The following is a 283,779-nucleotide window of genomic DNA, read 5'->3' on the forward strand; positions in this document are numbered from 1 at the left end:
AAAATGCCATGCAGAGCAGTTTAAGTCCCTCTCCTCCACAGCAGCAGGGAACAGGAGGCTTCAGGAATGTGCTCTCTCCACACAGCTATGGAGAAAGCAGCGAGGAGTTCCCAGCTCCCACCAACATGGAGGGTAGAGTAAACATACCTCAGCTCAAATTAAATGCTTTGTTATTAGCGAAACAGTTTGTCCTTTGTTAAAATTAAAAATGCATTTTGTACATCCTGTAACACTACTAAGGCAAAGCTGCATGTTTTAAAAACTGAAAAGTCACTGAAAAAAAGATTACAAAACCACAGTATTTGAAGAAATGCATGTACAGAGTCTCAGTTAACCCTTAGATGCACAAGTGACTGGACCCTATACTCTTCCATAAGTGGGTAAAAAAGGACCCGTATTAGAATAATGTGTGTTTTTATGCCATTTTTGTCATTTTCGTTAAGAAAAATAACTTGTATAATATTTAGTATTATATTTTGGTTCACACTAGAAATATTTTATATTTAATTTTTCACTATTTATAATTTTAGAAAATGTTTTACATTTTGAAAAAAAAAGTTTTCCCATAGGATTCCATAGAAAATGCATGCGGGTCATTTTTTAGCTTGGAGTAGTAATACAAAAACTACAATTTCTTAAAATGTAAATAACACATTTGAATGGCATTATATCCAAAACATGTTTTTTGAGGAATAGCTGGAATATGAAATGATAAAAAAAATGTAATTACAAAGATACTTCAAGTAAACCACCTCACTGGGTCAAAAAAAGACCCACTTATGGAAGCTTGGGGTTAAATACAATTGATGGGCTTTCAATTCATCGATAACAAAACATGACAGTAAAAAGGCATACTGAAAGCAAGCAGATGGATGACATTTTTAGGGGACAACAAAGTTGTCAGTTTATCACAAAAGAGGGTTTATGGAAAATCTAGCACTAAGGTCAACCAACGTTATCATACAGAGTTCAGTGGTGATTGTCATAATTATCACCCAAAATAGACCTGAGCACAGGATGGTACATGTAGTCTTTAGAGTGGAAGCATGAACTTAGTTTTATGTTTTTAATATTCTTTTTAAATGAATAAGTTAATCAATAAGTACATTAAGTACTTCACAAGACCTCATGAAAGAACAACAAAGAAGTGAGGATACCCGGCCCGGAGGAAGCCCGGTGTCCCCTTCTGGACCCAGGCCCAGAAGGAGGACTCGTCGGTGAGCGTCTGGTGGCCGGGCTTGCCACGGAGCCCGGTCGGGCACAGCCCGAAAAGGCAACGTGGGCAACACCTCCGCTTCTCCATCCCGCGGGCCCACCACCTACGGGAAACAGCGATGGGGTCGGGTGCGCTGCCAGAAGTGTGGCAGTGAAGGCAGAGGGTCTCGACGGACCAGACCCGGGCGACAGAAGCTGGCTTTGGGGACGTGGAACATCACCTCTCTGGGGGGGAAGGAGTCGGAGCTTGTGCGGGAGGTGGAGCGTTACCAGTTGGATCTGGTTGGGCTCACCTCTACGCACAGCGTTGGCTCTGGAACCTTACTGCTGGATAGGGGTTGGACTCTATTCTTCTCCTGAGTTGCTCAAGGTGTGAGGCGCCGGGCGGATGTGGGGATACTCAAAAGTCCCCGGTTGGGTGCTTCGTTGTTGGAGTTGACCCCAGTGGAAGAGAGGGTCGCCTCCCTACGCTTGCGGGTTATGGGGGGGAAAACTCTGACTGTTGTGTGTGCTTATGCACCCAACAGCAGTTCAGAGTATACAGCCTTCTTGGAGACCCTGGAAAGAGTCCTGTATGGGGCTCCTGAAGGGGACTCTTTAATCTTGCTGGGAGACTTCAACGCACATGTGGGCAATGATGGAGACACTTGGAGGGGAGTGATTGGGAGGAACGGCCCCCCTGATCTGAACCGGAGTGGTGGTTTGTTACTGGACTTCTATGCTAGTCATGGATTGGCCATAACAAACACCATGTTCGAACATAAGGATGCTCATAAGTGTACGTGGTACCAGAGCACCCTAGGCAGAAGGTCCATGATCGATTTCGTTATCGGACCTGAGGCCGTATGTTTTGGACACTCGGGTAAAGAGAGGGGCGGAGTTGTCAACTGATCACCATCTGGTGGTGAGTTGGGTCGAGTGGCGGGGGAAGCTTCTGGATAGACCTGGTAAGCCCAAACGTGTAGTTCGGGTGAACAGGGAAAGTCAGCGGGTGTGGGAGAAGTTCGGAGAAGACATGGAAAAGGACTTTCGGGCGGCACCAAAGTTGTTCTGGAAAACTGTCCGACACCTCAGGAGGGGGAAGCAGGGAACCATCCAAGCTGTTTACAGTAAGGATGGGACGTTGTTGACCTCAACTGATGGAGTGTTAGGGCGTTGGAAGGAGCACTTTGAGGAACTCCTGAACCCGACAACTCCGCCCTCTATGTTAAAGTCAGAGCTGGAATATGACGGGGGATCGACACCAATCTCCCGGGGGGAGGTCACTGAGGTCGTCAAACAACTTCACAGTGGCAAAGCCTCGGGGGTGGATGAGATCCGCCCAGAAATGCTGAAGGCTCTGGGTGTTGAGGGACTGTCATGGTTGACACGTCTCATCAACGTTGCGTCCTGGTCGTGGAACGACGGATCAGCTTTTTACTCTCGCAAGGATCCTGGAGGGGGCCTGGGAGTACGCTTATCCAGTCTACATGTGTTTTGTAGACTTGGAGAAGGCGTATGACCGGGTTCCCAGGGAGTCGCTGTGGGAGGTGTATGGGGTGAGGGGGTCTCTACCCAAGGCCATCCAATCTCTGTACTCCCAAAGCGAGAGCTGTGTCTGGGTCCTCGGCAGTAAGTCGGACCCATTTCAGGTGAGGGTTGGCCTCCGCCAAGGCTGCGCTTTGTCACCAATCCTGTTTGTAATATACATGGATCGGATTTCGAGGCGTAGTCGTGGGGGAGGGGGTCTGCAGTTTGGTGGACTAAGGATTGCACCACTGCTTTTTGCAGATGATGTGGTTCCGATGGCTTCATCGGTCTGCGACCTTCAGCACTCACTGGATCGGTTCGCAACCGAGTGTGAAGCGGCTGGGATGAGGATCAGCACCTCCGAATCTGAGGCCATGGTTCTCAGCAGGAAACAGATGGACTGTCCACTCCAAGTAGGGAATGAGTCCTTACCCCAAGTGAAGGAGTTCAAGTATCTCGGGGTCTTGTTCTCGAGTGAGGGAACAATGGAGCGTGAGATGGGTCGGAGAATCGGAGCAGCAGGAGCGGTACTGCAGTCGCTTTACCGCACCGTTGTAACGAAAAGGGAGCTGAGCCAGAAGGCAAAGCTCTCTGTCTACCGCGCCATTTTCGTTCCTACCCTCACCTATGGTCATGAAGGATGGGTCATGACCGAAAGAACGAGATCGCGGGTACAAGCGGCCGAGATGGGTTTTCTCCGCAGGGTGGCTGGTGTCTCCCTTAGGGATAAGGTGAGAAGTTCGGTTATCCGGGAGGGACTCGGAGTTGAACCGCTCCTCCTTCGCGTCGAAAAGAGCCAGTTGAGGTGGTTCGGGCACCTAGTTAGGATGCCACCTGGGCGCCTCCCTAGGGAGGTGTTCCAGGCACGTCCAGCTGGGAAGAGACCAAAGGGTAGACCTAGGACCAGGTGGAGGGATTATATCTCTTCGCTGACCTGGGAGCGCCTTGGGATCCCCCAGTCAGAGCTGGTTGATGTGGCCAGGGAAAAGAAAGTTTTGGGCTCTCTGCTGGAACTGCTACCTCCGCGAACCGACCACGGATAAGCGGGAGAAGATGGATGGATGGAATAAGTACATTAAAAGAGAGTTGCAGTTTATCCGTGGTGAATTTAAGCAGCAAAGTATAATATCATCTGAATAGAGACACGTTTTTTGTGCCCCACCACTTTTGTACATATACAAACGCCACTGCGAGCACAGGAGGGGGCTTGGCTGTCAACAAATAAAGACGGCTCATTTTAATTCTCCCCAAATATATTGAGGCTGAACCTGAACTTTGAATTCTCTGCTCCCATCATAATCTTGGCGATCTTGTTAAAATTGTGAATGCAGAATTAGAAATACTATGTAACTGGTTTGCAGTTAATAAATTATCCCTTAATGTGGCCAAAACAAATTACATGTTATTCAATACAAAGTCTGAGAGTAGAAATGACTGCATTATACGGATTTGCAATACCGAGATCGAAAAAGTTGGTGCATGTACATTTTTAGGACTGTTGACGAAAAACTCAATTGGAAGCACGATATAAATTATGTACAGACTAAACTGTCAAAAACAATAGGTATTTTGTATCATACTAAGAACATTCTTGAAGAAAAGATACTCTTTATAACAGTACATTTCTCCCTTACCTTTACTAGTGCTCCGAAATATGGGGAAACACGTAGCCTACTCAACAAATCTACAAAAAATAATAACATCCCAAAAAAAAGTATTACGAATAGTCTGTGGTGTTGGTAAATATGAACACACAACTCCCATATTAAAAAAAACTCAATCTATTAAAATGTGTTGAGATAGTACAGCTTAAAACAGCACTGATTATGCACAACATTTTCCATAAGAAAATGCCTAATAACATTCAAAAGTAGTTCCAAACCACAGCGTGAACATATGAATGTAAAAAAGGTCACTTGAAAATAAGTGTTCACAATGTTTATATGCAATTATGCATATATTATTATTAATATTATTCATTTGCCAAGTACATTTATATGTATATAGTATTTAATTTCCAAAAAAAGATAGTTGAAACTACTATTGACATGTGCAGAAAATGACCCTATATCTAGTTTTCGTATATATATATATATATATATTTGCATTTATTGTTTTTCCTGCCCTAACTTTTATTTAATTTTTTCTCCTGTTTTCTTTATTTCTTTGTACTCCTTCATTTCTATACATTTTTTACGCAATAATGCCGCTGTATTAGGATGATGCACGGGAGGGCTACTTTCCACAAACTATGCTTCAGCCCTCCCGCTTCTACTAATTGGGTTCATCTTTGTGTGTATGAATTAAACTTTTTTTGTTTTTCGGATGAATAAAAAAAACAAAAAACACTTTCAGCTTGGGGGGCCCCTTAGTGGCCACGGGGGCCCTATGCCCCCGCATAGTCCGCCTATAGGAAGAAACGGCCCTGGTTATAGCTAATCCCTAGGGTGTGTGGTATTATAAAATGGCAAAAGCATGAAGCAAAGGTAGCCAGTACCCACATTCAGTTTGAGCCTGTTTCGCTCTTTAAAAATAAAAGCCATTTTCCTTTTACTAAGGAGAGAAAGTCACAGGGTGCAGAACACGAGTCATTCCCAGATTAGTTACGCTGTGAGCTGCCAAAAAAAGTTAGACATTAATACGGCAATTGTACCTTATAAAATCAAGTGGATTGCAAATAAAATAAATGGGGTAATGACTTATTCGATAGATTAGTCACTGATTTCCAAAAGAGGTGGGAAAGGAAAAGTGAACACTTGGATTTATGGGATGCATTAAAAATACACAACACTGGTTTGGAGGTCAGCTTCTTTCGAGAACCGATTTGTGTTTCTTTGGCTTTTCTTTAGCATTGAAGGGAACATCCAGTCACATAAATCCCTCAGTGTTGATTAGGCCGTCAAACAACTCAGATGTTTCACTGAGTTTCACGCTTACGCCTCAGACTTTGCCAAGAGAGGGTGAAAAAATCATGGGAGGCCACACAACTCCAGTTAAACGAAGGTTTAGGAAAGTGAGCATACACACAGCGTGACATTGGGCAAGACTTGTTTAAGTAGGATTAGAGTTGCATTTGTTTACCTCCTGGTTAGGACCAAAGCAGGGCAAGCCATGCATGACAAATCCTATAGATGTAGATGATTGAGGACCGTAAGGATTTGGCTGCACAGGGGCTGGCATTTTAAAGAAAGGGGGAAATCTCCTGCCATTTTATCCACTGAGCTCTGTGACACTAATCAGGAAAATCTCCCTGAAGTGGAGAACTTGAGATGAAACCACAAAATGTCTGGAAGGAGTTGACTCCAGGGGAAAGCTGGGGTAAGGTAAGATATGGCAGAGGGGCCTGGGCTTAATCTTGAGTGCTGAAACGGTTTTGGGGGAAGTGCCTTAGATAGAGGCGCTGATTATTGTAAATGCAGGCTGTAGTGTCTGATAAATCAGGCTGCTCGGCTATCAAAACAAGGACTGTGCATGGGAAAATGTAAAAAATGGTGTGCTTCGGCGGCCCGAAGGCAGTGGTGGAATGAATAAGTACACTAAAGTATTATACTTAAGTACAATTTTCAGGTTTATCTGGGTATTTCATTAATGCGTTTCATACTTTTACTCCGCTCTACTTCATTCATTTTACAGCTTTAGTTATGCATTATAGTTTAAATTCTATAATAATAATAATAATCATAATCATAATCATAATCATAATCATAATCTAGTTATTCAATATGATTCTGTAATGGGCCAATCCGGAAGAGGATTTATTTTCTCAGAACAAAAAAGAAAAAGAAAATGTTTTCATGTGGCCCTAATCCTCTTCCGTATAGGCCAAAATGCAAAGTAAGTACTTTTATTTTTGGTTCAAAGTAAATATGTTTTGATGCTAATACTTTTTTACTTTTACCTAAGTAACATTTTGCATTTAGACTTTTACATGAGCATTTTACAGTATTACAGTATATATACTTCTACTTATTTCGTCCACAACAGCATAAAGGATAACATAGTGTGTGTGTGTGTGTGTGTGTGTGTGTGTGTGTGTGTGTGTGTGTGTGTGTGTGTGTGTGTGTGTGTGTGTGTGTGTGTGTGTGTGTGTGTGTGTGTGTGTGTGTGTGTGTGTGTGTGTGTGTTCAACCCCAGCTGTCCTGCCACTCTACAAATCTCTGTGAATTCTGGCCGTTGGGTTGAACTGGCAGAGGAATGCTTTCATGTTGCTGCTTAGGAACTGGAATGGAAGTATTAAAGCAATTCAAAACATGACCCTAATTTATTAAAAGTCATCTGTTTCCTATGAGAGAGTGCTAATTAATGGCCATGGCCGCGGGGAAATGAGAGGCTGCACATATGAGAGGCAGAGATAAAGGGGGAAATAGAGAAACTTTTTTGTGGGTTGCAGAATTAAAGGACAGCGAGATGCTATACATTACTTACTGTCACATGTTTCAAATTGAAATTACTGGTAATGACAAAAAGGGCTGCGCTCAAAAATCATTTGCACTTTCACAATGTTTTGATTAAGACCAATTTGCTGTATTTGTTTGGCGACTGGAAAGCAGGGTAAACAAAGAAGAGGGTGAGTTTCCTCTGTGTTTACTTTAACATGGAGGGAACAGCATATGTCTGTGTACCACTTATGACAGCAATTTTCTCAATCCCTGCGAGACGCATGGTAATTATTAAAGGAAAAATGTGCACTGTGGTGGTCACAGTTATTCTGGCAATCAGCGAGAAGAAAAAGATGCCGTAGAAAGCCTTGAGGATTCTCAACATACGTCCTGCACCTGGACTCATCCTGTTCAATATAGAAACATAAATCAGAATGCATTGTGCACTTTCTATTTCCTGCTGATTTTTACTTCAGAGTTCAGTCATCCAAATGGGTATGACACAACTCTATCTTGTCTTGCACAAGAAACTGCAGCGACATGGAAGAACATGCAATATCTGGAGTTTTCCCATTAAGGCAACCATCAACCAGTTCTCAGACCATGGCTAGAGGAAGTCTACTTTTCCCTGTACTGTATATAATCTAGATTAAACCCTGATCTGCAGTATAGAGCAACCGGCAGACCAGTGAGCTTCAGGTAGCAAAGAGAAATAGTCCAACAGTTCCTCCAACACTCACACCCCATCAGCTGCAGACATGCATGTTTGCACAGCTGCTCCTTTCTCAATCTTTCTCCAAACAATTTCATACTCTCCCACTACAAGAGAATAACATCACAGAAGCCCCCCGGGTACAGCAGCCTCTGCTCGGTGGTGGAAGACAAGTAATGAAGCCCCTGGATGACCACGGCCTGACCGGCCCACCGGACGTCCGCTCTCACGGCTGGACCGGACAGACTGGTGTTGACAGAGAAATATGAAGACGTGTTCATTGGAAGCACAGTGGCTTTCTCCCAATCCTATAAAAGGCTCAGATTCCCAGAAAAGCACTTAGTCTTGGTTGACTACATGACTGTCATCAGCACTTGATTTCGTATTGCCCACCAGCTCAAGTAATATATCTTTACATCAGTCTAAATAAAACTCTGCTGACAGACTGTTGCACACTCTTGACAGAAATTAAAACCTCAGTGTACACAAGTATGTTTGAAGACATTTGAAATAATGTTAGCTCTTCGTCTGTCTTGTCTATGTGGAAGAAAACAAGAAGAGAGTTAGTCAAGTTTTAGCTGCTATCCACAGTGGTCTTTTTTTTTATTTCTGTGTGTGGTGCTTTTCATTTTGTCTTTTTATTGTTCCACTTATTGCAAACATACTGCTGTTGCTGCCGCCAGAAATGTACGACGCACCAGTTCCTGCAAGACAGAGAATCTATGTATGTATCCAAACCTAAAGTAAACTCATACAAAAACTCCCTCTAATCAAGTCATATAAATAGTGCCGCATGCCATTTAGACGATAGTAATCTTTTGAACGTGAAAAGTGCATTGAAATCATGTGAACATCAAAATGTTGAATTATTCCAGATCCATCAAAAGAAAAATATGCTTTTGAAATACTATAACGTTGTGAAAAACACACTGGAGATGAATGAGAGTCATCTGTACCCATCAGGAATGATTTGATTCATTTAGGAAACATGTGGAGTTTTGGATCCTTCTCCTTTAAAAAAATGTAATGCTTAAGATAAGAAATGTTTACATTCGATGTGTCAAACCTACATTTAGGGAGGGTGTGTTTCAACAGAGCTGTCCCAGGCAGGTTTAAGGTCAAGGTGAGATTAGGTTTCCCTCTGAGTCGACACTGTTGATAAGAACTCTGAGATATGTAAACATACTTTGCCTTTGTCTTTCTTACATACACACACACGCACACCAACACACACACACACACACACACACACACACACACACACACACACACACACACACACACACACACACACACACACACACACACACACACACACACACACACACACACACACACACACACACACACACACACAGAAAGACAGGGAAGGATAATCACACTGTTTCATATTTCAAGGAGCTGTGGAAACGTCATCAAACGTGGCTTATCTTCTCTAGAAGCTGCAGATTTCACTGTTGTCTCAGGGCAAACTGTTTGGTAGTCAGGTGGCTTTACTGAACTTGTTGTTAAGAAACCACGTACTATACCCGTACTTGAACCCACCCACACCCATCAGACTGCCCTGCCGTCCCCTAACAATACCATTTATTTTTGGACGGTGCCACTGGTCCTATAGTTGGTTCAGACCCAGGATATTTTTAGTTGGACTCACTCTCAGCTTTATGTTGTATATCCTTCACTATTTTCGGAACTTCTCATGCCTTCCAGGAGCCTGTCTGTTGACTCCTGGTTTGGGTTGGCGGCAGGCACAGAAACACATGTGTTTGAGAAGAAGGCGGCGGCACTGACAAGGAAGGGTGTGGTAATAAATGTCCGAAATGCATGGTAGGCTGGGAGTTAAGTTTAGCCTACTTGATTTGGCAACTACCGGGGAGGCCCAGCAACAAACATACAGAGGGGTGAAGGGAGGAGTGTGATAGGGCGAGCCAGGAATGCCCCTGTGTGAGACACGGAGACACAGGCTTGACATATAATCTGTCATCAACAGCCCAACAGTGCTGTATCACGCTATCGTGTCTCTGTCTCCTAGCTGTTTATAAATGGTACATGTGACTACCTCTACTACTCTACCCCTGTCTAGACACATCAGAGCACAATGTTCCGTGTCTGCAAGTGGACACCAAAGCTGTGGTTCATTACTGTTTAGTGTAAACACAATTTAAATAGTTTACTATGTGCAACAGAGCATGCAGAATATAAATGATGGTTTGTATACTATAAACGCATACATTGCCACATGCAGTAGATATATTATTAACACAAATCTGAAGTATCTAAATTATTGACTGATGGGTTGACAAGAAATGTTGTGCAGATATTGAAATGCTCCGACTTCTTCTAGTGCCACCATGAGGTTGACATTTTTGTTTTTTAGTGAAATGTCTTTTAGGTACCGATACAAATGGTAATCCCTCACAATCTACAAGATGGATGATTTAAACAATCCCCTGACATTTCCTTGGCTTTAAATGTGGCTCAAACATTCATGTAACCCTCATGAACTCATATTCATATATAATATTTGCCAAACTAAATATGTTCCAATCACCCTTAGCTATACTTTGTGTTGAACACTAATGCTCAAATAAACAGATAATGCTCAACAAAACATTCTTTTTGGATCACTTCACACAACAACCCAGGTTTTTAAAGAGAACATATATTTGCATAAGATATTCCCTACATCCTGTCAACCAAATCACTCCTCCAACAGCTTCCCAGGAAGACGAATGAGAAGTTCATTCCTATCATTCCTGCTTGGCGGCTGGTAGTGGATTCACCTCAAGACTTTCAATCAACCTGTTGGGACTCAGATCTTTAATCTGAAGTATTTGTTATCATACAGAATATTTGGCAGCTTTGCAATAAAGAAGACAACAAATCTAAAATGACAGAATGACCACTGTTTCTTTCTGTGTTACACTGATCATATCAAGAGTTTCTTTATCAAATATCTCACTTGAGAGGCACTGCTGGTGATAAAGGTGCCAGTTGTACAACCAAGTGCAAATCATTAGGACTTTACAGCAGCCTAACCCAAGCTCTTGTGGTGAAGTTGTTTGCAAAGAGCCTATATTTAATAACAAGTTATGTACCAAATTGAGAATAAATAAAATCTCAAGTTATAGTGCCAAAAACCATCATGGTTCCCAAAAATGACTATGTTTGGGTTTGTGGGCTGTCAGTAGTGGTGAGGAGGACTCGAGCTCTCTGGTGAAACACATTCATGCCCAGCTTGCATAGCAAGCGGCGGGGGTGTTTATGAAGCTGCTCCGCAGTCTTTCTCTCTTCTCTTTCCAATCTCCCTCTGTCACTCTCGTTTACTGTCTTTCTCTCCCCCCCCCCCCCCCCCCCCCCCCCCCTATATCTCACTCACAGCCCTGACAGCGAGGTTCATGGCCTCTGCTTCTCACTTTGTAGGTTGAGCTTGAAACCCAACACTGGCACCAGGAGTCACCTTCCAGGCATGGCTCAAATGCCCACCACCATCCCTGTGCCCTGCAGTCACAAGACCGAGGTGGGACTGGAGGTCAGGATCCAGGCAGTGTGACCCCCCCCCTCTTGTGACGCTCACGTACCTTTAGAACTTGTTGCAGGACATTGAATGGTGCAGCGCCTCAGGGGCACACGATCAAAGCGCATCTCCATCTGTTTGATCAGCGCTGGGGCCCGATTGCTAGGTGGGCTCCAGCGTGACCTCCCATAAACCTGGCCGGCCTCCCCCGAGCACTCTGCCCGCTTTCCTACTCCCACTTTAAGGATTCGGTTGCAGTGGAGCCATGCAGTGGATTCCAGTCATACACACAGGGGTAAATTAGGGAAGCAGTGAGTGAGAGAAAAGGAATGGTTGCAATGAATGAGGGATATAGGCTGGAAAAGAATAGGTAAATAGGAGAAAATAGAGTGATGAGGTGGCAGGGAAGACAGCACACAAAGGACTGGGCCTTGTTTTTCCTGCATGTCGGTGTCTCAGATGGGGAGATTGATGGTTGTTGTGGGTGTGTGTAGATAAAGTGGTGTTTGCATGTGTGTGGGCAGAGCGTGTTTGCTGACTATGCAATAAGAAGTCAGCAGTACAGAACCTGAGCCCTGCTCAGACCACCTACACTGCCTTCAGCCTGTCAAAACGGTGGCCTTTAACAGAGTTATACTCCCACACAGAGTCACATAGAGAACATCTGACCTGCTCCTTCGCTTACCTTAACAATGTGTTACATCTTGAGTGATACAGTCAGAGCGTGGGCATACTTTCTGTTTGCATGACACCAATTTACATTAATCATCAAGACAGAGAAACACGAGAAGAATTATGTGCACTTGAAATGTCAGGAATAATAATTATTCATTGCAAAGGAAAATTATACCAATGTTGTTCAAGTTCATTTTATTATTGATTATTTGTACAATCGCTAAAAGATTTGGGAATTTTTGACCACATACGCCCGTGAACATAGGGGAGTGTTTAAAAGCTTGATCGATACCAAAAGAGATATAAAGGAAGCGTGAACACGTGACTTAGATTCGTCATATAATTAGAACCACAGCTCCAATCAAAGCTGTCAGACCGTGTCAGCTAGATATGTAAATAAGTAACTGTTCGCTAACACATACGAATAATCAACTTTATATTTCTTTAATGTATTTTGTTTTAAGCTAATTGTGTTGCAGACAAGATGGCAATATCTTTTTTATCTTAACTGATCTTAAGTTTATCAAACAAATTCAAAACAACTACTCTCTTAATTAACACTCGCATCATAAAAAGCAACCAAAGAACGCACAAAGAAGACACATACAGAACTGACAGTTATGAAATACTATTCAGTAGCCAGCATACCTGCTATATGTATGCTCCCCAAAACCTGTACCCTCTGCGAACCTTCTGCCAGTAAAGGTGACACACACTGTCACAACATCAGGTGGCACTCAGTCACATACTTGCAGCACATTAAATTCTTCCGTGTAACCGAACGCCTTGGGCAGTCACTCAGGAGCCAGCCTCCGTGTACCCGCAGAGAGTTATAAAATAGCACGCAAAAGGGCACTCCTTCTCTTTTCACCCAACTCTTTCCTGGCTTTAGTTCTCATAGAAATAACTGACCTAATATGTGTCATATATTATATTGTGAGTAAGTTGGTATAACTGGATTGGGATACTTCCTCCTGCATACTGTAGGCTAGGCTTGGTTACACTCATTGACTCATTAATGAGATTATTATACTGCTCAGTATCTTGCATTGTCCTATTGTATTTTTTTAAATTGTGGAAAATCTCTCCAATGTGTCATTCTCCATGAGTAAAACAAGGCCTTTGCTTCTCTTCAGCACACTTGTTGAATCTGCCCTTGAGGTTGATTAATGTTGTCCAACATTTTTTTTTAATTTAGTGCGTGCATCGAGCCGTAAACCCAAACTGACATATTATCATCTTATCATACTGTATGAACTTATTTTATATACAGGTGATATGGCAATATAAATATGATTTTGTAATTTGCATTATTACTATTATTCTACTCTGTTTGTACTAAACCTGCACTTGCACTTTGGTGAAGGGAAGAAGAAGTACATACATACAATTGTCAAATGAGAACTGTGAGGTAAAGTTTAGGGTCATAATATGAAGCAAAACAAAGTGAAATGCTCTGTAAAGTGGAGGGAAACTGCAGTCATTATGTGTGTGTTTATCAATAATAACAAACCCTTTACATATCGTCATGTAATCCATTGTCAATGTAAAAAAAATAATGATTGTGGCAAACCTTATTTTGTGTTTTGGTCAGTGAGACTAACAAACTATTGGTTAATAAACCTGTTTCATATTGATCTTGGGCGTGTTGTTGCAGAACTTGTTTGTATTCTGAATTGACATCATACATTGTCCTTATATCTTGTTATATTGATACCAGGTTTCCTTTAAAAAACACATTAACACCCATTGATTCTGTTTGTGTGTCAGTAGTTCACTCAGAATATTAAAGTTAATATTAAATGTCAACTATGAATAATTCCCTGACTGGGGTTTTTGTCAAAAGTACTACAAAATACTGTTTTAAAAAACATGTATAAACGGGAACAGAAAGCACATTTGTGTGTTCAGACAGAGAAAAAGGGGTAAAGAGATGTGGGGGAGAAGAGAGAGAGAGGTCTGCAGCTCGGCCTGCTGTCCCCTGTGGATAGAGTGTCGAGGTGTTGAAATGGCCCATTGAGCCAGAATGTCGGCTCTACACAGCAGATAGGACGGAGCAGCGATCTGTCCACAGCTTACAGTCACCGCACCACTCTCCACGGCCTCCCACCCACCACCACCGACACTTCAGGGCCAGAGGAAACCTTCCCACTGCTCACACACAATGCATACACTTCTGGTGCGGAGAAGGAAGCAGCCAAGTGCATACATGTCAGTCTACAAGTAAATCTGCATCCAACTGCGTATGTTTTTTTCTGAAAATGAACCCAATTCCACTTTGCCCACATTTTGACACACAAAATCCATTGCCATTGTGAAGCTTTCAAAGGAATCTGTTTCTCTGAAATGCCACGTGCTTAACAGAAAACGCATGGAAAGCCTTCACAAGGCCAACATTGTTCCTTGGGCCTGTTCAAATGCACATTGAGTCGTTGTTAAAGGGGGAAAAAAACTACTGTGGGTGAGAATTCAGGCCACTGGCTGATAGGATCTTTAGAAATGGGTGAACAAAAAATATCCCATTTCATTTATGAGATGTGAAATTGGCATTCAAAAACACATTGGCATTCAAAAAGAAAAAGATAATCAAATGTTCAGATCACATTACCAATGTCAAAGCAAAAACTTAAACTAAAAGTGATTTAAAGAAAGAACCCAAAGCTGTAGGAGGTAATTCAACACCAATGTGAGGAGCTGAAATAATTTATGTTACACAACTTAACACACAGAGTTGTGCAAGAAGCTAAACTGCGCAGGGGAAAGAATGCAAATCCATATTTAAACGGTTTGATAAGATCGACTCCTCACACATTTGTAACATATTTTCAGGGGGTCCAGAGATGACTGACTGGTCTCATGCCACCACAGTTGTTAAATGGCAGAGTGCTAATGAAGATCTGGTTTAAGGTGTCTGCAATGCTACAGTACACCGTCAGGTCTAATGAGCAGAGAAACAGGGTTGTGTTCGACACGCTCTGTCGATGATGGAGCTCCCCACTAAACCCCGGCTAATTAAAAGCCACCACGGTGTTGCAGGAAAGAGCCAAAATAGCCTCCAGACACAACTGTTGGAAGGAGTCAAACATGCCTCCTCTGGTTTTCAGTCAATTATGGAAAGACATTCTGTGTTAAGCAATAGGAGAAAAAGTATGTGTTTCTAAGTTGCAGCAATAATGAAACCCATGGGAAAGTGCATGTATTTTCACATTTGGTGCCGTGATGAATTTACCACTAACAAATTATTTAAAGCTGCTCTTAATATGTGTATAGCAAACAATAGAGAACATGCAGTCAGTTATATATCTTTTCTATTTTATGATAAGAACATATCTCTGATTGATTCTTTTGTTCTGTATGTTGTACCCTTAGTTTTCTCCTACAAATTGATTTGTTCCCTGACGAAGAGAATAATTACCTTTTTGACGCTTTCAGCTCATTTTTTGGCAGAGACAAAGTTAGTGACTATTTGTTGTGAATAGTAAAGTGCACTAGCTAAAACAGAGAAAACGAATTATTCACCAACATGACTACGTGTCTGCTTGATGTGTAAATAAGCAACTGTTTGCTAAATGTTTCGCGGACCAACTTCATAAAGGGATAATGTATCAATTTTGCGTTTAAATGTTGTTGCTAGTTGGCCATTAAAACAATTAGAGTAAGGGAAACGTTTTGAATCTTCGCATTGTGGTACTGGGTTAACTGCTCATCTAAAATCAGGTAGGTAAAGGGAGGAGGGGGAGGCTGACAGATCATTGTATTTTTTCACTCAGTGTTGAGTCAGTTTAAGCTCAACAAGGGATAAGATATTCACTGGTTCAGTTGAGGCAACAGGGAGACTTCTGCTCTCTGTTGCCAATGTTTCAGAAAGGCGATAACATTTCTTTCCATGCTGCTGCTGCTGCGGGTCGGTGGAGGCAGACCCCCGGGGTCTTGGCAGAGTTCACCTCCATCCAGTTCATGGCAGAGCAAACACAGGAACCACATCAAAGCATGTGAGCCAGGCCACAGTGCCCCTGTGTACGGGGTTTGTTATTCCCCTCCAAAGGTTAATTACAGTGGCTTCAAAAGGCCTGCTGGCCATCTGCAAGGAATTTGGAAGTTGAAGTCTGAAATTCCTGTCAGGCCAAACTAAAAAATAAACACACCAATCAATCAGTGCGCTGCTAAATTACACTCCCCTCTATTGTGGTTTGTGGGGGGTAATGGCAAGTTAATGTCTTACTTGGGAAAATAGCTTTGGACCATGAGGGAGAGACTTGACACTTTCATAATCCCATCTGCAGAGTGGTTCACAGGAAAAGGTAATGTGAGGGCAGATTACTTTATTTAAAAACAGGCCCAAGCTGAATTAATATGATATACATATTTGTTGTAACGAAAATTTCTCATTACATTACATTTAATTTAGCTTTAATCAAAAGTGACTAACAATAATGGAATCAACCATGAAGATACCAATTTAAAATAGAAAAATCCTAACCCTAACCCTAATCCATGTAAATTAGCTTTCAATAAGCCAAACAATTTTAAGTGCTTCTGCATTGGCTTCAAATAAACCGAACCTTTTTAAGAGCTATACATACATAAATGAGATTTCTTTTTTTTTGTTGGTGCAAACGAAACAGGTAGGTTTTCAGTCTCCATCAGAAATGTACATTTACATATAGGAGGAGCAAATGTTTGTTTCAGGAACGATTACAAAGTGAAGGGACAACGGAAAGAGAATAACAGGAAAAGACAAAGTAAGTTATTTAGGAATGCCATTACCCCCCAGTGTTGATTTCTACCTCAAGTTGTCCCATAACTCTACGAGTGGCGACAGTGCGTTTCAAGGCTTGTTGGTGACCCTGCAGCTCTCATTAGTGCTATAAATAGTCAGCTATTTGTGTTAGTGCAACTACATCCTGGGCTTTTTATGACTGTTTACCATGGAGGGAATCTTGCAGATAGACGTACGTAAGGTGTCACAAATAATTGATATCCACTGGCAAAGCTGGGTCAAACAGTACCTCAAATAAGCATTTGTTTCTCCACCTCAGAAAAGCACATGAGTGGTATTATATCAGCACATTTAAAATAGAGTAATGTCAATCATGGTTACACACAACATACATTTAAAATATAAACCTGCAGTTATTATCTAAGCTGTCTAACTCTGACTCTGACAGTATATATAAACAAGTCCTGTAGTAAACTAGAATAAATATATGCGAATGCTGCTTCATAGGTCTGTTTGGACCTGTCAACTTCCCCAAACCTGCAAACCACTTCTGTTTATTCTAATATAGCACAGAGGGCTGAAAGAGAAGCATTAACTAGTTATAGTACCGCAGTACCCCCTGGTCTGTATTTATTATTCCAATATGGAGAACAGGCATGTCTAATTGCAATTGCTTCAACAGGTATATGGGTGTGTGTGTGGGGGGAGAGTGTTTTTACCCCTGTCTTGGGCTGTGAGTACACAGACTCGATTAAGGAGTGGGTCCCTCGCAGAGCTGCACAGCCAGGCTCACATGGCTTTAATGCTTCCTGCTTGTTGTTTTTTACGTGTCTACATTAAGTGGAGCCACATGCTATCAATGGACTTCTACATATGTTGAGAAAATATTTGGCCTTGAAAAATGCAGGCCTCATTTACTTCCATGCATTAGCGGGGAAATCGATAAATGAATAAATGGAAATGAAGTCAGCCATAAAAACGTTGAGCCTGAAAGGTCTAACTGTGCTTCGAGGGGCAGGGAGGCAGGATTCATTTTCCTGCATTTACGTCAGAAGCGGAGTTTTTGCGAAATCCGGGTGTGGTTCAGTGACAAGTGACGGCCTGGACAGCGCAGGTGTCGCGTTTGTTGTGTGAGTCACAGTCTGCATGCTTATCCACACCACCACCGTCACCCATCGGCTCAGGGGTGTGTGTGTGTGTGTGTGTGTGTGTGTGTGTGTGTGTGTGTGTGTGTGTGTGTGTGTGTGTGTGTGTGTGTGTGTGTGTGTGTGTGTGTGTGTGTGTGTGTGTGTGTGTGTGTGTGTGTGTGTGTGTGTGTGTGTGTGTGTGTGTGTTATACTATGGGCTCAGAACAGTCTCATAATACACACATGCACACAGAAGGATTCACACTTGTATTTCCGGATCCACACTTGTGTTTTTCAATGCATGTTTCATATACATCTAAATAAAATCCAAATACAGCAAAAAGTTTTACATTATATATTTTTGATCCACACTTATTTGTTTTCCGTTTAAATCCCCTGAACCTGCAAACACAAACCGCTTTCTGTGAACGGATCGCTATGCATTCAGATGTCTCCTCCAGTCTAAGCCAATCACATGAGCGCGCCCCCACGAGGGTATGATTTCTTGCGTTCATGACACTTTATATACAGTACGCATTTCGCGCTGTCCGGTCAGCTCGCTAAACAGAGGGGGGAGCTTCAGGTGATCATGCAGAGCTGCGTGTCTCCGTCAGACTCAGCAGCTGATCCAATCTCTCTCTCGCGTCCGGTTACACTTCACTCGCGTTTATGTCCATATCGATCAGATCCAGCTCTCCTGATCGGCCTTTATAGAGAGCACCGATCAAACTATTTAGAGTGAATATCGGCCGATAATGACCGGCGGGGCTCCCCCCGTTGACAGTTCACTGTCTAGCACTGGCTTCGTAGTGCACTGATCGATTAGGCTAAGCTAACCTGTAGCTGCCCTCCACACTCACAACAACTTCATACAGACATAAATAAAGCAGGCAGCTGTATTCAGGAAACACACATTTAAAACGGTTTTGCCTGCCGTTCTTGTGTAGACACAAGCATTCATCGAAAGTGGCGCTGAACCTTAATAATATAAAGGCTTGTATTTGCGTGCATTTCCTGTTCGGAAAGTGGCAATGTACTGAGGGTGGAGGTGTCCTGAGATTAGCGCCTGCAGGCAGGCTCCATGGACCTGTCAGCTCCGGACTGCGCAAAAATGCGTACATGAAGCGCTACGTCATGAACGCAATAAATCTACCCTCGTGGGGGCGCGCTCATGTGATTGGCTTAGAATTGAGGAGACATCTGATTGGCTATAGATAGAAACAATTACAATTACGAATCAGGTGACCGTCAGGGGAGTCTCAAAAAACCCACACACGAATGCACAGCGATCCGTGCACAGAAAGCGGTTTGTGTTTGCAGGTTCAGAGGTTTTAAACGTAAAACAAATGTGTGGATCAAAAATACACATTAAAAACTTTGTTCTGTATTTGGATTTTATTTACATGTGAAACAGAACACATTTGTGTGTGCATTGAAAAACACAAGTGTGGATCCTTTTGCGGATCATGAAATACAAGTTTGAATCCTTCTGTGTGCATGTGTGTATTATGAGACTGTTCTGAGCCCATATTGAACAGCCACCAAAAAAAGTATATCTGCTCAGCCACCACACTCTTATACCTGTGCTAGCATGTTTGAGTGCACACACGCCATCAAATGTGTGCGTAGCAGTGAGCCACAATCCAAGTACATGAAAATCACTTTCCCAGTATTACAAAACTTACATGCAACATTCTTGTCAGCGCAAAAAAGAGTAGGCCTACATGCTGCTCTGAAAATTACAGAATAATTGGAAGGTGTGTGTTTTAGTAATAGGTTTCCCTCTGAGCAGAACTTTGACCTTATAAACTCATCTTAGACTTGACTAATTACAGCAAGTTTAAAGCAAGAAGCGCCCCCCGGCTCTGAAAAGTAGAGCCAATGCAGATGTGCTTTGGACCTGAATTAATTTTGAAAAGTCACATCTCGCAAAAGTCTATGAGAAAATTACCTGACTTCTCACCATGATGTTCATTTAGTAGAGTATGGTCGCATTTAAAGTAAAATAGACCATAAAGCAACATTAAGGTTAGGTAATTTTGGAGAAACCAGCTCGAGTGCGCTAGAATTTGAAAATACACAGCCGGAAAAAATCTCCCACTTCCTGCCACCCTCCTATCGGGATGTTAAGAGCATTCCATGGAATATAACAAAAAGTGTATCTCGAGCCGGTTTTTCAAACTTACCTACCCCACCTTTAAGTGCGGCTTAGGCGTTTCTTACATGGTGTTGTTTGGGTGATTATGTTCTTTGTCTAACAACTTTACCCTTTCACAGTTTGTTTTGAGTTCCTTAAATAATTGTAAAATGTTGTTCGCCTAACCGTTTTTAGGTAGCATTTTAGCAGTTGTACTTTGGTCCACACTGTGGACCAAAGTACAACTGAATGCTACAATAAAGTAGTAGTGTGGATAGTGGACTCCACACTATCACCTCTGGTTAAGCCGAAAACAAGATGGAAACAGCAAAAAGCCAAACTTGAACATCAAGTCCATCAAGTCAACCAAATCCGCAAATCAACGGATAATGTCACATTGATTTCAACAAACTTGCAAAATTAGTGAAAGCAGAGGGCAACACAATAAGTAAAATCTCTGAAAAAGCAGGACGACCTCTATGCTCTCTGCTATGCTCCTTATCAATTATCACATTGTCAAACCAGTTCAGATAAATCACTGCGGACAAGAAGGTCTTCACTCAACTGCACCCTGAGGAAGAGATTTCAGTGCCTTGGCAGTGGAAGAGTGGTGGTTTTAAATACATCCATCATCAGCATCAGCAGTAAATCTTCATCATGTTTATGGCCTCTCAGTGCTGAGGGAGCAGACGGGCAAGAATGTGTCTTCAAAAACCTCTTGACTCACCAGTTTCCTGCTATGACTGTTTTAGTGAGTGGGTGCTGGCTACAATGCAAATGTCTCCCTTGGTTCATTTCATTTAATTTCAAACCTTTATGCAGGTGAATCCCATTGAGATCATCGATCATCTGGTTCATCATGTGAAGGCAAATACCACACATTTAAATATGAACATTTGTATCCAAGCTTTGGGTTGGAAGACTACAGGGAAATACAACCATGCTAAAGGATTGCTTTGTGTTCCTTTACTCTGTAATTTACATTCAAGTAAAATCTTCCAGTCTCTGCTGCATGGTCAGAAATCAAAATCTTGTCCAGAGGAGACACAATATGTAAATAAAGTTAACACATCCTCTGTTTGGTTGGTGTAACGTGAAGTTTTGATAGTGTTTATTGTTTTGGTCAATGGTCAATTGGTTTGACTTCAGGGACAAAGCTGTAGTAGGTGACTGTAGCTGGGGAAACTCCAGCAGCTAACTGAGCGTGGGGTCCAACCTGTGCCCTGGCAGCAACACACAGTTGGAGCTCATTTCTAACTCCTTACAGAACGACTGTTCGACTTCCAGCTACCCCACGCTTTACTCCTGGCAAACGAAGCCTCCTTGCAGCGGTTGGAACGAGGCGATGGTGCGAGTCATTTTCTTGTTTTTTAAAATGTTGGATTGACCTTAAAAAAAAACGATGAAACTTGCAGGGATTATGGATGTAATACTGGCAAGCCCTTGAACCTGCTAGTCAGGGCAGATGTACTTCTTCCTTCTGTAAGTAAGAGAGGACTGGAGCTACATTTACTCACTATTGCCTGTTGACGAACATTTGGTATTAAATTAGCATGCTAATTTCAATATCAGATCACAATGTCAGATCAACACTGTAACCTCTTCACGTTCACTTGATAATGTTTCTTACATAAATATTAAAATTGCAATCCTGGCACATCTCACACATTGTATCTTAAAAAATGCTGTTGCTTTAAATGAGAGCCAGCATTTTTAGGAAACATACTCATTCATTTTCTTGTCAAGACTTGGATTAAAAGATTGTTAACGCTGTTTCATCAGAACTGAAAGTGATCCGAAAATTATACCACTTAAAAATGCTTGAGGGGATTTGAAAAGTCTTCTGTGTCCACTTCAAAAGCAATACAATTCATGTCAAACATAAATAATGACATGAGATATTCATCAATGCCAATCATTTTGAAGTTAGTATTTTTCATGATTAGTATTATTACTGCAGAACATGAGTTAATTAAAAAAGAGTGGAAATATGCACAGTTGATTAAAACCTTACCACTCTATAGGGCTGAGGTGAGACCACCACTGGAGATAAGTGCCACCACTTCCTTTTCTCCTGTCCACAAAAATGCTCATAAGGACTTCAAATTGCACAGAGGATGCAAATGAAGTGCTGCAAAAGTATTATGCACAAACACCAGACAGCCTAAATACTGTGCTCTAATATAACTGTCAAGGCCTATTACACGAATCCTTCTAACCATTGAAAGCTACTGATTTACTGTGATTACATGCAGCAGGCAGGTTGAGAATTAAAGAGTTGATTTACAGGGACAAGAAGTAAAGCTCAGACCCACGTAAGCAAAAGTGTACCTCAATCTGGCACTTTAAAATGTATTTCTTCGTGTAGATGTACCATAATGCAGGAACATTTCTCCAAGATTTAACAAAAGGAATGTTTTTCTAGAAGATAGAAATGCTGAATAGTCATAAAAGGAAAAAAGGGAATGTGCTGACTACATAAACCTCTCATCTCAAACCTCAAGTGCCACGATAACTCTCAATCTGTCTATCAGGAAGAGCCTGCAGCGCTGGAGTGGAAGTAGCTTCAAGTCGCAACTGAAATACAATATTTCATGTGAAGCACAATACATCCAACAAGATGGTAAATGCTTGACACAGTGATGACACAGATGAGGGGAACTCAAATCAAAATAAGACGCCCACATGACACCCCAAACTCCCACTGCAGCAATAAATCATTTGGACTTTTAATCAGTCAGATGCAAAAATGTACATCCCATGCCAACAACTGCACATTAAACTCATTAACCGAGTTCTTACAGTAGGGCAGCGCATAGAGTGGCATTTAAAAAGTCAATTCTAATTCCATTGAACATAAAACTCGAGCTGTTGTTTGAACTCAACCCCGGCCCATTTTCTTTGCGGTATTTTGGGCTTTGTGAGGGACAAAAGCGGTCTGTGAAAATGGATCGGGGGTAGCAATGGACCAGTTGGCTCAGAGCGCAGAGCAACAAATACTGTAGAAACACATCGTTCGAAATCCCTCCTCTCCCGCTCAAATAGGGCATCAAGTTTAACGGTAGAGTTGCACTTGACACCACATTCAACACTCTTTATGGTTTAAATATGGACTAATCTCATTATGGCTTTACTCTGTGGATGCTCAGGGACTAATAGATGTGTTAAAATATGATAGCATTGTGGAGGGAAATGACCCATGAACAGTGGTGGAGAAAGTACACAGATATTTTACTTAAGTAAAAGTACTATGACCACACTGTAAAAATACTACGTTACAACAAGAGTCATGCATTGAAAGTGTTACTCAAGTAAAGGTATGTGGTTATATTCCGGATAGAGTATTAAAACTAAAAGTAAACAATTTAATTTAATTCAGAAAAAGCTCCCCTTAAACTGTAACAATAGTAGATAATATTTAGACAATTATTTTAACAATAGGCGCTTTCACACCGGAGTACTTTTCCCGTTTGGTTCCGATAGTGCCTGGAATTTTGCGTTCACACCAAAAAGAGTACTTAGTTCAGATAAATGTTACCCCCATTTGTAGTGCCTGCTAGAGAGGTGGTATACATCCATAGGCGCTCACACCGGAGTACTTTTCCCCGTACTTTTCCCGTTTAGTTCCGTTAGTGTCAGGGTTGGGGAAAAATAGGACCCAAATGCAGATTGAGGAGGAAGCAGGTTTCAAAAGGCGAGCTTTATCCAACAAAAGCTGAACAAAACAAGAATCCATGACCAGGTACGAGGTAAAACAAGAATCCATGAACAGATACGAGGTAGCATCCAAACAAAAGGTGACTGTGACCAACATCAAGGGAGACACGAACGACAAAATAATGAACCAACACCAAACACAGGAAGAGACAAGACTAAATGGGAGGGGTGATCACAAGACGAGAAACAGCCGGGCAGGGAAGGAGAAACACAAGGGCAACAGGTGAACACAATCAGACAATCAGACACACCAGGGAAACTAACGACAGGGAGGAAGACAAGACACAGGCAGAACAGAATAAAAAAATAAAACCATGACAAGACAGACCAAACTAAAACCGTGACATAAAACTAAGATCGTGACAGAACCCCCCCCTCAAGGGACGAATTCCAGACGTCCATACAAAACACAAAGAGTCCAAAACCTCTAGAAGGGTGGGTGAGGGGGTCCGGAGGAGGGACGCACCACTAGGGCCAAAAGGGTGGGTGGAGGGGGTCTGGAGGACGGGTTTGGGCTGACAGCCCAGGGGCACGGCAGAGGACCAGGAAGGGGTCTCGGGCGGATGGCCTGGGGGCAAGGCAGAGTTCATTGTGGGGGTCTCGGGCGGACGGCCCGGGGGCAAGGCAGAGTTTGTGGTGGGGGTCTCGGGCGGACGGCCCGGGGGCAAGGCAGAGTTCATAAAGTGGCGAAGGCCACAGTGGGCGAACTCAGGGGGCCGAGCATGAGGGCGAAGGCAGCGGCGGGAAGAGACAGGGGGCCGGGCCCGAGGGCGAAGACCGTGGCACTCAGGGGGCCGGGCTCAAGGGCGAAGACAGCGGCTCTCAGGGGGCCAGACACAAGGACGGGCAAGAAGGCGGCAACGGGACAACTCTGGAGGACGGGTAGGTAGGCGCTGACGGGACATCTCCGGAGGCCGGGCAGGACCCGGTGTCGGCCGGACAGGAACCGGAGCCGGTGGGACAGGTGTAGACGGGATCCTGGACCTGACATGGGCTGGTGTCAATGGGACCCCGGATGGAGCAAGGGCTGGTGTCGATTGGACCACCAACGCAACAGGGCAAGGAGTAGGCAGGACCCCCGGCGGGACAGGTGTCGGCAGGATCCCCCACGGAAGAGGACAAGGAGTTGGCAGGACCCCCGGCGAGACAGGTGACGGCGGGACCTCCAACGGAACAGGACATGGGGTTGGCAGGACTTTCAGCTGAACCCCCAACGACACAGGACATGGAGTTGGCAGGACCCTCAACGAAACAGGTGTCGGCTGGACCTCCAACGGCACAGGACATAGGGTTGGCAGGACCCCCGGCAGAACAGTAGTCGGCGGGGCCTCCAACGGCACAGGACATAGGGTTGGCAGGACCCCCGGCAGAAGAGTAGTCGGCGGGACCCCCAACGGGACAGGATATAGGGTTGGCAGGACCCCTGGCAGAAGAGTAGTCGGCGGGGCCTCCAACGGCACAGGACATAGGGTTGGCAGGACCCCCGGCAGAAGAGTAGTCCGCGGGACCTCCAACGGCACAGGACATTGGGTAGGGACTTGAGAAGGGACTCGAAAGGTGACTTGAAAGGGGACTTGAGAGGGAACTCGAGAGGGAACTCGAGAGGAGACTTGAAAGGGGACTTGAGAAGGAACTTGAGAGGGGACTTGAGAAGGAACTTGAGAGGGGACTCGAGAGGAGACTCGAGAGGAGACTCGAGAGGGGACTCGAGAAGGGACTCGAGAGGTGACTCGAGAAGGGACCCGAGAGGGGACTCGAGAAGGGACCCGAGAGGGGACTCGAGAGGAGGCTCGAGAGGAGGCTCGAGAGGAGACTCGAGAGGGAACTCGAGAGGAGACTCGAGAGGGAACTCGAGAAGAGACTTGAGAGGTGACTCGAGAAGAGACTCGAGAGGGGACCTGAGAAGGAACTTGAGAGGGGACTCGAGAAGAGACTCGAGAGGGGACCTGAGAAGAAACTTGAGAGGGGACTCAAGAGGAGACTCGAGAGGGGACTTGAGAGGGGACTTGAGAGGGGACTTGAGAGGGGACTTGAGAAGGAACTTGAGAGGGGACTTGTTACGACCCTGGTTGTTATGTGTATTGTGTGTAGAGATTTTTCCCTCCTCCTCTGTCTGTGTGTGTGTGTGTGTGAGCAAGCAGGTGGTGCCTGTTAGCTGATTAGCTACCTTCAACAGGCTGATTGGTCCACCTGGGGAGACGGGAGGATATTTAACTGCAGCCGTGCAGTTCCTCGGGCGCTCTCTCCGACTCGACTTCTCCTACTCCCAACACTGTTGCGCAGTTGTATCTGTCCTGTTGTGCTGTGTTCGCACTTTAATCGTAAACCTTGTCAGTCTCTCCTTGCGGGGAGACTTAAGAAAGTAAGCCACTTTACCTGTCTTTGCAGGCACGCTGTATTCTTTACTCAGGAGTGCGAAAAAATCGTTTTCTCCTGTTTAATGTTAGTGTAGGTAAGAGTCTTGTATGTTTATTTTCTTATTTGTTAGGCAAGATTTTCTGTTCAGAGATTTGTTTGTTTTGTGGGTTGTTGCACTTGTTTGTTAAAAAGAAAACTTTGGTAATTAAATGTACCAAACGGCATTCACTGTCTCATTGTCTATGTTCTTGGGAGTGGGAGAAGAGGAGAGAATGCACATTTTATGCTGCGCCTAGGTTCCCCTAGATTTGGGCGTAACATAATTGGGGGCTCGTCCGTCCGGTCTTTCCGTTCTTTTCGTCGTGTCGGGTAAGCATTGCTATTTTTTTTTTCTTGTACATTCTGGGTCTCTGGTTGACAGTTTTCTTTTTGGAATTCACGATGGAGAATCAATTGGAATTGTTTACTACGGACCCTTCCATTGAGAGACTTGATGACTGCACAGTAGCAGATTTAGTGTTAATTGCACAGTTTTATGATGTGTTTGTGCCTACCAAAACAAAAAAACAAGAGTTAAAAGACCTCTTGTGTGCAGAACTAGTCGAGAAGGGTGTATTTGAGGAAAAACATGAAATGGTTGATCTCGCAGGTTTGTCTGCCCCACTCCAAGGCCTGCTTTCCCAAGCTGGGATGTCTGTAGAGGAGCTACAGCTGACTCTGCGCATCAGGGAGGTAGAGCTAAGACACAAGGAGTTGGAGGTGGAAGCCATGCACCTAAGGGTAAAAGTTCTGGAGATAGAGCGGGGAGTCGCTCTACCATCCAGTCCAACACCTATCCATAGATCACACACAAATCCCCATGACAGTTTTGATGTGAGTAGGCACATAGCATTAGTCCCACCTTTCAAAGAGTCAGCGGTGGATACATACTTTAATGCTTTTGAACGCATCGCTATTATGCTGCAGTGGCCAAAGAGAGTGTGGCCTCTGTTATTACATTGCAAATTCGTGGGTAAGGCTCAGGAAGTATGTAATGTCCTGACTATTGAGGAGAGCCTCGACTATGACTTAGTGAAAACCACAGTCCTTCAAGAATATGAATTGGTTCCGGAGGCATACAGACAAAAATTTAGGAATGGTAAGAAAAATGTCAACCAGACCTATGTAGAGTTTGCGAGGGGAAAAGGTGGCCTTTTTGATAGGTGGTGTCAAGCCAGCAAAGTCACATCCAGAGAGGACATGCTGGAGTCGGAAACATGGCTGCAGGCGCTCGGCTGGTAGCCTGGACTTGGGTCTCCTTCTCTTAGGAGCCTTTTGGAGGCTCCGTGGACCTCCAAAAGCCAGACGAGACCCATCAAATGCGTTCTCAAAAGAAGCTATGTTGGGAACTGTGGCAGGCAGGGGGCTAGCATGCCTGGCGCTAGCAGGCCGGGAAACGCATGTCTGGAGGAAGTCCATAATCCAGCCAGGTAAGAACTTCACTAACCCTGGTTTCTCTGTTGCCCTCTGGTACGCCTCTGCCAGGGCAGCCCTCTTTTGCTTACACTGGTTGCTCCCCTCCATTTACCTAGCTGCAAGCCAGCAAGTAGGTAAATGAATACAACTCCACTTCAAATGGATCATCTGCTGGGTCCATATGTGTTTGGTTCATTCTGTCAGGGTTGGGGAAAAATAGGACCCAAATGCAGATTGAGGAGGAAGCAGGTTTCAAAAGGAAACAAAAGGCGAGCTTTATCTAACAAAAGCTGAACAAAACAAGAATCCATGAACAGGTACGAGTAGCATCCAAACAAAAGGTGACTGTGACCAACATGAAGGGAGACATGAATGACAAATAATGAACCAACACCAAACACAGGAAGAGACAAGACTAAATACAGGGAGGGGTAATCACGAGACGAGAAACAGCCGGGCAAGGAGAAACACAAGGGCAACAGGTGAACACAATCAGACAATCAGACACACCAGGGAAACTAACGACAGGGAGGAAGACAAGACACAGGGAGAACAGAATTGCAAAATAAAACCATGACAAGACAGACCAAACTAAAACCATGACATAAAACTAAGATCGTGACAGTTAGTACCCCATATTTTGCGTTCACACCAAAAAGAGCACTTAGTGCCGGGAACTTTTACCCCCATTTTTAGTGCCTGCTAGAGAGTTGGTACTATCCTGGGGAGAAAAAAGTACCAATTTCGATGGGAGAAACATGGGAGCGGTGGAGTGATGAGGAGGTGTCGGCGTTCTGGCGATTTACTCAGAAGGCTTCAGTAGAAGCTGCTGGGAGTCCCAGCAGCTTCTACTGAAGCCAGTCCCCAACTCCGGGGACTTCGGTTGGCAGTATACGCCGTGAAGTGGTTTGCGGCCTGCCAGTAAACCCAAAGCAGAAGAAGAAGAAGAAGTGACGGCAGCGGCTTCATTTGCGTAATCTTATTCCGGTGTGAACACGATCTGTGCTTAGACCCCGTTTACACGAGGACGATACGGGTTGTATCCGCATAGTTTCTCTTGCGTATAGCCCTTTCGTTTACACAAGGCCGTAACAAAACGATAGAAACGGACCCCGCAAACGATAACGGGTCCCAAGGTGGATAGATCTGCAAACGGAACACTCTGGGGGGGCAAACGGCTCCGTATGTAAGCCTCTATACGATCATTTTCTGAAAACGATTAAATAGTCCCGCCTCCCTTTCCCACGTCTCCCTCTCCCCATGTCTCCTGCTCAAAGATCAACTGCTGGGCTGTCAGAAGAGGGGGAGGAAAAGAGAGGCTCTGTTTATTATTCTTATATTATTATATAGAGTCGTTATCAATTTGTTTTAAAGCTCAATAAATAACAAAGAAGACCTCTGACCGGCACTTTTGTAATTGTGTCCGTAAGATTGAAACTTTAACGGACATGTTGACCTGCGAAAAAAATTTTTTACGGAAACTCTGCCGCATGGTTCCCTCTTCCCTTTGAAGAGGTGGAGACTGGAGAGGTGGGTGTTTTTCAGAGATTTACAGCAGGAGCACACGGCGTTCACCGCAGAGAATAAACAGAAGGGCAACCATGGCAACCATGCTCTGGGGTCTTCTTCGCTGCTTTTGGTGTATTTTGTGGCGGCAGCAGCGCCAATTGCAGGACCGGCATATGTATTTCAGCGTTTCCAGTGTTTCCAGCGGTCTCGTGTGAACGGACACGTTAATTGAGCCGAATGCGTGTGAACGGAAGACTTTTTTGAAAACGCATACGGACCGCAGTCGTTATCAAAAAAGTATTCCGTCCACACGCAACAGGCACCAGATACGCGTCAGTTCACACAAGACCGCTCAAAAGCGTTGGAGACGCTGTAGTACATATGCCAGGCCTGTAAGTGGCGCTGTACTCCTGCCACCAAAGCAGAGAAGAAGACTTCCCACGCATGGTTGCCCTTCTGTTTTTTCTCCGCTGTGGATGCTCTGGGTCTCCGTTTGCTCCTGCTGTAAATCTCTCCGGTAGTCCACCAGCAGATGAAAAACACCCATCTCTCCCCCTCTTCCAAGGGACGAGGGAACCGTGCGGCAGAGCTTCAGTTAGATTTTTTTTCGCCGGTTAACATGTCCGTTAAAGTTTAATCTTCCAGACAAAATTTGAAAAGTGCCAGTCAAAGGTCTTCTTTGTTATTTATTGAGCTTTAAAACAAATTGATAACGACTCTATATAATAATAGAAGAATAAAAAAAGGAGCCTCTCTTTTCCTCCCCCTCTTCTGACAGCCCAGCAGCTGATCTCTGAGCAGGAGAGGTGGGGAGAGGCGGGGCTATTGCTTCAACGTTATCAGGAAATGATCATATAGGCATAAACACGGAGCCGTTTGCCCCCCCCAGAGTGTTTCGTTTGCAGATCTACCTTGGGTTGGGACCATGGTTGGGACCCGTTATCGTTTTCTGCGTTGCCGGCCTAAGTGCCGGGCACTAAGTACGGCAAAGTACTTGGTGTGAAAGCGACTAATTAATACTTTTTTTGGTTTCTAAAATTGGTGAATATTGTAAGAAATGCCTTTATAATGACCTAGAGCCTTAAGTGAGGGTTTCAAATAAAGAACATGCAAATCTTCACATTTGAGATGTGGACAATATCCATCAAGTAAATTGTTGAGATATTTGTACTTTACTTGTGTATTTTATATTCATCCCACGTTCTACTTGTACCCTACTACATTCAATAGGGAAATATTGCAGCTTTCATTACTCGTTACTTTACAAATAAAGCACAGTGCTCGAGTAGATGTACTTACTGATCTGTTGTACTGTATTGTGGGAGAGCTTAACAAGGCTGAATGGGGCAGCAGCTGTTATGTTCTGCTGCTGGCTGACTGTTTAAGCCGCCCACGGGTCACTTGGGGTCAGCGTAAAATGCTGGGACAGTGGTTGAGACCTGACCTCAGTCCAGCCACACACAGCTGAGCACACTCGCTGCCAAAGCCTGTCCGAAGCTCAAGTTTAAACCCTCATATCCTGCGCACAAAAATTAGCCTCAGTAGCATCTCCCTTCATCACAATTGGATAATATTCTAGGAAACTAAATGCAGTGGTTTGTCTAGACGGGACAGCAGAGGATCAAGTTTCAACCAGGTTTAATACAATTTCCAGAATATTCTTTTTAAGTTACCAGATGTTTTTACTGTGGTGTGTGTGTACTAGAATTAAGGGCCAGGAAGGAGCAAATATAGCGCACTTGTCAGCGGTGGTGTAAAGCAATTTACTCAAGTACATTGCTAAAGTACAATTTCACTACATTTGGTTGATAAATGGAGTAAATAATTACTTTGCATAATAGTTACAAATCCTTTCAGTTACTTTTTTTGTAGTCGATACTTGCTGACGTAAGTCCACCTATCTTGTTTCACAAACAGATTAAAGATAACATATATGTTGAGTCACGCTCACGCTACATGTGATACTGAGCTCAAGTCAGTAGTTGTGACCTGCAGCACATGACTGACCTGCAGTTAAGAAACAACACCCGGGAATTTAGCAGCCACGCTGTCAAAGTGTCCTTTCCTCCCAGCAAAGTATCCCTTACAGAGATCACAATGGCTCCATGTGCAGTTACTGTTAGTGTGGGATCAGTCAGGACTCAGGAGAAACTGTGAGATGCTGAAATGATGTTGGTAAAAAGTCAACATCAAAACAGCTGGAACAATTCATATAAAAACAGTTGTTTCCTCATCCTTAAAGGTCACATGTCATGCTTTTCCGGTTATTACCCGTCCCCTTGTGTGTTATGAAGGTTTTTCTGCACGTAAACGGTGTGCAGAGTCAAAACCCTCAAAGTAGGCCTATACCCTGTAGCGAGTAAAACTCTAAAACAGAAAATACCTCCCCAAAACGCCTCGTTGGTGAAACGTCATCATGACATCATCATCCATTTGATTCTTCCGGGTACGTGCTTACGAAAGCACGTTCAATTGACCAATCCACACACACACACTCAATGCAGGCAGCCCTGCTGATTTCTGCTCCCTGCTGCATGCTGATAACAGACAGTTGGGATCGCGCGAAATTCTCTCTGCAGACCCATTCTCACAGCGTTTATCAACCTATAAACCTTTTTCTTACTCAATATCAAGCCACACTTATTGTTTTTATTTCGGCTGTTACTTTGTGTGTGTTCAGGTTTAGTTTGGCTGTGTTTGGCTGTGTATCGCTAAACAAGGAAATCGCGGAGGGGGGGGAGCTGCAGCGAGCCGTTTAGTGGAGAAAGTGAATACTGCTGAATACACATACTTTACAGAGATGCTGTATGCGAAACCAATGTGAGTTTGGAAAATTGCACAGTATTTTTCTATTTTAGTATACCTCAACAATGGAATTATGATCAGTGGAAATGGCCATGACATGTGACCTTTAAATAGCGACATTTTGACTATAAACTTTCTATGTTGTTAAACGTACTGCTGGTTAATTTAACACATTGTACTAATGTAAAACATTCAGCAGGATTAGCAATACATTTACAGCCTTGTTAAATGCAAAAATAAATCATATTTTTGATGAGATTGCATTTATCAGAATCTTCTGATTCTGATTCTGAGATTGCATCAATTGAAATAACAAATGAACCAATATCACCTTACTGCCACACCACTGTCAGCAATAAGCCCAGTGGTAAAGAGGTGCATATCATTATGTCCTGTGTGTAAAAACTTCAATTGTATTCAGTCTAACAAGTTTTGACAAGAGCTTTTGGTGTGGCACTGCAACTACGCCCACACTGTTTTTCCCGGTTTGTTGCCTTTCTAATGTGTGTGTGTGTGTGTGTGTGTGTGTGTGTGTGTGTGTGTGTGTGTGTGTGTGTGTGTGTGTGTGTGTGTGTGTGTGTGTGTGTGTGTGTGTGTGTGTGTGTGTGTGTGTGTGTGTACAAGTTGAGACATGGGCATCTAAACACTGCCTGTTTACCCACAGCTGTGTTGAGCAACACTTCAGAGATGTGTGTGTGTGTGTGTGTGTGTGTGTGTGTGTGTGTGTGTGTGTGTGTGTGTGTGTGTGTGTGTGTGTGTGTGTGTGTGTGTGTGTGTGTGTGTGTGTGTGTGTGTGTGTGTGTGTGTATCCTCCCAGAGGCCCGGGGCCAGACAGCGGCTGCAGAAAACACGAGCCTCTGTCAGCGTGTGTCACGGCAGACAAGTCTGATTCACAAGTCTACCATCATCAAGAGCCTTAAGGCACTTTCAGCGATGATCAATTCTCTAATTATTTTACAGTCAGTCTCAAAAGATTTCCATCAACGACATTAAGTGATTCCGGATGAGATAGTGAAAATGACCGGTAAGCTCTCCAGCAGGGTGAAGAGGTTTTCACTTTAGATCCCTGAGCTAAAAAAGTGATGGGAAAAAATGTGAGGAATTTGCTTTCCTTTCATGTTGTTACTTGGTGGGGCTTTTTACCAGACACTTCCAGTCCTACTTGCAACTATAAAGCAGGGTTTTAGAAACGGTCTCTGTACCCTTCCACTGTTAGATTACAAACAAGAGGTATGAAGTTTGACAAGTGGAAACCACAGAAGGACATACAGACATTAACATGTCTCCTAATATGGCCACCCACTTCACATGACATGACTGGGAAGAGAACAAGGAAGGAATCGTCCATCAGTGGAAAGAGGTCAATCTCCGAGAGTTCAAAGGTCAGCACTTAATTGAAGAGGCAATGTCAGACTGAAGATGGAAAAAAAAAGTGTAGGGGGCATGAACAGACAGAAAAAAGTGTGAGTAACTGAATGAGACAGGGTGAAACTGAGTGACTGTGTGATAAAGAAAGAAACTGAGACAGAAGAGAAAGTATGACACTGAAGGGTGACAACTCAACAAAAAGAACATCTCAACATCTCTTGTTGTGAGAGGAAATATAGTCCTACCATGGCTATTGTTCATTGTTTTTATCTGTTTAGAATGCCAATACATGCCAGCGTTTTCAGAAATGTAGACCACATTTCCCATAAATCCAGCTTCCTGAGTTTCTATGCAACATCAAGAGTGAACCTCCCCACACAAAAGGCTTCCTCAACGTCTCACCCAAGATACTCAGCAAGTTGGAAACACATGTGCGGAGTTGACGGTGCAGAAAGAAACACATGGACGGCAGTTTGTAGCCGTGGAAACCAGCCGAGCCAGGAAGTGCGTGGTCGTCGCAGGGTGCAGATCTCCTGACCTCTGGGGAGTGGGACGCTCCTGAAAACCAGCCCTTGTTCATGCAGCACCGCTTCTCACTGGGTTTGTCTTTCAACACGCTGCACAGAGAAAGAGAAATCAGGATCAGAAGGCATGATAATGTTGATTGCTTCTGACAGAGGCACTGAGAATGATTATAGTAGATCTACATAGCTGCATGCAGCATGTTACCCAGTGAGTGAGGAGAATTTGCCAAGACCTTTACTCATACTGTTTTAGTTATTCCACTTCATGTAAGCTGCATCTCTTTTTTATACGGAGCCGCCTAGGGGACATGGAGAAGGAAAAAAAACCCGTTGCAGTTTGTAGACGGTCCCTAAGCACTCCTCTCCCTCCTCCAGCTGCAGATTGTGACCAATTATTGATGTTTAGCTCGGATGACGGCGCGTATCGAACTGTTCTGATAAAAACGACTCTGTAGCTCGTTGTCTACCTTGCTATGATTGTAAAGTCATGTTGTTTGTATTTTTACAACGTTATGTTCATTAGTTATTGATCCGCGAAATTCGAATCTGTCAATAACTCAGCTCAGAGGGACGTGCATGTCCCCTCGCTCTGAGTGTTCTCTTGAGGTGTCTTCACTTATGTGAAACCCTTTATATATACAGTCTATGTGTGAAACCCGTGCCTATTGACAAGCACTGATGTTATATCTTTAGATTTAAGGCCAAGCTCAAGTAAAATCGATGAACGAGTGGTTCATCGATTCATTGTTGTGGTTTCTGTGTTGCCGTAGCAGCCGAACTGACCAGGAAGTACATTGAGCTAAATGAAAGTTCTCATTCATAACACTCCGTTCGATGCGCCTCAACACGTATGCAAACAGAAGCATAAATCTCATTACGCCAATCCTGATTGGCTGGTGATCTTGACGTCTACGTCAGGGAATCCACCCACCCTTTAAGTAGCTTGCGCTACGTCGCAGCTTCATTCAAACACCTGTTCTCGCTTCGGAGCACATCTCAAAATATCAGTATCCGGGCTAGCTTAACTGTCCACAAAATGAACCACAAGCTAACTTTCGGTCGACGGGCGCTTGCCGGCTACTCTTGCTTTGCAAGAAGATTGAATTGAATATTAACACACCAGTTAATATTGAAATCTGCCACCCCGTTTTTCTTTCGGAATAACGGTAAGGTTTTGATTTTTCTTCTAAGGTTAACGTACCTGTTACTAGTTTATCCCTCCACGCCGACACCCCGGCGAGCGAGGACGGATTCTTCTCTCCCTCACACCAGAGGAGACGGAGATAAAAGATATTAACACACCAGTTAATATTAAAAAATCTGCCCCCCGTTTTTTCCTTTCGGAATAACGATGAGGTTTTGATTTTTGATTTTAAACGGTAACATACCTGTTACTAGTTTGTCCCTCCACGCCGACACCCCGGCTAACGAGGATGGACCCTTCTCTCCCTCACACTGGAGGAGACGGAGGCTCGGAGACACGGCTCTGCGGCTGCAGGTTTTAGATTTCGAGCACGGACTCACACCAGGTCTGCTCGTCCTGCCTTGGGCTGGAACACGCCCAGGAAGCTATCGATGCCCCCGGTTCGGGCGGACATTGTGTCCGCTTCACCACCAAGAGCCTCCGCCGACGGCTAGTGCACCAAGCTAGCCTGTCGGGACAGGACCTCTTCATGTCTGTTGATTCGCCGGCCGGCAATCGAGACATGGTGACGACCGCAGCGGAGGTTGAGCCCCACGCTGTGTCGGAGCCCCGTGCCATGTCAGGCTGGGGCCCGGCGGCGGCGAGAGCGGAGCCCTGCGCTGTGTCAAGCTGGGGCTCCCGACTGGACCTCACCGTGGTTCCCCCCGCGGGGGATGTCCTAGAGCTGGATTATATGGAGGAGGATGAAGAGGATGCCTCTGAGTTCCTCTTATCCGACTCAGATGAAACGAAGAGAACATCTTCGTTTCATCTGCCCGGGCTGCCAAGCCGGAGGCGATGTCCGCTCCCCCGGGCGAAAGCACACCAGCTTCGCCCTGCCTCTGTATGGACTTGCAGGCCGTGTGCCAACGCGCTGCGTCCAGCCTGGACATCCCCAGCAATGACCGAACGAGCCTATAAAGCCGCAGCTTTGTCCGCCAGGGCGCTCAATGTCTCCTCGCTGCTGACCGCCTACCAGGCGGAGCTCTGCGAGGACATGACGAACAAACCTGAGCCTGCCGTGTGGGACGAAATCACAGCGATCGCGGACATTTGCCTCCATGTGCAGCGATGTGCAGTCCAAGCCACGGGCAAAACGCTGGGGATAATGGTGGTACAGGAGAGAGCCAGGTGGCTCAACCTGACAAACCTTCCAGACCGGGAAAAAGAGGACGTCTTGGACATGCCTATTGTTCCCGAGGGCATATTTGGCACCGCTCTGGCTTCAATGCAACAGCGCTGTGAATCCAAAAAGAAGGAGGATGAGGCTCTCCAGCTTTGTCTTCCCCGAAGGGTCCAGCCGCCGCCTTCAACGGCCCCGCGGCAGTCCTTCGCTCAGGCTGCCTCACGTCCTGCCCGTTTCAAGATCCCCAAACAGCAGAGGCCCAGACTCGAGGCGAGGACGAGCTGGCCAAGAAAGTCTCCGGTTCCGGCAGCAGCCGCTCAGGCACGGCCGGCCCAGATTTTCAGCCATCAGGTGAGGAAGAAGAAAAGAGCGGCCTTGACAGCCTCCTCTCCTCTCCTCGATAAAAGAGCTGGGAGTTCCCTGTTCTCCAGCTCCAAAAGACGTTCCAGTGTTAAATGCCCATGTGTTTCCGGGGTGCAACCATGCCCCCATGTTCCCGCCACCTCGAGTGATGTCAGAACGTCATCCTCGAGTTCGCGCCATGAGGGATATGGACTTAAGATCAAAGACAGCAAGCTCCGAAGCTCGTTTAAGTCACACAAACACATGTCATCACTCTTGTTTCTCAATAAATCATTTTCCATTGTCGTTTCCAGGCTTAAAGCCAAGGGCCTATACTAGATTTGAGGGCTCTGAACAAATATCTCAAAAGATACAAATTCAGAATGCTCACTCACACGTCTCTGTTGCGTCTCGTCCGCCAAAACGATTGGTTCACATCAGTCGACCTGAAAGATGCGTATTTCCACATCCCAGTATATTATCCACACAGGAAATATCTGAGGTTCGCCTTTCAGGGTGTCTGTTACGAGTACAGAGTACTTCCCTTCGGTCTGTCTCTCAGCCCACGAGTGTTTGTACGGTGTACGGAAGCCGCGATAGCCCCGTTAAGACAACAGGGTATTCGCCTGGCAACTTATCTGGACGATTGGCTCCTTCTCGCACAGTCGGAGCAAGAGGCTATTACGCAGACGAATGTCCTCGTAAAACACCTGCTCGACCTGGGTTTCGTAATAAACACAGAAAAGAGCATGTTGTCCCCAGCCCAGACTGTACTCTTCCTGGGCCTATGCCTGAATTCGGTGCCCTTTACAGCCCGCCTGTCAGCAGAAAGAGTGAAAGCCTTCAGGGCTTGCCTCGCTCATTTCCAGCCACGCAAATATGTTCTCTTCAGATCATGTCTGTGGTTACTGGGGCTCATGACGTCAGCCATCCTGGTGGTACGACTGGGACGCTTACACATGAGGGAGTTTCAGCGCTGGGTAGGTGCCCTCAGACTGGACCCCGTCATGGCGCGCGGAGAGTGATGGTCACTATGAAATGCGTAATGGCACTGCGCCACTGGCTGCACCCGACTTTTCTAGTACGGGGCGTGCCTATGGGTGCTGTCCTTTCACGGAAGGTGGTCACCACAGACGCATGTCTGACGGGCTGGGGGGGTATATACGAAGGTCGACTTGTGAGGGGTCTCTGGAGCAGAGACCTCCAACGGTCACACATAAATTATCTGGAGCTTTTAGCGGTTTTCCTCACCCTGAAACGCTTTCTGCCTTTTCTCAGAGGACATCATGTCCTCGTGAGGACAGACAACACGACCACAATATCGTATAAAAACCGCCAAGGGGGTTTGCGTTCTCTCCAGTTACACAGTCTGGCACGCAAACTGATCTTATGGAGCTGCGGACGTCTCCTCTCTCTGAGAGCGACGCACGTACCAGGAGTGATGAACCTCGGGGCAGATCTGCTGTCCAGAGGTGCACCACTATATGCAGACTGGACTCCAATCCAATAATTGTGAGTCAGCTGTGGCTGCGTTACGGCCGGGCCGCGGTGGATCTGTTCGCATCAAAAGAAAACGCTCAATGTCAGCTGTTCTTTTCAATGCGCGATTTAAACGCACCCTTAGGCGTGGACGCGCTCGCGCACGTTTGGCCTCCGGTCCTCCTGTACGCGTTCCCACCCCTGGCTCTAGCCAGAGTGAGAGAACAACGCCACACACTGATCCTAATAGCTCCACACTGGCCTGCAATGTACTGGCTGGCAGAGATATATCAGCTGCTGTGCGGGCAGCCGTGGCAGCTCCCGCTACACAGGGACATACTGTCTCAGGCGGGGGGGGACGATTTTTCACCCACACCCAGAGCGCTTGGCACTATAGGCCTGGCCCGTGAGTGGTATAACCTGAATACAGTGGGGCTCCCTCAGAAGGTGATAAACACGATTCAGAGTGCAAGAGCTTCCTCCACCAGGTCTCTCTATGACTGTAAGTGGAGGGTGTTTGAGGAGTGGTGCCTTCAAAAGGGACACATCTCTTTTCAATGTCCTGTCGGGGTGATTCTATCATTTCTACAGGACCTAATTGATAAACACAGAGCTTTCTCTACGATCAAAGTGTACCTGGCTGCTATTGCTGCATGCCATGTGGGCTTTAAGGGAAAGACGGCTAGCCAACATCCCTTGGTATGCCGTTTTATGAAAGGGGCTCGCAGGCTCCTCCCTGTTTCCAGGTCACTGGTGCCCTTATGGGACTTGGCAGTGGTTTTAGATGGGCTCACTCGACCTCCATTTGAACCCCTGGAAGAAGCTGACATGAAACACCTGTCACTGAAGACAGTGTTGTTACTGGCTCTGGCATCTGCCAAGCGAGTCAGTGACATTCATGTGCTCTCTGTACATCCTTCATGCACTCAGTTTGCCCCGGGGCAAACGAGAGTGTTGCTGAAGCCCAACCCTGCCTTTGTACCTAAGGTGGTTGGCTCATGTACCCCCATTGACATTGAGGCATTTCCTCCGCCGCTGTGTTCCTCTGAGGAACAGCTGCCAAATTTGCTGTGCCCAGTCCGTGCTTTATGCACCTATATGGACAGGTCAAAAGAGTTTCGATGCAATGACCAACTCTTTGTATCCTGGGCTAACCCTCATAAGGGCAAGCCCGTTACCAGGCAACGGCTCCCCCACTGGATTGTGGAAGCGATTGCTCTGGCTTATACGAGTCAGGGTTTGCAGGCACCAACGGGCCTGCATGCTCATTCTACTCGTGGACTGGCTACATCCTGGGCTTTGTTCAAGGATGTTTCCATCCAAGACATTTGTGGAGCAGCGAGCTGGTTTTTCAGACATCTCACTTCATGTTACTCTGAGAACTGGGGTTACGTACTGTAAGTAACCTATAGGTTTTGCGAGATCTCGCAAAAGTATTGCGAGATCTTGCAAAGGTTTTGCGATATCTCGCAAAACATTTTTATTCTTTTTTTCACATTATTTTTTTTTTCTTCTCCATGTCCCCTAGTGGACTCCGTACTTTTACAACAAAAGTAAACATCTAAACAGGATTTATTTGTACCCAAGCTTTATTTAGCCTTTAAAACTGGTATATAAAAAATTAATTCAAGGCCTATAATGGAAAAGTAAGCATAAATAAGAGCATGTCATTGTCACTTGATGTATTTATATAAATGTAACTCCTCTTGTGATTGAAGTGTTCACTTAGTTTATACCCCTGTCAACAGTTGTTACTTTCACTGCACAGCTCTCACTGCGGCTACACATTGCAATTACGACATAATGCTAAATGCTTAAGAAACGTTTAGCAGTACAACAAGTGAAGACGTGTGCACTAAGCAAGCAATCGGATTTAGAAATGTCTAATTCAACGCAACCTTGACTTACATTGGCTTTGCTTAGCCACTACTAGACAATATAACTCGTTTTAAATGCCTATATTACAGTTCAAACCAGCCTGTTCATAATTTGAACATAGATAAACTGTTGATATTATCTTTATTACACAAAATGGTATGCATGCAGTATTCAATTATATGAAGTATTTATATATTTAATAAATAGGCTTACGTTTCAAAAAGGGCATTACATCCATTTAACCTACACATGATTTGTATATGTGTACAATCACTTAATAAATAAATTATAAACAAAGTAAAATGGAATTTGGCTATATTTGCATCTTTTATTTAGATATTCATATTATTAAAAATAACTGCTTATAAAGCTTTAGTAAATTATGCATGGACATTTTCTACACACTTTATTGAAATTATAATCAAACATAATATCAAGATGATGATTAATATTATTATTATTGTTATTATCATTATTGTTGCAAATATTATTATTTGTTATTATTATTACAATATTATTATGTAATATTATCATCAACTTTTGAATAAATGACTTTTGTACTTACAAATTAATAAATCATCAGTTAAAGTATAATCACCTTACTGTAAGTCTGTCTGTCAACCTAAACTGGAGCACACACACACACACACACACACACACACACACACACACACACACACACACACACACACACACACACACACACACACACACACACACACACACACACACACACACACACACACACACACACACACACACACACACACACACACACACTGAAGCTGGGGGAATTCCTTAAATAACATTCAGGCCAAAGCAGACATGGGTGGTCCACGCTTGTCATTATACCCCTGCAGGCATGAAGGCAAACACAAAGCACCATGGGAAACACAACCTTAGTCGATGAGAGCTGCTCTCCATCAGAATTCATGACTGTGAGTGAAACACAAATCACTTTGAGATGCAGGTTTGGTGAATCAACCAGCCAAAGATGTTGATATCCCACACGGAAGAGGAGACTCCACAGAGAGGAAGTTAGATGGTGAAACAAATATTGTTGAGAATAAATCCCTTTGACTCTGAAGAGGAAGTCACAGCTTGTTTGTTTTTCCTACAACGTGGAATGAATCACTTTGGTGTAATGACAGGGTAATAAATATCATGTTACTGTGGTGAGCTGCCGTCACGTTGACATTGATCTCAAATTTGATTTTGTGCCTTGAACTACCTGTGTAGCTTTAACACTCCAACCCAAACCACAAACCTGAGCAAACACTCTGAGCGAACAGGCAGGCTCTTGGGAGTGGGACTTGTTTATGCTTTAAAGGCAGGGAGAGCAAGGCAAAGGGCATGGCCTTTTGTCTCTAAGTTCAGAGATGAATGCCTCTCAATGGAGATGAATGGGACAAGAAACATAAACAGCTCTTATCTCTTGGTCCTCTACCCCTACCGTGACCCTTTCTTGTCTTCATTGACTAGCTCACATGGCTGTGTTTGCTCCCCTGCTGAGCCTGGCTCTCCCTGTGACCACCTTGTTTAGTCAATAAATAACGCAGAGAATCGACACGAAACACAAAGCACAGATTGTATCTCTGTCCACATTTCATTTTTCTCAGGGTGGATACTGTTGACACTCCCACTCCCTGGTATTTGTCTGACAGATCTGTGAGTCATATGCACCAAATGCACCCAAACCAACGACCGACTATTGACTGTCTGCACACAAAGTCCCTTCTTTGGTGACGCTTCATGCGTTTTTCATTATCTCTGTATATTTACTTAAGAAGAATATAGATCCACATATACATATATATTTAGATCCATAAACTGAATGTGCATCACTGACTGTCGGTAGTCAGTCAGATAGCTGTTACACATGAAACAAAACCCATTTTCGTGTTTACCTATTGACTGTTCACACAAAGCTGTGAGGAAGTGAAAATGTCAGAGGAAGCGCGTGCAGGTGAATCACTGATTACAGCTGAGAGTGGATGAGCTGCTAGCATGCAAGGCCAACAGCTGTGGAGCCTCGGGGGGATTCAGTAAGGAGATCACAGTGGAAAGCATGCAAACAACAACTTTGTCACCTCAAGACTCTGACGCTTACTCTTACAAACTTGTACAAATTAAACTGGAACACAGTGCAATAAAATCCAGAGGAGAAGTTATGACACTGACATTTTGGTAGTTTAAAGCCCTAGCTTTAAAAGGGAACTTATCACACTCCTTTTTTATCCCAGGTTCAAAACACATTCTTATTTGTCGTACTTTCCATCATACTATACCTCTTTTACCTTAAACACTCAGTTTAAGCGCCTGTCTCTTGAAGACCCCCTCTTGAAAAAGCCTGGTGTTCTCTGATTGACTGGCAAGTCAAATTGAAAAGGTAGTTGTCAATTATGGGTGCAACATGTTCTAATGAGCCTGCATGTAACACACCCAAAAACGTGTGGGTTGTTGTATGTGCACAATAATGTGCTTATAATTTCAGTTGTCCGTTGAATAGAAGAACTGGATTGACATAAAATTTAAAAAAAATTATTTATACTTAGAAATACTTTATCAGTTAAGCATATTGCACTTTTTCCAAAAGTTTTTAATATGATCACTCCCAAGCTTTTGCTTTTTACTCTTTAAGCAATGTTAGGCTTGACCCAAGGCAAGGAGCCAAGTAAATAATCTAATGAGCATGGTTACAGGTGACTAAATGTACTTGACTTTTTAAGAGTAATAATCAGCATTTTATCCCAGTGATTATTTTAAGGCAGCCATTTAGAAATGTTTTTAGGTCTAACATGATCTGGTGAAGCTGGGATTGGGGTGGGCTTTGGACCATCTATCTTCATAGTAAAATAGATTGTGAGGGAAGGGAGGAAAAAAGTATTGGTGGTGATAGAGGGGGAGCTGCAGGGTGAGGACTGTCTTCTTCATCCAAGCAGGAGTCTCCACACATTAAAACCAGATGCAACCAGGCTCCAGAGACGTGAGGTGCATTATGGATTGAACTCTAGGATCCAAATGGCATATTTAGAAATATGCCAGGCTCATCCGTCATAGAGTCAAAGCATGTTCATAACTAATTTTAAAAACAGGCCAAGAGGAACTGACCAGAGGTGTTCAGGGTCACGTGTGAACCCTGAACAAGAGACTAGTGTTTACGTGTACATTGTGTGAAAAGCAAACTGGAGAAAGGTCACCTATCTGTGAGATGGAGACGGTTCCTGGCTGGGAGTCTGAAGAAGAGCGTTGTGTGTGGAAACCACAGTGACGTCCCAGCGGCTCAAAACAAGCTCACTGCCAGGGCTGGCCTCTCTGTGGTTTGTTTACATTGAGAGCTATTCCAGACGGCTCATGCACACGCCAACGTGCACGACACACTGCACACCTCCAGAAAAATATGTGTACCTCACACTGAAAAAACAGACTTGAAAAATTGCTCCTAAGGTGAGTGTATTTCTATTTCTTACTGTGTGCCTTTTTGTTTCACTTGCTCTCTTGCGTGCAAACAAACACACACACACACACATACAAACACACACACACACACACAAACACACACACACACCTGTATTATCCCCCCTCGCCTCTTTTCCAGACCCACTCCGCACAGCTGGCTTGGCAACGTTTTCTGAATGCAATGAAACTGAGCCAGAAAGTTCTGCAGATCAGGAATGTGTGTGTCTTTATTTCTCTGGGTGTGTGTGTGTGTGTGTGTGTGAATTTCTTCCATGCACACAAACATGTTTGTGTCCTCAGGTTTTGTGTGTGTGCAACAGGATGTGTGTGATTGCTCTATGAGGGGGGAAGGATGATGGAGCACTAAAAAATGAATCATCAGCAGACGGCTTTGGCTGTCCTCCCCCCTCTGTGTCTGCCTCAAAGCCTCATGGGATCTCAAAGCTCTCAGGAACCGACTCCTGATTGCAGAACTCTTCAATCAACCCCCACATAATAGGGATGGCTACTTCAACAAATGGTAAAGATGTCTGTTCAATAACGTCCCAGGTATTGCATCTACAAAGGACAGTTCATAGGTTTGATATACAGTGTCATTGAAACTTTACTTGAATGAGAATGATAAAACAGGTATGCAGACAGCAATCGCAGTTTGCTAAAAAATAATAATGAATCTCCTGGAACCTGTGATGGATTACAGCACATGGAGAAAACATTAAGCTAGTTAAATAAGACTGTTTCGTTTGTTGGTTTAAACTTTAAACTGTGACCAGCTGAGAGTTAAATTGACTATACTGCTAATTGAGTGAAACCAAGGTGATGCGCACGGACACATAGAACATTTAAACCAGACGATAGACGTAAAATATGTCCCAGGTGAATATTTGTTTCAAACATTTTCTTTCTAGGTGTGATATGAAGTTGTCCCATGTGGGAATGTCAACATGAAAAAGAGACTTTGTGTTGGATGATAATTGTAGTCCAGCACATGCTTTGAAAAAAAGGTTTTAAGGTTTTAAACGTGTTTTTTGAAACACGTTTTGAAAAGGTGAGCAGTTTTCTTAAATGGAAAGACATTGGGTAACAACATAACAGGCATCTAACACTGTGCCTAAACAATATATGTGATCATCCAAGTTACAAACAGATGTGTAGCCTGTTTTGACGTATCTAGACATGCCCTTAGTTTTGATATATCTACATATGGTTGAATCTAATTTGAGTTTGTGGTCTTCATAACATCAATCTAGATTTGTACTTAAGCAAAGTGGTCTAACAACAGAAGGCTAACAAACTCACAACGACAACAAGTTTAGTAAATACTGTATAATAATGGCTACACTAGTTTAGCATGCTAATATTTACAATTTAGCCTGATAGACAAATGTCCCTTTTGCAGATATTTGGTAATTAACCATTAACCTATACACGTATGTATCGAATACCAAAACTAAATGTCAGAATAGCCACTTAAATCATGTTGAGAACTCCCTTGGTTCCCTCCTCAATGAGCCTGCAGTTGAGCAACTCTTCCCATCGGCATGCTCACAGACATGCCTACAACCACAAATACGCTCATCATCTGTGTCCCACTATTTTATGGCTAATCACTACCAGATCTCAACACTAATCCCTTGATTGCCCTGAGGATCAACCGGGATCAACATGACAGGCCCTTAAAGATGGACATGATGACACAAAAACACACCTGACACGGGAAATGCCAGTAAAACTCCCAGCACCGCTCCACAGCTTCCTGCCGCGGCTTTGAAACAATAACACAGAGGAGGGAAAACAATTCTCTGCAAACAAGATTACAGCTGCACAAGCTTAACGGGCATGCAATTAAATATATCTTTCAGACAACAAAGGCAAACACAGAGTTATCTTAGTTTTTATACGAACTGAAAAAACATCACGCATGATTTCCTGGCAATCTGCGGTAATCACCATGGAGAGCTGGTGGACCATCACAGATACAATCAACCACTTAAGACACACAGTCTGCTCTGTGCTGCTCTGCACTGACTCTTATTTATGCTCTGATTTCCCTTTTGGCAGGGCTGCTGTTGGTAAGAGTAACCGTATGAACAGAGAGTGCAGACATTATGTGGAGAGAGCCATCAGCAAGGATTCAATCTCTCCTCTGCATGCTGTTCACTCAGGTCTTCTACTGTAAATGCGTGTGTGTGTGTGTGTGTGTGTGTGTGTGTGTGTGTGTGTGTGTGTGTGTGTGTGTGTGTGTGTGTGTGTGTGTGTGTGTGTGTGTGTGTGTGTGTGTGTGTGTGTGTGTGTGTGTGTGTGTGTGTGTGTGTGTGGCTGCTGAATGAACACAGCGTTCCCACCCAACTCCACCCAGTCCTGAAATACACCAGGCAAGATGGTTACAGACACATATACACCCAGGCCTTATGAAAAATAACTTCAGTGATCCTCTAATAATCCTTTGACAAGCTATTTTCTGGAACAAAACAAACTGCTCCACAAAGGCAGCCGACTGATCATTTCTGGAAATAACTAAAACTATACAAGGATTGACATCAGGGGAGTTTCTCAGGATAACAACGCTTATATAACTTTGTGATCATTTCGGATAACTTTAGCTGAACAACATTCAAATTGGAAAGGGTTTTACTCATTGCAGATACTCAGCTAATGTGTTCTGCTATGTTGGCAATGAGTTGAGATCCAGGCTTTCAAAAAAAAGTAATAGGTAAGCTTAAAAAATATGCGAATGTCCAGTTATGCAGATGACTTTCTTTTTTAGCTGTTGAGTTCATCTCTCAGACTTGATAAGCATTGAGCTGTTTCAGATTGTTTAACTCAGATCTACACCTCAGGAAGACAAGTTACTATTTGGCATGATGAGTGTCATTCATTTTGTCAAAAAAGACTTTACCTTTTTTAACATTTCACAATGTGTATAGTCTAATACAAATTAACCCAGTATACAAAAATGTTGGACAGCCCCTTCCCATTTCTTTAGTTTAAAAGGCTGTAAACAGAAAGTATGACTCGTAGGTAACGTGAGATAAAAGGTAATATTTACTGGCAGAAAATTTGATTATATTGACATAGAATTTACCAATATTGTCCCATAAATACACAACAAGAGGAATAGAGGTGCCACTAATCAGAAACATAATGCTAATTATGAATAGTAATAGTTATTGGTATTGGAAGTATTCAACAGTGATTACTAACTTCTACCGATTAACAAATAGGTAACTAATAGAGTTCCCTGATGAAGTGACATATTATCAAATAGAAATATCTAAATGTGGATAGTTTCTCATTATAAATGCTAATAAATGTAATTTAGTGATGTATAATTAATACTGCTTATTGTGAGAAATGCAAGATGAAATGCATACCAACCGGTTTATAAGAAACATAGCTTTATATAAACCTGTTATAGCCAACTAGAAAATCACTAGTTGTGCCAATTACTTACTACTTATGAATAACTAACTGTTAATTATAGTTATCAAGATAAACCAAACCCTAGCTCCAGAAGGGATGGTATAACTTGCTCAAAGGCATTATAACAACACTCAGTCAGTCCCCGTCATAGGTCACCGTGCAGCAGGAGCAGGGAGGACGTGCTCGCCCCTGTCGGTTGTTCATGGAAGTGATCCAGATCATGAGGGCTGGACTGGATCCAGGTGCAAAAAAAGCCTGGCAGGATCATTAAGAAGGAGCTCTCCACTGCAGAGCGCACACACACATGCGCACACACACATGCGCACACACACACTCACTCACTCACACACTCTCACACACACTCAGCAGAGCAGAGGAGCTCTCATCCTGATCGGTGCCAGACGCACGGTCGACTTTTTGTTTTTGCGCTAGATTTATTACGTTTTTGTTCAGTTGTGATATATATAAATAGTGTAAACTACACTTTGGTGTGAAGGTTGAAGTTAGTATTTAAGATTGTGGTTGGTTTTTCCCGTACATTGGAATATATTTCGGAATTAAAAGTGGACAGACTACTTCACGACGCGCAGGTACAGTAATGTTTTGGAGAAATAAGGGCTGGATCCATATCACTGTGGGGAGTTTTTTTTCCTAGTGTATGGGCTTTAATTAAATCCATATTTCCTCCTTTTTTCTCCGGTTGCAGGAGTCCTCCTAAAAGAAGTTCCCCCAGGATTGTCTTTCCGAGACAGGAGCGCTCAACTTGTCAGTGCAACTTGGTCCGGGGTGTTTTTTTGACTTGAGTCGTCCCAGAAATGGTGGGGCACCTACATTTACAAGCGATGGATGATAGCCTGAAAGGAAAGAACCGGGAAGGGCTGCTCGACAGTCCGGATTCGGGGTTGCCCCCCAGCCCCAGTCCGCCCTTCTGCTCCCTCTCCCCGGGTCTGATCGACTCGCGCTCCGGCAGCTGCACGACGCCCGTCGAAAGCCATCATGGATATTACAAAAAGGAAAGCAGAGAAGGCAAACTGGTAAGAAACATATCGCTGTAGTTACTGTGTTATTTGCAGCAATTTTGTAATCAAAAAGCTGTGATCTGGGTCTGTTTTGTGTCTTCATTGATTCACTGAATTAAAGGATAAAATACCTAATGGATAAATAATGACGCTGCTGCGAGAGAAACTGAAATTCTGAGAGCTTTTTAGTTTTTGGCAAGAAACAGATTTCACTTCAGTCCTTTACTCACATAACATCTGGAAGCTTTCTTTCTCTTTCTCTCTCTCTCTCTCTCTCTCTCTCTCTCTCTCTCTCTCTCTCTCTCTCTGTCAGAAATTCCTCAGTAGCAAACTTCTGATCTTGTACTTGCGCTGAAGATGTCACTGCCCCTCAATAAGCCAGTCAAAAATGGGCCCTTACTACAAGGTGTCATTAGGGGTCTGTGTGGGAGTTCATTATAGGTCCACTTGGGTTTCCAATCTGGGATCCAGGGACTCCCGGGGGTCCTTGCCAGGATTTCAGGGGCTCCCGGTGTGATGACAGAAAGCTTTATCACTTTAATTGCTTCACTCATCTCAGTGAAGGTGTGTGGCCTACACTAAAAGCATGACTCGTGAAATCAGGTTTCTGTCCCTCGCCTTATGACAAGACAGTAAAAATGTTATTAAGCGAATGCTCTGTGACAGATTTACATCGGGACTGTCTATTTCTACTATAAGGTCCTTTAAAACTGACAGACATGTGCATGCTAAAACAGAATAATCTAAATGAAACACATACAAAGTCAGAAACTAGCTTTATAAAACGTTTCAATTGCCACAAGAACTTTTAATTGAAACCACTTCAAATATACAGAAATTGGCAAATTGGTTGATTATTGGATACGTTCTGGCCAACGGAGTGATTTAGAGAAGCTAAGTCCAATAGAAACTTCTACAAATGTTATATGTTAGAAAATAATGTAGAATAATGTCTTTAAATGTTTAGTTTAGTTTGGTCAGAACAAAACCCAGAGGTATTCATTTTAATAATACAGAGAAAGCAGCCTTTTATGCCATTTCTGTATGGATAATAAAATAGTGGGCGATTATTTCCTGTCAAACTAATCTTTGCAGCACTGCTCGCAAATGTTTTCACATGTTGCATATGTTTTTGATTGCCTGGCTATTTTAACAAGAGAAGGATATTCCATTCAACCGTTTTTATAGTCCTTTCCCTCGTCCACATTATGATCCTTCTTATTTCTGTACTTATTTATCATGTCTGGTATAATGACACAACCCAAGTTGGGAGCCTATACATTAGAAAACTTCAGTTTTGCACTTAAGAAATGTGAGTCTAGTCCAACCCATAGTTACCTGAGTGTTAAGTGTCATGCTCAGTCTGTGAACGCCAGCATCAGTCACAAAATGAAAAGCTGAAAACAGGAGTTAAAGTTGAAGGAAGCACAAAGGATTATCTAAAGTTGATCAGAGCTGCACATATAAGTCGACTAAATGAGTAGTCGAACGGTAGAAAAGTAATCGGCAAATGTTTTTATTGTTACTAAACCGGTATCGTATTGTTTTAAGCTTCTAAAAAATGAAGATGTCCTGCTTTTACATCATATCAAAGTGAATATCTTTGGGTTTTGGATTGACAAATCAAACATTTAAAGACTGAAAAACTGGAATGGATATGTTTCAGAATTCTCCGACCAAGCAATGAATCCAAAAAGCTAGAAAACTATTAGCATTTTAATGAATATTGAAAACAATGTAGTTGCAGTAGATTATTTTGGATTCATCTGGAAAATGAATAATAACCTCTTATGTGTAAATGTGTGTGGATTCATTGGACCTGTTTGATGCCTGTCTCAGCTCAAATCTCACCATGGACATCAGCAAGTCCATGTAGCTGAAATATTTAGAAAAACGTTTTACTTAACAGTCAACCATTATTAACGTCTTGAACTCACAAGTTATGCACTTTTTTGTTTCAGTTATTTTCTGAAAAGCACAAAGGGCTTTGGAGCCATAGGGAATCTATTTTCTGTCTATAATTACATCTGATCGGGAAACTGCGACTACTGGTCTGTACATAGAAGCATCAAACAGTAACCCTGAGGCAACATTAGTACTTATTCAACTGAGGACAGGCATGTCACTACACAGAATAGATGATTTTCCATGGAAAGATTTAAAATAATTAAAATGGCTACTAATGACTCAGTGGTTTTCTGTGACAAGGTTGATTTGATTGAAAATGATTTCCAGGTCACTCCCATTCTCAAACGTTTTCAGAACATGTCTGCACAGGTCGGGGTGGCTTTTAAAGAGTCTGAGGGAGGCCTCAGAAATGCAGCGCTGCATCCTGGGAGTTGCGTGACATTGGTTTGCTGGAGCCTGAAACAGAGAAAGAGAAAGATCCTCTAATCCTCTGGAGGTTCAGATTAGCAGGACTTCTCTGCTTTGTGTTTTTCTTCTAAAGATCCGTCCTGATAGAGGCTGCTTGTGTTGCTAATCCCATCAGTGTAGCTGTGTGTGGAAACAACCAAAACTCTTCATCAGACAAGTCGTCAAGTTACATGACTGTGAGGACATGAGGATGCATACACTTGTTTCTCTTTTCCAAATCTATTTATGTGTTGTTTTTGTACGCCACCTACCAACAATCCTCCAGTTCTATTCTGGGGCGCAGGGTCTTGTTAGAGCGGCTGCAGACCATTGCATAAGAGCTGGATGACCTCTCACTTCTAAATGAAACGTGAAGCACCCCTGTTTTCAAATGTATACAGATGTGGGATACATATTTGTATACTATGTCTTTACGAATGTCTTAACTAACAAAAGGGACTAGAGGCATGCAACAAATGAGTGTGGCCATGTTATCTGTCGTGTGTCAGACCTGCATAAGGTTGTGTTCATGTCCTCAAGGATTCAAGGATACCGGTCAAGTGTCGGTGGATTAAAATCGAGGACGGACAGGAGACATATCTCATGACAATTTTCTAAATCTGCCTCGCTGTGTGGTACCGATGCTCTTCCATTAACGTCCTTGCAAACACCAGGATGCAAAGTCAGATCACTTCCCCAAACAGCAGGCAGTTGGAGAAGTGTGTTTGAGTTGGCGTTTCTCTCTGCAGCTCTGCATTGTGCATTGTACATTGTGTGGGTGGCTCAGCTGCACAGTGTTTTTCCTGGGCAGAAATGTGCTTCCAGGGGAGTTTATGCTCTGCGAGCATTCTGGGGGATCCACTGTCTGGAGGTGACCTCTCCTCTATTCATTAATGTTTGCTTCGCAGAAGTTGCCAGAACACACTGTGGTGAAATACCTGGGATGCTCTCCATGTCGGAGCAGTGGAGGTAAAGACAATCCCAAGTCCTACCATTTTTTTAGGCCATGAAGTACCAGCAGCAAAAAGAGAAGAGGCCGCAGATTAACTTTTTTTCAGTCTGGTGGTAAAACTAGCAGCTGTGCAAGTCCAGCTCCAGCGCTCAGATAGTGTGTGGGTGATGATGGTAGGTAAGAGGAGCCTCTCTCAGCGATGTGCCGTGTCCTTGGCCTGTTCTCGCTCGTCCCCTGCAGAGGCATGTACGCTCTGCTGTGGCCAAACCACAGCATGTGACAGCCTCTCGTGTGTAACGTGAGAGGTGTCGGAGTTGTGGTTGGGGTGCCACTTGATTCAGATTGTTCAGAGACACACATGCAAAGAAAACGGTCAATGTCAAAAGCTCTGTTTGTCCCCCTGTGGCCCCGGAGGGGACACTCAGGGGTAAAAGGTCAGTGCTAAAACAGACCTGCTCATACTGTACAGTTAGTTGAGTACAGTATATCTGTATCCCATCTGGTGTGGCACACTGTGTAGAGCAGACACTCTGAATGTATCCCATGACCTGCATGAGTAGTATGATTGTAACAGGAGCTTAGGTATGTTTGTTGTACTCATTATTGGTTTATTGGATTTTTAGTAGATTATTCTTATTCATACGGGAAAGCATTATCCCCATTTAAGGGTTAAGGGGTTTAAGGGTTTTAAAACAATATGCTAAATACAAATAGCGTGGATAATTTGCGATATTGGCCATTTAAGATGTACATGAGTATTAGAGGGTCTCCATCACACACATGCATGCTTGCTGATGTGAACCCATTTTGTTCAGGCTGGCCAGACTAAATGAGAATCTTTAACATCATCCCCTTACTTCTGAGAGCATCATCTCCACCAGTCATTTTAGTTTTGTATTCTGTAACATCTGTAGGCCTCAACATCTGTTAGCCTATTTTCAGTCGAAATACACACACACACACACACACACACACACACACACACACACACACACACACACACACACACACACACACACACACACACACACACACACACACACACACACACACACACACACACACACACACACACACACACACACACACACACACACACACACACACACACACACACACACACACACACACACACGAGCAGGTTTTCCTGGAGAGGGTGGGGACTGAAGTGGTTTTTATTTGGGTTTCTGGCTCGGCTGAAACCCCCAACCACGCTGGCAATTTTTTAACAAGAATTCCTCGAATGGACACGTTGGCAGGCTTGTTACCAACAGTTCAGCAGTTCATGGATGTATTTGTGAGATTGTGACTCTTGTGTTTCCTCTGCCCAGCTGCCGTACCTGCTGCTGAACTCCACGGGCACAGACCCAAAGACCCGCATGCATCCTGTGTTCTTCGGAGAAAGCATCGAGGTCAACCCCAAACCGGAGCAGGAAATCAAGTAAGGGAACTTTGAAGCATAACGACAGAGGTTGCTATTTGGAGCCTAATTATTTTAATTTTTTTATAAGTAATACATTCACACAAATATACCTTTATTTATTCCTAAATATGTAATATTACATCTCTGTGACTTTTTTAAAACTTTGCCAATATTGCTCTCAAAATCATGTGCAAAACCATTTTAGTATACTTATCTTACTGAGATAGTATTAGCATAACACACATTTTGTACCCTTGATGTTATTCTCATGTTGTCATAATGTTGTAAGAAAAAAAGGGTCTTACTCTTTTCTACACATTTTCTATTTTTCGCTTGTGTTTTTATAACTTCCTATACACTTTATATTTTTACACATATTTTTTAATTCTTGTATTAATCTGGCACAAGAATTTTCTTTGGGATTATTAAAGTAACATTTGATCTTCTCTCTTAACAACACTGCCACCTAGCGGTCAACTTTAGCTGCATTTCTAAAAACGTGTCACCCTCTCTTTCCTTACAGATGCAACTCCGAGGTCAAGTACGACTCGGACAAGCACTACCAGGACCAGGTGTACTGCACCCCGGTTCCCACGCCAACCTCCTTCAGCGAGACGGTGGTGGCAGTGAGGAACTGCACCTGGAGGAGCTACAAGTCCCAAGTTTACCTGGAGCCGCGGCAGAAACCCATCAGCTACCGAAGCACCACCATCATCTACCCGAAGCACGCCAAGAACACTTACCGCACCACGCTCAACTACAACGCCACGGGGTCCCGCCGCTGGTTCGTCTCCACGGTGAAGCTGGAGTCCAGTGAGGATACTAGTCCCTGCATCATCTACACAGAGGACCTGTAGGGCCCACAATGCACTGGGAGAGGGCTACCTGGTGATTGTATCATTTCTTTTTGAGGACAAGGAACTTGGGGAGGCCTATATTGAAAGGGAAATACTTCAAGTAATACCTGAAAAACCCTGCTCTGTTCATCTTTACTCGCCATAGAGAAAACTGTTGGAACCCTTTATCGACATTTCGCCTGAGATGTTTTAGACTTTCTACTGATGCAGTCTTTAAAAAGAGTCTGTCCTATGGCAGTTTGTCAATGGTTAATGTCTTATTTAATACAAGGGCTGACAAATTGGCGGCCTTTCCGGTTGGATGTAACCTCAGTGAAGGTGACGGACTGTGTTAGTAGACAAAAGTCGAGATGTGGTGGATTTCAGCTCCGAGCCAACCGAGACACGCCAATGCAAAGCTTTCTAATATGGCTTTATTGCACTTGTTTTCTATATTAAAGTCCTCCCAGTGGACTTGAATTGCGGGGGTGGGGGGATTTCAGCATGTGAAAAAATTGGACCAAAGTTTGTCTCTTTGTATGACCTCCACACTCTGAGACAAAACGCTTGCTTTTGTTGTACAGCGTAAATTAACACACATTAAAACAGCAGCCTGTCTAGATTAATTAACAATTGAATTAAACTCAACTGCACATTGCAAAGTCTTGATAAGTTCCCAGAGCTGACTGTATAATTCAAACTAAAGTCTAATTAAAAGACAGCACAATAACATCTGATACCTTGAGAATATTTGAAAAAAGGGAGATATTTAAATCCTCTGAAAACTTGGTTTCAGATCTTTGTAGCTTCACAGCCACGGTGGATCACTTATTGTCGTAGATTAAACATCTGTTAAACGTAATGTTTGTTAACACTTGATTTGAACACTTTAATTAAGATAGTGAAAGGGTGAAGGGTTTTGGTAAAGAGGTTCTTGTTAGCTGGTTCAGCTGCAGATCAAAAATCAATGAAGTTTGGAATTAAAGAAGCAGCGTTAGACATTATTTATTAAAAGTTGAACACTTAAAAACTCAGTGAATCTGCTTCATCAGGAACACACATGATCAATGGTTACAAGGTTAGTGAGAATATACAGGTGTATTTCAATGCCAAAGACTGTGCATGTTTTTTAGTTGTTTCAGTCAGTGTAACTGCTTTGGTTTCAGATGGTTGGGCTCGTCACTGAAGTGCAAACATTTTGACGTGAATTGTTTGAATATTTAAAACACTTCTCTGTCACAACACAAAAACAAGAACTATTTCCAGCTGTCATTGATTGCTTTTAATGCTTCAAGGGTTCAGCTTCAAAAAAGACAAACACAATTGTGATTATTTGGCACCAGATATTTGTAAATACATCAGTTTATGAAAAGTTGTTAGTGATTTACTTAATTATATTTGCATAATTAAAACTTAATGAGTGTCTTAGCTTTTAAGTCATTTTCCAAAAATCCTCTGGAAATGTCACTGTAGGGTCATACAATAATACATTGTTAATTTAGGTGATACTCTTTTATTTATCAGTGTAAACATGGATAAATATGTGTTTTCAGTGTCATGAAATATCCAACTATGCAAACCTAGCTAACGGTATTTGGCGTTTTAGTCTGACATTGTTAACAGCACGTCAAGTAATGTTAGCCATGTTGTTATTTATAAAAAATGATTTCAATATTTCGGGATAGATGTTACTCAAAACTGGTCATATTTAAGCAAGCTTTGTCAGTGAGCTAATGTTATGTAGCCTACAGCAGCTACAGCTGACAGTCACTGGGCGAACATATCTATTAACAACCCATCTCTACTTAAAAACGACTTTATTGTCAAAGAACCCTTCATCATTTAGCGATGTTTACATCTACACCTAGTCCGAACTTCCTTTTTAGGGTTGAATTTACAAATAGCTGGTGCAGACAAGCGTTTAATGCTGTTTTACAGATATCAACATATTGTCATATTGAAACCACATCAGATCATCCTGTTGAAGATGTAAAATATAAGTTTATTGAGCATTTTTTGTGACTTTTTTGTGTCTGTCTTCTATATATATTTAGATTATTGAACATGGACAATATTGAAACATCTGACTTTACCTCAAATTTTCCTAGGTATCCATTTTACTTCATTGCAAATGTGTTTTTCCGAATTTCAGTTGAGGTATTGAACTTGCAGTCTTGGTTATTTTATTGTTTGAACAACCTTCTAGGAAAGTGTAAGGGTAGGAGATACATGGAGGCTTTATGGGGAGGGGGTGCATCAGTACTGTGTGAGGGGTACTGGGTTTTAATGAGGGAACAGTAAGTAATAAGCAAACATCAGATCTGCTCTTTCAAAAGGAAAACTGTAGATGAGATGATAAAATATTCTGAAGATGGCTTTTTAAACTAAACAGTAAAGTTATTGAAAGATGACAGAGAGTTTTGCTATGTGTAGATGGTCTGTGAAATGTCAGAGAATGATGACAGAAAGTCAGTGGGTGTCAAGTTTAATACGTTGGTGTTTTTATGTGAGATACTTGTGTTTCCTAACATTTGATTTTGTTACTGTACATTTTTTTCCTGTTGTATATGTGGCATCAAGGCACTTCATATTTCTCTTTATATTTTTGTACGTCAATCGATCGTTCTAGTTCTGATTAAAGAAAATTATTTAAAAAGATGTATATCCTAAATGAATAAAACATTGCGATTCCTAAAACCTACTTCTGTTGTGTTGAATACATTTGTTGCTAAACCTTAAACAGTACATTGTATTTGCCTGCTTAGCAATGCTGTGATGTCATCCATCGGGGTGGAAGAAATAAATGGTGTGAATGAGTAAATTATTCAGTCATTAAGCTTTTTCTCTTCTTTACATCACAGAGAAATCCCCACAACATGGTGTTTTCTCTCATGTCCAAACACAAGGTAGGAAGGTAGGAATCACTTACCTAAGAGATGCTTTACTTTCGGAGGTCTTTACTCTGGAAAAAGCAAGCCGGCAGAAATAAAAAAAGTCTGATTATTAGTAAACAAAGACACTTTTTGTTTTGAGGTAACAAAACAGGAAACTTCAATGGTTTAGACTGAATATAAGGACGCTGTTCGATGATGTAAATTGGGAAAAGAAGGCTGTTTACATCTTATTACATCATCACTGATGAGAGATACATTAAAATGGCATAATTAAGATGAATAAGCAAAGTATTCAGAATTCTGTGTCAAAAACATTCAACATATAACCGTTACAAACAACTATGCTTGTGCTGCCCCCTTGTGGTACCTGACATGTCCTGCAGGGCTAAGCCAGCCAGCCAGCCAGCCAGCCAGCCAGACGGACAGACCGACCGCCCGACAGACGGACACAGACAGAGGGACAGACAGACAGACAGACAGACAGGCAGGCAGACAGACAGACGGACGGACAGACAGGCAGACAGGCAGGCCTGAACTACTGAATTTCCCCACGGGGATTAACCTGTTAAGCCCTGAGCCTATTTTTAAAGGTCCATCTAATTTGATCCTATATTACAGAAGCATGTTGCCCATAAACTATATGTCCCACAATGCATCTCATTTTGTGACATGCGCACTGAAGAGACTCGCAATTATTTGCCCTAGACTTCCGCTAGTTAAGTTATTACCCTATCCGATAATAATCCAATGCAGAGGCAATAATATAATACATTATTTCATACATATTATGTATTCATATATGTATATTTATATAGTTACAACCGGCCCTTTCAGTGCAACCATAATGCTAATGTGGCCCACGATGAAATTGAGTTTGACACCCCTGATTTAGACTGTTCCACAATGACTAAGTGGACAAAGTAAAAGTGTGACTGCAGAAATCCAATAGAAAACACAGAGCATTAAATAACACGACGCCGAGACCATGAATGGCAATAAGCTTTTTATTTAAACATTAAGGCAGTGTCTTTTTTGTTTTTCATTTTACACTGCTATCCACAAAGCTTGCTGGTGGGCATGTAGAATTTAACCATGTGAATATTTATTTAATTTTTTTAATTTTTTGTAATACCAACCTTGAAGCAAGCCACATAAATATTTACATCTCTTCAGTTTTATATACAATCCTTGCTATTATACAGTGGGTTATAATAAAAAAAAAATCATTATGCACAGAATGGTTGAACAATGTACTGTTTATGTCGATCCCCCGCCCACCCCCCTTTGACAGTCCAGGGAACACATCATGAATTGAACTCCGTCTCTTCACGTTTTGAATGATTACTTGAGATTTGTGACGAGACAGAAATTGATACAAACTGTAAGAACAATGAACCAAATGGATGCATGTTAAAATTTGTTTCAGTATACTTTTAAAAACAATGTTTTAGTCCGACATCAGTTTAGGGAACAGCTGGATATGGCTTAGTCTGTTTACCATCACATTCTTCAATTTCATCAGTGGATCAATGATATACGAGCAGAAACCAATGTACAAAGCCTGGCTGTTTTTCTGCCATGCCTGCTGAAATTTAAAACCCTCCTTCAGTCTTGATAGAAAATGAAAACAGGCCGAAAAGATGGCTGAGCTTTCTGCAGGTGTGGCAGGTGGGATGAAGGAGGAAGAGGAGGTAGTCCTTTAACAGTCCCGTTTGTGAGAATCAACAGTGAGAAAATGAGCGAGAGATGGAGAGGTAAATCTTCCTAAACCACTGACCGAGCTCACTGTCATCGCTGCAGTTTTTCAGTCAGAGGACAGAGTTCGTCCCTGGTTGCGCAAAGTCACAAGCCGAAAACATTTCACACATCATTTGCACAGAGGGCGACCTTTACAATGCTGCAGTAAACTGTGACAACATGTCAACTCGTGTTACATAAAACAACCAGAATGCTTTTGAATGCCTCCCCCCCCACTTCTTCTGAACAATACAAACAAAGCAGATGCAATGAAGTACACTTGAAGCATGACATGGCCCGGTTAGCTGTGACACAGCATCAGTTTGAAGATGAATCCAATAAGTGAAAGAGTTCAAAGCTAAGGCTGTGATGGATTTCGAAGTAAAGAAAAAATGCACACAAAACGTTTTTTTTTTTAATTTTTCTTTTTTAAAAGAGGACATTTTTCCTTTCCGGTTTTGCTTTATCATAATTCCCTGCTTGGACAGTATTAACTGTCATGGGGGGTTCAAAGAAAAATTGTGCGTCACTTGGTAACTTCAGTACTGTATATGTAAAATAAATGGCACTTAACACTAGGAATATCTCATAACTGTACAAAATCTGCCAGGGTGAGGAGTCGGGTCTCAGCTCCCCCTCTAGGCAGTAAAAGGTCAGAGGTCAGACCGTCACAACAGCTCCTAGACAGGATCGCAGCAGGCCAGCTGAAGCTGACACCGCCATGGACCAAGGGTTGTAGAAAGATGGCTTTTTCACCTCTCTTTAATGCAGGCAAACTCCAAAGTGATGCTGAGGAGTTCACCTTTAAGCAGCTTTAAGGTCGGTCTGCACCTGCTCGCAGCGGCTTAGTCCTCGTTCACTAAAATGTGATTGTCGCTTTGAGTGTGGGAGCGATAAAGAATATCGGTAGCAAGACCAAAATAAACAGATTAAAGGATACAGTGGGATTTATACGCTGTTCTTGAGTCCATTTTGCACCTGTCCCAGGAAACTGAATCTTAAAAATGCCATTGTGAACAGACTGACTACTAAGTGCTTAATATCCAAAAAACGTTCAACAAACACAGACATGATTAATATAAAAACAGTGAGAAAGTGTCACTTGTTTCAGTGCCATCCGTCTGGCAAATCATCTCTCCCCTTGCCTGAGATCAACAGACCTTTACTGTTCCTCAGGATCTCCCCCCCCTCCCCCCTAATGACGACATCAGCAATGAACAGCATGTTTACCCTGTAAACCAATGATATGACCCTCCCCGCATAACAATCTCTGTCCCCCCCCACCCCGGCCCCAAAAAAGATACATCATTGCAGATAATAGACAACAAAATGACACCATCAAAAGTTCACCATCAAAATGTACTAACGGTCTCAGCTCACGTTCCAAACACAGGACTGGACTGACTGAATTTAAAGAAGCAAAACAAAGAACCGAAACAAGAAAAACGAGATGTTGATTCTCCTCCCGTCGCCTCGCACGTGTTCTTGTAGTGGCAGCACAGGCCGCCTGCACCGTGAGGACACCATGAGAACTCCAGAGGGTCCTCAATGTGGGGGCCGCTGCTCTCAGGTCAGATCTGAGCCACAGGGGCCGTCGACAGACCAACAACACGACCCCGGGGTCCCTTCCACAACAAGTGTCAGCACGTCAGAGCGGAACACCCAGAAGGTGCAGGTTAATGTGTCTATATTGATAAGGCCAGTGAGGAAAAGTAGTAAAGTAAAAAAAAAATAAAGAGAAAAAAAAAGTGATTTGTCCTTTAGGGTAGTCCTGGAGTGAATGCATAACACGTAAGTGCAAACCCACACCCACCCACACACACCCACACACACACACACCCACACTGAGCAGCAGTGTCTCAGCTCTTCGCTGCTTTGCATCTCGTTGTGTGTTAGGAGAAGGACATGATCCGACGGAGAAGGAGGAAATGCAGAGTGGAATGGTGTTGGTAGGTCTGCAGGTGTGTGCGTGTGCGTGTGCGTGTGCGTGGGTGTGTGCGTGGGTGTGTGTGTGTGTGTGTGTGTGTGTGTGTGTGTGTGTGTGTGTGTGTGTGTGTGTCTTCAGCAGCAGAGCGTTGGTTGACTGTTAGAAGGTTCTTGTGGTTCGATAGGTTCCCGGTCACTCGCTGTCAGACAGGGTCTCGTACTGAGACATGAGCAGAGGCTTGGGCTCCTCCTCCCAGGAGCGGCCCTGTCCAGGTCCCGGCACCGGGCCCCCCAGCTGACCAGAGGAGGGGGAGGGGGCGGACACTGTCCCGCTGGGGAAACGCATTATCAACGGATTACAGGGGAAGGGAGATGGAGTCGAACCTGCAAAAGGCAGAAGGACAGAATTGTTATGCTGAGTTAAGGACACTTTCCTCTTTCCAAGCAACGTTACAACATATAAGTGAGGATAGAATAGTTTACAATGTTTTCTTAGTTTTTTATTTTGAAATCTAAAACCTCAATTTTAGATTTGACTTTTCAAGTGTTACAAAAATAACCTTGCAAATATTTGTCAATGAGTTAATAGTGAGTCTTCAGAGGGGGGGTTTTCTACCTGTGGATGAAGGCCGATCCTCCCACACGCGGTTGGTTAGAGGAGTCCTTCGGTTGCAATCTCCCTCAGAGTGGACTGAGGACACGGAGGAGGGTCTCTCCCCCCCCGACAGACCCGGTCCTGGAGATTTAGCCTTGCGTCCATTAGAGCGCCCGCTGCCCTTTGAGGACTTTCCACCACCTGCACACAAAGATCACAACAGCTTGAACCCTCAGTGTTACAATCCAGTGCAAAACTATTTCTGTGTTGAGCTATGTTATGTTGCTTTGAGAGAAAAGACACAGTTGCGATGGGGTCCTTTAACAGCCAATAGGTCACTGACTAAAGATCTCAGCTTAGTTGTAAGAAACTCAAATATGTGATACAAAGCTGGGCCAAACACAGAAACAATTGAAAGCCTTCAATTGCACCTTGGAAAAAAACACATGCAAGAATATATTGGCGTGAAGGAGACATTCAAATACAAAATGTCTGAGGGGGTTGCACCTTGTGAGAAGAAGTCTTCACCACGTCCGTCGGCTGCAGGCACCCCCCCCGGGCCCATCAGGTTGGAGGGAGAGCGTTCCTCAGGCTGATCGTCATATTTGCCCATTAAGGCCTTTCTTATAATGGCCTCCAGGCCTATGGAGTTACCGGGTTGTTCTGAAGCTGGATGGGGGCGGGGAGCCACAGGTCCTGTGGAGGAGGAAGTGTTACACAGGTTAGAGGGAGAGAGGGTGCAGGGGTATAAACCAAGGGGTGAATGTCTCTCGGAAGTCTTGCAAGTATCAGATGTCACAAGTGCCCAGGCAATGAACTCATCTGTGTCATCTGATGACGCAGGTCAAGTTCATTTCCTGTGTAAACGCCACCTTTCACAGAACCTTAGAACCTCAAATTATTTCTGTACAAAAGCTCTACTGTAAACACAAGCAGTCGGGAAGGTTATTAAGCTAAACAATGTCCAGGATAAGGGCGGGGATGTGGAAACTGCTACCTTTTTGGGGTAATTTAGCTTGCTCCTTGCATTAAAAGTACTTTTGCAGTAGTAAGCAGTTTTTCTTTCAAGCAAGCGAAGCACTGCAACTAAACAACTCATGCGGTAAAGTCCAGGTTGTTAGGCTACAGATTATGCTGCATACAGTACATCCACTGTTGTGTGTCATAAAAGGCAATTCTCTCACTATAAAATAATGAGTATAATAATAATAATTGTAGATGAGGTTTGAAAACATTACCTGCATTTGTTGACGCTGGCATATTGAAGATTTCTGTTCCTGGTTGACCAGCATCTGAAAGTGCCAACAGGCTGTTTTTATTAAAAGTCCATTATTTGTTCATATTTTGAATTGTGCACCGTTGCCTGTGCTTAAGTCAGACTTACTGAAATCACCGTCATTTCCCACCACCGTCATCTTCTTAATCATCTCCTGTTTCTTTGACCTCACAATATCCGAGGTGCTCTCGGTCAACTTGCTGAAGAAAGCCGGAGGCTGCGAGGTGTTTGGAGGGGAGCGGGAGCCCATTCTACAAGACAGGAGAGACAAAATGAGATAAAGATTTGATGATTTGGGATTGTCGAGGGTTCCTCATTGAAAAAAAAAAGCAGCGATGGAACTAAACAGGAAACTTCCTCAGTTTCAAGCCCCTCCCATAAGCTTTCTAAGAGAGGCTTAGCAAAACGAAACACGATAAATAGAGCCCTTTAAAAAAAAAAAAGAATGAAATCAGCATTCTTCTCTGAAAGCCCATTAGGTCCATCTTCAACCTCAATGCAACATAGAGACATCTGAGCGATATGACTGAATTGAAAAAGGAAGTGTTGTTGAAATAGATGTTCCCTGTCTTGTAGCATTAAAAAACGATTCTAACACTTATCTATGTAAAGATCCTACATTTTAGCCTGCTAATCGAAATACCATACGAGCTAAGCCCATTATAAAGTGGACATGTTGAAAGATAGTTTTGTAGCCGTTTGTGTGGAAATCCACAGCGCTGTTACCCTTGCTCCCCCTGCTCGCTGCAGTACGAGGCCCCTCCCTGGACCTCAGGTTCAGAGCTGGCTCCAGCAGGAGACACCGGCTCGATGCCATCGTTACAAACACTGATGGGGGAAGTCTTGGGCTGAGGAGGAGACCTGCAGAGAAAACAGATACATTACATTAAGGATTGCAACAAGACAAACAGATGAATGAGTTGTTTCCATAATGGACATCAAGGTTCATGTTCTGCTCAAATCTTAATATTTGAAACACTTCTGCATAAACATTCTTGACCTTGAGCAGGCGTGCTACTCTAATAGTGAGCACTGTTTAATGGAAGGATTATAAGTAGCATTTGTTTTTGCCAAGATGCATGTTTCAGAAGCAGTGAGCAAAGACACATGCATTATTCTGCACCAGTTGTGTGAGTTTGGAAAAAGCAGTTTTTTAAATTCATAAAGGCTTTTCCCTTTTTTTCCTCCTGCTTAATTCACTATGGAGGCACGTTTTCATCAAGAATTCAAGGTAACACAGGGCGACTCTTTGACATACAAATGGTTATATTCGAGGGAAGTAATCAGATAAGGAACAAGTAGAAGAATTGCCCACCCCATACATTTAACAGTTCTTTTTATTGTTCCAAACTGATTATGTTTCGCATTGATTCCTACCTGTCTCTGTTGCGTTCTCCACAGTGGGCCTCTTGATATCGGGACCCTTGGGCCAACTCTTGTGAGGTGGGGGGGAGCTGGGAGGCACTGGGGGGGCGGGTGAGGTCCAGGACAGGAGAGCCGTGGTAGCTCTGCTGCTGGCTCTGCCTGGTGTAGTCTTTAGTTATCACCTCCTGTTGGAGTAAACACATCAACATAAGAAATGGGACAACGTTGGAATGCATCATTGCTTTAGTTCAGTACAAATAGCAATACCAGTGTAGAAATACTCTGTTATCGGTGAAGTACTACTTTACAAACAGTAATAGTACTAATTCCACAGAAATGCCAAATGAGGGATTTTTTTATTTATAAATACTGTGCATGCCCAGTGGCTTTTGAATTTCACTAAGAGATCAATAAAGCATTCTCTTCACATTTAATACAATTATTAACCTATTTGTTGATTATATTTTTTAACTATTAATCTGAATAAGAATTTTCAAAGTGATTTAAGCTGTAAAATAAATGTAATAGAGTGAGTACAATATTTCGCAGTTGTATTGTAGTGAAGAACCATCAAGTAGCAAGGAACTAAAAACTGTTAAATAAACTAAAAGTTCCTCAAAATTGTACTTTTCAAGTTTCTTGAGAAAATATAATGGCCACCGCCTTCTTTCACACATTGAGCATCATAATTACTTGAAACTACCATCACGTCAAGCCACTTACGAAACCTGCGACATACATATAAGGATCTAAATATTGTTATTGTGTATTTTGTGCAATTTGTATTGAAGTGGTTGGGGAACTTACACTGATGTGCTGTGCCAGGGTGACCACCCGCTGGCTGCCTTTAACACTGGGGGAGGAGGGCTGCTGGCCCGGAGACAGTCTCTCCTCAGACGGGGGACGGTACAGACCGTGTGTCTCCATATTCTGTTGAGCTGTCACACACACACACACACACACACACACACACACACACACACACACACACACACACACACACACACACACACACACACACACACACACACACACACACACACACACACACACACACACACACACACACACACACACACTAGTTAGTTTTCTTTTGAGTCCGTGGTGACACAATTCAAGTTCTTGAGCCAATGGGAAACATGCTTGATTCAAAAAGTGTTTGTCCACACATTAGGATTAAATGGTGGTTGTGCAATTAAACATTTCATGTAGCATCTGCACATGATAGCTCAACGGGACAAGCTTTCACAGAAACATACTATATGACAATGTGTGTGACAAGCTACTTAAAATATTGTAAATATTCAAAAATGAACTCTTTGCATGAAAACCAAAAAAAGACTAGCCTTGACCAGAAATGATGCTAAAATAGACTGGTTTTGCATCAGTGACTCGTAAATGAAGAAGTCGATTTATAGTAGTTCCTCAATCAACAGATTAGAAAAAAGGTCATGGCCTAGAGACCAGAAGAATATAAATATATTTACTGTATCCTAAGATAAAATAAACACTAACTTAACTCGAGATACACCCATTCATGTTTACCCATAAATATGTGAAATTGCTGTTGAACCTGTGTGCCTATTTCAAGACTATTTTTCTTCCTTGTTTTCTTACACAACTCTCGCACTACAGTATTAATCTCAGGAGAGGATGATGTGAGTGGAGCTGAGCAGACTGTATGGGCCCCAGACGAGTCCCCTAAAGGGACAGCATGATGTGGTTTCTGTTGTTAGCTGGCAATGACAAAAAAACTCAGAGTTCATTTCAACTAAAAGCTTTAAGTAATCTGCATTTCCCTCGGGCCCTGTCTACTAGTTTTTGAATAGAGGGCTACATTAATAAGTCTGTGCGGCAGTCTTGTCTGTTTTCAAAGGTATGCTTCCCATCAGCATGCAGTCTCACTTTCCCTACAGGCCCGTCATACGACACATTTCTTTATAACATAAAATAATCACATTCCACATGACGGACAAACTCCCAGTGGTTTGATTGAGAGAGATGTGTTGAGTGTGTGAAAAAAGAAAAAAAGCATAAATTACAGTGAACCATAAAAAGGAACATGCTGAGATTTGGGGGGGCAGAAGCTGCAGTACCCCCCTTCCCTTGGATGGCTGAAAGACTTTTCCACGTCCCTCCCCTTTCCCATCCTCTTCCTCTGCATCACCGCCGCGCTGGGACCCCAGGGAGAGTCAGTTTGGTGGTTTGTAAGGCTTCAACGCTTCTGATGTACGGGACTGTCACTATGATTCTCTTTTTCAACTTAGTCACCATGTGGTCATTGTCCAAAGTAGTGCTCAGCAAAATATATTTCATATATAAGTATCTACAGGACAGAAGTGCAGGAGTGAAGTACAGACACTGCATGTATAAAGTGTTTGAATTACAGGCAGTCTCATTTAACATGGGATATAAAAGCCTCCTGCCGTGAAATGCCTTTTTAAGTGCATTCAATATTTTTGGTCACGCCCACTTGAATGTGGTGAAATATTCAGTTTAAAGTAAGCAGCCGAATAGGAGGGAGGAGGGGCGCCACATTTTAAAAATTCAAGTCACATCCTGTACGAAAAGAAAATGAAAATGAGCAGCAAAGGATGTTCTGCCTCAATGTCCCAACATCTTTCTTAAAATTAAACCTTAAAGGACACCTAGGATCTTCTTCATGGAAAATGTTGTGATGTTAGTAATTATTAAATAATCAATGCTATTAACTGCCTTTATTAAATCTCAGCCCGTCAGGTCCAATTAAGACAGGCTTATTTTCCAGAGGGCACCCTCGGTGGCCTTTAAGTTTGTAAAGAAGAACTAATAAAAAAAGCCAAAAAGTATAGCATTGAAGGAAAAATAATGTAAATGAATTGGGCTGATTTGATAATGCCAACCACCACAGCGTGCAATAGGCCACAGACTGACGGGGGAGGGTCTGGGTGATGAGGGGGACCCTGGGATCCAGAGCGTCTTACCATCAGTGGCGCTGCTGGCAACAAGGGAGCCCGTCTCTGCCATCCCCGTTTCACAAGAAATTTGACGCATAATAACCGCGTTTATGAAGTTGGCCGCAGTCATGGTGGTCTTACCGAGTGCTCGGAGCTCTTGTTCCTGAATGGACATCGCTTTGTTTTGAGTCTTTTCCCTACTAGGTGTACCACTTTCTCCGCGGCCAGGGGGGTTATCCGACTGGTGAGGCAGCAGGTGCTGGGGCCGGCCTGAAGGCGAGCTGTAGGACCCGGGGTACATCCCTCCTGGGCTGGACAGTTTGGGGTCAGATTTACTGGAGGGCCCGTGCTGGTCCTGCATGTGCTTGGGTAGACCACCCCTGTTTTTGCCTCCATCGCGCTCTTTGGCTACACCCGAGTCCATGGCAGGTTGGTAGGCCTCAGGGGGGACACCTGTCCTCTGGAGGTGGCCAGGGTAACCTTGGTAGCGGGCCGACCCGGAGGACATGGACCTGGCAGGCCACAAAGAAAACATGCTTAGTAAACAAGACAATCAAAATCCTTTTTAAGAGAGGAATTAGCTCAGGCAAATATCACTATTTTGTCAGCAGAATTGAAATCTAGTTTACCGAAACACAGAGCCGGAGTGGTCGCTGACAGAAAGACTCTTGCCCCCGGTGTTGTGCAGGACGCTCGGCCTCTGCTGCACGTTGTCCTGGGTGCGAGGGGATACGGGGGAGTGCTGGTGGCTGTACGGTTGGGAGGAGGGTCTCACACTGCAGCTGCTACTGCTGGCCAAGCTGTGCTCTGTACCTGAGGGGAACAAACACATATTCCCAACACTTATGTTAATTTGAACTTAGCCCCCGTTTAGTTCAATTCATCAAGAATTCTCAAATGTTGTATTCTTTGTTCACTATTGGGGCATGCAAGAAAAGAAAGGATTCCGTCATAATTCGAGGTAACATAAGGGTAAGTTATTGATATACAAATGGTCATTTTGCAAGTAAAGTCCCCCTTCTACAGTTTGATTAATGTCCATAATAAAAACCTCATTGATTTGTATTAATGTAATGTTATCTTTCTTTGTAAGCATAAAAATAAAAAGCACACCTGGTCTCCAGATGGGCGCGTGCTCCACATTCCCCATAGACCCGCCCTTTTCTCGGTCTCGGTCTCTGTCCCTTTCTCTCTCCCGGTCCCTTTCTCGGTCTCTCTCCCGCTCTCTTTCCCGATCTCTCTCTCGGTCGCGTTCCCGGTCCCTCTCTCTCTCCCTCTCTCTGTCACGCTCCCGCTCTCTCTCGCGCTCCCGCTCTCTCTCGCGCTCCCGCTCTGAAGATGCGCCTTGCATCTTGTTCATGTGCACTGTACAGAAAAAGGGAAAACAAATGATTGTAAAAACAAAACAACTGCAACACATTGATCAGAGAGAGCTCTGTTGTGAACAGAATCGTACCAGGTGAGATGGGGGAGGTGGTGTAAGGCCTGCCAGGGAAGGAGGCTGCTCCCCCGGGGATGTAGGTGATGCGATCCATTGGGCCTCCGGTGGCCCCTGCAGAGGGAGGGACCAGGACAGGTAAGTGTGGCACCTGAGAAAGATCGATGATTCCTAGGGGACACACATTTAAGAAAGTTATAGAAGGACCCCGATAGCTGCTCTGCATGTGTTGTGGTAACGGATAAATACATTTCCCATATTGATCCACATCACAATATTTTATTTCAATTGGTTTGAGGTTTTTGTTATATTATGAGGGAAACAAAAATATGGTTTGAGTTTAACACCAAAAAGATTGATAATAATGGATTGACTAGAAGGAGAGACTCGTGTCCTCTTCTTTATGAAGCATTTCAAGTCTCTAATGAATGATGCAAGTCATGTTCCTATAAATACTTGCTTTTGTTGTCCATGTTATTTGTATTTATTAATCTTTCATTTAAATTCTTTACAATTGAATATAACGTAACCAAACTCACTCACTGCAACTGAAAAGCATTTCAACTTTTTTACAATACATTTGTTTATTAAAAGGAGAAATGGATGATAACTGCTGTTGTTGTAGATTTATTTGACGCTTAGCCCGATAAATGACTCATGCCCCTTTCAGTCCAACGCGTTTCCAGCTCCGAGCCTGAAAAGTACCGTTTTTTCCTGTTCACACCGCAGCGGCCGCCTCTTAGCTCCGGAATCCGGTTCACTTCCAGCTCCAAAAAATTGTCGGTCTAGAGGCAAGAGCTTCGGAGCTAAGAGGCGGCGTCGCTTACGTCTCTCTTACGTCGAGGCATGCAGGAAACTAAACCCACCTCCCCTGAACATGGGTCGACTGAAGAGTCTCGTCATGCCTGCCTACAAGCAGGCGCGCTGAACAAAGTGACTAGAAGGCAACCACACATTTATAAAAAAAACACATTTAATAAAGTCAGGCAACACTAACCAGGCTTCGTGTGATTCTGTTTATTTGCACCTTACTTTGACCATCCCTTCGCTGTTATTGATCATTCTGGAGAGAGGCAGACATTTTGTTTTTTATTATAGCAGCTATCGGATGGAATCCATACATGGGCTGCACAGGTTGAAAAGTATAAGGTTGGAGAAGTCGTTATTTAATTTAATCTGGCTTTGCTTTAAAAACAACACGACCATCGACCCGACGCAGCCCCCCGTTGTTGTTGCTGTTGTTGTTGTTGTTGTTGTTGTTGTTGTTGTTGTTGTGGAGCAAATCAGCGATGTAAACGGTGACGTCATGACCCAGCAGCGGCAGCACCATCCCGGCTCTGAGTGGTGTGAACAAAGCCGGAGCAGAAAAGGGAAGCCGGAGCTGAACCAGAAAAGCTCTAGCTCGGAGATAGAAAGGGAAAAGCCCTGGTGTGAAAGCCGCATCAGTGAACACTGACGACAACCAACTGTCCCATAATTCACGATGCTCCCTCCTTCAGCATCTTTTAAGTATTCCCCACAATTGCTTGCCAGAAAAATGCCACCAAAGCTTGGCATAGAACTTGCAGCTAAATAAGAATAGATAAGGTATAAGATGGATATAATACAAAATATATAATAGATATATTAAGATATAGAAGTGTGATCTAAAAAAGCAATCTAGTAATCCATTATCCACCAGAATTGCAGAGGTAGATACTTGGTCATGTGGGCCATTCAAGTTTCATCCTTTATATTTCATCTTACAGGTGATTCTGTTATTTCAATTATTCAGGCAACATGCTGCTGCTTAACAACGCTTTCAGCTCCCAGCAAACTCCATCTTTATGTTTGTGCTGGGATAGTCTTAAGTTCAACTAGAACAAATCCATTTTGAGAGTGAACACAACCTAAGACTCAAATGTCAGTAGGTGTTGTCACGTCAGTTATCCTTACCACGTGGGGCTTGAGAGTAGGGCATCTGAAGGGGCTGGTCTCGAGGGGTGAGGCCCCTCAGCAGGTCAGAGCGCTGGGCGGCCATGGCAGCCGCTGCAGGCCACTGGTGCATCTGCTGCGAGGTGATGTAGTCGTTGAGCAGCGTCTGGCGGTTCTCCAGGGCCGTTGTGTCGGGAAAGCCACGAATGAGGTAGGGGTAGGGGTGAGGGTACGCTGGGTTGGGCGCTAGGTGGCGAGGCAAGTAGTAGGCCGCTGTGTATGAAGAGAAAAAAAGTCTGTCAGGAAATGTCTGTCATTTGAAATCCAAATGATTACAGGCCATACAGACTAGGCCTAAGTAATACCTTTTACTTTCAAATGTCAGACTGGGACATTTTTTGCAAGAATCTTTTATTTATTTAGCTTTTTTTGACTACGTGCTGTACAACGGTACTCTGACTGCAACAGCACATAGGTCTCAATTATAGGAGAGATGTTTTTTTATAAACAGGGACAAGAAAGCTCAAACTTGTTAGAGCAGAAACCTGATCAGGTCACAAGAACATTGTTTTCCATCTAAGTTGTGTCTGTACCTGGGTCAATGGGGATGCCCCGGGGCAGCGATGTAGGGTCGAAGGCTATGGGGATTTGACGGTACACGTCTGCAGCCCCTAGACCCTGCAGCAGGCGCTCGTAGGTCTGCTGATCTGGAACACCTTGGAGCGGTGATTTGGTGGCATTCATCTCTCTGGGGGTCGGTGTGGATTTGCGCTCCTGAGTCGGATTCTTACTTGAACCTTAAAGAAAAACAAGGGAAAAAATGAAATGTACAGCTTTGGTGAGGTGAAGGGTGACCTATGTTATTCCAAAGACTTAGACCCACCATCGTGTTGCCTTTGGCTTGCCTCCCTGGACAGAGGGGAGCCACGGTGCGAAGGCCCGGGGTAAGGGGCCCTTAAGGCGGCTTTGTCCTCGTAGCCCCCTGGACTATGATGGGACTTGCCTCCCTGCTCTGACCCCAGGGTAAGGGGAGAAGAGCGAGCGATGCTGCTAGCTGTACTGACAACGGCGCTGGGCCGGCCTTTTGGCGCCTCTTCGTAGCGGCCCCTCTCAGCCCGCATCTCCAGGTGTGAGGCTGGGTTGTGGTAGGAACGTGGTGAACTGGCTATGATGGAGCGGACATCGTGACGCTTCCCTGAACCGGATGGCTCCTGCTTCATGGGTGTTCCCTGAACCCAACAGGAAATGATCAGTAAAGTATAGAGGATGCCAAACATTAAGGAAAGCCTCTGCATGAGTTATCATAGTGTGGGTACCTGTGCTATGATGCCCTCCTTGCCAGGCTCCCTGGGAATGAGGTGGATGGAGCGCCCTGCCTCCTTCACTGTCGGCACCATGGAGCCCTTCATTGGGTCCGAAAGAGACCCGGGCCCGCGGGGTGGGGAGTTCTCTCTCTTCATCTGCTTAGCTTCCCTCCTCAGGTAGCCATCCTGAGGGTCTAGATGACGAGGTATACCTGTAGTCAAAATAAATACAAATCATGTCAATATTTTTTTTTTTTCTTCAAGCAACAGTGGGCAGCATTTTCTTTTCTTTTTTGGAAGAGTGGAGTAGAGAAAGACATGAAAGGCACGAGAGAGATGAAAAAAGATTTTGATTGGGTTATATCAGCTCAGTTGAACCAGCAGGGGTCCTGAGAGCATCTACTTCTATCTCTTGGCAAGATGAGACAAGATGGTTATCCGACTTTACTGGTATCAGATAAACATGAATATCAACATGAAAGTACTCCTGCCAGCGGGTGAGATCTGGTAAGCTGGCACAATCTGCTTCTTGAAAGCAAACAAGAAAAAAGGCTATCTTTCATTGAAGCTCTGCTGACTCAGCACTGGGAGGACAGTCTGATGAAGTGGGAGCAGAATAAGCGAGTGTGTTCAGGGAAAACACAAATAATGCACACAAAGAAAACAATTCAATCTGCTTTAACATTTGGATAGACTTTTCTCAACCCTTTTGTGTTATTTTGAAAAACAATATTTAGTTGGCGATTACATTTAGACTGGATGATGTCAAGATTTCTAACAAAAACACGGAGGAATGAACTTGAAGAAAAAAGGTCTCCCATCATAAGAAAGAAAGAATATGGAGGGAGGCAATATGTTTAATATTGAGGAGTCTTCTTACCTTGTGAGATCGAGCCGCGGATGTGATGAGCGTCTTTGTAATGTTGGTGGTGTGGACTGTCCCTGTCATGAGGCATGGCTCGACCAATCAGACCTGAGCAGGATGAGGAGTAGTGAGATGTTAGACTAGGGTCAATGAATTCATCAATAATGAGAGTTGTCACGAAGGGTAGAACCATGGTTTTACTTTCTCCCTGTGGGAGTGACAGAGTGATAAGGTCGGTCTCTCACCTTCACAGTTGGCAGCAGACAGTGAATCCCTCATAGGCAGTCCTCTGGAGATGCCTCCATCCATAATGTCATAAGGACGCTTCAGACCCAGAAGTTCTGCAGATTGCCCGGGGCCTCTGCCTTCATCTTTAATGCTCTGAGAAGGTGGGCCTGCAAAAGACAGAGATGCAACTAGGATTTGTTTAATGATACCTCTTAGTAAAAGGGATAGTACTCACTCAATGACTCAAAGCAGGTTTCCTACACTTTAAAGAATGTTTAAGACTTTTTAAACCCACCCAGTATTGAACTTTAGTCTAACTTCACAATTATGAAAATCAATGATCTTATAGTTTAAAATCATGTACAAAATACACTATGACTGGTATGTATTGCCTGGAACCGGTTTCAGCAATGCAGAACAATATTGTTTGAATAGCCAATTATCATTGTATTTTCACTTCCTCATGTGGAGTGCTTGAAGCATTCTGTCTTCATGCATGCTGTAGAATGCAATTTATTTGAATGTTATTTCAAACATAGATGTTGAGATGTTAAATTAAAATGTAAGGAAAACACATTTTTTAAGACTTTTGAAAGATTGATTTAAGACATTTTGACACAAATTCAAGCTCTTTGATAAATAAATAACAGCTCCCCTTGATTGCTTGGCCATGGCATAAAACATACTGCAGCCAAGTTGATGTACTCACGGTCATATGTGAGAATGTGTCCACTGATGCCCTCGTAAACCACATGGCCTTTAGATATCGCCTCGTCCCGTTCCCTCTCAGCTCGGCAGGCGCTGTCCTCACTGATCAGACGGGTAATGGTTCCCTTATACAGCACATCAGCCGGTGTCCCCTGTTAACAAAAGAGGACAGCCCTTACAATTAGCCATTTACAGACCTATTTCTGTTGGAACCACCTTTAAAAAAGTCTCACACAATCAAGTCTTATTTTCTGCAAATGCACTTGAACTTGCCTCCTCTGGGAGCATCATGCATAGGCTGGCTGCTAGCAAAGCAAACCCCCAAAAATAAATGGTATGAGAAAAGTCACTTTTTTATAGCTATTTAATAAAATAAAGATGATCATATTTCTGTCATAAAGGCCCCTAATAAAATGAGTTATGAGAACAGCTGGAAATAGCTTTGAATAAGTCACTGTGCAGTTTAAATCAACAACGCTATTATGGTCTGGATGACCAATGTAGATGACTGGCAATTATATTTGTTTTCCTTCTTTCAGGAATGTAGACTTGGATGCAATTGGAGCCTGTAATGCATCCTGTGTTGCAAAACATGTATTCTGTTTCTTGAATTGTTTGTACCCCAGAGAGAGTGATGGTACAATGGTGAGAGATTACAGTGATCCAAATAAATAAATAAACAAAAACAAACAGCTGCGAAAGAAAAAAAAAAGTAGTACTCTATGAAGAAGCGGAGGTGTAACAATATACGACAGCAGGCTTTGTTAAAACCTTGAGTCACATCACTCGTACCCCGAGTATGAGTCACATGTCTAAACTGTTAGAGGGCGGTGGGCGGTGAGTGGGAGACACAGTGTGCCTGAGATCACATTTCTTGTCTTTTGGTTGCAGCTTTTCCAAGAAGACACAGCTGAAGGTTGAAGGCCAGGCCAGTAGGGTTAAGTTTACAGGATCAGGTAGCACTGACCAGAGCAGTCCTCATGTACTCCCAAAGAAAGTGCAACTTCTCTGAGTTATAATCGAGCTGTCCCTCGACAACGGTAACGATCATGCTTTATCGCTTTCACCTTCTCCATACTAATCCAGCATGGTGGATAACGGGCCCCTCAACACTTGTTTTCCCTTGTAGGCCAGTTGGATGTGATATTACAGTGACTTCAGACAAGAGTCTAGAGAAAATAGATATATTAAATAGGGAACAGACGCAGTACAGTGTGTACCAGATGCTAGGGTGTAGGGTTGCAACGGGTCAGAAAATGTTCGCTATATTTAAGAATGATTAAACATCTTATTTATTACGGGATTATATGCACTGCACTCAGCTCTCTCATCACATATAAAGATAATTTGCCGCCAGCATCCCATTTAATAGGAATTCAATCAATTACAACCCATTGCATTCACAGTTCATTCTCCCATGTGCAGCTCAAACTACTGCACAGTCTGACCATGCAAGTGTTGATTGGATTATTCAAGTGAATATATGGTAATATTTTCTATGATATGGCCCACAGTGTTTCATTTGGTAACATCTTCTGCTAGTTTTTTCTAGCTAGCTGTTACCATATATAACAGCTATACCATATCGTTTTAAAACGATAACCATTTATTCTTTGTTGAAAAACCTGATTGATAATGGGTTGTTATTTTAAATCTGTATTTGCAGATCACAACTTGCCAAACCACATTTTAAAATAACATTTTTAGTACCTTGGTTAAAACGCTAGCCAGCTAACTCACCACAGTTCACACTGTATTTATTTGAAAAAGGAATGGCTGGATTTGTCAAACACATGGATTATCTCTGCTAATGAAATGTTTAAGGATTAGTTTCTATCTGCATGTGACATGTTTACTACATCCTACCTCTAACGAATAACCCTGATATTCACTCCCTGTTAATTCTAATGGAACTTTTCTTCTTTGCATATTCCTGGAATTCTGCAACCTTGCCCGGGTCATTTTTGCACTGTGGTTATGACACGGCAGCAGCTGCTCTCTCTTTTATCCTAAGTACACAAATCAAAGGCCAGTAACACAAAGGTGATTGGTTAACAACCAAAGTTTTAAACTGTGTGGGCAGGGGTTAAGTGACAGAAGAGATTTGTTCATAACGAGTTTTAACTATCTGAAAAAGGTGTGGGAGTGAACAACTACGACTGTGGGTTGTCTATGTACCAGCCATTTAAGCTGCTACTACCATGAACCCTAACACAGTTTAATAGAGTCAGTTTCAGTTCACTATTTACAGCCATCAGCCTTCGGAGATAGACATACATTTGAACACAGAAGAAACACTTTGCAATATCATATAATTTGTAATATAACAAAAAGTATCTCCTAAACCTACATAATAGCTCATTTACAGCTGATCATTTAACAAAACTGACTTATTTCAATCAATTTCAGAGGTTATTTAGGGGTTATACAAACAAAAGGGGAAGAGAAACGTTTTCTGTCGTAATGCACTACTCAAATGTGAACACTGTCAGCAGAATAATCTTAACAAATGACGTTAAAGGATTGCCACACACAACAGAGACAAAGAACTTGACATTTGGGAGATTCTGTTACAGTGAGAATAAAAACCAAGTGTGAGGTATTATCTTTGGATCATGGTTCCCATCATCAAACTAGCAGCCGAGGAATATCTTGAAGGGAAATGCCAAGGACGCCCCAACCAAAAAGTACTTTTTTTTTTTTAACTCAATTTGTTACTTAGCTCTCAAACTAAAATTGAAGGAATTTAAAAAAGTGTACAATGTGAAGCATAGCAGAAATAGCAAACATATACAGATCTACTTAAATCTTTACTAGGATTTTCATAGAAAGAGAGAAAAAGCTAGACTGGCATATATCCTCACACCTGTTTTGCACTAGGGCTGTACCAACTTTCATTTTGTTCTACATACAAAGCCTTTATTGAGGTTTTTAGATAATGCTTTAACTGTCTGTTATCATGTTTTACACACCATTGCCCTAATGGTTTATCCCTTTCTTGTGCAGCAAGTTTGAGAGAAAACTGCTTTAACCCCACATTGAAAATATTGTTTTTGTAAGGCTGGAACAAAGATTAGATTAGATTGATGGTGACAACACAGCCCCTAGTTACACACACACACACACACACACACACACACACACACACACACACACACACACACACACACACACACACACACACACACACACACACACACACACACACACACACACACACACACACACACACACACACACACACACACACACACACACACACACACACACACACACACACACACACACACACACACACACACACACACACACACACACACACACACACACACACTAATAACTGTGTAATGCATGCCTAGTTGCTAAATCCTAAGAACTGTTACAGGATGTGTATTTTTTTTAATTACCGTAATTTTCGGACTATAAGCCGCGCCTTTTTTCCCATTTTTCGACGCTGCGGCTTATATAACGGTGCGGCTAATCTATGGATTTTTACAGCTAACGGCCACTAGGGGACCTCCTAAATCTATGGATTTTACAGGTTACAGTCCACCACCTTTAACTCTATGGGCTCTATGGACGGTCCACGCCCCCCACCTTTAAGTGGCGGGCTCCAGCAGGAAAAGCTGGAGGCCGGAAAAGAGTGAGACAGGTAGCGCGCAAAAGTAAAAGTGGAACCGAGAGTGGTACGAGAGACAGAACGAGAGCAAGACAGACAGACAGACATTACGAGAGCGAGACAGTTTGTCCCCGTACCACTGGTTGAAAACCACTGCTGTAGATCACTGCCGGTACGTGCGCTGGGAGCGCACCGTTTAAGTTTGAAAGTTGAAAAGTTTGTGTGTCTGAAACGCTATGTGATACAGTACAGTTTACACAGCACATGTTCTGTAGCTACTATTGCACTAAATGGTAACACTTGAATACGTTATGTAAATATGCAACTTGTTTGTTGAAATGTTAATAAATGGGAGCTTCCTCAAACAGCCATCTCTTTCCCGACAATCCCCTCTGTGCACGAACCCTTACATATGGTAATTAAACATTAAAACACCTGCGGCTTATAGTCCAGTGCGGCTTATATATGTACACATCATTCAATTTAGCTGCTGCGGCTTATATTCAGGTGCGCCTTATAGTCCGAAAATTACGGTATGTAACTTTTTATTTTTTATTATATCATAACTTAATACTTTTTTTTTTAATGCATGTCGCATATTTAACATTTGAACAATAAGCTGTCTGTGGCTCTTTTTCCTGCTGTAACTACGCAAATGTCCCTTCCGTGGAACTAATAAAGGTATTCTGATTCTGACAATGAGTACATCTTTTTTTCTTTCATCAAGCTCACCTGAGTAATGGATCCCCCTCGGTAGGAGATTGGGGAATCCTGATGCATTCTGGTCCCTGGGATGCCCTTAGTGATACTACCACCCTGAACTGCTGGAATAGAACCTGTGAAGAGAGCAAGTCAAAACAAATCATCCTTCAAATGAGTTAAAGTGGAGTACAATGTAAACAATTATTGGCAATAGAAGTTGCAAAGTGTTCTGCATGTTTGGCCAAAAGCATGCGAGCATAGCTGTAATCAAAGCAAATACAACAGCTTGTATCAATCACGTTGCGCAATCTTAAATGAATTTAGAGTATTATTAATGATTCAAATGTTTTGTCCAAACACTATCTATGTAAGTAAGAGTGAAAGCGTGGCTAAATTAACTTCTCCAAATGTATCTGGGAAAACTGTGTTGCAGCACCAGTGACAGGAATTAAAGCTTTGTATATTATTACTCTAGTTAGCATTTACTAGTTCTGAACACATGAATCTGGGCAGTTTCTCCCATTCTTCACATCCTCTCAAGCTCTTGCAGATTAGATGAGCTTCACTAAACTCAACTCCCGATATTCAAGTGAGATTTTTAACTTCAGGCTGGGCCAGTCAAGTACATTCAGGGACTCTCCCAAAGTCCCTCCCAGTGTGGTCCATGCTGTGTGTGCCTCAGGTCACTGTCATGCCGAGGAGGTTAATCTTTTCAGCATGACAGTGCTGAAGTAAACATGTGGGAAAACTCGTGATTTGACTTTGTTATTCCAGGGTGTATGGCATCTTCCTTGATAGCAAAAGTGGAATCAGTTTCAAATAAATCTTTCATGAAGTGATATTTTTCAAGATTCTTTGATCATCTTTACCCACTAAACAGGAAAAGGACAAATGCAGGAGCAACATCTCAATACCAGTTTACTGTATATAGAAATCAAATAGAACCAGATAAGACAAGGTGAGCCACCCACCACGTCCAGAGGCACCATCGTGAGGCGACCCCTGGGTTGGCATGTTGTCAGCTTGAGAGGAAGAGCTTCGAGGAGACAACTGTTCCTGCTTTATCACGGGGAAAGGACCGCCTGGAGAGAGCAAGAGTTGGAAACAAGGGACAGTAATGAGGAGACATGTCTATGCTGATCACAAAGTTGATGGCAACTTGCAGGAAATAAATATTAAAGTTAATTGTTCCCACTGCACAATTTTACTCACCCACTTTCCTCGGATCCATCCAAGACAACCCCATTTGTGTGGGGGTCATCTTCCCGTGGTCCAGCCCATGAGCAGGGCTGTGCAGCTGCACTGGGGTGCCCTGGAAGACAAGGGTTTGGTCATAATGGTGCTTTATTTGTATTTTCCATGCTGTATTTTCATATTGATTTAAGATTACATGTTTTTTAAGGTAATTGCTGTGGGCCAACTATGACTTGATTTGTGTTGGGCTATACCTGTGTGATGGAGCCTCCTGGCTTGGAGGAGGAAATAAGAGGAGGGGGATCAGGCATCGTGAGGGGTCTCACTGCTGCTAGCCTTCCACTGTCCTGTGGCAGATTAGGCAGTGAGGGGTGGCCTGTTTGCTGGAACGCTGGAGGACAGAAGTGATTATGAGATTTGATTTGAGTTTTGGCAGAGAGAAGTGGAGTAAAAAAGAATGCTTGTATCAAAGCTGAAGTCTTAATCAATCAACCCCTGTTTTTCACCTGATAATGGTTCAAGAAAATGTTAGACTAAAATGACATTTTCGCTCGACTAGATTGACTGAAAGTTCAATATAATCGGATAACTAAAATAGCATATCTTTCACAAGATCAAATATTAAACATTTTTGAATTAAAGTATTGACAAAAGGGACTTGTCCCTACTAAAAAATAAAAATAAACAAAAATGCACTTGTTGTAGAGTTAATAATAAAAGAGAAAGACGATCTTAAATCTTAAATAGCTGGAAAAACAAACTGGGGACAGATTAGAGGACTCACAGTTGAAGTGGAGCAGGTGCTGGTCGTGACTGATCTTGACCATGTCTCGTGGGGACATGGGATAGGGGGAGAGAACGGGACGACCCATGTTGGAGGTCCTCAGGTCGTCGGGGCCCATCGCCTGCTTCTTAGCTTCACCGTGCGGAGAGAAAGACCGGGATTTTTCTGAAGAAACAACAACACAGAAAGTCAGAACTAAAAGCAACAACGGTCAGATAGACCTCCCCTAATCTAACAAGCTGTCCTTCAGCCGCCACTCACTGATGTCAACAACAACAATTGTCATCAACACCAATGTCATTGTTGTCTGTGAGCACAGAAAACCCCTCAAGCCTAATCCCAGCCAGGGTGATATCAACACTGAATTAACACGCCAGCATACATAACAAGCTTCTGCTTAATGTATTGTACACACAGTAAATCTAACAGAGGAGGTGATCACCCTGCAGTGTGGTTAAGGTGTTATTAAATAAAAGGGAATGGTGTGGCAAGGGGTGAACCTACTTAATCCCTGCAGGAGGGTCAGTAACCACCTCTCGTTGCCTTCCAGCTCTGAAGGGACACAAACACACCACAGATCATCGCACCTCACAGATTGTTCTACCTCACACAGAAACATGTGCTAACTACATTTACACGTTACTGCTATTTCCATATGGTGACTTGAGTCTGAGCTATCAGCCAAATGAGACTTAATAGTAACTATAATGTAGTTTGTAAATATGTCTACACCTGCCTCTGTGTAAGGTACCCTACAAACAGCTTTTTGTGCCCGTTTCCTTTCCAAAATGCATGAGAAAATGGTTGCTGTAGTTCACAGCTGCTGTGCCAAGATGGTTATAAAAGACCTGTCTTTGCCGGGACTGTTGCTAAAAGTCTTACACTGTGCTCTCAGAGATTCACATTCCACACGCTCACAGTAAGTGCACTAAACTAGACTATATTCCCTTCTGGGTCAATAGCAATACCAGATCGTTTATCAGTTGCCTCTCCACGAGTGTCCCAGAAAAACTTGAATACCCTAAACACTAGAGACCACAGCCTTGAAGGTTATAACTTGTAGCAAGGACCAACTAAGTAAAACTAGATCAAATGCTCCTAAAACCGTATAATATGCAGCACATTCATTAACCTCCATTTTCTTTTGAACATTTCATGGGCCGCATTTACAGTGCTAATGTTGAATCCATGTATCCTTTGAGACAACTTTAGCAATGTATCATGTTATAAACACACATATATACAGCCTAAAAACAAGGGATCACAGATAATGAAATTATGGCTTGGGAAAAAGACAAATGCTGGAAAGTGTTTGAGGTGTTCCTACATTTGTAACTTAAGCAGCTTAGAAAGCAACATATATGAAAAACCATCTGACTGTGACTGGTATTTCTGTTATGCCGGAGGTGTGCGTACCATCCTTGTCGCTGGTGGAGGGGCTGCGGGGGCGCATGCGAGGACTGATGCTGTGAAGAGCCTCTCTGTCTCTCTCCGACTGCATGGTGTACGGCTGCTGTTTGCCGGGCTGGCCTGAGAGCAGCTGTTGCTGCTGCTGCATTTTGACCTCCTGAGAGGACTCCCCGTGAGCCATGGTGATCTGCTGCTGGTACAATGCCAGGGCGTGGGGGGGCAGCAGTGACTTGCCACCACTCCGCTGAACGGCCTGCAAGGCGGCTTCTGGCAACTACACACAGGATGAGAGGGAAAGAAAAAAGGTTAAAATCACACATAACAGAAGCCCACGCCTACCTGGCATTTGACATATGGTTAGCCACATACAGTATCTGATAAACATGATAGCTAATGAACATCTCTTGTTTCTTGGTAAGCTAAAGTTTCCCTAATGGGTGGGATCTCATTTCTTCCCCACAAAGCAATCTACCCATCAGCTTCCATCTGGCTGGCTTATTTCATACAAATATGACTAAACAATTCCACGTTGTACACCGTTATCTCTGAGACAGGGCTCAACGCTATCTTTTAAAAGTGGTTGCCAGGCTGGCAACCAGGCATCAGCTTTTGGTTGCCAGAACTGAAAATATGTTTGCCATTTTTAGTCAACTTATATTTTAAATAATTAAGACTACTATACAGTTATACATCACCGTAATAATGAAAATGTGACACAAAAGAATGTTCAAATGCTTTACAATAAGTAATTAACACAATTATTTGAAACTTAAGTGGTAGTAAAACTTGTCCACTCTCAATTGCTGGTATCCTAAACACCAGTAGTGCAGCTGTTGTCATGTTCTTCACAGATCCCTCAAAAATGAAAAAACATTTATCTATTTTGGGGTGCACATTTTGGTGTTTGCTGTCCTTATTTCTTTATATTAAAGACTGGTTTCCACGGAGGGCAACCAAAGGCCAAGAAGTGGTTGACATTTTTTTTGAATGGTTGCCAATGGCAACTGTCGAGCCCTGCTCTGAGAGCAGAGACACAGGGATAGCATCGATACTACTGCAGTCAAAAAAGTGGTTGTGTGTGTCGAATCAGACTTGTTACAAAACTCTACCTGTGTCAAAGAGACTTTCAAAGCCTTGAAAAACATCACGCACATTGCTATTGTGTTATGTATGAGGGGGAATATTTTAAATAAATACACAGTGAGACCCACAAAGTTTAACTAGTGACTCACAATGGGTGGTATAGCAGCAGCCCTCTGTTTGAGCTGTTTCAGGTCCAAGGGCTTCTGCAGTGGGGACGATATCACTCCATCATGAGAGTAGTTCAGTAAACTTGGCCGTGGAGAAGTGATTCTGCACAAAAAAAAACAGGAATAAGTCACTCTTATTGGCTGTGCCCACTTTAGCACAAATGTATCAACCGTCAATCTAGAAAAAATGTTACTCAAAACAAGGCAGAGGTTCTGATTGCATTCAAATCCATTCACAGGCACAAAAATAAGTGTCTAAAGAAGGTGTTTAAGTATTTCAATGATGGCAAAATAAAATAAAAGGAATACATGGGGGGTGTGTATGTGTTTGTGTTATATGTACTATGTGTGTTGCCAGAGAGGCTAGAACCGAATTGCAAGGAAAAATCCATATCCCTGTCTCGCACATCTGTTGAAAGCACACAGTATACTCTGAATCACAGACACACACTTTGTTGCACAACAACACAAAAGTGTACACACACACAAAACACACACACTCAGTCCCTTTGTTTGCTTTGGCAGAGAGGGCAGCTTTTCCCCCGGCTCTGCCAGTACATGCAGTCTGCTGTCATGGAAAAAATTGAACAAATACCGTGCAAACAAAACTAATCACTCCTCCCACGCACTTTGACACCCATTTCTTGTGGCCTCATTCACAGACACAATGATATATATATGCGGGTGTGCGGGTGTGTGTGTGTGTGTGTGTGTGTGTGTGTGTGTGTGTGTGTGTGTGTGTGTGTGTGTGTGTGTGTGTGTGTGTGTGTGTGTGTGTGTGTGTGTGTGTGTGTGTGTGTGTGTGTGTGTGTGTGTGTGTGTGTATATATTTATAGATAGTTAAACAAGGTAAATGTATATTCTCATTCAGACAAAGTACAAATAAAATCTCTGGTTGATAGAAAAGAGCAACCTGTGGTGTACACACAAGTGGCTTGCCAAATATGGCTTCCCTGCTGTACAGTGTAGCTAGGCAACTAATAACAGTTCAAAATCCTTGCTGCTTTTTTTTATGTCTGATGTGGTACAACAGAGAAATAGGACACCTAGTAAACCGCTGCTGAAAAACCAGAAGCCATTTGAAACCGCCAATCTTAAGCACGCCCAAAGATGTCATTGATAAAAAACAAAAACAGGAAGATTATTCCTTTTTTCTTTAAAACAATGAGCAATTCTTTGTAATTGGAAACAATCTATGTTCCACTTCATCTCTTGTTGCAAGCTCTTACCTATTCTTGTCTGGGTTGTCTGTCTCCTCCACTTCATCAGCGCTGCAAGTGGCACTAGAGTCACTGTCCCCATGGGAACCCGTTTTAGGCCCATGGTCCTTTTTGGAGCTCTTAGAGGAGCTCTTTCCCTCCTCTGTCTCTGCAGTAGGAGGTTTTTGATCTATGGCATCGCTGGGTGGCGTTGGCTCTTTGTTGGTCTCCCCTGTCTCAGTCTTTATCTCTTGCTTGATGGCTGATTCTGCATCTTCCTTGACCGGAGGTTTCTCATCCCCTGCCTGGCCCATGTCGGACCCGGACGCCTCCTTGTCCCCGGCGTTGGAGCTGGACTTCGACCTGCTCGAGCCTTCCTCTTTAGCCTTGCTGTCCTCTGATGAGTGTGGCGAGGGCAAGCTCTCTGTGTCAGAGCTGTTGTTAGCACCACCTGGCAGAGGACAAAAGGAAACACAGATTATAAGACAAGAACGGGCAAATCATGTTATATCCCCTTGTTCTTATTTCATGTATTTTTCCCCATCTCTTTGTGCTAAAACAGATTCTTCACTGTGCCAGTCTTCTACCTAATCGGGTTTCCCTGTACAATAAGGAGCAACACAAAACCAATTGGGATGATGGGTGAAATCCCCCGGGGCTTCAGTGCTCTATTGTGGAAGTGCAGTGTACACAGTCTTCCCTTATCAACAAACTACAGCAGATGCTTGTCATTGCAGAACGTAAATCTTTACTTTTTAACAGTATGCTTCTTACATTACTTACTCTGGCTGGCCATTATATTAAGTATACCTTTACGACTAAATGCAATCTGATACAACAGCTCAGCCAAAGATTCTGCCTTTACAAAGATAATAATGTTACGGTTTTTTATAGGATGATTTTTTTTCCGGCTGTTTGCAGTTGGGTTGAACTTGCGCCTTTCATATGTTGCCCATTCCATTTAAAAGTATGACAGCCTACCTCATGTAAAGCTAATATGTAGTAAGTAAAAAATCATGATGCACACAAATGATAAACCTTTCTTTTGGTAATTATCAAATCGATCTTTGGAGTGACGTACCTTCTCCATCTTCAGGGGCCTCCTCTTCATTGCCACTGGCACCTGAGCCCTCCATCTCCTCCTCCTCTGCTGTGTACGGGGCACTGGTCTCCTCATTCTGCAGGGCTTTGCCCCTACGGCGGGCCTTTCGCTCTTTCTCCTGGGTGAAAACAAACACACACTAAATACAAACAGCCGGGGGGGGATGTCAAAGGAAACCAGAAACCACCTTTACCGCTTTACCTTTGGTTGTGCACAAAAAAAAAGCATGAATGACGTACTTTGTCGGCATGATGTGAAGCAAACACGACTCACAAAAAGATGTCCGGGTACTCACCGATTTCATTTTATGCTGCTGCAGAATCTCATCCAGTTTCTGCCTCTTCTTGTAGTTAAAGTAGAAGTTCTTGCACTGTGACACGGTTTTTGACCCCACCATCTTGGCGATGGCGGACCAATTCCTACCATACTGGAGAAGGCCTGGAATCAACAGATGGACATGCAGAGGATTAGGATAGGACGGGAACAAAGACAGACAACATGGCTGACATGCAGCCTAGCACCACTCGGTCTCAACTCCATAATCTGAGCAAAGTACATTTGTTGTTAAGATTGTAAATGCAGCGGTTATTTGGTTGATACCATGATCTATATCTATCACCACAATCTCTATAACTGCAAAGTGTGGAAGTCTCTCGGTAAATCCAAAGCTAGAAACACCTGTCTCTATAAACAGGGTATATGCAGGAATCCTGAAGTCGAATGGAAGACATTTTAAGACCCTTCCCACACATCTTAAGACCTCATCGCTACTACGAGTTTTAACCGGTTACATTGGCGACACACTTTACCTCACATTTACTATATTCAGTATTGATTGTCCTTCCTCCTTATCTTCCAACCATTTGGACACAAACTTGCATTTCCCCATAACGATGTTGTTTAACAACCGGCGTAAACGGTCCTTCGCGGGCTATCAAGCAGTGAGCGTGTGATGTCCTGTTCAGATCACGTCAAATCCAACGGGATGCCATAAATAAACTACACACCTACGCAATGATTACATTCAGGCAGACTGTAGAATACAACCTCTTTGGACAATTTATATACTTATTGAAAACAAGCTACAAAATGTAATACCTTGGAAAATGCTGTTTAAAACTTTTTAATAGCCTGAATTTTCGCTAAATTGATTTATCAACTTTTAATACTTTTTAAGACCCCGCGGACCCCCTGATAAAGCTGTCAAAACTGAAGCACAGCCTGGGAGTTCAGTTCATAAACAGACACAGCAACAAATACACAGAACAATATTGGATTATTTCACGGATTTACGCTCAAATCTATGAAAATAGGTGAATGTTGGTAAACTTCTGTTATCAGGGATTAATTGTGAATATCCTCACACGAGCGACAAAGCTGAGAGAACTTGCCCAACATGGTCTTCAAGGGATCTTTCACATGTAAATGTCTGTCTGTACATAGGTCTGTTACCTGTCCGTTTTTACAAAATATGATTGCCTTTATGAAGTAATACAATTGTATTCAATTTAATTGAGTAGCTGGCTATTATGTGGAAAAGTTTAAAAAAAACTGTATTTAAAACATCCCTGAATTATCTTATTATCTTATAAGAAGGAACATAACCAGAAAATATTGCTTCTCAATTTTCTTTTACCCTTTATGCATGCAGGCTAATCTAATGATTTATGATTGCCTTATTAAATAATGTTACAAAAAAGATACCAGTGTATTACGGTAGTTCCATTTCAAACGTTTTAAGCATATTTTGATGATTATCAAGATAATATCGTGAATCAATTTTCCAGAGCTAATAGTGACATTACATTTTCATGTTGTCCCATGCACACACACAGTCCCTGCGGCAGCGTGGCCTGACGCCATCTGCCTCCTAAGTAGAGACAGAGTGGAGGAATATGAGAGGGAAGAGGTGGTGCGTTGGCTGAAACGTCAGTCATACCAATGACATCACCAACTCTCCCAACTGGGGTCACTCGGTGTCACATTCTGAGTGACTTTGATGCGACCCAGTTCCAAGAAACCCTGCTCCTTTACTCAGTCAACCACATGATTGTGCCTTACACAAGAGCCTACAGGCACCCGCTTGGCCACCGCGTTGATAGACCTGTCATGCAACACACACGTACACACAACTGTTCAGTGCATGTGTGCAAAAAGAAGAGATGCAGAGAGTGTGTAAACGAGAGTGAGTGAGAAAGACAGATTGTGTAGAATTTGCTCTGGTGTGTGTGTCGTCGTCCCCCCCCCCCACCACCAGATTCTGCTGTTAGCTAAAGGCAGCTCATTAACAGTGTGTGTTGTAAGAGGCTTAGCTTACACCACCCACTTGTTTCCTGTGCCAGCCTGACAGGTCCTGGCAACAGGACAGCCTCTCAAAAGGGTTGTGAGGAGGGGGGTGGGGGGGGTGTTATTAACAGGCAAAGAGCCAACACCTCCTGGGATAACCTTGGACGTGGGTTCAGAGGTCTCTGCATCTCATCGCTTAATGGAGGCAGTAGGACAACAAGCCATTCCCAGCCAAAGGAGAGGAAAGGACATCTGTTTACAGCCCTGTCATATCAGCTCTCAGATAAATCAGAAAAGACTTGATACCAACGCTCTGCTGAGTAATACCATAAATAAGTAATAGCTGCAATAAAAGCTACCACACGAGTTGTTTAAGGGTCTAACATCCCTGGTATTATTCACAATTATATGTATATATTCGTACCGGGATACTAAGATACCAATGTGCATATAAACAAATTGCCCTACATATGATACGTTTCCTCTGTCCCTTATCAACTAACGCAAACATGAAAACACTTTTGCTAAAAGGGCTTGCATCGTGCAGCAGACGTGAGAAGAAAAATAATATTCACAGTCATGCTGAGAATGTATTAGTATAAAAAGAACTACCATAACAAGTTAGGGTGATCTTCAAGTCTGAGCTGCTGGTATCTAAAAGCTGCTGCGCACCTACAACCTGTCAAGTGTTAAAGTGGAAGAGATTTTTCAGCTGAAATATTCATCGCTGCCACTAAAAGGCATCGCTAGGAAAGCTTCTCCAAGGAAGAAAAAGAAAGGCGACCGACCTGACTCGCTACAAGAGGACTGAGACACATGACCGACACTTATTAACCTTTTACAGCCGTCTCACGAGAGGGGAGACCGCCCTAACAGTCAGACACCCTCTGGAGTACTCACAAAACATACACAAGCACACGAACAGTAGCGTGATCTCACACACTCACACACACACATTAGGACAAGTAAGACAAACACTTTGCTGCACCCACTGAACATGAAGCAATTTCCTGAAAGCCAAAGGTCACTTTGTTACGACCTCTAGCTACATCCAGTTTGTTCCATCAGAGGCAAGCACCTAAAGCACAATCTTAAGCAGCTCTGGTTGACTCGGGCCTTAGTTGCTGGAGCAACACACACATGGAACAAACATCCAATCAGCAGCAGCGATACTAAAGCAAGTGGCATCCTCACAGCCAATCAGGATACTGTATTCCCATTAGCTCCTCCCACAGAAAGTCCAATCAACACCTGGTGCAGCCAGAAAGTGGTTGTTCCTGTCTGTCACCTGCCTGTCACTCCAGCCGTTGTCCCGCGGTCCTGCAGTGGATAACAGTATCAGACGGTCTGATCTCTGGAGGGCCCGTTGGGAAGCTCTTCGGGGCTGGGCCTTCCGATCCAGAGCAGAGGAGATGAAAACAGCTCAGACTCGGAGCTCTTCCTGCCAGCTGGCCTGATACTTTAGCCGGTGTAAGGTTGACATGCTCCTAAACAGCACGTGCTCCTGGCCTTTCCCCTTCTTTTCCTCTCACTCTTGCCTCCCTGAGCTTCGGTGAGTGCTGGTCTGTTCTTCTTCTCCGCCGTGTCTCTCCCCAATGGCGGTCGTCTGGGAAGACTTCCACAGGAAAGTGGGACTGTGGGGCGGTGCTATGTGCTCAGCCTCTCTCTCCCCTCATCTGATCTCTCCTCTATCTCTCTTTTTTTCTCTCCCTCCCTCTCCCGGTCGGTCCGTCCCTCCCCCTACCTCAGTCTGCCAGCAGGCACCGCCGCACGCACACTCACACACAAATGCATGAGTGAGTACACACACTCACTCGAACCCTTTCTCTCTCTCTCTCTCTCTCTCTCTCTCTCTCTCTCTCTCTCTCTCTCTTGTTAATACTCTCGCACACGGACGCAAACACACACTCAGGCAGTCCAAGAGTAAACAGAGAGCAGAGAGAGAGAGAGAGAGGGGAAATATATAGAGAGAGAGCTGAGCCAGAGAGACAATGGAGAAAAGGAAAGGACACAGAAGTGGAGAGTAAGCAAAGAGAGCAGAGGGGGGAGACAGGAGACAGGAGGGAGGGAGGGGGGGGTGATGTTGATACCAGGAGAAAGCATAAAGGCTTTCAAATGTTTCCTGACTGACCTGCTTTTCATCTTGAATGTGACCTCTCTCCAGTCTATAACAACACCGAGTGAGTTGAGAGACAAAGTGAGTGGGGGAAAGAGGCGCTTGCCAAATCTTCCACAGCTCTTGCCAATCTGGGCCGTTGCCATCTCCCATCCGAGAGAGACGGACAGAACGAGCGGCGGAGATAGAGCAACCGTGGAGGAGGAATACAGAAGAAAAGTAATATGCCATTCTCTACCTGCTGCTCCTTTAAATGGGTTCTTCCAGCAAAGCAGAGCAGGGGCCATTATCCAGCTGCCTGCACCCAAGCAAAGCCTGCCAGATTAGTGCACTTACATAAACGGCAGCCAAGGAGGGTGCACATGCAAACACACACACACACACAAGATGGACCAAGTGCACACAGACACAACCTTTTGCTGCAGGTCTTGCACACACACAGGCAGGAAGAAGTGCTGGGTCTGAGAGAGAGGCTTTACTAGGCTGAATTCTGGCAGACGCTTGTATGAGGTAGCAGTCTTTATGAGCATTGAAGACAAGAGTGATCTATCCATGAGTGTGGCCGTGCTATCCTCGAAGGCAGGGCTGGCTGGTGCTGCCATGCTGGAATGCCAACGTCCTGCCAGGCACTATAAATGCCATTATTCAGATCTGTTTAGCTCGAGGGGATGAACACATTAGCATCAAGACACCTAAGCCTCTTTAAAAACATATACATGTCAAGCACCTTGACAATCTTATTTAATACTATAAGGAAATGGGAGGGGTATGGTTGTGATCTTGGAAGGGGAATCCCTTTTGGCAGGTGTGGGGGTTGATGTTGGAACTGAGGAAAACGGCAAGAGCAGCTCCTCCTCTTGGGCCCTCAGGTCTGTAGCTGTGGCTCTGTGGTTGTGGTTACATAAGCCCTTCATAGAAGCCCAGCTACCACCAAGCTGCCAGGCTAATCCTCTGGGGTGGAGAGCCCCACTAATCCCACGGCAGGAGAATGGAACTGAAGACATTAACCAGGATTACTACACAGGACTGTGTTCAAGCCAGGCCAGCTATCACAAAATAACCCCTCAACACACAAACATGCACGCAAACCCTATATTGTAGCAGACACACACACAGCTTGAGACGGATGCGATAAATGATGACCAAATGTGGTTTCAATTTCACACTCAAGCTGCTGATCGCTCCTTGCAAGAGACACTTCATCTACTGTTGATTACAAGGGAGGACAGATTAAGTTAGCAAGAAGCAGAACTGACAGTCACACAAAGCAAGATGACATGTCATCTTCAAATGGCCACAAAGCAGCCGCCTTGGCATGAAATTGAGTTGAGTCAAGTACAGAAGGCAGGTCTGGTAAAAACAATGATGGTACAAAGCCACCTAAGATCAGACATTAAACAATCATCTAGGAAAATATGCATTTAAATACACAGCTGAGCGGACAACACCCCTTACATGTTCAGGTAAACTATTAAAATATCCACACAGAAGAAAACCAGATTGGACCATATCCAAAGAGTAATACACATTACAAACGACTGAAGGTAAGCAGATCAGTATATCAGTAACAGACTCCTGGAATGCCCGCACAAACAGTCAAACACACTCTCACAGAGCACCAGTGCTAGGAAAATGGGCAGAATGTCAGTGACCTCTGTGAATAAGCCACAGACCTCTTGGTAATCTTCAGTCAGAGACAATAAACAGGCTGAGTTAATGACTGCTGCATTTGCAGGGGCTAGCTGATAAGAGGCAGACTTTACAGCCTGCTTGATAAAAAGATACGTAGCACTGACCCAGAGAGAAGGGGAAGTGGCTCCAAAGAGCAAGAGGCTCAGAACAGGCACTCTGACATATACACGCCAAGACACAACCCAGCAGCACGTGGCAGCGGCAGCCTCACTAACAGGAAGTCACAGCCGCATCTCCTCTCCACACTTTCAAAAACATGAAACAGTACTTGAGCCGCTGCTAGTGTTTCTCTATAATACACATCAACTGGAATTAAGTTGTTCTTAACAGGGCTAAGAAAAGGTTTACTGTATTACCTTTTTTGGCGGTTTCCATTTCTTCTTCAGTCCAGCGAGAGCTCTCATTCATTTCCAAGTTGGCTGTTAAAAAAAATAGAGAACCACCGAGTTAGAGAAGGCGGGACAATGGTGGGGGGTGGGGGGGGGGGAGTGGGCAGTTGTCACAAAGTCAGTTAGGGAGTGACTGACAAGGGTAAAGGAAAGAGAAAGAAAAATTAGAGAAGACAGAATAAGAGGGTGGGGGGCAGGGTAGTTTGTACTGCCTGCCAGTGAAGCACTGCAGCGTGGGTCGCTAGGGAGTGTTTGTTTTAGATGGAGGAAGCAGGAAATCTAAGGAGAGCAGTCAGTTAATGATTAGAGACATAACAACTGGCTTCTTTCCCTGCACAGGCCGACCCTGGCCCTGCCCGGCAGAGAGCGGAGTGCGAGCCAGGGCTTCTGTGTCCTCTAGCTGGACCTGTAAAGGGCACAGGACGGCCAGCCCTGCTGCCAGCAAGGGAACAAACAGTGGCAGAGGTGGGGGGGTTGCTGATGAGAGCCCCTAGTGCCTGAATCACCTGGGGATTCCCCGTGACTAAGCCAGTGCTGCAGCATAGATACACAAACGCTGAAGAATCAAAAACCCCTGATTGCCTGCAGCAAGAGTGTTAGTGTGTGCACGGCTGACTTACCATCTGCGAGGTAACAAAGAGCTAAGCGGGGGGACACTGCTGACACACTGAATACTTTGTCTTTCCCAAACAGATGGGATTTCATCTCTTGTAGGCACACATTTTCAACGTTTTTTCTTATATCATTTCTTATTATGCAATTATGAGTGGCACTTGAGCAAAAAAAGTAAGTGCAACACTGAATGTGAATAAGTGAAAAGGGACCAAAGGAACAACAGTGCACTCTTGTGGTGTGGGACAGGAAGCAACTAGATCAAAGGTGACTAAGTTCATCTTGAGTGACGCTAGTGAAATTAGCAATAAACCTTAGCTGTTAGCTCATAGTAACATGATTGTATCCCTCATTATTGCTTCTTGCTATCTTAATGTTTTAAACAAGTTAGCTATCAATTACGTTTCCCTAATGAAAAGGAAAAAAGGTTTCTAGGCATCTCTGTGTTTAACAGGAATATTGCAATGGTTTGATTGCAAATTGAGACACAATTCATTTCATAATGTTTCCCCCTATCACCTTCACCTCTATATTTACAGTATATGGTTCAAATAAAACTGAACAGAGAAGAAAATTGGGACTCATTTGCAATGCTGCAGAGACTGACCCAGCTCACTGTTGAGTGGCGGTGTGGTCGTCTCCTCCACTTCGCTGGTCATGGAGCGGGTGATGCGGCCCTTGCGGCGCCCCTGGCTGTTGGCTGTGCGTCGACCCTTGACAGCCACAGTTGGCTCTTTGTCCTCTGCATCTTCTCCAGAGGTGTCGTCCCTGTGTTTGAGAAATGTCAACACAGGGTCACAAGAGAAAACACGTGCTGTTTGAAAGTGTTCACAACATGGTGGGTCACTGATATAGGTGCCCCCTTATAGAGTGTCAAAGTGACGCGTCCTAAAACCCGGAAGTAAGCTTCTTCCGGTTCCCTCGACAAAAAAGCAATGCCATTTCTCCAAAATATCTGGAAATAAGGTCTTTGGTCGACACACATTTAAGAGACGGATCACGCTTTGTTCAGTCGGATAATCTCCACATGTCTACCCTACTTTTATAATTTTCTGATCATAAATCTACTGATTACATTTATGATCGAAGAAGCTTACTTGCGGGTTTTAGGACGCGTCTCTATATTACAAAGCGATAACATAATTGCCACAGAACTGAATGTTTTAATCCAATGAGGACGTTTTTCACCACTGAAGATAAGACTAAGGCAAAAAGCCCTTAACACAAGTGAATATGTGTTGCAGTAAAGACAAGGTTAAATACCACCAAGGAAAATGCCAAGTGTCTGCTGATTACAATGTGTCACAACTGTCACTTACTGCACAGAAAGAAACACATTAATGATCATTTGATGTCCAATGTAATGTTAGAAAAAAGTAAACTGATGTCAATGTACACACCATCATTAAATTGAATCGGAGAGTTGACACTTGAACATTTCATTTCAAACCCAATGTGCTGAAGAACAGCCCTAACAACACAAAATGTGCCACAACAATATTATTTGCAGGCTATAAAATACATTGTAGTTTGAAAAAGAAAAAAGGTGTGGAAAGACGCACATACGTCCATCAACATCTTGTCCCTTTAGAGGTTTGGTCCCTACTTGGTGAAGAGTTCATTCTGAAGACTGAAACAAAAACTTTTGTCTGTAAATGTGTATACAGACACTGATTTCCCTTCCTATTTTTTCTAAGATAATTTATCGAGTGTCAGCACAATGGCATGCCAGAAGACAGCCACTGAGTTTGAACTTACTGCACCTCCATTCATCTTCCCCCAGCTCCATTAATCTTCCTGAGGGGAGCCGGTGGCACTCTAAATATAGGCGAGCCAGCTGTGCCAGGGACAGCAGGCAGCAGGGGCTGCTGGGAGTCACAGAGTCCCCTGGCCCTGCCACAGAGCAGGGAGGCAGAAGGCAATGCTTCATCATCATCCTCTAGTCGGACACAACTGCTAATATATATGACCTGCTATTACATGAAACTACTGTAGTGTACAGCCTCAGCTGACATCATAATATAATGCATTAATACAGATATAGAGTGTTGTATTCATCGATTACTCGACAGGCAACAGAAAGCAGTGATATTCCATCTGTTGTTTTACATCCTTTGCTGGCGCTGTGCCTGAACCCCACCTCTACCACCGCTGCAACCTCGCCACTCTTTACACACTGACAATTGACATTTAGAGTGAGGTTAATCATACTGCCTATTTTTTCCAAATTGAAAAAAAAAACAGTCTAACAAAATAAGCACAGAATCTTTTTAAATGGCACTTGGCATCCGATTGGGAAGTATAAACAGGAAAACAGCTGTTTTAATATGGAGAACGAATGGACGCTTGAATTCGCTGTAGGTGGAATGTCTGGCTGGAGGAGGAGGGGGGGGGGGGGGGGATTGGGCTCAAGGGTTACAGATTGATTAGATTTCCAGATCTTTCCCCCTTAGCCAAAATGTACTCCCACTCGATTTGCTGGAGCCTGACCTGGAAAAATTCAAAAATTGTGTGTCGGAGGAAAAGTGAGAAGATTGCTGCAGCTGAGCCGATCCAGGCTCATGCAACGTAGCGAAAATGTTTTCACTGGGCCACTCTGTCAGAGAGCATTTTTATTGAATGGGAAAAAACCCTTTTTACAAATGCAACGCATGAAGAGGTGCTGTTTGTGAGAATGCTAATGTCCAAATCATTCAGAACTGACATCAAACGGGATTCTGAAAAGGCTCCCAAGTAAGAGCCGTGTTGATCGTGTTTTACATTCAGCTGGTGCAAAACGGAAAGCAAACAAATATGTGTGGATAAGGAAGAATATGCTTTAATAAAAGACCCCAACGAAATGATTGACCAGAGGAGGACATTTGAACATTTCTGTCACTAAGGGTTTATGTCAAAATGGTTGAAAGAACGGAAAGAGACTGTTGTTTATGACAAAATTGCAACAGGCTACATGATCGCAGTTAAATCTGCTCCATGCATCCTGCACACTCTACTCAGCAAACAACCCTGTCCTAAAACAAAAGCTAAGGCATAACTAGTAAGTGCGACTCGGACAACCTCCTGTTCTGTGCTGCATGTGTGAAAGGGACACTTGGGGAGTGTCCAGTCCTAATTATACATGCTTCATAGTATTCATCTTTAGACAGTGTTTAGCATTAAGTGTTTGATGCAAATATGATTCAAAGTGACTCACTTCATTGCATCCTCCTTGTCTTCAGCTTCATTTTTTTCTTCATCCCTCTCCCCCTCCTTCTCTTTCTCTTCCTTCTCCTTCTCCTTTTCTTCCTGGATGCCCCGCTGCACTTGTTGCTGTTGTTGCTGCTGCTGCTGTTGCTGCTGCTGCTGCTGCTGCTGGCCGTGCTGCGTCGAGGGAGAAGGAAACAACGAGGAACTCAGTTACATAGGTAATCCCAGGTGACTAGACACACACACACTTACCAGCAAACCCCCTGACCTCTCCTGACACATGCACTTTAAAGTTAGGACGCATTTACTTGAAAAATGGCAGTTGCATTCCTTGCATCCCTTTTTGGTCTATGTAACTGTTGTTATTATAGAAAGTGACAGTTTCATTTCATATGCCCACATTCATTTCTGAGTGAGAATGCACTTCCTGTGGCAGGTCTTATATCGCAAACATTATTCAGATAAATGTGCTTTTAAAAACACACAGCTGCAGAAGCTGTGATGTCTGGCAGCTTTTCTGGTGAGATAACAACAAACCACACTATTGCATTAGCAAAATCATCAAACGTTTAAAAAAAGACATTGACAGGGACTCCTTTTTTTTGTTTCACAGACTTGCTTCACATTTCAACAACTTTGATACACTTGATTCAACTGAAATGTAGATAATGATTAATAACAATTCTATTAGTTCTGCATCGACAAAACAAAACAAAACAAGATACGAAAGTTCAGAAGATACGCTCTTTAAGCACCCAGAACCACTTCCTCACCAACTTCCTGTCTGTCTAGGCTTTTAAGGTTAGAGTTCAGATTAGTACAGGCATGCAATGTGAGCAAAGAAACACTGCACATTTTCACCAAGCACACAGACTTAAACTCATCAGAGCTTCTACTCTATTTGATGTGTTTGCAGTTGCTGCCTGTTGGTACAGAAATTATAAAAAAGACAACTGAGCATCAACTCCACTACAGCACTGTGGGGAAAAAACTAAGTAGGCTAGAAACATTAACATTTGCATTAAGCTCTCACTTATCCTCTTTGTCTCTCCACAACCCAAACACAATCTTTATTAGCAGCTGCACACATCTCACTCTGACATATAGCACGGCACATTCTGTCCCTCTGCAGCTACCTCTCTGTGTGACTGCCAGCTATTAGCGCTAGCTGCTATTCAAGAGATGTGGAGCAAACCGCTGGGTAATGAGCGAGGTTTCTTTAGGAAAGCTGAGAAGACACCATCCATGTACCCACAGGAAAAAGGTCGCCAGTTAATTAATGCACTTCTTTCTTAGGGCCCACCACCATGAAGTTCAACTGCTAGCATGTGACACTAAGTAATATCAGGGAGCTCATTAGCCATAGAAACGATCTGAATGTGTGGAAATACTGCTGACATGATGATGTTCAGCAAAGTGTGGCATTTGATCAGCACAACTGTGTGACATTTGGGGTTTAGAGACCTCCTCTGTTCTGTAAAGCCTAGTGAGATTAAGTGCACACAGGACAGATTTGCAGCACTACCATATCCAATTTCAGTAGCTTTCAAAGAGTTAAATTCTGTTTGCATGTTGTTTTTGCGTGGCAGATACCTGAAGTTCAACTCTGTTGCATGCTCTGGGAAAACATGGTCAACTCTAAATAGAAAAACGTATCTGTGCTGACCAACTGGATACAATCACAGGCAAGTCTTTCTTAAGTTACATCCTTTGTATACAAGAACAATATGGGAAAAGTGAGTAGTGGTTGCTCCTGCCAAATGTGTTGGACAACAGAGAATAACATTAGACCTGGAGTGTAATGACTGAATGGAAAACAAATGTTTTCGCCAGCTAGCAAATGGTATTGGTTAGCTAAGTGACTCCAGCTGACTTCTTTGTTGCCTAGCAATAGAAAAAAGGAGACCGACTGAAAAATCGAAATATCTTGTTAAATAAAACAAATCTGGTTGTTCAGTATAAGTTTGAAAGGGAAGAATACCTGGCTTCTTCCTCGGCGTCTGTAGTTCCTCCGCACTATGTTCTTATAGTTCTCATTCTTTTTGGTCAGGTAGTAAAAGAGCACACACTCCGCCACCGTCTGAAACAGGAAAACAAATGTTTTTCAGTCATAACCTGGGAGGACTGGAACACTTAGAAAAAACAGACAAAAATAAAAATGAACAAATACCTTTCTCTCCAGAAAAGACGCAATCAGACCAAAGTTTTTGGGATGCTGGATGAACCTGCGGGAACATAACAAAGACACTGACGCAACCTGCTAATGAAATGATTCAAAATCATTGGCAGAAGCACTCTAAAATAAGGGAATAACACACAGAGAATAACAGAGGAGTTGACGTACACGCTGACGTAGAAAAAAAACCTCCAAAACAAAAACATTGATCTCAGCTGAACTCTACCTCTACAACGGATGTAATACTTAATACATAAAAATGTCATAGAATAAGATATTCAATCACTAGCGATTACATGTATTATTGTATGTTTTGGGTCAAATTTGATAGAGAGAAGAAATGGAAGCTCTTTGTTTTGCATGTGGGTGAACTTTCAAATCACTGCTTTCACTGTGTGGGTTTGCTGCGATTTGGCAGTTTGCAACGCCTCCTTTCGATTTTTACGAAAGGTGATGATTGAGTTCCTCACCAACAACTTACTGACTTTTACCTTTATCAGTCACACATATTTCACGTGCAGTACAAGACACACTTAATCTTGTTGTAAAAACACGATCCTGAGCACTTAGTCAGCAAAATGAAAAATGAGCCAAGAGATTATATTGGATTTGAAAAGCCTGAAAATGTTCTTACATTTTATTCTTAGTGCCAAATGCCCCAAAAGTACTGTCAGACACTATTTCAGGCGCATATTTGACCAACTAGGGAATGAAGGGATGTGCTTACTTCTCTCTGAAAGTGTCCTTCTCCTGCTCGCTCCACATGTTCATAACCTGCCGGTCCTTGTACACCTTCATGGGGTCATCCATCAATCCGTTCATGTTGATGAACTTGATGCGCTGCTGCTCGGCATCAAACAGCATGGGGGGGATGACCGCCAGCTGCCGCATCTGCTTCTCTGTGTTCTGACATACACACAAATGCTGAAGTGAGTGGATTGGTCTCCAGAGGGAAACTGACTGACAACATGGTGCTTATATTCACGTGCACTATGGGAAACGTGCCCTTTCTTCAAGTTTTCAGAGGACAGGAGAGGAAGTTTAGGGTGTCGTGTTGGCTCAGCAGCTAATGGCATTTTCCAGGTCAAATGTAACATCTCACTTTTCTATCGTTTTTTTCGTTTACAATAAGATAATGTCTAAGTACAGGAGGAACATGGAGGTAAAGAAAAGGTGCTGTGCTATCTCGAGTTGTTTTGAAGGTATAAAAGCGTTTCTCGAGATGAGACAAGAGAACCCAATTGGACACACCCCTTAGCCTAATGGCAGGCTGACATGAGAGGAACCAGTGTAATGTGTTGACTTGTGGCACTGTGAGCTCAGAGCACAGCCCTCCACCACTTATGCATAACACAGAGATCGGTTTCAGACATTGTATGAGACACATTCAACATTTGACTTCTGCGTAGACTTTCAAAATCTATGATAAGAAAGACTTTCAATAGGTGGTGTCACTCAGTGTCTTTATGCAAAGTAGAGATAACTATACACTGTATAGCTTTAGTAAAATAATGTTACGCCTTTAAGAGGAATCTGGCTAAAATATTATATTTTAACTGGACATAAAATGTGAGAACTTAAGAGCTTTTGAAATGTAAATAACACATTTCAATTAATTTGGCTGGTATGTTTGTATCAAGTCAAGCCCATTTTATTAATATAACTTGTCAGGGGGCTCAAACTGTACATGAAATTGCCGTCTTATACAAGATTGACACTATTGATCTTGATACTTTTTTAGAGCAGCTAAATGTTGTTTGAGAATTATCATACAATTATTATACAGTTGACAAGAACGGGGACCATTATTACTGTTGCATCAACAGCTGACACCATGTGTGGAGTATGCATGTTGTAAAAGGAGGGAAGAGAAATGAGGGAAGAATCTAAAAAAGTAGAGACGGGCAGTAAAAAAAAAGACCACAAAATATCAAAGTTTTGGCAGCATTTCAATCGAAAGCAGCTGCGCTTGCCTCTGGGCTGCGGTGGCCTTAAAGAGCTAGTTTTGAGCTTTGGTTGGAGCTACTTTTCTACCTACCAGAAATATTCCATTGACATACTTTAGCATCTGTCTAACAGTTGTATTACAGTGTATGCCAATATCAAGTGGCCTATGCCCGTGAAACAAAACCATGTTGCATTTATTTCAGAAGGCTCGAGTAACATTTCTGCAGGCTATGTCTTTGTGATGCTGTTTTTTTATTACATTGTACGGCAAGTGAAAATAGATAATTCATAAATAGTGGTAATGTGTATTTGTTTTTGTATGTTGAAGATAAACTTAATGTGGGCCTACTTGATTTCAACTAATCGTCATGCTTTACAGTTAAATATACAATTAATCATAGTGCGTTTGCCTCAATTACAAAAAACTGGCTCCTTCAATTACATTTAAATATACACATATGTAAATTAACAGTATATAAATAATTCCTAGTAGAATTGCGAGCAGTTAATTGTGTCAATAAACACAACCACACTTCTAGCCACCATAGAAACGTGAACTTCAGAGTGTGAAAACACCCTAAGTTTTGTGAAAGAGGAAGTGGAGGGGGACAACCCTCTTTAACAGAAGAGCTAACCTCATGCTCTGATATTCCATCGATGATCTCGGAGACCTCATGCTCACTGCGAGCTGCAGACGAGGCCAGCCCACCTCCTCTCTGCCCAACGCGGCTGCAGAAGGAAAAACACAGAAGCCGTGTCACTCAAAACTACCCACAAGCAAGTGTTTATAATGAGAGCAGTATCTAGCCACCAAATCAGAGTACTTAAGTCATGTCCAGAAATGAAATGTATTTCCCACAGTTGAACCATCAAGTTGTGAAAGTGGTGATGTAATGAAAAACAAAGAAATGGCGTGAACACTGCAGGGCTCCAAATAACTGATGAAGAGCAGTTGTGCTCAAACCGTGCGATACAAAAGTGAACATTTGAGCCCTGCAGTGTAGAGCTATTTATTTATGTTTCCTTGGTTTGGCAGTGCGTGTACATTATGTTTTGAATAAAGTAATCGTATAACCTTACCTCTGCATGCGCTCCTGTAGCTCTCTCTGCTTGCGGATCTCTGGGAACTGTTTCTCGTAGTACTCGCGCACCTTGCCCTCCTTGGCTCGGCGCCGCGGGTTGCTTTCGATGCGATCCACCTTCTTCTCCCAGGCTTCCATTAGCTGGTCATAGCGCTGGCAAAATTTCTGTTCCTAAAGCACCAAAGAAAGAAGATATCAGACCGTTGCAGATCAGCTTAAACATCAAAACTATTTTCCTCTGTCTTCCCTTTGATCTTAACACATTAAATGAATGCACCATTACATCAAATGAATTACAATAAAAGAGTGTTTAACAGTTACTGATAAAGCAAGATATCCCCCAAAGCATATAGTGAGATTTTAGATAATCTGATATCTTTCAATAATTATTTTTCACTGATTTCCTTTTTTGTTGACACACCGTGAAGCTCTACAAATTCAGAGTGGGCTTTGTGTTTTGGGGAGTCTGGCGTTGAGCCACGGCGCTGGCAGACAGCAGACCAACGTTTTCCCAGCTTCCTCGTAGGCTGGCTATAAAGCAGACCATTAAACCCGGAGGAGACACGACCCTCAGAGGGCTCATAAAGCACTAGGGGACTCTGCCCATGAGGAGCTCCCTCCCCCACACAAGAGAAGACTGGAAACTCAGGCTTTGATACAGGTGCTGCATTTTAACTGTCCTTTATGTCCTCGTATAAACTAGAAAAACATAATAACTGTAGAACTGCAAAACAGTTATTGCTGGGTTGGAGGTGGTTGGAAAACAATTTCCTACTTGTGGATAGCTGCACATTTGATTTGCACTAACTATTTTCTTTCAGAGCAGTTAATTTTGAAGACGCCTGACCAGCATCACCCCATTGATCTCTGCTTTATTTATAGTCATGCTCTCTGGCGCAGTCTCCCTCGATCACTGGCAGGCAAGAGCGCATGCTAATGCTGTACAATGCTCATTATAAGTGGCTGGCAGGGAATGCAACAGATTTGAGTCGGGTTTGTTTTTCTTCTGGTGACCGTGTGAGAGAATTTATTTTGTTTTTCCAAAGCAATGGCTTCCCCTGGGCACAGTGAGAGGACTGACATCCTCTTTGTTTTGTCTTAAAATGGACACTCACTTCAAGGAGCATTTGGCCCAGTTTCACACTAGTCATCCGTCATGGGCCAAGTCCCAACAGAGAGTCAAACAAGTTGAGTTCTTTACTTACCCACTGCTTACGAGCATGATTTCTCCTCTTGAAGTACAAGATGAGCTTCTTTCTCATCGCCTGGTTTCTAAGAGGGTTGAAAAGAGGCATGGAGAAAAAGAGAGGGGTGGATGGATGGAAAGGAAAAGAACCAGGTGAGGACATTCATAAAAACCATCAATAACAGTAGTAAGTATATGATGTTCTCAACATTCTCTGTGACACTTTTTTCTACCCTCTGTGTTTTCTCCGCCGCAATGTTATGCCCAATAAACAAACAAAAACCCCACACACACACACGCGCTCACACAAACACAAACAATGTCTGTCCTTGTATGCCACCGCTTGATAAACCCAAACTTGCTTCTGGGTGGAAAGGACAGCGAGGTGAGCCAAACTTATAAAACTTGTCTGGTCAGGGAACAGCCAGCACATTGCCTCGAATAAAGGTCAGGGCCAGTAATCTCCTCAGGCAGCGACTCAGTTTGTCTCTTTCTGTGCGGCAAGACAGAATTTTATTCCTGACACTTAATCTGTCAGTTGTAAGGTCACGTTCCCCACTGATTCATGTAATCGTATTCAACATTAGTCACTTCATTTGAGCTGCTGGGTCCTTCGGGTCACAGGCGAAGGACGGGAAAAAGTGGGTTTCAGATGGTATAATAGTGTTGTAAACATTTTTAAAGATAGCATGGTCAGATTCAGGATCTAGAGCCTAGGGGTGCCAAAGTAAGTTTAACTTGGCCTGCCACATGTTTCTAACTCAAATGTTTGTTTATTAAAAACATATTTCTATTTTCTGTGACCTAGAAAGGGTTTTTAAATATGCAGGACCGCTTACTATTAATTATTCTAGTATCATTTTCATCTTATAACCCGGAGAATACAATGGGTTTTTGCTTCTGGCCTGTGGCCCACCATTACGTTTCAGATTTGGCTCTCCAGGGGGAAAAAGTTTGGGCACTCCTGGTGTAGAAGGATAAACACACAGGATGACCCATTCTCTATTTCCCAAACATGTTATCTGCAATAACAAACCCCAACTCAATGTAAAGCGTCCTAACCTCCAACCTACATAAACACACACACACAAACAAACACACACACATTGAGTCAACCCATTGCAGCAGAAAAGATCAATACTGCCAGATCCAGCTATGTACTGTGGATGTCAAGTCTTACTGTGGCATATTATGGGTGAGAATAAACTTAGTATGGCAAAAACCCGGCTGATGGATTAAGCCTTTCAGACAAAGATGGCATTGTGCTCTAGACACCAGATGGCAAAGGGAAAGATTAGTAACCCTGAACTCTACGAAAAGGTTTGCTTTGTCCTGCTCTAAGCCCACGCCCCTTCTGAGATATCAGAGAACACTGTAATTTGGTATAATATGCCTGGAAGATTAATACATGGACCAGTGACAGATGTTCCCCAGTGGCACATCAAAAAACAATCTGTATAGTTTTTCTTGATAGCATATGCAAATGATATGTATACACTGTAATGATTTATTAACAGCTGAGTGTCAGAGGGGGGTGCGTGCAGGAGATGCTGAGAGCCCAGCGGAGAAATTGTTGCTCATCTATCCCAGCAGGGATGAGTGCCAAGGTTTTCAAAACGGTGTGCGAAACAAAGAAGTCAATTATGCTGGCTCAAAGCGACTCAGTGGTATTTAATAACACACAAACACACACAGGCAGAGAGGAGAGTTTCCAGTTAATTGCTTTGAGGCAATAATACTGATCAAACGGTGCAGGGATCAAACGCAGTGACGACAGAGCAGTGTGTGGCTAAGAGGTCAGACACATCTTGTGGTATGCTGCTGTGCCAAAACCACAGTGCCGACGGTGGAGACGAGATATTATAACCCCCGTTCAGCCCTTTGATGTGTCTCAGTGAATTATGCTTGTTAAAAAAAGACAGAGCCTCATTGAGAGACATGGCAGAGCCACGCAGTGTTGTACTCTTCTGACTTTATATATGCTGTAATTGAAAGGCATACAGTTTAATATTTAATGTCATAATATCAAAACATTTAATCAAAAATGTGTAGCCATCTAAGTCCATTTTCAGATGCAAAAGATATGTTTGCTATGTTTGTTTGTCTTTCACTAGGAATGATCTGCTGCATTGTTTTTGGCAAAAATACATAATCAGATTTTTTTTTTTTAAAGGCTTAAAAACAGTGCACGTCCTTTTCCATAAGGCTTTTTGCATTATCGTTTCACAGTGAATTTAACACAGTAGATGCCCCAGTATGCACTTTGATTCCAGTCAGTCCAAAGTTTACATAATGACACATTTCTGAAATGCCATTCTTTGCAGTCTGCCAAGGGGGGGGGAAAAAGTGGCAAGTCTCTCTCACAGAAGCATTATACAACCGCTACAGAGAACCAATAGTAGTTTTTTAGTTTGCAGCCAATGTATAAACGCAAGGATTGGTTTTGGATGGGTTCAGAGTTTGATTAATGTAATTAATTACATCCAATAATAGCTCTCGTGTGGTACAGGGCCTGTCTCATTACCCAAGAAATTAAAGTTGTTGCGTGAATATAACGTGAATCTGCTAATTTTCAAGAGCATCAGGACGGCAGTGGGAAGCTGCCTGTGCACGGTGGGCAAACGGTTTGACACAAAACGGTGTCCTTCGGGCACGATTAACGGGGTAAAGTAACAAGCATGCCATGGCTGACAATAACTGGAGCGCTGCTAAAAGTTGCACTCCTGAGTATCTGTTCCTTGTATGCAAATAGTCGACGTAAACAGTTGTTTGGGTCACACGCCGTACCGAGAGGATGTTGCTTACTGAACTAATGACACGTACACAACAGCCCTAATCACTGGATATATTATATGTATATATATTTCTTCATGTGTGTAGGCATTTGCACTGACAGACTTACATTTTGATGTTCTCATGGTACTGCTTGGTATCAGAAGGCTGATTGTACAGAGGCTGAAACACAAGAAAGAATAAAACAGATCAGACCATCAGCCAATTTCCGTTGTGTTACCAGATAATAAATGAACAGACGGTAAAATGATGGCATTCATCCTCTGCAACATGATTCTGACCTTGCACAAGAATATGAATGTTTGCAAAAAATGCTTCACAAATGTCTTGAGAGACTCAAAGTTGTGTCTGCCTGAAGCTTAATAACTCTTTCAAATTCAATTCAATTAGAATACTCAAAATGAATGTCCTCCAGGATACAGAGCCTGTTTTTGTGTAGCATCTTGCTTGCTCTCAAACAGTAATTAGTTTCAGAGAACAATCTGATGAAAACCCAATGTTTGTGTGTTTGAGATTAGGATGGATGGACAGATATAGTAACGAGTAACAAGCAATATAGTATGTGCGAGCAAGTGGATGACTAAAACCAAGTAGTACAAACAAGTAGTTTGGGAATTTGTTTTTAGAGTAATAGTCTCAATTTTGTTAGTTAATGAAAAAGCGGTCATCAGGGTTACTTTTATGTTCTCTGTGGGTTACGGTCAAAGCAACATTTAACAGAGCACTCGTAGTAATTTTGTTCCATTGCTTAAGTACTGTAATCATATTAATTTACTTTATACCCCTTCCCCAAAGCCTTGCATCTAATAACTTATTCCTGGTTTCTACAAAACATCCTTGCCCTCCTATCTCTCTAGCCCGACCTTCAATATATTCTCAAGTGTCAAAATAGCAAAAACATGAGGGCAGGAAGAAAGATAAATACAAACAACATTAAATCTCCGGTCTCCACTCACCAGTTCTACCCTGGGTCCCAGTCCCTCCAGTACCCTGTGAGCCTCTTCTGCCTTTTTCTGGTAAGAGAACACAAACATAAGTAGTACATTAGCCGGCCGCCTGCAACTCTGCCATCGCCACGGCAACGCTGCGATCACAGAGGCTACACTGCTGCTCCCTGGATGGACGGATGGCTGGATGTAAGGATGGATGGAGAGATGGATGCACCGGCTATAATTAGAGCTTTTAACTCAAGCTGAGTTTCTTGCCTCAGCACCCTTTTTTCCTCACCCAGAAAAAAAAATATATATTACTCACCTCCCCTGAGCAGAAAAGAGGAAGGGAGAAATAGCAGGCAGGCCGAAAAGCAAGTGGGAGTGGAATAGAAAGTGAGTAGGAGAGGTAGAGCAAAAAGAAACAGGAAAAGGAGGGAGGGCTAAAGGGCTTTGGTGCTCATCTCATAAGAGAGATCTGATGAAAGACAGGGAAACATCTCACCTTCAGCTCACTACCTTCAACAATCTGCCTCTTAAAACAGGGAACATAAAGCACGAGACGAGAGGTGTCGGGGCATGAAGCCGGGCAGCAGAAAAACTCCCATCTATGTCTTTGGATGACCTCTCTGTAGCTCTACCTCCTTACATTTATATTTAGCTCCAGCAGACAAATGTGTGAGCAGAGTCCCAGACTACCCCTCGCGATGCTCGCTCAACTCTTTTCCTCATTCCACTCGGTACTCCCTCCTCGCTTCATAGATCAAACTGACCCTCCTTGGTGACACGCCACATGCTCTGTTGCTTTCAATCTCACTTCCTTTCCTTCAGTTGCCGCACGGTGAGACCAGCAGGACTGACACATTTCTCAGAGGGGATGGAAGTACAGTGAGGGAGGGTTGGATGTTAGAGGTGAAGAAGCCTGTGTGTATGTGCATGTCAACCTTTACTCTCCACCACCCACCATGTCATGCTGCCTCCTTGTCCCTTTCACTCCGTCTTCACTGCCGCGGTGCCACAGGAGGTGTTTGGGATCTACTTCTAAGTTGATACAATACTCACGCTAACGGACTTGGATGTAAGACCCCAGAGGAGCTCACGCATGCAGCTTAACTTGACTCAACTTCTAACTCAATAACCTTCGAGTGAAGCCAAATGACGTGGCTCCAGTTTGAAAAGTTTAACAAAAACGTCGAAAACATTTTACAGGTGCTGGAGGAAAAATCAAACTTACGGCCCGTCCACACACAGGCAGGAAAAAAATCTTTCAAAGCTTCGCCCATTCACTTAAATGGGGTGACGTAGAAGATTTTTAATCTTCGCCGAACTGCATTGTGGGGAGCGGAGCGTGGCTTCGCAAGCATCGTAAGCATCAAAAGTTGAGCAATGTTCAACTTTTGATGCTCCCAATGCTTGCGAAGCTGGCATCAGCCAATCAAATCCCGTTTATGCAAATCCCGCCAGTGCAAGCGCTAGCCAATCAAACCGCGTGTACTGTATGCAGATACCGCTGCGGTCTTTTCCATATTAATGGAGGATAAATTAATCATCGCTGTAGGAAATGTCCCGGTCCTTTACGACTGCTCTCTGTTCACCTACCGGGACCTAAACCGGAGGAACCAGGCATGGAGGGAGGTGGCAGAGACATTTGGTGAAACTGGTAGGTTTTCACCTGTTTGGGGAGTTTATATCCAGTTTACTTCGTTTTAACATTGAATGGACAGGATTTGTATGCCGGGGGCGGGCGGGAGATTCCTGGGAGATTCCTGATTGGATGTTGGTCGCCTTGGGCGCGTGAAATCGCCAAGCTTCAGACACGCCCAGCATCAAGATTTTTTTCATGCTTGTGTGTGGACGGGGCCGTTAGGCATGAATCAGAGCACTGTATTTTCAGGCATTGTGAAATCCTCAGTCCTTCAACAGGGCCTGAAAGAGATCCTTGTTAGATCAAAAATGTTGCACAATTAAAAAAGCGTGGAGTTTTTAATACAGCGTGCCGATCTTTGTCTGATTCTCCAGTTTCAAAGTACCCTGTGCATTTCTTAGGCAAAATGAAGCACTGAGGATTTGTATTTGCAACTACGGTATTGACATTCAAATGAAAATACAGTAACATGATGCTATTATCCTGCCTTAACTTATTTTGCATTCATTTCCTCTTCCCTGCTGCTTCCTCACCAGTGAGTAGGTGTAACAGGCTGCACAGTATTACTTCAGAGCGCTTGCTCACTAAGAGCACTTAATGAACAGCAATTATTAAAACCAGCCTTCCGTCCTCGGGGAGTCGGGAGGCTCAAGGATTTCTCATCTTTCCTTGGCTGTAATATTGCAAGCAGATATGAAAACAACACTGCATGATGCTGACCTCTAAAAGAGACGTGAGGGAGGGGGGGGGGGGGGGGGGGGGGAGGGGGGGGGGGGGGGGGCGCGAATGAGGTGCATCTATAGTATTACCTTTAACCTGTATGAGTGTGCATAATTACAAAAACAGAGCTTGCATCACACACAACTTTAGCACAAGACCAAAGCAGGGAGAGGTTGGCTCCATTACTTCAGTTATGCCCCCCTGTGGTGACAAGCAGTAGTGCTACTCTGGCAGTGCCATTATGAACTGTAAAGCTTAGCAAAAGCACTATTGTACATGACGCCTGCAGCCAACAAGACATTTTCCTCAGCGGATCATATGATCCCTGAAAATGTTGGAGAAAACTCTGGGCAGAACTTTGAAAGCGTGTTTATGCAACTACAATTACAGCATTACAAAACTTCCGTACCTCCCATGAAGCAAATGCAGGGGAGAAAACAAAATAGAAAAAAGGGAAAGTGCTACAGGGCCATGCAAGTAGACATGAGGATTTAGCAGAGCTCCACAGAATTATGATAATGCAGTCTCAGAGGGGGCTGTCTTCTCTTGTGCTTATATCCATGACAGCTATGTCCCAAATATGAACTTGAGTTGAGCCATCCTCAGGGTTTGACAATGGGCTGTCGCTAGAAAGGCGGCTGTAACCCTGCCTGAAAACGCTGGTGACACTGAACCCAGAGGGGACAGATGACACCAGAGTGACACCAACTCAAAAAGCCATACTCAGGCTGGAGTAATTACAGCCAGGTGGTATAACACAGATAGATCAAGTTATAAAGTACTGTAAATGTGCACCAAAAGAAACACACAAGATTTGACATTCAACACTAAGCTTTAAAGTAACAACATTATAGGATTTACAGCTTGTGCACCTCGGGCAGGTAGATGTCTGAAACTAAAAAGGGATGTTATCAATTAAATTGATTTCTTTTTAAAAATGTGGAACAAATTCTTCTTCTAAGAGATGTCAGGATGCATAGCACGTCATTTGGGAAGGTCTCTGTCTGGGCGAATCGTAGGTTAGTTTGTGAAAACGCACATATTTTAATGATGTTTACATTTGGGTTTTGGATGACGCATTTATGCGAGTGTAAAGAAAAGTGTGTCATCTGTCAAAGAGGGATTGGCATGTCATGATATTAGTTAAGAATACATTCTTAAAGAGCAACTTGCAGGTTAAAACCCCCAGTGAATAAATGTGTAGGAAAATGCTGTATACACTAGATTTCAAAACAATATACATAAATATTAGGGTTGCAAAATTCCGGGAATTTTCAAAGATGGAAACTTTCCATGGGAATAAACGGGAATTTATGGGAATAAACTGGGAATTTTCTAAATTGAAGGTTGGCTCTTCATAGGGAACTTAAATATAGTTGGGGAAAGTATATCTTAGCATAATCTTGAGTAAAACAAACAGATGCCATTCAAGTACACATGAATATCCATGCCATAGCACACTGCTTACTGCATGGCTATTGAGACCACACCCTCTACAGGCACTGTGCATTCCTCCATCACATGCACAGATGATTTCGAGAAGACTGAATCACACTTTTGAGACCAAAGCCAGGGCCGGCCTTTGGCATAGGCAGTATAGGCGAATGTTAAGGGCGCATCAATCAATGGGGGGGCTCCGGAAAAAAAAAATGGAAAAAAAATAAAAAAGTTGGAAATTAAAAAAATATATTTGTTTTTTACTTCATAACAACACAATTTCCCGATTTTGGATCAACAAAGTACATCTTATTATCTTATACTAACAGAACTACGCCTATATTGCGTACAGTGTCCATAAACTATGGAGTTCTCCTCACACCACAGCTGTCTTGTGAGTGACCAGCGTTAGCTACAGTTAATGTTAGCTAACGTCAGTCACATCACAACATTGTAAAGTTAGCTATCATATATCAGGCTATAACTAAAGTAGTATTGATAATATAGTAACGTTACTGGCAGGACTGTTGATACTGATCCATAACAGAAACGAATGCGCAAGTATCAGCCGTATCTCACGTTACCTAATGCAACTCCACACTACGTCTTACGATGCTGTGTACCGGAGGGGAAAGAGAGATCAGCGAAGGGGGGGAGAGAAAGAGGAACGAAGGGAGAGAGAGAGGAGCGAAGGGGGGAGAGAGATGTAATACGGCTTCCTGATAAACGTTTTGTTTGATAGGCTTCAGCTGTGGAGAGTATGTGCTGCAGGGAGGTGGATGCACCTCGCACAACGCACCCAGGAACGAAAGCTAACTCCGGTCCTTTTTCTGTTAGGGAAACTGTGGACTCGATGTCCTGACAGGCTCGAGTTTGTGCAACCTGCACAAACACAAGCTCACCATGATTACAAATGGTGAAATGCAATGTAAAATTACCGAAAAAATACCAGCTCACTAAATCACAACCGCTCAAACCAACTACCAACTACTACCGCGGATTGGGCAGAGAAGGAGTCCGAGAAAGGTGCTCCCCCATGTGACGTAATATGACGCGTTTCACGTATGACGTTTAAAAAAAACTGTTTTTAGTAGCAGAGCTCAAAATGGCTCCTTTCCCCTCTGAATTCCTGCCCTTATGTCTTGTAAAACATATCAAATCCTGCATTAACTTTTTTAATTGTAATTTTCAGGCAAGGTTAAGCATAAATCTAGTAACATAAAATGCTACATTGACTAAAAGAATGAATACAAGTGGATTAGTGAATGCTATTGTGTTCGTGTAGCACTGTGCTTAGCCTGAGTGAAACTAGAAATAAGCTGAACAAACTGGTTAGGTCGAAAAAGAGAGAGAGAGAGAGAGAGAGAGAGAGAGAGAGAGAGAGAGAGAGAGAGAGAGAGAGAGAGAGAGAGAGAGAGAGAGAGAGAGAGAGAGAGAGAGAGAGAGAGAGAGGTCAGGAGGGCAGGCAGTAGGCCATAGTACATCCTGCCAGTCAGGGGGAAGTGGAAAGTGTAACAGAGGTCAAGCTACATTGTGGCGTAAGCCATGAGTCATTGTAATAACTTGAGTAATGTACAATGTCCTGCTGTTGCATTGAAGTGCTGTGGTTTAGCTGAGCCTGAAGGCAGTAGTGTTGAAAGTCATGAGGACACTCCCTGTGCTCCTTTACAGAGGTCTTCTCAGGGCATAATGCTGTTTATCTGGGGACATCTGTGCAGCTGTTAAAGGATTTAGTCTCTTGCTTAATGACACTTAAGCAGGGTGACTGTTTGCTTGCCAACACACAAACTAGGTTCTCAATTTTTAGCATATTTTCTATACACACCACACTTCTGTGGGGGGAAAAAGTGCCTTGAATGTGTAAGAGAAGCTGTTCAAAACGTTCAAGTTGTAACATTACTCGTTTCCCAAAGGAAGATTGTTCAAAAAAACGCACGAGTGGAGTTCCCTGCTTTAAATGCTAATTCCTTTAAAAAGGAGACTTTTCGCCACTAGGGGGACTGAGAGCACTGAGAATCACTTCATTATAAAAAAGTGATCTGTACATTGCATTGCTGCAAATAATGCTGTTGTCAGTAGGACTCAGTCTGCGCTTACAAATAATGTCTTGTTTTTCTTTTTTGAAAGAATAATTAAGTTGCTTTACTTGCATAAAAGACAAAGATGTTTGACATCATGTTTGTGTGTTTTTGTGTAAACACATGTGATTCATCATGCCAGCTGTGTTGACCTTTAGTAGCTTATTCTCAAGGCAAGAGTCCTGCCTTACCTAACAGTACAGAGGGGGAGGCTGAGGGAGGAGATGAATCCTCTGTGACACTCTGCTTTTGTTGACAGGGGATTTTGAGGATTAACAAGGTAAACGGAAATGACAGAACACCAAGAAACCTCCTCTGCAGGCAGACATCAATCTCTCCAGAGCTCAGTTTTTGGCTCAGAATGACATACACCACAAGAGTAATCCAACTTTTGTCACTATTGTCCAAGAAATGCAATGAAAGAAGTGTACGGTTTTACTCATGGTCAAATATCTCTGGTTTATTAAAAGCTGCATTTAACATCCTAATGTACAACTACTAGCATCTCTTTTCTAAAAATGAGATCCAATAAATAGCAGGCAACAGAGAAAATTCAGCGGATGTCACAGCCTGACTTAGTTTAAATATTATCTTGCATCATCTAAGTGGAGCAACACTGAAACCAAGCACCAAGCTCTTTCTGTCTGACATTCTCTTGAAAGCAATACACTGCATATGTGAAGTGAAACCACATTCAAATGCAAGGTCATTCGGTCTGGAGTGGTGGGCCACAGATTGAATGTGTGGTGTGTTTGCATGCGTGTGTTTTGTACTGACCCTGTTCTCATCATAGATGATCTGCACCAGGCTGCGGTGCTTGGCCTCGCTGGGTGGCGGTGAGACCGTCCGCTCTGGCTCGTGTGGCTTTGCAGCCTCCTCCTCCAGCTGGTGCTGACACACACACACACACACACACACACACACACACACACACACACACACACACACACACACACACACACACACACACACACACACACACACACACACACACACACACACACACACACACACACACACACACACACACACACACACACACACACACACACACACACACACACACACACACACACACACACACACACACACACACACACACACACACACACACACACACACACACACACACACACACACACACACACACACACACACACACACACACGTTAACACTTAACAAATCCAAAAAGGGCCCCCATCTTCCAGGAAGACCTGTGGCTCACTAGTTCCTGTTGTGAGGTTAAAGAGTGCGTGTTACATCAACCGTCCCCACCCCCAGCCCTCCAGCAGGGATGAGACTAACCGTTCTATTAGCCGTAATAGCTATTAACTCCCGAGGGCATAGTTAATCAAAGACTTACTACAACAGCCGGTAAACAAAGCCAAGGCCCGCTGTGTGGCTGGAACATCCACGGAGAAATAATTAAGGGAGGGGGACAGCGAGGGAGAATGTTGAAGAGAAGTAAGGGAGGGAAATGTGGGGAATAAACACCAGACAAATACTGGAAAACAGCAGAGTTGCTCTAATTTACAAACCAGCCTGGCATGCGGACAAACGTTATTTGGAGATTGTAGCCCAGAAGCAGTTAATTTTAGTAATTACTGTCTACTGTGAACAAAGCAAAGAGACAGTCAGCAAGTAAGAATCTGTTTGGCAGAGCAAGCTGAGAGGAAGTAAAAGAGAAAATCTGGCAGGAGGAGATGCCTTTATGTTCAACTGCCAATCATGTAGAGTTCAGTCATGGCTTCTTTGTCCATCAATCTTCTCTTAAAGGTGTACAGATAGAAGAGAGGAATCGCCATGTTTGAATCTCAAAGCACATTAACACACATCTTTGATAGCAGATTGTTGAGGAATTGAAAAGCGTTGATGCAAGTGTCAAAACAACCGAGAAGCAGAGGGGCACTGCCATTAGAAAATACATTTTATCCAGATGTTGAAATGGTGTTAACGGACTAGTTAAGATCATTACAACGCTCCACTTAAGCACCTCAAAAATGAGTTTATGGAGGTAGGCACTTCCTTTGCCTGTGATAATGACAATGTCAAATATTTAAACATTGTATTTTCAAATGCAACATGGAAATCAGCCGTTCCAAAACATGCTGCCGTTTGTAGCAAAAATGTGAATGTTTAACATTACTTATTTAAGCACTACTACCGATCATAATAATATGATCAACTTCATGTTTTTGTAAACCACTAGTAAATAAAACAATTTGAATAAGAGGAAGACCAACTTGACCTTTATTAAGTTTATTTCTGTCCTGATCTTAAAAAAGAAAAACACACTCATTGAGAATTTAGCATAACTTTGAAAGCTACCACAAAACTACCAGCAAGAAAAAGCAGACAATAATTTGCGTCTCAATTTGATAGAATATGTTTGTGAAGGTCTCGAAGTTGCGTAGGAGGCAGAAGCTGAGTGTATTCAGCTGTAACTAGCTGCCTGGAGGCCGAGGCTGAGTGTCGCAGAGTGGCGTGCATATAGCTGATTTACAGTTAAGTCAGCCCCTCCCTCTCATCTCCTGTCAGGGGCTTCAGAAGGGGGCAAGGCGGCCTCCAGAGGAACCACATGAGAGCAGAGCAAGATGGATCATCATGTGCCACGAGAGGCCGGGATAAGCATCTGGTGAGGGGAAACGCAGACATTCCCATTGAGACCCCCCTTCCCTCTCCCAACCCACCGCGGAGCAAAGTAAAATAAACCAGCCATCATGAGAATGGCTGACATGACACAGGCTGACAGTAACCTAAGCCCTAACCCCCGCCCTTTCCCTAACACAACTCTTTAAATAAAGTTTTACCCTGCGACTTAAAAAAACATTGTGTTAGTATTGAGCAAGAGGGGGAGGGGTTTGATTAATGCTTGTAAGCAGCAGAGCATAGCCTTGCAATAGTTTACAAATTCATCCCGAAGGTTGGAATCAGATACTTAGATTTATTTTGGTTCCTATTGCATCTTGGAAAAGTACCCAGTTTAATGATATAATAAGTATTCTTCAATGACAAGAAGCAATGTACAAAACTAATCACTGTCTTATTATTATGTTATTTCTCCAACAAATTGTTAGGTACTTAGAGTAAAAATAACCACTCAAGTGTGTTTTTCTGAAGTTCAACATGGTCATGCTTTTGTTTTAAAAACCAATAGCTTTATAAAGAAATGAGAGGATGGGGAGATGACAATAGTATCATTTAATGATTAAGAATGATATCACTTTTATACTGTGAGATCCCTCTGAGAACAAGACACGTAGCTGCCATGTTTTTTCTAATATTGAGTATGATAAAGACAGTGCATGGTGGAGGAGGAAGTCAGGAGGAAAAGAGGAGCTCCAGCGTACAGATTCTCTACTAAACATGGCAGACGGCCAAAGGGAGACAGGAGGGATAAGAGTGGTTTGGCAGTCACAAAACCTCAGTCATAATCTTCCTCCTCCACTGGGGAAGCTGTTATTTATAGCCTTATATATTGTAACCTACTTTTTCTCCTAAATAAAAAGCTGAAGAGAAAGGGAATACAGCTGCTTGGGGGAGTGCGTAAACAGAATTGTGGAACATTGCACAAGAAACAGCTACAGATTTTTGAACGAAGCGATTACAACGCAGAAAAGTGTGTTTTAGACTTTATTGCATTGGTTCCAACTAGAGCCTGGTAGGGAAAGTCACTTTGGAAAACCACACGTGAATATTTAAAACAAGCCACAAAATGCCTGTGAGAAAACTCAACAAAGATGCCAGCACTGGCGAAAGCATCTACAAGCATGACGGATACATCAAAATGTGAGCATGCACATAAGAGACATCACAAAGTGGTGTCTACTCAAATGTCTTCAATGTCACAGAGTGTTCTACACACAGGCTTCACTTGGGCCGTCCATATATTAACGGTATATTAGCGGCGGCATACCCCACAGGTATGTTTGGCGAACCATTACAGCTTGTAATTTTGTTCTAAGCTTGTTCTTTTTTTTAATAATAATAATAAGTCAGAGAAACCAAGGCTGCCCCAACACATTATGTTGTTGGTTTTCCTCATTAATGTTACAATATTTTATATATTAAATCAGAAATGTACATTTCATGATCTAGCCCAGTTGTTCTCAAACTTTTTTTCAATAATGTACCCCCTTTGAAAAAAAGATTCAGCCAAGTGCCCCCTGATCAGCGCAAAAACTATTTGTTAGGGAAAAAATGCCTATATAAAAGAGGTACAGTACAGTGCTGCACCATCAGTGTCTGATTTATTAAAACAACAACATGAGAAATACTTAAATGCTACATTTCAAATGTTTACAATCCATCACTAGATTCATGGCAAACCAATTTTAACATCATGCAATAACGCTAAGACGACATTAGTTGCATTGAACTGATCTTTTTAATAAGTTGTACTTACAATGTAGTGAGAAACATGGGCTTGAGCTTCACTGAGGATCTTTGTCATTCTGACACGGAGGCAACTGCAGTTATTACACTTTGCGTTTTGAAATATGTGTAACTCTGTTCATATAAAACCCACACTGCTCAAACTTCGTAACTTTTCCTAAAATTGCTTTATTTATTTATTTTGGGGCGTGGGGAATGAAGAGAAAAAAAGATATAGATAATAATAATAATACGATTTTGACCCCTCATATCAAAACATGCATAATGCTGCGCTATACTTTGCAGCCACAAGCCGTTGCCAAGCAACACTTATTGTTTAGGTCCTTTGACACGTACGCAGTCATATCATTATCTAGAACTAGTTAGATCTAATAGATTTGGACATAAACGCGAGTGAAGTATAACCGGACGCGAGAGAGGGATTAGAGATCAGATCAGCTGCAGCTGACGGAGAACACGCAGCTCTTCCGGATCAAAGCTCCCCCGCTGTGACGGATCGTTGAGTGGAGCAAAATACACTAAGAGTTAGACCTAACACACTTCACTAGTTTATCTACTCTGGAACTAGCTAAACTAGTTACAAATATATGTGTTCTTTACTGTCAGGTCACTTATTACAGGTTCAGAGAGCTGCACGAGACTGACGGGCTGTCAGGAGAGGGAGAGGAAAAGAGAGCACCCCATTTATTTATCCCATTTTATTATCCAGAATTACTGTACACTTTTGAATAAATTAGTTAATCTACTATTAGTAGTTTGTTTAAATGCATTAATTATGTTTTTTTTTTCATTAACATAGAATAAATCTCACGTGCCCCCTGCAGTACTCCAACGTACCCCTAGGGGTCCGCGTACCCCCATTTGAGAACCATTGATCTAGCCTGCAAGACCGTGTGCAAACCGTTCATGACTAGTGTGAACACTGCATCAAAGTGTGTGTACTGTACAGTCTACTCCAGCCACTACTCCTAAAAACACAAGCACTGTCCTGTGTCTGTCTTACCATTGGCAGATAAGTGTTAAAGGGGCAAGCCCAAAATGTAGCCGGTAAAACAAGTACAATTTAGGGAAGAAATATACATTTGTCATTTAAATCAATTTCAACGCAAAATGCATTTACAGCTGGCCAACACAGAACTCCTCCACAGAGATACACAAATCCAACTTTAAATGAGGGAAATAAGCAAGGAACACTTGAGATTCTGCAATCTCTCAACAGAGCATATCAATAAAAGACAATATAATGTACGAGCAGATCCATAGGGGTGCTAACCTCTTTCTTGCGAAGCTTGCAGATCTGCTGCTCCACCATGGTGATCTCCCTGTCCACGCGGTCCATGTTCTGGATCAGCTCCTCCTTGGAGAACCGAGCTGGCACCAGATCCAAGTCGGGATCCATATGGACCGGGCTCACAGGGGAGATCGGCTCCAGCTTCCCCATGGAACTCCCACGGTCCTACAGACGCACAGGGGTAAAGGGGACATGATTAGATGTAATCAAATGGATAACATTATGATCCATTTTACACAAAGAAATACATCAACCAAACAAAATGAACATGTGTTATTAAAATCAGAAGGGAATGAGGCAAAGGGCAATATGTTCCACGTGGTATGCTGTACAATGTTTATTAAAAACTGATTCTAATTAAGTTGCTCATTGCACCCCCCTCTCCTGTCAAATACTTCCCTGTTTATCTCTGATTAAAAAAGGCCTAGAGGTTACACTACAAAAATAATAAACACAGTATGTGTATTCCTTGGTAAGGTAAGAGACGGCAGTGATTCATTCTACTAGTAAAGTCGTAGTAGTGCCTCAGTGTCACTAGACCAAACTAATGGATTATGCTCAAGAGCACTGGCAGATGGCTCTTTTTAAGAGACTTTGTTTAAAATGTGAAATTTGAGGATGTAGGCAAGACTAAAGAATGGTACAGCCATGTCTGGCATAAACATTTAAAGGTTTGTCGGTCACACAATACACTGCCTTGCTTTTAAAGCGATTTATCAAACCACTGATCCTCCAAGTACTCCAACGTTAAGGTAAACATGATCTGAGAATACAATCCTAATATCTAAATATCAAAACAATTCAAACTATTACTAACTAATATTTTTGAATGCATGTTGAGTTTTCAATAATCTGGAAACTGCTCAATGGAATCATATTGTTATAACGGCCCTCAGATAATGGCAGCAGCCAATGGTTTTTCCCAAATGACTGAATACTCTGCCGATTATTTCCTTGAGGAATCCCTTAGATGTTTGGTCAGTACAATGTCCACGGTGTAATTGTTTGCTCTATAAAACACATTGGATTTACAGACAAATATAATCCACTTTTCTGCATGATCACATTAGAAAGAAAAAAAGGAGAATAGCTTCTGGCATGGCTCAGTTTTTTATAAAATGACGCCCTCGAATGATCCATAGGATTTCATGAGCGTCGTATGTTTATATGAAATGTAATTATTTGACTAATTCCTTAGTTGCCACAGTTTTCTATTGGCAGCGACATCAGTGTTGTTTTTGATTTACTGTTGCCATTTTGTTCTACTGCAAACTCAAGGACAGTTTAGTGCGTGGTAACTTTAGAGGGTGTGTTTAACCATGAGGGATTTGATGGTACGTAGTAGTCTGCATTAAGGCTGTTTAGTTTTCCCTCTGGTCTTGTGCCCTACACTGTCCTCTGTACTTGTCAACAGTACAGCAGCACATCAACAGCTACTACACCTGTGACATAGAGTGAAAAGGTCACAGGCCAATTGCTAAGCCCTTGGCCAGGCACAGCTTACATCTTTTAATGACCTCGGCGACCCGGGTCACATTTAGAACATTGCTCTGAATGATGTCTCGAGCTGTGCATGCATCAGGGTTTTTTTTAAATTACCCCTGGGTGCTGTAGCATGTCTGTGTAAATGTGTTCTGTTTCATAAGCACTAAGTCACGTAGTCTTAAGTGGATGCATTCCAGGCCACACTTAAATAAAGCCGTAGACATCCTATTTTAATGCTAAGAGGTGCATCTAAGTTCACAATGGTCTCTCTCTTCGGGCATCAGTCCCGCTCTTATGCAGTACACAACAGCTGGTGCACAAAACCGCTCTAACTGAGGTGACTGAGGTAAGATTTGCTAAGGTTTAATGTTGAATCTAGTCATAAAATGCAATTCATATTAAACTGGGAAGAAAAACTGAAATTAAGAGTGAAACGTGTGTCATGGTTTAAACAAGATTACTTACCGGTACTTGAGATTAACCAGTGTAAGGAGTATTGACGGCCTTGATGAAAATATAAATATTTGTTTTTGTTCTTTTGCAGACTGATGTTGCTGCTACTTTTTTTTTTTTTTTTTAAATGTTAATGTAGTTATTTGAGCCAATGACTGATTGTCAATTCTATGTCAAGTTGACAGATATGGATTACTGCTGTGCATTGGGTTTTGTCTTCTTTTTTTTTTGCAACAAGAAGAATCTTTGAGTGTTGTTTGGTGGCATATGACATGTCACTGCTGTCCTATGCTTTGCTTAACATAAGAATCAAAGAAAAACACTACTTGAGATTTTTGATCAAGCCAAAGCGAGTTGGTTGCTGGCATGTTTCGTCCCTGATCACTCAACATCTAGTGTCAATAAAGGTCCTTGATTCAGATACAGAGCTGATTATTTTAAGACTAAAAATGACAGCCGTCACAGAGTAATCTCTGGCTGTCAATGTGAGCAGCAACTTTAGTTTCAAGTGTAGTTCCATAGATTTCCATTTTACCACTGAATAAAACAATTGTCTTTGGAATATGTATTTGTTTCAATGGTTCATGCTTTTTCTGAGCCATAACATAAAATGTGTACGTGTAAAAAGAATCAAAAAACATATTGCCAACGTCAATACACCCTGTCGACCCATCAGAAAAATAATATTCAGCCCCCTGCAGTAAGACTTATATATGCTTACACTAGTCTGATGTTTTCACTGTAAGAGTCAAGTTAAAGTATGTGTCCAGGTCGTTGTTCAGTTATACAATCCTGCCGCAGAGCGTCCCTCCTGCCGGGCTGCTGACAGTGCTTTCAGAAAAACACTCAGTCAGGCTGGACAGCAGTAGAGGAGGTTGTACATAAGTCTGGTTCAAAAGTAGTTTATCCGGCTTCATTGACAGTCAGCACTGCTCTCCGCTTTCCCTTACCCATCTCCACTTTCTACAGTTAGTTTTGTGGTTTGTTTGTTTAGAGACAAGGCTCGGTTTGTAAAGTTTAAAGTGCTCCTCTTCTCCGATGCAGCAAAAGAAAAAGTGCAGTTAATTGATTGCGAGTTGTCTCAGGGTCATCTCAGCCAATGACTCGATTGATCAACTGATAGAGGGAAGTCCTTTACACCAATGCCGATAAGCTAATACTGACTATATGTCAGCCCTGCCTTTTTATTTGGCTGGGCTTTAATCTTGAGGGAGGGCCAGATATCTTACATAGGGACATTCAGACACAGGGTGTATTACTAGTCTACTTTGCTCACTCAAAGAGCAATTGATTGTACTTTAAGGAAACTGTCACGTGCATGGACAATGTTTACGAGCACCTGTGTAAACAAGTCTTGAATTCTAACCTGATCTTACTCCCTGTATAACCAAAATATCTAGATAACTGTACGATGGTGTACTCGAACAAAATGTCGTTCTTCCCTGATTCACCTTCCAAGTGAGTCATGATACAAGCATCAGCTTTGTTTTAAACAACTGGCCTACTCCCTCTTTTATTGTTGGTCTTTGTCTCTTACTCCTCCCTTTCCCTTTTCACCTCTTTCGGTGCCTCTACACTCGCCCTTTGCCTTATATTCAGCTGGATCTTTCCTTCCATCCCCACTATCATTTGGTAGATGTGTTCCGTGCGGTGATTGCCTCTGACATGACTTATGTAATGGGTTTACGGCTCTCTCTGCTCTGAGGGGAATTACTGGCATTCCTGCTAGCTTAAGGGTCAATGATTTTTTTTTCCTGTACTCTCTGTTGTTGGTGTATCTATTTACCATTCCTTGGCTGTCTGCCTCCCCTGGCAGTTGGAAGCACTCTGTGTAATGTCAGGAACGCCTCCCCACCAGCAGCTCTACACTGCAAGCAAGCCTTTTTGATGTGCAGTTTCACAGTTTCATCCTCGGTCGTTTGAAATCTAGGTCAGCTCAATTACTTATTAATTGCAGTTTCAGATCTCCCTTATTCTCCTCACTGCGGCTCACAGAGCTCCAGCTCCTGCAATGCAGGACCTGATTCTAGGACTTCTGCTGGGTTAAATCCACCTTTCAGGAGAATAGGAAGACTGTTCAGAGAACAAAATATATTTTTATAATTAAGTTTTTATATTTTTGAGATATTAAAAGGGGTAACCATGTATAAGTCATATACATTTTAATCTTTCAAAATCTTCTTTTAGATGTCCAACTTCTAAACGCACCAACAATGGTGTCCTAGAATATTGGTACATACTGACAAAAGTATTTCTTTGTATTCCATTTTGTTCTACTAATAGTAGGCAAAAATGGAAATCCATTAAGAGACTTAGGAGGCACATTTGGCTTGACGGATTGATACAATTCCTGGCTAAAGAGAAAATGTTGATAAGATTTGGGGCTCATTCATAACATTTATAGGAGTAGGATTTGCCTAATGCCTTACAGTGCTTATTTTTTTCTCTTTAGACTTTAGGGTGATTATTAAGATCCGATTTTGTTCCTCGTCAGCAGGCACGATCATTTGTAAATTCCTTTATGTTTGAATACCATAAATATGTCTGTAAAACAAAAAGTATCAATTCAAATGCTGATACACCCAGTCCTCTATTATCACATATTAACCATACATACCATTTCCAAGTCCAGCCAAGTACTTCATGTTTTTCAGAGTCACCATCGAGCTCTGATATACTGCGAACTGTCAATATTATACAGTGTATGTTATAGTGCCTACTGACCTTTGACATATCCTCAGCCCCTCCCATGGGTAATTGTGGGCGATGGGATGAAGGCCTCATCAGAGACTCCGGTCCCATCTCCAAGCGAGGTCGTTTGATCTCTGCATACTCCACCTCTGATTGGTTGCTAGGCTCTGGCAGGTAAATGTGCTCATAGCGAATATGCTGCTCTTGCCCTCTGCAAAATACAAACGTAGGAGATCAGAGAAAAGCATTTAAAGCAACTGAAAGACTAAGATGAACAGTGAGCTAGAGGCAGCCATTATTGAAAGAAAAAGTGATTTGTCTCTCATGTAACAGCTAATAAAAGAAACATACAAGTTAGAAATACCCAATTTAAGAAGTGTATTTTCTTTGATTGATGTTTCAAATCAGGTTTTTAGCCACACTAGCATTTTGATGGCAATATGAATTGCAAAAAGACATTTGTGAAAAATGAACCCTTATGAGTATTAGGGATGGGAACGATTAACCGAATATTCAAAATTATTCAGGTATTCGAATATGAGTTATGAATATTTTTTATAGTAATTGTTTACAATAAACAACAACTTTTTTGGGAGGGGTGCCTAAGTTGATTACATATGATCAAATGGAATAATTCAATGTATACGACAGTGCAATAGCTAAATGTGTATAGTCTAAAGGTGTGCTTTGCTCCGCTCACCGGTCCCTCACAGCGGGCAGAGATAACAAGAGGATAACATTCATCCCACTTTTCTTTTTCTTTTTATAGGATATGTACATTTCGGTTAACTTAATCGGTTAACCGTTTTTTGGGGGTCGAATATTCGAATATACATTTGCTTTCAAATTCCCATCCCTAATGAGTATGAGGCCATTTTAACCATTAGTGTTTCACCTGCATCATTGCACCTCGGGAAACATTGACTGACCAAATGCCCATTAGTCTTGGATGTATTATGCAGTTAATTCCAACATGACAATAAGTCTAATAGTGTTTTAGTCAATTTAAACTGATGAAGTCCCAAATAGGAACAAACAGAAGGACTGTATGTGAAGTTTGACTATCCAATACAAGACTACCAGACCTAAGCATTGGAACAAATAAAGCCTTCCAAAGTAAAAGCTGGATGCCAATAAACAAAGCAAGTCAAATCAATGGAAAAAAGATTAAAAAAATAAACTTTCAAATAATATGTCAAGTCAAAAAGGAGCTGACAGAAGGCAACGATAAGTGAGACAATACTGATCTTCTCAGCGAAAGGCAAGGCTTGGAGCATTTTTTGTTTGAACATGTTGGCATAACCTAATCCCATTAATACAGGTTAACAACACAAAGAACATTTGTATAAAAGCCCTGAGATGACAGATACAGGTGGAGATCAGGCAACACTTGGTCTTTATCATTGTTTTCAAGGCACAAACCATCGCCAGCTGGCTTGATTTGGTTCAAAATGTATAATAAAGTAATCACTGAAAACCATTTTATTCAGCAAAGCAGGAACATGTAATTGTCCACTCAGTACAGGAAAGTGGAGAGAAAGGGAAGCTAGGAAAAGGTGACTCACTGTAACACTACCATCTAATGGTTTTACATTTAGCAGCATATAGTGGAGTATGGGGTTAGCAGGAATTGCTTAGCAGTATAAACATGGTCATACATGCACACAAAGCCAAAGATAAGTGCTTTGAGACAGTAGGAGCTATGGCACTCCCTATACTGTACCCCAAAACTAGAAGTGATGTGGATGGCTAGGAATGCTAACAATTACATTACCAGCCGCAGGAGGAGGGGAACGCACCATACTGTAACGTGATCTACTCATGATGTGCTGCATGTGTGGGGCTAGTATAAACCACATTCTGCATGTGTTCGTCATTGGAGGGCGGTGGATAGCATCACGCTAAAGTGCACCAGTAAAATGGATCCGTGGTGTGCAATCAAATGACAGCTTCTGAATGTTAACTGCACTTAGATTTAGAAGATTTTATTAGCCCACTTGTAAATGGCGCTCTGTTCTTTCTTAGGACAGTTTTTCAAGTCTGCCCTGGAGGCAGATGCCAGAAAGTCAGTGACTTTGCTGCCAGTGTCAAAATGGAAGTGGCTTCTGAAAAGAAGAGGGAAAACACAACCATAATTGCTGGTCCAGGCCCACAATGGCCTAGTGTGTTGTTTCTTTATGTGCCAAAGAGCATGGAGCCTGTCTCTGCTGAGTTGGGTGCTGGTGGTGGTTTGGTGAAACGATCGCCAACATCCACTAAGAGATTTATATAAGAGATATGTCATGCTGTTGTTATGTAATATAATGGGCTACATCTGCATGTTAGAGGTGTCATGGGGTGCTGAGGAAACAAAGTCATTGATCAGAGTGATTGGCTTAATAGTACCTCAGAAAAATAGGGTGCCAAAATGAATACCCAGATGGCGTGTGACTACTCCCCCCCAACCCCCCCCGGACACATTTTTCTCACTCATTCAGTGACACACTTCCTCATCTCCATAGAGGGCTGGCACTTACATAATCACATCATCAAGCTGTAGCCCCCTCTGCACTCATCTTCCCCTCCCTCCCCCTCTTTCTTTCTCCCTCTCCCTCTTGTGAGTGTGCAGAATACTCTGATCCCTGGGGAGGATTTGTCTGGAGAATGAGAGAAAGAGATGTGGGAGGGGTGGGGGGGTGTGTTTGTGTGTGCGTGCGTGCGTGCGTGCGTGTGTGTGTGTGGGGGGGGGGAGGTGGGGAACAAGGACAGGGGCAACACAACACAACAGCTCCATTACTTTCTTAGTAGTTTGGAACAGAGATCATGTGTGCAGCCTGTTATTGTGAAAGCACTATGGCGTTTGCGAACTTTGCGCGGCTTCCAATGTCTTGGCTGTTCCCCGGAGGAATAGCCCCACAGCTGTGCACGGCGCAGGGATGGCTAACAGAGAGAGGAGCCAGCCTTACTGCACCACAGCTGGGATGAATGAAACGGAGAAAGCGCAGGAAAGAGGAGGGACTATGTGTGCCAAAAACTTAAGCTCTCAACTTTTCTCTTCATTTAGCTGAACAAAAACTCTTATTACTCACAGCAGGGGACGGGGATATTCTCAAATGCTTAATGATGGATACAAATAAAGGTTACTTTCTTTCTAGAAGGGTGCATATGTTGGAAAACTCATCAATTCCTAGATGGATAATCACATTTTTTAATATAATATCATCTAATAATAAACTCATTTTTATCAGAATTCAAAAGGCTCTTCTTTAGAAAATACTATTGCAAACCATTGTTGATCATTATTGGCAACAATATGTCCAGCTATGTCAGTAAACTCAACAGGGATTAATACAATCAGCAACACGACAAATACATAAAGTAAAGGGGAAACCTATTTGTGCAAATATTTGATTTATTTTTATTTTTAAGAACACACATACTAGGTCTGAATACTATTTTTGATACCCATTTACTACATTCAAGTGCACAGTTAAATAACATAATAACAGCTACTGGACAAACCCCTTTAGCATTTTTGCACCAGTTTTGTTTGCACTGTTCTCTCGGTTCCAGGAAGACATTAAGTGGTTTCTCTGTGTTGTTATTCTTGCCATAAAATGTATTCAATCCCTTTCTCGAGTAGCCTCAGACAGATGGGAAGAGGCGGAGTGACTGAGATATTGACTGAAGTAAAGAAGAGGATGAAACAAACAACTAGCACAGCGGCTCACCAATGATTATACTGTTGAGGCTTTCCGCTAGTGTTAATTTCGTCAGCTATTTTTTTATTTAGTTTTAGTCTTAGTCCTGTGTTAAATTTCCTTTTTAGTTTTAGTCATATTTAGTCAACTTCATCCTGTTTTTAATTTGGCAAACATATTTCGTCATAGTTTTAGTCAACGAAATTAACACTACTTTCCGCCCTGTAATTAGGGTACATTTGAGCATTAACTCAATAGTACATTATCAGGGTATATGCAGGAATCCTGAAGTCAAATTTAATACCTTTTAAGACCTTTTTTAAGACCCTTTCCATACATTTTAAGACCTCATCGCAACTTTGAGTTCTAACCGGTTACATTGGCAACACACTTTACTTCACATTTACTATATTGATTGTAAGATAGCTAAACTAAACAGAGTGCAGACAGACTACTGAAGCCTCCTCTCCACATGAACTTCAACCTCTCTGTGAAGGTCAGGTTTAATGCAGTATGCTGCTTTGTTGCTTCTGTACTCTGTGCTCTTTCATTCCAGTAAAACTCCTCAGAAACCATTAGAAACCAGTATTTGACCAATAAACAAAACAATTGACAAAACGTTGAACTATGAAATATGTTAAACTTTGGTGAGCTTCAGCGGGGTAATGCCATATAGGAGCTCCCTCACAAATACCCAGGGGTTAAATTGGGCTGGGGCTGTCCGGGGCTAAGCCCTTGTACATAGGACGATGCTCTGACGTCATCACCCTCACACATTTGTCATATGTTTACAAAAAAGGATATATATGTTATATTTTCTCGTTCTTAATATAGACTATATTTAGGGTTGATATGTGTTGACTTGACTTTAAAATAGCAGATCTCTGTGACCGGATATAGTTTGGCTTAGACCACGGCCCCACGAGGACGCATACGGTAAAACTCATACGCAAGCGCAAAAAAGGCTTCCGTTCACACGCATTCGATTCATTAACGTGTCCGTTCACACTAGACCGCTGGAAATGCTAGAAACGATGTAGTACATATGCCAGGCCTGTAAGTGGCGCTGCTGCCGCCCGAAATACACCAAAAGCAGCGAAGAAGACCCCGGAGCATGGTTGCCATGGTTGCCCTTCTGTTTATTCTCCGCGGTGGACGGCGTGTTCTCCTGTATATCTCTCCGGTAGTCCACAGCAGATGAAAAACACCCATCTCACCGCCTCTTCCAAGGGACGAGGGGACCGTGCGGCAGAGTTTCCGTAAAAAAAAAAATTCCGCCGGTCAACAGGTCCTCTAAAGTTTAAATCTTCCGTACGAAATTAGAAAAGTGCCGGTCAGAGGTCTTCTTTGTTATTTATTGAGCTTTAAAACAAATTGATAACGACTCTGTTCTCTGTATAATAATATTTAATAAACGGTGCCTGCCTCTCTTTTCCTCCCCCTCTTCTGACAGCCCAGCAGCAGCAGGAGACGCGGGGAGAGGGGGGCGGGCTATTTCATCGTTAGGGCTTACACACGGAGCCGTTGGACCCCCAGAGAGTTGCGTATGCCGGTCTACCCACCTTGGGACCCGTTACCGTAGTCGTTTAGTCCCCCCCCCCACAGAGCGGAGCAAGGCAACGAAACTTAAAATAAGAAGCAGCATTTTACGGCGCGCTATGCATGGGGCCGCTTTGGGGGGTTTCCCGACATGTCGTTTCAGTAAATTAAAGGGTATTTCATGTTGTCGTTGCTGTGGACCTTCTTAATACCTTGGAAAATGCCGTTTAATACTTTTTAATAGCCTTAATTTTCGCTAAATTGATTTATCAACTTTTAATACTTTTTAAGACCCCGCGGACACCCTGGTTATCAACTCGTCTTCACTCCAGTACAATTCAAGAGGAGAAGATCGCTAATTAGATCTATCATACTAAGAAAGTAATAATGCCATCCTTTTAGGAAAATGCAGCTTCTAAGGGCCATGTTGCTTCTTCTCTGTGGAACACAATGGAAACAAGCCTGGGCTTGCTACAAATGGAGACATGGTTTGCAGAATTACTGAGATGTATTGAAGGACAAGCACACATCTGAGAAGAGGATGGATTGAAGTATTGCAAAGGTAAGAATAACTTGATTCAGACTCTGAATGAAAACATAGAATAAATGCCTCAGACTGCCCTCTAACGTAAAGCTGAAAGCCTGATATACTCCACTGAAAGAATTCCTGTCCACAGAGCCTGCCAGCAAGACCGGCAGTTTATTTCTCATCTTCTGAAAAACAGCCTCACTTCTCCACTATCTCACATGGCATCTGTGTTGCACAGACAGCATCATGTACACTGAGGCGGTGTTTACAAGAGAACGAAACGGGTTATATCCGCTCTTTTCTCTTTCGTTAAGCCCGTTTGTTCACACGAGGCCGTAACGGAAGCGCGGAAACAGACCCCGCAAACGATAACGGGTCCCAAGGTGGATAGATCTGCAAACGGAACGCTCTGGGGGGCCAATGGGGTCTGAGAGCGACTGCCAAAGCACCAGTGATTGACCGGAGGGTGTCAGGAAATCAGGAGCTGGTGTGTCACAGGGTGGTGTTTATTTCTCTCTCAGTCCATTACCCAGTTAGGCTAAGCTAACCGTTAAACAGGAACAACACACATCTCTGGCATACACATGTTGAAAACCCTAATCCCATCTGATTGATACTTAAAGACGCCAACACAGTGTGTGACGAGTCATTCTACCATCTGTTGTCTGCTGTTACTACTCTGAGGCTAGGGGAACACAAATTATTTTACAAGATATGAACGACAGCCCCACATTTCACAAAAAACATACTGTTAATGTCACTTATACCTATAGTACCTATAGGTTTTCTAGGGAAAATCAACTCTTTCAAATGGAATGTTGTACTACTAGCCTGTTTCAACACATGCAAGAAAACCGACCATGACAATCAACTGAAGAGAAACACATTCTTGTGACTTATCCTCTGTGCATCATGCAAAATGAATGTCATGCACATCAATTATTCACAAGTACTCATCCTCAGAAAAGCATGGCTACATAAATAATAAACAACTTTGGTAGGTACAAGACCTAAGTCTCCAGAGGGAAAGTCCTATACATACAATGCTTTGCCTGACTAACTGTTGGTCTATTGAAGATGGCATCACTCTGCAAGCTCCATTGCCCCGCACAGCTGTTTAACACAACATTGCATAGGAACAGCTTGTGGATGCCAATTACATTACATTACATATGACTTGTTAGACGCTTTTATCCAAAGCAACTTACATACTCAATACTGTGGGCAATCCCCACAGGAGCAATTTGGGGTGAAGTGTCTCACCCAGGGGCACAACCACATGCTGACTGCAGTGGGGTTTGAACCTGTGCTCCCCTGATCCGAACACCAACGCACTAGTCCTCTGCACCACAGCCTACCCGGAATACACAAGGATTACACTGGGGGAGGGTTAACAGGCAGAGGCTTTAGTAGAATAATACTGCATAAAAATGAAGCCTGCATGACGCTTCCTTTGAGCGGGCTTTGTCCTTCAGTCATTATGACTACACAAGGACAACCACAGTGAAGGGAGAACATTGCCATTTGTATGTGAATGGTATGTAGAACTAACGTTGACTGACAGATAACATCACAATATACATCTAACATAAAAAAAAAAATGAACCATATATGTCATGTAATATATATAAGGCTGGAATGTATTTTTATTGTTTTTTTTCTTTCAGTTTTCCATGTTTTTTCAAAAGATATATATATATATATATATATATATATATATATATATATATATATATATATATATTAAACAGTACTACAATAACACCAATTGCTATTTTCTAGGCTGATCTTAATTGTACCTGCTGATTTCGATGTTGGTTCTTTCTAAGTATTATAACAGCATATACACATTATTGACATTTTCTTTAACCAAATATTAAATATCTTGTCGATACATATTAGAGAAAAATTATAGAGAACTCCATACCGTGTAGGTAGGCCTGAAATAGAGTCAAAGATTTATAATTATCCAATACTATTATTATTTTTATATAACGCTATTCATGAATCAGTATCAATTTCCAAGAATGTGAAGGTGTTTGTTTTGGATAATACTAGCTCCCACACTGAGCAGCGTCCTGCTGGCTGCTCACTACTGACAGCGCACGGAGCGAGATGACAGGGAGAGACGGCTACCATTACTCTGTTCAGCATGCATGGGAATGAATTACAATAGAATAAATAAAGTGTTTGTCTATGTAACTTGTTCCCAACGCACACAATACATTGTAATGAAAAGGCACTAGTGTTGTCACGATACCAATATTTTGGTTTCGATACCGATACCAAGTCAAGAATTGCGATTCCGATTCTTTTTCGATACTTTTCTTTAAAAAAGGGAAACAGTCTTAAATGTAATTAATGTGCTTCATTTAACACCAGAACCATAACACAAACTTTTAAACAATGAGAACAATACATTAAATAAATGACTAGAATTTGTATTAAATACAATTAAGCATCATCTATAAACAACTTTTTTGTTTTTCGCTTCTGGCGTCTTTTTTGTCAACAAGCCGAGGCGCAGCGGCAGTTGCACTCCCACTTGCAGCCATGCTTCTCGTTTTCTCACATGCTCTGGCAGCTAGCGCGTGCACGAGAGAGGGGAGGACCTTAGAGCCTGCTTGAGAGGGGAGGGACTGCAGGCACGGCTGCAGTGCAGTGATTGGAAGCAGAGCGCTGAACACACACGGTTCTTATTAAAACAGCGCTTTCTCACCGGAGTACTTTCCCCCGTCATTCTTAAAGCACCGATACTAATGAAACGGAGGAACCGTAACGTTTTTAACGGCAGGGCATCGCGGTACCTTTCAAGTATCGGTACACCGTGCAACACTAAAAGGCACAAGAAATCAAAACGATCTACAGACTTAAAAAATGGCAATCAGATGTTTGTTAGTGAGGATATATCTTATATATGAGCCTGGTGCACTGACCTCTCATTCCCGGGCTGAAACTCCGAGAGTAAGGAGGGCCGGCGGCGATGGGGCTGGGACAAGTGGGAGCTGTAGTCCCTGGCATGATGAGAGTGGAAGTCAACTAGTCCCACTTCCTGCAAGACAAACAACAACACGTTTTCAGCATGGACCATCCTTCTGAATGATGCAAAGAGCAAAGTGAATAAAAACATTTTAATTTCATGTAATTTGACCCCACTTCCTGCCTTTTTTTTTCTGTAATATCCAACTATTTTCTCTCCAGCGCTCATTAATCGCTCTCCTTCCATTTGTTTCTCACACAAGTGGGGTAACCCATGCCGCTACTGTAAGCTTTCCCCTCTGACAGTCAGGGATTGTGGGATACAGCCAGTCAACCCCCATCTCACCCTGAATGTGTTGACAAGAGGGAGTGCTAGGATTAACTACAGGTGCAGCTGTGGACATCCCGGGGGGTAGGCCTTGGCTTCTCCCGCCACAGAAGAACAAAAAAGTTCTTGCAAACACTGGAGGTCACTGAGTGAACTTGTACATCAGACAGCCGCCTGTTCTTTGAAGCACAGACAGCTTTGCCCCCAATACATAGAAGAACATAATCTTGATAATTAGGACATTTCTATGGAAATAATGGGGAAAGCCTTAATGTGTCTTCATGCTGTCAACATGAACTGTCAACTTGTACATCTAATGAGGGAACAGCTCTGTGTGCATAACATTGCAACCTGGGAAAGTTTTTGTTGGAAAAACACCAGTGGGGGCCCCTGGGGTCAGGCCTCTTTCCAGTGGATTAGAGTAATGCCCTGTTTACTAAATATTCAAGCAGGCAGAACCAGAATGACAGATTCAGTCAAATCTCTCAAAAGGGTTTCGGGGAAAAGGGAAGTTGATGAGTTCATGTGGAGCCCTTAAACACATTGTGTACCGGACCGCTTACCGTGTGTGCCCGTTGCAGCTGTAGTGGTAGACTGGCGGGGTTTGGGAGGTGCCGTGTGTCCACAGTCCTCCGGCCTGGCGGCCCAGACTGGGGATGAGAGGACATGCTGGCACAGCCGCTTCCTCTACAGGCAGGAAGTGGGTATGTCTGCAGAGCGGATGCTGTGCATTATTAGCTGTTTCTCTTAGCCATCAACCTGCGGAGAAAGAGAAAGAAAAAAAATTGCCATGAGACTTTATTTGTACTTGAGCAACCCTGGTGGCATGATTTTGGCCACATTCCTAAATGAAAAGAACAATGCACAAAACATTGTGCAATATGTGTGACGGTTGCTCGGGAACAATTTGATGTTTTCTGGCTCGCACCTCTGAAGTAGCTAGAGATGAAAGTGTGTGTCTGTCTGCTCCGGATATCAGAATGTCATCACCTCCCTGACACAGATGCTCCCCCTTCCATTGCTCCTAGTAAAGTAGTGAGAGTCCCTGCACCTGCTAGACTGAACCCCCCCTTCACTGCTTACTGAATAGCTCACTGTCCTCACACACTGAGGACTCACAGACAGACACGTCAAGCAGCCAGCCCGTAAACCAAGAATACTGACTTTAATGGGGCTTCACATGAAACATAAATAACTCAATGGCAGAAAGATATGTAGTCCATGAATGTCAGGCACTAGATTTTAACTCCAGGTGACATTATGCAAACTATATCGACCTCATTTACAAGGGTGCAACATATTGACCAAGAATGAAAACAAGTCAAAACTGGCACAAACCTGATGTAACACACTGAATGTTTACTTTCTCTGTAAAAGCTAAGGGAATATATGTTTATGGTTTACATATATAGGGAAATAAGAAAGGAAGTAAAGTAAGTTGAGTGAAAATAATGAGGCAAAAAATGAAGGGCCATAATTCTCTGACAGTGACCATGCAGTAGGGCTGTGCAATTAATTGTATTTTAATCTCGATTTTGGCTTGCAACGATTACGAAAACAACGTAATGGAAATAAAACGATTATTCTTATTTATTTTTTTTAATGTATTATTTTAATTAAAAAATAAAGGGTAATCATACTGTTCCAAAAACATTTTCAATAAATGTATGTTTTCAAAGTAAATGGATAATCGTTTTTAACTAATTAATAATCAATTATTGACCAAAATAATCGTGATTATAATGTTTGCCATAATCGCACAGCCCTACCATGCAGATAACATCACACACACGACAAAGGGAAATCTATGACAATAGCTTATGGCCTTATTATATCATATTTAAGGCTTTTAAATTCAACAAAAATTAAATGTTGACACAATGATGAGCTCTGGTCAGCTTTTTATAGCACCATTCTCAGACACTTAAAAAGCATGTGCTAGTAGTAGCAGTAGCAGTAGCAGTAGTAGTAGTAGTAGTAGTAGTAGTAGTAGTAGTAGTAATCATGACATATGTCCCTGTGACTCCTGCCAACAAAGAAATTAGGACTCCTGCCATTTCTAGGAGCCTCTGACTGATGACGCCTCTCTCATAGATCACATTTCAGCGCCGTACAAGCCACACAACAGGCACTTTGGCAGAAATATGGGCTCACAACATGGCAATGACTGAAATCTTTACAAGCAGTGCTTAAGGTGTACTGCTAAGCCACCACCACTGGGACCACATCCATAAAAAAAAGTAGAACCATTTTGGTTTGTAGATATGAGTGAGATTTGAAACAAAATGTAATGTCCCACTTCTATCAGTTTGTTTTGTATAAAGAATAATAACAGTAACAAAATTAATTGTTTACACATTTATTTAAAATCCAAATAAAAGACCAGTCATAGATGCGGTGTAGGACTGACACAACACTGCTGTTTGTCTGTTTGGAATCTGTGGTAGTGTTTATATAAATGTCAGTGCTGTCACAACCAAATGAGCATATTTGGAGGCACAGTGGGTTATTGTGGGAAATTACAATTTATGTAACAATTGGTTGAACTTAAATACATTGGTAACCGACAAACTGTAACACTAGCTCACTAATGCTAACACCAGGTCAGCTATTACCAGGCCCCTGAAGGTCCCATCCTAGATGTAGAGTAATCACTTCTGCAACAAATAGTAAACAAGCATTACTGGATCAATGAACACCACAAGGTTCAGGCCTACATTGTTGGTATAATAGAACCTATGGTAGAGTGCCAGCGTGCCAGTCTCTGTTGTCTGACTCTTCATACTGTACAAAGAGAGGCCTTATCTATCCTTGCTTCCTGCCTCACTGTCACAAATACAAAGTGTCACTTGATTTCAGTTACGCAGAAGGCTCTTTTACAAGAGGCTGAACACGGCTCTGGCATTAAGGAACAAAGGCGCTCTGTAAAAATCCTCAGAGAGGACAGGAGATAGAAAACACTGCTAAAGTTTTCATATTGGCTAAATAATTTTCATCTGTGTAGGGTAGTTGAAAACTGTGGCTTGAAATATTTTCAAAGAACTGGTGTATACTTGTCTTTATGAGAGACAGACAAAGAGACTAGATAAACCGACCACACAAAGGGAGGTGCTAACGTGATTGAGTAGACTAGTGAAGTTCTAGATGAACAAAACTAGGGATGCTCTGATCGCCAATTTCACTGGCGCTTCCACAAACAACAACCAACATAGTTATTACATTCAAATGAAGTACATTATTTAAGTTTACATTCACTTTGGACAATAACACGGGAGAAATGAGCGGAAGTGTTCTCTTTTCCTCTCTCCCTCTCCCGTCATAATTTTACGTCATGGGATCGGCTCTCGCGATCGGCATTTTTAGAGAGCACCGATCGATCGGCGGAGAGTTAGTATCGGCTGATATCGAAGCATCCCTGAACAAAACTCATGATGTTGACCAGCGTTTCGGCCAGGGGGGCGTCTTGCAGTCATTTGACGCCCTTATTCAGCTCGGGACGCCCTGAACTCGAGCCGAGGGCGTCCAAAAATATCAATAATTCGAGAGAAGATCGAGAATTTTTATCGCTTGAAATAACGAAAAGGAAAAAGGACAAGGACATCCCGCTGTTGGAGGGGCAACGGAGTCTGGTGGGATTCTTTTCGGAGTATTGAAGATCGTTTCCCCTACATCGGCGGTGCCTGCTACAGGACAACACGGAACGTGCGCGATTTGGACACGATGAGCCGTGCTAGTTGAGCACGCGCGTGAGCTGCGAGCATCAGAGCCTCGCAGCGGCGAAACTGAGGCTCCGTGGTAAACTGTGGTAACATGAAGAGCCGTTTGGGAGCCGAAACAGCCAGCGCTTTAAGAGAGCCGAGCCAAATGATCCGGCTCACTAACGTAATAAAGACAGTATCTATAAGGGACGGCTCAAGTCAAAATTCAAGCCCCCCCCCCCTTGGGGTAGACGCCCTCTCAGCCCTGGTCTGGTGGAAACACTGATATTGACATAGCATGCATATATGCACAACAGGGCAGACAAAAATGCCAGGGAGACAAAGAGAGGGAGAAATAAGCCATCCTCATTGGAAGCCTCTGTTTGATGACTGTCCAGTCCAGAGAGACTCCCCTGAGAACAAGTCAGAATGCAGTCACAAGATCTGCAGACAACATAAAAAACCTGAATCAAGATGAGAGGGTTAACACAATGAGAGAGCTTTGACATAAACTCTGAGGCGAATGGGGCCTTTCCAAGTGAGAGGCTAAACACATGCACTGGCACTGCTACAGACACCCACAGGCAAGTCCATGGCTCACTGCCAACACTGCGAATGAACCCGGTCACCTCCCTCTTTCTCAATCTAGCGTGCTTTCCTTTTCCCCTCTTTTTTTGCTTTTTGCACAGTGGAGTGGGCCTCAGCCTTCAGCGGTGCAAGCCAATATTTCATCCTCTTACCCCCCGCCCTTCCTCTCCATTTTAGGAATGGCTGTGGAAATACTAGCACACAGACGGCTTCAAGCCTGCCAAAGAGAGCAGGGCGCTGACTTCAAACAACAGATTCATTCTACTGACCTCGACAATTTTAGTCTACGGACATAAACAGTTAATCAAATCTCTTGTCTGACTCGGTAGCTTGATAGTTGAGCTCTAAAAAGAAAGTACAAAGGATTGAACAACACATAACATATTATAGATAAGAGCCTTGATAGCATGGCTTGGATCCAGATAGAGCAAGGGTGTGATCAGCCCATTATCACAACAACAATAATGTACTTTTATTGACATGCCAGTAATATATTATGCCAGTATTTCTAGATGAAAAATAGCATACTAGCGCATTAAGCTGTCAGTAAGGGATTCTACCAATACTGTTACAGCCAAAACAGATGATGGCTGCAGTCCAATATATGGATCTGTTGTGAAAAGGCAGATGAGTGCACTGTAATGGGCACAAGGCTGGGTCTGGGAACAACATCAGATGTCTATAAAGCAGTGCCCTAGAGAGCTTGGGGGGGGGGGGGGGGGGGGGCTGCTAGGACTCTCAGCCTAGGAATGTGGCACCCTGTCAGGTCTCATAAGGATTTATCTCCCTGGAGCCTCATTACAAAAGGCCCTGGACAAGGAGGCTCTTGCTTGCTTACCCTTTTCCCTCACTCGCCCTCAACATCAATACAGAGCTGCTCACAACCACTGTAAATGTAATTTAAATGTACACAAAACACTTTCTGAAGGATTTTCATATACTTTACTTGAGGCATGGGTGGTCAAATTCCCATGTAAAGTCCCACCTAAGATCCTTTAATTATACCAAGAACTAAGTCCTTCATTCAGAATACCTACAATACCATGTGTACAACACATATCCTGTACCTTCAATGAAAACATACATGTACATCTTCAGTTGATTCACCTTGTGGTAGTCCGCCAACATTTATTTCTGAATAAAATGGGACTTACAATGATCAGATTCAAATATTCTGCTTTATTGTCATATTCGATAAAACATTAAAAGTCTACGTATATACAGAAAATAGCCAGGTAAAATGACTGCTTTTTTTTTTTTTTTTTTTTTTAAAGGAGTGTGGTGGCCTAGAGAGCACAGCAAATGTTTAAGATCCAAACTGATGGTGTTAGAAAGGCAAAATGAATCAAAAAGGGGTCTGGCGCCTTTGAGGAAAGTATACATTTTACATTTTAATAACTTATTAGAATTGCCCATTCCATTCCCCAGTTGATTATAATGTTTAAAGTCCATAAGGACAGCACACTTTCCTTCAAAACTCACATCATTCGGTCTGCTTATTTCCACGTATGTACCACCATTGTTGTTCACACCCTGGTCACTTCACACATCGACTACTGCAGCTCTCTTCTCTTTGGTCTCCCTCTCAAGTCCATCCACAAACTTCAACTGATCCAGAACTCTGCTGCCCCCATCATCACCAGACCCCCCCCCCCCCCCCCACCCACAACAACACACCCACCCGCACCCTTAGGTCTTCTGCTTCCCTCCAACTCACTGCACCACCCTTCCGCTTTACCACCATGGGGTCCAGAGTAGGGCTGAACGATATATCGTGTCGTGGCGATAACCGTGATATGCGCAATATTCACATCGCAGGGACGTGTGATTTTATTATTTTTTTTAGGACGTGCGATCTTAAGTAGGTACATTAACTCAAACACGTCATGTTACAATTATTTTTGCTGCTTGCTACAAAAGGAAAACTTGCCCGGCTCTCATGTCAGGGGTACTTGAGTGAGTGACATGCAGGCTCTGCATGCACAGTAAACCACCAATCACAATCATTCTTGATCAGATCACAGCAGGCCCCGCCCCGCCAGTTTGCAGACCATCAAAGCACTGGTAAAAAATGAGCGAGGCACAAGGAGGTATAAAAAGGTTCTTCTCTTCTTCATTCACAGATGAACCCCCGTTTTTGAGGGTAAGCAACATGCATTATCATGACATGTTAGACCATGACTTAAGGTATGATGAGTCAACCAGTTAAGATCCCGACGTCTGTGAAATTCAAATCACGGCTCAAAACATATGTCTTTACACTGACATATCCACCCTGATCACCCTCATGACACATCCTCTGTTCTTACTGAATACATTGTCCTGTTTTTCTGCTGGTGTTTTGTTTTGTGTTTTTGTATCTCGTACCGTGACCCCTGAGAACCTTGAAAGGCACCTATACAAATAAAATGCTTTATTGTTTAGAAAAAACTTCTATTTGCATTTATTGGGGACATGGAAACTTGTGAAATAATTAAATTACTTTGTATTTCGAGTGAGAAACTGGTGTTTGACCAACATTCATACAGTCAGCACCAAGCAGTCTTTAAAACTACATATTGAGGAACTTCTGCATTGGCTTTTACATCATCTGCAGCGAGTCCTAAAGCATTCCTCACAGCTTTCCTCCTCGTCCACACTAATTTAGCATGGAAACAAAGCTCTTGCAATTAATCCCCTGAAGCTTCAGTATTTAGATCCCAAGAGGTTTTTTAAGGTCAGGGCGAAGAAACAAGGTCAATCTGAATAGTAAGCACCGTTTCTCAAGAATGACGCCTCTTAAATCCCTTAAGCCTTTTTCCAATTGACCTCACACATTTTTGGTTGAATCAATAATCTATATACTTCTCTACAACACTGTGATTACCAAGTGTAGCAGGTAAAGCATGTTGCTCATTTGCATTTTCCTTTCTCAATAATGTTTTGTCTGACTGCTTTCTGTGCAATATAAATCCCATTGTACTTTAACTGGTCTGTTCCTATGTGTCAACAACAGCATGACAATAAACAAACTAACCATCAAACTGAAGTAAAGAGGAAGATGTCGCAGTGCTACAGACATCAAGAGAAACTATAGAATGCAATTCCTGAAGAAATTGCTAGTGGGAATGCTTTATGCTGAAAATCTGACACTAAACTTTTGAAATGTAATGTGTAAGAAAAAAAGTGAATAATTTAGATTGAAATGATACATGAACACTGGGGGCTTGAATGTGTGATGAGAGAAGCAAAGAAAGTGAAAAGGCTTGGAATAGCAGCAGAATATTTGAACCGCAAACTTCTGAACTAACTTGATGGCGAATGATCTGTCGCCATGGCAACGGCATTTGATGACACCTCATAATACGCTTAGATGCGTTGATGGCTGCATTTTTACCAAACCTGTGAAGTTTTGGGCTGTTTGGAGTATTTTCACTGAAGTTATGAGAAAACAGTGTTTCAAGGCGAGCATTGTGTTGCCATGGCAACGGCATTTGAAGAAATCTCAAAACTGTCCCGTAGATGTCTTCACGGCTGGACTGTTAGCACACTTGTGACGTTTGAGTACTTTTTGAACATTTGCATAGGAGTTAAAAGGTGCTTGGTATTTTTATTATTGTTACTATCAGGGAATGTGCAACCAAACCCTGGTCTACCCAGTAGTAGCAGTAGTCAGATAGCTACTCCTGCTGATTTTATTTCTAGGTCTGGGTTGGGATCAATTCACTTAAATGTGCACAGTCTGTTACCTAAATTAGATTTTGTCCATATTTGGGCGAGCTCGACTGATGCTGATGTCATTGTCTTATCAGAAACGTGGCTAGATAAATCCATTTTGGCCTCTGACATTTACATAAATGGTTATAGTGTATATCGCACCGACCGTCCTAAAAAAGGTGGTGGCGTTGCCAATTATGTGAAAAATAAGTTTTGTGTAACCAAGATGGTTTCCAAATCTATTAGTAAACAACTAGAATTTTTAGCCGTGAATATCGAAGTAACAAAGGGTCAACAGGTCATGGTGGTGGGCTGCTACAGACTCCCCTCAGCTGTCAAGGACTCTTTATCTTCATTGGCAAAACTTTTATCTCAATTGCCTACAAGGAAATAGTGCTGCTTGGTGATTTTAATTGGGACTGGTTAACTTCTGTGTCAGAGGATTTTAAAAACCTGTGTACCGCTTTAAATATTACTCAGATTATAGATAGTCCTACTCGCCCAAATATTAAGTCCCCAAATAAATCCTCCTTAATTGATCTCATTTTAACAAATGTTCCACATAAATACTCATCTGTGGGAGTATTTGCTAATGATGTGAGTGACCACTGTGTTGTAGCCACAATTAGGGACACTAAGGTCCAAAAGGTTAAACCTTGTATCATCCTAAAAAGAGACAAAAAACACTTTGTGGAGCAGGGTTTTGCACATGATCTGTTTGATTTTGATTGGGGTAAAATCGATCTGTGTGCTGATATAGAAACTGCATGGTCTTATTTTTATCTTGGTTTTATGGAAATTATAGATAGACATGCACCTCTGCGTAAATTTAGAGTGAAGGGACGAGACAATAGTTGGTTTTCTGCTGAACTGTCCAGTCTCCTTCATGAGAGAAGCAATGCCTGGGCAAAGGCTAGGAAATCAGGCTCAGAGGTAGAATGGCCACGCTTTAGGCAGCTAAGAAATAGCTTCACATCGCAAATAAAAAGTGCTAATTGAAAGTACTATTTGTCAGTTACCACAGAAAACCTAAATAATCCTAGGAAATTTTGGAAAGCCATAAAACCGATTTCCACTGGTGATATCCCAAATGAGCTACCTCCGTGCCTCACCACAGTATCTGGCATTATATCAGACAGGGCTACTATGCTAAATTGCTTTAATAAGCATTTTGTGTCTTGTGGCTCTCTGTTTGATTCTGTCACTGACTGTGCTTCTGCTTCTGTGAACAGTCCAATCCCTGACTCTGAACAATGTGGTCTGGAAAACCCTTTCAGTTTTACTCCTTTTACGGTTGGTGTTGTTAATGAAGCATTATCCAAGTTAGATCCTAGGAAATCGGCTGGCCCGGACAACGTAGAACCCTTCTTTTTAAAGATAGCTGCAGATTTTATTGCTCCATCTCTTACTTCTCTTTTTAACCTCTCCCTCAGCACAAATACAATTCCAAAAGTATGGAATTCTGCTTATGTCTTGCCTTTACTGAAAGGAGGGGAGGCAACTATTTTAAATAACTATAGGCCAATCTCTAAATTGTCAGTTCTGGCTAAAGTACTCGAACGACTAGCGAGTGAGCAAGTAAAGGAGTTTTTATGTAAAAATGATATCCTGTCTAAACATCAGTCAGGCTTCAGAAAGAAACATAGCACCATCACTGCGACAATGAAAGTGGTGAATGACATTACTAGTATTTTAGATAATAAGCAGAGTTGTGCAGCTCTGTTTATTGACCTTACCAAAGCGTTTGACACCGTTGATCATCGCATCTTAAAGCAGAGGCTACTCAGTATTGGCATGTCCAGCCATGCAGTGGGGTGGTTTGTGAACTACCTCTCTGAAAGGTCCCAATGTGTTCATTTTGATGGGCTGTCTTCTGAGTGGTTAAACATTTCTAATAGTGTACCACAAGGTTCTGTTTTAGGTCCACTTTTATTCTCCATATATATCAACAGCTTAGGTGATAATGTGGATGAAGCTACTTTACATTTGTATGCGGATGATACCGTGATGTATTGTGCAGGTACCTCCATTAAGGAGGCGGTTGTTAAATTACAGGTTGTTTTTAACACTGTTCAGACTCAGCTCTCTGAACTAAAGCTTCTTTTAAATGTTGATAAAACCAAGGTAATGCTCTTTTCAAAAGCTAAAAATACACCAGAGCCTGTTTTAGATATTGTAACTACGCAAGGGAAAAAACTTGAACTGGTAACCTGTTATAAATAACTTGGTATCTGGCTTGATGACAGTCTCTCTTTTAAACTGCATGTCAATAACCTGCTAAAAAAACTGAGGGTTAGGCTAGGTTTCTTTTACAGAAACAAGTCCTGTTTCTCACTTGAGGCCAGGAAAAGGCTAGTCACTGTGACCTTTTTACCTGTGATGGACTATGGTGATCTGTTTTATATGAATGCACCGGCCAATTACCTGATCAAGTTAGATGCCCCCTATCACAGTGCACTGAGATTTGTGACAAACTGTAAAGCATTAACCCATCATCGTACCTTGTATGCAAGGGCAGGTTTGCTTTCACTAACTGTACGGCGGCTCAATCACTGGTATCTTTTTATTTACAAAGCAATGTTAGGGAAACTTCCATCCTAGATCTGCTCCCTGATCTCTCGGCGTATTGTAAATGGCTACTGCCTGAGATCGAATGCTGTGGTTGTATTAAATGTGCCAACTGCTAGGACTGTCTTAGGGAATACAGCTTTTAGATGCGCAGCTCCGCTAATTTGGAACAGTCTGCAAAAGGAATGGAAGCTGAGCAGTTTGGTTCCATTACATGTTTTTAAAGCAAGGTTAGATGTTATCCAATCGGAAACTGTTGGTATCTGTAAATGCTACTAGCTATACAAACTAGGGATGCACCGAATATTCGGCCGCCGAAAATTATCGGCCGAAAATGGTTTAAAAGGCTCTTTCGGCCGAAAGGGTTCTAGCACCGAAAAAATATCACCGAATGTCAGAGAACAGGGTTACGTTGGTAAGCTAACGTGTTGTTGTGATGACATAATCAAAACGCGGCGACAAGCACGGCGCGCGACCATGCTCGCGGCTGGCTCAAAGCCAACATGTCTGCCGCTTGGAGATATTTAAAAATATCAGAGAAAGAGGCGCGGATTGCGATTTGTAAAACGTGTTCAGCTGACATTTCTCGAGGGGGTGTAACTGCAAAGACTTTCACCACTTCGGGATTACTCCGCCACTTGAAATCAAAACACCCGGACAAATATGCGGAGTAAGATCAAATCACAAGCACTGACAGCGAGAGACTGTTCAGCGCTGCCTCTCATGTGCTTGATGAGAAGAGGAACAGACTTATGGCTGATAAAGCAGAGAAGCTACTGTTCATTAAAAAGAACCTGCCACTTTTCCTTAATAAGTAGACAAGGCTGGCTTATCATAAGCTTATCTAGTTCTAAATGTCTACTCTATACCCACTTTCCTCAACAATTTTCATTGTGAGTTATAATTCACCATCTCAGGTTATCATTAGGGGGAAATGACAGCAGCACAGTGTTCAATATATTGTACTTTCGTTATCTAAATGATACAATGTTGTTTACATTGCTCATGAGGACAGACCACCTTATTTGCAGATTCTTGAAATTGTAATTTAATTTGTAATTGGTTGTGGATTTTGTATCCAGTTTTCACTTTATGTATCTTTATACAATGTTTACTACTTTGCTTATGAGGACAGACAGCCTTATTTACAGATTCTTGAAATTCAATTGTAATTTCATTTGTAAATAGTTACATTCATGTGGATTTATCCAGTTTGCACATTTGCATGCACTTATAGGTGCATTTGTTGTTGTTGAAGGCCTGGCTGTTACAGTCTTTATTTACACTATTTTGTTGTAGGCCTACTGGCCTAGATGTTTATTTTAAAGCACCTTGGCTTTGTTCTGAATGCACTTTGTTGTAGTTATCCTACAGAGAAAAGAAAATGCACTTGACTTGGAATTAATGTACTGTATGCATTCAAAAGTGCTGAATAAATGTTTTATGGACCCATAATAGTGATTATTATTTAAGCTAAGTTTTGCCATAATCAGGTAGCTGAACAACCTTGGTAAAAAATGTATACATTATATATATATATATATATATATATATATATATATATATATATATATATATATATATATATATATATATATATATATTTCTATTAATCATTTTCGGCCTTTCGGCATTCGGCCAACTGTTTCCTATTTTCGGTATCGGTTTCGGCCAAGAATTTCCCATTCGGTGCACCCCTAATACAAACTGTAGTCAATGTAAATATGCCATATGATATCCTCTTTGTTTTTCTGTCATGTTTGTATTCATGTTGGAACCTACTTGCAGCAGGTCACCATTGAAAAAGAGGTCAATGATCTCAATGGGTTTTCCCCTGAATAAATAAAGGTTTTTGAATTGAATTGAGTTACAGCAACATCATGTTTTATGGCGAGGGATATGGTGAGATCTCAAATTTGGCGTAGAGCTGTTGAGGCATGGACCGGTGATATACAAGTGAAGATTGGGGGACGATTGGACCGTGTCCATTGGACTTATAGCGACATCATGTTTTATGGCGAGGGATGCGTTTCCATGGAAACGGCATATGGTGAGATGTCAGATTTGGCGTAGAGCTGTTGAGGCATGGACCGGTGATATACAAGTGAAGATTGGGGGATGATTGGACCGTGTCGATGGGACTTACAGCCACATCGTGTTTCATGGCGAGTGGTCCTTCGCCATGGCAACGGCATTTGATGACGCCCCCCTGGCGGAAACGCTGCCCTTATCACAGCCAAGCAGTAACATCCAAGACGATGCTGACAAGATGCAATCAACACTTTACTGGTAGACACTGTCACACTAAGATGAAAATGGGCAAGACGACACAACATCAATGCAGTCCACTTCTGACCTCAAACATAGCAGAAAAAAAGAACAATGGCTTAAATGTGTATGCTAAATACATCATCATATCTAACTTTGCAAACCTAGAAATGTAATGTTGCTAGCAGAATCAGAAAACCTTTAATTTCCAAATAATAAGGTCCTCCCACCATTACTTCGAAAGCAACAAAGCAAGATTTACTTACAGGGAAGTCAACTCTAACGCCAGCAGACGATATCATTGTTGCCAGGGTGTGCCAGCTTGATATAAAGTAAAGCTCCTGGCAGGCATGTGGCCGGAGTAATGCTACAAATACCAAACAGAAAGAACATCCCGACACTGAGCTCATCTTGCCTTACCTCCGCTCAACTTTCAGACAGGAAACCAGCAGTCACAACACACAGCACATGTGAGAAAAGTGTCAACACCAACAGTCAACTTTCACACGGCTGTAATTTGTGCTATGGAAAGAGGTGCAATCATCTACCTAAACCACAGCCAGTCACACCTTTCATTTTAAATGGGACCGAACGGCACACTTCCTATCATGTTAACGACAGTTTGTTTACAACCAACAGAACACCTGCAGCCTGAGCAAGGAGCCAAAAACAATGGAAGTTATTGTGAAACCAAAAAAGGAAGTAGTGTTGATATGTAAACAATGGTAAAATGCAGCACATAAAACCTCCATTTGGACTAGCTTTGGCTTTAACATCAGACATGATAGAGTTTAATTGTAACCAAAGTGAATACAACATTTTCAAAACATAACTGCATAAAATTAGTGTTTAGAACACTCACTAAACGTAGACCAAATGGGCCCAATAAATATATTCCCACTGCTTTGTCTGTCATTATTTTATGCAACAAAAGATACATCATTTGAGCTTTTGTCTAAAACCTTCCACATCATTTCTAATAGACTAAAGAGATTGTATATTAGAACAATTAGGTGTCGAAATGATGCCCTTTTTTGTCTTAGAGGTTACCTATAATGCAAAATCCACCTTTTCATGTCTTTAATACATTAATATGTCCCCTCTGTGTTAAGAGATTCATAAAGTGTCAAGAAAGAGATTCGCTCTCTTTTTGTCCTGATCCATTTATATAAAAACCTGTCCAGGTTATATGCAGAAATCCTGGGGTCAAATTGAATACCTTTTAAGACCTTTTTTAAGACCTTTCCATACATTTTAAGACCTCATCGCAACTTTGAGTTCTAACCGGTTACATTAGCGACACACTTTACCTCACATTTACTATATTGATTGTAAGATAGCACAACTAAACAGAGTGCAGACAGACTACTGAAGCCTCCTCTCCACATGAACTTCAACCTCTCTGTGAAGGTCAGGTTTAATGCAGTATGCTGCTTTGTTGCTTCTGTACTCTGTGCTCTTTCATTCCAGTAAAACTCCTCAGAAACCATTGGAAACCAGTATTTGACCAATAAACGAAACAATTGTCAAAACTTTGAACTATGAATTATATTAAACTTTGGTGAGCTTCAGCGGGGTAATGCCATAGGAGCTCCCTCACAAATACCCAGGGATTAAATTGGGATGGGGCTGTCCAGGGCTAAGCCCTGGCACATAGGACGATGCTCTGACGTCATCACCCTCACACATTTGTCATATGTTTACAAAAAACGATATATATGTTAAGACTTTTCTCGTTCTTAATATAGACTATATTTAGGTTCTATGTGTGTTGACTTTACTTTAAAATAGCAGATCTCTGTGACCGGATATAGTTTGGCTTAGACCCCGGCCCCACGAGGACGCATACGGTAAAACGCATACGCAAACTCAAAAAAGTCTTCCGTTCACACGCATTTGATTCATTAATGTGTCCGTTCACACTAGACCGCTGGAAATGCTGGAAACGCTGTAGTACATATGCCAGGCCTGTAAGTGGCGCTGCTGCCGCCACAAAATACACCAAAAGCAGCGAAGAAGATCCCGGAGCATGGTTGCCATGGTTGCCCTTCTGTTTATTCTCCGCGGTGGACGACGTGTTCTCCTGCTGTATATCTCTCAGGTAGTCCACCAGCAGATGAAAAACACCCACCTCTCTGCCTCTTCCAAGGGACGAGGGAACCGTGCGGCAGAAATTCCGTTAAAAAAAATGTTACGCCGGTCAACATGTCCGTTAAAGTTTAAATCTTCCGTACAAAATTAGAAGAGTGCCGATCAGAGGTCTTCTTTGTTATTTATTGAGCTTGAAAACAAATTGATGACGACTCTGTTCTCTGTATAATAATGTTTAATAAACGGTGCCTGCTTCTCTTTTCCTCCCCCTCTTCTGACAGCCCAGCAGCAGCAGGAGACGTTGGGAGAGGGAGGCGGGCTATTTCATCGTAATCAGAAAATGATCATATAGGGCTTACACAAGGAGCCGTTGGACCCCCAGAGCGTTGCGTATGCCGGTCTACCCACCTTGGGACCCCCCCCCCCACAGAACAGAGCAAGGCAACGAAACTTAAAATAAGAAGCAGCATTTTACGGCGCGCTATGGGGGCCGCCTTGAGGGGGTTTCCCGACATGTCGTTTCAGTAAATTAAAGGGCGTTTCATGTTGTCGTTGCTGTGGGACTTCTTAATACCTTGGAAAATGCCGTTTAATACTTTTTAATACTTTTTAAAAGCCTTAATTTTCGCTAAATTGATTTATCAACTTTTAATACTTTTTAAGACCCCGCGGACACCCTGCTGTCTGAAAATGAGCTGATTTTGGCCACTTTGTGATGTCACAATGTTTTTTGGGTTGTGCAACCAGTAGCCAATAACAAACAGAGGTAATGCATACCTTATCACCTGAATCTCCTCCTAGTGCACCATTTTCATTTTTTTCAACCAAACATCTCGCAGAGGGGCGTGGGGAGTGGCAGTTTCCTTTAAACATAACATACAACATCTATGATGCTGTGGTAACGTTTTTACATTGTAGTTTAGAGGTGTGGAAATCACTTTAGCGTTCAAAATTGCAGTTACTTCTTTCTTTTAGGTAAGTATTTATGTATCACAGTTGTGAGGTTGCAGTTTAACAAAACTAAGCCAAAGGAAAAAAACTGCCTTTTTTGCCTCCCAAATTAGCTGCAAGTGCAACCTTTATACCACATACGTTTTCTATCCCTAAACATTGATGTCTCCAATCACCGTACACCAGGTATCATTGTACAAACTAGGGCTGTCCCGAATACCATTTTTCGGGCTACAGATATTCGGTAGTAATCAGCAGCGAATATTCTGATATTCGGCGCGCCGGGGGGTTGGTAGTAATCAGCAGCGAATATTTGGCGCGCGCGTGCACGTTTTTATCATGTGTAATGTTACCGTTTAAAATGTGGATAAAGCAGCTTCTTCATGGCAACTGGAAAACAACTAAGCTAAGCTACTACTACTACTTACAGCATTCAGGTGATTTTTCATAGTTGTTGTGCCCAGAGTTTCCGTTAAAGTTTAAATCTTCCGGACAAAATGAGAAAAGTGCTGGACAAAGGTTATTTATTGAGCTTTAAAACAAATTGATATGATATTAAACAAACTAATTATAGTAGATTAACTACATTATTCAAAAGTGTACAGTAATTTATAATAACACGGGAATAATAAAGCGCTCTCTCCCTCTCCTGACAGCCCGTCAGTATCTCATGCAGCTCGCGGATCCAGTAATGAGTGACCGGACAGTCAAAATAAACATATCTATAACTAGTTTAGGTAGTTTGAGAGGTAATTAATAGTAATGCTCTGATCGCCAATTTTGGGGGCGATCGCCGGGATCAGTATCGGCTGATACCGATCGCCGATCCGATCGAGTGGGCGGGGCCTATGGGGACCTTCCATTTAAAGTGATGTTTAACACTCAGTTAATGGGGCTCACTCACTGGCGCGTCCACAAACAACAACCAACATAATTATTACATTCAAATGAAGTAGATTATTTAAGTTTACATTAACTTTGTATAATAACACGGGAGAAATTACCGGAAGCGCTCTCTTTTCCTCTCTCTCTCTCTCTCCTGACAGCATCTCATGCAGCTCACTGATCCAGTAATGAGTGACCCCACAGTGCAGAATAAACATATTTATAACTAGTTTATCTTGTTCCAGAGGTAGATAAAATAGCTAAGTGTGTTAGGTCTAACTCTTAGTGTGTGTGTGGTGCTCTGCTTACCGGTCCGTCACAGCGGGTGGAGCTGCAGGATTTCTGTTTCACACACGTTGCATACCGCTATTTTACTGTCTTTTTCTGACACCTTAAAATACCGCCAGACTGGTGAAGTCATTTTGGCGAGCTTGTTTTGCCACGCACAGAGAAAAGTGTCATGTATTTTACGTCATAATTTTACGTCATGCGATCGGCTCTCGCGATCTGCTTTTTTAGAGAGCACCGATCGATCGGTAGAGAGTATCGGTCGATATCGATGGGCGGCAGATCGATCGGAGCATCCCTAGTAATTTAAATAACTAAGGTTGATGTTCTAACCTGAAGTGTGTGTTTTGCTCCGCTCACCGCTGCAGGTGATTATGCACTCGTTAGCAGCAGCTGATCTCTCTCTCCAGTCAGATTAGACTTCACTCTCGTTTATGTCCATATCGATCAGATCTAGCTATTGAAAGCGATGCCAGGCGCCCAAGCTGAGATTGTATATATTTCCACATTTTAACAGTGCAATTAAAAAGTATAAATATTAGGGATGCATCGAATATTCGGGCGCCGAAAATTATCGGCCGAAAATTGTTAAAAAGGCTCTTTCGGCTTTTACAAAACGCGGAGACAAGCACGGCGCACGACCATGCTCGCGGCTGGCTCACAGCCAACATGTCTGCCGCTTGGAGATATTTAAAAATATCAGAGAAAGAGGCGCGGATTGCGATTTGTAAAACGTGTTCAGCTGACATTTCTCGAGGAGGTGTAACTGCAAAGACTTTCACCACTTCGGGATTACTCCACCACTTGAAATCAAAACACCCAGACAAATATGCGGAGTAAGATCAAATCACGAGCACTGACAGCGAGAGACTCTTCAGCGCTGCCTCTCATGTGCTTGATGAGAAGAGGAACAGACTTATGGCTGATAAAGCAGAGAAGCTACTGTTCATTAAAAAGAACCTCCCACTTTTCCTTAATAAGTAGACAAGGCTGGTTTATCATAAGCTTATCTATTTCTACATGTCTGCTCTATACCCACTTTCCTGAACAATTTTCATTGTGAGTTATAATTCACCATCTCAGGTTATCATTAGGGGGAAATGACAGCAGCACAGTGTTCAATATATTGTACTTTCGTTATCTAAATGATACAATGTTGTTTACATTGCTCATGAGGACAGACCACCTTATTTGCAGATTCTTGAAATTGTAATTTAATTTGTAATTGGTTGTGGATTTTGTATCCAGTTTTCACTTTATGTATCTTTATACAATGTTTACTACTTTGCTTATGAGGACAGACAACCTTATTTACAGATTCTTGAAATTGAATTGTAATTTCATTTGTAAATAGTTACATTCATGTGGATTTATCCATTTTGCACATTTGTATGCATGCACTTATAGGTGCATTTGTTGTTGTTGAAGGCCTTGCTGTTACAGTCTTTATTTACACTATTTTGTTGTAGGCCTACTGGCCTAGATGTTTATGCAGTTTTAAAGCACCTTGGCTTTGTTCTGAATGCACTTTGTTGTAGTTATCCTACAGAGAAAAGAAAATGCACTTGATTTGGAATTAATGTACTGTATGCATTCAAAAGTGCTGAATAAATGTTTTATGGACCCATACTAGTGATTATTATTTAAGTTAAGTTTTGCCATAATCAGGAAGCTGAACAACATTGGTAAAAAATGTATACATTATATATATTTCTATTAATCATTTTCGGCCTTTCGGCATTCGGTTTTCGGCCAACTGTTTCCTATTTTCGGTATCGGTTTCGGGCAAGAATTTCCCATTCGGTGCACCCCTAATAAATATAGTATAAGAATGTGCCAATTTGCCTTGATTGATAGCATACATTTAGGAAAAAACTAACAAATATCCGAATAATGAAATTCAAAACCGAATAGTAGGCCAACGACCGAATATTCGGGTACAGCCCTAGTACAAACTGAAGCTTGTCTTATTAAATTAGTTAAGGGTGATTGGAACTGAGAGAGCGAGAGAGAGAGAGAGCTTATGCGACTGGTTTCCATTCGCTGCTCTGCTGCTCTCTGCTCTGGTGCTGAATGATAGTGTTTGTATGACTTGGATTTAATAACTGAGCTGTGAAAACACTTCTTTCTTTTTTTTATTCCTTTGTGTGGAAATATGTTACTTTCACATCATAGCGGATGACAAAGTATTAGAGTTGATTATTAGAGCAACAATGAGATACAAAACTTCAGTGGAGCAATATAATTCTTACATTTACCCCACAGTAACAAATATATTCCAATTGAAAACTCTAAAATAATTTTGAAGTAGGTATAAAGATTGATGTATAGCCTATCCTTATACCCCTGGAGTGGAATGCACCAGCTGGGCGTAAGCTGGGCGTAACTCTACGTCCGACGTAGAACCGAAGGTTAAGACCAAACTAAAGTTATGACTAGTGCACCACTAAGACTTAAGCCCTGTATGCGTTGCGCCCGGGTGTAACTTTTACGCCTAGTACGGAGCAGGCGTAAATCGGAAAGAGAGACTAGTATCCATAGTAACGTAAAACAGCCAAGAAGGAACATAACTATGGCAGTGCGTCTTGTTTACAGGTTTAACAACAAAAGGGCATTAAGAAGAGAAACAGTCGTCCGTGATCGAACAAACCCACTGGACATCTATTTGGACAGTGAGCTGGTAGAGAGGTTTCATTTCGGCAGACAAGCCCTTTTTGAATTAATCGAGGAGATCTCCCCTCAACTACAGAACGGATCAGACAGAAACGCTAAGCTCTGCCCAACCTTGCAGGTGCTGATTGCACTCAGATGTTACGCTAACGGGTTGCTTTGAATGGAGAAGTTCGAGCGTTAAATTATGTAGACGCGTGTTGCTTGGCAACAACTACTGTTTTGCGTGTATTCACGTGGATGCGCATTTTAAGACTAGGCGCAGCTACCACCGTGACTAGTCAGGCTTTGTGCGCTCGGTGTAAATTCGAATCACTAAGTCGGCCGTAGCTAAGCCCGACGTTAGAGTTAAGACCTACTTTTTTTAAGCCCAGCTGGTGCACTCCACTCTAGAAGACAAGCCTAAGGAAAATACTTCTGGCTGTGAATGATTAACTGATGAGTAATATCTATATAAATATAAATGAAATATTGTGCAGGCTAAATCACTTTGAGTGGGCGGTTTCTATTTTGAAACAGATTTTATCAATCATTACCATTGTCTCAACAAAGAGACTTTAAAAGTGACTGACTGACAGGGGAGAGGAGACGGAGGAGACGGAGGGGGGGGGGGGGGTCAGTGATTGGCTGGCCTGGGCCTCCAGATGTGATCATCCAGCTGTATCCAGGCTGGACAGCAGAGCAGCTATTGGATTTCCTGTCTGTTCCCCTGCTGCCTCCCGCCTCAGCGACACTGTGTGAAATTACATAAGGCTCTACCCTCCCCCACCCTGCTGGCCTGGAGTAAAACCGAGGCCTTCACAAACTGAAATTCACAGTGTTTGTTCTAGACTCCCGACTTCAAAAACTGATTTTCTACCCACAGACTATTCCTCTGAGATTCTCCCACATACAAAACCCATTAGAGTCAATGCACAGAACAGGAGAGTTATGTTTTTGTTTAGATGGAAGATTAGTTGGCTTTTGATGAAAACATTGTACAACCATTGCCTTAACAATGCAAGAGATCTTCCTTCTGGGTCTGGGTATTTTGCTATTGACGATAATCAAATGTGTAGTTAAACATGTTTAAGTGTTTAACTACACATTTGATAGTGTTTGTCAGGATAAACAGATAATGTTGTATATCTCTGGTATCTTAACTGTAATTTGACTAACACTGCTTAAACTCTCACTATTAATGTTCATCGAAACAATTCAAATTGACAATTTAGTCAATTTTACTTTGCAAAAACGTCACGTCGTTATTGCTCTCCTATAAGAAAATAAAAAAGTTTTGATCACAATAAACGGTATGTCATTGTATAATGCAGTACAAAATATATATATTAAATTTAGGGATGCTCCGATCGATAACGGCCACCGATCGATAACGGCCGATATTCACTCTCTGCCGATTGATCGGTGCTCTCTATAAATGCCGATCGGGAGAGCCGATCACATGACGTAAAATACACAACACTTCTCTCTGTGCGTGGCAAAACAAGCTCGCCAAAATGGCTTCACCAGTCTGGCAGTATTTTAAGGTGTCCGAAAAAGAGAGTAAAATAGCGGTATGCAACATGTGTGAAGCAGAAATCTTGCAGCTCCACTCGCTGTGACGGAGCGGTGAGCAGAGCAACACACACACTAAGAGTTAGACCTTACACACTTAGCTATTTTATCTACCTCTGGAACAAGCTAAACTAGTTATACATATATTTATTCTTCACTGTGGGGTCACTCATTACTGGATCAGTGAGCTGCATGAGACGATACTGACAGGCTGTCAGGAGAGAGAGGGGGAGAGAGAGAGGAATAGAGAGCGCTTCCGCTCATTTCTCCCTTGTTATTATCCAAAGTTAATGCAAACTTGAATAATGTACTTGATTTGAATGTAATAATTATGATGGTTGTTGTTTGTGGAAGCGCCAGTGAATGAGCCCCATTAACTGAGTTTTAAACATCCATTTAAATGGAAGATCCCCATAGGCCCCGCCCACTCGATCAAATCGGCGATCAGCCCGATACTGATCCCGGCAATCGGCCCCAAAATTAGCGATCGGAGCATCTCTAATTACATTTCTTAAGTAGAAGGCGGGCAGATTTATAGCTATATGAATGTATGTAGCATCTATAAGAACCAAATATTTGAAAAAACATGCCTATGTGACAGAACCTTTTCCTACATGAAGCTTTCCAAGAGCCCTGTAACACACTCACATAAACTGTGTGAATGCTTTGCAATTAAAAGCACAACAAAGATGATATGCAAAAGAAGACAGTTGGGGTGTATGTATATTCTGTTCATGTGTAAAAGAAAGACAATGAACCCAGAAATCCTTCCCAGAGGCAAATAAATAAGGTGAGACTGCACTAAAGGGGAAGAAAACCTTGGCTGGAAAGTGAGTAATGGCTTTCTCACACCAATTGACTCCTCCACTGACTTAATGTGGTCTATTAGACCGTCACAATAGTTTGATGAAAGTCTGGCACACATTTGACCAGGCTGAGTTAAACCTAAAGCAGATACTTTCCAAACTGAAATCACAGTGTGAGAATCATCTGCTAAAATGTAATCTAGGAAGAACCCCAGAACATTTACTACAATATGTAGATGTAACTTATTATGTTGCCTGTTGAGTTAAATATGGTTCACAAGGCAAGGAACTGTGTCCGTTGCAATTGTACACTTACTGGCTGTTGCTATTGAGACATACGAACTAGATGAGTTTGTGATATTTTGTTAAAAAGTTTTTCTATAAAAGACAATTCATAATCAAAGTATCAAAAAGCATATGCAATTTAATTAGTGTTTGTCCTAATTAGGCCTGTCGCGATAATCAATAAATTGACTTATCGTGCGATAAATAAAAATGGACTCGATAACTTTTCTGAGCTCGATAAATTGCCGTTTACATGCGTTTTTGTTTACATAAGGATGTGACCAGCATTTTAGCCCGACGGCTGTGTCTGCCAACCCGGCGCGCTATGAGGGGCGGGGCTCACACACAGCCCATGACACAGCCAGGTCAGGACACTTTGCGTACAGCAGTGTAGCAGAATTACCTAATTGTACCAAATTAATAATATAGAGAAAAGCAGGAGACAACGTGTGACTTAATCGAGGGGGATTTGAAGTTAAATGGAAGTGGTTGCCAAACCTAATATTATGGATGCAAGCCAAATCAATGAGGCGAACCTACGGACTTGAATGTTTTTTGTCACATTGGTTTTAAAAAGGTAGCAACAAAAGCTAGCAATACGACCAACCTTAAACTGCACCTGAAACACAACCACCCCATTCCGTTTTTCCAGCTGGGAGCAAACGACAGTTTGCAATCAAAGATGCATTTGCCCGACAATGCAACATGTTTGTGTTCCTTGCTCGAAATTTTTGGGAGGGTTTTTTTGTTTGAGAGACAATGTGTGCTCATTTATTTATTTATATATATATATATATATATATATATATATATATATATATATATATATATATATATATATATATATATATATATATATATATATATATATACATTAGGGTTGTCAAGTTAACGCGTTAATAACGCAAAAAAAAATTAACGTCACTAATGATTTTAACGCGATTAACGCATGTGTATTTTTTGTCCTCGGCCGCCGCGTAGTTTCAGAGCGCATAGAGTTTAAAATACCATCTACAAGCTGATGCTGACAGCCCCGCTCCTGCCGCTCGCAGACCACACTTCCATGCTCACCGGCAGGCACCGACTGGCCGTCGGGAGGATCGTTGTTGTTGTTAGCATCTGGTGCTAACTAGCTGCGCTAACGGATATAAGGGGCTGTTTCAATGAAAACAGAGGAGCGACATTTCGCCGACAACTGCGCCGAGCACTTGACTTTATGCAGGCAGCCAGACAGTGGGACATTGTACGAAAAGTCAGCACACTCAGCACGGATAGTGTGCGCAACATGATTGCAGCGTCCAGGCAGCTCCCGTTTGAGCATATGCCTTGAGTTGCACATAGCTCACACAACACACAGCGAATATTTGTAATGTTCAGAGGTTGTTGTGTTTAATATTCATGAGAATATTTGTCATTGTTCAAATGATAAACATTTGCATAAAGCATATTTGTCCACATATGTTGATAAGAGTATTACGAACTTGAAAATTATCCCTCTAAGGTACATTTAGAACGGATAAAAAATGTGAGATTAATTTGGGATTAACTATGGACAATCATGCGATTAATCGCGATTAAATATTTGAATCGACTGACAGCCCTAATATATATATATATATATGAGAGAGAGAGAGAGCTCTGTTTTCCAGCCTGAGTCTATTTAATTGATTGTTTTGGTTGTGTGATTTTAATTAATTTGTTATAATTAAATGTATTTGTTTCATTTATTATATATAATTTATATATTTGAATATTATTTCACATTTCATTTGCAATGTTGAATGTTCAATAAAAAGTTCTGTTTGAAAGGATGTACTTTAATTATTATTATATATTATCATTATGTCAGTGGTCTAAAATGGGCTTACTTACTTGGTGCCGACAATATTATCGTTTATCGCAATAATTTCCGGGAAAATGTATCGTCCTACAAAATTAATTATCGTGACATGCCTAGTCCTAATGCCAGCACTTTGGTAGCCTCGCCTGATTGACAACCATCTTTTGCAAGTGGTTTATTATTAAATTATCTTTTATTGATTCTTCACAAAATGAAATATAGATTGGGGTTGAACGATTCCTGCGACTACTTGTTAATAATGATATGCAAAAACTCCTCAGCTCAACAGCACACAATGTGACAGCTTTGCTCTGATGTATGAGGTGTCCACTAGGGCTCTACCCGAATATCCGAATATTTGTTCATTGGAGTACTATTCGGGTTTCAATTTCGTTATTCGGATATTCGTTTTGTTTGTTTTTTTCAAATTGAATTTATTGAAATCTCCAATATCAACGTAAGAGCTTGTGCCTCTTCGGGGGGTGCTGCTAACACTTAACCATAAACGTTATCGTTTACTTTCTCCGTCTTTATATGTAGATATTACTTTTCTCCGCTAATCTCCGTCACGTTGTTTCCAAAGCAACAACAACTTCCTGTCAACTGCGTTAACTCTCATTCAAAATAAAAGCATGTCCATAAATAGGAAGCCAAGCCAAATTACACTTAAGACGTATACAACTGCAACGAAAGTAACAAACACAATATCCTTTTACATTTCAAAGAACACAAATTGGGTTACATTAACAAATAACTATAAAACGACAACCGCGCGCGGGCCGAAATATTCGCTGCTGATTACTACCGGATATCCGGAGCCCAAAAATGGTATTCGGGACAGCCCTAGTGTGCACTCACAAATCTCTCTGTATTCTCTGCTGGCTTTGTTCCTAAAGCCCACCTGACATTCAGCTATCCATACTGAGGAGCAGGAAATACAACCGAGGCGTGCATTTGTCTGCTGTGCTGACCTACTTCCTCCTAACTGCTACTTAATTATTCAAGAGCTTTGAAATGTTCTTCTGTATGGCAGCATGCAACCCGACTGCCTGTGTTTGCCCCTCATGACGGAAGCCTCACAGAACTTCTATTTATGCATAAGAGGGTTCAAGTGTGTATGTTTGTGTACAGTGTGAGCGTGCACTTCCAAACACTGATAGCTATGCTGGTTCTATTTACACACTAAACATACCAAACAAAACATGGCGGCTAGATTTTATACACGAGGTTTGAATTGTGAACTGAGAGAGATTTAGTGTGGAAAGTACCCAAACATTACAAAACACAGACTAGACGTCACACCGGCAGCTTGAGGTGTTGATGCATTCTGGGATGTAATTTATTTGAAACTGCACTGTCATGGATCAAGCTCACGTGTCTTGACTTGTCAATTCATTTCCCCCAAACTAGAACTTCATAACCCGTAATTACACTCCAATCGGGCCTTCATACCTTTCACTGTAACATTTCACTAGTATTTCCTCTGTAAGATCATCAACCTTGAGGTGTGTGCCCTTGATAAAATGCTTTTTCTAAAATTCAAAAAACCTCTAAACTGTAACCCAGTTTCCTGGTAGAGAAGTCAAGGCTAATGAGAGATAAAAACAAGGTAGAGATAAATGTAGCGCTACCCACAGCTTGAAGCCTACACATAAACAAGAGGCATGTCCCGTAAAACATGCTGTCATCTGCGTTGCGTAACAGAGTCAAGTGAATCACTTACCACAGAGCCATTACTAGGGATGGGTACCGAGAACCGGTACTAAGTCAATACCGGTACCTGATTGGACGGTATCGGTATACCGTTAAGCCGCTGGACAAACGGTGCTGCTATCGGTATATGTGTTATGTCTACTTCCTTCGTTTAACTTTAAACCATTCTGGTTGGTTGGTAACCCTCATCCCGTGTGATGTATCCGGTTTGAGACCCCTCTGATTGGCCACTGTAAATGCCACTCGTCATCTCTCTCAACAACGCTCTTATTATTGTTGTGAGACTTCCGCAGGCATGGCGGACGGAGCAAAGCGATCGAAGGGTGCACTTTAAAAAAGATGTAGTGGCGATAGTGCAAGGTGCAATCTATGTACTCAATTAGTTGCTTGTAAAGGGGGTAACACAAGCAACTTAATGACGCAGTGCTAGTGCTAATAGTGCTAATAGTGCTAGCGGGCTTCAGCCGCGCCGTGTGTAAATGTGGCCTGAGCGAAGGCTCGCAGGCAGGTTAGCTGCTGCGCACGGGTAATATGTTTGGTTTACCTGAGTGCAATCTTCCAGGCACATCGCCTTGTCTTTTTTTTGTTTATTAACACTGACAGTGTATTAATGTGAGCTCCTACATCTATAATAATTTGGCCTTTCATTGAATGCTTTATAAACCAGCTAAACTTACAGATGTCATTGTGAATTGGACTAGGAATTGACATATTTTAAGCTCAAATACGTTGTTCTATGTTTAAACCTTCTGACACATTTTGACGTGTTTCAGTTCAGCACATCATTTATTTTGTGATGATTTAAAAGTACAATCCAGAATAATATACGTACTCGCCTTTATCTTTTTGCCATCTTAGCCTTTTGACCAATTTCTTCATATCACAGTTTTGCATGATGTCACTGTAGGACAATGTCTCTTGTCGAGCTAGGTTGTCAGTTTGAAATGTCTGGATGAAGATGTAAATGATTTACAAATGTTAAAAAATGTTTTAAAAAATGCCTCATTTCATCCTCTGTCTGAGGGAAAACCCCAAAAAGCATGATAGGGCGAACCAGGCCCCTTTAAGTTATTATTTATTTGTGTCTGCTTCTGAGAAGCTAGTGTATAAATTACACAGTTATTTCTGCAATTACAATACAATTACTGTTTAATCTTCACATCTTGTATTCATGTCTATAATTTTGAGCACCAAATTATTGAAAAGTATCGATAAGAGTATCGAAAAATACCAATACCGATAAGCAGTACCGGTACCGGTACCGATAAAATCCTAACGATACCCATCCCTAGCCATTACTAATCCCATGCCTGCCTCTCTTTTAGTATGTTTAAATATGGGTGACTGTTTTTTTTTTTAGACGCAAAAATACGACATGGCTTTAGGGATGTCCCGATCACCTTTTTTTGCTCCCGATCCGATTCCGGTCATTTGATTTTGACAATTTGCCTATACCGATTTTTCCCGATCCGATCTTTATGCAATGCATTAAGAGAAAAAAAAGCATTCAAGTTGTCCCTTAAGGTTATTTTTTTATTTAAATTTGATATTCTATCCAACATGGATATAGCTTATTTTTTTCGCAGCAGCATTGGATCAGTTCAGTTGTGCAGCATTGGATCAAAACAAAATAAAGCTCATCATTACTCGTTAGCTTACTGCTCCAATTAGACACTGCGCCCTGCCCACTCTGTTGCCAGATTTGAGAGAAATAAGCAACCAGGTCTATGAAAACAAGCCCCAAAGAAGCAACACATACATGATGTTGTGTCATTTGAAACCAAAACTAAGGCCTCAGGATGACTTTAAGACTTGAACATGGTCATTTTTGTTTTGTAACATTGAATAACATTTTTTTATTTAAATTATAAAAAAAAGGAAAAAAAATCCGATCCCCGATTTTTTTGTCCGGATTCCGATCTTTTGAAAATCACGTGATCGGCTCCGATCCCCGATCACGTGATCGGATCGGACCAACTCTAGCTTTAACTTTTAATGAATATCTATTTAAAAGAACATGCAAGTAATATTATATAATGGTCTTTGGCCTTCAGACACAGTATTTATACTATTCAATTGTTGTTATCAATGAATGATTATCACCAAAAATACTGACTGAGAATTCTCCACAGAAAGAACGACAATTTTTTCAAATAAATTCATTAAACTTAGCTCTGCAATTGACAGTCATTTGCAAAAATGCCTTTGAAGCACTTCAATAAAAAGCTAAATGATGGAGGAACGACTTCAAGAACATGTTTTAACACATAGAAAGACACAGAGCATTACCACACGTTGAGAGCACAGACAGAATAGTGTGTTCCAACATCAAGGCATCGTGTGTGTGTGTGTGTGTGTGTGTGTGTGTGTGTGTGTGTGTGTGTGTGTGTGTGTGTGTGTGTGTGTGTGTGTGTGTGTGTGTGTGTGTGTGTGTGTGTGTGTGTGTGTGTGTGTGTGTGTGTGTGTGTGTGTGTGTGTGTGTGTGTGTGTGTGTGTGTGTGTGTGTGTGTGTGTGTGTGTGTGTGTGTGTGTGTGTGTGTGTGTGTGTGTGTGTGTGTGTGTGTGTGTGTGTGTGCGCGTGATCACCAACACATCCAATCACATGTGGATGTGTTGTGCAATGTCAAAAAGGGAATTTTAGTTGCTTGATTTTTCATGATGATTGGTGTCTCCACAGAGATTACATTACATGTTAGACGCTTTTATCCAAAGCGACTTACATACTCAATACTGTGGGCAATCCCCACAGGAGCAATTGGGGGTGAAGTGTCTTGCCCAGGGACACGACAACATGCTGACTGCAGTGGGGTTTGAACCTGTGCTCCCCTGATCCGAACAGCAAGGCTCTATCCACTGCGCCCCACGCCTCCTCCAGATGAAATGAATTCATGTAAAAGGGTAAAACCTGTTCTGTTCATTATAGGTGGCATGTCAAGAGCTATATCAAATCCTGTAAAAGAGGAAACAACTTTGAATCTAAACCTCAACCTAACTTAATTCTGTACAATTGTAGTCACAGTTAACTGCAGCTTTACAACAGGGCTGACAACTAATTTAGAGAGGACAATGGAGGGCCGTGGAAAAACAAAATAATGTTTACAGAACACCGATACCGATCATTAATCATAACTTTCTGTATGTTTTAGACCAGCTGGTATTGTTTAGATAATCTAAATATGTAACAAACTCTCATAAAAACGTTCTGTCTGCGGTCAAGGATGTTTTCATTATTTAGAAAATTGGTAACAAAGGCTTGAAAGTGGATTTCATGAAGGAAAGTGTCGCTATTAGTACAAGTCTCTATATTCTTTTGACACTTGCCAATTTAAAATAGCTGGCTCTTAAAATATTGCAGGTATTCTTTGCATTTGATAATTGCAAGCAGCATCATAAATTCCTGGAGGGACAGATAAATCGTGGGGCCCGTTTGAGCCCTACAGAGTGACAGCCCCAGAATCTGTCTGACCTTTAGAGACCTTTAACCCCCAGGATAGCAGCTCCAACACTTCCAACACACTCCCTTTGATGACAGCATCCTAAAAGTGAAAGTCGGATAGCATAAAAGGTGGCACGTCACCACAACCATTTTTTTCCATTTGGCGATCAGGGCTAATGGTACTGCTCTTCCACTGGAACTGCGGTGGCACTGTGTCCAGTTCAATGGCACTTTGATTGTGGGTAATTTGGGGCACCGCACTGCAACAGACCGGCTGTGGCTGATCATAACAGCATAACGTTCTCCACACACGGAACCCACCAGGTGCAGCCCACTAGTGAGCAAGAGAAGCTAGACAGCTGCTGTTACTCATTCAGTGAGCAGAGAGGAAACTGGGCAGGAGGAGGGAATGCGGCTGGGAGGCACTTTCATGGTGACTGCCTCATACTCGGTTTGGAGTGTTAACTTAAAAAGGTTCATAAAGTCCACCACAGCATGACCAGAGTTGTGTCATATTTCTGTATAATCGCTTTTTCATGTGCTGTGATTTCAGTCAATATACATTTCATTTCAATATGCAGTGTGAAATGCTTGGTGGTGCAACAGTTACATCATAGTAGATTCATGCCTAGGTTTGCTTCAATTGATGAATCTCACATGTACACTCAGACGGAGAGTATTAGCATGTGGAAATTACAAGGTTGAGGAGGATGCCCTCTGTCAACATCCACAACTCAGGTTGAGATTTTAACAAAGGCTACATCAGTAATAAATCATAAATACATGTATTTCCTAATGTTTTGTACCAGAAAGCTGGTACCTATCATGATAAAACAGTGTCATATCATTGATGAATTATTGTGGCATAATGCTGTGTAGAACACCAGGTGAGTATGACAGTAGCTGGTAGCTACAGCAGTGGCATACCAATGAATCATAGTGTGTGCCAATGCAGCTTTAGCCACATTCCTTTTAGTTGTGTTTTTATCATGGTCGTTTACAAAAGATGTGCTCAACATTTCTTGGCACACTTATCAACTATTCCAATAAATCATTGTTCAAAAATGCAAAAGTATTCATTGATAATGAAAATGATAATTACCTGCAGCCCTTAAAGCTTACTTAATAAACATTCTTAACCAGTTATGGGATTAATAATTGGAAAAATGGGTTAATACAAATTTGAAAATGTAGGACGTTGAATTACAACCTTTGAAATTTTGTATGGAAATGATAATAATGGCTCGTGTTTCTTCCCACAGGAATTCACTGTGAGGATTCATCCTTCAGAGACAATAAATGAGTCCACTTGCGTAACTGTGTTATGTTTCATAATACGAGCAGAAATTGAACTAGCACTGAAACGGTCTCCCTGAGGCATCATGCTGAGCACGGGATTATGTTTGCCCACATTACCCTTTGGATAAGGGAGATATATCTCCTCACTAGGGTTTAAATGTTAACAATCCAAACTGCTAAACTGACACAAAACTAAAGTCAGCAATGTCACACCATTATACATTTTTGTCAGACTTTTACGCTCTCTAGGCTACACACCATATACCCACACCGTCCCAAGGCATCATGACATAATACCTGAATACTTTCATGTACTTTACTTTATACTTTACTACAAACTACACAACAAATTAACCAGTCTGTCAAGTACCCAAACACAAATGATTTGTCCGATTCTTCATCAGTCTTTCTTTGGTCAGATTTTCATCTTTGTTCACCCATTAAGGCAAACATTTTCTATGCAGTCTCTGCTAAGACGGCAGGACATACTTGTGCATTTCAGAAGCCTGGCTTTTAAGAAATACACTTCATATTTAACATCACCCCAATAAGTACACACTTACAAAACGAAACAAAGGCTCTCGTCAGGTTTGTACTCAACCTACACAAATACATATAAAAAAGAAACAGCATCAGCACAAATGTAAGGGTAATATCTCAAATCAATGTTTGGATAAAGATGTAAACAGAAGGGTAAATACCAAAACACCCATCAAATTGATAACTGTCCCTTTTCCTCAGTGTAGTTAGTGATGAGGTGGTTTCTAATGTGAACAGCTAACATTACCAGTTTTGTGGAGCCCAGAGCTTCAACTTTTCCTTCTCCGTGTTTACATCAGAAATATATGAGCTGTAATCCCCATGTTTATAATAACAATGATGAATCTACAGAGTTATCACCAGAACCTGCAACTTTAACATTTTCTTTGCTATTTTTAGCTAATTGTTTAGCCGTCCAACCGATTTCAGAGGCAGCAGGCAAGAAAAAGCTGTGAAAACTAGCTAGTAAACAAGCATTCGAGCATTTAGCAGCTCAACAGTCAAATATTTCTCTCCAGGGTGGTGTTCCTGTAGAGACCAGGAACACAGCCAACATATTGAATATTTGACAGACAGCCTCTAGTTTTCCAGAAACACGATTTCAAAGGATTGCTAATGTTGCACAATTACTACTAGGTGTAACCAGGTTTGCCATACCACCTTAAAAGGTCTGCTGCCTCTTAGTGGCAAAACAGTAGTTATTATAGGTTTAATTCCCATTAACTCTTTCACTAAACAAAGATTAAATTAGCACAAAGCCTATGCTAAACTTAGGTTGTTGATGTAAACTACCAGAAGTACAAATCATTTGTACTTAATGCGCACCCCTTATACCAAATGTCCACAAGGTAAAGGGAACTTGGTTGGTATATGCCTACTCTATGTGATACTAGAATGGCTTAAATGCACGGTCTAAATGTCATGGTGTTCTGTGTACATATGACAAGTTGCTTGGATTCTCCATTATAATGTTATTGACTAAGGCTTCAGGAATGTTTAACTGTCTCACAATAAAAACCTTATACTAGTTGGCTAGAGTGTTGTGTTGCAGCGACATAAAGCAGTCATGGTTTCAAGGTTTCTCAGTTTTATATTATACATCAGACGTGGACTGCTTCTCCTGAAACAAAGACCACGTCCCCTAACATCAGAAAATGTTTAATGTCTTTCAGATTTTAAGAAGGTATGATATGTCCTAGTCTGACATTAAAACCATCTTCACCGCTTAAAAGTTTTTAACAAAAATAAGCTTTGAAGAACTAGACAACAAGGGACAGATCAAACTACACCATGTCAAAGCTGGGCACTATACATATAAAACTCCATAGTGTTGTGTCTATTGTAACTATGATAGAACAGTGTTATTTCCCACAAAAAAATGAGTGAAGGGTTATGGCTCAATGTACGAATGTGGCTACAATGTATGAATATCGTGTTTTCCTAATATGAATGTTGGTGTAATTTGTAATGTAGGTACATACAAATCAAGTCTTTGTTTACTAAATCCACATTTGGCTGTGTCCCAATTTATATGCAGCCACCTAGAGCTATAATAGAGAAAATAAATGTTCTCAAACTGACAGCTAACAAGTTAAATGCATATCTGATTGGAAGTGGTGGAAATGATTGGGCAGTTGACAAAAACAGACATCCGCTTGTTTCCACAACAACACACATGTTAACTCTGTTTATGTTAATGATCACCTCACTCAGGGGGAGGTACCTTTGCATTTCACAAGAGGGTTTGGTTGTTCTATGAAAGATGTCAACAACGTGACTGTTCTTAGAAGTATGACCACATTATGCTCAGTTATAAAATCAGACTGCCTCTTACAACAACAGTTGTTTACAGGTGGATAACTATCATTAGCTAAAATGTGTGGATATTTACAGAAGCCGGATCAAAATAAAATGTAGAAATCATATTGGTAGAAAAAAAGATTCAACTCAAAACCAGCAAAACCTTACCGTCACAAAACAAACCAATCATTAACGCTAACCTACCTAACGCCCTTTTTAACGTGTGTCAGTGACATGAAATCATAGCTTATCACCCATCAGACAACAAAGCAAAGCGTTACCAGGCTAACGTTAGATAAGCTATCAGTAGAGCGCACTAAGTCAACTTCATGTAAAACCAATGTTTACAAACCGGGCGCTTCTGTTAGCGTGACAAGTTAGCATGCTAGCTCAGTTAGCCTGATGCCACAGTATAACAAAAACTTTAAATTATTGACACTTAGTAGGCAATTGACATAACGTATCACGAGAACATTGGTAGTGTTGTGCGCTGGGAAGTGTGCTTAATGTTCTACACAGTAACGAAGCTTATTCAGTTGAAATGAAAATGCCGTTAGCTATTCGGCTGTTGTGACAGCTAGCTTATACAGCTAACATCGTTAGCTATTAGCTAACTTAGCCTAGCCATGTAGCACGTGTTCATGAATTATATAAAATAATCAACTAACTGACAATAGCCAGCAAACTATGAGCACTGTGGTCTGGTGAGTGGCCAGCTGGATAAACTGTTCCTGGAAAAATGACTACATTTACAATACAAGGTTCGACGTTACGTTAAGCTTTAAGGTAACGGATAGCCAGGAAAAGGTCAATACTGCTATGTATGTTTCTCATCCAAAGAATAGCCGTACCCCGTCGTCCAACAACAGAACACACAGACACCCCCTCCCTCCCAAAACCAACGGACAGCAAGCAATGGAAGCTAACTAACCTTAGCGGCGGGGCAGGAGAAACCATTCGGCGGTGTTATCGCACAGTAGCTAATGTCCCAATCCTTCCTCAGTCGGTCCAAATTCCCCCTAAGAGGTCCTCGCTTCGATTGGGTGTCTCGCCCCTGAATTAATCCACACGAAAGAGTGTAGTTTTCATTTTCATTTGTTCCGCTGGCGGTTTTCAGCTATGCCGTGCCTGACTGTTCCTGCACAACACAGTGGTGTAGCACTAGCCTCTAAGCCGCTGCTGCTGACACCACAGCGGGGCTGAACCGCCTCTCTCTCTCTCTCCATAGGTCCGCATGCTCTCTCGCCCCTCCTCTTTACTCAAGCAGTGCACTTTCTTCATGCCCACAACAAATTCAGAGATACAGCAGTGTAGTATTAAAGTCAGCGATCATCATAATGCACTACACACACACGCAGTGTTTATTGGGCTTCCACTTCTTTCTACAAATATTTTAGCAGGACTCCATGCATTTCAGCACAGTACATGTGCATGTATTCGGAAGCGTTTAGTCTATAATTGATATGTTAATTATTTCCTATATACTTTTCCTTAAGTGCATGTGTATGATATGATACTGTAAAAATCATACATGTTCCAATTGCTGATTTAGACACATAAATATATTTATCTATCTATATGTCTGTCTGTCTGTCTGTCTGTCTGTCTGTCTGTCTGTCTGTCTGTCTATCTATCTATCTATCTATATCTATCTATTTATATCTATCTATCCATCCATCCATGTATGTAGTAGTTCAATAGATCACATCCTTGCTGCTTAAACGTATTGTTTTATTGTCCAGCTATCACATTACTATGAGGACATTATTAATGTTTCTCCCTCCCTGGTCCAGTCTGAACTTCCAACAGGGGTCAGTTGAAGCGTTTACACTCCAGGAAGTCAACATATGTGCTGCTTGATGCCCGTGGTGAAGTACAAGCTGTGAATACAGTGACTTAACATTGAAGGATAGTATTTGGGAGATCACAACATCCCATGCTGTGTACATAGTTGATGACTTTGCTGAAGCTGCTGCCCTCTAAATGGTCTGAAACCTCTCGTTGGTTTCTAAAACCGCCACCCATAGCCTACTGCAGCTATTTCAGTCACGGAAAATATTTAGTCTAAAAGTCAGTCAGTGGGGCTTGAAAAAAGAAAGATGCTCCTATCCTGGTTTGGCAGGCTATGATAATTATTTAAACTTTATTGAATGGTATATGCTTTTGATTTTGTATGTCACATTTGGAAAAGGCGTAAAAAAATGTACCATATAACTATCTGGCACATGCACTTCAAGCTATGTCTTGACCTAAATTTCCGCAGCAGCCTTTCCTATGATGTCAGATGGGATTGTTTTTCTTCCCTGTGTTTTTCTTTCTGCTCTGTGGTTTGGGAGACCCCCTCTAACCATCAGTATAACCACCATCTCTTCATCCAGCCATCACAGAGCAGGAAATCGAGCTGTTTATTTCAGCTGGGCTTTCTGGAACCAGGCGCATGTCGGGATAATCTATCCCCCATCTCCGCAACGCCCAATTTGTCAGCTCACTGATAAAGCACAAATGTTTCTCACTTGCCGGGTTTGATGTCAACAGCTGTGTTTCATCTGCAGCCAGATCCCCAATGGAGCATCAAACAAAGCCCAAATGGCCAGGTGAACTCTCTTGAGATAGTAAAATACATGATATCTACATAAAAGGAACACTTTTGATTGCAAAATAAATCTGGATTTCAGATCAGGGTAGGAAACACCTGAAGTATTATTATTCAAAAAGAGCTTGAGAGGATTTTTTTGTAGATCCAGAGCTCACATTAAAGGTGCCATTGGGAGTGACTGCATTATTAGCGAAGCAGACTTCGGAGATGTTAAAGCCTGTCAGATGATAGATGTACTGAAGACAGTCATTACATCTCTGAAATAAAAGCAACAGAGAATCCTACAGAGAGGAGGCTGGAGGGGAAATCCTCATCAAAACAGCACTCTTCAAAGACGAGCTGCCATCCGCGGTCTACCAGATTAATGGAGCTCTCCTTTGTGAATGATTAGTTTTGATTACAAATCCAAACACTCTTTCGCTGTTGCAATCTTCTGAAACAGTGGATGCTTAAGCACATTATTACACACTGCCTTCCTTAGTTCTTTATTTTCTTCAGGGGTAGTGATTATGGCGCGTTAATTAGATTCAAGCACAATTTAATGGGAAACATAAAATCATAAAAATTAAAATCATACTGTATGTTGTACATTTATAATGTGTTTTTTAGATGAAGGCGGTGGATATTATTTAGCATGTCTTGCTATTTATAACAATGGTATAATTAAGTGTCAAGTTCTTCCTTGGATCATTTTTAGCTAAGACATCATTCATCCTGCCATCACTGGCATTTATTATAGTCACGACATGGCATGAATAAAACCGCCCTGGAAGAAATTATCTTTCTCTGTAGATAGGCTAAGACAGAGGGAGAGACAGAAAGCGAGAGAGGAGTGTTTTTTATCTGGTTAACTGTGTCATTATTTTCCTATCATTCACAAATCAGTCAAGGTTTGCAATGAAAAGGGCAGAATGTATTCACATCCACAAGACTTCACCTAACTGCCTCCTCCTTCTCCTCCCCGCCACAACAAAGACGGCATTGAGGGCAGAAATGGCAGCGTCTCAGTGAAGAGTCGACTGCCTGCATTGTTGGAATTCCGGCTCAACTTCCTGAGTATCTCCACACCTGGCCGACCGCCAGCACACGCTTTTCTCTCAGTGTTTCCTTTCCTTCCCTTTATCAAGATCATATGTAGACTAAATGTTCCTGTTGAGACATAATATGAGTATTTTCCAACCTCACCCACATGTAATGCCATGTTATGCTCCGTGTCTTTGTTTAGTTTTTTCTCCACTTACATTATATTTCAATAAGCTGACGCAATTAAGGGTTGAGTATCTTTTCTTAGGACACTTCAAGATATGGAACGCAGGGGCTGGGGATTGAACCACCAACCCTTCAATTGGTAGACAACTATTTTTATAATTTTGTTGATATTGTTTTTAATCATTAACGTGTCGAATAAACAGTTGCGCATAGAATAGATAGAAGATAGAATTGGAGGGATGAAACCCTCTTTAATGGTCACACTTGCAGAGCACACAGCACACACAGTGACATTTGTCCTCTGCATTTAACCAGTAGGCCTACTAGGGTCTAGTACTAGGAGCAGTGAACTCACAAAGAAAAACAACAGTACAATATAGCCACGTATATATAAAAAAAGAAAATGCAGTTGCAGTTCCTTCGGCTAAGTCACTATTCTTTTCGTATTCTTCGTCGCAGGTTTGATTCCTGAATAATGACCATTTCTCTTACGTTTTATCAAGCTTTGTTTCCTTCAATCTCAAACATGAGTCATGTTTTCCATTGAATAGATACTCCACTATCTTTACTCTTTGTTTTGACTAATAGGTTTCTCCTTTCACCATTTCCTTTTGATAGCCGCTCTGTGCCTTTCTTACATCTTAGCAAACACTAAGCAGCAACAATAAGTGCTTCTGAAGTCATTTCCAAATATTTGTATCACACTCTCCTCAATGCACGTCAATGTGACGTACATTATAGCCTCTGATTATGTGTTCTGTTTTCATTTGTCAAATTGTGTCTGAATTTCTTCGTTATCACTGGCTTCCGTGGGCGCGACAGACGCATCCACACTTGTCCCATGTCCAAGTGAACCCCTGTAATGAAACTGGCAGTGGCATAGCACCACTACAGCTTAGCTCAGTCAACCATCTGTCAGGTTGCATGGATCCATGTGGAGTAAACTACAGTGGACCTTGTATGGACACGTTCTAGCATGAATTTCATGACATCAATGTTAACTAGGAAACGCACACAAAAACTATTCCTGTCCCTTTCTAATGGAAAAAGCACGCAAGGAGAGTATGATTCACTGCCTTCCATGTCTAATTCAGGTTTCACTACATTAAGCAAATTAGATACAGAGACATACAGCATATATTATGCATGTACATCCGTATTCACACATGGAAGCTATTTTGGCACCTGCATGGAAATGTTCTCTCTCATAGTAACACACAGTATCCACAGACAGCAGTGCTAACTAGGATGCCGTTGACAGATTAAATCAGGTCATTGTGTTCTTGACTTTTTTCAGTGTGTTGGTCTGAGTTGTGTGATAAGCCCTGGCTATTGCAACCTGATTATACTTATTCATCTTTTTCAAGCAGAATGTCTGCCAACCAATAATACAGAATCATATTACTTAATTGTCATATCCATTCTAAATTGGTTTGCATCACAGCAGCTACATTTGCAACAACAAGGACCAGTATGTGAGACAAGAAACAAGGAAACAGACATTTAACAAAACCTTACAATCACTGGAGACAATAGGTTCAAGACCCTTTAATATACAATTGATCTTGGATTAGACTCTGTATTTCATTTTAGGATTGGCTGGTGCCCAAGAGAGAGCTTCATTCTAACATTATTAAATGGTGGGACTGATTTGATTGTAACAGTTCATATTCGCTGTTCAGGACGCAGTTGGGATCAGAGTCAATGTTGTGGGCAAGCCTCAATATGTTACTATGGTTGTTTCATAGAGTTGAAAAAACAAAATGTTTTTACTTTTGCAAATATATCCAATGTGGTGTTTCCAGATCCACCACCAAAATGACACAATCTCTGGAAGTAAAAATGACATTTGAACACGCAGTGGAGATAAGAGTTCCATTAGTTATTTTTTAGGCTAGCACACATAAGAAATTCCTTTTTTCTACCCTAAAGGACAAAGCCGGTTTTGGCTGCATTTTTCTCTCTAAGTGGCTGAGCCGTAAGCCCAGAGGTGAATTTCTGCTGCTTAGCCAACTCAAATACAACTCTGCAGGAAGTGCTGAGCTGGATGAACTTGCACTGCAGTGTCTAATGTTAAAAGCCAAGCCAGTGCTGAGTCCTCCGCCACTTCAGAGCAAAATACTATCTATGCAGCCCTTTGTCCATGGCGTGATAGAGGGCTGTATAGGTTCCCAGGCTGCTCACATCTTCACTTCCACATAAACTAGACTTAGGCAGGGGATAATTCTTGAGGAGATGTGTGGGAGGGAGATGTGTTTTCCAGGAAAAAGGACAGGGGTGTATATGGGTTGCCATAGCAGTACATATGTGAGGAAGAAGAAGAATAGCAGCGTTTTCAGTGGGAGAACTGAAAGGGGAGGGGTTCAGAAGAGTGCAGCACTCCCATAAATAAAGCTAATGAAATGGCAGTTGAGTCTGGAGAGAGGTGGAATGGCTGGTTGGGTCTTACACTGTCTGATTTATCCTCAGTGTCCCTGTTAGCACAGCAGGGAGATCCATTAACTCACCTCATCAATAACATCCTATGGACAGGGAAAAAGGCCCGCTTTCTACACCGACACCCACCCCAGGGACCGGCTCAGAGGGCTCCCTCAGTGGGGGGAAAGGAAGCTGGACTAATGTAGTCACACATAGAGAGCAAAAATGTCTCCGTTGGGGGATGGGTTGCTTTAGGGTAGCTGCAGGGGGTAGCTCAATGTACAGCACAGAAAACACTCAGCACATTGCAGCAATCACATGCATATGCATCTTGTAAGCAGTGCAAATTGATGTGTTTGCCTACTTCCGCATGTACACAGTGTCTCTTCGTGTGGGTGAATAGTGGAAAGATAAGTGCACACTCTCCGAATCAGTCGACGAAGGGAACTATCATCAAAAAGAGTGACAACACACAGACTCGTAAATGGTTGATAAGCGTCATCTGATTCATGAGCAACGCTGACGATAAAGCAAAAGAGCACTAGTCTAGGCATGCCTGAAATTATATAAACAGAGCAGCTATTTTAAATGATCCCAGAGGGCAGGATATGAAGATGCAGGAAATTGTTCTTTAATGTAACAGAGAGCAGTTGAGTTGAAACAAGGCGTGTGATAGAGATAATAGGGCCTTGGTAGTATTTTACACCAGAAATGAGGTGGAATGTCAACAGAGCTTATGGTCTAGTGGGAGCTGATAACAGTACAGAGATAAGAATAGAGTGCAATAGCAGATACTGTGATTGAAGTGATATCTGACATGCTCACTCTCTCTGTGCGTGCGTGTGTGTGTGTGTTGGAGAATGATCTCTCATGTGCTTTTTGGCTGTAAGATCACAAGGTAGTGGCTGAGTCTGTCGGGGCTGAGTAAGACACCCCGAGGGAAGGGCTTTCCAGCTGCACAGCTCAAAGGAGGAAGCTCCACACTCACAAATGTCACAGAAAGACACAGAATAAAATCATTGTCAATCTCTCCCCGTCTATGAGTTCATATTTCCCCAAAACTGGTGCCAGCTATGCAAATGTGAAGCTTTGATCATGCATTTGAGGTTTTCACTGCTTGTATCAAAGTCAAATGTTCCCTTAGTGAAATGCAGTGGACAATAGAGACATTTTATTTATAGAAAGTTAAATGAAGTTGACTGTATTTCTCCTAAAAAATAAGCCTCTCTGCTGCGTCTTATACGTCTATCTTCTCTATTTGTTGTGAGGCAACATAGTGAGTCTTAGCGGGGGCATTCAGAGTTTATCTCCTCACTCAGTACTCAGCAGTGACTTTCAACAAAAAGACAATCTGATTAAATCTCACTGTCAAGAAAGCAATATCATTCTACAGGCATGAAGATGGAGCCGTCCTGTGAATGGGACTCAGATCATGACAGGACGATAAGTTATTTTTAAAGTAGTTCCTCTGATAGAAAGATTTAGTAGTTCCCCTCTCAGCTGTAGGTGCTACATAGTGTTTTACTCTCTGCAGATAAGTCCGTTATAAAGTTGTTATGCCACACTACCTCGAAGAACCCCAAAATCAGATGCATGATGTTGATGATGAATTGCCATCGAACATTTTAAATATGCTATTGTTTTCAATCATTTTTACAGATATATATTTTTTGAATTTATCATGCATGTAATGGTATGGTGTGAGCTGGATTCAACTTGTTTTGTTCTATATGAATGACAGAAAAGTTTATCTTGAATACAAAATATTTTATCACTTATACACGTCAGTGAAATAGAATCACATTAGTAAAGTAAAACACAATAAAAAATGTCTTGAAAATAAGACTTAGCAATATATCATGTTAATAAAGCATAGATTTACTGAGTTTTTGGTCTCTTTGGGCAGCGGAAACAAGGTGTAAACACAACACTGGTTTATTGTTGACTTATATTCTAAGTTCATATGATGAACTTGAGCATAAAGTTGCATGTTTTTTGCAAAGATATGTAATAATATCAACATTCAATTGCAACCAAAAGTATTCTGTTAGCTCTGTTTTTGGTCACAACCAGCTATCAAGTAATTGTATCTATTTTTATTGTAATAACACTAAGCGTCTATAGCCATGCTAGTGGCTCTGTTACTAAAGCACAGTCGTGCCTTGTGCTAATATGTTCACAATGACAAAGCTAACAAGCTGATATTAAGCAGGTAAAATGTTTGCCATTTCCACCCTTTTTGTGTGTTAGCAGGCTAGGCTTTGGTAATTAACATTAAACACAAAGTAGCCTACAGATAAGGCTGATAAGAAATGTTTGTAGGTATTTTTAGTCATTACAAAAGTATTTGGATCACACTTGATAACACTTCACACATGTTCTCAAGCATGAAGAATATCAAATACAGACATGCATTCTAAAAACTCACCATGTCTTCTTCTTCTTCTTCTTTCGTGTAACGTCAGAGGTCCAACTCGGTGTTGTGTAGCCATGCCCGCATCTCTGGTCCTACGTCGAAGAGGCTGGCTTCCGAGGGTGGTCTACATAAAGGGCAGGTGGTTATTAAGCTGGTTGCAAATCTTTTGTTCAGGTAGTAGTCAGTGGGCACATGACTTAATGTGCTATTGTTTAATTCTGTGTGCTTTGTGTGAGTGCAGAGGAGCAAGATTTGTATGTTATCTCAGCACAGGAATTAATGCACGCTTTAGCCAAAATGTCAATCCATTCACTCTTCATGTCTCCTCATATCTCTCTGATAAAGCATAAACACACATGCATAATTCAGCCCTAAGGATTGTTCACTAATTAAAGGTGTATTAATTCTATATTAATGTATTAATTGTCAATCTATAACACAGTGTGTCCAAATCATTAGTCATTACAAAAGTATTTGGATCACCACAGTTGTAATGTACTCTGAGTGGGAGATTCATGTCTATCCCTCATTCCATGGCAATTAACAGATTTCTCCAAATACATTAAAATATCAACCTAATGGTGGCCCTGCATGAACTTTCACAGGAGTATCAAAGTAAGTAAGATTCATTCTAGGAATAAAATGTCGTCATGTCCATTATTAATGGATAGTAGACACTTTAGACAAAATATATATATAGCATACTCTAAATGTACACATAATTGACTTACTGAAATTAATTTCAGTAGCCCCCCAAAGGCTTGTGTTGCTGTGTATTTGTCCTTGAAGAAGAGGGAGTTATCTTATTCAGCGCTTCTCTCTCGCTCTGCTGACACCAAGGTCAAAATGTACACAGCTCTGCTCGGGCAGGAGGGGAAAAAGTCCATCAAGCAGGCAGTGAACCAAGTGCCTGCATCCTGGAAAGCGTTGATGCAGGAAAACAGGGTCCTCTGAGAATCAAGGCCGCTCAGTAAGCATCTACTACACTCCCTGAGCCATCACAGCGTATGTTCCTTTTACTAGCTGACCTGGCCTAATGTCCTTCAGCACAGAGGCAGCACTTGAGGTTTGTTTTGTTGCTCTTGTGAATGCTCATAAAAATGGAGGATGTGGAGCAGATTTAAGGTATATAAACCACCAGAGCTATCAGGTTGCATTGATGTGACTATAATCAAATCCTTACTTATGACTGTATGTTAATTCCTGTGTAAAACAGTGTGTTCTTCAGAGTGACATCACCCATCAAAGGCAGGTGTCAATTGTGGTTGACTACAAAAGGAGAAGAGTAAAGGCAGTGGAAAGAGCTGAATGGTCATCATAACAGAGTAAGAGAAGAAGAATGTAGCCTTCGACGGCCAAAGCTTGTGAGTCATATCCGATCTGAGAGATTCTTGTCAGATGTGGGAAAGTGGGAGGTGTGTGTGGGCTGCAGAAATATGATATAGAACCGTCGATCCAGCCTGCAAGCGTTTCCCTTGAACACCCAGAATATAATCCATCCACCTTGGAAAGTCCTCAAGGCTTTTCATACTAAGAATGTAATGTGTTAGCAACAGACTTCAATGGGGTCTTTGTGTGTTATGTCGGTAAGAGAAAAAGAGGAGACTGTAGAGAAGGCAAACAATACTCTGTCGCCTATATGTTGAAAAGGGTGTGTGATATGCACAGTGTCTGTTTTTCATATCATACTCTGCCTGTGCTCTCTCTGCTGGTGTGCAACAACAGCCATATGTGCTTCCCCTGGGGTGCTTTACAGTCATCTTTGTGATTATTTAAAACTATAACAAGGCCGGGTTTCACCAATATGGATTCATGTTTCAACCCCATTAATCAAATAATAATGGTTTCTTAAAATCTTGTCATTTGGAGCTATAGTTATAAATGAAGAAAGATTCAAATCTTAAAATGTCAGATTTAGTTTTCACTCTTAACCTAGATTAAATTTTAATTATATTTGCCAAAACATTGAAGTCCACTGTAAAATATGATCCAGTATTAACTTAAATGTGCAATTGAGAACATTCTAAACTGGCTGCCTTTTGAAATCGATTTAGCCAAATATCTATAATTTCTCTCTGGTTGATCCATTAAAAATGCCTGCCAAACGCTACAAGGTATTTTTTGCAGTGCTGTTATTTGGAAATATCAATTTAGTAATTGAGTTAAGTTGAGATTTACTTCAAAGAGGAAAAATGAAAGCTTCTCTCATGTAACATTGGGCCAATTGACTGACTTTTAAGCTACTAAGGTAATAAAGCAAGTATCTCAATAGATGTTCAACTCAATTGCATTTTGCTCGACATCAATACAAGTTTTTAATAGTGAAACAGAGTTCTGCTTGATCTCAATTCAGTCATTTTTAGCCTTGTTTTTGCTAAACTTTGATTAGAACTGATTTTAGAAATAAATCAATCTTTGTTGATACAACCCAGTTTGAATGCATAAACACCATATAATCATGCTTATCTTTATCTCCCTGCAGTATCATCTGTGTGTTGTCATTATTTTTACGAAAACATCCTCTCTATACCACCCATTATATGTCAATGCTTGTTGAAAGGAACAGTCCTTATTTTGATCCCGGTGATGATTGGTGCCCAGCCAGGTGGCAATAATGTGCCCATTCTCCTGTGTTTCCTTCCAGGGTCAGGGGTGCTGGGTGATTAACACACAGGATGTGACCTTCAATCCACTAGCAGCTCCTCGCAGCATTAATCTCCCCCCAGCCGGCATTCAGCTCTGATAATGGCATGTTAATTAATGACGCTCTTTTGAGGTGGCGTCAGCACTAGAAGCTCCGAGAGCTGGTTAACACTTCACACATGTTCTCAAGCATGCAGAATATCAAATACAGACATGCATACTAAAAAACTCACCATGTGACGTCCAACATTCTCCGAAGAGCTGTTTGCAAATCCTTTTTTCAGGTGGAAGTCAGTGGGCACATGACTAAATGTGCTATTGTTTAATTCTATGTGCTTTGTGAGTGCGGAGGAGCAAGATGTATATGTTATCTCATGCATACCAGCACAGGCATGAATGCATGCTTTAGCAGGCACAATGTCAATCCATTCGCTCTTCATGTCTCCTCATATATCTCTGATAAAGCAAAGACATTCACAAACACACATGCATGATTCAGCCCAAAGGATTTGATCACTAATTAAAGGATTATTAATGGTCAATCGATAACACAGTGTTGCCAAACCAAACACAAACACAGATAGTGTTCTCTTTATGCTATACAAGTAAAAATAAAACCCTAAGCCAAACTATGCTATGTTAGAGTAGGATGTTGGGAAGTCTTGGATTATATAGTTAATTATGTTTGGACACTTTTGATCACACACTGCAAAACCCTCTGTCATGAGACGACGAACAGACGATGCTAATTTGTTATGTTTCCATGCAGTCAAGATGATTTACTCTGTAAAAAGTGTCTACAACTTGGCACGGAAATGCATTTATTGCATACATTGTCTTTTGTTACCAATTCAAGATAATATTATTAACCAAACAATAACTATATAATAATAATCACTAATATCTGTCACAATGATCTTTACAAATGTGAATTATCGCAAACAAAAATAAAGTCATGCTCTTTCATGTTGGGCTTGTGCATGGTGATTTAAATTTCAATAACACAAGCTTTTGAAAACAAAGTAGCAGCCAATCACGAATAAAGACCTCATGTATAAACTTGAAATAAATCAGAACAAATGAGATCACTTTGAAATAAATGTAATTTAGGTGCAGTATAAACATTTCACAGATGAAAGTTTATTATACGATCATGTTACTGATGTCACTGCACAGCATTTGCAGCCATCCAGGTAAACGTTACTGCAGCTGAGGCAAAATATGAGTCACTCTTCTTCCTTCAGTCTACTCAGTTCACCTCCCTCCACAGTGAGTCCACTTTCTGCCTCCAGTCTTTCCACTCAGTGGTTTTGGAGGAGCCGGTCTTTTAGCTGGAGTCCTCCCTCTGTAACTTCTTGGCTGGAGAGCTGCTCTCCTCTGAGACCAGGCCTGGTCCACAGCTGGTGTCTGTGTCTGAGGCTGAGGCCAGCGTGTGTCTACCAGCATGAGAGGAGACAGTCTGAATGAGGCTGCCTGGACACACAGGTACATGATACCTAACATATAATATGAATGAGAAAGTGGTAACTACCTTGCATTCCATTGTACATATTTTTGGTCCAAGGTTATTCTCAGTGTGAGGGGAAAACTCACAAGAAGTGACATTGAAAAGGTGTAGGCTTCATTTAAGTACTTCGTAAAATATGACCCCAGGGGAAAGAAACATAAAGTGGGTTCTTGACTCAACAAACAGACTTCTCTTTTCTAATTAGCAACTGTCTATATGAATTTAAATTGAGTTGAGGTTTTGACAGGATATAAAACAATAAAGCCAATCTTTTTTTTCATTAATTAAAGTTATTTACAGCTAATAACTATTCTATTCATGCTTAATCCTCCAATTTTAGATAAATCAATGCATTATTTTGTATACAAAAGTTCCAAAAGATTATAAAATACGTAAATCATTTCCCAAATACATGAATTGATGATTTTGTACAATCAACATTACCAAACTGCAACCCCTGTGAGAGGAAACCCACAAAAACATAATGGTCAAGAAGCAAAATACATATAAAAAGCCCCCCCGCCCATACAAATATATGCTCGAGTATGAAAGCTTGCATCGCTGAAAGTAAGCAGATTTATAAGTCACCCCTCCCGCTTATTGATTTTCCATTCTGCCTTCCATCTTCTTATGTCTTCCCTCCTCCTCCTGCTTTACTTTTAGCCCTTTACAACATTTAAGGCTAGAGATGAGGCCCCTGGCCCAGACACTGGACCCCATCGACTTATGACATTCTGTGTGTGTGTGTGTGTGTGTGTGTGTGTGTGTGTGTGTGTGTGTGTGTGTGTGTGTGTGTGTGTGTGTGTGTGTGCGTGCGTGCGTGTGTGTGTGTGTGTGTGTGTGTGTGTGTGTGTGTGTGTGTGTGTGTCTGTTTGTGTGATTTATGTGTCTTGTCCAGACTCAGTGGGAGCTGGGAGTACAGACCCCCCATCCTCCCCCACTCGCTCAACAAAGCTCTCTAAAAATGTGTGTGAGAGGTTTGGGGGAGGTTCCCCTGAGAGGCAAATAGAATTAAGGAGCCAACTAGAGTCACCGAAACTATGCTATACTGTAGCTCCTCCACTGACAGCAGGAGCACACACCCAAACCAGAGCATTCCCTCTCACAGAAACCAGCATGTTTTTCTTTCTCATACCTGCACATTTCTACACTAGAAACCTAGAGAAGAATGGATTTGCATCCACATTTGACCACTATTGTAGACTAAACACACTGAGAATGTTTCAATTGCATAATTATGCCTTCAACCACACATTCTCACACACATATTTCACACATGCAAAGTAACACCATCGGGTCTTCCTCTAGCTTTAATCTCACACATTTATTCTGGTCAGTCTACTTGCAGGCAGGAATCCACCAGGACATCTCATGTTGCATATCAACACTTCCATTTGTGCAGCGTGAGGTTTAAGTAGGTTAGAGGCAGGCATGCACACTCCACTTTCGTCTCAAAGCCCTGCAGGCAGTAAACGATTCTGTCAAAGAGGCTGCTGCTCGTTATCGACGAGCTCACAGGCTGGAAGTTGTGGGCACCGCAGCGGCTCCTACACATTATAACAACACAGCCTCTGCCACACAGCAGCAATGGGTGATCGAGTATATTATGGATCAGCTATAATACCATACACATAGGCTTAGTCTAGCCCAGCCTCTGCAGTTGCGTCAATGTGTATTGATTTCAATAAAACACACATATATTTAAAATAGTAGTTAAATGTGTATAAGCTGCCGCAGGAAGGACATAATAGTCATCATAGCTTGTAATGATGGCCTAATTGGCAGCACAGTTATTATTAAACCAAAGCTATGTTAGCTGCTAGCCTAGCCTAAGTAACAGCAGTGCTTAAGGCTATCATTTGCATGCTAACAGGCTCACGATAACAATGCTAACATGCTGCTGTTAGGCAGGTTGAAACATAGATATATATAAACACTAGATGGCTCATGGGAGATTTTCCAGCGTAGCTGACCGGCCGCCATCTTGCCACAGTCAACAGTTACTCTGATTCGCGTTATGGTAGCTTTTGTAAGGTGAGTGATCTGCACAAAAATACTCTTAACTCGCTGAAATCTTGACTGATTTACAAACGGTTTAGTTTATTATAAACATTATTAGCATGGCTATGATACAGGATGCTTGGACATGTTGAAATTGCAGCTTTTCTTTGTGTATATGGTTGTATTTATTAGCTGGCTAATAACAAGAGGCTGTGAGTGAGACCTAGTATTACAAAGTTGACCCAGCAACTTTACACCAGTGGGAGAGGCAGAACTGCTCTTTCTTTTCAACATAACTTAAGTTACACATGATTTCTTCATAGTGGTTTGGCTTGTTAAAATCCTCTTGCATTATGATACAGGAATTTGCTGGCTTTGTGTTTACAGAAGTACCTGACTATGCCGGACTTTTGTGCAGCCTACGGATGCTCCAATCGCCGCTGTCTGCCACCTATTTATTAAATCTTCATGTTCCATGAGACGCAGCACAATGTTCCCCACATATGTTTATGTTTGCTCAGTCTAATAAACCCATAACATGGTTGTGAAAGAATACCAAAGCTGAGGCTGGACGATGATTGATTGTTGGTGTGCCATGTGTCACCGTGTGTCTTATTGGTTTTGTGTTATACTGTATTTTATTGTGTGCAGCTGGTCCTTATCTCCAAGACACATTTAAAACAAATAACCTTGAACCTTGAAGCCCCATCTCTCCCCACCTGCTCCTGCTTCCTACATCTCCTCCACACCACACCAAGTTGTTCTTCTTAATAATAATAATAATACATTTATTTTGGGGGGCCGCCTTTCATAACACCCAAGGACACCTTACAGGGGCATAGGGGCAATATAGCGAACAATTTAAACATTGGATTTTGTGATATATCAGCCGGGGTGAGACAAGACAAACCACAAATGGACTACAGAAGGCCACAAAAGGATACATGGTACAGTTTATATTATTCTTGGTCTTTTTTCAATAACATATTTCAAAGGTTCTGGATTTGTTTACAAATCTAGAAACTAAATACAAAACTAGGATAATATGAAGATCTCATGTCAAAAATAATTGTGATAAATGAGACAGAACTGGCCTGTCTGTGAGCACATTTTATGTTGGTTTGGTTCCTCTGATAAAGGTGTGAATATCTAAATAATATACCAACATATGCTATTGTCATTAGTTGTGTCCCTGTTCTTCAAGCTAAGGCATTGCTAAATTAACAACTCTTGGCTTACAGAGTGGTAACATGAGACCGATTTTTATATAAAAAATATTAATGTATTTTAATTTTATAATTTATTTTAAATATTAACAATATAATAAAATTAATGGAAATATATACACCGGCAAATATTTAATATAAATACCTTGTGTGTGTGTGTATAGCTATTATCTGATTAATGTTATTTTCATATGAAAGTCCATGATTATAAGTATGAAGTATCATAACTACATCTTTGATGTTTATAAAAAACGAAACCGTTTGAAAATTGGTTGACAATTGAGCAAGCTATGGTTATTTAAATAGTAAACCATAATGTTATGAATGAGAGATCTGCCTGTGGCAAGATGGCGGCCAAGTGGCAACGTCGGTCTCCATTGGCCAGCAGCGCGGGTGGGTCATCTAGTGTTTATAAATATCTATGGGTTGAAAAACATGATGATTAGCAATATACGCAAATAACATCTGAGGCTGTTATGAATGTCATGGAGTGCTGCAGTCCAAAAAAAGGAAATTAGTTTGTATTTTAGCACTTCCACCTGCTTTATTTAGAGTGAATGGACTTTTTGAAAATGTCTTTGAATACTATCTTGTTGGTATCTGACCCTTGCAGCACACATGGACGGAATTAAAAGTTTAAAAAAAAAGTTACCTGATTAAAGCTGGTACAATTAATTATTGAGGGAAAAAGAATATGCGTACCAAATTTCCGGTTAAACCATTATAATAATACATTTCAAAAAAGGTCAATTTCACGCTGGAGCTGGTGAAAAAATCAGGGTATCACTAATGTTAGATACTAGTTCATCCTCTGGGGACCAACAGATTTGAACAACAGGTGTTGAACTAGTGTTGGATTATCTAAATCAGGGGTCGGCAACCTTTTTGATATGAAGTGCCATTTAAAAAAAAAAATGTTATCAGCGTGCCAACGATCGATAATTATCAACGGGGGAGGGGGGTTGAGGAGCTTGACGCTCGTCAACTATCAGCAGGAGGGCGGGGGAGCCTCGCTGCGGGGAAGCAGTGTGTGGACCTGTCAGCGCAACTTACATGATGCCGAATTTAACAAACACATTTAAATAATTTGTTTAAACGGCATAATAATAAGGACGATCGTCCGTTCTGTGGTTCTCCAGAACACACAAGTTATGATATTAGGGTCATGCAGAGTGAGATGAGATCGCTGTCGCTTTAAGAGAGAGAGAGAGGGGTGCGGCTTGTGCATGTGTGTTTGTGAATGGTAGAGCGACAGTGAGGGACGTGTGTATGTTTCTGGAAGTGAAACGGGAAAGCAGAAAAACAGAGGTCTGTGATGTATTTTGTGAAACAGAAGAACAGCTAAATAAATGCAACGTCCTCCCAAGAAGAGCTCGCCTCTCTCCAGTCATTTAAGCTAAAGTGGGTTATTGAACCTGAAGCTTGTTGCTTCTGCCCTCCTCGACTACGGTCTGGGAGCCGACAGGAAAGTTCTACACACAGATGGCCAGTCCGCCCCTTTGTAGCATATTATTTCGATGAGAGATGAGCAGATCGCCACTGGGCTTTCAACTAAATAAACACAGCCACGCAAAAACTGCGTCATTTGTACAGCTCCTTATGGGTACTGCAATTAGTGAAGTGCTTTCCTCCGTGGTGAAACGATCAGCACTGCACCACGGAGGAAAGCGGCAGAAAGTCAACTGGAGATAAAGAGAGCGGGGCTGCGTTGCGTGCATGGCTTCCTTCTGCAGGTAACGGGGAGACGAGCTCTGGCGGCGGTCTCGCGTTCAGGATCCGAAAATTAATTTAAATATTTTGCACACTTATTCCACTTATTCCTAGTGTGCCACTGGTTACGGTGCCGCGTGCCAATGCTGACACGCGTGCCAGGGGTTGCCGACCCCTGATCTAAATGATAGGAAATGAGAAATAGAGGAAATGTCTGCCTCTAATCTTCCTCCACAGAGCTGTTCATGGGGTGCAGAGCGATCTGTTGATAGACACACTCAGAGTAATAACCCCTGTTCCTCTGCATTGCTTAGACTCAATGTTTTTATCTCACGAGTATTTGTAGGTGGAATATGTGTATTTCCAACCCAGTCTCACAAAAAAACGTGTAATAACCAGGTTCTTCCACAACTTGGGACGTGGTATTTCTACAAAAACGCCTCTGAAATTGTAAGATCCACGTTTTTTTTCGGGGTGGGGAAGGGGGACGGGTTGGACCTGTTCAAATCCAGTTTTGGACAGTCTGCCGTGGTTCCATCTCATTTCAAGTGCTGTTCGACGCTCGGCACAACCCTCGGAGCACATTCAAACATCCAATCACAGAGCTTGACTATCACGGGGTTTGTCAAGCGAAGCGGAGAGAATACTTACTTCCGGGTGTAATATTCTCTAAAGCAAATGAGCTGCTCTGACCCTCGGTCCTGACGGACTCCAACTTGTGTTTATTAATCAAACAAATAAATAAATAAACACAAGGATAATTATATGTTATTGTTGAGTAAATGGAGAATTGCACAGGGGAAAATAACGTATCTATGCCACAATTTTAGATGCAGATTTTGTTAAACGTATACGTTTGCGCTGTGGACCAACACTATAAATTGACGGGGAAGGGGGTAGCAATAAAGATAACACCATTAAACAGTTACACAACATAATATTGATACCAGCGTCCCTAGCAACCACCTTGGTAACAATGAAAACGTTGAATGGACACAATTTCCTGAAGTAATCTTCGTAATAACTAGCAAACTAAAGATCATGTACATCCACTGCACACATAATCTGAAATAACAACTCATATTTCTTGCATCAAATGACATCAAAACGCAATTTAATGGCCAAACTAACCTTAAAATAGGCATTTTCCACCGAGAATAAAACGAATGTTGGCCATGTTTTTTTTTTCTGCACGGAGAAATTTTAAGATCACGTGACATAGACACCAGCCATTGGAATGAATGGTGAAAAAAACCGTAGGGATCTTACAATTTCATAGGCGTTTTTGTAGAAATACTACGTCCCAAGTTTTGGACCAACGTAGTTATTACACGTTTTTTTGTGAGACTGGGTTGGTATATCGTACCTCTGTGTACTGTTTGTTAGCTAGGTGTTCTGCATAATTGAGGCCCCTCACAAACCCTGTGACATTTACACTCTGTGCACTGTGAAGGGGTTGAGGTGGATTATGGAGCAAAGGTGGCTGACTATTCATACCTGAGATGTTTGACTGCACTTCCCTTCGGAATTCATGTGACATGGAATTTCGTTATCTCCCACCGAACAACCTCCTCTTCCAACACACATGTTTCCTATCATGGTCGGGACATTCCAGGCGTTACCCAGCATTCCACAACAAAAGATCTATCAGCATGGTAGAAAGATAAACCAGGCCGGGGAAACTGACATGAATTTCTATGCTTGTGTGCATGATATTAGTACAATGACGATAACAGCATTAAGTGCACTTATTAGCAAGTCTTTAAAGAACACCTCATTTCCATGTACGCAATTTGAACTTTGTGCAAACTGTCACACCGGCGGGGAAAGTTGCTGGAAAAGCTGACAAACAGTGTTTAAAAAAACAAAGTTTGATTAATATTTGCATTAAATAGACAAAGTCAAGAAGATTTGAAATAAATAAGATATTAAATAAATGGATATCAAAAACCTGGTAAAGTGTAAAGTCAAAATATGGTGCCAACCCCTGAGTTACACTATGATAGGTTGGCTGTACTCTGAAATATCTCAACAATTTGTCATCATCTTACTGTGACATTTTGTACAGACATTCATTGTCCACAGAGGATGAATCATACAGGCTGTGATAGTTCCCTGACTTATCATAGAACATCTCTATCACCTGTAAAATATTGGCACAGAACTTTGTAAATTAATTGATATTTCCCAGAGGATATATTCTAAGGACTGGTATCAAATCAGCAAATTAAATTATGCTAACATTATAACTAATTTAAAATGTTTAACACGACAAAGATTTCACATGCTTAACATAAACATGTTTGAAGGGTTTAGCTGAAGCACTTGTTGCATGGTGAAAATGCATGAGAAGAAAAACAATTGCTCAACTTTGTCTCTACTCTGCACGTTCTTACCTGCTATGGGAACCTGCTTCTTTCGTATCAATCAATCAATTAATAAATTAATTCATGTTTATTTATATAGCCCAATATCGCAAATGTTACATTTGTCTCAGTGGACTTCACAGTTTGTACAGAATATCAGTATGACAATACGACACCCTCTATCCTTAGACCCTCACATCGTACAAGGAAAAACTTCCAAAGAACCCCCACAGTTTAATGGGGAAAATGGAAGAAACCTCAGGGAGAGCAACAGAGGAGGGATCCCTCTCCCAGGACGGACAGACGTGCAATAGATGCCGTGTGTAAATTGAAAAGATAATTCATTTACAACATAGGTAGTCCAAATGTTTGGAAATGCATGTGTCTATAATAAGAAGATGAATCCACAAGGATTTCAAAAATCCTGTGGGAGCCATCAGGGAATTAGTATGATGAGAGTCAGGCAGGACCGCAGAGACCGGTTCAGCCACGACTCGAAATCCAGGACTCAGGATGCAGGACTCAGGATCCAGGACTCAGGACCGCAGCAACAGGCATAGCCACGACTCAGGATCCCGGTGTAGATAGACACCAAAAGTGTAAAAAGGGGTTGGTTTCTTATTTGCACAATACAACAAAGGTTCCCATCTGGATTTGAAGTGGGCGTGTTGGGTTCATGCGTTGCGTCTTGCACCCCTATGTCACCCTGTATCTCCACTGACACCCCTATTGCTTCCCTACATTTTATGGTTCTGACTTTTAAACCTGCATCCATATTTGTATTTAACACACCAAGTGTTCTAAGCAAATACTGCCTATCTCATGACAAAGCCAGAGGCAATGCCTGGTATGTAAACAATGACTTACCTTTAGTAACCCTCAACATACTGTATATACACTACAGTGCCTGTAGTCAAATAGGCTAAAGTGATTCTGAAACACTTTCTAAGCTCCCTTAGGACATTATGCCAGGAGCAGAAAGCTGTTTACATAATGTACATAAGAGGAAAAGGAGGGGGGGGGGGGGTCTGCAGAGCCATCCATGGGGGCGGATCAGGACAAGATCAATGGGAGTGACAGGGAGTGCAGGAGGCGGCAGGAGATTCAAAGTAGGCCAATAAATAACATCCTAGTGGGACAGCAACTGCCTCCTCCTCAGCCGCCACTGCCCCTTCTCACCCCGACCCCCCTGGCCCCGCAGACTGGGCCCCCTTGAATACTGGCCTCCGGGGGGGGGGGGGGGGGGGTTGCACAATACACCTCTCATACGGGGCCCTCACTCGCCTCTTGCCTCCATTTGTTGGACATTCATCTTTCAGCATGTGTGTGAGTTTGTTTAGGGGGTGGGGGCTTAGTGGGAAGATGGCTATAGGGAGTATCTAAATATGTGTGTGTGTGTGTGTGTGTGCGTGTGCGCGTGTGTGTGTGTGTGTGTGTGTGTGTGTGTGTGTGTGTGTGTGTGTGTGTGGTGGAGTGGGGGGTCTTCCATGTTTTTTACATCTTCTCCCCTTGACACGCACCCATCCCCCTGACCATCATTTTTTTTTCTGTCATGCCCCCATCCCTGACCAGGATCTTTTTTCTCTGGTTTCACAGATTGAGTAAGAGGGTTTAAACTTTAGACATTTGGGTTTTTGGTTCATTGCAGCCACACAGATTGAAAAGAGCTCATCTTCAGTCTGGCTGCACCATGCAGCTCTGCCTCACACCTTTAAGACAGTTCCCGTTCTACACACACCCTACAAATAGCCTTGTGATGTTTGTCTGCAGAAATAACCCTATTGATTTTCCTTGTGCAATGCGTGAGATTTAAATTTAAGCCATGACAGCAGTGCCGCCAAAAATAAATGGTTGGCAGTGTCGATATGTTGCCTGGTCAGTTTGTCAACTACTTTGTCTTGTCTTGAAATATTGATATAAAATGTTGAGATTCATGGTCACCAGAGGTTAACTCCTTTGATACCCCGTTTTTTCCTCTAGTGCCACAATCGGTTGACAATTTTGTTTTTTTTGTGGAATATCTTGACAAATATTGGATGTGTTGCAATGACATTTGTAAAACATATGAATGTTCTCTAAGGCTTAAGGGCAGGCAGATTTCTGATATATAACGATCGCTTCTCTTTCAATTAAGCACTGCCATCAGGTCTATAGTTGAATCTGTCCTACACTGTGGTTTATCAACAATTACCTGCACTCCTATCACCCTCAGCTGTTTGAGTGTTGACAAACGGAAATATTTAACCTGCCATAAACAAGCATGTTAACATTCTCCTTGAGCGGGTTAGCATGTTGATGTTAGCATGTACCACAAAATGAAATCCTGTGTTTTGACAAAAGCAATCCTTGTGATAAAAGGAGTCACAATAATTTAAAGATAAAATAATAGATGCTATAGTATTGCACTATGGGAAATATAGGATCTAGTATTTCTGATGCGTTACCTGTGGACTGAAAATCTTCGCCTCTTCTTCCTCTATTTTGACCATCATTGTTTAAAAATACATCTCACGTCACGAGCCCCTAAATGTTATAGAAATGCAATACTAAATTGTTCGAGTATATTGTTATTAACTATAGGTACATTTATAAGTGGCTTTTTGCCAAATTCCTATCATTGTTCAAACAAAGAAATACATTCAAAAAGACAAGATCTGACAGCCTAGGACTGCAAGATGTCAGGTGTGCTGAAGAGGAGATCATGACTCATGCTCCGACACAGGATAGTGGATACAATTAATTACAGTGGATGACTGAATGTTGGCATGCACCTGGAAAAGAAAAACTATAACTCAGGGGTGCAGTTCAGGTATGGAGACTTGGCTATAGGGAGTATCTAAATATGTGTGTGTGTGTGTGTGTGTGTGTGTGTGTGTGTGTGTGTGTGTGTGTGTGTGTGTGTGTGTGTGTGTGTGTGTGTGTGTGTGTGTGTGTGTGTGTGTGTGTGTGTGTGTGTGTGTGTGTGTGTGTGATGGGGGGTATGGAGGCAGTGCTCAGCAAAGGTTCGAGAGAAGACAGAGATTCCCTTTGTGGTTCACAGCCTCTCGCTTATATGACTGTCATACCACAAGACATTTGCGTGGAAGATGAGAGCAGTCAAGCGGACCTATAGTGAGCTGACAGGAGCAGGCAGAGGGGACGAGCGAGGGAAGAAAAGAGAAGCCCAGGGAGAGAGAGAGATATTCAGAGAGGAAGAGTGGGAGGTGGGAGCAGAGAGTGGCAGACTTGTACTGTAGATCTCAGTGTTTTCAAAGTGCCGAATGACACTTACTATCACTTTGTCGAGGGAAGTGGAGCGTGTCAGCTCCGGTGCTCTCTCCCCCCATCTTGCATTCAGAGCAATTACCACTGGCACATAAGCACCCCTCCCTCACCACCATCATCCCCCCTGCAATTCAGTGAAATCCAGCCTGCAGACCCGTGACTCATCATTTAGAGTAATACGTGTCCTGTACTCGCCTCAGGGGTCTCTAGGCTGGTAGGAGGCTTAAGGAGCACTGGGAGATGACTAAACAGAGCAATGTCTTTCCATTACAGAGCGGAGGATATCATATAAATCATATCAACTTTTATCCTCATTAGTATGGATCTGAAAGGCAGGATCTCAACATAATTCAAAGCTGCTGCAGCCATTTGTAATGTGGAAGATTGCACCAAGCCTTCCTCTGTTAAACACCTTGCTATGGATACACTAGAGTGTAAATCCCAAGGTTCATTCCATTAAGGTATTATATCAATACTTTGGACAACTGTTCTTTATTTGCCTATATCACAAAGTCTGGCACGATACAATTTCAATTAATCGGCTCGCTAGACGCTCACAGAAAGGCAGACGTAGAAATCCCTCAGCAGAAAGTCGACACATCTTCCATCTCAGTCTGAAAACAAATCCGTTTGCAGTGCACCTTGGCCAATCAAATAAAAGCAAAACAAGATGAAAAGATCTTTCATTTATTTATGTAGCACTTCAAATATGGTTATGGTTTATTAAAAGCCAATATACGTGATTCTTGCAGATCTGAGTTTCTACGTCGTAATCTTAAATCAGGGGCCTTCACTTGCTATGAGATTTTATCAAATTCCCCTTTAACACCATCGCTTACATTTTCAACTATAATCAACTCACAAAAAGCAATTAAAAGATCATTTGACAATTGCATTAAATGGTTGTGAACGAGATAGACAAGACATAGACATGGTTGGGAATTTCAAAATTAAGCGTATGATAAAGGTAATAAGTACCCGATAGATGTTTCCACTGTGCATTGATTGTTTATAATCTTGATGATTAAATTGGAATATTGACCTAGATGGATGCATCGTTACACTATTGATTTACAGTTGTTTGGATGTCACTGTGCCATCCCCTTATTGCTCCTCTTGCTTAATAACTGTTTATGTAGTGTGATGTATTCATGTAGAGAGGAACTGAGCTGAGGCATGACAGAGGCACGGTGTGTTGCCAGTGTGTGTGCTACATAAACCATTGTCCCACCAGCACTGTGATTTGCACTAAAGGGGGTCGCAGCAGCGTGTTTCCATGACAACCTTTCAGTATAGATGGCCTGTTTCTTTTTCCAATAGCGGTGATCATCAGCATCATTGGAGGAGCATCATTAGCAGGGAGCCCCTGGGGCTGAGTGATCAGGGCCGGGACATTAGAGAGTGAGGAGGGGAGATAGACGCAGGATTTTGTCTTTTTCATCTGCAGTTCTGACAAGAAACACCTCGCTGGGTTTTTTTGTAGGCTACCTGATGCTTTCCCCCCACGACGTGCTGAGTCTGCCTTCATTCAGTCCTGTTCGTCTCTTAGGCAACAACAAAGCCCTCGTCGTACTGATATTTTCATGAAGATATTAACAGAAAAATAAGGCTAAAGTATTTAATTCTACATACTTTGAAGTTGTTACAGCACATAATAAGCTATTGAACATATCCAAGAGTTCTCAATCAAAATCATTCATATTAAATAGAAAAAGCATTCAAATCCATTAGTACGTGGTTTGTCTTACTTGTCCAGTGCAGTTCTGCATTCATTGGAAGTCTTATATCATATGACATTGAGGCTATTGAAACGAAATTCATACAAAACAGAAGAAAATAATCAAATCTAATAAAAAGATGTGTCTCTTATTTGTCCATTGTCGTCATAATATAGGGTATCAATTTGGAGTCACTGGGTCACATAACATTGTAAGTATTGAATAACAACACAAAACAATTGTTTCATTTTTTATTAAAACTAAGACAAATAAAATCTTCATTCATACAGCAAAAGAAATAAACCTACTTGTCTACTGTAGTAATATAATACTGCATTGATTCTGGTCACATGACATGGAGGAAATTAAAAAAACTGTAAAACATATTCTCCTAATAGAATAAGCAATACAATCCAATAAAGCGTTGTGTCTTATTTGTCTGTTGTAGTAATTCAATATGGTATGGAATTGCAGTCACATAACATGGAAGCTATTGGAAAAAACTGACCTGATCTTCCCTGTTGTCTTGTCAACACACATAACGATTGTATCATCCAGCGGGCTGTCACTCACATGGCTCCTCTGCTTCCCACCATGCTGGGGGGGGTCACTTGTTCACGGCTCTGTACAATTGGAGGAAAACACACAACAGTGAAACAGCAGCCCTCATCCCTGACTCGCACATTTGACACTGTTCAGAGGCTTTGAAGAGGTAAATACTCATGGTGGGAGAGGGATGAGATCAGCTCTGACAGTCCTTACCTCCCTCTGGTTACCCTGCAACCCCCATAATGCATCACTCTTTTAATGGGAATATAGATATCAAAATACAAGCCTGCACTCCAAAGTGCTGCCATGGGGGGTTTCCTACACCCTGAACTTCCAGCTGTAAACGTCTCTCTCTCAGTTGCTGGATCACAGAGCTCGTGTTGTTCCCCCGCTTTGAAATCAAAGCAGAAGCGTTTGCATGTTTACACTTGTGTGCGAGAGGTGCACTGACACACTCATCCCTATCAGCTGTAAACTGACATTTGAATAAAAAGGTAGAAGGTAGGTGGGATTGAAAGTGGAGTATGATCACACAAGTGTTCATACTTTTGTTTTTCACTGCTGCTCTTTCCATCAGATGCACACATTCACAGAGAGCTGTGAAGAGAGATGAGGAATTGAAGTGGTGTGATTAATCTGCTCTCTTGAAACGCATCACAGCAGCTCCTGCTCTGAGGTCTGCTCCTCCCACCAGCTTTAATGTACACACAGAAGTGGAAAAATAGATCCTATACTTAAATAAAAGCAGTATTACCGCTGCCTAAAAGTGCCCCATTGTAGTACTGAGTTCGAAATGTTATTGTTTAATACAGTAGATTTGCTGCGAAATGTACCTAAGGATCCAAGTAAAAGTATCTCTTTTAAAGTTTCTAATATTATATTATTCTGCTCTTATCAATAAAAAACAGAGTTGGGAGAAGTACTCAGATCTCGTACTTTAGTAAAAGTAGAAGTACCAGAGAGTAAGAATACTCTGTTACAAGTAAAAGTTTATTCAAAAATATTACTCAATTAAAAGTACAAAATGTACTTAAAGTACCAAAGGTAAAAGTACTCATTATGCAGATTGGTCCATTTTAGAATAATATATATTATATGTTTTGTTATATTTATTAGTACTTCTGATCTGTAGTGGAGTAGAAGAACAAAGTAGCATCAAATGGAAATACTCAAGAAAAGTAAAAGTATCTCAAATTGTACTTAAGTACTGTACTTAAGTTAATGTGTGTAAGTTTCTTCCCAACTCTGCCAACAAATACATACGGGAGGTTTTCTTTGCTATCTTGGTATAAATCAATATAGAGCACATTTTGCATTCTATGTGCACTATCGAGTAGATTAGTAGTAGGCCTACATGTATATCATGTAAACACGACATGTTATGTATGTAAAAAGTAAATGGAAACCTTAGTTGTTCAAAAAAGCAAATATTTCCCCGTGTGATACAGGGAGTAGAAGTATAAAATGGCAGAGAATGTTAAATTATACTTGAGTACAGTAGTATATGTAGTCAGTTACAAAGGTTCAGGGCCGTTATAACTTCTCTTGTTTCTCACCTTCACATCATGCAGGAAAAAAACAACCACTCCTGTTTACAATGCCGATTTTTCTGAATACAAATAAGAAACATTGGGCAAGCTGGAGTGATGTCCAGGCCAGAGGAACCATCTCTGCCATCTGCTCGTCTCTCGGCCACTCTTCCGCCTCACCTCCCTTGTCTCAGGCGTTTAGGGCTGAATGTGGACCGGCCTCAGAGTGCCAATGAACTGAAACCACAGTGTAGTAATGTCTTCTTCCTAAGAGGCAGGGCGATACTGATGCAACAGTGCCCCCTAGTGGAATAATCTGCATCACCTTTTGTAGCAAGAGAGTGCACATTTTGTTTAAATGTTTTTTCCCGATTTGAAGCAAGTTTGCAAATGACACCATTATACACATCAGCTCCCGCAAAAGATGATAAGAATCTTTAGTATGCATTTTATAGAATAGGCATACAAGAACGGTTTAGTCAACTGCGTCTTGCTTTAAATGCAGAAACATGTTTTCTTACCCTTTCAGGAAAAGTAAGACCAGCGTTGTTGCAGATAATTTTTGCCATAAATGGTCAACACATTGATTTTGTATCTACTTTTAAATTCCTCGAGTTTATAAATGGATAATTACTTGCCTTTCAAAGCGTAGGCCTATATCCAGTAGGCTGCAATAAACGTTAGTTAACTTTGTTATAAAGCACGAAAATCCATAACAAAATATTTTCATGAAAATATTGATGTAAACTAGAATGTGGACTAATGCAGCATCGATTTGGAGTCAGTAGGTCACACATGGCATTAAAAAGATCAGAAGATCTAGAAAATGCACTAACACATTTATAATAATTTTGTTCTCCTTTTTAAGGCAATTAGTCTGGACAATTTGAAATGACCTTTGGTTTTTGTGCAAATAATATTGTATGATCGCCCATTAGTGAAATGCTGTTGTAAACGAGGGCTCAGATGTGGGTTTATGTACGGGGACCCCTCGGGGTACTTGAGGGGATTGCAGGGGGTAAGTATAAAGATTAGGAATTGCAATATATATTTCCATATAATCCTGGTGTCCTGCCCACAGAACTATCAAAGCTTATGAAAGACAAGCAAACTCAAGTGACTCATTAAAGCTCTTAACAAAAGATGCTGAAACTGCTAGAAGTGAGTCTAAATATTATTTTCTTTCACTGACAATTAGTGTTAATGTCAAGTTTAAAAACATTTGTATTAAGGGTGAGCTATACAAGTGATTTTCATCGAAGGAGCAGTTGGGTTTGATAAGATTACAAAGAGTTTAACAAAAGAACAAATGTAGGAAAATCACCACAGATGAGTGAGGGGGTTCTTATAGAGTTGCGACTAGCTCAAAGGGGGCACGAGACTAAAAAGGTTGGTAACCACTGTGTTAGAAGACTAGTTTGAATGTCTGTTGAATATCCAACCTGAAACTGACTTCTACACAGTGTAACCCTTATGAGTAAAATTATGGTGAAAGAGATATTTGATCTCAATGTGACAAACATTGCTCAATTCAGGCTAAATAGATAAATGACAACAAAAATAAGACATTAAGTGTAGAGACTAAATGCTGAACATCCACTGCATACTAAACCTAAACTGTCCCGTAGCGTTTGACTCACTTTGTTGCTCAGCTGAATCCTGCTGCGCCGAACGTGCCTGCCTCCAGTTCCTTTAGTCATACAAAAATAATGAATAGCTATTAATAGAGCACCAATTATCAAATAAGATGACATCCTCCAGATTTTTTGGAACAACCATTTTAGGGACTATATCAAACGAGGGAATGTGTTATAAGAATCCACAAGATTTCAAAGTACTTACAACGGATTTAATGAAAAAAAATCAAAGGAAAAAAGATGAATTTGTATATAAAAACAAAACACTTTATTACAATTAGGCTGAAAAAACCCAATGAAAACACGACTACTTTACAAGTACAAATGTTTTTCATTGATATTTACATTTTTTTTTTCCTTGACATCAATAAAAAAGGACAATTCAGGACAAAACACAAAATACTAAAGTACATGTTTACAGTGTATTTGCTGCAATAAAAAACAAATGACTAAAGGAACGTGCATTATTCTCCATTCAGTTTCTATAGACAACAAGGGAATTAGACATAAAAGGGACTATTTATGAATACACTTATTCTAATGGACAGCTCAATATCAACGAGGAATTACCCACAAGCCTCGGCCTCAGATTTCTCTTGAGTAATAATATAATCATCATTTGAAGGCAGGACTGCTGTGTCTGTCCTTTCATGTGTTGGGCAGTTGTTGAGGGGGAAAGACGTTTCCTCATTTCACGACACGAATAAAGAATAGCAGTAACAAAAGTTGACTCGGCAACTTTATGGATCCCACAAGAAGCTGTGGTTGATCTTCCTGGAGGTCTGAACACTGAAATGATCCTGTGGAACAGTTAGTCTATGGTTGAAGTGAGGTAAAGGTTGGGTGTGATTAACAACGTGATGTCTGTCTCTGGCTTTAGCTGCTGTGGGATCCTTAACAACGCCTCACATCTGTACTGCAGGAAAACACATCAGATTCATGAGAGTGCGTCTCCTAGCTGCTGGGCTTGGCGGGGGTTTTGGCCCTGATGCCCCCCTGGCGAGCTTGACCCTTGGCGGGCTGTTGGGGCTGAGCGGGCTGCACCGGGGCGTCGGCAGGCTGCTGGGCGGGGCTGTGGGGGGGGGGCGTCTGGATCTGGGGGGAGCTGGCTGCGGTCACCACCTGCTGCTGGAGGAGCTTCTGCTGGACCGCCTGCGCCGCCGCAGGAATCATCTGCAACTGGGCCGGAGAGGACGCCGCCGCCTGGGTCAGAGTCACCGTCTGAGCCTGGAGCTGAGGGGGGGGGGGACGACAAACAGAACATCAGAGAGAATCCTTCATGAAGGATCAAACAAACCAAGCCGCTTAAAGGACGAGGGTCACAATGTGGACGTTTATGAATGTCTCGTGGCCATGTTTTTTATGTTGAGTCGGACTCCATTTGCATTTAACAATGCTTCCAACATCCAGCTTTCAGGCCACATAAATCACTGATTGGCTGTTCTGCTTGAGCTAAATGGCCCACATGAAGAGAAACGGATGAGAGGAAAACAAACAATTCATGTCCTGAGGGAGCAGAACGAGTCACTTTTGATTTGACATCCTTATCTTATCCTTCTATGGATATTTTCAAAAAGCCATGGCCCTCTACAATGACAGTAAGCGTGATGGTGTGAAAATGGCCATTGTATTTCAATGATGAATTCTACGTTTCCCTTCTTGAATGACAGATTCCATGGCCCGCTGTTATGGAGTTATTTCCTCTTATTCAGGCGCATACATTACAAGATATGTGGCGGCAGTCTTTGCGGTGTTGGCCAAGATGCAGTAAATGATGTGAGGCAAGTGTAGTTTTTTTGATGTTGGTTTGGTGTGTCAGTACATTAAGTACTACAGCGGGAAGATGTCCAGTTTTACAGCAGTGAAGGGAGAGTCCATCCACAAGAGGAAGTAAAAGGAAAGCAATAAACAAGTCAAATGTAAAAAAAGAAACAACCTGTTTCAGAGGTCTGATGTGATCCTTTTCTCTGCAGTAAAAGCTTTATTGTTTTTGTTATACCCCTCTAACACACTTGTTATGATGTACTTTGACTCATGAGGTCTTATCTCTCGGGTGAACCCGGTGCAGCCTGATCGAAGGAAAAGCCAATAAAGAGCGGGCAGGAACCTTGGCTGACCCTTATACTTCTTTGGTCCTGTGTGGTTTGGTTATTATCGATCTTTTTGTTTATTGTGCCTGGTTTAAATGTCAAAATGATTAAATAAACAATCATTCTAATCCATCTTGCCTCAGCCAGGCATTCAAGGATGTGAGTAACGTGCTATGTCCCTGATAAATGAATATGGATACATAAATAACAGAGGTTAAACTGCTCAGCCTAAAGCCCTTACCTGCTGTGGAGACGACACAATTTGTTGAATATTGGCCACGGTGGGTTGCGGCTGCACTGTTTGTGGGAGCTTAGCCACCTGATAAGAGAGGTAAGCAAGAACATCTCATATCAACACACACGCCCTCTGTTCACCTGCGAATATTTACTGTTCAATAGTGAGCTCCAGTGATCAGGTACCTGCTGGGCTACGGTGGTTTTCTGAGCCATGGGTGTAGTGAAGAACTGGGTCTTGATCCCTGACTGCAGTTGGGTGGTGGTAGCGTACGTCAGCTTCTGCTGCGACTGCTGGGCCGGCTGGGCTGCCTGCACTGTGACCTGCTGGCCGCCGATCTAAAGAAATAACACGACAGTTACTCCATTCACATTCATCAAAGGCAACTTTATTGTCAATCTTTCAGTTTGTGTGTACAGACAGAGAGATCGAAATACCGTTTCCCACAATCCCGAATACAAAAATACAAATATATATAAACATATGTATAACATACAAAATCAACAGACACATTTATACATCTGCAAACATTAAGAAATAAAAGCACAACAATCAATATATACAAAATAACTTCTTTAATAGTCATTTGACTGGATTGACAAAGTGCTTTTTATAGTCTTTAAGACCAGGCTTTATATCTACACAAGTCAGCATTCACCCATTCACATACATTCATATATAGTGCCACTTCCTTATGACGAGACTCACATTCACACACACAGTTGCCATTGATTATTGTTTTACATTTAAGGTTTAGTATCATGTCTAAGGACATTTCAAAATGTTGTGGACTGCAGGGGCTGGGGATTAAGACACTTTTAAATCCTAAACAAAAATTCTTACCAATGTCTGTTCTTATCTTTGATACACTGCATTTGTTTTAGACAGAGACTGAATACATGTTTTTTTTAACTATTAATTCAAATGTTCTAGCGTTACCTTCTGCTGGACAGTGGTCTGTCCCAGCTGCGGCTGGCCGGCCTTCTGCTGCGCCGCGGCGGCCGCCTGCTGCTGCTGCTTCTTTATCTGGAGCAGCTGCTGCACCTGCATCTGGGGGAAGGACGGCGACAGAACAGGCCCCCCTGACAGAGGAGAAAGAAAGATATATTTGACATTTAGGAACAGAATTAAAACATTTGTGATAATGATAACAGCACATTTGTCGGAAAAGAGGTCCTACTAAAATTATGCAAAGGCAAGCAAAAACAAATATTGTTTTCCCAGATTCTAATCATTGTTGGATCATATATTGAGCAAAAATAAATATATGATCAAAATAAAAGCAAAACATTATTTAAAAAAGTCATTTTGAACTGTTAAGTGGCCGGTAACTGTAAGGAGCAACAATCTAGTCAAAGTCATAAGGCGCTTTCATATCGGAGTACTTTTCCCAGTAAAGTTCCGATAGTTCTTGAAATGTTGCGTTCACACCAAAAGATCCGGAACTAGAATTGAGTTCATGAGGACCTTTTCACCCCCTTTTCAGTCCCTGCTAGAGAGCAGGTACTTTCACGGGAGAAAAAGGTTCCCATTTCTGATTGGCTGGGTGGATTGCAAACCACGCCCTGTAAAACTCGGAAAAGTTTTGTGAAGCCGCCATTTTATTTGCTGGCATTAGCATTATTAGCATTAGCCCAGCCCACCAACGGAGAGAAACTAACTTATGGCAACACAAAAGAAAACATGGGAGTGGTGGAGATGAGGAGAAGTCGGCGTTCTGGCGATTTACTCGGAAGGCTTCAGTAGAAGCCAGTCCCCAACTCTGGGGCTTCCGGCCGGGGACTTCGGGGGACAGTATACGCCTTGAAGTTGTTTGCGGCCTGCCAGTACACCCAAAGCAGAAGAAGTGACGCCAGCGGCTTCATTTAACTAATCCTCCCTCAGGAACTTATTCCGGTGTGAACGCGATCTGCTCTTTAGTTCATCAGAACTAAAGAGTTCTGATTAACTAAGTACTGGGAACTAAGTACGGCAAAGTACGCCTATAGACAAAAGGTCCCCTATCCATCAGACTTTTAGCACACCTGTTTTCTGGCCAATAGCCACGCTGATGCCTGCTACAGTGACTGGCAGTGTAGTGACGCCAGCTGAAGAGACCACCGCTGGCACAGAGACCACTGGGGGCTTGGTGAGGGTCACCTGAGCCGTCTGTCCTGCCTGAGTGGGCAGTCGAGCCTAAAAAACAAAAACAAAAAAGTATTGATTAAGAACTTACATCAAGAAATTATAACAGAATAAAGACATTGTTTTTGGTGGAAAATGACACTGAATCTTCTCATACTGTATGATCTTGTTATACATCAACTTGTTTGGACTACACCTCGGCCAATCAAATAACCAAAAAAGATAAAATGGTTGTACCATAGACAACAACTTAGTCTAGATTATATTATTTATAATCTTACAATCTACCTACAGAAAGCTGCTATTTGTATTCATATTGTGGGGAACTTGTTGCAAGAAATCTTTTATTGTCTCCCACATCAATCTGCACCGTCTCACCATCCTGGCCACCTGCAGGTTGGCCACCGTGGCGCCGGTCAGCACGGCTCCAGGTCTGGGGGCTGCCACTGCTGCCAGCTGGGGATTGGCTTGTGTGGTCTGTACAGTCTGACCCTGGGGGGCCTGCTGGGCCCCTGCAGCCTGTTGGCCCTGCGCTGCTGCCACTGCTGCAGCTACCTGTTGCTGCTGCTGCAGCTGCAACTTATGCTTGTGCATCTTCAACAACTCCTGTAAACATACAGATCACACAGTTAATGTCAGTTAGCTGTACACACCCTTGCACTGTGTAATTGCATTGTTTATTGAGTAAATCGGAAGTACTACCATTAATGCCATCACACTGAACATTTCTATTAGTGCAGCTCATATGTGAGATGTTTTAAAAAGTCACATTTTGTGCATCTTGTGTAAAGATGCTGGTACCTGGGGTTTGCCTACAGCTTTGATCTGTGGGGAAGCAGCCTGCTGCTGTTGGTGCTGCTGCAGCTGTTGCTGTCGGAGCATCTGCAGGTGGGCTGGAGTGAGAGGCTTCCCTTGTTGCAACTGCATCCCTGCGGCTGGATGAAGGAGAGCAGATAAGTCAGAACTGTCAGATTTAAAAGAGCAGCAGGTGCTGGTCTTATCAGAGAAAAGCCTTTGATCTGGTACCTTGTGTGACCTGAGTGAGCAGAGGGCGCGTCTGAGACTGCACCGGACTCAGAGTGGTTGTAACTACTGCTGATGCCGTAACTGGGGTAACAGCTCGAACACCTGTAGCTATGGCAACCACCTCTGCAGGGGCTGCAGCAGCGGTGACGGTCCTCTGTTGAGCGTGGACCACCTGGGCTCCAGTGGCACCAGCAGGCTGCACAAACAACAACAAAATAAACCCAATGTGCAAAGGCTCCAACATTTGTAATGAACATTCAGTCTGCAGGGTGCGTGATGCCGTCTAATGCGTCATGAATTACTGTAAATCAGTAGGAGGCTGAGTTAAGCCAGAGCAGCAGTGATATAAGAACATGACTCACAGAGAGGGTGCCTGTTATGACGGGAGATGCCAGCCGCTTGTTGGCCTGGAAAGGACTTGGGGGAACTCCAGCTAATGTGTTCACGATCACATTCCCCCCTACAGTGGCTGGAAGAAACAAAGAGCAATGAATAAACTATTGGAACAGCATCAGCTCTGTAAAGTGAACCATATGTGTGTAAGCGTACCAGCCTGGATGGTGGTGCCAACAGTGGCATTCTTTATGGCTCCAGCCTGAAAAACATGAACCAAATGTTTAAGAACATCTTGTTTTGGATCTCACTATACATAGACAAATATTGATTAGAGCATGTTTTGATTCTCACCAGAACAGCTGCATTAGGCACCGCAGCAGCTCCGGGCACTGTGGCAGCCTGAGGGACCAGAGCCTGGCCGGCAGCAGGAGTCAGCGCCTGGCCGGGGGCCACCTGGGCCCCGGGGGCCCCCGCCTGCTGCTGCTGGACCAACTGCTGAGCCTTCTGCTGCTCTGCAAGGGCCTGCAAACACAAATGCAAACACATCGTTCAGCAGACATCAAGCACTATTTGGATCTATGGCCATTTGTGGACATATTCATTGCCAACAATCACCTTTTTCTCCTTGGCGATCCGTTCAGCACGTTGAGAAGCCACCTGAATGGGAGGGAGGGGCTTGTCATAGCTGATTCCACTGAAGAGAAGAAAAACAATGTTATACTTTCATCTTTATTTATAGGTTCATATCTTAGATGTTTATGGTACAAATACAGCGACATTAAACAAACCTTTCTGCCAAAACAGAGGCATGTTTGGGATTTTTCTGGAATGGATTCATGCCAAGCCTGTAAGCAGAATCAATTAAATGAATACAGATGAGAAGGACATATCCAATCTGAACAATAACAGCCTGGTTACATGTCACATGTTTTGGTGTGAGCTCCGTTATGAGACTTTACATTCACTTCATCAGCCCTTACAGTGGTTTGATTGGTGGGCTCCTCTTGCTGGCGATGATCTTCATGAGTTCAAAGCGGCTGTTGTAGAGCTGAATGTGAGTGGCGTTGTCATCCTGTGTGTAGATCTGACAGGTCCTCAGAGGGCGGCTGTTCTTAGACTGAGCAAAGAAAACACAGAAACAAAGTTAATCAACAATTTCAGGAGCAAAGCAGAATCGATCAAAAGGCCAGAATAGGGTACCTTGTATATGCTCTTGGTTTTTTTCTTGGGGTTTGCCTCATACACCAACTGAAAAATAGATATATATATAGAGACATTATTTAGACGAGAACACGGTGAGGAATTGAGTTTTACAGCAAAATAGGGTGACTGCCCTCTCCATTACCTTGCCCTCTTCTCTGGGAATGATGACGTTCTCGTAGCGGTTGCGACACTGTTTGGGCGAGCGGTAGATGCGGCTGCAGGAGTTCACCACATCGCTCACCAGGTCCCAGTTAGGAGTGTGTGCAGGAGACACGATTGTCAGGTTCAGAGGCAACTCCAGAAGCTGCTTCACAGCCTGTCAGACACACAGCAAGGGCATTTGGAAATTGAATGAACATATAATTGAACCTCTTTGAAGTGAAGTGCAATTCCAGATATATTCATTTGAGTAGTGGTGAGAGGCGCCAGTACCTGAAGCAGAGCCCAGTCCTCACTGATGAGCCACTCCGGGTTGTCCTGACCCGCCTCCATGACAGGTTTAACCAGCGAGGGCAGGGGCTTGGCAAAGGGAGCCTGCTGCTTGAGAGAGAAGTTCTTCTTCTGGTCTTTGCCCTCGCGGCGAACTTTCAGCATGCTGGCCTTCTCGAAAAGCGAGCGAGGGGGGATGACCGTCTCCCCGTGGCCCTTCTTCTTCTTTCTGGCTGCTGCTGGACAAACACATCGAGTCAGGACAGAGACACCGGCAGTGACACTACAGATGTATGCAAGTCGTTTAGAACTATTTCACCTTAAATATAAATCTCATCTCACCTGAGGGGTCCATCTTGAGTCTCTTGTGCTCCTTGCGGACGTAGACAGGAGGCAGCTTGGACTCCGGCATGGGTGCAGTGTCATACATCAGCATCATCACAGAGTCGATGTAAATGTCATTGTCATCCGACGGTGGTGTGGGTGGAGTCCAAAGCTGCGTTGGAAAATCACAAGTCAGCACAAAGGCAGAAGACAGAGTGGGACTTTTGAATGGGTCAATCAAAATAAACAACATTAGGAAGAGAATAATGAAGATCCACATTCAGAAAATAAAAGAGGCGCTTTTACACCGGAGTACTTTTCCCTTTTAGATCCGATAGCTCCTGGGATTTTGCGTTCACACCAAAAAGAGAGTTCATGAGAACTTTTACCCCCTTTTTAGTACCTGCTAGAGAGGTGGTACTTTCCTGGGAGAAAAAAAGTTCCAATTTCTGATTGGCTGGGCGAATTGCAAACCAAGCCCCGTAAAACTCGGAAAAGTTTTTTGAAGCCGCCATTGTATTTGCTCGCATTAACATTATTAGCATTAGCATTAGCCCAGCGCACCAACGGAGAGAGAATAACTTATGGCAACACAAAAAAAAACATGGCTTCTACTGAAGCCAGTCCCCCAACTCCGCGTAACCTTCCCTCAGGGAACTTATTCCGGTGTGAACGCGATTGGCTCTTAGTTCCATGGGGGAACTAAGTGTTGCGAACTAAGTGCTGGGAACTAAGTGCTGGGAACTAAGTCCTGGGAACTAAGTCCTGGGAACTAAGTACGGCAAAGTACTTGGTGTGAAAGCGGCTAAGGACTTCTGTAAAAAGAAAAATCACTATTGCCCTGTTTTCACAGTTGATGTCTTACCGGCATGATTTCTGTATGGCCGTCCTCTGCATCAAACACATACTCCTGTTGAAGCGCAGAGAAAAGGTTCATGTCAACAACAGTGCATAACAATCCACACAGCTGGTCATGTTTGATTAGTTGAGATCACAATGGCCACCCACCATGTTGTAGGCATCCTCTCTTGTGTAGGTGAAGAGATCTTCATCTCCCTCCATAAAGTGCCGCTCTTCCTCCTCCTCCTTCAGCTTCTGGAGCTGCTGCAGCTCCCAGCCTCTCTTGGAGCACTCCAACCTCTCCTGAGGGGAAGAAACACCAGGCAAATGTATCAAAAGCAACGCAGTAGAGCAGGATTAGATGACAAATGGACTGATTTGCACACATGTAAATACTAGAGTAAATGCCTTTATATCATTCAAAAGGGTTTTGGTAACATGGCAGTGTAAGTTACCTTGAGAGCAGTTTGGTCATCACTGACATGGAGGTACTCCAGGTAATGCAGGGCATATCTTTCGATTGGTGTGAGCTGTTTAAGGGAAGAAAATACAAATCAAAACTCAGCAAGACAATCAAACAGAATTTCATTTTGTATCGACTCATTTCTTGTATTTGGACTTTTCCGTTTCAACTAGATTCAAAGCGATATGTAAAAAAGTGAAGGTACCTGTTGTATGACTGCATTCAGTTCCTCTTGCTGAGCCGGCTCCTCGTCAGTTTTGCTCTCCTCCTCCTGGTTGTCCTTTGACTCTTTGCCTGATAACTCTTCCTCATGCTGCTGCTCCTCCTCCTCCTCCGGCAGGGCATCCAGGTTGATGCTGTGCAGAGCCTGGATGTATGGTCTAGCCACTCTGGGAGAGATGGCCTCAGAGGCCGACGGCTCCTGGTGAAGAACCACAAACTCCTCCACCTTCTCCCCTGAGCCGGCCTCCACCTCGAACAGATCCTGGATGGTCCGCTGAAATGATGTCAGGTCAGTTATATAGGTATAGTAATGTGTCTTCAAAAGAATAGAGGTGTGAAGAGTGTCTGAAACTTCAGGACAAGACCACATCTAATTCATCTTACTTGTGTGAGGTACGCCAAGGTGTAGTCGGTACCCTGAGCAGCCACCTCTCGGATCAGGTCCTTGGTGCCATTCTTCAGCAGCTTCTCTTCAATGGAGTTCCCACTCTCCAACCTGGGCAACACATACACACAAAGAAACCAGAAGTAGCAACAAAGTCCTTAAATATTGATTTAGGTATTTCACATCTGGAGTTTTACGAGTGATGTGTTCGGTAAAATGTCAATATAGAGGAAGTCAAACTGAATTTTCAGTGTTGATGATGTCACCTGTAAATGTGTATATCCTTTGAACGTCCTATTTTGTCACACCACTCCTGGGCGCGGGCATCCATGCTGGGATTGAGATCTGTGTCGTAGAAGATGATGGTGTCTGCATCAAACAAAGTCCCGACTGCAGAGCAGCAGCGGTTTGTCAGGATGCTGCAGAACACGTTCCTGTTCCGATTAAACTTCCTTATGTTCTCCTGCAGGGACACAAAACCACGCATGTGTACAAACCCGGCAGACACCTCAGATTTGAAACGTATTTGATATATTTTCTTTGCTTATCTCAATGGTTTGTATTCCACAGATGATGAGCATTCTCCAAAGTAAACCAAGTCTATAGATTATTGATATTCTTATTGTAAACATTGAAATTACCCACAGCTTAATAAAGGGCTGGCTTTTCTAAAGCCAGTTGAGTAGCACTTGAAATGTTTGGCTCTATGAAACCTGATGTACTTATATGATTCTGTTTTCTTCAAGGTTGTATCTTCCTGGTTGAATGCACTTATTGTAAGTCGCTTTGGATAAAAGCGTCAGCTAAATGCAATGTAATGTAAAGCTTACTAAAATGTTATACGGCTGCTGTTGCAACTAGTTATTGGGTCTCGTAACTTTTTTGTCATATGACTTTGTAACACTTAAAGAGCAACTTGCAGGTTTTTTTTTTTACTACATTTATGCTCAACCTTGCCTGAAAATTACAATTAAAAATGTTAATGCAGGATTTGATATGTTTTGGGAGACATAAGGGCAGGAATTCAGAGGAAAAGGAGCCGTTTTCAGCTCTGCTACTAAAAACTGCTTTTTTTTTAACGTCATACGTCAAATGCGTCATATTACGACATGGGGGAGCAACTTTCTCTGACTCGTTCTCTGCCCAATCCGCGGTAGTAGTTTGTAGTTGGTTTGAGCGGTTGTGATTTAGTGAGCTGGTATCTTTTCGGTAATTTTACATTGCATTTCACCATTTGTAATCATGGTGAGCTTGAGTTTGTGCAGGTTGCACAAATACCTGCCTGTCAGGACATCGAGTCCACAGTTTCCCTCACGGGACAAGGACCGGAGCTAGCTTTCGTTCCTGGGCGCGTTGTGCATCCACCTCCCTGCAGCACATACTCTCCACAGCTTTAGCAGGAAATCGTATTACATCTCTCTCCCCCCCTTCGCTGCTCTCTCTCTCTCTCTCCCCCCTTCGCTGCTCTCTCTCTCCCCCCTTCGCTGCTCTCTCTCTCCCCCCTTCGCTGCTCTCTCTCCCCTCCGTTACACGGCACCGTAAGACGTAGTGTGGAGTTGCATTAGGTACCGCTGTGGTGGCTGTACTGCTCCAGCCGTCTCCTTTGTGTTTGTTTGTTTCCCCCTGTCTGTGTTGTTTGTGTGTGCGTGGCGGTAAAGCTCATACGCAAACACAAAAAAAGTCTTCCGTTCACACGCATTCGATTCATTAACGTGTCTGTTCACACTAGACCGCTGGAAATGCTGGAAACGCTGTAGTACATATGTCAGGCCTGTAAGTGGCGCTGCTGCCGCCACAAAATACACCAAAAGCAGCGAAGAAGACCCCGGAGCATGGTTGCCATGGTTGCCCTTCTGTTTATTCTCCGCGGTGGACGGCGTGTTCTCCTGCTGTGTATATCTCTCAGGTAGTCCACCAGCAGATGAAAAACACCCACCTTTCCGCCTCTTCCAAGGGACGAGGGGACCGTGCGGCAGAGTTTCCGTTAAAAAAATGTTCCGCTGGTCAACATGTCCGTTAAAGTTTAAATCTTCCGTACAAAATTAGAAAAGTGCCGATCAGAGGTCTTCTTTGTTATTTATTGAGCTTTAAAACAAATTGATGACGACTCTGTTCTCTGTATAATAATATTAAATAAACGGTGCCTGCCTCTCTTTTCCTCCCCCTCTTCTGACAGCCCAGCAGCAGCAGGAGACGTGGGGAGAGGGAGGCGGGCTATTTCATCATTATCAGAAAATGATCATATAGGGCTTACACACGGAGCCGTTGGACCCCACGAGCGTTGCGTATGCCGGTCTACCCACCTTGGGACCCGTTATCGTTACCGCAGTCCTTTAGTGCCCCCCCCCCCCCCCCCCACAGAGCGGAGCAAGGCAACGAAACTTAAAATAAGAAGCAGCATTTTACGGCGCGCTATGCATGGGGCCGCCTTGAGGGGGTTTCCCGACATGTCGTTTCAGTAAATTAAAGGGTGTTTCATGTTGTCATTGCTGTGGACCTTCTTAATACCTTGGGAAATGCCGTTTAATACTTTTTAATAGCCTTAATTTTCTCTAAATTGATTTATCAACTTTCAATAATTTTTAAGACCCCGCGGACACAATGGCTGCTCCCGGTCTCTTGGACGCCTAGCAGGCTCATAATTATAATCATATGCATTCGAATATATATTTTCAACCTCTTCTGTGTCAAAACTAGCATTGTGATTCATGTTTATTCATACGTTAGACCGGCCGCTCTCCCCCATGTTACGTCACACGCGGGAGGTCACGTGCGGAGACTTTTTTATGCGGAAGTGAAAATGTCTTACTACAGGGTATATGCAGGAATCCTGAGGTAAAATGTAATACCTTTTAAGACCTTTTTTAAGACCCTTTCCATACATTTTAAGACCTCATCGCAACTTTGAGTTCTAACCGGTTACATTGGCAACACACTTTACCTCACATTTACTATATTGATTGTAAGATAGCAAAACTAAACAGAGTGTAGACAGACTACTGAAGCCTCCTCTCCACATGAACTTCAACCTCTCTGTGAAGGTCAGGTTTAATGCAGTATGCTGCTTTGTTGCTTCTGTACTCTGTGCTCTTTCATTCCAGTAAAACTCCTCAGAAACCATTAGAAACCAGTATTTGACCAATAAACAAAACAATTGACAAAACTTTGAACTATGAATTATATTAAACTTTGGTGAGCTTCAGCGGGGTAATGCCATATAGGAGCTCCCTCTCAAATACCCAGGGGTTAAATTGGGCTGGGGCTGTCCGGGGCTAAGCCCTGGCACATAGGACGATGCTCTGACGTCATCACCCTCACACATTTGTCATATGTTTACAAAAAACGATATATATGTTAAGACTTTTCTCGTTCTTAATATAGACTATATTTAGGGTCGATATGTGTTGACTTTACTTTAAAATAGCAGATCTCTGTGACCGGAGATAGTTTGGCTTAGACCCCGGCCCCACGAGTACGCATACAGTAAAACGCATACGCAAACGCAAACGCAAAAAAGTATTCCGTTCATACGCATTCGATTCATTAATGTGTCCGTTGACACTAGGCCGCTGGAAATGCTGGAAACGCTGTAGTACAGATGCCAGGCCTGTAAGTGGCGCTGCTGCCGCCACAAAATACACCAAAAGCAGCGAAAAAGACCCCGGAGCATGGTTGCCATGGTTGCCCTTTTGTTTATTCTCCGAGGTGGACGGCGTGTTCTCCTGCTGTATATCTCTCAGGTAGTCCACCAGCAGATGAAAAACGCCCACCTCTCCGCCTCTTCCAAGGGACGAGGGAACCGTGCGGCAGAGTTTCCGTTAAAAAAAAATTTTCGCCGGTCAACATGTCTGTTAAAGTTTAAATCTTCCGTACAAAATTTGAAAAGTGCCGGTCAGAGGTCTTCTTTGTTAATTATTGAGCTTTAAAACAAATTGATAACGACTCTGTTCTCTGTATAATAATATTTAATAAACGGTGCCTGTCTCTCTTTTCCTCCCCCTCTTCTGACAGCCCAGCAGCAGCAGGAGACGTGGGGAGAGGGAGGCGGGCTATTTCATCGTTATCAGAAAATGATCATATAGGGCTTACACACGGAGCCGTTGGACCCCCAGAGCGTTGCGTATGCCGGTCTACCCATCTTTAACGAAGAAAACACTCTTTCAATGTAATTGGAATAATAACACCCACCGTTTTCCAGTAACAAAACAGAACTTTTTTGATGTTTATAACCGACTTGATATAAGCTAAGAACCTCGTTATTAGTATTGTGGCCTGTCAGAAGTGGGTGTATTTTACCTGTCGTTTGTCAGGACTGAAGCTTTCATCGACCCGCACATAAGTGAGCTGCCGGTGATCTAGGAAGGCCTCCAGGATGTCAAGCATCTTCACCATCTGAGTAAAGATGAGGACACGGCGGCTTTCTGACCGAAGCTTCTGCAGCAGAATGGCAAGAGCTTCCAGTTTACCTTTGGAAAGGAAAAATATCAAGATTTATTATTCTTGGCATGGTCTGATGTTCCGGATTGCATTTTAAACATTTTAAATGTTAATTTAAGTTGAATGAAAAAAGTAATAACAAACTTTAAAGAGTATAATATGCAAATAAGCAGGTGCTGGTAATCCCAGTAGATTTCAGCATCTTTTTCATTGATGCAGAACTAAATGGCCTATTTCACATTATTTGTTCCATGTTACTGTTCTGAAGAGCAGACAACAAACAACACTGTTTTTGCACGGTAAATGCACACAAGCAAATGTTGGAAGACATTCACACTTGCTAGGTAGAGAGACTACACTACTAATGTTTTTAGTTGAAGTCGTTCTTTCTGCAGTCCCAGCCTGCAGCATGTTGAACTAATATCAAGAAAGGACCTGGGCTTACCAGAGTCCATCTGCATTAGCAGCAGGTCATCACAACAGAGGAGAGGCCTGGACGCATGGTGATGGATGTCAGCACTGTGGGGGGCGGCGGCCTCCTGTAGCCCACGGAGAAGTGACTTCTGCTGGAGGCTGTAGGGAACCGGGGGATTGGCTGCATACAGGTGAGGGGGCGGGGCTACAGCTGGAGGCACCACACATACCAGCCTAAAAACATGACAACAGTCCATCCGATTATTATTCAGAAAAAGAAAAAAACATCTGATATTGCATTGTAACAAAATCTGCGTTCTTAGTTAACTTACAAATATATATGTTTTAACACTACATGTGAAAAAGGTTTGTTTTATTCAACTAAATCAATGCTAATAGGGCTGGGTATTGCCAACAATTTCCCAGATCCATTTATTTCAAAGTAGTAGTGTTCCAATTTTAGATTCCAATTCAATATTTAGTAATATAATAATGTAAGTAAGCCTAATACAATGCGGAATCTGCCAAGGCCAATTTGGAAGTGTATGTATCACGTTGTTGGAATAGGAGCAGTGTAAAGGGTGTGGTTTAGCAACAGGAACAGAAAGCTTGGGTACCTCTTGATGAGGCTGTTGGCCGCCTGCAGGCGATCCTCCACAGTGAGCAGAGCGGACTGCAGGGCAGCGGTAGTAGCTACGCAGGTTCTCTGAGCCCTGAGGCAGCTCTCTCGGCCCACCCACCTCCAGCCCCCAGCCGTCAGGGCGGAATGACTTGGGTCTGTGGTTATAGTGCAGGCCTGCAGCAGGTCTGACCCGTACACCACTCTGCGGCTGCAGCGCCGCTCGTTCGCCTCAAACAGGCGGCTCAAACGCTCCTTCAGCTGCTGAGTCTTTTCTTCTGAAGACTCCTGAACATCGCAGTGAGAATAAATACACACAGCTACAATTACATTTTCCTTCATCAATTGAGTCTGCATGCTGCAAAATGCTTTTACTTCAGATTATTAAAAAAGGTGAAAACAGGCATTACAAACATGTCCTCGAAAGTGTTGTACTGACCTGGGAACCAGCATGAGATGCAGCTGTGAGCTTGGTAGGTGACGACGTGGCGTTCGAAGTTACGCCTAATTCATAAAAATAAATATACAACGTCAATAAAATAATAGTTTTAAAAAGGAAATGCCATTGTTGAAACTATTGTACAGGAAACAAGTGTAATTGTGGGGACAAAGTAGCAAGTTAGGTAGCAATAAAATGTATTCACTTTCAGCATATATTGGTAACTGGAATAACTGATCGAGAAAGACTGTGTTAGAGAATAATGTTCACTGTGATTGAGTCACCTTGCTGGGCTGTTGACAGCGCAGGATGAGGCGTGCCAGGTGTAACTGAGGCGTTGGAGGCGGGGACAGTTTGTTGCATTGTTTGCATGACCATGGATCCCTGGGGCCTGATGATCTGCTGCCCTGGAGCGGACACAATCTGCAGGATGTTGCCTAAAACCGTGAAACAAATGAAGCAAAAAACATAAAAATTGCCTCCTCAAAACTTGACAAATATTCAAGGTTAAAAAAAGGAAAAACTAAAACAACTGTTATGCTAACGGAATTGAAGGCAGAAACAACATTACATCAAGGAAACAGCAACATCAATAAAACTAGGGACACAGAGTCCAATTGAAATCACATTAAGTCTTCCCCTTGTCCACATGATTTTTTATGTATTGTAAAAAAACATTTATTATTATTAAATAAAAGAAAAGTGGAATCTGGGGGAAGAACAGCAGTGCTTCCGTGGTCTTTAAGTGTATTCAAGATTTTTAATTGCAGAATCATTTATATTGAAAATTAACCTTTACTGACGACAACAATCTTAATTAATTAAACCAGAAATTAAACCAGAAATCTGCAATTAGAATTCTAAACCTTAAGCCACTTTGTATGCCATGAGGAAGTAGGATAAGAGTCCATAATTCAATATAAAAGTCTAGTTTATTTGCACAAAGGAGAGAATTATGTAGAGATAAAAGTGTGACGATGGGATGTACATTACCGAGTGTACCTTGGAGCTGCAGGGGCTGTCCGGTGGTGAGCTGGCGCAGCTGGCTGGGCGACAGAGTGAACTTGTTTCCCTGAAACTGCAGCGTGACAGGAGTCTCTGGCTGAGAGATACGATTCTGATTGCCTGCTATGTTGGCCAACTGGGCAATCTTCACCACATCTCCTCCACCTTCAATGGAAAGCAATAACAGACCCTTTATCAAAGAGAGCATTCAAAAGTCAGCTGAAACAGTCACCCAACAATACGCTCTGCATCAGTTAGTTAAAGGGTGAAAAGAGACAAGACATGCAGAACCAGGGTGGATTAATCAGAGGAACGAGCACAGCCGCCCTCCACAACAGAACCACAGCAGCTCATACTTTATAAACCCTGAAGGGGAAAGAAAATGGCTGTAAGGGAAGTCCTCAGGTGAGACAGAGAGCCTGAAACATACACATACATACTTCGGGATTGTCCAACAATGATATCCTGTAAATACAAAGTATTTCAACACCCCCCATTAATCAATCATCATTTTTGAAACAATGGTGTAACCATTTTTTGCCATTTCTGACTAAACAATGCACTCTGGACCTAAATTAGGAAATGAACCACAAGTAGTTTGAGAATTATAAAAAGCAATTGGTTCCTCAGGCCAAAAAGGTTTAGGCTTTAGTCTCAGGTGTAACAGGATGATTGTGTGTTTTAAGACATATGTCATATAATAAAAGGTGCTTTCTACAGCATTTAGAGTCTCAATTTCAATTAATAATATGTAGAGCCCAGTAGCTATGAGAGGAAATATTTTTGACAAATTATAGTGATTGCAACACATTGTGCATTGTTAATGCAGTGACAATGCACCCGGTAAAGTAACAACATGTTTTTTAAATGTCGCTAATTGGGCTACAATGATAATAAAAACTGTGTTAATTAAGTGTTAAGAATCCTATTCGAAGGGTGCAGAAATCTTCGTTGCAACATACCACAAGTTAGATTTCTTTTTACGAAATAATCTTTTTTTTTTTAATGAAATGTAAAGGGGTCTGTTGTTAATGAAAAGGTATCTCTGTTCTCATCTGAGGCAGAAAGGGTTGGCAGTTTGTGGGGCCGCTTCCACGTGCTTTGCAGGTACGCTCAACATCAAAGTGAAATCATAACATGAGCAAAGAAAAAAATACAACAAACAAAGCATTGGGATTCTTTCCTGCAGCTGGGCTGATGCAAAAGATAAAAGATAATTAGTAACCGGAATAAAAAATATATTAAAAAGAAGGAGGAAACACATCATAATTAAGGTCAATAGTGTAGTGATGGTGGTATAAATAAGTGGGTCGTACATAGTGTTCATGCAGGTTTTAAGAAGGAAGTTGGAGAACGTGAGGCTGTGGAGATGCTGCTGATATGGCTACAGATCAAATCTCATGGGAAGTTGTATAACTAATGCTACAGGGCATCTCTGCCATGACCAAAATCGCTTAACCACGGGTGCTGCTACCATTGCAAGTTTGATTAAGTGCACAGAAACACAATTCTTTGGAGTATTGAAGCTTGAACACATATCAGCAGTGCCTCAAGTAAATGCCTCAGTGTAGAACAGCCCATACGGTTGTGCCCGGGGGGGAAAGGGGGGGAGAGGCCACTTACTAGGCAACCGTGCCTGGGCCTGAGATGTAAGAACCAGCCTCTGGGACAGTAAGCTGGGCTGGATGGCATGGCTGGGGGCTAGCGCTGGCCTGGGGACCTGTGCTAATGCAGGCTGGCTGATGGGAGTTAAGGTCTGGCCCAAGGCCACAGAGCCCCCCCCCAACACATGCTTCCCAACGCCAGCGTTCCCAGAGGAGGCTGCAGTGCTGCTGCTGACAGGAGGGGCGGTCTGCGCTCTCTGAGAAGCTGTTCCAACCGCTGTGAAGCACAAGGCAATGGGGTATGGGACTACATGTTAGGGGTAACTCAATATTTAGTCATGTCATTATTATGATCAAACAATGCCCCCCACATGAATCACTCAGCAGTAGCGAGCCAACACAGCAAGCAGGATTAGAGACGTTATTTCTTATGAACGGACATAACATTTCTTGACTATCAAATAAGTAGGTGTGACAATAATTGTGCATATGTAAAATACCAGCTCCATCAGTGTGCGACTGTGCGTGTATTCAGTTGCAGCCAAGCGTCTCCTTAACTGCAGCAAGTGGTTTTCTATTGCTACTCTTCATCTGAAAGGTTTACTATGACTGTTTCTTCTTTCGTAATATCCTGACTGTGCCAAAACAATGAGGCCAGCCCACCACTGCTGTATGGAAGTATACATCTAAACATATGAAACATCTGTGACTGTAGAACTTTACAGGGAGTGTGTCCCAAACATTTCCTTAAAGTTGTATGAGAAGAAGGTTACATTTAAAATCTGCCTACGCTACATGATTTAATTTTTTTGCCGTAAGCACTAATGATGACAATATATGACAGATGGGGAAATCTTAAATACATGGAAGAAAATCAGGTTCATTTCAATCCAAAACAGTGTCACAGTCATGCAGCATATAGCAGTATGCAACACAAGTATAACACGTTTCTCTTCATTCCGTATACCTTTGTTTGCACTTAGTGATAAAGATTAAGCCCTTAAACTACATCACACACAAGTGGTATCAGCAAAAACAACTATGGGTGGTTCATTTTGTCTTTTCAATTTTGATGTTCGATTAGTAAATATGAAATCTTTCACTTATTGTAAAAACTAAGTTATTACCGTGAGTAGTGGCTGTGGTAGTTGCCGCGGTGACGGGGGTCTTGCCCCTGTTCTGAGCTGACAGGTTGGTGGAAACAGAGGTGCTAGTAGTGGGAGAGCTGGTTGGAGGACGCTGGCCTGCCGCAGCAGAGACGGCAGCGAGGCGGCCTTCTGGCTTTGTCCCATACTGCACTTGCTGGAACAATCTAATCACAAAGAAATCAGGCTATTAATAAGCTTTAATGCCAGAGGTTGACATGTCAGAGCAATTTGAAAAACATCTCCACATCAAGCATGTGAAGTTAGGTGGATATTAAAAGACTTAAGTGCTGACCTCGTGGGTTTTATCGGACACGGCTTTGGGCGTGGCGATGGTTCAGGAGCAGTGTTGATCTCCTCGATGAGCTGCTTAGTGATCTTCAGTTTGGGAACTGCCTCTTCAGTCTGATACCGGGTCAGTCGGTTCTCATTATTGATCAGATCAAATATGGACATGCTTGAAATCTAAGTGGAGAATGAGATAAAAGACAAAAAGCACAAGTGGGTCAATGAACATTGTTTATGAATACTCTTTCTTTTACTAAAAGGCACATTTTAATAAAACAATCCAACATATACTCAAGGTTCAAAACTGAAATAAATAAATAATGTAATGTTAATAAACAGCTAAATGGCAAGGTCTCTAATGGACATGCAAACAAATAGAAGAATATAAAGCATACAAATAAAAGGCCAGTGTATTCAAATAGTAAGAAAGCAATGATTACTGTTATGATTTATTGAGTTATAAAGAAACTTTATTTCAATTGAATTAGCGTTCCGAACTTTGAAGAGCCAAAAGTAATTCCCTGATACAGCTCACTTTGTCTGACAATGACTCTAAATAATCACGGTCTTCATAATGTAATAAAACATATAAGGCAAGAAAATCTTTACGCAAATGTTGTCTACTTTTTAACAATGACTCCTGCCAATTAGGTTTCAAACACATTCTCCTATTCTATTCTAAACATATATATGAGATAGAAAAGTGTATACCTTGCTCGAGTCGTTCCTGATAGCTCCCAGCACCAGTGATGGGGCGTTGTATTGCAGAGAGGAGCAGAAGTAGGAGCTGCTGGTCTCCCTGGGAGCCACCAGCTCGGGGTGGTTACACACTCGCTGTAACTGCATCAAGACCTGAAGCACGCTGACAAAATGACCCGTCTTCAGAGCCTCCTGAGCTCTAGGGGAGCACATCCAGACAGAACATATGTCCCAAATATCCCAAAGCAAATTCATCTCAACACAATGTACTACTACAGATGATGTAACTTCAGTGTTTAGGCATTTGTTACTCACCCCGGTCGCGTGAGGATATCCTCGTAAAGGTTCTTCTGTCTGGTGGAGAGACGGCACTTCAGGATATGCTCGTACTTCTTGGGCAGCTGCTTCTCCACGTCCCTTTTGGAGCGCCGGAGGATGAAGGGCTGGATCATCTACAGATAATGGTAAGGAGATGGTAAGTGATGAGCAGGGATTGATACTGAGTTCGTGGCATGGTGCAGGTTGTTAGGACCCTCAATGAGCCGGGCTGTAACAAGCGGCTACACCCACCCTGTGCAGGCGGATGACCAGCTTGTGGCAGTAGTCCTGGTTCTGGTCTGTGCCTGCCTTAACAGGGAAGTCAGAGTAGGACCTGGTGATTCCTGGCAAAAGGAAGTGGATCATGGTCCACAGCTCCTTTAGAGTATTCTGTAGAGGAGTGTTGATGAGGAGAACCCTCTGCTCACTGCAAAATACAAAGTCTTGTTTAGTCAACTGGGCTTCTGGCAGAATAATAAAAGTAATATCGCACAAGGAAATAAACTCCTCAGTGAGCTCATTTTCAGAAACGACTTTCAAAAATGTACATGGTGTGCAATTAAATCGCAATTACGATTTTGGCCTGCCACAATTACGAAAACAACATAATCGAAAAAAACTATTATTTTGCTTTGCTAGGTTGTGACAGTGCACGGCAACATATTTGATCTCATTTATTTTGGTCTAATTTATTTTTATATATCATATTTATATATGTTTAGTAGCTTGTGGAAGTGTGCTCCAAAGTATTTGTTTATCTTGTTTGTTGGTATTTATTATTTTGATATTATTTATTTACAGGACTGTCTCAGAAAATTAGAATATTGTGATAAAGTTCTTTATTTTCTGTAATGCAATTAAAAAAACAAAAATGTCATACATTCTGGATTCATTACAAATCAACTGAAATATTGCAAGCCTTTTATTATTTTAATATTGCTGATTATGGCATACAGCTTAAGAAAACTCAAATATCCTATCTCTAAATATTAGAATATCATGAAAAAGTATACTAGTAGGGTGTTCAACGAATCACTTGAATCGTCTAATTAACTCGAAACACCTGCAAGGGTTTCCTGAGCCTTGAAAAACAGGTTGGTTCAGTAAACTAAATCACAAGTATGGGGAAGACTGCTGATCTGACTGCTGTCCAGAGGACCGTCATTGACACCCTCCATCAGGAGGGTAAGACACAAAAAGAAATTTCTCAAAGAGCAAGCTGTTCACAGAGTGCAGTTTCAAAGCACATCCACAAAAAGTCTGTTGGAAGGGGGAAATGTGGCAGGAAACGCTGCACAACCAAGAGAGATGACCGCAGCCTTAACAGCATTGTGAAGAAGAGTCGCTTCCAGAATTTGGGGGAGCTTCAAAGACAGTGGACTGAAGCTGGAGTCCAGGTATCAAAAGTCACTGTTCACAGACGTGTCCGGGAAATGGGCTACAATAGCCGTATTCCCATGGTCAAGCCACTTCTGAACTCAAGACAACGGAAGAGGCGTCTGACTTGGGCTAAGGAAAAGAAGCACTGGACAGTTGCACAGTGGTCCAAAGTCCTCTTTTCAGACGAAAGCAAGTTTTGTATTTCATTTGGAAGTCAAGGCGCCAGAGTCTGGAGAAAGGCTGGAGAGGAGCAAAATCCAAGTTGCTTGAAATCCAGTGTGAAGTTCCCACAGTCAGCGATGGTTTGGGGAGCCATGTCAGCTGCTGGTGTTGGTCCACTGTGTTTCATCAAGCCCAGAGTAAATGCAGCTGTGTACCAAGAGATTTTAGAGCACTACATGCTTCCGTCTGCTGAAAAGCTCTATGGAGATGAGGAATTCATTGTCCAGCATGATCTGGCACCTGCCCACAGTGCCAAAACCACCAGTAACTGGTGTACTGACCATGGCATTACTGTCCTCGATTGGCCTGCAAATTCCCCTGACCTGAACCCCATAGAGAATATGTGGGGTATTGTGAAGAAGAAGCTGAAAGACACCAGACCCAACAATGCTAATGAGCTAAAGGCCGCTATTGAAGCATCCTGGGCATCCATAACACCTCAGCAATGCCACAGGCTGATTGCCTCCATGCCACGCCGCATTGATGCAGTAATCCGTGCAAAAGGATTCCCAACCAAGTACTGAGTGCATTAATGGACATTTTCAAATGTTTGATTGTGTTTTGCTGTTATAAATCTTTTTTTTTTACTTGGTCTGAGGAACTATTCTAATTTTTTGAGATAGGATTTTTGAGTTTTCTTAAGCTGTATGCCATAATCAGCAATATTAAAATAATAAAAGGCTTGCAATATTTCAGTTGATTTGTAATGAATCCAGAATGTATGACATTTTTGTTTTTTTAATTGCATTACAGAAAATAAAGAACTTTATCACAATATTCTAATTTTCTGAGACAGTCCTGTAAATGTAAATGTATCATTTATTTTATTATTGGTTTTTCAGTTGAATTATACGTTCAGGGTAACCAACAGTTAAAAAGATACTGTTAAAATTATTATTTGTTTTAAAGTTCAATAAATGGACGTTTTCAAAATCAATGAATAATCGTATTTAATAATCGTGATATCAATTATTGACCAAAAATAAATCGTGATTATGATGTCTGCCATAATCGAGCAGCCCTACATGGACCACAACAATGATAATCATAGTTGTTGAGAAACTGGAACTGATATCATGGTTATCCCCCTGCGTACCTTCGGAGAGCAAAGATCGTTTCCCAGTGTTTCTCCGTCATGCTTTTGATCAGCTGCACCTCGTCCAGGACCAGGTGCCTCCACTTTCTCCTCAGGAAATGGCTCTGGTCTTTCATCAGCAGTTTGTAGGATGTCACGCATACATGGAAGCTGTTGGCCTCCCCCCACCACTGTAGAGGGATCAGATGATAAGTTATCACATTTACAGCAGTTTATTGAGAAGAGAAAGGCCTTTTATATTGAGTAAAGCAAAAGCTACCATTCTCTGGTTTCTGCGCTCTCTTCTGTTGCCGAGGTACAGGAGGATCTTCAGGCCAGGACACCAGCGCTTGAACTCCACCTCCCAATTTAACAACTTGCATGTCCTTACTACAATAAGGTGGGGACCCCAGATGCCTGTTGACAAAAAACGAACCACGTCTTTATGACATTCCCTTTAAAACAAACGACAACATAAAACTGAAATCACTTGAAAAATGCTGGATATCTTTAAAAGACAGACATACCTTCTTGGCCAGCTAACTGAGCCATGTAAGCCACCGTCTGTACGGTCTTGCCGAGGCCCGTCTCATCTGCAAGGATGCCATTGAGGTTTTTCTTGTGCAGGTTTACCAGCCAGTCCACACCAATCTGCTGATACTCTCGCAGCGACCCATGCAGGAGCAAAGGAGCTGGGCTGCGGGTCTGGTCAAATAAAGAACAGTTCAAAATGTAAAGGACATCTTTTTCTATGGTGTGTTTGTGCATGTGTGTGTGACTTACTGTGGAAGTGGTCCTGAAGCTGCCCTTGGGCAGGATGAGCTCTGTGGCAGCAGCCACTTCAGCTATGTCTCTGGCGGGCTTCCTCTCAGAGTCAGAGGCTTTATCCGCTCCTCGGTACTGCTCCACATTAAGCAGTGAGTCAATCAACACTGCCTCAGGTGGACTGCCCAAAGGACACGCTTTTTCTGGAAGATAAAGAATATCAACTTCAACACATCACATCCTTCTCAAGTGCCAGTTATTTCTCAAATCAGGGTTCATACACTTTTTCATCAATGATTTTCAACAACTTTTCCATGACTTCTCCATGACCTTTACCTCATTTTCCATGACCAAAAACATGACTCTTTCTCAGCGTACCACTGAAAATGGTTTATTTTAACATGGAAGAAGAAAATCAAATCTGCACATGAAACATGTTGTGTATCAAAAACAAATGAAATAGTAGGCTTACTGGCTTCTACACGCTAAAGCAACTAAAATCTCTCACCAGCAAAATACCTCGTCAGTTAAATGCCATTTTATTACTACACAGTATTTATTATCATTATAGTATTACTATTTCGGCGATTAGATACAAGATAAATTATATTTGATGCAACTTTAGTTACATTTCCATGACTTTCCATGAAAAATATTGTTTTCCATAACTTTTCCAGGGCCTGGAATTAGCATTTTGAATTTCCAGGACTTTTCCAGGTTTTTAATGACCGTAAGAACCCTGTCAAATAAAGAAAAGGCACCTTCAGTCTCCTCCATCTCCTCCTCATCACTGTGAGGACTAGGCTGAGGCCACTCAAAGCCTTCAACGTAGGCGCCGGCATACTGCTTCTTCAAAGCATCAAGAGGCATCTCAGCTAAAAGAAAAATAACGAAATGTTGTGCAAGAGAGAATATCGTAAACATGGGATTTGGGAGTAAACCCATTTCTGCTCCTTAGTTCTGCCCCCCTACATATGCATAGACAGAGAAGTTAAGTAAATAAGTACCATTTTTGGCCAGCTCAACCAACTCTGCTTTGTGGTCTGCTTCCCCCTCCATTGCCTCCTGTTCCTCTATCGTGCTCTCTTCATCTGGGACTAAAAGAAAGGACAAGCAATAAATAAGGGCACTCTTTAAACGTCCGTGTTGTTATTCTATTTTGAGGGGCCTCGATAGTTTGACACATACCGTTTTCATCAATCAAGGACGAACTTGCTTTCCTTTTTTTAGCTGAAGTCGTCGCCTCCTATAACAAGAAAGGATGGTTTTAGAAATCAGAAACAAGATGTAGAGTAGGTGCATATGCATTGGTATGCCTTCAAGTGTCAGGTCAGCACATACCTCTTTTCCAGCGTGTACTCCTGTTGACTGACCCGGTACTGTAACACAAAATATTGAAAAATAAATTGGGTTATTGAAAGAATATATCTATCAACACAATCTTTCTTGAAAAATGAACGAATAGATGGATAGTAAAAGCTCATGATAGACAGAAAACATATTGCATTATATTTGTGGTAGTTGCTTTGCAGGACTTACCTTTGGCTGATGCTTTTTGTAAGCTGAGAGCTTTTAGTTTCTTCTCGTAAATTTCAAACTGGAGTTTAATTTCCACAACCTGACGGAAAGAAATACATCATTGGGATTGGTAAAAACGCTGCTGTATTTATTATTAATGACAGCATTTTAAAAAAATTGTAAAAACTGAATAATAAATATACATGCCTGCTCGATGTTCGCCCAGAAGAATTCCACCTCACGGGCAATCGTGCTGGCAATGTGACGAAGATGAACCTCCCTTTCTTTCTTCAACCTCTCTTCACTCTTCTTCTGCTCTTGATGGTGACGGGCACACGTGCGAACAAGCTGTAGTGGAGACAGTTCAACAAGACATCAGTTTCAGCAGTGTGTGACGAAGATGGCTTCGTCACTGTGGACTGACGGCTTCGGGCTTTGTATATTGCACATGTGTTTTATTTTGAAAAGTGTTCCCTTTCCCCATGTCTGTTGCTGTTGATTGTGTGCACCTGGTGCCCTGTGTTGTCTCCTCCCCCCTCACCTGTGTCTTGTTGGGTTAATTAGTGTGGGTATTTAGGCTCTGTGTTTCCTGTTTTGTGGGGGGTGTGAGATCCTTGTGGCTGGTGACTGTGCTCACGTGAACAGCGAGATTGAGGCTGTGTCATGTGCCCGTGAGTAATAAATGCCCACACCGGGTTGTATTTTGGACGTTCTGCCTCAGCCTCCTTGCTTGGTCGGGCCGCTCCACGGTCAGCTTCACACAGTGACTCCTATTTGTTTTGATGATGTGTAATTTCAAATATCTCTGATGTATTCCCTGCCTTACCTTCTTAGCAGCAGCCTCTTTCCATCTCCTCTCCTGGGCAAAGTCAGCGGCCATCCACTGCATCTCCTCCAGGAGGTAGTCCCAGTGGGACTTTGGACGGGAGGCTTCCATCAGCTTAGGCAGTCTACTGGCGGACCACTGGCCCTCCTTCCTTAGATCAGAGATGCGCTGATGCACTTGACTCTCCTGGGAAACAGAAACAGCATGTGACATAAGCAAAACTGGGCAAAAAAACAACAACAATCATCATGGGCATTTTCCATAACTTGTAAATAATTCTGAAAAAATTATAATAAAGTAACCATGAGCAAGTTCAAAGTATACATCTTGGCTTTGATATAGAAAGAGTGCAGAAGCCTGACAGTAGTCAAGGGCCAAAGACAACTCGTACAAATCAGGGTTTCTGTTAGCCGGTAATTACCGTTTTTTTAGCTGGTCAAATTAATGCTGTCAAAATTATCGCGTTAACGGCGGTAATTAATTTTTTGAATTATTTGCGTTAAAATATTCAACGCATTTAACTCATGTGCAGAATGGCCCGCCCCATACATCCCACCAGTGGCAGCGCCAGGGTATGGCTGGGGTAGGCTACACCCATACCAAGAAATGGCTTAGCCCCACCATGAAAAATGATGTTAAAGTAAGCAAAATAAAGTCTGCCAACTCGCGCCGAGAATTGCACAGACAGCAGTTAGTAAGATTGATTTCAGCAGTCACTTGTCTGGAAATACCGAAGACCAGAAACGGTTTTGAAAACTTTTGTCACGTAATGATCGTCTTCTCAACAGAACATCTTTGATGTCTTCTGGCCAATCAGAATCAAGATAACGGCGTGGTGTTGTTGCAGGAAGTCCAGACGGAGAATACTTTTGATGTAGTACAGGGGTGTACATAACTGGTACGCAGGTTATGTGCGTAATCTAAAATGCGTACCTTCACTTGTGTCACAAAGCGCATTTGCGTACCGATGTACTTGTGAAGCTTTTCCAGAAGGCGGTTAGATCACCGGACGACCGAGTAGGTCTCCGTGTGCACAGACAGGGCTGCTGTTAACGTCGCTCTGTACAACGGAATTGTGCCAAAACTACGCCAACAGGCTGAACTGCGCTAAAACAGCTGATCACAACGTTCATGCTCTGTGGTCATGAAGTACTCCACTAGCCCCCCCCCCGTCGACATTCCAGAAGTACTCCCCCGTTGATTTTTATAATAAACATACATACTGTATGTGAAATGGATATATCCGCCTTCTTTAATTTATCTTTCCGTTCCCACAACAATATACATAAAGAAATGGCATATTTTGGACATGGTTTGAATGGTGATTAATCATGATTAATTAATTTTTAAACTGTGATTAACAATTGTAATCGTTTGACAGCCCGAGGTCAAATGTATTAGAAACCGGTCAATTAAACATGCCGGTCAAAATGTCTGGTAATAATTAGGGATGCTCTGATCGATCGGCCGATATTCACTCTTAATAGTTTGATCGGTGCTCTCTATAAAGGCCGATCAGGAGAGCTGGAACTGATTGATATGGACATAAACGCGAGTGAAGTGTAACCGGACGAGAGCGAGAGAGAGATCGTATCAGCTGCTGAGTCTGACGGAGACACGCAGCTCTGCATGATCACCTGAAGCCCAGCCCACTGTTTAGCGAGCTGCATGAAATACTGACGGGCTGTCAGGAAAGAGAGGGAGAGAGAGGGGAAAAGACTAAGAGAGGATTCGTTTCTCCCGTGTTATTATCCAAAGTTAATGTAAACTTTTGAATAATGTACTTTATCTACTACAAGTAGTTTGTTTGAATGTAATAATTATGTTGCTTGTGGAAGCGCATCATTTATTGAAGAATGAATCTGAACTTTTCGATCTGTTACGATTATAAACTGAAGCAATATAAAAATGACTCCCATTAAGTGAGTTTTAAACATCAGCATATCCGGTCCTAGTCCGGTAATTACCTGCTAACAGAAACTCTGCTACACAATTATTATTATTATTATTATTTTTTTTTATTATTATTATTATTATTATTATTGAAACATAAAATCAATTATTTTCGGACATTTGACCGGCAAGAAAAAACCTAGCGGAAACCCCGGTACAAATGTATTGAAGACATTAAAGCATCTTTTCAATCAACAAATGACAAACTCACCAGTTTGGCCTGCTCAACTTGCTTATCTTGAGAACCCTCCTGTGAGGACTGCATGGTCGCACTTTGACCAAAGCCACCAATTTTGACAGCCGAAATGCCATTGGTTCCAGTAAGTTTGGACTGGGTGCTCGAGTTGATGTTAGAGCCATAAGGGCGCAGCGGACTTGCAGTATGGGGTGTTGGAACAGAGTTGGGAGCGGAGAGGGGAGCAGGAGACATGGATATCGAGTTGGTCATAATCCTCTGACCTAGCTGGTTTGATTCTGCACCAGGGCGAGCAAGTGCTACCGTCTATAACAAAGAGAGAAGAACATATATTTAATAGGACAATTTGAGGCTTCACTATTTATTTATAAACATATAGGAAAACTGTTTTTGTGTAGTTTTAGGTAGACTGACCGCCTGTCCTGCCTGCAGTAAGGGTTGTTGCTGATGGGGCTGCAGCTGGAGATGAAGACCCGGCTGCATCTGCTGCTGCAGTTGGGCTTGGAGCTGTGTGTGAGGGTTTACTGCTGCCAGGACACCTGCCTGCAACTTCACCTGTGCCTGGAGCTGGCCACCGGACTGAGCTGTGTTCTCCAATAACTGAGCCTGCTGAGAGAGTGTCATGGGCATTCCTGCCATAGAGAGAGCACCATGGGGCAACCTGCCAGGCAGCTGGGGAGGAGGGGTGTGCAGGCTGGCTGCATTCTGCACTGGAGGTCCTTTGGATGGGTCGTATTGATGCTGGATCGGCTTCTGTCCTGCAATCTGGATCGCTTGAGGATTAGGCGGCATCCCGCCTGTACACATAGTAACCAAATTATAGGACAAGCAACACAACAAAAAGTCAATAAGACAATCTTGTCATCTCAAGATTAAATTAATGTATGTGATATTGCTTTAATACAAATATTTGAATGCCATTAAGTGGTGGCTCTCCCTTGATACATTTGAGAGACCCATTTTAAAATAATATTAATATTTTGAAGCTAATGAGTAATTAGAGAGTACTTTTAAACAGTAAATGACAGTTGGAGTTTCAGCTATGACAGCTCATTATACCCTTGAACAAGATGAACTATATGAATAAACAATAGTTTACTACTTTCTAATGGTAAAAGCAGAAACTAATGAAGGTCATACAGGAAAATGATTACAGAAGGAAAGAAATCAATGAGATTCTACATGTCTCTCAAATAAAATACTACTTTGACCATAATGCAAAACCAAAATATTGCATTTTCAATGCTGAGGGTTAAAAACATCAAAGTATACGTGCAATAATAGAGGGTTTAGATAAGAAGTATAGAGATGAGAAAGAGAAAAGAAAAAAAGAAGTTCTGATTAAGAGTCAGGGAGAAGGGTAAATACAAATACAGAGCGAGCACTAACACAAAACATCAAATGTTTGGCATGCATGAAGCAATGTAATTCTAGCTGTAACCAAGACATCTGGATGCCTCACATAGCAACAAAGCACAGAGGTGAGCAAAAGGACAGACATGGGGTCTTGCAGACAGCAGGTCTGAGCATAGCTGTGCACACTAAAGCAGCACCTGCCTTACCTCCCTGCACGACACACCACCTTGACTAGACGCCATCAACACTTGGCCCTGACACACCCACGCCACCACAATCGCAAAAAACCTGTGCCGTGAACGCAACTCCTCCACATGATCCCCCTCCTACTTAGACTGAGGGAAAGAAGCCAAGTCAGAACAAAATGCCATGAAATAACATGGAAGGAAATCAACCAAACGTGAACATGAGGTAAATAAAGATATTCTTGAAGATGTAACGGAGGATGAATTGAAGACTGATGATTTTGAATCCTTGCTGATGATGCAAAGATGGACAATCGGATAGGAAAAGACTTGTGAAGGAATGACAATGGGAAACCAAAAGGAAGTATGAAACGTGGATTCATAAAATGGGAAAACAAGCAAAACCCATTGGAAAGTGAAGTCATTCCCACAGGGCTCCCCGATTTCTGTGATCCACCTCCAAATAAGATGAAAATCCATCCAGTACGGGAAGGCCTCTCCAAATAAAGATGACTAACAGGAACAAACTTCAGAAAAGAAGATGGGTGATAAATAGTGAAACAAAAAAGGAAAAATCATAAGACATGGCATCTTCCCAACGAGTGGCTACTCTTCTTCAGACTTGGATTGTCTTCTTCCCCATTTATCCTGACAGAGAGCTGGTGTTGGTACAGCTAAGCCTGAACTTCCTTTGGACGTCTAAGAAATCCAGCAGATGGTTGAAGATCTGTTTGTTGATGCTGCTTGAAGTTTGTTTGTAGAAGAGGAATGTCGTGATTCACTTTTTTTTAAATTTTTTAAATCTCCTTAGTTTGAGGAAGGGAATACGTCCAGCAGCATCGAAAAGAACAAAGAACGGCCTGGTAGTAGCACTCCTACCTTGCGCAGTTGGCATAAGCTGCTGGAGTGGAACGCCAGGTGATCCTAGAGCTACACCAGGATGCTGGAAAATCAGCCCATGGCGACCAACGTCAATCCGGCACCTCTTAGCCTGATCTGGGATTCAAAACACACAATACCCTCATAACGCAAAAAAAAGCACTCTGCACAAAGCAATGACCTTCGGAAGACCTCACAGGTCACCTCTCCTTCCCCTGGTTATGACTTGAACACAGAGCGCTAGTAGGGGATGCCAAATATCTTGAAGCAGAAGCAATTAGAGGGAGAAAAAAAACAAACGGAAAACAAAGCAAACAGGGAGGAAACAAAGCAACACCAGAAAGACAGGAGTTTGCGATTCTTGCCCTACCTGCCATAGCCTGTTGCCTCTTAAAGGCATCCATGTCTCCAGGGTTTGTAATGGTACCACCAGAAACCTGGTGTCCCTGAAAAACAACCTCTAGGGAGTTAGAAATTAGCAACACATATCGTCAAATAAATTAAGAAAGAAATAATAGATCATTTTATCTAACAAGTGTTGCCTATATCACCTGAAACTGCTGCTGGACAGAGAATGCTGCAGACACATTAGCAGGAAGCTGTGTTGCTATGGCAACTGGTGTCACTGCTTGGCCATCCTTTCCAGTAACAACCTTCACCTGAAAAATAAAATGATATGAGATTAAAAACATTAATTCCATAAAATGAACATGCATTCCTTTACTTGTAAAATTCCTACTTTATCTCAAATGTATAAAAAGGCAATATACCTCATCATTAATGACTTCAGACTGTTCTTCCTCTTCCTCTTCATCTTCTAGGTCCAAATCATTCTGTCTCAAGTAGGTATACAAGGGAACACAGGGCTTCTTCTTAAAAGCAACATAGTCCATCATGTTCCCTTGTAGGTGCTGCAGAAAGAAAAGCTCAATCAGGTATTCTTTGAACACTTCTTTCAGGCTGTCCATCTTCTTGGTGTGCTGCTCCAAACATAGTTTTCTTAGCTGGGAAATCTCTGGAGTAGAAGGAGCAATTTCCTCCAACTTCTTGGGAACCAGCTTCCTCATAGTGGCCACAGCCATGCTGTTTGGTGCAAGAGGATTGTTGGAGATCCCTTGGGTTGGACTCGTGAGGGACTGGTTAGACGGTGGAATGGAGGAGGGAATAGTGAATGATGCTGTGGTTCCTACTCCAGCAACAACACCCTGCGACGTCTTCTCAAATATCATAGGGCGGGCCAGCTGTCCTTGAATGATACTGCTGATCTGTGGAGGTAGGTTAGACGTGGTGATGTGATTAGGGCTGCCCAGAGTCGAGAGAGAAGTACCGGTGGCAACAGGACTTTGAGGTCCGTGGTGGTGGATGGTGCCTCCAGTCTGTGAGTGAGGCTGAGAGAGCCGGCGCTCTCTCACAGAGCCTGGTGCTCCTGGAGAGGCCAGCTGTATCTGGCCAGGTGTGGCCGGGGCAATCTGGGCCAGCCCTGTACCTTCCTGGTAAACAAAGTGGCCACTTCCCGATGGACTGTTTAAGCTGATTTGCCGCACTAACATACCAGCATCAACAAATCGTGTTGGACTCTGTCCACATACACCCAAAGCTGTTGCAGGTGCTCCTGGCCTTGTGACCGGGCTGTGCTGGGTGGGACTTTGGGGCTGCATGGGTTGGGGCACAGGTGAGGTGACCTGGATGTAGGAGGATGGAGCATGCTCAAACCTCCACTGAGGTGTAGCATGCTGGAAGCCAGGGGATGATGGGTTTTGTATGGGAAGTGGTGTAAGTGTGATCTGCTGGTTACCAGTCACCATCTGTCCCACATTTTGTAATGTGATGTTCATGTTCTGGCCGGTGACTGGGCTGCGACTCATGATTATCTGATAATTGGGCGACTGGGGGGCTGAAGGGCTGGCAGCAGAGGAAAATGTGGTCACAGGAGATTGAGGGTGGTTAGCTGTAGCTTGCTGCTGCGTGACTGCCATGGTGGGCTGCTGTTGCTCCTCAGCTTCAGCCCCACTGGCAGGCTTGGATCTCTGAAGCTGTCGTTGCATATTCTGTGATCCACTTCCATGGTGCATTGCGTAAAACTGTTACTATGTCTATACACAATAATCTGTGGAGAGGGAAAACAAAACATAATGATAAGTTATGCTTGACTATTGAATGGGAACCAAAAAGAAAATAGTCAGAAACGTTTTTCTCTTAGGTAACCCAAGTATTCTATAGGTTTGGAGAGCATGGTTACATGACAATGATTTGTAATTACAATACAGAGAATACGATTTTTTCGTACAGTCAGGTCAGGGGATGGGCATGAGTACTTGAGTACTCATATTGGATGTCAGCTTTTGGTTTACATATAGAGTACTCATATACTTATTTAAATAATAACTATAAGCATAAAGTGACCCTGTTAAATCAACTGTGTGTGAAATGTTAAACTTAACGGGCAGTACCGTTGACTTCACGCTTGACAGCTGCTTGACAGCTGACTGACACACACACACACACACACACACACACACACACACACACACACACACACACACACACACACACACACACACACACACACACACACACACACACACACACACACACACACACACACACACACACACACACACACACACACACACACACACACACACACACACACACACACACACACACACACACACACACACACACACACACACACACAGCGATTGTGTGTTAAAGCAATGTTGAAAAGGGATGTTACAGACAGTACATACACCTTGAAAGCACAAGTGTAATTATGACTATAATAAGAAGTATTTATTCCACTGTACAGTATTTTACATTTTGTTTTTGTTTATCTTTTTCTATTTTACATTATTATCATTACCTGCACACTGGTCTTGCAACATAATCTTGCACTATTGTATTGTTGTTGTTGTTTTAATTAGTTTAATGTCTTGTTTATATTTAGGGTGCATTGTTGGAGGAGCATGGGACCTTTCCTTGCCATAACTACACTGTAGCTACTGTGCATTTGACAATAAAGCCTTATCAACTTCATTAAGAATATAGCTATAGCCGATCTTTACACTTGTGTGAACTTTTAAGCTAACGAAAGATATACACATAACTCGATAAAGAATGAGGCTGTTTATCACTGTAAATCAGCTAAAGCAATCAACATATTAAACAAAGGTGACAGCAGTACTGATACTGGTGATGGAGATTTGTACGGTTAGTGATGGCATATTAACAGCACATTATAACGGGGAGACATTTTGTAGTAGACTAACGTTACTCTTTTTTCACAACCCAATAGCATTACTACATATCTCAATTAGATGTACATGGTAGTATCAAAGACGTTAACGTTAGCTACTTGCAGTTTCGCTACGGGGCGTAACGTTAGCTAACACAAGTAGCATTACACTAAGACATAAACACCGGCAAATTATCACAATATCTAGGTAGGGACTATGGGTAGGGGGGGCAATATTTTTACAGTACATCACAAATAGTAAACTGCAACACTTGAAATAATTCTGCATGAGCCATTTCAAGCAATTATAATGATAATTGATACAGGAGGCATGCTAGCCAATGCTAACGATGTTAGCTTGTTATTACTAGCAGGCCAGCTTCCACTGAAAAAATACATTATATCACCTCAACGGGGTTACTTACGGGGAATGGGGCTTCTGTAGAGGTTTCATAAATCCTAAGTCATATTTACAATAAGTTACATGCTGTAACAAATGTTATTTCACGGGGGAAAAAATATCGATATTGCTAGCGGCTATTCAATGTTTTGGAGCTAATTTCATTCAGCAACATGGCGACCGCGGCAACCTTTATATAACCCGGATCTCGTCCTGTGTCCAGGAAGTGGTGTACCGACGAAATAAAAGACAGCATTATTTTCTGTAAAAAGGCCTGATTTGTATTTAGTCTTAAGAAACTGAATCCAGCTCCCATTGAATAAACCAAAAGGTGTAATTGTAATGTTTAAGTTGTGCTTCGAGATATTTGATTTAGGATGGAGAATAAATCAGATTTGAAGAGCTCTATCGTTTTACAATAAATATTATTTATTTTCATCACACAGTGTTTAACAATTATTTTGGCAAATGTCACTGGCAGTCATAAAATACAAGTAAAAGAGACAATTTGATACATTCTTACAAACTTACATTTGCACACTAACATTTTCATATGTGTACATTCATTTGTGAGAAACTAGTGTGGGATTACTATCAGGCAAAAATAAAACACACAATCATTCAAATATACCATCTTTTACCAAAACTAATGTGCACAGATACAAATACATATCTGATAAACAAAACTAATGTAGCATGCAGTTAACTACATCACCACTGGGCATTGTTGGATCAGTGGTTGTAAAACTAAAATCACATTCAAATGTCGAAGTATACTTATTGCAGTCTAAAATGTAAGTTAATATGACCGTAGACTATAAATCTAGATTACAATGAAGACAATTATTATGCGTCATCTACTACTCTCTTGTGACGTAAAATGTGAATAAGCAGGCACAGTTTTACTATTACCGCAACACATTTGGTCATCTCATCCAAAACATTCTTAATTCTGGTGACTAGTGAACCTTTACAGTACATATAAAACCAGTGCTACAAATACAGAAAACACCTTATTTGTTTCAAGTACAACACACATTCAAAATCAGTTAATATATAATCTGATTCTATGTGCAAAACACAAAACAACACACTAACTTGTACATTCTGTAACAAAACAACACTATACTGAAAACAATTTCCCTGATTGAAGTATTCGAACAATCATGCCACAATCTGTCACCGTGAACCTGTACAAAACAGGACCTGCAGTCTTTTCTGAGCATTTATGTAAAGGTTACAGAGTGGCTGGTGGGATGTGAGCAGATGCTCCAGTGGTCATTTCCCTTAAGACAGGTCAAAAGTGCTTGAGTGTATTGACATTCATAGATCCATCTAGGGCGATGGATGAGTCAAGATAATGCAGTTTTTGTGGCTTCAGTTGTAGAACTTGCGGCTACTGTTAGGTCTGTAGAGCAGTAAGGCGTCTCTCAATACACTGCTTACCTGAGAAAAGAGAGATTAAAACACATAGGAATTAAAATGACACCTATTGTATTTAGTATAAGTCCAGCTAGAGATGGAAGGAACGATTCTGATTCTCAAGATTCTTTTACTCTTTATTTTTTTGCAGCTTGCCATTTTTATTTCAATATGTTTTTGTTTGTTTCTTTCATAGAAAAGTAAAACTCATTTGTATTTTCATAATAAAACATTGACTATTAGAACAACTCCACCAAGATACAGGACCTTCTGTCACCCTGAATCAAACAAATTTGAAAATAACAGTGCTCCAGGTGACAGGACAGCTGTTAATAAAAAATGTCCACATTTCTTGTGAAAGTGCTGCTACAAAACTGTCTGGAGGGAGATCTCTCGGAAGCTGAACGTTTCTTATAACAAATTAATTGCTGTTGGCTATATTTGACGTAATATTCAGTAGTCTAAATATAAATACATCTCAATATAAATGTATTAAGAGCATGAACAATGTTATCCAATAGTCTGATGCTTGATTGCATCCAACACCATGTGGCACAAATAATGAGAGTATTCGGTCCAACAAAACCGACAGTACCGATTATTGGGTACTACACGGTACGGTTCATTTCTAATGCCTAAGTTTAGCATTTAAACGACCACATTGTTATTTGTGTGTCAAAGTTCTGCCACATACATTTATCTATGCTGTCAATGTCCTTCTGCTCTGTGATGATCCGGGACAGACCCTCCATCAGCAAAAGGGCTCTTTGGTAGCGCTGGACTGATGCTGTGCCATACTGGAACATCTCGTCTAGAGCAGCACTCTGTACCTGAATGCAGCAGGAACACATGCATTACGTCTAAGATAGAGATGCATGCTGGACATATGCATTTAGAATTAGATTTGAAGTGAATATCAACATCCGCCTGCTGCGAGGTGAGCTCACCATGTGCACAGTGTGGCTGTAGATGAGTTTCTCTGCTGTGAGACCATTGAAGCGGACCATTAGCTTCTGCTTGTCCAGCAAGAAGGTCTGAAGGCGATGGTTGAGGTTGCGACAGTATGTAACACAGCTCTTGTACAATTCATTCAACTTCTTTATCACTGCACAAAGGAAATACAGTATACAAAGACCTCTTATTATTATTATTGTTATAACAAATGATTATGTACTGATAGTTGTTGCATCGATACTGAATCAAATAGCTGGATCGGGTAGAGGTTTAGTGGACAATGCGGCCATCTATTGAATTATATACCATGTTAATACTATATAAATCATATACTAGTATTTAGAACATTGTTTGAGTTGTGACCAATTTGTAGCTGCCTTTAAAGTGTACACTTGAATAGTAATTCCACTTTTACACAATTCCATAAATGTATATATATGTATTTATTTATTGTATTTTGTTTCTTAGGAAATCAATGTTCAAGTGAAGTGAGATGTTGTCTTACAAATGAAAGACGATCCTGGTTACCTCCAAAAAGTGAGGTAAACAGCTTATTAGTTAATAACTGGTATTGGATCGGTCTTCAGTTTCGGTTGGTCTCACCTTGTTTGACTGTAGCAGAGGGAACAAGTTTGCCTTGTTTGATCGTCTCTTTAGCGGTGTGCAGTGCCGATGACAGAAACTCCTCAGCCTTCATATACAACACCAACTGCTCTGCGTAGCTGGAATATGCACAAACCAAACAGCAGTCATTTCCAAGTTCTTAGGGAAAGTAGTGTTTGTACATATTGATAAAAATATATCATGCCTCTCACCTCCATTCTTTACTCAGCAGGCTGATCTGATCTGTCACCAAGCTCTGCTCTAGAAAGGAAACATCAGGGTTGCTGGTGGCATCCACCCCCGAGTCTTTAGAAGAAGCCAATTCCATGACACAGACGACAAAAGCCAAGGTGAAACGCAGGTCGCTCAGAGCATCTGTATGAGTCAGCTGGGAAAAGAACAAATACTGTTAATACTGAAACATTCACAGGCAATCAGAATCCTTTAATATTAGGCTCATCTTATGTCAATCTTTTGAAAGGCACTTGGGAGTAGATTTTATTTGCTCAAAAGGCGCTATATAAATAAAATGTTGGCTTGGTTGATTGATCTACCAAAAATACATTATGTATGTAACTTAAAAACAACTTGGAGGTTCCCCCCCCCCCACAGTATCATCGTAGTATTATTCTGTACCTCCATCAGTGTGTCTTCAGGGAGCTCTGGAGGGTGAAAGACCAGACTAGCATCCATGGCTTCAGTCTCACTGTTTCTACGACTTCCTCCCTGCAGCAGGCGACTGTTCAGTAGCATGGCTGAGTTAATGTAGCTGGGGGAGCCTGCATTTAAGACAAAGACAAAAACTACTGAACTCTGAACAGCAGAAATATGATTGTGATTAAAGCATGGGACTAACTGATGAATCATTTATGAGTAACAATACCCAGTTGTGTTCTATAAGAAGGACAATATGTTATTGTAATTAATATTTTGCATGTAACTTTTATCTAAATGAAAATTAGGTAAGAAACAAGATTTCGGAATAAAACAAAATAAAAATAATTCTTTACCAGCACTATGTCCAAAGAGGGTCCAGAGCTTTTATTTCATGAAAACATTTTTTAATTGAAATTTGCTATTTTTAAATGACTAAGAAGACTGACCCCGGGGAAATCTCACAAACTACAATACAAACTTAAAAAAGGGTTTAAAATGAATGCACTCAACACAACAGTCAATATTTCTCACACCTACCTGAGAACATCCTTGACAGTGTGCTATCAGGAGGAGTGCCTCCTCTGGAGGGAGAACCCATCGTGAAGACCACAGGAGGGGGGCTGTCGGAGCCCGGAAAGTCTCTCTGACAACCAGAAGATGGAGCTGTGGGAGCAAATAAAAGCTTAAGCTAAAGGCAAAGATGTCCCTAAACTGCAGTTGAGTAAATGACATGGCCAAATGCATAGCAGTAGTTCCCTCAAAAGATATGCTTTGCATGTAATATCAACTTAGCACCAAAATAATTTAACTATATTATATTTCACATATTTTTTCGGCATAGGTATTAATTGAATTATTATATAAAGTGTTTTCTTTAGATACATATAAAAGGGTGATTTCCCTTTATTCTGGTATAAAATAGAATTTCAAACTAAATACATAGTCTTAAAATAATATTTGGTGTAATATCAACTCTTATGCAATACGATCATTATGTGCAGTATCAATATTTAATATAACAGGAGCAAACATGTGAATTTCAACCATGCAGTCTGTCTTCTATTTTTGTTGTTAGTCTTACCGTTTACTTGTATATTATTTGCCTTTCTTTACTTATGTATCTTGTTGCACTGTCTCCTTTGCTGCTTTAACAGTAACACATTCCCTGCTGTGGGACTAACAAAGGATGATCTTATCTTAAATATTGTTGAAGACAGACAAACAGTATCAGTAGAAATAAATCGAGAAGCATTTGTTTAAATGTTACCTGTAACGTCCATGCTTTTCTCAGCGTTCAGGCTCTCCGTGCTTCCCTCTTCAAAAAGGTGAGCTCCAAAGGCGGCCTTCAATAGCATGTCAGACAGCCGGGCTGTGCTTAGTGATCTGGAAATACAATACATCCACACACACACCATGGACAGCGTTTAATAATGTATCAGGTGGCATATATTTTATACTGTGTGACATCTCGAGGTGCCAGGTGGCAGGATTCATTTGAATGGCTTAGTCTCAATTAGAAGTGACAACAAGTGCTGATTCATTCCACTGTAATATGACTTTGTAGGTTATATTATCATATATAAGGATAGTTAAATAATAATAATGTAATGATATTATACCGTTCTGAACTTTTAAAAAGGCTGCCTTTATTGGCTGATTTCCTGCTGAGGTTGGTCTGGAGAACAGGAGACGAGTCAGGGGTTTGCAGGTCATGGACTGTCATCCTGCGGCTTGGCAGTCTTGATTTGACCTGTATTTGAAAAGAAACAAATTGTCTTTCAAGCTTATCTGAAATGTGTCTTTAGGATGACTTACAAAATCTGTCCAGGGACTACAGATGAAAAATAGCCTCTTGGCGTGATTAATGTGCATTGTTAAAATAAATGAATACATACAATTGTTATTCTAGCATGTGTACTTTACAATGAGGTGGTGGTGGATTTCATTATAATTTGATTTGATTGTTCTGCCTGAGCTGCTGTTAGTCTGTGCACTTTTATACAATGAGGCACTTTTACCATTTTGAAAAAGGTGAAACAAAATTGCACTAGTTAATATTCTGCGAGCATTATGACACAAATGTTCATGAATGTACTGGTAATGTACTAGTTCACATGAGGCTGACCTTGGGACTGGGGGGGTCCTGCAGTCCAGTGTTTGTGCTGAGTGGGAGAGTCTGCTCCAAGGTTTTTGGCGTCATTCCAGCTGGAGTACAAAGTGTTACAAAGATTAAACGATTGAACCAGAAGTATGGCAAGAATTGTGCATATTCCAGCTAAGTGATTTAAAAGAAAAATATGCAATTATGTCAACATAAAATCTTTGGGATATTATCAAACTGACATATTTAATATGGTGGCCAATACAAGCGACATTGCACTGACGAATCCCCATGTAATGTGTTAAGTGTGATGTAGAGAGTTGATGTAAAAGATATCTGCTTAAAAACATTACCTAAATGGGTGAAAGAAAGCTGATCGAGACACATACCTAGCGGGGAGGACTGCTGTGTAAAGGCTCCTCTAGTTGTCAGCCGCGGGGTGATGAAGGTAAATCTTGGACTTGGAGCTCTGCAGCCTCCGGACTGTGGGGAGTCGCTGTCGGCACAGCAGAGTGTGGCCCTGCATGACACGAGACAACGTTACAAAAATGCAGAAGAGAACAGAGAGGAACTGAAGTGGGATGGGAGCAGAGTTGAGAAAACAGAGTGACTATACGTGCCTGGTGGAGCCATGCAGGCCAACAGGTTGCAGGTTCTGCTCCATACGGTGGTAGTTGTGGATTTGTGATGGGACAGGAATGGGCACTGAGGGTGTGCACGTACGGCCAATCATATCAACAGGCTTGCTGCATTAATAAAAAAGTGAGTCAATTAAATAGACACACAGGAATGTGATTTCACATATAAATAAATAAATTACGTGAATGCACATGTTCTAAACCTATACATTATAATGTTGAACCTACAATTAATTTAAGGAGCCATTCTTGTTTTTTTTTACAACCAGAAGTTACAAGGGAGGGAGGAGCTTAGTTTAGCTTAATTTACTTGGATGTAATTAAAATACTTTCAAGAAGTTTTACTTCTCAGAATGAAGCCTGCTTTATTGTCTATCTTTTTCTACATTGGTAATTTATTAAACAAGTTAAATGTGGGGTCATTTTTTCGTAGACTTCCATACTACCACATTTTGCAACAAATTGATCATACTTATAATATGATTTTGTTCTTCATAATGATATTTAGGACACTTTCGCATTGACTTCACTTTTCAGGTCAGGAGATGGCTACTTGGTTTCAAGCTCAAATGTAATCTAAGATATGTACAGTATCTCAGAACACTTTTTTATCTTTCACAAAATCTGAATCAGCCTGGCTTTATCTCACCCAGTGGGCTTGGAGGGAGAGTGCAGCAGGGGAGAGGGGGGAGGTGTCTTTCCTGCATTTCTCTCAGCAAGTGGAAAACTCCTAAAGAAAGAAATATGTTAGTTTGGTCTGCACATGATATTGTTGAATAACAAAAGATTTTGAAAAACATTTCTCAACAAATACATTTTGCGTTTTTTCTACAGCCAATGAATCGTAGGACGTTTTATTACTGTTACTGTGTTTTTGTACATATACTCACCCACTGTATATCAGGCAACTCTCAATGGGTGACCCAACTTCCAACTCACATATGCAATCACCTTCAAAGCAGCAAAATAGGAAAAGTCACACACAAAACTAAATAATCTGATTTCTGCAGAGTGAGGTTCAGCCACTTACTTGGATACTGGGCAGGCACCATGACATAGTCCTCTGTGTAACATGACGTGTTCTTAGTGTCGTGTTTGGCCATTTCTTTCAGGAAGCCGGGGGTGTCCTGTGAAGGTGAACACCGCAATTTGGGCTGAAGACGGTGCATTTGTCCTTCGGAATGCTAGGAAAACATAAAATAATTATCTGACAATTTTGCACATTTCTGTACATTACTACCACATTAAAACTGAATAGCTCTTTGACTTTCAATACAGATGTACTATTCCTTATTTGTTATATTTCTATCGTATTTACTTATTTGCATATTTATGTTTTGTGTAAGCATTTCTTTTTGATTTATTGAAGTTTTGATAATATTCTTTTTTTTCAATATTTGCTTTTTATTTACATTTTAATTTCTCTTACTGTGTTTAAGTATGAACCATTATGCACCAAATAAACAGAATTTCAAATATGAAGAACTGTTACATCAAATATAACTGTGATATTACCTGTAAATAAAACAAATAATGACCTTATATATACACATAGAAAATAATAAATCCACAACGGATAGATGTACGTACTTGAGGGGAGGCCGGATGGGATGTGGAGGAGCTGTCAGAGGAACTGGCCGAGCCTGAGCCGGGAAATGGAAGCACGGGAGCAGCTGGAGAACCTGTGAAAGAAAACCATAAAAGTGATATCGTTAGTACACCAGCTAGAACAACATATGACGTGTTGCTTTTAAACTGTACAGAAACGAGTTACATAAGAGTCCATACATTTCTTTGTGGATGAGCTGATCTCCAAGAAAGGATGGTGAAAAAACTCATCTGCAAATAAAAAAAAGATCAAAATGTAAAAGAGAGGCTTTTTAAAATAGAATGTTGAAAACAGGTTCTAAATGTTAAAAAGGAAAGAGGCTTACCAAAGCTGATTCGTTTTTGGTTGCTCCTCTGCAGAAGCCCCAAAAGTAAATGTCTTAAGTTACTAGAAGTCTCTTTTGGGATGCTATGAAAAATGATACAAATGATTGAGGGTGGTTAATTTCTGCATACAGCTTTATACACTTTAAACTACTTACGCTGCTATTATTTTAAGTGATTTTATATATAGTTCAGTGTGTTTGCATAATTTATGTAGTCTAAATAAATACTATTTAAGTCACTTGGGTTTGGTAAGATCAGAGTGAGCTTTAAAATGTGTGAATATTTAATCTTATTTGCCGCTTCAATTCAAAACCCTAGGGCATCATAACACTCCCCTCCAAGTATGTGTGTGTGTGTGTTTACGTGTGTGTGGAGCTATGTGGGTCAAGTGGAAAATGATAGCCGTGCAGGTCACTAGCTGGCAGCTCAGCACATGCTATATATAGCCTGTGACCTAAGATTTTCAACGGCATAATTACTCTGTAGCTATGTTAGTTTGACAATAAAGAACCTTGAAACTTGAATATAGAATGACAAGAAAACAACCAACTATCTCTCCCCCCCCCTGCGTCTCAACATGTGGCTTTATCACAGCGAAAAATAAGCGTGGCCACCAGCCATTACGCCGCCTGGCAAACCACAACATGAAAAGACCTTTGAACGCTTTCCAGATCCAAGTTCTGAGCATGTGGGTTGATATGGCTTTAAATAGCCAGCCAATAGGCATTTGGTAACTGATTTCAAAGCATAGCCTCACACTTTTACATGTAAAACACCCCATATAGAGAAGTATTTCATAGGCAAGTTCTTGATGATTAGCCCTGTTAGGTGTCAGTTACTTACACAAGAGGATTATTTTTAGTGGGGGTATGGGATTTATTAAGTGCTAACTACCCAATATGTATTTCTGTGTTCATGTGTGTGAAGCTACATGGTTTGTAAACTGTCTGTCGGCACACCGGACATCATTCACATTCACACATCAGAAAACTGAATGCAGAGAAGACAGATCCCCCCCGTAATCCCTGTTTCCCCCCCCTCCTCCTGTCATCTCTTCTGCGTATTGTGTGTACGGATATAGATATTGTTGTTGTCGTTGTCCACTGACCTGGGTAAGAGGGTGCTGTTGCTTTCATAAAACTGACGGAGCTCCTGCGGTGTGCTGGCCTGTACACAAACACATAAACAAACGACAAATGACACCTGCATCTTTAAACATGTGTTCAAATGAATTATAGTTGAAAGTCAGACTATTTATTTGACTGCATTGCCACTCTGTATGCCACAGAGCATATCATCCAAACATAAATAATATGTAGGTGTTAATAATAGGTGGAACGCTTGGTGATGCCAGCTAAGTAAACATCATCCTCATGAGCGGCAGCAGCTATCCTCACACCAACCCTTGCACTTATCTCAACTCAGGGACCTGCCTGGCAGAAATAGAAGGTGATCTTCCCTCTCATTAAAGGGAAATTAATTCAAGGAAACGGCATCATAAATAACCTCAAAATGTGAAAAAATAGTGTTTATTCTCCTTTTGCTGCTCTTATATGGGGATGAAATGGACTTCAGTCAAAGAAGGGACAAAAGAAAGAAAACATTAGCATCTGTTTAAACATAAGTCACGACTTAGGCAATCTGCACACTTCAGTTGTGTCATCTGACAGCCACGTGAACAGTAGAAAGTAATACCAAGGGTTGTGAAACATTATTTATTCTAGGTTTGGAAAAATGGCCTGCAGCCATTTCCACTTGTCCTCCATCTGTAAATAAGGTGCTTTCCTAACAAGTGGTCAAGAGGTTGCAGAAGTTTCCAACTAACAACCCTGAAGACCAGTGTGAGTTTCATCTGGCAGGCAGGTGCTTTTTAATGGTTGTGCTCATAATCATGAGTTGAGATGTTATGAAAGGGATGCATCGTGTTCTCTTTTGTGCTCACAATAATGAGAAGGCCCTTTCTAGGAAGTAAAGCAAAACTAACCCATGTAAGGGTCCTTAGCAAGCATTTGTTGGCCGATGCTAACTCCATTTTCTTACATTTTACCCTCTATATCTGTGGAACCAAATCTACAAATCTGCAGGTCACTGTGACTCTAAGTTCCTTCAAATCAAGGCCGAAGACTTTTCTTCTTTGTATTAAATCCAAGATTTGTAATTTCATAAACTGCACTGTAACTTGTATTTTATATATTTATTATTTTAGTTTTGCATCTTTTTATTTTTCATTATCTAAGCTTTAAATGACTGTTCTTAATTGTACATTTACCTATATAATAAGCTTCTTTTGCACTTTGGGCACATTTGATGCTTTATGTAAAGCTCTTTGAATTGCCTTGTTGCTGAAATGTGATATATTAAAAACTTGCCTTCACACCTAAAAAGAATGATGTTTCAGTTTTGTATGTTTTATTTTTGTGTGCCTCTCACGTGAAAAGGTGCCTTCCCGGTCAGACACTGGTACACAATAGTACCTATGCTCCACAGATCAGCCTTGGCATCATAGTTCTGGGACATGATGACCTCAGGAGCCTGCGTGCAGACAAACACAGACACCAGTTTAGAGTCATGGTGACATTACACCTTGATGTTAGATTAAACTTGAGATTAATACTCACCATGTACATGGGAGAGCCACACAGCGTGGCTGCCATAGTGTTTGTCTGGAGGTGACGTGCAAACCCAAAGTCAGCTGGAGCGTGGGAAACGTCAGGTGAGGGACAAACAGTCGAGGGGAGGGATGGAGAAAATCAAATATCAGAATATGTTTAGACGTATACTGTACCTCCATTGATATTGCAACGTGGTTGTAGGGTTGATTATAGCTGCATTTAGAAAAGGTTTACACAACACGATTTTTCAGAACTGTTGATATAATAACTAAGTGGGTAAAGCAAAATTACGAAACAGCTACACCACACATGTGAGTTCAGAAAATGACATCAGTTACTGTAATGTAGCATTTTAAAACCACTGAAAGACAATACTTGTGCCATATTACCTATTATATATTCAAAAATATAAGACAATATCTAGTCTAATATCAGATTTTGTATTGTTATTTTGCACATTCCGAGTGTTTGTTTGTGTGTGTAGTGAGCAATCAACTCACTCCATGAACCATTGCATTTTCACAGACAAACTGTTCATTCCCTTCCTCTCATACTCTGCAGTATTAGGTCCTTACCTATCTTGAGGCAGGTGTTGTTGGGGCTGGACCTGCGCCCCTCGGGGTGGCAGAGCAGGATGTTTTGGGGTTTCAGGTCTCTGTGGAGAATGCCTTTGCTCTGCAGGACCTTCATGGCTTGACCGATCTGATGCAGGAATACTCGGATGGTGTCCTCACTTAACGTGCCCTTGGCTGAGGGATGAGATACATGAAAGGATTCAAGAGGAAGTTAGCAAGGCAGTGTATGAAAGGTTCACCATAATGCATGGTATGCAGATACACGTGAATGCGCGAAGCGACATGAATTCCAAGCTCAAGAGCCATGCTGTTGTACTGAACTATTGTTTTGATATTTTATAATTTAATTCTAGGTTGAACTCTTTTATATAAAAAATATATATAAGCTTTAGCAGATCCCAATGTAATACAAACTAAGGAACAGTTCAAACTAAGCTGAATTCTGGGTTTACTCAGAATGATAGTTTACTCAGAATGATAGTTGCCTCTTGAGTATATTAATTGATAATTTGACTAATGAAACATATAAATAGCTATTTTGCATTTTATTTTCTAAGATCTAAAGAGAAGCATAAAGACAGACCAGTAAACTTGGTTAAAAATTGTTGTAGCAAATTAAGAGTCCAAATAAAATAAAATAAACTATTAATTGAAGAGTCAATCAAAAGGACATTAAGTGGTACTTTTTTTTATAACTTCTGAGTCATTATTAAGGAGCCTTTTTGAGCACAAATTACACATAATAACTGGCTTGAGCTATTGAAAAGTGAAGTGATGTTTTAGGGGATTCATAATTGGAATGGGGAATTCCAAAAATCATCAAACATTAAGAGAATAATAACAACAGTAACACCATACATTGTCAAAATGCATATCTCTAATCAGCGTCCCTGCTGTCATACTTCTTGGAAGAGAATTTTGTTTACGAGGGGGCTTCATTTGGATATGAATATGAGGGCCGTCTGACACGCTAGCCCCCCCCCCACATCCCCTTCCAGTATTTCTAGCTGCTGTGATTTTCCACCGGAGCACCGGGGATAAGTAAGTGGCAGATGGGTGAGGTCATGTGGGTGCTGCGTGAACCTTTCTAACACTGTGTTGTTCTCCGAATAGCTAGGTGGGCCTCCTTGGCAGGCCCACAGAAGGGGTGAGTCTAAAAAATAAGAGACGCTGGCAATGTGACAGAATTAGATCGAGGAGGTAAATTCAGCCTGGGAAAAATCAACTCCTTGCACTCCAGTTGCATCATCATATTTTGGAGCAGGGTTTGAAACTTGAGGCAGAGGACATTTTCGGCGTCATGGTGTAGTGAGAAAAGTTTTTTATATTTCTGAAAATTCAAATGTGGTAAAATAAGGTCCTCAGAATAGTCATAAACTGAAATCTTAAAAAGGAGTTGTTATTGCCACTCATTTTGTAATGGTTTCTACATAATTTGTAGGAAGAACCTCGAGGGAAAGACTTATCACAAGCCAATTCCTAGGGTTTAGCTTTATCTGGGCTAAGCACTAAAGGGAGTATTAGTGATCCGTTTCCCACTGACATGTTGGAAACCTGAATTATGTGGTTGTTCTGCGTTGCCTCTTTAAAATCCTATTATTTCTTCAAAACACTGATAAAGCTTACTCAAGCCTCTTAAAAGCATTTGAGCTGACGTGCCTGTACGACAGTAAGCTGCTAATACAAGTTTACATATAACAAACTGAAGGTTTGACCCTCCGATGCAGCAGCAAGAAGTGATGTGAATGTCCCCTTTTTTGCTTTGACCACAGGGGAAACTGAAGACTTTACAGTACTGTAGGAGCTAAATTAAGCCCAGCAGGATGTGGCAAACTTACAGTGGAGGTACTCTGCCAGGTCGCCTCCATTGCAGTACTGAAAAGATGAGACAGACAACTCTTAGAATTAGCTTTGACAAAGCTTCCTTGTTAGTGATGGTGGTTTGAATGTCTTTTTCCACAGACTCTTAGTGTTTATAAAAATACTCACCTCCATGACGAGATACACACATCCTCCCATTTCCTGTTGATAAATCAAGATTCAATGCTTGTTATCATTTTCAAATAGTGACTGGAAACCTATGTTAAGAATATGAATGAAAGTGGGAAAAGTGACAAAAATGAAATCACATTTATAAAACACAAATGGATGATTAGGATATATACCAGCAACCCATCAATGTGCAACAGGTTACTAAACAAGTGACAACAACTCATTTCCTATTCGCCGATGACAGTTTTTTGACACACTTTTTAATGTCCAGCTCCAGCCCCCCTGAATAATCAAACACACCTCACTGTATTTGGCGCCCCATTTTAGCCGCCGGGAAAAAGTCACAGACCGGCAAGATGATAAGGGTTGGGGGAAATTGTCATTTGTTTATGGTGTTATTAGTTAAAGTTATGAGTTTTTGACTTGTATATCAAGTTAAAGCTAGAAAGTGGAGTGAAACTTAACTATTTACCTCTTGTAATTTTGTAAAAATAGCATCCTGTGTATTAGGATGCAGTATGTATCACTAAATAATAGAGAGCAGGTAAATGAAGAGACAATGCCATCTACTGCAGCCTGACGTGAGTGTAGTCATTAGCTTTGCAAGCTGGTGTGTGTCAGCAGTGAGATGCTACTCTCACACACACGCACACACTCTGTGTTTTATAATCCATTGTTTATCTGGCTGCACCCTGCCATCTGTTAGGAATAGTGAGAGATCAGCTCACCCCTGTCTGCTGTCTCGCAGGTGTCAGTAAGGTGAGAAGATAAAAGCCCACAAACACACTTCTCAGCAAATGGCTAATGGCCTGTGCTGTGTGGCTTCAATGCTTCAATGCTAATACATCTGTTATAAAACCAGTTTGCACTTCAGGGCGTTGAGTTCACTACTCTCATGAAAAACTACAACATCCGACAGCCAAATCTGTAGTGCATGAACAAGTGACGTTCAATGTTTGTTTTTTTTCAACCGTGGAGGTCACTGAGTTTGGTGACTGAGCATATGTGTGTGCTGATGCATGTGAGAGGAGGAGAGAGGGGAAAAGAGAAAAATAAACATTTCCATTTATACCTGATAGTCAAGAAGTCGGACAATGTTTTCATGTTTGAGTTCCTGGAGAAGATGGTAAAACATTTTAGATAAAAACATACACAGAGGCGGACAATATGTGTGGCAACATTACAATTCAACTTATTACCTTTAATATTTTGATTTCTTTACCAAGCAAAGACTGAGATTTGGCCAAGTTTTTCTTGTTGATACATTTCACAGCAACTACCCAGTCACGTTTCTTAGAAAAGTCAAATAAAAGCAGGAAACGTCAAAAATCCTTACAGTTATCAATGAACACAAACTTTTGATCTCACATATTAAAGTTACCTCTTTATGTCTGCCTCTGAACACAACTGCAAAAGCCCCATGTCCAATCAGGTCTTTCCTGTTGAACTCAAACTTCCCAATAGTTTCCATGGATAATTTTTTAAAAACGCGTTAAAGTATCCGAGCAGGTTCAGGAGTTTGATTGTCCAACTAAAGACGACGTACAGTCCCACGGCACTTCCCTCTTGCCGGTAAATCCCATTTCATTGATGGAAAATAAAGTCGTCACACATGACAAGCTTCAAATGTCGATGACAACATGTGTCTGTCAACACAAAATGCACAAAAACAACGTGCGTACGAATAAACAACTGTTTAAACAAAGTATTAGCGCTACTGCGCTTATTTAAAAACCTTTTTACGTGTTAGCGCCGATAGAAGTTCAAAGCTCACGTTGCTGTTGTTAAACGCTGTTTGTTTTCAGACACAGAGCTCAGATATTATTGTCTTACTCACCTTTCTACATACGCTTTAGTTATTCATATCTCACGGCGCGCATGCGCAAAAAGAGGTTTGGTAATGGCGCCTTCAGGGACACTTCGTAAACTCCTAAGTCAATGTCTCAGTTTGGTTAACACTTATTTATAAACTCTACATGTAACTCTATATCAAGAAGGAGACATTTTCCAAGTGTGGTTTTATGAGTGCTGGTGTTTTAATGTTAGCTGTCTAGCTTATTACTTGCATTTGTGATACCAACAATATTCAAAGACAACGACTTTGTTTGTGTAAGCTGGACTGCCTCAAACCTTAGTTTAAACGAAACAGTATGTAGTAAAACATGCACATATGAACACCTTAGTGTTATTAAAATTGAAAAAAATCGCAAACCATCCTTAACCATTCTAAAGAATTCCTTGGCAGTGACATTTGTTTCTTGCATGTACAAGTAGTTGTTTGTATAATACAGGATGTCTTCATACAATTTTATATCACACTGACAAGTTCTTTTAGATTTTGGTATTGTTTTCAAAGCCATCCTTACCAAACATTGATTAATAATAATGTAATTCACATTTACAAATGAACAAATTATATTAAATGTAACGGCTTACAACCAATACAAATGTGAGTATGAGTGAAAATCATGGAAAAAAAGATGACGCTGTTTTCTTGTCATAAACGTTTTATAATAAAGATAATTGGAAGCACAAATAATAGTACCTTAAGACAACCATCATTAAAGGCTTTACAAGGAAAAAGTGAGCGCAGAGTCACTTACAGTAAATCCTGCTTTAAGGAAAGTTAATGTTGGTACAGTGTAAGATCAATAACATTTCAAATGATGTTATCTCCCTCCATTCTCACAGTATTTTAAGAAGAAAAAAACAACCTTATAAAGTCCCTCTGTTGTAAAACATATTTCATCATACAAAAAAATATGGAAATTAAAAAGAAATTAGCAACTGAAGTATATAGACACCTTCACAGAATTGTGTCAAAAACACAACCAGTATTCACTTTTCCTCAAGAAGCATAACATACTGCAGCTTACTAAGTTGTGAGGTACTGCAAATCCAGTTCATTTCAAGAGAGGAAAAAACACAAATAGACAGAATTTAACATGAGAACACCTATTGTTGAGCTGTGACACTTCGCAGAAGACATGATACAGAAATCTGATTCACACAATAAATAAATACATTATATCAGAATTACATATGGTCTAATTATCTGCTGCTGCATCCATTATTTTCATGCAGTTGTTTTGCGTCGTCCCCAATATTGGATTAAAGCTGAATTAATCAGGTGAATCTGTGAAAATCCCATACTACAGCTGGTCAAACCACTATGTTGTTGTTTATAGTGCATGAATATAACAGTATATTTGAGAAAATTTGACTGCTTTCCTTCTTTTTAATTATATCGAAGTTTATTTATTTGTACCCAACAATACCCTGCAAATACTCGTAACTTTTGAAGTAAATTCATGCAGGTGTATTTGCACTATTTGATTGTGTGAGACAACATAAATGTCAAAACATATCATTTTTGGATTTAAAGTAATATATTTGGACCTTTTGGAAAAAAATCTGATTGCTTCCAGTCTCTTATCTGCATAATAAATATGGCGCCAGCAGATGATTTTATTTATTCAACTAATATTGTTTTTTTTATCCCTTTAGGGTTACAAACATATGTAACTCATGCCAAATCTTTTGAAAAATGTTTTTTAATGAATAATAATACAAATGGCTTTATATCGTACATTTTCTGTGGCCAATTAGAAAACCAACAGCAATATACCAGTGGACCATGCCACAAATCAGGATGCAGAACGCCCTTCCCAGACCCTGAACTGCCCTCCTGGATGTTTTGACTTTAACTGACCTCCTCAGAAATCCCTGCTCTTGTTTTTGAAAACACAATATGTTTTTATGAGACAATAATAAGGCACAGTCCTTAAAGTCTGTTTGTCTTTAAAGGTGAAGCTATACACAACATCTACATTGGTGTCACTATGGATGAGTGTCCAATTCTTTACATAACATAGTGAGAGAACACTCTGGCCAGTGTTTGTCGTGCTACACTAGTGAGCTTCAGATCACTCTCCCTCTACACGGCGGAGAGGTCGATGCGATTGGCCGAGTTGGTGCTTTTGTCCCATGTGTTCATCTTGGTGGGTGTCACGCCCTCCTTGTTTCCATTCATCTAGAGGATGGGAAGAATGATATTTAGACTCAAAGCAGTTAAAAAGCTCTTTTTTGTTGGAACAAATCTTTAACGCCAGCACTCACAATGTCAGAGTTGAATGGCTTCACATTAATGTTTCGGATGGAGCTACTGGTGAGAGACCACACCTTGGTTTTGTGTTTGAAAGCAGCTCTGACCTACAGGAAGAAGCGAAGTCATAACAGTTAATGGAGACAAATGTCAGCCAGAAGACATCATATAACTGTAAATAAAAAATTGGGGTTGCAACAGAGAACATTTTCCCTTCTTTCTTCTAGTTTATAAAATCTCAATGAGCTTGTAAGCATCAACAAATTAACACAAACATTTATTATATTCAGCACCATACCTCAGAGTTGAGAAGACAGTGAAACAAGAACACAAAGAATCCCTAAAGAGAAGGAGAAAAAGTGAACCTCAGCATAATTTTCACAAATATCTGCACAGATTTAGTGTAGAAAAATCCCCTAGTGAAAAATGTACCTGTAACGAGTTGAATACAGCAAAAATATACAGGAAGGGCAATGAGTGAGTGTTGACAGCGAGAACGCCAAAGATCCAGGAAATGCCGAGTATAGGAAGGAGAACAGCCACTGCCTTTACTGTCAGCCTTGAAACAAAGCAAGAAAAAAACATTATTAGTTTTTAATAAGATAATTTTTTTATTTTTTTTAAGACAAATAGACTCACTTGACTGCATTGGCATCTCCATGAACCTTGTAACTCTCTCCACTGATCCGAGAAATGATCCTGGTCACAGATATCAGTATGCCAATGTTCACCTGGAAGTAATCAATTATTTACAAAACAATATTTCTAACACAGTGGCACAGGAGGTAAGATAATGCATTTTTCTCATCACAAAGACTGCAGGTCTATGAATGACAACGACATATAGTTTGTAGAGCAAATTATGCAGGAAATTGGGAACTGTAAAAAATGACAAATGCTAATTGTTGTAAATTCCTCACCACAATGACAAACAGAGCCGGTGCCACAAATGCCCAGATGGCTCCATTCGTCAATGACAGCCAACAGCTGAGAAAGCAAAGACAGGGGTGAGAAATACAAAATATCACACATGTTCCCTTCCAACGAGTAATGCTATAATACTGTAATGTAAATATGGAATGACATGTGTAGTTATAGTTGACTTAAAAACTTTTGAATAACATTGAAAACAGATGAGGCATTCAATTTCTACCACAGGTGATGTCATTGTAATGCAATGTCACTGAGGTTTGAGGGAATAAATGATTTTCATATAACTCAGACAATCTTTCTAATTGCACTTACTTGTCAACCTCGCCATAACTGTTCAGAGCTGATGTCATGGACACAACACATATCACCAGTGGAGAGCCTGATGATAAACAAAGAAACAAACATACACATTCACTAAAGATCTCACAAAGTACCTGGCTGTGTTAACAAACTTTAGGGCAATGGGATATGGGGCCTCATCGAACCCCTATTTCTCTCATTGCACTGTGTACGTAATCGGCTTAATTTATCATGGAAGCTTCATTATAATCGGCTTTTTATCTGCAAGAATCTGGGGATATGATACTTATCATAAAACAGAGGTTAAGATTGACTATTTTGCAATACATTATGATACTCTAAGCAGGGCAACATATTGTGATTTCTTAATCTATGACATATAACACCGCCATAAGCATAACATCTGAATACATTTTTTTTTCGGCAATCAGAACTGTGGGATCTGCATTGCTAATTTCTCTGACAAGTATATATATTTTTTTTGTTGATGTTTTAGCTCAAAGCTTTCCAGCATGCTCTACAGGGAAGCTGTTATTTTGAAGAGGAAATGAAAGATATAGCAGTCAACAGCCTTTATCATGGCTGATAGCAACAGCAATTAATTATAAAACAAGTGTTTACTTTTCATGTATAACAAATATACTTCTCAGTGTCAGACAAGTCTCCAGCATATCATTTGCAGTTGGCCACACAAAATGAAAAATCACTCTGGCTTGAAGAAAGGAAGTAATAAAAAAGGGATCGCTTTTCTACTAATGGGTTCAGCATGTGAAGGAGAAACTTTGCATTCCCTAGCATCCAAAGACAGAATACGTATGTCCCGGATTTCTTTTATCTGTCCATCAAACTTCGGTTCCCTCAGATCAGAAGAGGCAATTGTTATGCTGGAATGTAACTCAAAGCAGATTTATTCATCAGGCTCATAGTTACTCACACAAACTATATTTGACCAGAAAGGTCACCTAAAAAGGGTCAAATCATATCTAAAGCTCAGTAAGGGTCTGGCATGAAGTACAGGAAGGACATAATATACTCTAGAATAGATGATGTGTTATTTTCCTAAACACATAAATGGGAAAATACCGAAAAGAAAGGAGACATGTTCACACTGTAAGCTTAAGTGCTCAATTCGGATTTACTGCGCAGATCCAGTTTTTCCTTGTTCTGCTGTTCACATTATTTTTTAAATGAGGCCAATATCATATTCCACTGTAAACTGGTCACAGTCCTGAACTGACCCTCATGTGCAAAGGAACATTAATATACAGTTCCATTCATGAGTTGATGTGTAGTGGAAGAAAGCTAATTTTTAAGCAGATCTTAAGAGGACAAGGTAATGTCTTTTTATGGAGCAATATCGGATACTTCTCAAGGGAAGGTATGTGTGGATACCAAGTCATAGCCAAAAGAGGACCATGTTTTTATTCACAGAGTGACTTCTGCCAGCCCAGAAAGACATTAAAGTCACTTCAGAATGAGGCTACATTGCAAAAATCAGATATAATATCTAATAGACTGAGAGGTGCATTTGTTTCATGTGGGTTTTCCATCTAAGTGTAGTTATTAAAGAGTGCTGAGCAGACCTACCCCAGCCGATGCCATAGTAGTAAAAGTGTTTGCTGCCCTCAGAGCCGAACACCTTGACCACCATGCTGTAGAGGTGGAGGCCCTCCACCAACATCCAGGCGAAGGCACTCAGAAAGAAGAAGTGAAGCAGGACAGCCATGACTTTACATGGCAGCTGGGACAAACAAAAACAAAAAGGGTATCAATACATACAATACATTCTCCTTTACATTTTTTATTCATGCATGAATTCATATTTATAGGCAGGGGTGCGCACAACTTTCTCAGTGAGGTACTCAGATGAGTACCTGGAGTCAGTGTTTGGTACTCCAGGGGGGGGGCTTCGTGACCATAGAGCGTGTGAACGTTGTGATCAGCTGTTTTTAGCGCAGTGCTGCTGTACAGACCGACGTTAACAGCAGCCCTGTCTGTGCACACGGAAACCGACTCTGTCGTCCGGTGATCTAACTGCCTTCTGGAAAAGCTTCACAATTACGTCGGTACGCAAATGAGCTTTGTGACACAAGTGACGGTACGCATTTCAGATTGTTGCCGCGCATGCGTAACTGCGTACCACTTATGTGCACCCCTGTTTATAGGCATTGTTCTGCTTGATCTCTTTATCTTACTTTCTGTTGCACAAGTAGATGATATTAGTTTTATCTTTCAGAAGTCTAAAATGTAATTGGTTGTTAAAATAACTAAATGTTTGGTTTTAGACTGTAGTTCACTTGATAAATCAATTAAGTGATAACAAACTCTCATTATTCAATTTAATAATTTGAATATTGTTAGAATAAATAACAAGGTACTCATCCCATCATCCCTTAATAATAATCTTCATCTTCATAATCATCATCTTCATAATCTGTACTGTGGACGTACCGTGCCCGGTTCAAAGCGGGCGCTGATGAGCAGTAAGATCTCAGCCACCAGGATGGCGAAGGACAGGTTCGCGTGGATGTGGTAGCGTTGGTTACGGATGGTACTCACTGACCTACAGAGGCAACACAACATCACATAAACTGCTGTAATGCTTTGAGAAATTAGCATCAGAAATATGTTATTACTCCCACAGTGGGGAAATGTATAGTGTTACAGCAAAAAAGTGGCATAGCCGGTAAAGAAAAGCATGCAAAATAAAGAATAAGCTAACTTATTAAATATAGACAATAAAAACACATATTAGTTATACTAGAATACAAATAAAGACAAATCAAGAACAAAACTGAATATACAAAATACAACAGGTTCATTTTGTACAATTGAGGTAGATAAAATGATGATACTCACGACAGAACTGCAAAAGTGACCAGAGTGATGGCGAGACAGAAGATGGATATTGAGCAGCCAACATAACCAATGGTTGATAGTGCCACCCTGTGGCCAGTGGTGAGCTGTGTGCAGAGACACATTACATCAACAATGGACAGGACAACTAAAAACATTATTATTTTGTCTACAGTGCAAGGTGGGTGGGTACATTATGCTCCACATAGCAAATGCGAAGCTAGTTCAGACTGTATCATTAGCCAGTCAATTCAAAGGGGCCCCGCTGTGGAGTTTAAAATAATGAACACAATACTTAGTCTCACATTAGTATTTCTTAGGCAGTCCACTTTCCAAGACTGAGCATAATGTTGTAAAGCTTATAAAAACAATTTAAATCCTCCTGTGGATAAAACACAGATGTTGGAATCAAAACCATACGAGATGAAAGACATTCATAGATTAGGTGCATGGAGTGACTGTAAATGTGAAGTCAAATGCTTTTTGGCAACGACTTAGAGATATGCAAAAACGGCATTGTTCAAGAAGATAAAGAGTGACTGATTGTGGTTCTTTGTTTGCACGTACAGTATGACGTATGGCCAAGAGCACTGATGTTGTTTTGGACTTCAGGCTATTTTAAAGGTTTGGGTTTGATTCTCCATTAACTGTCTTCACGTGTACCTTGTCATTAAGAGAGCAGAGGAGTCTCAGCCTTCCAGAAAAGGGATATGTGGGATGTTCCCTCGCAGCTGAGGATCGAGGCAGCCCACTAATTAGAGACTGGCTGAGGGAAAGTATAGCATCAAATAGACTTCAGCTCCTTAAATACAGCAACGGCGCACTTGGCTTAAAAGTCCTCTTTCTATTTAAAGCCGCCATTGTAGATGTTGATCACACTCTCATAGCTCATATTCTTGGTGAGCAAAGGTTGTGGTGACTTTGAACACAGGTGTGGAATTACAATTTGCTCTACATGCATATAATGCAAAAGTAAAATCCTGAGCAGGACAGTGGCCAGAGAAAAGAGTGAGTGTTATCCCACATGTTTTATAAAGGACAGCTTAGTCTTTTAAGAGAGTGTGGTCACTGACCTGTGCAGCGACCCAAAAGAACAACACTTAATCATGGTTGTCCGTAGCACTTCTGTATAAAACCACCGGAGAAACCGACATTTTGACTGTCTGCTTATATTTGACCTACAGGAAGAACGATAAACTGTCCAAAGGCAGAAGTGGCGGGGGCTTCTGGTTGGTGGTTTACTGTGTGGTAAACCATGTCCAATTCCTACAACTGTGCTTATTTTGTGACAGAGACACAGAAGGAAGGACACACTTATAGAGATAAACCTTCCTCTAAATAGTAGTAGAAGGGTTACTGTTTTCCTAAAACCATTAAATCTCAATGGGACCTTTTTCAAAGCAGACATTTTGACCAGTTATAACTACATAACGTATCAATGACTCCATTCTACATTTCATCATATCAGAGAACTGTTACCCGTTACACATCCAACATAAATGGAGTTAAACAGGCATTTATATGCAGCAGATTTTCTGGGTTGTTTACTCTCCTTTTAGCTCGGATAACAGCTGCCTGATGAAAAAAATACAAAGGCAGATTTAAATAGAAGATAACATGTCATACCTTTAAGGGCACCACTTGCATCAGTATGGCAAAGTTGGTAAGGTGGTTGCACAAACACACAGAATACGTCAAGTTTCCATCTGAGCGTACACAACCCTCGTTGGACCATATGCCCTCATTTGAACTGAAAAAGACGACAGAAGGAATTCTTTTTAGAGACTATAAAATCATATATATATATATATATATATATATATACAGAAAAAACATAGAACGTTTTTATCGGAACAATGCTGGCAAAGATCACTCAATATGATGTATTGTGGGAGGCATTCAGGGATTTCTTTTTTGCTGAATTAAGCGGGGCAATCTGACAGGGAAATCCAATAATTCACATTTTTCTTGGGCTTCAGAGCAAAGTGGAGTAAGGTGAGGAAGCTTTTGAGTCCAACTAAAACACACTCCCTTTTAAAATGATTTATGCTTTCTAAATGGTGTTTTGGCTCCATTTATTAGACTGCTATATTTTTTTTATAGAGGGCTGTTGCTGAAAATACACCAAACTGGAACACATGTTACACTGGCTGTTTTTGATTTGAGTAAAGGGAAATACACCTTTTCCAAATCATTGGTAATTTCTTATGATTTAAAGCCTTTTAGACTTGCGTAAAGAATATGCGAGGAGTTGACAATCCAGATAAAAATATATCTGGCTATACATCCGACTGAATAATTGAGACATACTGCTAATAAATCACAAACACAGACCCACCTGTAGTCCAAGAAGGCACAGTACAGGAACACTTTATTGCTCTGATTTAGGACTTGCTCTTGCTGTTCCTTGCTCTGAAAAAGAAAAAAGTTGAATCAAATGGAGATTGTTAATTGCAAGATAAAAGTGTTTGAGACAGAAAAATATTTGCTTTTGGATTGTACTGGCTCATGAAATTACACACAAAGCTCAAAGCAACCTCTTTGGAAAATGTGCTTTGATCAAAAAGATGACTTGGAAAATGTTGACAGAAATTAGCAGCGTTCTTTCCATCCTACTCTTGGCTTTTTTTCCATCCAAATGCTTAACTCAAGAAGCATCAGATAACAAATACTGTGTGATTTGCCTTTGTATCTAAAGAGTTGTAAAATACTTAGTAAATTAAGCTTCTGATACAAAATTCAAAAAAATTGTTAGGGTTTTAAGGCCAATTAAAGAAAGCTTTAACTAAAGTGGTCTAAGATCATACAAAAAAAAAAAATTAAAGACACAGATCGACACTCAGCAAAGCTAATTACTCAGAGCGAAAATCCTTTCTGTCTTCAAGAATCTTATTTGATTATAACTCACTTTTTCCATGTCGTTCCCTAATAGGAGATTTGGAGTCCCCAGAGACAGTGAGCTAATGGTTACAGTGCAAGAATGCAGTAATTGGGGCTTGGCCCTGATTTCAGGTCAAACCACTACCCTCCTCAATCTGTCATCTGAAGAAAACAACACTCATTTGGCTGGTTGGGTGTACATGGAGAGACTGCACACCTCTTCTCATTCCCCAAGCCTTGACTCTCAGACTGAATGAGTGTGTGATTAGATGGACTGTGTCTGCACTATTTCCTTCTGGAAAAAGTGAGCGAAAGAGTGAAACTGACACTCAGGCTGTCTGTTTCCATGCCAATAGGCTCCGTGATTCATATTACAAAGCATAGCAGAATACGTTGACTTCATTGTGTAACCAAATCTTTGTTCTCATTCTGTCTGTTTCGCACATGCAGCTCTTTTGTCATCATGTATTGTGACCCTCGAGATTCAGCCATTGTAATGAATGGATACGTATTCATGTGCGGGCCCAGCAGGCAACTCATGGCTCCAACAACCATGATAGCGCCGTAAATGCACCCCGTCATCACAAGCTGGTGACCAGCTTTGAGGAGCTGCAAGCAACCCTTTGGCTGAATTCACTGCTCCCCTGTGGGCTTTAATAAGACACATTGCTTGTTGGGTGTAAAAGAAAGCAGATGGTAGAGAGAAAAGCTGTAATTGGCACACTGGAAGACTTTCTTTACATGCTCTCTACACTCACTGAACCTTTAAAGTTCCTGTGCAATTAGAAAAGACTAATTATCCAAATTAAACTCGAAGTGCAAACCCTGGTTCATGGAAACAATTAATCATTCACAAGCTAAAATATACATCAACTAGTAGACCATCACACACATAAGGAGAGCTGTTTGGCTATGCTTCCTCTATAGCAACTGTCTGTTTGTGGTGGATCCAGCCTGTTTTCCAGCTGATATCTGAGGAGGGGTCCAGGACCTGAGAGTCACTGGTGAGTGTTTAAATGCACTCGGAGATCTGCCCGAGCTCTGTGTGCGCACGCCGCTGTTCCCTCGGTGCCCTGAGACCTCATTCACCAGCCAAGACTCGAGCTGGCGCTTCAGTTCTTTATTAACCGCAGAAGCCGCCAAACACTGCCTTGGAAATCACTTTGAGCCTCATAAGGAAAAAGAAGGAAAGACGAGGGTGAAACCTAGTGACAGCAGAGTGATACAGAGTGACAGGCTGACAGAGGAGAGGCTCAGAGATAAAGGGGCTGATAAACCAGAGATAGTCAAGGTGTTTCTAGTGCTTCAACGTCACTATGGCCCATTCAGTGCAGCTGTCAACCACAGCTTCATCTACAGTGGTGATTTAAAAGGGGCCCTATTATGCCTTTTTGGGTTTTCCTTTTCCTATGGTGTTATTTATATATACAGGTATTTATATATATGTTTGTGTGCCTGTAAATGGTCTGCAGAGGCTAAGATCTCAGAGTTTCTCTCCCATACACTCCCCCCTACCTGAAACCCATTGGACTCTTTTGTTTACTTATGTAACATAGTGACATCACTATGTAACATTTGCACTGCTATTTGCTAGCACTCCAACACAAAAGTGATAAACTAAGGGGCAGGACATCACATATACATATATAATACCTTTAATCTATAGAATTACCAATTGTTTATGAACTCTAGAGGAGTAGCAGAACATGGAAATACTCAAATAAAAGAAAAACACTTAAAGTAAATATACTTAGTAACTTTCCACCACTAAGCATAAACACAAGAGCTACTGGCTGACGTTTATATCCCCTCTAACCCATTCCGTTTTATGACTGAGTTGGTTGAATGATGAGGGATACAAATAAACACTCTTAAGCATCACAAAAATATTTCAATCACAGACGACATGCAGAAACTAGTCATATGTATAAATGCGAGATTCTCCGTCCTCTGTGGTGTCTTTCAAGCCTCCCATGACTGGCACAGCTGGAAGCCGCTGCCTCATGTGGTTGGGCCAACTTCAGCAGAGAGCGACAGCTTAAGTCCCTGCAAATCCCAAGGCATCGGGCAACTCCAGTCTAATTTAAATCTTAGCCTTTTGACAGCTGGTTCTCAAGTAAGGCGCAAATAAAGAGAAGATGGAGAAAGCTAAACACACCTCATCATGTTGTTTCAGCAGTCAATTCCACACAGATGGGCTAGTGCTGGTTATACCAAACAAGTACACATATGAACACACACACAAGCCTACACACTTACAATAACAGACTGATTAACTTGCAGCTTTGTATTCAGCGCCAGCATTAGCATTTATTTTACAAACACAGAAAATACAAGCTATACTGAAACCAGTTCAGCTTTTTCCAGAACTTGATATCAGCTCTAGAACATGAGCTTCAACTAGTTAAATACAATAAAGAGCTAGTGAGTGGACCTTGAATAAATATGAAATATCACTTGTAAAAAGTCCTGCATAGACCCACTCATTCTTTGAATGAGTACAAGAATATATAGCCACAAGAGCAAAAGAGCAAAGAAGTCTAAATAGAGGCTTTGGTTGTGCTAAATTTAAAGAGCAGGGAGGAAACATGGCATAACAGTGTGAGTGAATAAGAAAGTGATATTCGCCTTTTCCTATAACAGTGTTAGAGCTCACCACACTTTACACTATGACAAAACATTATTTCAAGACTACCCCTCATCTTCTACACTCATAGAGGTGAACTAAACATGAAAGTTATAATGTGATTCAAGAGAAAGACTGGCTTAAATGTAGCAAAGTTTTGATAATGGTTAAATGATCTGCATAACAACAGAGTAACTAACTACGTGCATCGACTGCTCTTAAATATAGTAAGGGAAGGAATCACTTTATTGCAGTTGCCAGTTACTTTGGCATTAGGGCAGGGATATCTAGATACTTTCCAAGGTTTGACATAATGAATTGTGCTAATTTTAAAGCAAGCAACGATGTTTTCAAATCTACAATCAAAAAGCTCCTCAAAAATGCCATTGAAGCAGTTCCTGCAGTTCAAAAAGAACACTTTCATCAAGATCCCTGATGAGCCTGTCGGGTATGCTTTTCCCCATAATGAACACCTCGCTGCACATTATCCCTTACTTGTCTGGGAAAACCACACCAAGGTATGGTGTAACATTACTCAGTCCAGTGGGCTCAAAAACACCAACCACAGCTCAAAACTTGAACCATTGAACCACCTTAAGGTCAAAGTATAAAAGCATCAAACTGACACCACCTGTGGCTGTGATGGAATACAGATCTCAGCGTTGTTATCACAGGGCTTTTCATCGGAGGTGAGCCCTAAGCTGATCCACATACAGCATGTGGAGGAACAATCTGAGGCCATGCTGCAAAAGACAACCGGCCTTGGATGAGATCATGCCTTCAGGGGGAATGTAATAAGACGTGCAGCTGTGGTCTCAGCTCCGTCTCTGAGCTAGACACAGAAAACAACGAGACGTGTTGATAGTTATGAAGGGTGTGAGTAGAACCGGGGACAATTACTGTAAGAAATAAATAACAGAAACAACAGAGATGTTTTTGATAACGTGAGCTGTTGACATCACAGAAATACTGTACTGCGTGTAATAATACCTCAAAACAACACATTTAAAAGTTAACCCACAACTGAAGACATTCTCCATGCATGATTTCATGTGTTCCCAAAGGCTTTCACGTGAAGCCACTGTAATATTTCTCTGGTTTCTGGCCTGTTTCTATTTAGGAACATGTTTGCATTTGTAGGTTGAGTCCTGCATTAGGAGCCCTTGCAAACAGGGGAAATATATGAGATTAAATACTGTGAAACTAACTTGTTACAAAACTGAGTGTGAGAATTTGTAGAAAGAATGTTTAGTCGTTGACATTTGTGGAAATGAAATGTATGCATTAATAACATTAACTGTGAGGTTACACGAAGACATGCGTAAGCATCTGATACTCTACTCAAATCTCTCATTTGAGAAGCAGAAACCAATGAATTCTTGGCATTTCTGCTTAAAAAATGTAGAAACGATTAATCATTTAAATAATGTTACTAATCATACAATTGATTCTGATTTATATCTAAAGGATGAATTAGGATAAACCAAATGAAAAAAATAATGTATGCTCATTTAACATTATTGTCAAGTGCTTAGACTTTTAAAGATGTGCAGATACCTTGCGAAAGTAGTTATCTTATGTATTTGTGTAATCTTGCTATTGATATAATTTACAATATATTTTCCAGACATCGACAAACTTCAATTTGTCATGCTTTGGGACATGTTTACAAAGAGTTATTAAAGAACCACAGGCTTCGAAATCTTTCCTAACTGTATCTGAGGCTATAGAAATGAAAAAGTAAAGTAAGGATAGAATCAGGATCTTTTTCTATTTTCTTCTTAAGCTCTGCCTGTAGCGGGAGGTGGTGGTCGCGAGGTTTGAGTGGTGATAGAAAGGGAGGGCTGTATGTGAGGGGCCATAAAGAGAGACTCTAAATCTTTTGGCAAGAGAGGAATAGCAATAGCCAGACCTCCATCTGTGATTGATCAGCATGTTGGCTCACACAGCCTGTGTTTGTGTGTTGGTATATGTATGGGTGTGGGTGGTTGGGAGAGAGAGAGAGAAAGAGAGAGAGAGAGTGAGAGAGAGAGAGAGGGAGAGAGGGAGAGAGGGAGAGAGGGGGAGAGAGGGGGAGACGAAGGAGATATTTTGCCCACAAGATTTAAGCTAGGCGTGTACTGGGAGTTAAAAAAAGACTGGAAATAAAGGGCGCTTATTATTGTGGCAGGAAGGACTAATATCAGAATTAACAACAAGGATATCAAGTGTTACGTTACCTTTGCGTGTTTATTATCAAAGTTTCTGAATTATTGATCTACTAGCTACAACAGGTCTAGATGTCTTTTTAAACACAAGCCACCCAGTTTCCTGTTCGGACCCCTCACTTCCCTCCAAACTCTCTTTGATGTTCTGATGGAAGACTCTCTGAGCCCTTTGTGAATATTTAAACTGAGAGAGAAATGCTGAAGTCACTAAAGTAAAGTTGATGTCACGTTTTTAATTTTGAATGTGAGTAGAAAAGAAGATGTCGTATGAGCAAAGGTTTGAATAATAATACCTTTCTGGGAGAGAGTTGGATGAGAGTATGAAAACCGTTTGTCTGTTTAAGGGACCGCTAGCAGCCAGTTAGCTTAGCACAAAAGACTCAGGGGAAAACAGCTAGCCAAGAAATTGTCCGGCAAATTGTACATTTATGTAAAGGTGTTAATAAGTGAGCTTTAGAGGTGTTGTAAGGGCGATTTTGTTAAGTTTGCTTAAGTTTGGACAGAGCCATGCTATTTTTTTCCCCGTTTCTAGAATAAGAATCACAAATCCTCTATTCGTCCCACAGAAGGGAAATGTACAGTGTTACAGCAGCAAAGGGACAGTGCAGATGAAAGGCAAAAATAAAGTCAGTAAGCTAACACATTATATAAAGAGGCAAGAGCATATGTAATCAAATCAAATAAGTAGGCCTACAAATAAGTAGACAACCATGGTACAAAATACAAATATGTCTCATTAATTGCATCTATTGCACGTCTGTCCGTCCTTGGAGAGGGATCCCTCCCTTTATATATACAGTCTATGATCCCTCCTCTGTTGCTCTCCCTGAGGTTTCTCCCATTTTCCCCTTTGGGTTTCTTTGGAAGTCTTTCCTTATACGATGTGAGGGTCTAAGGACAGAGGGTGTCATATTGTCATACTGATATTTTGTACAAACTGTGAAGTCCACTGAGACAAATGTAACATGTGTGATATTGGGCTATATAAATAAACATTGATTGATTGATTGATTGATTGATTGATTGATTGATTGATTGATCAAGTAGTTACAGTGTGTGAGTGTGTGTGTATGTGTGTGTGCGTGCGTGTGCGTGTGTGTGTGTGTGTGTGTGTATGTGTGTGTGTGTGTGTGTGTGTGTGTGTGTGTGTATGTGTGTGTGTGTGTGTGTGTGTGTGTGTGTGTGTGTGTGTGTGTGTGTGTGTGTGTGTGTGTGTGTGTGTGTGTGTGTGTGTGTGTGTGTGTGTGTGAATGCGTGTTCTACTAACGATATAAATTCTGAACGAAAGGACCTGTCCCATCTTTAAGCTAAGCTAGGATAACAACCTGCTAGCTGTAGCCTTATATTCAACATAGAGAAGTGGTTAATGACAAGCAGTTCTACATTATATCAGAAATAAAATGAATACAAATTGATGATGGATAGATAAAGGCCAACCGTGCAGCCCCCTAACACATTGCTTTATAAGCCTGTAAAGTCAGGCCAGCTTGTCTAAATCAGTTTTTTCAATCCTCTCAGTTTTCACCCTATAAGTCCACGTTGCTCATTAAATAAATCCATGAATTCACTTCATACCATCAGAGTTATTCTTTGATAGAAGAAGAGTTAATGGAGGAGATGTCGGTCCTTTTTTTGCATTTATTAAAGCTTAACTACAGACCCCAATGCCTTCCCACCCTCCCTTTTCTCTCCTTCTTCGCTCCTTAGGCTCCCTCAAACTAAACCTGAGTCAGACAGTAGTAATAAATCACTTGTGGAGCCAGGGTCCAATCAACGCCTTAGCCCAATGGCGTGAGAAAGCATGTGGGCCTCCAGCAGCCTTGATAACACCTTGTCTGGGTATCAAACCCACTCCTTGCCACACAATGTGGGATGGCGGCACCTCGGCTCTGACTGACTCAGCTGGGAATGGCATGATCTCACCGGCTGTTTCAGTGTACTCAGAGGGCATCAATCTAGATTTCGAGGTCACTCTGACATCGACCACATGGCTTTGACCTTCAGAGAGTGTTACCTGTTAGACACAAGGTTCTTTACAAGTCGGTGACTCCATCAATCCACTGTACGATACGTTTTATCAAGACAGGTGTCAGATAGAGAAAATGGATGACATTTCTGCTTCAGACACACTCTGTGCCCCTGCTAGGTTTTAATGAAATCACTGGGTTTTTGTGGGGATTAACGGAGAGGTCAGTTGCAAATCACTTACTCTTGGCCACTGGACTGGCGCAATGAGTGGACATCTTTGAGGTTTAACTTGTGCACACAGTAAAGAGCGACATAAACAATGACGGGAAAGGTCGGCCTCCTACTGTGAGAGCCGCCCTCCCTGCCTCCAAGCTAGGGAGGTGCTAAGTATCCACCAGCTGCCAAAGACATTAAAACTCCAAAAATAGTCTTTTTTTTTAAACAAAATCCAACAACAGGTCTTTGCAATCCTTTCTCTGGAAGCAATCACAGCCAAGAGTGCTCTGTGCCAAATTACGATGCAGGTCCTTTATAAAAATCCCCGTCCAGGCTATGCAGCCTAAATTAAGCTAAAATATGCTGGCATGGTGCGTTAGTAATAAGTATAACAGCTTTTTAGTAATGGGGTAAAGGGGAAAGAATGTGAGAAGCCTGGTTTAACCTTACATCAGAGGTAAAGGCAATCCAACTAAAATAGAAACACCTTGACTCAACAGACAGGAGAGCTGGTGAGCATCTCCAACACTCCAATAACAAAGGATAGTATAAGCCCTCTCCCATGGTGTCTGTTTAAACAAACATAGTAATCATTGTTGCAGGAACCAAGCCAGACCATTGCAGCATAAACATTTATTTCACAAGGTGAAATGAAGGCAAACAAAGCAATATTGCCATTGTTTAATGAAGCTGCATGGCTTTCAATTCTGCTCTTAGGAAAGAAAAAAATGTGTTGGTATTTAACTTAAAGAGAAAGTGAATTATTCTTGTAGGGTTGTAAACAGAACCACATTGTAAGGGGTTCAGTCAACTGCCTCATTAAAGCTATTGTATGATGGTCTAATAAGATATTAACACAATATAGATTAAAGAATGGCTTAACAATCTTGTTAATGTGCAATAATTAAAACATGGTCGTGAAGAACACTGCCACATTTGTGATTTTTGCAAGCTAATGCGATGTATTGCACATTTGAAAGTTAATTTTCATCATGAGCTTCAACTGCAATTCCCATGGAAAACTGGCACAGCTCCTGCCATAAAGCAGCAAAGAAAGAAATATGTTGTTCATAAAAGAAAATTATTGTTCCTTTCAAAGAGCCCTTAGCCTGCAGTTTAAATGCCCATAATCAGTTTACTTTCTGAAAGCCACATGCCCGGCAAAGAAGAGTTTGTTCTTTGTGCTGATAGTTGCCAAGCTGCAGAAACCTCAGTGACTGATAGACACTCATCTTCCTACATAACAGAACACCAAAAATAGAGCTGATAGATTTCTTATAGGGGAGATATGGCTACACAGACAGGCCAAGTTCCTCCTTCCTCTGATAAGATGGGCGTCCCACACCCAATAACTGCGCCCGCTGAGTGGAAAAACATTCCATTTTCCCAGTTTGACTGACTAACACAGAAAGGAAATGGCCGATAAAGACATGAGTCAAATTAGCAAAGGAACTGGTACATAAGGGTTGAATCTTACCAGGATGTGTGTGAGGACAATCTTGATGAGTGGTGCTCCAGAGAGGTTGACTGATAGGGCGGGTGAAGGTTCCACTTTCAGAGAAATCAGATAGCTGGCTACTTGGATTTTATGATCCTTGAAATCAGACGCTTCGTTAATCCTAAAAGACGAGAGAAGAGGGTCAACGAATGTAAGAAAAAAAGGCAGCATGAAAAGAAGAAATAGAGGCAAAAATATGAGTCACTGATACAAATACAGAAGACAGAAAATATAAAGTCTGCTATCTCGGAAAACATTAATTATTACTTTGAGGTTGTATGGACAAAATGTCCTCACTTCTTAATTGTATCCTATTCAATATTAGTGTCAATTGTCATATCTAGCATATGAATCATCAAGCTAAAACATGTTTTGGGGCCACAGTGAGCTTTGACCACTTTATTCAGATCACCATTGAGTCTAAGTGGATGTTTGTGCCAAATATGATTAAAAAAACAACCCTTTCCTCTGGTATTCACATCAACATATTAGTGTTACACAAGGGTCCATAGCAGTAGCATTTAAGTGGGACTTTGATCATCTGTATATTTTATTAATCACACTGACAAGCAGCAGCGCCGCCTTAATAGTTTTTCAAAGCAATCTGATATGTGACATTGGGATCACACAAGCATCACCTCTCTAACATAAAACAGAGCGGGACATTCACACCCACGGAGAAGCCGGGCCACATTTAAAAATTAACATTCACATATTTCACATTTTGTACTTCAGCTTCTATGAAGTATATATTGGAAAACACAGATTGCTTAATCATTGTTATGTCACGTTTGGTCAAAACAATAAACGTTGCAGACGGAGGGGAACAAGCTGGTCCCGTGATGAGACAAAAACTGAGGGGGGGGGGGGGGGGCTGTGTAGAGCTAATAGCAGGGTGTATCAGTCAGTTGAGGTTGAGTGTTAAGATTAGAGATATGCAGGGGGACAGATAAGACTCTAGCCCCGGGCATCAGTGGTTCTGTGGTGCAGGAAGCAGGGGCGCCTTAGGACTTCATTCCCCACACAGGAAGTACAAAGAGTAAGACGTTTTTTTGTGTGTTGAATGGCTTGAAAGATGTTGTTTAGAATACATACCAAGATAAAACCCTGGCTTAAACCAAAAGTAGGAGTTGATTAACAAAAATGTTCAAGGCCGGTTTTTCTGACTTTGCACATTGGGTGTTTTTCGTCCTCTTACCTTGTCTTGACAGGGCTGATCTCTTTGTAATAGTTGTGCATGTTGTGGTAGAAGAGCCCAACAATGGTGGTTTGAGCTGCGGAAATGAAGACACAACATACAGAAGTTGAATGGCCTGTCCAGTGGGCTGGGAATGTGATGCAGGGCTGCTAAAATGCTCACAAAGGAGGGAAGTTTAATTAACGCCGCCTTGTCGCCACACGCTAGCACCGGCAGGCTAATAGGACAGGCGTAGACTCGCACAAGGGTGAAAGGGAAGGGCCGCAAACTAAGTGGATGTTGGGAAATCAGATGAAACCTCTACATGACTTCACCAGGAGAGCAGGAGGTCCGGCTCCCTCTCCCCTAATCTGAGCTATCGTGCAACTTGGTCCCATTTCAATACTGTAAGATAAACAATGAAATTGGAGGAAATCCTTAATGTTTCTGTTCCTCCTTTCAAAGGCCCTCTACCCGGGCCCCGCTTACTGTGACAACAAGAGTTTGCTGAAGTCAAACACATGTGCGGTGTACATGCTGCGGGAGAGTTTTAACCTTCCAAAAGATTATTACGACAGAATGCCCCCCAGAAAGTCCCACAAGAGATCTCAAGGTGCCACTTCAACTCTCTTGGGGAAAAGAGAGAATCAGGAAAAATATAATAAAGTATCCAAATACACAAATGTGTAGCATGCTCTGGACCTAATTAGGATATAAAATCTCCCTTTAGAGCATTTCATACAGCCAGGTATTCAGAACTATGAGTTTATTTGGACTTGGCTCCAAAATGTGTCAAGCAATAACATATATTCCATTATCATTGTATTGAATTACAAAAGTAGTTTTATTCCAGTGATTGTATGCTAATTGGCCACGAAGTGCATGTAGCGGCCAGGTGGAGCCAAGGGAATCCAACCTGAACACAAAGTCAAATAGTTTTGCGCTCCGTAATTACTGCTCTCCCTCACTCCGCTTTGTGAGTCCATTCTTTTTAATGACAGAGAAAAGTGGAGAAAAAGTGCTCTCTTTCTCTCTCTTTTTTTCAGTTCGGATTAAAAGGGTAACTGCCAACATTAAAGTCATAGCTGGATTCCTACAGTGCACCATAAAGGCACACAAAGCTCTCATGGCACTCCTGTCCCACACTATATGCTGTGTTAGCAGTCTTAAATCTTGGTATAATAAATTACTGGAAAACAACAAGAGCCGCCCAGCTGGACAATTTTCTCTTGGCAGAATCAGACCAAGACTAATGTGCGGTATTCACACCCAACCTAGATAAGCTTCTACTTTTTATAGATTCCTCGAAGCCCAGGACTGCATCACTCAAGACATGCAACTGAACATCTTTTTGTAATATTTGCACTTACACTGCATGGTAAAAGCCTCCCCAGGCACGGAGATGTAACTCTTGCCCAGTTTGGGGAAGCGGTAATGTTGCAGGTTGTAGTTCTGTGAGAATTTCATCAGAGAGTAATCTGTGGGGGTCAGAGGTGGGAAAAATTAAAGCTGTTGAGAAAAACAGACCGTGAGGCAAGCGACAAGACACATGTGGTTTATCAGGAGTGGATAAAAGATGCACACCCTTGAGAAAATCCACAAGCAAGCTTAGTGGCAAACTAAATATTATGTCAAAAAAAAGACCCACATGCAAAGTCCAGGGGTTGTACATCTGCTTTTCAGACCCGCATTTGTTCTCTGAATAAGAAAACGAATGATGTCAGCTGGACGTTCCCTGTCCTTCTACAACAAACTACAAGCACTGAGTCACCCTATGGAGGGCTGACAGCATACTGACCTGCAATAAAGGATTGTCCACCCAGGGAGATCAGAGCGTTGGATCTGGGCTCCAGGTTAGTCACCATGTGTTCCATCACTCTGTCCACGGTCTCGATCAGACCGCTGACCACAGGGATGGACTGCTGCTTCAAAACAGAAAACTGTCCACAATTAATTCAATCGCTGCTTTCAATGTCCAGCTTTGCTTATAGCTAACCTGTGGTCACATCTTTAGAATGTTTTTATTCTCTAAAGTGTGTAGTGAGTGACTATAAAGGGAGCTTTCAAAGTCTACAAAAATAACAATAACTCATTTGTTACAAATGGGGGTCTGTGAAAAATGGTGGCAGTTAAGGAATTATGAAAGTAAGCTATTGATTGCATTATGGCAAATGCAGAATCCAATGTTTTTAGGGCTAAAATTCATGACACCGCTGGCATTGGTGCCAATTTTAGCCTCGATTTCGCTGCTATTTAAAGTTTCTTGTGTGTACCACAGCTTTATGGGAGTGCAATATAACGCTGGGGTACCCCCTTAATAAAAAACAATTAACTTAGGAGAAAACTATTTAGAAAACCAAATATAGGGTAAACCAGCTACCTCTGCAGCTATAAATCACATTGGAACTGCATGGTAACATGTTTAAACCTAAGCTTACGTCACAATTGGACTTATTTGTAATCAATTGGGTTAAACCAAGTACTGTAAATTAACAGCCATTTATCAACTCGAGCACAAAGCAATATCTTCTCACACATTAAGCAGATGAGGACTTTCTTCAAATCTATCTAGTGTCCAAGTTTTGCGTTCTCATGCGTGAACATCTGTTTCAGCTTGTTCCTACAAAAACAAGCATGCTTTTTTCTGAGCACTCAATGTGCTAAAACCACACATTTGCTCAGAATGTCTTTCCTCTGGCAACATTGTGTTTGGATATAAGTACCCTGAGATTTGGCCAGGATGAGTTTAAAGTGCAGCACAGGAGGTTGCACATTTAGATTCAAAGCATTATGTTGTGGAGCACTTCATGTCAGCAGTGTGTCTTCTACAATTTGCTCCAGCGTATTTGCCTACACAATGTATTCCTTTGTGGGTACATTGCCAGGTAATGTTATTGCTGCTGGCATCACAAAATATGCAGTGTTAAAAACTCAAACTCATGGATATATTAAGTGCTGTGGATTATAGTATTTATAAATTGCATATGTTACATTATGTCATGTTTAAACATTGCACAACAACAGTGTGAACTCATTTACCTCTGGCAGCCCTGGAGAGGACAGCACTTCTTCCACACTTTTGAGAAAAGCCTGGTGGAAGAAAATGGACATCACGGAACTGTTGCATCATTACGCACATGGGTGGGTTTTGGGTATGTGTGTGAACTGGTTTTTTCAAGTGTAACACTTGTGTGTGTGTGTGCATGTGTTGGACTGTGTTTCAAGACCTGTGTGAGGTTGTGGGCAGTGTTGTAAGGGATGGTCATATTGGGCAGCGCGGTTAGGAAGCCCAACACTGGCAAGGACTCCGGGTCTTGGGAGCTTTGGTCCTCCTTGTGTTGACGGCTGACGACAGGAGGACTCACTTCAGTGGATCTCTGGGGAGACAACACGTCAGCCATCAAATGAAGTTTACTATCAGGAGGCAGTTTCCGAAGGAGCGCCATGTTCCAACATACACAGGATGTTTTGTGACTGATAGCCAAGGTTTGGGAAAATACTCTTTGGACAAGAGATTCAGTGTTGCTCTTTTCCAGGCTAGTGCCCTACAGGGAGCCATTTTGTACATGGTGATGAGCATCTGTCTCCACTTTCTTCTCTTTCTTTATCCGTTTTCTACCTCCAAAGCCCTTTAATAAACAGGACGGATATACTCACATGTGTTCTCAATATCCTTGTTTCCAGCTCCTCTTTCTTGAATAGGAAACAACAGCTCAATAAGAAATTAACTGTTAGCATTGTGTTAAATTGGGCTCTAAAACTGTGTGCAAATTTAACATACTGTTTCTTTGTGGACACTGTATTTATAAATACGTTATCATAAATGTAGTTTATACAACCACATTTACATATAAAGACATCAAGATATCATTGTTTTTGTTAATCAGAAAGCCTTGCAAAGTTGACAAACTTACAACTGTTGGTGCAGATGAAGTGACTTCTTCGGAGACCTTGGGTGTTGTGGCAGAAACCAAGGCCTGGCCTAGAAAAGACAAAACAAAGAGCTTTATAAAGTAGCATTGCACTGGTTCCCTCGAAGGAAAGGCAACAGAAGTTTTCAATTGAATCTTGCTTTTTTTCCAGAAAATACCCCCTTTTTAAAAAAAATGCACACTACCTTTGTGATCAATAAGCATAAACACAATGGCAATAAATAAAAAGTTCTTAGCTGTTAAACAAACTAAACCAAGTTGGCATAATCCAATGTCATCATCACTACGCCAAGGTAAAGGCGCTTTTGTAACTGCAACACGTCAAAGCTTCAATTCACCAGTGGGGTATTCATCGGTATTCAATGTCGATTTTATGCCATAAAATCTATTAATCTTATGTTTACCACAAACCTTGTTTATGGCATCTAACTTAAACCCTGACTTCAAGACCATGGAACCGGCAAATATGCTAACCTACTTCTTGGTTTGAGTACTCATTCCAGCAGCAATCTATGACATGGTCTAAGGAACCACACTAGTGGCATGTTTACATTGTGTTTTCCAGATTGGATATCCCCATTTAAGTAGCATCTTATTAGATCCTTAGTTGAACCTGAGCAGGCTTCGCCTCTGTAATGTAGCTGGGTTTAATCCCAACCCAGCCTACAGTTTATGTGGCCACAGCATGCCCAGTCATAAAATGAAATAAATTACAATGTACAACAACAATCAAGCACATAATACTCCGACTGACAAGACTAAGATGCATTTTAGGTATTTTCTGTCATTTTATAAAAACAGCCCTAACTAGCCACCTGAAAAGGCCATATACGGAAGTACATTGTCCGAACAATTCCTGTTCTTCTTTGGCTCAATGCAAGATTTTATATGTGTGCTCTGCAGGAGTAAACATATTTTTCTGTAACCATAACAGTCAGGCTCTTTGCGTCTGGTAATGGTCTGTGGAATATATTGCTTTTGGTAACGACTTCGGAGAAGAAACCAAGGCAGTGCGCATTTTATGTTTCATGCAGTGTGAGCAGTTGAAGCTCCAAGAGTGCATAGTAATAGTGTAGTTTCATATTTTTTGTGTCCTTCACAACAAAAGGTCATTCAGAAAACTAACAAAGAATGGACATTGTATCGGACTTTGAACATTTCTCAGAATACCCTGAAAAGTGGCAATAAACATCATCACATAGTCTAATTATATTATTTATAAATTCTAATGAATGTCAACTGGTTGTTGGCACTCTACTGACCAAAGGAGGTAAACAACAAGATAACCAAAATACTCAAGAGTGTCTTAGCATGTTAAACCTTGTCACATTAAATCATAATGATCTGCCCCCTGCGACCCAACGTGCTTCTGCACTCTGTTAAATACTTATAAGGCAGAACTATGTGAGCCATGGCACTTATACAGTGCAAGGTCATGCAAATGTTTTGATTGAGAAGAGCCATTTGACGGGGGCTGGGGGGAATTTGTATAGTTTCATATCTGGTTGTCATGCATGACTTCTGAGGATGGAATTTCGTGAGGACAAGGACGGAAATTGCTTTTTAACCCCTGTTTCCTCAGATCCAGAGTCACGAGGGAAAACATATTATAATAGATAGGCCATGTCCAAGAGAGAGATTAAAATACTTTCCAGTAAAGCCAATCGTCCTACCTGTGGCTGCACCGTAGTAGAGGGAGATCTCACCAGGAGGCAGTGCTCTTTCCCAGATGACAAACTCATCGAAGGCACCAGTTACATAGTGACCATATGCTCTGTCGTTGCCTGTTCCAATGACAAGGTCAGGGTAGGGGTCTCCATAGTTATCGGAGACACTGCCATTTGGGTCACCAGCAGTAAAGGTCCCATTGGTGAAGACCTTCAGGCCATCCTTTACTGTCCATGTGAAGAGAATGTGGGTCCAGTAAGGTCCTAAAAAAGGAAAAATACAGCAATGTAAGTTTTAAATCTGCACTGTAAATGTTAATGCTATGTAAGTATGGCTGATTAGAGGAAAGTAAAGAAAATGGGGTATGATCAAAAGCTGAGCAGGACACAGGAATGCACGTTTTAATATTCTACCCAGTCTCACGGCATTTCGTGTTATAGTCACGAGATTAATTTAATCTATTGATTCGTGTCCACCAACATGATTTTCGCATTTCTTTCGTGTTACACAGAACGATTTTAAAAGCAATGTATTTCTATTGGCAGTATGTTTCGTGCCTGCACCACGTCTTTTTGTCCCGTCGGGTCTTAGAATACCAGAAGCTGTGTGTTTCATAAAAATATTTTCTTTCTCAATATCTTACACTACGCCTAACCCTATCCCTTTTATTTAAAATTGTATAATGTCGGAGTTGTTTTGCCGTCCGCGAGGAAAAGAAATGGGGCTCAGAGACTCAGAATACTGAATTCTGTATTTTTTGTCATCTTTTTTTCCTTCTAATTTGTTATTATTTGGTGCAGGCACAAAACATACTAGGTAGGCTACCAATATAAATACATTGCTTCTAAAATCGTTCTGTGTCAGAATACTGAAATCTGTATTTTTTTAAATCTGTTTTCCTTCTAATCTGTTATTATTTACATTGCTTTTAAAATCATTCTGTGTGACACGAAAAAAAAAAATCGAAATCGTGTTTGGTGAACACGAATCAATAATTTCGTGACTATAACACGAAATGCCGTGAGACTGTGTTGCAATATTATATGGCTTTACATCTTAAATATGGGTGGCATGGAAATGTACTAACTTATTCAGAAACCCAAATATATTGTGATAACTGTCATGTATCATCAAGAATAACAGCAAATCCTAACAGAAGCTGGAAGCAGAACTAAACTACAATTTGGTAGAAACAGACCAAAGTAGCCTTCAGCCATGCTAGCAAGTGTCAGCATGCTATCATGCTCCAATGAATTGCATACATGCTAAGGTTTAGCATGCTGTTTGCCTGTTCACTAGCTTAGTTCAGAATGTTAGCATGCTACCATTTGCTCAACAAATCTTTTAAATCGTCCTGAAAAAAGTTAGCTAATTTTAAATTACTGAAAATGCTAATTGCTAAAAAACTGGGACTGACTTAACATTTTAGCTCACAGGCTCTCTCCATTACATTTTACACTACAAAGAACTTACTTGCCCTTGCATCTCTGAACTGAATTGACAATGAGTTGAGTCCCATTAGACAACACATGTGAAAACACTTCCACCAGAGGAGCAAAACAGCCAAAACCACATCTCAGTTGTGGTTAGAATATAAACCATATGTGCCAAAGACCACCCCCGCTTAAATGTTAACTCTCTCTTTCACTTCTGTGTGCTAGAGATTTACAGTAACATTTAACATGGATAGCCTTTAGTGTTCTAATTAAAGTAAAGGCATGAAGTATTAGAATCATAATGTACCTAAAATACAAAAGAAACCTATGTACTAATTTACATAACCAACTATTCAGTATAATATAGTACATTAGGTATATTGTATTATAATTATTGATGCATTATGAGTATTTATGACTTGCATTTAGTACTGCCCATTTATAAATACTGCTGTATATAAATACTTGCTTGTGAATTTCACCAAGGGATAGATAACTTTTTATCTTACACTGTAATAATACACTAAAAACTTGTTGGACATTCAATTGTTTATTTTATAAATCTTCTATCGGGATAGATGATTAAACTAAAAGGAAATTATATTTCTGTAAAGTAAAGTAACTTAATATTGTATTTAAAATGTTCTTAGTATTGTCCACGACCACAGGGCACACTCTTTTAGGTAGATCATAAAGGACAAAGCATGTACTCCTATGTATTTCAAAGGCTTGTTCGCTGATGTAAATTGACAAAGAAAGAGGTGGATAGAGGCTACTCAGTATACCTGCATATACTCTCCACTCCACCACTTCTGAAAGCTTTTCTTCACACTTCAGGGAACACTGATAAATGTCCTGAAACATGGACATGTCACATTGTATGAGAACCAGATGACCCCTGTAACTGAATGCTTAAACCCTTAATTGAGTTATGATGCTTTGGACACAACCTTGGGTAATTGCAGCAAAAACAAAGATGAGAGAAGTCATTTGAGAACCAAATCCTGGCATGTAAAAGTTTAACTTAACGTTAAGCCTCATATGTTTTTTCCCCATTTTGTCAAAATAGATTAACCAGATCATTTCATTTTTTAAATTTGTATTTTCAGAATTCAAAGTATTAGTCACACTCTGATTGTTGTTTCTAAATGTTATCTGACCTGACGTTTACTCACCACAAAACGTTATTGTATTTACAGTAAGAAGGACATGACAGCATCTTATTTCACGTCCATATTAATTGTATGTTTTGTGATATAGCAAAAGATTTATGAAATGTACCCTTGACTTGCCAAATCAACTGCCAGCAAATACATCTGGTTTCAGTTGACCAAACCATGAATGCAACAATTTATGGTTGAAGAAACAAATATAAGTATTTTAGAGAACAAATACTTTTCTAATGGATGCCTATGGGAAATATAGCTTTGTGCGATACAAAAAATGTATCCACAGTACCTGGAACTTTGATCTTGACCTTCCATCGGTGGTTGTTCGCCCGAGTGTAAAACTCCACGTATCCTCCAAAGTGATTGGTGTAGACCGAGAAGCCATTAGAGATAACTTTCCCCCCAGACGCTACAGCAAAACGGGACTCATACTCAAGGTTTTTCCAGAAAAAGGAGAAGGTAATCCCTAGAGAGAATTAAGAATAATCATGATCAATACCTTAGAGTGCTCAAAAATGCGCTGAAAATAAATTGTTTTGCGAAAGTATCATGTGCGTAGATAACAGTGCACTCACCCTCAGGACCACACCAAGAAGGGTCACTGATACAAGAGTTCTGGTATTTTCCAAAGTGGAGAAACGTACCACCATTATCTCCATTTAGAAATATGCCCTTATTGACCATTCCTTCAACAATGTCTGCAGCAGAGCACAAATGAAGGACATTATTTTTGCTTGAAAGTTACGAGCAGTGTCTGCTAGCCAGGGTTTCTACTTGATTGCCAAAAGGTTCCAGATGTTAAGTTGTATGTTCATCCAACAAATCAAATTATACAAAGTCCTTTTATGGTCAACTAATCATAAATTGCTTTTATGCAAATAATGAACATGAGGGTTTTATGGCTTTCTGGGTAATAATACAAAGTCTTATTGTTAATAATATATAATATGTTGCAACTCTGGTTTACCAAAGCTTATGAACAATGACAAATAATTAAAAGGCCAATCATATCTAATGTCATGCTGCACGGACAAAACACAGAACAAGGTGAAATGTGTGAAACGCTGTGTAGATGCAGAGAGAACAACAGGGAGTGGGTGGGTGGTGCACAAATGAATTTCAGAGAGTGGAAAGTGATTGATCCTCACCTACTGTTGCAGAAATGTTAGTGTAGGCAGAGTCATTGGTATACACATAGGAAGAGTTATGGGAGGAGGGGAGCACAGTGTGGTTGTGGATTCTGAGAGCTGGACAAAGACAACGGAGAGAAACAGTGATTCACACCTAGACAGACACATAACAGAAGACAGTGAGAGGAGGACAGCAGGAGGGACGTGGTGCGCAGGTATAAGACGGAGTGATGCTGAGCTGAGTGCACAGTGGCAAAGAGGTTTGGCTCTTGTCCTCTTTACTTGAGGACTTTCCTTAACTCAGTGTGACTCCACACATCAAACTCAAGTCTATACCTGATCCCTCTACAACTTTAACATTTTTTATGAAAACTTGCAATGACTTTAGTGACAACAAGGCTGCAAACTCAATACATGTGGAAGAATGTGTAGCTCTTGTGCAGATCTATCCCCTACATTTTGCAGTTAAGTATAGCAGCACTGCAAATAATAATACTCAACACGCCAGGTATTTTGTTCTATAATAATAAAGCTGCCATACAATATAAACACTCTGAACACACACTAAAAAAAGCATAATGGATTTGGCTGGAAGGTAGGTGGAGAAAAACAGCTCAGACCATGCAGAGTGCAAGACATTTAGGTGTTGCATTCCCACAAGTATACACCGTCTGTTTATGTATGCACATACTTATGTTACTTCCGTTAACATAACCTGGTCTGTTTCCAATCTTGTCCCACAGCTCATGGATTCCGTCCACAGCATCGAGAGGCCAATAATGAGAAGCCGTGGCCAACACCTGCAGGCCTGCACGGAGAGCACACGTGTAAACAAGCATCCAGAAAGGGCTTTCCCCCAATCAAGCTCTGTCCCATTACTCAAAATCTATTTTCCTGGCATTCCATTTTGGAGTTTGGGGGGGATTAAAAGATTGATAATAATGAACCCAACAGCTGTAAAAGATATGTGACAGTACTCTGTTAATGAGTAGGGCAGTGAACAAATCAAAAACATTCCCATTGGCAGTGAGCAGAAAGTAAAAACATGTACAGTGTGTATTTCTGTTTCAATAGCTGTACAATGTCACCTTATTTCAACTTGGAAAGTTAAAACAGTATGGAAAAAGATAATCAATCACACCATCACTCATACAGAATGAATTACTACCTGGATGCTTCACAGGTAGAATCACTTGAGCATAAACCTGTAAAGAAATCAGATGTACTTTTAAAGTTGGCTATACAACAATGACAGCCCTAATGTATTTCATATTCAACAAGACAATACAATTATTTGTATCTCCCGAATTATCACAAAGTATGCCATAAAATACAAAGGAGCTTCACTTTGGAATACCAGTCAATCATTGTCAGTATACACTTAATATGAAGAAACACCGGGGCTCAGTATGTCTTTTGGTATTTGTTTATGAATGTAAGATTGTTATATTTATGAATATATTACTGTTAATTCATTGTTTACCTTTATTTCTTTACCTCATAGTGCTAAGATAAAAACTATCTACAGCATTAGGATGAATTGAAACCTCTTTAGGACAGGTTTTACAGTAAGCCTATCCTGCTTTTTATAGTTTGTCTTGATAAAAATACTACACTGAAATAAGCATAATATTAAAGGATTTAGTCAACATGCATTGTATGTGTTTAATTGCTTACCTTAATAAAGGAGAGAAAAGATGTAAAAAGATGAATTCGCACAGATAATTCCATAGCTTTTGAAAAATGTGTTATAAATCTACAGTCTTTAAAAAGATAAAAGTTAACAACAACCACTGTTAAATCCCCAAATAAAGATGATTCCGGGAGGAGTCAATCATTATTCCAAGATGTGAAAAACTTCTGATCAGTCCATGTGTCCAAACTTAGAAGTATAGATACATAACAAAAACAGCAGTATAATAAAAAAGATATTATATTCAGTGTTCTGGCATGAGGCAAAACAACTTTAGAAGCTTTCCTTTCATGATAGAAAATGTAACACCCTGTTCCTCTTCCAAGCAAAACCGTAATCCGTGATCTTTATCCCTACAGTGAACTACTTTGAGAGTTTCTGTGGCTGATCTGGATATGGCAAGGAGCGGAGAAGCTCCGGACTGGCTTGTTGTACTGAACGTGGGAATTGCAAAGCGTGATGTAATTGTTCGATCTTCTGAGGAGGGGCGCTGGAACAGTGCGCAAATGGCCTTACTTGTGCGTAATTGGATATTTCGCGGGGAATCAATGAGATCAGGATTCGCACTGTGCGATACAAATTCTGTTTGGGTTAAGAAAAAAAAACGTATTCATATTTGGTCTTGTGACTAGGATATTTAGGACGTTATAGGACAACACCCAAAAACAGAACCAGTCATCGAGGGAGAAATAATATCCGCGAAAGACATTTTAACTTTGTTTGAGTGACCTGAAGGGTTTGGTGAATCACATTTCAACTAGTCAAATATGTATTCATTAACATAATGTATACTTACAATATATTAACCTGCACAAAAATCAAGAGGATTCCAAAGGGTTAAATGAGATTTCAGTCATACTTCGTCTTTTTTGAATTAGTTACTTTTTGTTTGTGAAATGCTCAGTTTGGAGGGTACCTTTTGGAGGACATCCACAGGTGGGGGAGTAATCTTTACCACCAGTCACTCAACTTTCATACATATCAAGGTAAACAGCACCACCGTGTGGCTGAAGGACAACAATTTAAGTAACCACCCAGCTCTGCTTATCAATTATGTATTATAATCCTTCTCGTAAAACTTCCTGGTGATGTGTTGGCTGTTCAAATGATATTCAACATCTGATGAAAATCTTAAATTATAGCACAATCCCTAATGCGTATGTCACAGACGTAGCCTACTTAGGCGTAGTTTTTCTTAATTAAGGTAACATATTACTTATTTATTCTAACTTGTTCCCTTCCAATAGCATAATAAGATTACAATAATTTAGTGTGATGATAGAGAGAGAGGGAGAGGACCATAGGAGACGACAGACAGAGAGGAGAGAGAGAGAGAGAGAGAGAGCGAGAGAGAGAGAGAGAGAGAGAGAGAGAGAGAGAGAGAGAGAGAGTGAGAGAGAGAGAGAGAGAGAGAGAGGCGGATCCCACGGAAGGAGATACCTTGGATCTGTTACAGGCGCTTGTTCGGTGAGACATATCGACATAGAGTAAACCCGAAACACATTCACTTTGGACTTTTATTTTGTTGAACTTTAACTTTTTCGAGCTGTATTTTGGATCCCGTTTTGCTGAATCCAAACTTTTTTCCTCTTCTTTTATCTCTCACGTTAATAACGCGGTTAAAGTAGGCCTACGCATCTCAATTCGACCATCTTGACCTCCGTGCACAGCAAGGTGTCTCAGTGTTACTCCACGCATGGAGAATTACAGGATGATAGTGGAGTTTAACTAGAATTACCCTGGCAGGAGACGAGGTGATCGTTGTGATGAAGGATAGACTGGCTGAGCTGACTGCTGTGAGTGTCTTTTCTTGCTTAACACCTTGACAGGTAAAACACCCTGCATTAAAAGTCAGTAACACATTGTTCCCACTACAGAGTAGGACACCAGGAGAGGAGGATGTTGCAGTGGCAGTGGAAAGAGATGGCTTCATGGAGAGTTTCTTCAGAAGGGTGGGTTTCAATGCAACTTCCTGGATGTGTGCACAGGTTGGACTCAAGATACTGATGTGTTATTTATGCATTAAGGTGGAAGAAGTCAGAGGACTCATTTATAAGATTTCCTACCAAGTGGAAGAGGTGAGGAAGATGCACAGCATGATACTGACTGCACCCAACCCACATGACAGTAAGTGGGTGATTGTATAAGGCAATAGCAAGGAGACAGAAGGTGTTTGAATTTAAATGTTGATATTTCAAGTGTTCATGGTGAGGGAAGCATAGAGTGAACAGCTTGGCTGGAGTTTGACTTTTGAGGCACAGAGGGAGAAAATCACTTCCTTTGTTACATTTTCCTCCTCATTGTAAATGAATGGCTGCTTGGGCCGGAAACCTGTGAAGGAAACAGCTTCGTTATGCCACAAAAACTCACAGACCATTGTGCTATGGGCTCTGAATGATTCTCTCAGCAACAATATACTCAGGGATTCAAACCTTCTGTGATTTGCAAATGTTTATTTTCTAAATCAGATCCAGATTAAAAGTATTTATAATGGTTTAAAGCAGAGGTTAAGGAAGTGTTTTTAGCAAAAGCACAAATATATTCGCATCTACATATACTCAAAGTACACAGGATGCAGAATGGTTGTTTTTAAAATAAAATAATTATATCACTGGATTATAACTAGTGATCTTTTAATGTGATAACTCATTTTAAATTGCAACATGGCAAAGGTGGAGCCAATTTTAAGGACTTTTAATACTGCCATGTGCCGTAATCCCAACAGAACATCAACATGTGTTTATGTATATTTTGTATATCATTTCTGGCTTGTAGAAGAATAAAGTAGCATAACATGGAAATACTAATATTCGCTTGTGAGGTTCTTACTGAAGTATAGCGCTTGATTAAATGTACTTGGTTACTTTCCTCTACTGTATATTAGCGAGACCATTGTTACTACTGGTTGTACTCAGGTCCTGGCTCAGTTCAGTGTGTAAGCCTGAGGACTCTGCAATACAAAGAGCCAGTTTACAGTGCCATGGCATCATCAGTGATTATGCTTAATGTAACACAGTGCAACGTTTAACATCCATGATGTGGAAATGGCCTCCAGGGAAAGAAACAAAGAGCTAGTGCTTTGTTCTGTCGTGTGACCTCTGCAATATTGCCAAAGTGTTGTTGCCAAGTTACCAGATGAAATCACTGTAAAACCAATATTTACAAGACAGTGAGGAACAGCTATTAGCTAGATGACATGGCTTTTCCAAATCACAAAACCAAGTCTGACGTGTTTCCCTTTTGTTTTCATGTGAAGGAACAAAGGACCAACTGGATGCTCTGACCAACGATATCAAAGGGAACGCCAACGTGGTGCGGACTAAACTAAAATGTGAGTTGATCAATGACGCACTTGTCAAACTTGTTTATTGACTACACCTCACAAGCTGATGCCATCTGCTGTTGTGTAATGCATCATCACTCTCACTCTGCAGCCATGGAGCAAAGTATGCCTAAAGATGATGCAGCTAACAGATCCTCTGTTGACTTTAGGATCCAGAAAACACAGGTCAGGAAACAGATGAATGAAAGGACAAATCCACACGAGCACACATATATCATATCTTCCTCATACACGAGCCGTCTGTCAGTTGGACACACACATCAGGAGGGACATATTTTTGGATAGATGTATCCACAGTAAACACAAATAAGGAATATTATAATGATTTACTGTGAAAATCCTTAATGTACCTGCACCATTCAATGTTTTACAGCATGTGCTATAAATTGCCAATATATGTATTTAGTTTGAGTGTACATTTGAACATAACAGAGTAGTAAATGTCGTTAAAGTTCCCTTTAAAATAAATTCCAGCAATTAACAAGAGTGCTTTCTGAGGTATTACGTTTTAAAACACTGCAGTCTTTTGTTTTGACTTGTCTTCAGCACACGGTTCTGTCCAGGAAGTTTGTGGAGGTCATGACCCAGTACAATGAGACTCAAGTGTCCTTTCGGGAAAGAAGCAAAGGAAGGATCCAGAGACAGCTGGAGATAAGTAAGTGAAACATAATATACTCCCTATGAGGCCAGGAACTTTGGACTATATTTTGAAGGAAATACTCCCTTTTTGAACACTTCAATGGCTTGAATTTGCTAGATAAAAGAATGACATAAGAATTGGAACAGGATCCAGGAAACAGACAGCTCCCGTTTCCTATCTAGTTCTCTGGACACTTTTGATGAACCAGCAGCTGGGCGGGATATTTTCCTTTTTTGTTTCTTTGAGAAATAAGCTCTGTTTTGCACAATGCAAAGTAACAATTGATCACATCCAAATTCCAGATTCTCAATATATGGTGACTTTTGGTTGAACCTATATCAGCAGTAGTTGTAATGGTAGAATTGATTACAGAATCCAATAGAGCAACAACCAGTTACAAAAAGAGACAATAGTGAAAGGCAAAAAATAGGATTGTCTCTCCCAGTCCCTGCGGCCGGCATTAATGAGAGGCTCCAGTTCTCTCGCTGCAGACGGAAGAGCCTGATACTGGAGACGCCTCGTTGTGTTTGCGTTGCCAGGGAAACGGGCAGAGGGCGCAGCGGCCAGTGAAACAGTAGTCACGGCCACATGAACCTCGGCCCTACTATTGTGGACTTACACTCTTCATTGACACCTTTCAGAAGTTATACTTCTTAGCTGGATTTGTAATGGTGGTGGGTTTTGCTGTGTTTGGCTCCGTCTCTCTGAGGAGTAGCCATTGAAACAGGTGTGTGACATACAGTACGCACCTGCACAGAGATCTGTCTCTCCAGGGATGGGGTGGTACAAGAGGAGACACTGCTCCAGGAAAAGAAAGCTTTCTGTTTATAGAGTTTCAGCAGCTGTTTCTCTGTGAGGGCTGCACACTTCCTTTGTTCCTCAGACACTTCTAATCTTAGTCACAAAACAACACTTTACTGCAAATAAACGAAAAACAGCAGGAGCTACCAACAAATAAACACGTAATTATCACAATTAGCAATCTACTGATAAATAGGTTGTTAACAACTGTGGATATTTGTAGTTTAAATTCAGCATGTTTTTTTTAATTCAATGGCCAACCATTTTCCGTAATGGACCCCTTTTTCTAGCATTGAGTAAACTTACGATTTATGACAAGTGACACATTTTATGGTTATTTCATATTATATTGAATGCATATAAAAAAAGAATGGCAAAGAAACTGATAAACTGTACAATTAAATCAAGTATACAATTTGAACAGATAATTTCCTGTGAATGTTGCATCCGAAATCATTTTTCCTCAGATCTTTTGTAAAATGTCTTACAAATCAGTTCTGGATTATATTTTTTTCTTAACAATTATATATACTTGATACACTTTTTTTATTTTCTAAAATTAAATTCTGTGATTCTTTTTAGTTGAGAGGCTATGCATATATTGCAGAGTACAACACAACGTTGTCTTACACCCGTTCAAATCTGAATACCTCACAACTGCTCAGTGCTCCAACACATTATGTATAAACAGCAGGTACAGTAGGTTGGTTTGTTGTTGGATAATCATTGATGTTTTTTAAAATTATTTTAGCTGGAAAAGCCACCACCAATGAAGAACTAGAAGCCATGTTAGAAAGTGGAAATCCATCAATCTTCACATCTGATGTAAGTTTTATCATGACGAATGCAGAATATTGTTATTGCAGGGTTTAAAGCTTCACAGTCTATGGTTAAAATATGGTACTGCCATCTGGTGGTGGTTGATGTGTAAATAATTTGGGGTGGGGTAATGTGTCACCACACCAGGCCTTTTCTTTTTTTCAGTACAGCTGGGAACATGTGATTGTGATCAATAAAGGTCCATCTTCTTCTTCTTCTTGGTGTTTTGAGATGAGGTTTTTCACCTTGTGTCTCTTTGTCTCTCCCTCAGATCATTTCTGATTCCCAGATAACACGTCAGGCACTAAATGAGATAGAGTCACGACACCAGGACATCATGCGCCTGGAGACGAGCATCAGAGAGCTGCATACAATGTTTATGGACATGGCAATGCTGGTAGAAACTCAGGTAATGGCTAAATGGAAAGGTTCGTAGGTAAAAGCCTTTATATCAAAAAGAAAAATAGTGTTATTAGTTTAATAGGTAACACTTTATATTAAGGTACACAAATTAACAATCAACTAGTTGTTAATTAACATGCATATTAGCAGTATATTGGCTATTTATTAGTTATTATTATAAAACACTTATTAATGCCTTATTCTACACGATCATATTCTACAAGTAATAAGCCATTAGTTGAGAGTTTTTCCTCAATAACCCTCTAATTAGTGCTTATTTATTGCAAGTAAGGAAGTTGTTGTACATGAGTTTTGGTCTTAATATGCTCTGCTCAATATGGGCCTAATAAGGCAGTAGTACCACAAGAATAGTTATTCTCCCATAATAACACTTAACAAATATGATCTCTTCTTATGTAACAAGACATGAAACTATAAGTGTCGAATATGAGATGCACAAAATAAAAGCATTTTGATCCTGTCATTTACAGGGGGATATGATTAACAACATTGAAAATAATGTCTCGAATGCAGTGGAATACATAAGTAGCGCAAAGGAAGAGACCAAAAAAGCAGTGAGATACCAACAAAAATCTCGGAGGGTATGTGTTTCTTTTATTTCATACATACCGTTTTTTAAGTTAAATTGAGTAAGTGTGAATTATACAATGTTTAAAGTCACATGTCATAACTTAAAACTACCCTATGATTCTGTAAAGCCTTTTTATTGCAACCAAACTGTTCAATTCATTGAAGTTCAAATAACACCCTCCTCTTCACTTGGCAGAAATACATTATCCTGGCCTTTGCTCTGTTGACCCTGCTTGCTGTTATTGCACTAATTGTGGGCCTGTCTGTCGGACTAACCAAACCTCCTGTATGAGAACGACTTTGTGAGGTAACATATCATCCATAACTTCTATTCCTTAAACACATCATTCATCCATCAACCCATATATGCTTTAATTCATTCATTCATTCAGCTGCTTAATAGTTTAAAGGATTTGTAACACAGTTCTCACTCCTCGTTACTTCTCCTTTTGACAGAAACGTCTCGGCCTGGCCATGTGTGGGGGCATCGCAGGTTTCCTCCTTTTACTCATCATAATAGTTGGAATCTTTGAGTGATGGACTTCCTGAATCACACCCTGACTGCAGTCAGCTGTAGTAAGCTTGTGTTGAGATTTAACAGCTTCATAATAGGTCACCCCCTATCTAACAGCTTTACAGAGAGGATCTTGTATAATGTTGGGGATCGACTTCGCACCAGTAACAGCAGACCGCATAATACAATGTTCTGGAGCAATACTATATATCTAGAATAAAGCATCCTGTGAGCACACATCCCTTTCTCTCAGCTGGACGGCTGCACCATATGAGCAAAATATGCAATATGCAATAACATTGTTGAATATTGCAATACTGATAAAACTTGCAATAAGAAAAGTTATATGAAAGGTTTCGTATTTCTTCCTTTTTTTTTGCTTTCAAACACAACAAAGAGGAAATTATGTCCAACACTTTTTTATGAAAGTTAAAACAAAAGGGACACAAAAAAGATAGTTTCAGAAATAATTCAATAATGCAGTCTTTTGCAATATTTATCTAACAAGTTAATATTGCAATGATTATTACAAAATTCACACTTTATAAATCTTGACTCAACACTTCTTGGTCTAATGACTTTAAAATGACTTTGAATCACATTACATTTTTTGTAAATAAGCTTATTGCCCAGAGTTAGATGAAAATATTTATACCGCTCCTGTCTGTTCAGTAAATATGAAGATATCACTAGCAGCCCGATAGCTTAGCTGGAAGACTTGAAACAGAAGCAAGCCTGGCTCAGCCAAAAGTAACAAATGTGGCATGTTGAGGGTTTACATGGGGTTATGTGCCAACATATTTCTTGGCCTGGCGCAGTGACTTTATGTTGTCATTGTTAGGTTGCAAGGCAACTAGCATAGGCTCCATTAAGTCACTTCTCCTGGAACATAGCCCCTCTTAAAAAACATAATCTCTCACTTTTACACTTCTGTTTGTGTGCAGATTAAACAAACAAGATATACTGTGGCAGCTTGTTAGCCCTGCAGATGAGGTTAGCTGATTTGGTTTACAATACAAAGAGCCAGGGTAGCTGTTTACTTTCGCTCTCATTCTTTGTGCTAAGCTAAAGTAACCGGCTGGCTGCAGACTCACTTTTATCATATAGAAATGATAGTGATCTCATATTTTTCTTGACGAGAAATGTGTTGTACATCGCTAGCATCTTCTTAATATAAAAAAATATATTACGACAATTGTCTGTGTAAATTGATTGTATAATTTCAGTTTGCATTTTCAAGTCTACTCGTGTTATCCTGTCCTCATGTGTATTTACTGTAATTTATGTGAATCGAATGTCAATCTACTACAGCTCAGGAGTCCCTTAGAAAAAGAAAATAGTAACCTTAATTTATAGAATATATATTTATCATGCTTACTGTGTGTGATGACTGAAATATAATTTGTGAAAAAAAGTCATGCTGCAATGTAGGACTCTTGGATGATGTTATTTTAAGAGCACACATTTTCATTTTGATAGATATAATTATTTTATATTTGTCTATTTATATCTTGTATTTTATATTGAAACTGAATGATGAAGTTTATAAAAATATAAAGACACAAAATATTTTCAGTCTATTGTGTATTTATTTCGTAAGCACATTGCACAAAGCTCTTGACTTCCGTCTAATAAACCAAATAAGATTAGTGGAGAAAGTGGGAGGAAGTCCCCGGAGGGCAAGTTATTTTCTCTCTTTGAATCAGATCAAAGGAAGCTTCAGAGGTTCACTTAGAGCGAAATGCCAGTGTTTGTCCTTAAAATCTGCATGCAAGGGTGTTTCCAGGTCACAGAGCAAGAGATCCGAGATGTCAAGATGAGTGATTTTATGAACCGTGATTTAGCTTGGACACAGACCTTTATTAGGATGAGTATTTCTGTAGCAAGCCGTAGGTGTTGGAAGCTTTGGTTAATAGAGATTTAGAAATATAGAGGGTTGTTGATTCTAGTTTGTGTATTTTTTTTTACAATTTAATATTTTGTCGTATACTCTACACAGAATTGAGGATGATCAAAATGTGTTGCAGGTTGGTCTGCTATAATAATCAACATATATATTATGTGTTGAAAATGATATTTGAAGACCATTTGCATCGTTGATTGAGAGTTGGCATCCTTAAAAACCTCTTAAGCCCCAGGCCTGTTTTTCAGGTTTCAGGCTCGAAAATGACATTCCCAGAACAAATGACCATATCTTCCCTTCTAAAAGGGTTAAATTAATAATATTTTTTCTCAAAGTAATGATAAACCTGTGAGTTGGATGTAGAAAATTCCGAATCAATATAGATGTTTTTTATTTCAAAGAAAATTCAGATTGAACATGGTAAAAAACTGTAAATTATAGTGTCCGTCCAAAGAATATTTTGTACTTATAGTGAAAACTAACCTTGGATGATGGGTTAGTAGACTAAAAGCTTTAGGAATCCAAAGTACAACAATAAGTAGCCTACCCTGTATCAAGATTGTTGCAAAACAAGTGATATTTGACCTTTTTAGACAGATTTAGCAAAAAAAAACCTCTTCTGCCATTTGGGTGGATTTTCCTTATCTCTGGCCCCCCTTCTCAGATTTTGACATGTGACATCTCTTTCTGACCGTTACAGCCAATAAAATCGAAGGAAAATCGTCCCCTCACAAACTCATGTTAAAAATTATGGCATCTTCGCGCATTCAATCTCGCTACAGAGCGTAGGAATGGCCTGCTCTACTATTTGAAAACGGAATTGCAGTTTTAGTGCTTATAGATTATCAGAACATTTCAAAGGGGACACAGCCACATTAGATATTAACCTATGGATTAACTACATCATCGTTGTTATCGTTTTAATGCCATTGAAGACCAGTTTTGACCTGACAAAACCAAGGTAAGCCATGTTAGCGTTGTAGGCTACCTAGCGCCACATGTTTTGATGTACGTTTTTGTTGATAACGTCGCGAGTTTGTATCTTTCAGTGTTGAGGTGGGCACCGTTAGATTCTGTGTCTTTACGATCATAAACGATGTGTTGGATGTGCAGCTAGGATAAGTAATAAGGGAGCTAGGAGTGATTTTCGGTGCAGTAATAGGTTAGCATTTTTCGCTCGGGGCTAATTCAGAGGCTCACTGTTAGCATTATGTGTTTTTTTTAAAAAAGAAAATGAAAAAGATCAGTTAAATTAGTTTTTTCCCGTTATATGGACATACAATATTCATAGTTTATTAAATATTAAGGTTCCTTAGATGTTGTTTCCTGCAAATGCAGTGTAAGAAAACGTTTTTAGAGAGTACTTGTCCATGGACAAGTGAGTTTGGCAATTTACTTGTCCGAATACATTTTTCACTTGTCCAGAAAAATCGATCGGAATCGTATTTTACATTTTCCCACGGTTTTTATGGTAATATTTTACTTTATCACACATAGGGATGGGTATCGTTTGGATTTGAATGATTCCGGTTATGCTTTTCGATTCCGGTGGTTCTTTTCGGTTCTCGATTCTGGTTCGTTGAGAGGGTACAAATAAGTCCCATGACAAACTGGGAGAAAAATATATTTATGAAAACATTAATTCAAATCTGTATTCCTATTTACAAATCACTTCATACTGTTTAATTTTGTTACGGTTATTGAATACAATTATATAAAAATAATTGTTTAGTTAGTTCCAAGTGGTGCAGTTTGAGAATGTACAATTGTCCCAGTCTCCTCTGATGTTAAACTGCAACCTGCCTGTGAGACAGAGTCCAACCCATGGTCCAACCACACAGTCTGTGTGTCCAACACATGTCCTGCAATAAACATGCTGCAGCTGCCCAGCTGCTCACTGTTTGTAAAAGTAAATAAATAGTATTTTCATTTCAATAATGTAATAACTGCTTCATAAACAATACTGACATTCCTGTGCTCCTCCGAGTCTGGGGGTCCGGGGATATGAGGACAGCGTGCTAGTGGATCGCCGGAGCTGTTAGATTAACATTAACATGCTTATTGTAGTTGTAAGTGCACTGCCTTGCGGCCTGTAGCACCGTCCTTGATGGAGCATATGTGTGGGCTGGACCTGTATTTTACAGGAAAGGAGTGAGTAGTTGTCGATTCTTGTTCTGTTTTCTGTGAATATCTGCCTCACCCTCTCAGACTTTGAGTTGCGCGCGCTACTAAAGAGACGTGTTACCATGGAAACCAAACAATGGTGTAGCTCAGGGGTGTCAAGCTCAAGGCCCGGGGGTCAAATCTGGCCCACGAACTTCATTTTATGTGGCCCGCAAGAGCTTGCAAAGAATGTAATATGTTTATTATACGGTTACATGCCGTTTTACAGAAGCACATTGCCTCACACTGAAGAGACTTGCAATTATTTGCCCTAGACTTCTCCTTTCAGACGTAGTTAATTATGAAGTTACTACCCTATCTGATAATAATCCAATGCAGAGGCAATAATGTAATATAATACATTATTTTATATATTTATATCGTCTTAAAGTTACAACCGGCCCTTTGAGTGCAACCATAATGCTAATGTGGCCCGCGATGAAATTGAGTTTGACACCCCTGGTGTAGCTGTATTAAAATCCGAGTGGAAACAGTCTTGTGTAAATCTGATTTTGTCAGAAATCGGGAGAAATGCGGGAGAAATATGACCCCGGAAGGAAACCGGGAGAGGGCAATGAAATCGGGAGTCTCCCGCGAAAATCGGGAGGGTTGACAAGTATGATCCATAGGCGTTTTTTCCTAATTTCTCAAGTTCGGTCAACAGTGACACAGTAGGAACAACAAAACATTTAAAAGCTTAAATAATGTACATGGGATTTCATTCTGATAAGGCAAAAGTGTTATTATAAATATAATACAAACATATATATATACACATTTAGGGATGCCAGCGATTATTCGAATATTCGTTACAGTCTCCATAATCGAAAAATTATTTTTAAAATTCGATTTTATTTATATGTTTTTTTGTTATTATTTATGTTTTTTTCTTTTTTTCCTGGCTTAGTTTCAACCAAAATATAGACTAATGCTAATAATAGTATTAATAATTGTAAATGGCCATTGTTCACACCACCAGTTTGTTTTACTGTAAACTTGGAGGAAGCCAGCAGCGCATGCTGCGCAGAGTGCAGACTGCAGACTGCTGCACTCTGCGCAGCCCTTCGCTGCGCTGCTACACCCCCCCCCCTCTCCGTCACACGTGCGATTGATTTATTGGAGTGAGAACACAACTAAAGATGAACAAAGGAAAGAAGAGTTCCTTGTGGAACTACTTCAAACTGACAAGTGCAAATGAGGTCAAATGCAAGAGTTTTTTTTTTCTCTCCCGTGGGGGGCGGGCGTCGAATAATCGATTATTATTCGCCAGGGCTGTCCGATTTTCGATTTTGATCATGGTCAGTTTCTGGCATCCCTATACACATTATGTACAAAAATCTGTTTTTTCTGTCTTTATCTGTGCCACGCTTCAAAGCAGTTTCTGTCAACTACGACACAGAGGGCAACATCACAGGCTCCTCCTCCTCCATGTCAAAAAACAAGCTTATAGCTTGACTCACGTTCAGAGTTCTCTTCATCATAGTTGAATCATCAAAACCAGTGGTGGATTTAGGATTGTAGGAGATCCGGGGCTTAGCCCAGGAGTTGTTGGTGGGGGGTGGGGGGGTGGACGGTGCAGGGGTAAAGTGCTATTTTTTTTACAAGTGGGGGGTGGACCAAACATCCT

At 41.6% G+C, this 283,779-nt stretch overlaps 7 protein-coding genes across 28 annotated transcripts in view; 3 read left to right on the top strand and 4 right to left on the bottom strand.

The window, feature by feature from the left end:
- The first annotated feature begins 46,929 nt into the window (after window positions 1-46,929).
- On the top strand, window positions 46,930-55,903 carry rflna (refilin A). The gene is made up of 4 exons (XM_079685943.1): window positions 46,930-47,207; window positions 47,324-47,651; window positions 52,275-52,384; window positions 52,890-55,903. The coding sequence occupies exons 2-4, from the start codon at window positions 47,433-47,435 to the stop codon at window positions 53,221-53,223; spliced, it is 663 nt and encodes a 220-aa protein (XP_079542069.1). The 5' UTR covers window positions 46,930-47,207; window positions 47,324-47,432; the 3' UTR covers window positions 53,224-55,903.
- Window positions 55,904-57,084: 1,181 nt separating this feature from the next.
- Window positions 57,085-163,456, bottom strand: ncor2 (nuclear receptor corepressor 2). Of its 9 annotated transcripts, none has more exons than XM_079689421.1 (47): window positions 163,201-163,456; window positions 129,857-130,052; window positions 128,923-129,038; window positions 120,272-120,449; window positions 115,592-115,774; window positions 110,700-110,813; window positions 104,070-104,126; window positions 103,223-103,275; window positions 100,340-100,406; window positions 99,133-99,305; window positions 98,688-98,781; window positions 96,833-97,011; window positions 96,100-96,154; window positions 95,911-96,009; window positions 93,937-94,103; window positions 91,351-91,511; window positions 90,099-90,161; window positions 83,944-84,086; window positions 83,628-83,766; window positions 82,577-82,997; window positions 81,330-81,450; window positions 80,104-80,371; window positions 79,192-79,239; window positions 78,688-78,852; window positions 78,158-78,294; window positions 77,922-78,021; window positions 77,681-77,791; window positions 76,740-76,843; window positions 72,390-72,540; window positions 71,698-71,868; window positions 71,468-71,560; window positions 70,600-70,799; window positions 70,167-70,512; window positions 69,877-70,080; window positions 69,305-69,556; window positions 67,388-67,540; window positions 67,045-67,296; window positions 66,561-66,744; window positions 65,959-66,443; window positions 63,803-63,933; window positions 63,008-63,180; window positions 62,357-62,491; window positions 61,739-61,881; window positions 61,593-61,646; window positions 60,862-61,050; window positions 60,376-60,555; window positions 57,085-60,143 (listed from the first exon to the last, which is right to left on the bottom strand). In XM_079689421.1, the coding sequence occupies exons 2-47, from the start codon at window positions 129,959-129,961 to the stop codon at window positions 59,953-59,955; spliced, it is 7,308 nt and encodes a 2,435-aa protein (XP_079545547.1). In that variant the 5' UTR covers window positions 129,962-130,052; window positions 163,201-163,456; the 3' UTR covers window positions 57,085-59,952. The 9 variants fall into 9 exon arrangements, with proteins under 9 accessions (XP_079545547.1, XP_079545548.1, XP_079545549.1 ...); XM_079689422.1 differs by having other exon boundaries at window positions 83,628-83,763; window positions 163,201-163,455; XM_079689423.1 differs by having other exon boundaries at window positions 71,698-71,847; window positions 163,201-163,455.
- A 27,800-nt stretch (window positions 163,457-191,256) lies between these two features.
- ep400 (E1A binding protein p400) lies at window positions 191,257-225,896 on the bottom strand (the record flags this gene model as incomplete). Of its 8 annotated transcripts, none has more annotated exons than XM_079686752.1 (54): window positions 225,719-225,896; window positions 222,829-224,165; window positions 222,610-222,717; window positions 222,429-222,504; window positions 222,059-222,175; window positions 220,053-220,435; window positions 219,654-219,944; window positions 217,490-217,675; window positions 216,871-217,011; window positions 216,685-216,763; window positions 216,487-216,524; window positions 216,334-216,391; window positions 216,153-216,242; window positions 215,907-216,020; window positions 215,164-215,348; window positions 214,908-215,085; window positions 214,661-214,797; window positions 214,402-214,571; window positions 211,956-212,130; window positions 211,701-211,837; window positions 211,398-211,584; window positions 210,694-210,863; window positions 210,381-210,565; window positions 209,273-209,530; window positions 207,638-207,814; window positions 206,929-207,081; window positions 206,645-206,709; window positions 206,204-206,493; window positions 205,618-205,820; window positions 205,032-205,201; window positions 201,002-201,198; window positions 200,735-200,846; window positions 200,334-200,624; window positions 200,121-200,195; window positions 199,834-199,968; window positions 199,691-199,735; window positions 198,844-198,997; window positions 198,505-198,734; window positions 198,215-198,388; window positions 198,070-198,117; window positions 197,850-197,986; window positions 197,658-197,714; window positions 197,485-197,563; window positions 197,221-197,391; window positions 197,083-197,128; window positions 196,896-197,002; window positions 196,534-196,729; window positions 196,309-196,442; window positions 195,886-196,113; window positions 195,408-195,558; window positions 194,323-194,465; window positions 193,569-193,721; window positions 193,390-193,467; window positions 191,257-192,291 (listed from the first exon to the last, which is right to left on the bottom strand). In XM_079686752.1, the coding sequence occupies exons 2-54, from the start codon at window positions 224,128-224,130 to the stop codon at window positions 192,013-192,015; spliced, it is 9,243 nt and encodes a 3,080-aa protein (XP_079542878.1). In that variant the 5' UTR covers window positions 224,131-224,165; window positions 225,719-225,896. The 8 variants fall into 8 exon arrangements, with proteins under 8 accessions (XP_079542878.1, XP_079542879.1, XP_079542877.1 ...); XM_079686753.1 differs by having other exon boundaries at window positions 198,505-198,737; window positions 207,647-207,814; window positions 225,719-225,895; XM_079686751.1 differs by having other exon boundaries at window positions 198,505-198,737; window positions 225,719-225,895.
- Window positions 225,897-226,099: 203 nt separating this feature from the next.
- Window positions 226,100-241,045, bottom strand: ulk1a (unc-51 like autophagy activating kinase 1a). Its single transcript, XM_079687745.1, has 27 exons — window positions 240,564-241,045; window positions 240,382-240,474; window positions 240,255-240,296; window positions 239,180-239,212; window positions 239,029-239,065; window positions 237,191-237,364; window positions 236,622-236,695; window positions 236,434-236,535; window positions 235,112-235,170; window positions 234,003-234,085; window positions 233,857-233,907; window positions 233,659-233,750; window positions 233,099-233,252; window positions 232,959-233,019; window positions 232,718-232,798; window positions 232,051-232,176; window positions 231,820-231,950; window positions 231,455-231,534; window positions 230,949-231,079; window positions 230,597-230,712; window positions 229,867-229,992; window positions 229,309-229,451; window positions 228,885-229,060; window positions 228,673-228,791; window positions 228,063-228,220; window positions 227,810-227,945; window positions 226,100-227,139 (listed from the first exon to the last, which is right to left on the bottom strand). Exons 1-27 carry the CDS (start codon window positions 240,651-240,653, stop codon window positions 227,096-227,098), a joined length of 2,712 nt encoding a protein of 903 aa, XP_079543871.1. The 5' UTR covers window positions 240,654-241,045; the 3' UTR covers window positions 226,100-227,095.
- Window positions 241,046-241,196: 151 nt separating this feature from the next.
- Window positions 241,197-271,421, bottom strand: adgrd1 (adhesion G protein-coupled receptor D1). 6 transcript variants are annotated; one of them, XM_079688431.1, is made up of 26 exons: window positions 270,961-271,421; window positions 270,452-270,488; window positions 269,975-270,091; window positions 269,302-269,400; window positions 268,729-268,851; window positions 268,443-268,619; window positions 265,554-265,811; window positions 263,863-263,930; window positions 263,176-263,325; window positions 262,988-263,038; window positions 261,747-261,870; window positions 261,319-261,426; window positions 259,970-260,045; window positions 258,751-258,892; window positions 249,715-249,788; window positions 249,003-249,126; window positions 247,380-247,483; window positions 246,972-247,083; window positions 246,108-246,261; window positions 244,533-244,599; window positions 244,208-244,274; window positions 243,927-244,018; window positions 243,720-243,846; window positions 243,586-243,627; window positions 243,302-243,394; window positions 241,197-243,215 (listed from the first exon to the last, which is right to left on the bottom strand). In XM_079688431.1, the coding sequence occupies exons 1-26, from the start codon at window positions 271,012-271,014 to the stop codon at window positions 243,120-243,122; spliced, it is 2,736 nt and encodes a 911-aa protein (XP_079544557.1). In that variant the 5' UTR covers window positions 271,015-271,421; the 3' UTR covers window positions 241,197-243,119. The 6 variants fall into 6 exon arrangements, with proteins under 6 accessions (XP_079544557.1, XP_079544555.1, XP_079544556.1 ...); XM_079688429.1 differs by having other exon boundaries at window positions 261,747-261,888; XM_079688430.1 differs by having other exon boundaries at window positions 261,747-261,873; window positions 270,961-271,420.
- Window positions 271,422-272,422: 1,001 nt separating this feature from the next.
- Window positions 272,423-279,655, top strand: stx2b (syntaxin 2b). 2 transcript variants are annotated; one of them, XM_079685865.1, is made up of 11 exons: window positions 272,423-272,772; window positions 272,854-272,928; window positions 273,004-273,103; window positions 274,233-274,307; window positions 274,411-274,484; window positions 274,866-274,974; window positions 276,512-276,585; window positions 276,851-276,988; window positions 277,473-277,583; window positions 277,769-277,879; window positions 278,029-279,655. In XM_079685865.1, the coding sequence occupies exons 1-10, from the start codon at window positions 272,743-272,745 to the stop codon at window positions 277,862-277,864; spliced, it is 882 nt and encodes a 293-aa protein (XP_079541991.1). In that variant the 5' UTR covers window positions 272,423-272,742; the 3' UTR covers window positions 277,865-277,879; window positions 278,029-279,655. The 2 variants fall into 2 exon arrangements, with proteins under 2 accessions (XP_079541991.1, XP_079541992.1); XM_079685866.1 differs by lacking the exon at window positions 277,769-277,879.
- Window positions 279,656-280,811: 1,156 nt separating this feature from the next.
- rimbp2b (RIMS binding protein 2b) overlaps window positions 280,812-283,779 on the top strand; it is an 89,212-nt gene continuing 86,244 nt past the window's right edge. The window contains 1 exon segment of the mRNA XM_079686393.1: window positions 280,812-280,950. The gene's annotated coding sequence lies outside the window, so the exon portion shown is untranslated.

The sequence above is a fragment of the Notothenia rossii genome (genome assembly GCF_949606895.1).
Source record: "Notothenia rossii genome assembly, chromosome: 6".
NCBI lineage: Eukaryota > Metazoa > Chordata > Actinopteri > Perciformes > Nototheniidae > Notothenia > Notothenia rossii.

Coding starts and splice junctions, on each gene's coding strand:
- rflna (XM_079685943.1), top strand. CDS start 47,433: ATGGTGGGGCACCTACATTTACAAGCGATGGATGATAGCCTGAAAGGA. Junction 47,652..52,274: donor AAAGCAGAGAAGGCAAACTG/GTAAGAAACATA, acceptor TCCTCTGCCCAG/CTGCCGTACCTGCTGCTGAA. Junction 52,385..52,889: donor AAACCGGAGCAGGAAATCAA/GTAAGGGAACTT, acceptor CTTTCCTTACAG/ATGCAACTCCGAGGTCAAGT.
- ncor2 (XM_079689421.1), bottom strand. CDS start 129,961: ATGTCCTCTCATCCCCAGTCTGGGCCGCCAGGCCGGAGGACTGTGGAC. Junction 91,512..93,936: donor GACAAGGAGGATGCAATGAA/GTGAGTCACTTT, acceptor TCTCAAACACAG/GGACGACACCTCTGGAGAAG. Junction 61,647..61,738: donor GGGAAATGACGGTGATTTCA/GTAAGTCTGACT, acceptor TGGCACTTTCAG/ATGCTGGTCAACCAGGAACA.
- ulk1a (XM_079687745.1), bottom strand. CDS start 240,653: ATGGAAACTATTGGGAAGTTTGAGTTCAACAGGAAAGACCTGATTGGA. Junction 236,536..236,621: donor GTGGCTCTCCCATGTACATG/GTGAGTATTAAT, acceptor GTCTGCACGCAG/GCTCCTGAGGTCATCATGTC. Junction 230,713..230,948: donor CTTTTTAAAAGTTCAGAACG/GTATAATATCAT, acceptor TTGTATTTCCAG/ATCACTAAGCACAGCCCGGC.
- adgrd1 (XM_079688429.1), bottom strand. CDS start 271,014: ATGGAATTATCTGTGCGAATTCATCTTTTTACATCTTTTCTCTCCTTT. Junction 249,127..249,714: donor TGTGCCTTCTTGGACTACAG/GTGGGTCTGTGT, acceptor CGTCTTTTTCAG/TTCAAATGAGGGCATATGGT. Junction 247,484..249,002: donor TGCAAGTGGTGCCCTTAAAG/GTATGACATGTT, acceptor CTCTGCACACAG/CTCACCACTGGCCACAGGGT.
- stx2b (XM_079685865.1), top strand. CDS start 272,743: ATGAAGGATAGACTGGCTGAGCTGACTGCT. Junction 272,929..273,003: donor TGGAGAGTTTCTTCAGAAGG/GTGGGTTTCAAT, acceptor TTATGCATTAAG/GTGGAAGAAGTCAGAGGACT. Junction 274,485..274,865: donor TTAGGATCCAGAAAACACAG/GTCAGGAAACAG, acceptor ACTTGTCTTCAG/CACACGGTTCTGTCCAGGAA.